Here is a 288,358-nt window from a genome sequence, read left to right as displayed (position 1 = left end):
AAAAAAATAAAATTAAACATCAAGAAGCAAAGCTGTTGTTGCTGAAGTTGGGGTGATAGAACAGGGTCGCCCCTGCCTGGAGGCTTTCTTCTCTCTGGGAGGGGTGGGGGTGTCCCCCCAGGACCCATTCTCCATGAACTCTGACTGTTACCTCTTCTCCATGATTCCTGACCGTGACCCGCTCCTCCTTTGGTTTCAGACCAAACTTCTTTAGGGGACCCAGGACTAAGCTGAGGGAGGTTTTTCTGAACCTCAGGGAATCTGTGGCCACTGGCAAGCCAGCGGGAAATTCAGGTGTTTGGGTTTTTAATTAAATTTCTAAGTGGAAACCAGGAATGCGGTTAACCAAGGAGCTGAAGTGGTCCGGGTTTCTCATTCCACCCCGATTGCTGGGCGGTTTGGGCTTTCCTGGAATTGCCTTCCTCATCACCTTCGCTGCCTTCTTTTTCTGCTGTCCCCCTTTCCTGCTCGCACCGTTGTGATTGAACCTGAATGGTTTTCTCACACCTTTCTCTGGGCCCTTATCATCCTAGGTATCTGTTTGTCAGGTACCAACTTAGGGGGAGGATGCCCATGTGCCTGCATTCAAGGTTCACCACTCAAACTGGCCATTGGGTGATGTTGCTTGTCCCCGAAATAATGACCCGGCCCAGTGACCCAATTCCTTGTACCAACCCTGTGTAAGGATTCAACAGATACGATCCCTGTATTAGTCCATTCTTATGCTGCTGATAAAGATATACCCGATACTGGGTAATTTATAAAGAAAAGAGGTTTAATTGACTCACAGTCCCACATGGCTGGGGAGGCCTCACAATCATGGCAGAAGGCAAGGAGGAACAAGTCACGTCTTACACGGTGGCAGGGAAGAGAGAGCTTGTGCAGGGGAACTCCTGTTTTATAAAATCTTCAGATCTTCTGAGATGTATTCACTATCATGAGAACAGCATGGGAAAGACCTGCCCCCATGATTCAATTACCTTTCACTTGGTCCCTCCCATGACACGTGGAAATTGCGGGAGCTACAATTCAAGATGAGATTTGGGTGGGGACACAGCCAAACCATATAAGTTTCCAAACAGCCCCTGCTGCCTGTCAGCGGGGCAATGTCCAGAAAGAGAGGCAGCCTTGCGGCAGGCTCGAGAACGTGCTTCCAGAGTCTTTACTTCCCTTAATCCTCAGAGCCCTGGAATGTTATGATCTCCAGCATTTGAGGCTTAGAGGCATGAAAGAATATCCGTAAGGTCTCATAGCTTTGAAGGATGGGGCCACGGTTCAAAATCAGGTCTTGGCCCAGTCCCATCACTGGGCCCCTGTCCTGCCCCAGTGCCAAGTGTCTGTATGACTTTGCACATGTCCCTGGGCCTCTGTCTGTGGGCCCAATTCCTGTTGGTCACTTTTAGTTGGAGGTTACAGAGAAACCAACTGTATCCAGCTTAAAACAATAGATGTTTTGGTTGTTCACATAACTAAGAAGTGTGGGGGTTGTGCTTTTGGGGTGATTTGTTGGCTTGGTCTCTCTCTCTTTTCATTCTCTCCCCTTCTGTATACAGTTTCATTCTCAAGCTTACTTTTCTCATCTGGGCAGGCCTCCTGAATCTACAGATCCAGAGGGAGAGAATGGCTTTGTGGTGGCCTTCCTGAGAGCTGACCCTGCAGCAATGCTCACCCCTAGACCCACACCTCTGACCAGGAGCTGGGGTGTGGGGGGACACATTGATTGACTCTCCCCTGGTCATGTGCTTCACATCTGACTCTGTTGTGAGGTTCCCCAGAGCCACCAAGATTCTGCAAATGGAAATTAGGGCCCTTGGAAAGCACAGGTACATGCAGGGCAATACCACCAATTGTTCACTATGAATGAATTGGGCTCCTGGGATAATAAACCAGAATGTGTGCTTGAGGGGGCGGGGAATTAGTTTTGCTTACGTCTGTATACCTGGTATCCTAGGAGGGTGCTGGGGGCATATTAATGCTTAGTAAAAGTTGACAAATGAAGGGACCTCAGAAGTTCTTTCCTCTTTTGAATCTCTAAACCCGAGAGTCTATTTTTGCATGGGACATCATCTTGTTCCATCAGGGAGCTGGCAATTTGGCTCCTGGGTCACTAAATCCAACCTTGTAGTTGATCACCCATGACTGGGTTCTCACTGACCTGCATGAAGAGTTGTTACTGGAATAAACACTGGATGCTAGAATGGCACCTGCTGCCTGAGATTTCATCAAGGAAAGGACAATACTTTCCCTAGCTCTGAGCATCTCTAGACTAATGGTGTTGCTCCCAGTCTACCTTGGGAGGCAAGTTCTGTTCTTCTCCTGGTATGAAAAGCCTGACGATGTGAGCTAGGGGCAATGGATTTGTGCAGACTTCTCACCAGGCTCCTGTGTTTGGCAGCCCAGTGGGGAAGACTGAGAATACAGGGAGGCCAGACAGAGAGCTCATCCAGAAGCAGCCACACAAGTGGATTTATGTAGAGGGCTCCATTGTGTTCACACATTCATGTGCCAACTTGGAAGCAGATCTTCTGGGTGCTCCATGTTCGAGAGACAGCTTTGATCTCCAGGCTGTTGAGCTCAAGGTGGGAGACTCTGTTTTGCTTACTTTGTTCACACGTTACACAGGTAGGCTTTGTTTGAGGAGCAGTGACTCATGCTCATGGGTTGTGTGAGCTTTGAAAGGAAGCCATGAGGCCCTGGCAGGTGCTCCCAGCTGTCCTCGTTTGCCATTGTCAGAAAAAAATCTTATTGTCATGGCGACAGATTTTTTTCTACCTAAAGCTTGAGTATGAATAGCCTTTTTTGGTAGGTGATGAAGTGGGAGGAAAGGGGGTAGGTATCATGTATTAAAGGTGCCGTATGTCCTGTGGAAGTGTAGTTACTGTTGCCCCCATTTAACAGACAAGGATGCTGAGGCTCCCAGAGCTTATGTCAGTTGTCCAAAATTACCCTTCTGGTCTGAGGCGGAGCTGGAACTTGATCTGCTTCCAACTGGGCACGTGACTGCATCCATCCAGCCTTTAGCTGCAAGCTGGATCCCATTTCTCTTGGAAAGTGCTAGAAGTCACAAATAAAATGGTTTTCACATTATATATTTATTTTGAGACAGAGTCTCACTCTGTCACCCAGGCTGGAGTGCAGTGGCTTGATTGTGGCTCACTGCAGCCTCGTCCTCTGGGGCTCAAGCAATCCTCCTTTCTCAGCCTCCCGAGGCTGGGACTACAGGCATGCACTACCACACCTGGCTAATTTTTTGATTTTTTTGTAGAGACAAGGTCTCCCTATGTTACCCAAGCTGGTTCGTGAACTCCTGGGCTCAAACGATCCTCCAGCCTCCACCTCCCAAAGTGCTGGAGTCATAGGCATGAGCCACCATGCCTGGCCTCATAATGCTTCTATCACTATGATTCATCCTTCACTTCTTCCTCCTAGTAACCCACTGACAGCTTTAAAACAGTGCTTCTCCTTCCCTCTGCTCATAGAGGTGAGACATGCGTCCTTTCAGGAGTGTAGCTGGAAATAGACTCCTCCCTTCCCTACAGATGCGACAGTAAAGTCAATGTTAAGGTCATTAATACTAAGACCAACTGAGAGGTTGATTGACTAGTTTTCCCTGATGAGAAACTCTCATTCAGTGCTGCCAGGTTCTAGGCTTTTCCTCCTGCCTCTTCTCTCTTGCTGTCCTCAGGTTTCTCTCTGTAGACGTTAAATCTGGTTTGGAGAGCTAGAAGTGATGTTCGTCCTTAAAACCAGTACGTTTGCCCACAGTACTATCCTAACTGTATTTGCTTAGGAGATGTGCATGTCCAAAGCATGCATCAGCATCACGGATTCCCCTATTGTTGAAATCCCATGAAGGATGCTGAAGTCAGGGCATGCTTAGTTGAATTTCTATCACGTTTTCCACCTGTGATCGTTGGTGTTTAGAGGGATGATTCTGGGGGGTGTCCCAGCATCCTTGATGAAGAAGGTGTGTGAGGTTGGCTGCACAGTGGGACAATGGAACAGCAGACAGATCCATTATCAGGGCATTCACTGGCAGTGTTGAGTTCAAGGGCTGTAACTTTCAGTTGACCAGGACATTGCTGTGCATACCTTATTCCTTGAGCTCAAAGTTGAGTTTTCAGAGCAGACCTATTGGTAGGCTCACTCTTCGGATGTTATGCTTGGAAAGCGGGAGTGCTGCCCCGGGCTGTACCTACATCACCTTCCAATAGGGTAGGGGGCCCTGTGAGAAAGCCTTGCCCCATCTGAGCTGCACGTCCATCAGCTGCCATGCACTCTGTCCTTTGCACAAAGAACCTCTTAATTGACATGATTGGAAGGGTAGAGAATGGAGCCTCTGTGTGGCCTTGAGGTTGGGGGGATGGGAGGATGGGAGCTGGTATATGTCTCATTCACTGAACTAGGGACACTGAATCTTCCATTCCTCCTTCCACATATTTCCCTCCCCTTCTTGGCTTAAATCTTGTGTCCATCTTAAAGAAATGGACTGGCTCCTTGGTTCTATCTGTGTAGGCTGTGGTTGCATCTCTGCTTTGATGTTGCTGGATTTAATTGTGGAAGATCCAATTTCCTTTTAACTTTTTTTCTCGGAAGTATAGAACTTGGGCTATGGTTTCCATTGGCTTATGTGAGATGACTTATGTGAAAGCGGTCGTATACTCTACTGTGCAATGCAAATCTAATGGATAACCGGCCCAGGAATCTCTGTTAGCTTGAGTGGACAGACAGGAGCGGAGTGGGGGCAGAGTGGAGGAGAGGAGTGGCAGCAAGGAGGTGCTTCCTCAGCGCTTCCTCCCTGGGGTCCAGAATGGGCTCTGGTCTCAACTGGCTTTTCCCTGTGACCTGCTGGGTGCTCCTTTCCTTCTGGGCTGTGTCCTCCTCTTCTCCCTTCCTTATTCTCCCAATGCATGGTTAGGGATACCTGACTTGCAGGTGACATAGAATCCAGTATTCGTGTCCACTGGTAGCCCAAGTTATGCCTGAATAAACTCATCAGTGGGTTGGGTGCTAAGTCTGTTTTTTCAAACTTTTGTTTTTCATCCAATTTTTCTCTTCCTTAAATTTCCATAATACTGACAGCTATAATATCATATACTGCCACGATGGTTTCACATACATGGATCTTTTTTCTTCCGTATAGTCATAGGTGTGCACTCTGATTTCATAGCACCTGGCCTCATGCTGACTCTAGTAAAGACTTAATACAGTGGACCTTTGAATATTGCAAGGGTTAGAGATGCTGGTCCTCCGTGTAGCTGAAAATCCTCATGTAACTTTGGACTTCCCTAAAACTTAACTGCTAATAGCCTCCTGTTGACTAGTAGTCTTACCAATAACATAAACAGTCAATTAACACATATTTGGTATGTTATATGTATTATATATTGATACAGTCGATATGTATTATATACTATACTCTTAAAGTGAGCTAGAGAAAACGATATTAAGAAAATCATAAAGAAGGGAAAATAGATTTACTATTCATTAAGTGGAAGTGGATCATCACAAAGGTCTTCACCCTCGTCATCTTCATAGTGAGTAGGCTTGGAGGGAGGAAGAGGAGGGGTTGGTGTTGCCGTCTCATGGGTGGCAGAGACAGAAGAAAAACCATGTGTCGGTAAATCCACACAGTTCAAACTTTGTTCAAGGCTCAACTGTATATACACGGCGACTCGCTGGGTTGAAGGCCCACACTGGTCTGCCATTTGATGTGGCTGTGGTGACAGGGTGTCTGGTCGATGGGTTCTGGCTTAGTAGCTTAAACATATGGCATTGTAGAAGCAGCTTTCAGAAGATGGTATTGGTCTTTGCTTGGAGTGGTCCTGAGAATTGCACGCTTCTATCCCCTGTGGGTGGTTTTCTGTCCCCAGGAGTCCTGGTTTTTTCCTAGTCTTGGCCTCCTAATTTGCCTCATGGCTTTGGGCTCATTACACCGTGTATTGGGGCCTCAGTTTCCTCTCTGTGTATCTCAGAACTACGTGATTTCTTGATTACTTTGAGCAGGGAGGGTGTCTTTTTGTTTTGTTTGCCATTTTCCGCAGGTGACCTTGAGCAAGGTAGGTAAGGAGAGATGCCAGGTTGTTCTCAGTGGACACACGGCTTCCACTTCTTTCTGCAATACAACTCGACTTCTTGGAGAAGAACTCAATTCAACATAAATGAAGTCAAAATAGAAAACAGTCTTGCTGAGCAATCTTTAGAGAACATCATTTGTGATAGCTATAGCTGGGAATATCTATTTTGTTGTGACCTTGTACCCAAATAAATTAGAGGAGTAAATGACCCTTTTTCTCCCTGAGGTTTGAGATAATTTTATTTATTTAAGGGCTTTAGGGTACTCTGCTTGCCCCTTTCCAGAGGGGGACAGCTGGACTCAAACTGCCTTCAAAGGATCCATCTTTTAGGGCGCCATCTTTTAGGGTGACAGAGGCCCTTCACTTAGGTAAAAGTGAGATTCTTTCCTGCATGCTGGTGGGCTCCCATCCTGGATTTGGGAGCTGCAAAGCACACGTTGGTGGGAGATCTGGCTGGGAGGAGAATTCTGCTCTGCAGGGCTGCTGACCAGCTTGTCATTCACTTGCTGTTAAGGCATAGAGACGCCTTGTTATAACTGGAATTGTTCTGGGGAATGAGGAGACCTTGCCACTCCCCCTTCTCCTTCCCGCCCTAACCTCCCTCCCCTCCCCTTAGGGGAAAAAAAAAATTCCTTCCCCTTTTCAGCATCTGCGTCTTTAAGAATTCCCTCCACTGTAGCCTCAGGACAGAGACCCTTCTGTGAGAGTGTGCTGGAGGCCTGTCCTTGGTGACACCCCGCCCCCCATATTAAAAGACCATCGGAACAAGCTCCCCATTCTCCTCTGGAGAGGGTCCCTCTGTCCCAGGCCAAGCGACTCTTAAGGGAGCGTTTATCCTGGGACACTCAGTTTACAAAGACTGCTGCAGTGTCAGATAAACTCCCTCAGCCCTTCGAGGGGGGAGGGGGGAGGAGCAGAACAAAACCCCCTTTATTTTCACCCCTGCAGGGAGACCAATAAAGACTTTGTGCTGGAGAGCAGGGGTCTGAGCAAACAGAAGAGGGGGGTCTGTGTGGTACTGATTTGGGGAGAGCATTATGAGTTATTATCTTATCATTTTATTTTTAGGGGAAATCTTAGCATGGGGCAGTGACTCTCACATGAGTAAATGGTCCCAAATGACCTCCTCTCTCCTCTGCTGGCCACTGAGATGCTGTATGGCAAGTTTGTCTTGGTTTGCTGGAAAGAAGTCAGTCCCTGGTATTTTTTTCTACCACCTATTTGGACAGGGAAATACTCACCCACTCCACGGACTGGGCTCCAACAGCATGTGTGTGTTAGATGCTTTTTAGTCTAAGGGACTTTGGGTGGCTCTGCCTCATGGATGCATTTGGTCATCTGTGTGTGTGCCCCTTTGGAGGGGAGTGTGCGGGGACCCTTCTGCCTCTGCAAGTTAGTGTCATCATCACTGTCTGGAGTGGCCTTTACTGTGAATGGCCTCGAGTTGCCGTAGGTCACGTAAACCAGAGATGCCCTGTGGTTGGCCATTGGTGGGAGGAGGGATGGGATGAATGTTTGTCACTCAGTGCAGTGAGGTGTGTCAACATCTCACTTAATCCTATGAGGTCTTTGAGGAGGTAAATAGTCTCATCTTACCTGGAATGCAAGGCTCAGAGAGGGAAAGTGACTTACCTAATGTCTCCCAGAGGTGGGATGCTTGAAGTTCCAGCCCTGGGGTGTCTGATTCTAAAGGTTCTGCCTACCGCAAAGCTGGAGGCCAGGTCAGGGGGCCCAGGGTGGCTAAGAGGGGTGGGCTGGACTGAGGGTCGAGGTCACAGCCAAACAAAGGGCATTGCCAGGCCGTTGCCTTCCAGCAGCTCGTTAGGGTTTTGTCCTCACACCCCTGCCTTTCCCCCAGGCGCTGCTGGGGCTCTGGCATTCAGGTTCCGGTGAGGGATGGTGTGTGCTCCCGCTGGCCTGTGTCCCTTCTGGTTGTGTGTCTTTGGAGGGCTCAGCGCTCACCTCCGGGGAGGAGATGGCAGAGATAGGCCAGAGTTTGTATAGCCCTTCGCTCTGGGCTGGAAGGGAGGTGCCTGGCTGCTTCGGCAAGCAAGCAAGATTTAGAAACCTGGCTGGAGCTGTGGTCAAGGGGGACCCTTCCCTGCTGGTGTCCTGGAGAGAGGAACCTGATGCGGCTCCCAGCTGCCAATTCCTGACCCTTCTTCCCATTTTGTTTCTCCCTGGAGGAGTGTTGGGCCATGGGGATTGATCTGTGTGTGTGCTGGGGGAGGAGACTGGAGAGGGACTGGCCCTTGGGTCCCATCTCTGTGTAGCCCAGCTCTGCCTACTTCAGTTCCAAGTGTAAGGGGCCTGGAGGAGGGAGGGTGGGGGTCTGTGCTGTGGCAGGCGAGAAGGGCCTTCCCAGGCCAGCTTTACGGCTGAATTCAGAGTCCTTGTTCACAGAGCACAGCTGCGGGGGCTGTCAGGGGCATGGACTCCCTCTATGGGCAGGAGGATCTGAGCCTTTCTCCAGTCTGGCTGAGCCCACCTTATCCCATTGGAGGACTTGAGGTCCTTCCAATAAGGCCCTGCCTATAGAGTGTGAACCGGGACCATCCGAGGGGGTGGTGAGATTCATCCTAAAACAATATAGAGTGGTGGAGGAGAGATGTTGGTGAAACTTGACCTCTTGCAGAAAGGGGAAGATTCTGGGCTCTGTACATGGACAACCTGCAGGAGGAAGGGGGACCCAGTCTGTGAAGCACAGTGCGCTACTGAGAAAAGATGCTTCCCTGTCCGTGCAGGCACCTGGGTGCCGCAGAACAGGTGCGAGGAAGAGTGGTTTGGGGAATTCAGGATGTAGTTTAAAGGGGGCTGAGTGGGAAATAAGGCATGTTTCATTCCAGTTATGTGCAGCCACAGGCACCAGTGACGTGGCACAAAGGAGGGTTAGGCTGGAACGTTTGGGGGGACAGGGAAGAGCAAACGAGAGAAGCCAGAGGTCTCGATGCCTTGGTGTGGTGGAGGCAGCAGAGGGCAATGGGGATGGGAGCGTGGGATGCGGGGTGGTGACACCAGACTTATTGGAGAAACAGCAGCAGCCCCATCTCCGATAGTTAGAGGGTGGGCTCCTGGACTGGACCAAGAGAAGGATTGAATGACTCTGTCAAGGTCCCTGCCAAGCATGGGATCCAGAATAATCCCCATGGACACTTAGAGCAGACGACGTCCACCCAGTGGGGCCGACAGCAGATGGGGTGGATGGGGAGGGTTCTCACTGCCAGTTCTCCCACAATCCCTCCAATCCCAGCCACTCCTGGCAGGTGGCTGCCTCTACAGGTGTGTGCTGGTCATTTCCTTACCTTTCCATTCTGAGAACACTCATTTCCTACAGGTGAGTGTTCAGGACCCACTTATGACATTCTATAGAGGTTCAGTCCTGTCAGCAATAGATTGGTGATCTACAGGAGGAGGATGACAGGGCACTGGATCCAGGGTCAGAGAATTTGGGTCTCAGTCATAGCCTCTTATTTCCCAGATCAATGATTGCTTACTTATTTAATAAGAATTAATTTATTTTAGAGACAGGGTCTCACTCTGTTGCCCAGGCTGGAGTGCAGTGGTATGATCTCCACTCACTGCAGCCTCGACCTTCTGGGCTCAAGTGATCCTCCCACCTCAGCCTCCTGAGTAGCTGGGACCACAGGCATGCACCACCATGCCTGACTAATTTTTAATTTTTTTGTAGAGATGGGATCTCTCTCTGTTGCCCAGGCTGGCCTCAAACTTGTGGGCTCAAGTGATCCTCCCACCTCGGCCTCTTGGGATTATAGGCATGAGCCACTGCACCTGACTAATGATGTTGAGCAAGTTTCTCTACTTCTCTGTGCCTTTGTTTATTTCCTAGGCAAAATACCAGAGATGAGTATTGTGAGGTGCTCTCTGGCTCTGTAAAAGAACAACCACATGCTGTACGCTGTACATACCTGTGTCCTTATGAACGTTTGGGGAGGCACGTGGACTTGTCTCCTGGTTCTTCATTTGTACCTCCCTGTGGCTCAGCTCAATACCCCCCTGGTTATAAGTCATTCTGACTCTTTGCCCTTGCCTGGAGGAGGATGGGACTTGCAGTGGTGGCAGTGAAAACTTGGAGAGCGTGTTGCCCCTTACAGCCTCATCGAGGGCAGCAAGGGACAGGCAGAGTCAGGCTGGGTTCAGAAGTCATGAGGCCCAGAGGTGACTACTTCCCCCTATATCAGCCCCAAGGGGTGGCTCGTGAGCGGCAGTGCTGAAGGTGAGGTCTGGGCTTGGATCAGTTGGTTGGTGCAGAGGTTGGTGGCTGCTGTCTCTTTCTGGTTTATTTCACCCCTGACAAAAGCTAGAGGCTCTGGGGAAATTGTTTTGCAGATTCACGAGCTCTGCAAGGTCAGAGCAATCCACCAGTCCCCGTTTGGACAGGATGACACACGTCTCTTGTTGCTCCTGCACGCACGTGCATCTGCATCCCACATCCAGATACTTCAGCAGAGCAAGCCCTTCTTACGAGTGATCAGCCTTCCTCGTGCGCCAGCAATCCCCTCCCGGAGCACATCTGAAGAACCTCATCAACTTGACCAGTGGGAAAAATTCAGTCTTTCCTGGCTTAACCCATTTATGCCTGAGGTTGCCATTTTTTTGAATTTCAAAAATCAGACCTTGGTGATGACCTTGAGCAGTAGGATATAAATAACACCCACATGCTTAGTGTTCCAATAATGGAACACTAGGCATAAATGGCTACCCCCTTTTCTACCCCTTTCATCATTGACTTTTTCAAGGGGTGAGGAGAAACCTGCTTGATGAAAGATGTGCTTTGAAAAACTTAATGAACATCCTTCTGTTCTATCATCAGCACTGTTAATCGCCACCTTAGTATGTTCCCTTCAATTCCGGACCTGAGCCAGAGGAAGAGGCTGGGACTGTTTAAATTGGCCACCTATGATGCTGCCTCTCTCTGGATGGAATCTTCACGTGATAACCTGTGGAGGGGGAGGCCCCTTCAGACAGACAGGTTTCTCTCTCGCCTGTTCTTTCATAGCGGAGGGAGCCGCTTAGCACAAGGGAGACTTTAGATGATCCTGGGGGACTGGGAGGGCTAGTGAGTTAGTGGCAGGAGGTGGGGAGCGATGTCATTTATTAGGTCTATGAAAACAATACAGGGTTTGTCTCCTGGGTACGGTGGTGCCTGGGGGGGCAAAGCCAAGATGGGGCTGAGTAGAAAGAAAACAAGCACAGGTCTGACGAAAATGTGGTGACCCCGAGGAGCTGGGGAAAAAAGCACCTTTGTTTAGGGAGGTCAGGGCAAGGGGAGGCATTTGAGGAGGACTCTGGGAGATTTGCTGCCTCTATTCTGGGAACCTGGGCCCCAAAAAGAGGCTTGAGAAGACCAAGGAACCGAGGCTGATGGAAGTTTCCAGGGTGGCTGATCCAGCTGCTATGCATTTCTGGGACAGGTTTAAGGTTTAGAGGAGCCACTTCCTTATCAGCCCTGTTCCTTGAGGGTGGCCTGAGAGAGGATCACACTGGAGTGTCCCAGGGGGTGGGGAGGGAGGGTGATGGAGGGGTCTGTTCTGATGTGGGGGCTCCTGATGGGCTATGGTTTTGCTTCCTGCTCAGCCTGCCTGGATGATCTGGCCCTGGGGCAGGGAAGCCCCCAGAGCCTTGAGTCAGGCCCCATGAGATGTGGGGTGAAGGCCACTCATGGGGTGCGGTGCCCAGGAGCCCCTCCCCTGGTCACACTGTATCCATGGGCGAAGGCATTCACAGGTGCGGTGCCCAGGAGACCTTCCCCTGGTCACCATGGACCCTGCAAGTGAGTGGAGGCTGCATGAGGAGGCAGACACCTTCCTGCTGGAGTGCTTCCTTCCTGAGACCCTCAGAGACCACCTTCTGAAAACACCCCACATTTTCACTTGGCCCCTGCTGTCCCCTGCGGATGTGTGTCCCCAAACCCACGGACTCACTTTTACTTCTTTTTTACCAGAAGGGCTTATAGATACATGTGTGTATGTGTGCTGTGTGTGCTGGGATGGTCTTGGAACGCGGAATGTACCCATTGGTGCCTGCCACTTGTCTCTCTTTTTTTTTTTTTTGAGATGGAGTTTTGCTCTTGTCACCCAGGCTGGAGTGCAATGGCCCGACCTCCGCTCACTGCACCCGCCACCTCCTGGGTTCAAGTGATTCTTCTGCCTCAGCCTCCCGAGTAGCTGGGATTACAGGTGCCTGCCACCACGCCCGGCTGATTTTTTTGTATTTTTAGTAGAGACGGGGTTTCACCATGTTGGCCAGGCTGGTGTCGAACTCCTGACCTCAGTTGATCCACCTGCCTCGGCCTCCCAAAGTGCTGGGATTACAGGTGTGAGCCACCGTGCCTGGCCCACTTGTCTCTTTTTGGCAGAAGCACTGCCCTCATTGGCCCACGCCTGGAGTCCTTGGTGAATTTTTCCTTGGTCACGTGATATACAGTGCTAAGGACTGCGCCAGGCATGGCACCCCAGGGAAGAGTGGCGCCCCCACCTTCAGTGAGGTTCTCCATGCAGGACGTTGCCCTGAGTGATGTAGGAGGCCCTGTGCCGGGTGAGCCTGCCAGCAGGAGCCATCGGACAATGTGGTTGCCGGGTGTGGCTGCTCAGCTCCAACCAACTCCGAACCTGTGTGGTCAGAATCACACAGGACAAACCAGGGGCCTGTTTAGCCCCTTCAGGCTGCCTCTGATGGGAGAGAGCCTGGATGCATATTCTGAGAAAGTGGTTCTGTGTTATTGAGGTTGTTCTTATAGTAGTATTTGCTAATCACAGTATTGCTAACACAATAGCCCATTCTGTGTTCCAAGCACCATCCCACCAACACACGGCTCACGTACAGACACATACGCACACATACGACACTCATTTTTTTTTTTTTTTTTTTTTTTTGAGATCGAGTCTCACTCTGTCACCCAGGCTGGAGTGCAGTGGCGCAATCTGGGCTCACTACAACCTCCGCTTCCTGGGTTCAAGTGATTCTCGTGCCTCAGCCTCTCGAATAGCTGGGATTACAGGTGCCCGCCGCCACGCCCAGCTAGTTTTTGTGTTTTTAGTAGAGATGATGTTTTACCGTGTTGGCCAGGCTGGCCTTGAACTCCTGACCTCAAGTGATCCGTCCACCTCGGCCTCCCAAAGTGCTGGGATTAGAGGCGTGAACCACGGTGCCCAGCCCTACAACACTCATTTATTCCTCACAAGGACCCTAAGGGGTAGGCATTGTTGTTCTCTCTAATTTACAGGTGAGGAAACTGAGAGAGGGCAAACGACCTGTCACAGAGCACACAGCTATTAAATGGGCCACTCAGCCCCAAACCCAAGCCCTTGGCTCCAGGCTGTGCTCTCAGCACAAGGCAATGTTGCCTGTGACCATGCAAGGCTGCTCTGGGCCCCACGTTCCGTGGTCTTGCAGGCGTTCTGTACCTGCCAGGGATCGCTGTTGGGATCCTGTTTCACAATGGCAGAGGGGAGACCTACAGAGTCAAATGACTTGGCTCAAGGTCACCCTCTGGCTGGCTTGGCTGCATCAGCTCTGCAGCCGGGGACTCCCTTCCACAGCCTAGTGGTGTGGTCCCTGCTACCTGTAAGCATGTCGTCTTGCCAGTTTCTAGACCATCCGAGTTGCATTTTGTTGCATTTGCAGGAGAGCCTGGAGAAGTCAGCAGATCCATCCTCATTTCCCAGCCCGGAGGGTGGTGGTCTAAGGGGGCTTTTTTTCCCAGTCTGGGGAGGGGGCTCTATGCGCTGCTGCTTCTCCCCTCTCCCGAGCGGCTCAGGCCCCACGGCCTCCCTCCCCAGCTGGCCATATTGACTCTGGCCGCCCGCCAGCCCCTCCTCCCGGGCATTGTACCACCGGCTGATGCGATTTTCCTTTTCCTTTTTTCCCCACCTCATTTTTCATGTATGATGACCCTGGAGGTTTGTTTTCAACATCAGGCTCATGAAGACAGCCCACTTAGGCTAAGACAGATGCCAGTGGGACCTTTTTCTTCCCTGAAGGAAACGGTCCTCATCTTCCCTATTAACTGTTCGGGGTCTGAGCCCCTTAGCTGGGGCCTCCTGCATTGTTTCCGAGGGGGACTTAGAGCCGAGGAGGTTGGAAGGAGAGTGGATGTTGCCCTGGGCTAGGCTTGCCATCTTGAGCTGTGGAGTCTGGGAGGTTTTCTTTTTTCTGTTTTCTTTCTTTTTTTTTTTTTTTTTTGAGACAGAGTTTTGCTCTTATTGCCCAGGCTGGAGTGCAGTGTCGTGATCTCGGCTCACTGCAGCCTCTGCCTCCTGGGTTCAAGCGATTCTCCTGCCTCAGCCTCCCAAGTAGATGAGATTATAGGCACCCGCCACCACGTCCAGCTAATTTTTTGTATTTTTAGTAGAGATGGGGTTTTGCCATGTTGGCCAGGCTGGTTTCGAACTCCTGGCCTCAGGTGATCCACCTGCTTTGGCCTCCCAAAATGCTGGGATTACAGGCGTGAACCACCATGCCCGGCCGGGAGGTTTTCTTAGGGAGATGGAGACACTGTGCCAGGCGGTCTCTTCAGGCCCCTCTGCGGTCAGTGCTCCTTCTGTGATGCACACTTTGCTTTTTGTTAGGGTGTTCTCCATCCTGAATGCTCTTCCTCTTCCTCTTGCCCACCCATGCATGGCTCTTCCTCCTCAGGGAGGCCATCACCTAAGGATGACTGAGCACCTGCTGTGCACCAGGCTCTGTGACACTCAGAAGTTCAAGATTAGCCTGGGCAACATGGCGAAACCCCATCTCTACTAAAAATTAGCCCAGGCTGGTCTTGAACTTCTGACCTCAGGTGATCTGCCTGACTTGGCCTCCCAAAGTGCTGGGATTACAGGCGTGAGCCACCGCGCCCGGCCTGATCAGCTTTCTGTCTCTATAAATGTGCCCTTTCTGGAGATTCCATAGAAATGGAATCATACGTGTAGTCTTTTGCATCTGGCTTCTTTCGCTTAGTATAATGCTTCTGAGAAAGTGACCATCACCAACTTTTTGTGGAGCCTTCTCTGTGTGTCCAGACTGTTGCATTCTTGGTGGTGAATGGGTTAACCAGAAACAAAGGTGAAGCTCCTGTGTGTGGGGGGGGACTGCCCTTTGTGGGGGTCTTCAGCCCTTCCTGCCCAGGCCGCTGACCAGGCTTTTCACCCTGCCTGCCAGTTTTGAAGGACCTGGCCTCCTCCTTCCGGCTGTTGTAGCTTAATTAAGTCATAATGACAGACAGAGAAGGGTTGTTTCCTGGCAATTAAAGTAAGTGGAAGGTTGGAACGTGGTCCAGCCCTCCTCCCAGCCAGGAAGGACTGGACTCTCCCCTCTCATTGTTTCTATCCATGCCACCCCGCTAGATGGGTTCTGGGGTGTGTGTGGGCGTGGGGGGGGGTGTTGGGAAGTTCCCTCCCCTCCCCAAGGCTCCCCATGCTGCGGCTGATTTTTCTCTTCCCCAGCTGATTTTTTAGGTTGTTGGTTATAAAAAATGAGATAAGCATTCATCTAATTTTGAGGCTTCCTCCTGACCATCCCAACCTCAGTCGAAGGAGACAGGAAGGGAGAAGCCACTTATTCATTCAGCAAAACCCGTATTGAAGGTCTGATGTAGGCAGAGGAGGAGAAAGTGAAATTGACATAGCCCCAGGCATCCAGGGGCTCACAGCCAGGAGTTGGGAGAGAAGGTGTGAGAAGCATGGGAGATTTGGAAAGGTAAAACTATTCTTCATGACAATGTAATAATAGATGCAAGACATAATGCATTTGTCAAAATCTGGAAGTATACGACACAAAGAATAAACCTTAATGTAGATAACAAAAAAAAAAAAAAACAAAAAACAATCCAACGATTCACTAATGAGAACAGAATGAATGGACCACAGCTCCCAGATAGGGAAAACCATGGTGGTACATGAGATGATCAAGAAGGTAGATGTGGAAACTTGACGGACAGCTGTGGGGAGGGAGGAGGAGGCGAGCCTCAGAAGACAGGACTAAGGCTTGGGTGGAAGAGTGAGCAAGGGTTGCTGGGGGTCAGTACAGGACTACAGCCATGGTGTGGCCAGAGAAGGTGGAAAGCTCAGCTTGGGGCAGGCAGTGTTTAGATCACCCGTCAGGAGGCTGCAGGGGCAGTGCCTGCTCATAACCCATGGTCAGGGGCAGGACGAAGATGGCAGGAGATGCTGATTCCACACTGTAGGTTGATTTGACAACGGAGCTTTGCTTAAGCAGGCTGGACCCTTGAACATGGAGATGCAATGATGTTCCCTGCTGCTATCCACTGATGTCCTCTGAGAAGTTTCTCTTTCGATTTTATATTACTATTGGAGGCATATTTGTTATTCCAAACAACTTTGCATTTAAAAATGCCTGTTGTGCATTTACACATTTGACGATCTCTTTTATCCCTGGTCTGTATTTGAGTTTTGCAGAGTCGTGATCTTAGAGCATGCAGTTTGATTCCCACCTTTTAACTTAACCTTTTTGTTTTTGTTTTTCCTCATGCCTGTGTCCTTGTCTTTGTGTTGATTTTGAATGCCTGTACGATATGCTGCAAAGCAAATATAATTTGCTTAAGATCGCTATTGAGGAGTGGAAGAATGTTGACTTTTAGTTTAATCTTATGCAAGTAATACCATGAAACTTCTTTTTCCCTTCCATTTTTATCTTTTGGCCAAACTGGAGGTTTTCGTGACAGGACAAAAGCCATACCGGACAGCGGTGTAGCGAGTGAATTCTTTAGCCAATGAGTCTCAAGGGTGGCTGGGTACCCTGACTAACAGGGTAGCAGGGCTTGGCCACGAAACTGTCCTGGTGCGAGGAACTGGGGCTGTGCTGGTGAACTCCTGGCCTCTGATCTCTTCTTTTCCTCCACTCTCAAACTCCACATCCTGTAAATCCTTGAAGACTCTTCCATTCTGCTCTTGGACCTGCCTGGTGCACGGCTGCTGCTTACAGATGATTCATTCCCTTGAGTGGACTTCCAGGCTCGAGTTCCAGTGAAGAATTTTTGGGAGATACTCAAAGAAGAAACAAATCTCTAGGCTTGCCCAGTGGCCCTGGGGCACCCTCTTTCCACGCCGTCCTCCATCCCCAGCAATGCTTGGCTCTAGTCCATCTTCCTCTTCTCTGCCCCTGCCTTTCCATCCCAGGAGGACCACTGGGCACAAGGAACATCAGAAACCAGGGAGCAGTCTGCATTGGGATTCCTTCCAGACACTGAGAGCTGAGAAGTCGCCCCTTTCATAACCTTGCTCAGGCTCAGGAGGTCTCAGTGTTAAGCAAACAGCCCTTGAAAGAGAAAAGCCACATTGTCCTCCCCATGCTGATGGCCTGGTCTCAAGAGCCACCAATTACTCTGACTTGAGAATGGTTAAGTGGAACTGCCGAGTGTTTGTGTGTGCGTGTGCACATGAACACACATGTGGTGGACGGCCCAGCTCTTATTCCAAGAGCTCTTCTTCTTCTTTTTTTTTTTTTGTTTTTGAGAGGGAGTCTCACTCTGTTGCTCAGGCTGGAGTGCAGTGGCATGATCTCGGCTCACTGCAACCTCCATCTCCCTGGTTCAAGTGATTCTTCTGCCTCAGTCTCCCAAGTAGCTGGGATTACAGGTGCCCGCCTCCACGCCCAGCTAATTTTTTGTGTTTTTAGTATGCACGGGGTTTCACCATGTTGGCCAGGCTGGTCTCGAACTCCTGACCTCAAGTGATCCGCCCATCTCGGCCTCCCAAAGTGCTGGGATTACAGGCGTGAGCCACTGTGCCTGGCCCAAGAGACCTCTTCTAAGCAATTGCTTCTGTAAAGGGAGAGAGGGGACGGGAAACGTCAGGGAGGTACGCAAGTTGCAAATGCATAATGCTAAGGCTGTTATGGTGGTCTTGGTGTTAAAACAGTGGTAGAAAATTTGAAAAGTTGACAGAGGCCTAGAGATGAAATACATTTGTTATCTTCTTGAAGCTCTGGACCAGATGTCCATATCACATTGGCAGGATGGAACGATTCCATGGATATTCTACATATCTTCCTTCTTTCACTTTATAATAAGACCAATTTTCTATGTTGCAGCCTACATTGATAATTATCTTCAATGGTGCTTGAGGGCCAGTGAGTCAGTGGGCCATTGTTTCCTTAAATCTTGGCCTTTGGGTTCCAGTTTTTCACTACAGATTGCAATTTTGTGCCTTGTTTTTTTTTTTTTTTTTTTTTTTGAGATGGAGTCTAGCTCTGTCGCCCAGGCTTGACTGCAGTGGCGCGATCTCGGCTCACTGCAAGCTACACCTCCCGGGTTCACATCATTCTCCTGCCTCAGCCTCCCGAGTAGCTGGGACTACAGGCGCCCGCCATCACGCCTGGCTAATTTTTTTTATTTTTTGTTTTTTTTATTTTTAGTAGAGACAGGGTTTCACCGTGTTAGCCAAGATGGTCTTGATCTCCTGACCTTGTGATCCGCCCACCTCGGCCTCCCAAAGTTCTGGGATTACAGGTGTGAACCACCACGCCCGGCTTTTTTTTTTTTTTTTTTTTAAAAAGGAACTTCTGAAGTGACTTGAGTCTCTGATCTGGCAGTCATAACCCTTATCCCATTCCTTGAGCCCCCAGGGAGGTTGGGAGAGGGGGAAAAGAAACAACTGTGCTGTCCATTCTGGGTCCTCTCAGCCAGGGGTGTGGAGGCTGGGGAGTGAAGGGCGTCTATGGGATTGGTCCGTGGGCAGCAGCTTCCAGCTGTGGCGAGGGAGGTGTCAGCTTGCTGCTCTTGCTGTGGGTCTCACACTCTTCCTCCATCCATCCCCCTGAGCTTCAAAGAAGAGCTCTTATTATTAAAGCTGTCCTTAAAAAGCTCTCTGCTTTTTGGGCATTGAGGAGCGGGTCCAAATGGGTCATCTTCTCCCTACCTTCTCCCTCTCTGTCTTCACCCATCTGTGTCTTAGGCTTTCCTTCTTCTCTCCATACCTGCCCTTGGTGGGTTGTTTACCCCAGTTTCTCTTCCTTTCTCGTGAAGGAGGAGGAAGCACCCAGCCGCTGGCGTTTGCCAGAGCTGCAGGTAAAAGGGACCAGGTTACCACCAAGACAGGAGAGACCGGGCTTTCCGGGCAGAAATCCCTGGATCCCCTGGTCTAAGTGCTGAGTCAGCACTCTACTCCCTGGGGCCCTGAATGATGGAAGACAGGGAGACTATTAGGGCTGACACCAGAGAGAATGCACGCTTGCAGGTGGATCTGACTTTTTGTGTTTTGTGGTTTAAAAATGTGCTTGCCTCCTGTAATCCCAGCACTTTGGGAGGCCAAGGTGGGAGGATCACTTGAGGTCAGGAGTTCGAGACCAGCCTGGCCAACGTGGTGAAACCCCATGTCTACTGAAAATATGAAAAAAATAGCCAGACGTGCATGTATGCTCATGTGCACACATACACACACCCCCCACCTTGCCTTATATAGAGCCACGAGGCAGCAGATTCAACCGAATACCATGCAGCATGAACCACAGACGTGTATGGGAACATTTATGAACGCTTGCCTGTAATCCCAGCTACTTGGGAGGCTGAGGCAGGAGAATCACTTGAACCTGGGAGGCAGAGGTTGCAATAAGTCGAGATCGCACTATTGCCCTCCAGCCCGGGTGATGGAGTGAGACTCTGTCTCAAAATAAATAAATTAATAGGTGGGGCGCGGTGGTTCACACCTGTAATCCCAGCACTTTGGGAGGCCAAGGCGGGTGGATCACGAGGTCAGGAGTTTGAGACCAGCCTGGCCAATATGATGAAACCCTCATCTCTAATAAAAATACAAAAATCACCCGGACATGGTGAGCGCCTGTAACCCCAGCTACTTAGGAGGCTGAGGCAGAAGAATCGCTTGAACCCGGGAGGCAGAGGTTGCAGTGAGCCGAGATGGCGCCACTGCACTCCAGTCTGGTGACAGAGCGAGACTCCGTCTCAAAAAAACAAAACAAAAATAAATAATAAAAAAGCGCGTGTCTGCTCATTTTCAGTTCTCAGGACCCACATCTCTTACCTAGGTGTGTGCTTGGAGCTGAGGTTTGTTAACATAAGTCATAGAGGTTTCAGCTTTCCTTTATTAGCGCTTTCATGCCCCTAAGGGGAGAAAAGCCAATGGAAGGTAGCAGGCAGTGTGTGTGTGTGGCATTATTCAGCCATAGAAAGGACCAAAGCATGGACATGTGCTACCAACATGGAGGAACCTTGAAAACCTGAGGCTGAGAGCAGCCAGACGCAAAAGGCCCCCTGTTGCACATCCCATTGCTATGAAATGTCCAGGATAGGCAAACCCACAGAGACGGGAAGGAGCTTAGTGGTTGGCAGGGGCTGGGCTGGGGTCAGGGAGTGGACAGTGGCTGCTGAATGGGGTGGAGTTTCCTTTCAGAGGGGCTGACAGCGCTCTAGAACTAGATTGTGATGATGCTTGCACGACACTGTGAATGTGCTGTCATCGTACACTTGAAACAGGTTAAAATGCCGAGTTGCGTGGTATGTGCATATTACCATAGTCAATAGAAATGGAAGGAAACGCAGTGGAGCCTTGCACTAGGGTTTGTCTCAGGAGAACGGGGAGAGTTCCATCTTCCTGGTTTTGTGCTGTTACCCAGCTCTCCACGCCCACTCCTGCCTCACCCTGGGGTTGGATAAGAATCTTTCCTAAGTGGACACAGTTCTTAGAGTCTCATTGCAGCTGGAAGCACCTTGGGCAATATAGTTGTGCTCTGGCAGGTGCAGTAGCTCCCCTCTCAGGGCCCACGAGAAGGGGCATGTGGCTTTGGGGGGCTGTCTATGGTGCGGTTGTCAGTGTACCTCAGCTGTCCTAGCTCAGGAGTTCTGGAAACTTCTTCCCAGGCCACTCTGGCCATTCTGACTTTTGCAGGTTCTGGGCAACTTTGCCCTCTTGGATCCCTTCCTACTTAAAAAATACATTAAAAATGTCAAATACTGTGATATATTAAAACATTTTCTTTTACCTAAAAGCATGTGTTCAATTTTTTTTCCTGATTTTAAAAGAAGTTAAAACATTTTCATGGGCCCTTCAAAGTATGGCGGGCTCTGGTTTGTGCCTCATGGATGGTCTGATGGGGACGTCAGCCTGGGGCTGTGTTGTCCTGGATCTGTGTGTCCCAAGAACCTCCTCCTGGTTGGTTCCATATTCGTGGGCCTCCCTGACCTTCCTCCAAAACAGCTGCAGGGTGGCAGAATCTGCCCTGGTCACCAAGACTGAGCCCTTCAGTCTGAGATAAAAAGTCCCCAAAGAAGGGTTACAGCTCACCCCCAGGAGCTCAGCCCCGTGAGCCGTCTCCCCACCACCACGCCCAGTGGGTCTCATGAAGACACCCACGCAAGTGGGCATGGGAAAGAAGATTCCCCCATACCTTGCTCCAGCACGGGCCCTGCTCAGCCAGATTTTCAGAACGAGAGGAATGTTCTCATCTGTGGCAAAGAATATTCTCTATATTCTGTATACATCATTTGAGACTTAAATGGGTTTCAACAGATCCATTCTTCTTGTAGATGTAGGAAAGTTTGACATATGATTGTTCTCTGCCAAATAACCATGTTCACAGGATTCTTTTTGATGGAAATTATTTATTAGGACAAAAAGGGAATAAGTGCAAAAAACTAGAGCAAGACTAGAAACAAAAACATTGATGGCTGCCCTGTGGTGCCATTTTTGGATGACGGCTGTGTCCGGGGAGTCAGGCTGGGTGTCTGGGAGGGCCACGCTCCCTGTGAGCCCCAGGACAGGTAAGTTGCCTGGAGGTTTCCTTCCTGGTGTCACCCTGTAAGCGTCTGTGGATTTGTGCAGGGTGCCTTGTCTCTCCCTTGCGTTTTCCCGGTGGGTCTGGGGCAGGACACGGCTGGGGACAGGGGTAGAGGACTGGCCACTGTGGCCAGAATGAGGTGCAGGGAGGGACAGGCAGGTCCCTCGTGGCCCATGGTGCTTCTAGGGGGTGCATAAATGCATATACATGTGCACATACACACGTGCATGCATACTCATGTGTACATATACACACCCCCGCCACCTTGCCTTTTATAGAGCCATGATGCAGCAGATGCAACCGAATACTGTGCCAGCATGAGCCACAGACGTTTACAGGAAGAACTGGCAGGAGGCGCCGGGAAGCTAAAGGTCTCCAGCTCTCTGAGTGGTGGCTTTGCCCTTGTGGCTGTGCGAGCTCAGCCTCCTGGAAACCCGCCCTGAGCTTGGTTAGCAGCATTCACTCCAGGTTTAGCCAAGCTCCAGGTTATCGCAGGCAGGACTCCTGAGAACAGGTTCATGTTTGCTTTTTGGGAGGTGCTGCGCTAAAGTGGAAAACCACCCTGGGCCGAGTGGGACCTCCCCAGCAGGGCTGCTGCTAACCAGCCAGGATGTCTGACCCTGAGAAGTCACCGTGCACTCTTGGGACTCATCTTTCTCATCACCAGGGTGGGGTGATGGAGCTGGACTTACTGGGTGCTGGGGATGATATAAAGAGGTGGCGTGTGCATGTGTGTGTGCCTGTGTGTGGGCGAACATGTTTGGTAAGTGATAGGCTCTGCACATGTGCACGGCACCATCATGGTTCCCTCCCTGCAGCATTTGGCATGCAGTGGGGGCTCAGAGCACAGGCGGACTGATGGCCTGGGGTTGCAGCCCTGCTCCGTGCGTCCCTGGGCACTTGCTTACTGACCACCCCACAGGTGAACACGGGCAGGTGGGTGTTTGGAGGTGTGAGGCTGAGGAGGGTCTGGATCTTGCAGATCTTGCAGCCTGGATAGTTATGGGGTCTGGAGGGAGCTTTTATTGCGCCTGATGCTTCCTGCTCAGGGCCAGGTCTGGGGCTGCCTGACTCTTGGGCTCTGGTGCCCTCTAGTGTTCAGGTTATATTATTGCAGGTGCAGGCCATGTACACATTTACCAGCTGCCTAACTGGGTCTCCCTTCTCTCACCCCAATCAGGCATGGATGGAAATGGCTTTAGAAAACTCACATGTCTTTGGCAGACTATTGAACATACCTGGTCTATCACCAAAAGGACTTAAGGCGTTTAATTTAAAATGTTATTTTCATAAGTAAAGGAAATAAAGGCCGGGCATGGTGGCTCATGGCTGTAATTCCAACACGTTGGGAGGCCCAGGTAGGAGGATCGCTTGAGCCCACAAGTTTGAGACCAGCCTGGGCAGCATAGTGAGACCCTATCTTTCCAAAAAACAAATTAGCCGGCGTGATGGTCCCGGCTACTTCAGAGACTGAGCTGGGAGTTGGAAGCTACAGTGAGCTGCGATCATGCCACTGCACTCTGGCCTGGGTGACAGAACAAGATCCTGTATCTAAAAAAATAAAAATAAATAAAGGAAGGAAAAATAGGGAAAAATAAGATAAAAGCCACGGGCAAAGCTAGGATAAAATATTCTGTTCTAATCCCTATATAATTGTTAGGGGTGGCAGGGCTATGGTCCAGTGTAGGCTAGTACTTTCTGGGTCAGCTCTATCAATTCTTATTAGATGACGTTATCCATGGGCTGCCACTGTGCAGAGAGACGCCTGGGCTCCCCAGGAATCCCCTGTGGTGGAGGCATCCTCTTCCCACAGGAAATTCTGAGCTTCAAGGATCTTCTAGGTTCTTTCCCTGCCACTTTCTACTAAGGAGGCCTGTGACATAAATACAAGAGTGCAGGTCTGGGCCGGGTGCGGTGGCTCACACCTGTAATCCCAGCACTTTGGGAGGCTGAGGTGGGAGGATCACCTGAGGTCAGGAGTTCGAGACCAGCCTGGCCAACATGGTGAAACCCTGTCTCTACTAAAAATACAAAAGATTAGCTGGGGTGGTGGCGGGAGCCTGTAATCTTAACTACTCAGGAGGCTGAGGCAGAAGAATTGCTTGAACCCAGGAGGTGGAGGTTGCAGTGAGTGGAGATCGCGCCATTGCACTCCAGCCTTAGCAACGACAGTGAAAATCTGTCTCAAAAAAAACAACAAACAAACAAACACAAAAAAACCCAGAGCAGGTCTGTAAAGGTCACTCTGAAGAAGGCCAGAACAGTGCAGTGGCTGCTAGGTGTGATGAACCATACTCCTCGGAGTATCTGGGGTGGTGGTTCTTCAGCTGGAGCTCATCTGAGCCCCCTGGGGGGCTGTTAGGACATAGATGGCTGGTCCCACCTGCAATGTTCCTGATTCAGTTGCTCTGGTGCAGGGCCTGAGAATTTGCATTTCTTGTAAGCTCCCTGGTGATGCAGATGCTGCTGGTCAGGGGACCCTTGCTCTACACTCGTGGGACTCCTGCTCTAGGGCTCCTGCTTTCTGGACCCCTGGTCTAGAAAGAACGGATGGAACCCCCATCTTTCTCTCTCCCTCCATGAAGTGCATGTTGGCAGTGGAGCTTTTGGTGACGATGAGCTGGCACAATGGGGGGAGTTCTGCTCTGCCAGGTCCCTGGAAGGCAGCTCTTCTGCACAGGTGGTAAAGGCTGGTACCTTCTTTTTTTTTTTTTGAGATGGAGTCTTGCTCTGTTGCCCAGGCTGGAGTGCAGGGGCGTGATCTTGGCTCACTGCAAGCTCCGCCTCCCAGGCCCATGCCATTCTCCTGCCTCAGCCTCCCGAGTAGCTGGGACTTCAGGCGCCCATCACCACGCCCGGCTAATTTTTTGTATTTTTAGTAGAGACGGGGTTTCACCGTGTTAGCCAGGATGGTCTTGATCTCCTGACCTTGTGATCTGCCCGCCTCGGCCTCCCAGAGTGCTGGGATTATAGGCGTGAGCCACTGCGCCCGGCCAAGGCTGGCACCTTCTAAGGAAAATCCGGGGACTCATGGGTGCCACCCTTTCCTGGGAGGCTCCATCACCCTGCTCTGCTCCAACGTGACTGTTTCCAGAAAACACTTGAGTCTGTCTCATATAAACATTTGAGGGCCTACAGGAATAGCACGCTCTGCTGGAGTGTGCAAGTCTTCTGTCATTATAGGGCTGTCACATTTTAGCCTAGAGAGGGTTTTTAAGGCAGTTGATCCTGAACATTCACTTTGACCATCGGAAAAACCAAACTCTCAGGAACGGAGAGAGAAAACATTGCAGCTTTGCCCACATGACTTTCCTAGCGGATCCTTCGAGGTCTGGGTGCCCTCAAGTCCTCCCTGGGTAACAAGATGGCCCACTATGGTGGATTCTTGGAAACCAGTTAGAGGTGGAGAGCATCTCCCATGAATTGAGTCTGCAGTTTGGAGGAATCTCTAGTCTTTTCTTTCGGGGCCTGAGTAGATAGCAGGGCACCTGTTCATTAGGACCTCTTCTAGGCTTGTCATGGTAAGCCCGTGTTGTCTTCATATACAAGAATTGTATTCTGTTGAATACAGAGGACTGGGGACAGGGCAAATACACTCCCTCAAGGGGTAGAAACAACAGCAAAAAGTGCCAGACGTTGATGAGGCTCTGATTTAAGTGACTTTCAGCTATACATTAAAAAATCCAGTGGGCTCAGCCCTGCTCCTTCCTCTAGGTGGGGAAAGTGAGGACCTTCCTCTAGGTGGGGAAAGTGAGGACCTTCCTCTAGGTGGGGAAAGTGAGGACCTTCCTCTAGGTGGGGAAAGTGAGGACCTTCCTCTAGGTGGGGAAAGTGAGCTAAGCCACCTGCCCAAGGTCGCATAAATGGTAAGTAACAGAGCTGGAATTCAAACCTAGGCAGTGGGGATTACAGGCTGGAGCACCTGAGGTTTAAAAGGTGGGAGACCAGGACCCAGGTCTGTTACCCACACTGGAAATTGTTAGCATGCTTGTCAAGGCCTGTAGCCCCTGACTCTCCTGGGTGAATGTCAGGATCCCTCCCAGGAGTGTGTGTGTGAGTGTGTGTACGTGAGTGTGTCTGAGTGTATGTGTGAGTGTGCATATCTGGTATGTATGTGTCTGTGTATGAGTGTGTGGGTGTGTATCTTGGTGTATGTGTGTGCCTGTGTGTGTGTATATGAGTGTGAGGGTGCATAAGTGTGTGGGTGTGTGTATGATTGTGTATGTCTGGGTTTCTGCCTGTGTGTGTGTGTGTGTGTGCACGTCTGAGTCTTTGTGCGTGTCTGTGTCTGGGTGTATGAGTGTGTGTATGTTGTGTGTGTCTGCGTTATGTGTGTGTGTGCGTGTCTGGGCGTGTGTGTCTGAGTGTGTGTTGTATGTGTATGGGGAGGTGTGTGTGAGTGGGTGTGAATCTGTGTGTTTGAGTGTGTGTGATGTGTGTGTGTCTGGGTGTGTGTGGTATGTGTGTCTGGGTGTGTGTGTGAGTGTCTGGGTGTGTGTCTGAGTGTTGTGCGTGCCTGGGGGTGTGGTCCTATGTAAAGAGCTCTGCCAGTTTCTGCCAAAGGCCGGCGAAGGCACAATCTGCGTTGTTCCTAACAGATAGACCTCCAGGGTTATAACAGTGCTTGAGGGAAGTCGCTCGCTTCTGTCCTCACAAAAATCGTGGCCAGGGCAAAGGCACTAACTCCTTATAACCAGCTGTGCCCAGCAGGGAAGTCAGGCGAAGAGCAGCACCTGAGCTCAGGCAGCTCCTCTGGGCCCGCGGGCATCTCTCCGTGGCATTGCTGGGGTCTGTCGCCACCTCGTGGTTATTCCATGTATCGGCTTTCAAATGAACCGCTCACTCCAGCATCTGGGACCATGGACCCATGGACAGAGGCCCCCTCCCGGAGGGTCTTGCGTCCTGCAGGGCACTGGGGCCTGATAGGAAGAGGTGGTCGTTCTCTACGGTTCCAGTCTCGGAGGGGCACAGTGGGGCGTGTGGGAAAGAACATGGGCTTTGGAGCCAGCGCCGGATCAGATGCACACATGAATGTGACTGTCAAGTGACTGAAGCGCTCTCATTGCCGGTTTTCCATTCACAGGGAGGCTCCTGTTCATGGCATTTTGTGAATTAGCGACAGTAAAGCACCTGGCACCGGGTAGCTGCTCTAATTCTAAAAATTAGGGGCAGGACCCGGCTGCCTATCGCCCGTGAAACTGTATACAGCTTTGTGACATCATCCCATTGTATGACACAGGTTGCGTTATTGAAGATTTCCACACATTATCCACTTTCTGAAATACTTTTGGATTTACGGAAAAGTTTACAGAAAATATGTTTACAGAAAATAAGTTCCTGGGCTGGGCGCGGTGGCTCATGCCTGTAATCCCAGCTCTTTGGGAGGCCGAGGTGGGTGGATCACGAAGTCAGGAGTTCGAGACCAGCCTGGCCAACATGGTGAAACCCCTGTCTCTACTAAAAATACAAAAATTAGCCGGGTGTGGTGGTGGATGCCTGTAATCCTAGCTACTCGGGAGACTGAGGCAGAGAATTGCTTGAACCCAGGAGGCAGAGGTTGCAGTGAGCCGAGATCGTGCCATTGCACTCCAGCCTGGGTGACAGCAAGATGCCATCTCAAAATAATAATAATAATAATAATAATAATAGTTCTGATATATCTCTCACCCAGTTTCTCTGGGTATTAACATCTTCATACTATGTTATATGCATACAACAAGCATGTCAACATCATCATAGTGCATTTATCAATGCTAAGAAATTAACATTGGAACCATGCTATTAACCAGAGTTGGTCTCTGTTGATTAGTTTTTCCACTAATATCCTTTTTCTATTCAAGGATCCAGTCTGGATTCCACATTGTATTTAGTCTTTTCTGCTCTGTGATGTTTCCCTCAGTCTTTTCTTGTTTTTAGTGACATTGACAATTTTGGAGAGTGCTAGTCATGTATTTTGAAGGATGTTCTTCCATTTGGTTTTGTCTGACGTTTTCTCATAATAAACCAGGGTTTCAGGGAGAATACAGCAGTGAAGTGTTCTCATTGCATCAAATCAGTGGGTACGTGACATTAACAGGGTTCGTCACTGGTGATCTTGACCTTGATCACTCTTATAAGGTGGTGTCCGCCAGTTTTCTTCACTGTCCATTTGCTGTTTTTCCCTTTCTGTACCCTTCATTAGAAGAGAGTCACCAAGTCCAGCCCCTTTACATCCATAGGAGGGGACGTAAGCTCAATTTCCTGGAGGGGGAAGTGTCCAAATACACTATTTGGAGTTCTTGTCTCAGGACATTTTGTCCCTTCTCCTTCGTTTATTTATTTATTCATTCACTCACTCATTTATATCAGTATGGGCTCATGGATACCTATGAAAGTACATTTTCCTTGTCTTGGTCCTGGAACAATTTCTTTCATGCTTGGAAAGATATTTCCTAGTTTGGGTTTGAGGTGTTGAGTGAATAGTCCTTGGTCATTTCTTGTGGCTCTGCGTTTTTGGAGCCTGTAACAATGAGTATGTTGACTTACTCGCCTGGTTTTGGGCTAGCTGGGGGTCTTGGGTATGGTGAGAACTAGGTTTTGTGGTGAGGCTGCACCAGGGCTGTGTCTGTGGTCGGCCACGGTGGTACCTGTGAGCACTTGTCACTGTCTCCTTTGGGAGAAGCAGCCGGGCTTGGCCTCCACCCTGGTGTGGAAATCCTGGTGCTGCCACCCTCAGTGTTCCTTTGGGTGAATCAGTGCCCCTGCCCCCAGCTTCATCATCTGTAAAGTATTGATTCTCACCTTGACAAGGTAGAGGTCATGCGTGTATTCTCCCAGGCAGAGGTCTTTATCAGTACTTAGCCGTCAGAATGATCTGTAAGGTGAGTACAGACACTGGACACTGGTCTCTTCAACTGCTTAGTACCATCTCCAAGGTCATGGCCAGGGCATGGTGGGTTTGGATCTGGACCATCTGGATCTCACACGGTTCAGCCCAAATGATTTCTGTGGTGTCTGTAGTTGTGGTGTCTTGTGAGGACTGATGACCCCAGACGTGCAGGGCCACCCTCATCCCTTCCCCTCTCCTTCCCCTGTCTTCTCAGCACCCCCAAGTTTACATGGCGGTCAGGCTGAGAGGCAGGGTTGACAGGATGGGGCGGGAGAGCTCCAGAAGGGTCAGAGACCTCACTCTGGTGACTGTCATTCTCCAGGGTCTGGGAATTGGTCTTGGAGGTGCCGACTTATCAGAATTGGAGATGCCCAGGCTCTCTGATGACAGATGGCTCTGGAGGAGCACAGGAGGGGTGCGCCCATCAGATGTTGATGTCTCTTTCCAGCCGCCCTTCTTCAAGGGGGTACTGCCAGGAGCCTCTGGCTGAGGCACCTGCGTCCTGGTTTCAAGGCATCCAGGGGGCCACTTGATGATCTGGGCTGTTGCCTGCTGAGCGTGGGATTCGAGATTAGAGGAGGTGGCTCTGGTCTCTGAGTGTCAGCGCCTTCCTCCTGGATGGAGCTGACTGCACACTGCCCAGGTCTGCTCTTGGAATCTGGGGTGAGTGTGAGGGTGTGTGTATGTGTGTGTGCATGTGTGTCCAGGTGTTTGAGCATGTGGATGGGTGCACGTGTGGCGTGTGTGCATGGGGTGTGTGCACGTGTGTGTGTGCCCAGGTGTATGAGCGTGTGGATGGGTGCACGTTTAAAATGTGTAAATGAAATGTGTGCATATGTGTGTGTATGTGTGCCCAGGTGTATGTGTGGATGGGTGTGTGTGCATGTGTGTGTGCATGTGTGACCAGGTATATGAGTGTGTGGATGGGTGTGTGTGGGGTGTGTGCATGGGGTGTGTGCACGTGTGTGTGTGTGTGTGCCCAGTTGTATGAGTGGATAGGTACATGTGTGGGATGTGTGCACATGTGTGAATGTGTGCCCAGGTGTATGAATGTGTTGATGGGTGTATGGGAATGTGTACATGAAATGTGTGCACATGTGTGTGCATGTGTGCCCAGGTGTATGACTGTGTGGATAAATGTGTGGGATGTGTCCACGGGGTGTATGTGCGTGTGTGTGCATGTGTGCCCAGGTATGAGTGTGTGGATGGGTGCACGTGTGGGGCATGTGCTCATGTGTGTGTGTGCCCAGATGGATGAGTGTGTGGATGGGTGTGTGGGGGGTGTGCATGGGGTGTGTGCACATGTGTGGGTGTATATGTGCCCAGGTGTATGAGTGTGTGGATAGGTGCATGTGTAGGATGTGTGCATGGAGTATCTGCACATGTGTGAGTGTGTGTGCGTGCAGGTGTATGAGTGTGTGGATGGGGGTGTGTGTGGGCTGTGTGCGTGGGGTGTGTGCACATGTGTAACTAGATGTATGAGTGTGTACATGTGCACATGTGTGCGTGCATGCATCCACATTTGTGAGTTGTGTGCACAGAGGCTACTGCCTCCACAGGTGTCTTTTTCACGTGCGTCAGCATGACCTGCCAAGACTCACAGTTCCACGCGTCTGGGGGAGGGACTTTCTGTCTTTATCTGCTGGTTTAATGAGTTTGACTCCTTATAAGAAACACGTTTTCTTATTTTTTTCAAGTGTTTGGTTGGGCACCGAGGTCGCCCCTCCCCACCTTCCCTTCCGTGTTTCCCTGTGGCTAAGATTTCACTTCTACTCAGCACGGATACGAAAGCTGCTCCTGTCTCTTGCAATTGAGTCATAAGTTGGGGGTGAAAAGGAGACAATTTTGACTGGAGTTGGATCTGAGGAGGTGAGGGGAGAACTGGGTTAAGCGGAGCTTTAGCCATGGAAAGGAGATTCCCTTTTCCTAGGGGTTTCCATGGCAACCTGCCCAGAGGTTTATGGGATGGCTGGGTTGATGATGCTGCAGACACTTGGATGTGCTTTTGGAAGGTTTACTGACACCTCAGGAATTCTCTGAGAGAAGGGACTTCACCTCACTCAGTAAGGAGGAAAGAAGAAGTGAACAGTTTGCACCTGGGAGTTTTTATGCAGCTGGTGGGAGGGGGAATTGAGGCATGGCTCATTGGTTTATTTAAAAGGAGAAGCTGCATCTGACAAAGGGCTAATATCTGGAATCTACAAAGAACTTAAACAAATTTACAAGAAAAAATCAACCCCATCAAAAAGTGGGCAAAGGATATGAACAGACACTTCTCAAAAGAAGACATTTATGCAGCCAACAGACACATGAAAAAATGCTCATCATCACTGGCCATCAGAGAAATGCAAATCAAAACCACAATGAGATACCATCTCACACCAGTTAGAATGGTGATCATTAAAAAGTCAGGAAACAACAGGTGCTGGAGAGGATGTGGAGAAATAGGAACACTTTTACACTGTTGGTGGGATTGTAAACTAGTTCAACCATTGTGGAAGACAGTGTGGCGATTTCTCAAGGATCTAGAACTAGAAATACCATTTGACCCAGCCATCCCATTACTGGGTATATACCCAAAGGATTATAAATCATGCTGCTATAAAGACACATGCACATGTATGTTTATTGAGGCACTATTCACAATAGCAAAGACTTGGAACCAACCCAGATATCCATCAATGATAGACTGGATTAAGAAAATGTGGCACATACACACCATGGAATACTATGCAGCCATAAAAAATGATGAGTTCATGTCCTTTGTAGGGACCTGGATGAAGCTGGAAACCATCATTCTCAGCAAACTATTGCAAGGACAGAAAACCAAACACCTCATGTTCTCACTCATAGGTGGGAATTGAACAATGAGAACACTTGGACACAGGAAGGAGAACATCACACACCAGGGCCTGCCATGGGGTGGGGGGAGTTGGGAAGGATAGCATTAGGAGATAAACCTAATGTAAATGACGAGTTAACGGGTGCAGCACACCAACATGGCACATGTGTACATATGTAACAAACCTGCACATTGTGCACATGTACCCTAGAACTTAAAGTATAATAATATAAAAAAATAAAATAAAATATCGGGTACAGGGGCATCTTGCTATGTCGCCCAGGCTGGTCTTGAACTCTTAACCTCAAACCGTTCTCCCAAAGTGCTGGGATTACATGTCTGAGCCACCATGCCCAGCTCTTGGCACTTCTGATGCCTCAACATGCTTCCAGAATAAAATCTGAAGTCTTCAGGGCAATCATCAAAGCTTCTCAGATGACCCAGTTCAAATCTATGAGGACACATTTCTCTGCTGCCATTTTCCCCATTCTGGCCTCTCAGAATATTATATTTATAAAGTTAGTCGTCCATGTCACTTTTATTATAGTTGGTTGTCTATTTTTTTGGTCTTAAAAAATGTGCTTCCATGGTGGCGGCGCCTGTAGTCCCAACTACTCGGGAGGCTGAGGCAGGAGAATGGCGTGAATCCCGGAGGGCGGAGCCTGCAGTGAGCCGAGATCGAGCCACTGCACTCCAGCCTGGGCGACAGCAAGACTCCGTCTCAAAACAAACAAACAAACAAAAAAATGTGCTTCCTTAGGGCCAAAGAAGCCACAAAGAACATGTCCCTCCTGCCAGTCAGCTCTATCTGTGTCCATCTAAGGCCTCATTGATTATTTATATGGAGTATGGCTCTCCAATCACAATGTGCTTTATTTTTTAATTGGGGCGTTAGCGGCCAAGAGAACTTTCTTTTCCATACTTGAGCAAAATAAAGAAATTCATCAGGAAAAAAAAAAAGTAAATAAAAGGAGAAGCCAGCCGGGTGTGGTGGCTCATGCCTGTAATCTCAGCACTTTGGGACGCCAAGGCGGGTGGATCACCTGAGGTCAGGAGTTCGAGACCAGTCTGACCAGCATGGTGAAACCCCGTCTCTACTAAAAATATAAAAATTACTTGGGCGTGATGGCAGGTGCCTGTAATCCTAGCTACTTGAGAGGTTGAAGCAGGAGAATCGCTGGAACTTGAGAGGCAGAGGTTACAGTGAGTGGAGACTGCACCATTTCACTCCAGCCTGGGTGATAGAGCAAGACTCCATCTCAAAAAAAAAAAAAAGTTTGTGCGCAGGTGGGACTGTGGGAGTGGACCTTGGGGATGGATGTCATAGCATCCCATAAGGCCACTTATCCAGGGTGACACATGGACGTCTGGGCTGAGGAGGTTAGGAGAGTGTTTAGGGATGGGTCAGGGCTTGGCCGACAGTGGAAACGCCTCAGGGCCTGCTGGACAAAATGGCATGGAGCCACCTCTCAGATGTGAGTAAGGAATTGCCCTCCTTGTCTCAGTGGGACAAGGCTTGAAGCTAATTGGAGGAAGTGGAGAGAAATTTAGAGGGGGTCCTGGTTAGGGTACCTATAAAAATAGAGACACTTGGGATGTTCTGAGCAAAGGAGCCAGAATGCAGAGAACAGGGCTACAGCCCTAGCAAGGGGGGGAGTTTGAGATGCAGCCTGTGGGTGCCCTGCCTAATTTCAGAGACTTAAGGGCCAGTGTCAGTGACAGGGTCAGCAGGGGTGGGTGAGAATCTGCTAGGCCAAGGGGAAGAGTGAGACTTAGAATCTACACAGCCATATGGTAGTTTATGGGGGAAGATTTGGTGTACAAAGTAGATTCTTAGGCTCAGCTTCTGCTTAAGGCTAGGCAGGGATTGGGGGTGGTGTTGGGAGGGCCCTCCATGCTGAGTCACAGTTTTGGCTTTGATGTTGCCAGTTTTAGGAGGCACCAAGAAAGCTCTGGACAGGAGGATTTGGGGGAGATTTACTTACCCACGGTATGTAAGAGAAGATTGGGGATGAGAAGTGAGGAGAAGGCTGGAGACCAGTTAGAGGCTACTGTAGCAGCGTAGCGAGGCTGAAAATCTAACTAGGGTGGAAGCAGCCAGGCAGGCTGGTCCTAATGTTGGGAGTTGTTCAGATCTGGTGGAGAGGTCATTACTTATAGAGTTATTAATTTATACCCTGCCTTAATTGCAAAGAGATTCAAAGCAGTAAGCCATCACTTTAGAATTTAATGTTCTGTTTTCCTTTTTATTTACTCATTCAGCAGCTATTTCAATGCCTGCTTGTGTGCCAGGTGCTATTCTTAGTGCTTTACTTGTTGTATGTGTTATCTAATGCTGTGTAACAAATTACTCCTGAACTTACCAACTCACAACAACATTTATTAGCTCACAGTTTCTGTGGAGCAGGGATCTAGATGTGGCTTAGTTGGGGTTGCTGGCCTGGAGTCTCTCCTAGGGCTGCAGTGAAGGTGGTGGCCAGGGCTGCAGTCATCTGAAGGCTCGAGTGGGGCAGGATCCACTTCCAGGCTCACTCAATGGCTGTTGGCTAGGTTTAGTTCCTTGCAGTCTATTTGATTGGGGCCCTAGTTCCTGGTATATGGCCTCTCTATAGGGCAGGTCACCTTGTGGCAGTAGATACCATCAAAGTCAGAGAGAGAGAGAGAGAGAGAGAGAGAGAGAGAAAGAAAAGAAAGAAAGAGGGGCCAGCAAGATGGAAATCACAGCCTTTTATAAGCCAGTCTTGAAAGTGGTAGCTCATCATATTTGTCCTACTCTCTGGGTTACATGTGAATTTCTAGGTCCAGCCCACACTCCAGGGGAGAGGAGTATACAAGGCATGAATGCCAGGAGGTGGTGACCAGTGGGGTCATCTTAGAAGGCTGCCAGTTACATTTGTATTGACTCATTGAATTCTTGCAACAATGTTAAAAGTGGGCAACATTAGCCCCATTTTACAGATGAAGAAACTGAGGTAGAGAGAAGTTGAATCAGCTCTCAGGGCCACAGCACCAATGAGTAGTGGCGCTGGGATTCAAACCCAGGCCCCTGGCTCCAGGATTCCACCCTTAGCCATGACCTGAACCCTTGCCTGTGGGCCCTTATAGGTCATACTGTGGACCACCTCACTCCATGAGGCCAGAGCCAATTGAATAGATGGCTCTTGGTGCCTGCATTTCTGGAATGCTTTGTAGCCAGACTGGACATTGAAGGTTCACCTTTTGATGGCTTTAAATTTATTTTTATTATTTTATTTTTTTGAGACAGGGTCTTGCTTTGCCTCCCAGGCTGGAGTGCAGTGGTGCAATCATACCTCACTGCAGCCTCAACCTTCCAGGCTCAAGTGATCATCCAGCCTCAGCCTCCCAAAGTGTTGTGATTACAAGTGTGAGCCATTGTGCCTGGCCTGTTTGTTTTTAAATAGGAGTAATTAGTATTTGCCATATAATAAACATGGCTTGAGCAAGATGTACTTCCTGAGTGACCCTGGGCAAATTATGTAAGTCATCCATGAAATGGAAAAAATAACACCTATTTCTTAGGTGGGGACTAAATAAAAACGCTCTCTTCTGATGCTGTTTTGCTAAAATCCTCTACATTGGCTCATTGGATCCTCATGTGTAAAGTTACTTAGAATGGATGGTTGTCATAATGAATATGTGGTAAATATTTAATTCCCCTCTAGAGTGATGTGCTGGGCCTTGTGAGGCAGAGATGAATCAAAAGGGAATCCTCTGTCTCAGGCTCGGCTCCTGCTGGTGGGGGAGGCAGATATTTTCATGGATTATTACATTCTAAGGGTGATATGGTTTGGCTGTGTCCCCACCCAAATCTCATCTCAAATTGTAGCTCCCATAATTCCCCCATATTGTGGGAGGGACCCAGTTGGAGATAATTGAATCATGGGGGTCGTTCCCCCATGTTGTTCTTATGGTAGTGAATAAGTCTCACAAGATCTGATAGTTTTATAAGGGGAAACCCCTTTCGCTTGGCTCGCGTTGTCTTATCTGCCACCATGTGAGACGTGCCTTTAGCCTTCCACCATGATTGTGAGTCCTCCCCAGCCACGTGGAACTGTGAGTCCATTAAACCTCTTTCTTTTGTAAATTGCCCAGTCTTGGGTGTGTCTTTATCAACTGCCTGAAAATGGACTAATACAGTGGGTGGGGGTTAAGGCTCAGCTTCACATAAGGAATGGGGAGTACTCAGAGGTAGGAGGGACCAAAATGAAGCCGCCATCCTCAGGACAGTCCCAAATGCAGGGAGATGGCTTGCAGCCTGCAGGGTGCATGGGGGCTCTCTGTCCTGAGGGTCTTGGCCTGAAGAATAAATAGGGCTGCTGCCTCTGGGACCTGCAAGGCTTTTGTAGGGCTTGTGGCTTTCTACTTGGTGGAACAGAAGGAGGATGTAGGTTGAAAAACCTATCTTCCTTCTATACAAATCCTGCCTTATGGGTGAGAACCTCATGTTCTTACCCACGAATGATCTTACCTGGGCAGGGTACAGTGTCCAAGCCCACAACACTTAGGGGCCTATGAAAATGTTTTAATTTCCTTTAAAATTGGAAGAAAAAGTAAATATAATAATAAAGAATATATAATAATGTATCCAGCCCAGATTATCATTATATTGTCTTTATACCAACGCAGTCATAAAATATAATTTAAAAATACGTTTATGATGGCAGGAGCCCAAAAAGGCAAACGTGTGTCCACAAGCATCAAATGCAGTTCTGTGAATGCATCCTAGGCCATGATGTAGTTTCAGCAAGTTTAGACCTTGACAAATTCCAAAATACCAAGAAAGAATATTCACAGCCTTGGCATCCTCAGGGAGGGTCTTGGGGAAGATTTCTCTCTTGGGCTATTTGGGCTGTGACAGCAAAGTCCCTGGGTGGCTTATACATAACAGAAATTTATTTCTCAGCTGGGTGCGGTGGCTCACACCTGTAATCCCAGCACTTTGGGAGGCCAAGGCAGGAGGATCACTTGAGGTCAGGAGTTTGAGACCAACCTGGCCAACATGGTGAAACCCCATCTCTACTAAAAATACAAAAATTAGGCATGGTGGTGCACACTTGTGGTCCCAGCTACTAGGGAGGCTGAGGTGGGAGGATCACTTGAACCTGGGAGGCGGAAGTTGCAGTGAGCTGAGATCACACCAATGCACTCCAGTCTGGGTGACAGAGTGAGACCCTGTCTCAAGCCAAAAAAAAAAAAAAAAAAAAAAAAAAAAAGGCCGGGTGCAGTGGCTTATGCCTGTAATCCCAGCACTTTGGGAGGCCAAGGTGGGCAGATCATGAGGTCAGGAGATCGACACCATCCTGGCCAACATGGTGAAACCCCGTCTCTACTAAAAATATAAAAATTAGCGGGGTATGGTGGCGCATGCCTGTAGTCCCAGCTACTCGGAAGGCTGAGGCAGGAGAATCACTTGAACCAGGGAGTCGGAGGTTTCAATGAGCCGAGATCGCGCCACTGCACTCCAGCCTGGGCAACAGAGCAAGACAGGGAGACTCCATCTCAAAAAAAAAAAAAAAAGAAAAAAGAAAACTCAGCAAATGGGAAATGTGCACGGGGCAGAGTCTGGAGCAGACCAGGTGCACGTCCTGAGAGTCTTTTCCCAGCAGAGTCACACCTCACACACTGCTCAGTACGGCAGCCACAAGCCACACGTGGCCTGTGAGCATTTATTTCAGAAGTGGCTGGTGTGAATCGAGATGCAATACAAGCATAAAATGCATAGTGGGTTTCAAAGACTTAGTATGAAAAAATAACACAGAATAGCTCGTGAATAATTTTAAAAATATTGGTTGCTTGTTGAAATGATGAACAGTGGAATATATTGGGTTAAATTGACTCTATGATTCAAATTAATTTCAGCTGTTTCTTTTTAGCTTTTTTATGTGGCTGTGAGAACACTGAAAACTACTTTTGGGGCTCACATTAAGCCCCTTTTGGTCAGCGCTGGCTCATGTCAGGCAGTGTACTTAGTCATTTGTCCTCTCCGCCCCCCAAGGGAGATGCCATCATTATACCATGGTACAGATAAGAAAGTGGAGACACCCGGAAGTGATGTAACTTCACCCACAGCTGGTAAAGGATAAATAGGGACAGGATTTGTGCCCAGGGTGTCTGGTTCCAGAACTCACTCTTTCGACCACTGCACATTACTGCTTTTCAAGATATCTGCACTCTCAAAGAGTGCACCACTTAGCCTGGCAGACAGGAAAATAAATACGAATGTCATAGGGTTCAAATAGTGCTGTGACTGGAGTACTCACAGGATGCACAGAGAATTGATCTTGAACCATGAGGGGACATCCTGGAGGGCTTCCAAGAGGAGGTGACATTTATACTGGCCATTGAAAGTGGTTAGCAGAGAAACGGGTGCGTGTTCCAGGTGGTGGAACATCATGTGTACAGGGGACATGGAAGGGAGAGGGTGCCTAGTGCCGTGTTTTGGGGAATGCAGGTAGTTTGGGATGTCTGAGCAAATCCTGCAGGGGGTTGTAGGGGAGATGAGGCGGGCACATGGGCAGCAGGGGTCTGATGACCCCGAGCTTTGTGGCATGGTTTGAACTTCATACCCTTGGAAAGGGGAAGACATCACAGGGTTTTAAGTGGAGAAACTGCATGATCTGAGATGCGTCTGAGGAGCTCACTCTTTTGGAGAGGAGGATGGGTTGGGGGCAGTGGGGAAGCAGGGCCAGGATAGACACCCAGCATTTAGGAGGCTGTTCAGGGGCCCAAGAGTGAGATCAGGAACTCCCGGACCCACGTGGGAGAGGAGGGTGTGGTCTGAGGGAGACTCTTGGGGGATGATGGATTCCAGGGCCATGTTTCCTGCAGGGGAGGCTGGATTCAGAATGAATCCCGGGTGTCTTGATGCTGAATCTGAATTGCCAGTGGTATCATTCAGAAACTGGTAAAAAAGGTGGGAAGGCAGGCTTGAGGGTGGTGGGAAGAGCACTCTCAGACAAGATGCATTCCTCGGAGTGACCCTGGGTGATCTGATTCTGCAGACAATGAAATATTAATCTAGTGCACAGGACAGATTGATGGATCAGAGCTCAAGGCTGACAGGGACCCTCAGCAGTGATCCGGGATCCCTGCTCTGGGGCAGGCATCCTATTAAACATACTAATCACAGGATCTCATTTAATCTTCTAAATAACTTCTGGTGTACAACCCCAATTACACGGAAGAGAAAAATGGGCTCCAAGAGGATGACCTGTTTGCTCATGGTTACACGGCTGTTAGCTGGGATTCTGGGATCAAACCTTGGGTCTGGCTGGCTGAGAGGCTACACTCTTTCCTGTTCTGTGCTCACCTGGGGGTTTTAGGAGCAGTCCACAGAAGATCCACTGATGAGGAACACAGACAAAGTGGGGCTGGACAGTAGGAGGGAAGCCAGGGATCGTCATGTCCTGGATGCTGGGAGACAAGAGGCTTCCAGGAGTGCAAATGTCAGGGCTGCAAATTCCTCCTGGAGGGAAGCACTGAGAGCTCTCATTGTACCTGGCAGTTGGGCTGTCTTTGAGTGACCTTGAGTCAAAGCAGTTTCAGGGACAAGCTGGGCGTGGAAGTCAATTGCAGAAGTCAGAGAAATGGCTGTGAGGGACAATGCGGAGGAGTGTTTCCAGAAAGCCAGCTCCTGGGCACGGGGATGTCTAAAGAGCAGGGGTGGATCTACCCTGGAGATGAGGCAGAGCCCCTCCCCTACACAGCCCTCCATGACTGGCCTCAACTGTGTATTTACAACTTCATATCTTAAAGAGGCTGCCTCTCCCTCTAGAAAACATGTATGTTTCAGGTCTCACAAAACCTGGATCCACCCACGGCTGGGGGTTGGGGATGGATGGAAAGATGGGATCAAGGAGGGTAAGTGAAGGAGCTGGCTCTCAGGCTCTGACTCCAGGCCAGGCAACCTTGAGTGAGTTTTTTTAACCTCTGGGTGCTTCCATTTCCTTTTCTGCAAAAAACAAACAAACAAAAAAACAAAAATCATAAAAAACTCACGTCCTAAGGTCGTGGTAAAGGTTAAAGAAGATAAAGTACAGAAGGAATTTGCACAGTGCTTTGCACAGAGCAAACGCTCTATGCTTTTCCTATAATTTCCTGTCGTAGTGTTCATATTAATATGCATATTCCTGGTTGGTACTCTCAGAACTTTTCCGTTGCTTTGTTGGGTTCCTCCAGTGGTTTGTGGATGGAGACCATGGGGTGTGTTAGTCCATTTGCATTGCTATAAAGGACTTTGAGCCTGGGTAGTTTGTAATGAAAAGAGGTTTATTTGGCTCAGCGTTTGGCAGGCTGTACAGGAAGCATGGCCCTGGCATCTGCTTGGCTTCCGGTGAGGCCCCAAGAAGCTTCCAATCATGGCAGAAGGTAAAGGGGAACCAGCATGTCACATGGCAAGAGGGAAAGCAAGAGATGGGGGAAGGTACCAGGCCCTTTTAAACAATCACATCTCACATGAACTCTTTTCTTTTTTTTTTTTTTGAGATGGAGTCTTGCTCTGTCACCCAGGCTGGAGTGCAGTGGCACAATCTTGGCTCACTGCAACCTCTACCTCCCAAGTTCAACCGATTCTCCTGCCTCAAGCCTCTCGAGTAGCTGGGACTACAGGTGTGCGCCACCACGCCCGACTAATTTTTTTGTATTTTTAATGGAGATGGGGTTTCACCATGTTGGCCAGGCTAGTTTCGAACTTCTGACCTCCAGGGATCCACCTGACTTGGCTTCCCAAAGTACTGGGATTACAGGTGTGAGCCACCATGCCCAGCTCACATGAACTGTTCAAGTGAGAACTCACTCATTACTGTGAAGATAGCACCAAACCATTCAAGAGGAATCCACCCCCATAATCCGAACACCTCCCACTAGGCCCACCTCCACACCGGAGATCACATTTCAGTATGAGATTTGGAGGGGACAAACAGCCAAACCATATCACGTGCTCTCTTCTTGAGTCACCCCATAGTTTGTGCCCAAAGACCAGGAGGCACATGGGATCACGTGCCGTTTCCAGGAGAGATGTGTTGTAGGTTTGTGGGCCTGGAAGGTCTGTGGGCAGTGAGCCCGCCCAGATTCTCTGGACACATGCTCCAATGGTGTCTGCTCACAGACATGGACCCCAGGCCTGCGCCATCCCCTGCAGGATGCCCCAGAGCAGCGAGATGCCCCCTTTGCTCTGGCTCCACTCTCTGAGAACCAAACCTTTTAAACTTTGAGCAAGTTGCTGGAGGAGAGAATGGGCCTGGGACTGCAAAAGTAACCCCTCTCCCAAAGGAGGAGACAGGATTCCCGAACATCCTCTGGGGCAGCCCTGGGTGGTGGAGTGCGCCTGGACAACTGGTGTCCGTCTGCAGGCTCCTGCCTTAGGCCCTGGAGTGGCAGCTTGGCAGGTCCAGACCCTTCCCCAGGGACAGTTGAGGCTGGGAACCCTGGACCTCTTCCCTGGGCCTGAGCCGCTTCCCCGTGCGGCCGTTCGCCGAGCGGCCACTTGATGGCGCTGCGGCTCCACCGGGCGCGGGCGGAGCGGCGCGTCTGCTTCCAGCCGCCGGGCCGGTGCTGCCGCGGTCACCCCCGGCGCCTGGCTGTGCCCGGCGCGTCCGCCCGCCCGGCGCGCGGCTGGTGGGGCGCAGCCCCCGCGGCCAGTTCTGCCCGAAGCACAAAGCCGCTGCTCAGAGCCAGCGCCTCTTGCTTGCAGCTCCCCAGTGAAAGAAGTTTGGGTCCTTGGTGGTGTTTTTCTCCCTGGCCTGGATGGTCCTGCAGAGGCCCCTTGCCACCTAATGACTTTATTCTTCTTAAAACATGTTTCTTTCTTTCTTTGCTTCTTGTTTTTGTTTTGATTTGTTTATTGGCCTGTACTCCGTTTCTGCCATCTTACCAATAGCTCCTGACCAAGCCCGGGGCCTGCTAGAGAACCGTAGTTTAATTTAACCTCCACCGGCCAGGCTGGTCTGTTTCCTCTTTTCAAGCTTCCCTGCGGTTCTAACTTTGCTCCAAAAGATTCCTCTTGGAGCTTTTGCTTGGGAGAGAAAGGTGTTTGAACGCAGAGTTCAAGCGAGCTGGCCAAAATGGAATGCAAAAGAAGAAAATTTAAAAGAGAAAAGAAGGAGGCCTCTCAGAAATGAACTTTTCATCTGATTCCAAATATTCTGCAGTGCAATTTGGTAAAAATACCAGAAAGCACAAAGAAGGAAATAAAAAACATCCATGATTTTGTGTCTAGAAATGGCTTTTGTATTTTAATATGTCTCTCCACGATTTATTGTCATTGCACAGATATACGTTCCCTTTCATCCCCCGCGATTGGGTCAGTTTACTCAGTTTAGCTGGGTCGCCTGCTTTTTCGTTGAACGCACCGGGAGCATTTTTCCTTGCCAAGCTGGTTTCTGCAAGTTTCCCTCAAGTTTCTCTCAAATTCTTCAAGTTTTGTATGCGGGTCACTCCCAGGCAGGTTGCTGTGTGAGATAGCCTCACTGAAGCTGGGATTTGGACGTTTGGAAGAGGATGATTGAATTGTAGCTTCCAGGGAGGGCAGAATTGTGAGCTCTTTTTGGAAGACCAGAGTTGCCCATATTTGTTTAGCAAAGCGAGCAGCCCCACTTCAAGTCAGTGGTTCTCAAAGAGCCTGAGCAGGGTGCTGAATTCAGGCCTCTGAGCTTTGAGCGCCCCTCCCAGAACCCCTAGGCATCTGAATGTAGGTCGGAGGCTTCCCAGGCTGCGCGGAGTCTGGGGACTGAGAGGCAGGACTCAGGGGTCACTGAATCAGGCCCTTCCTTGTCCCTCTGGAGGACCCCGGGATAAATGCAAAAGTCGTGTGTGCGTGCGTGTGTGTGTGTGTGTGTGTGTGTGTGTGCGCGGTGGGGGGATTCGGAGGTGGAGAAGGCAGATCAGGCCGCTTCTCTAGGTCTGTCCTCCCTTTGGGACGGGAGCAGTGTGGCTGCCAGAGCTGACCGCCTTCCTGCAGCTCCGAGCGTGCCGAGCTCAGCAAGCTTGTGCTTCCACCTAGAGCTGCAAAGGGCAGCGGGCAGAAACCGGACTGGGGCTGGCATTAGCTTTCCCTCCTCCCAGCTTCTCTCCAGCGCAGCAGGGCACCTCTAGCCCGGAAAAAGAAAACTTTCTTTCTCTTATTTCTGTTTTCTGCTGCTGCTAATCTCCTCCTGAGGGGTTGTGTGGCTTCTTGGGACTCTGGAAAGAAACTGCAGGGGACAAGGACAAAGGAAACAGCTACTGTAGTCACTGCAGCTATGCAGGCACTGTGCTAGCCCAGGAAAGGCCTGGACGTTCAGGTCTGCTGTGCCGGGGGTGGGCCCCGGAACAGAGCAGTGGGCCCATCGCTCTGCAGCCACAGCTGCCAGAGCTCAAACCTTGGCTCTGCCCTTACCTGGCTTCGTGACCTTGGGGAATGCACAGGACACTCTGTGCCTCAGTTTTCTTATCTGTAAAATGGTGCAAATACCTACCAAGTCATAGGGTTGATGTAAAGTCTAGTTGAGATAATGGAGGGTAATTTCTTTTTTTTCTTAAGCCTAAATTTGGGATCCATTTTGTGTTGATTTTTGTATATTGGGTGGTAATTTCTTAGAAGCTAGAAAGTTATTAAATGCTGCTTATGAGCCAAATACTGTGCCAAGGGCTCTGTCCAGATCATTCCAGTTAATCCACCCAAGACCCCAACAGCACAGGTGGTGCTATATTTTTGTGGTGAGGAACTGAGACCCAGGGAAGTCATTGTACTTAGCCCAAAGTCACCCCAATATCAAGTGTTAGAGTAAGAATTTGAACCCCAGAGCTTAACTCTTAACCATTTTGCTAACTGGCTGTCTCTCCAGGCCCCCATCACCCTTTCCATGACCCTCCCCTGCCCCATGGGCATCCTGTCAAATGGCAGTTCCCCCCTCGCTTGCCTCAGCATCTCCAGTCTAGAGCTTCATGGATCTCTTCCTCTTGAAGTCATGGGATGGATTTCCCATCTCAGAAACTGCACAAGAAACAACCTTGGAGTTTTGAACAAAGGATATTCAAGGAGTATTCAAGAATGAATCTTCATAATTGTGGTCATGAGACATGAGAAAAAAGGTGTCTACCACGTCTTGTCTCTACTCATAAAGAACATTGGCTGGGCGCGGTGGCTCACGCCTGTAATCCCAGCCCTTTGGGAGGGCAAGGTGGGTGGATCACCTGAGATCAGAAGTTCGAGACCAGCCTGGCCAACATGACAAAACCCCGTCTCTATAAAAATACAAAAATTAGCTGGGTGTGGTGGCAGGTGCCTGTAATCCCAGCTACTTGGGAGGCTGAGGCAGGAGAATTGCTTGAACCTGGGAGGCAGAGGTTGCAGTGAGCTGAGATCACACCACTGCCCTCCAGCCTGGGGTACAAAGGGAGGCTCTGTTAAAAAAAAAAAAAAGAAAAGAAAAGAAAAAAAAAGAACATTCTTTTGAAGGATGTATGTTTTGCGGGTGCTTGTGTGTGCACGTATGTGTGCACATGTGTGTAGAATCCTTACTACTGGAGGTGGAGAGAACACAGGAGCTAGAAGATGTGACTCAGGGCATCCGATGGGGGTAATACAGAAGACAGTATCCCCCAGGAAGGCGGGGGTGGGGGTGGAGTGGAGAGAAAAGGAAGAGACAGCTGCTGAGGCAGGTGGAAAGATCTGGGGTGACTTCTTAGGCCCCACATCTAAGTGCCTCTGTCTAGATGCCGCTTCAGTTCCCCAGATTCCTTTAAAGAAGAAAAAAGCCTTTCACTGGACACTGAGGGGGCGAGGCTTAGCAGGGCAATGGCTGAGGTGACACTTGGGTGAGAATGAGTTTCAATGAAAGTCTCATCCATCAGCTGGGGAGCAGCAGGGCTCCTCCGGCCCTTTCCATTTTGAAGAGGGTGAAGATGGTGATGAAGGATTGCTGCCGGGTGGCGGCAACGGGAAGGCTGTCACGCAGCAAACCTGGGACCTAATTTTGCTATGGTGACAGCATTTACTTTCTACTGGGCCTGATGTCTGTAGGGAGGGACTTTGTGATGGACAGCTGTCAGCTGTCAGCCATCTATTTCCTCTTTAAGTCTGGCCGACTTCATTGCGGGGCTGCTGTCCTTAGGATTTGCTCACTGAGATATTTTCCAGGCTGCGCAAAGCGTGACAGCACAATTTTGGAAGACTTCACACACACACACACACACACACACACACACACACAGAGAAGTTGTTAAGGAGTAGACCTCCAGTCGAGATGGGTGCCAGTCATAGCCTGCGAAAGCCAGAAGTGACCCCAGGCAGATGGAGGTGACACATGTTCCATCCAAGGTGAGGTTACCCGGAAATCTCACAGACCCTGTCCTCCCCCAACGTCCCCACAGAAGATCTGTCCTCAGTAAGTGGTGGTGTTACCCTAAGTCTTATGATGCTGGTGGCTGGCTTGTGTATTTATTGCCAGGACAGGAGACACTGGCCCTTCATTGAGCTCTAAAAATAACTCCATAGGGATATTGTTATGACGTATTTCATCAAGCGGGGAAGCTTAATGAAAACGGTCCTGGGAGGACCTTGGCGTGTATTGATGTATCGGGGCAATTACTGTCTCAGGTGAGACTGAGCGACAGGCTGTGTGAGCCCCACCGTCACAGGCAGGAGTCTGTGCCGAGACCTCCGTGCATGCTTGGAAGTGTGTCATCATATGTACATCCTGCCTGCAGATAGGGCAAAGTATTCCTGATCATCCTGTTTGTGACAAGCCTGTGCTGAGAACAGCCCTTCATAGGGAACCATGGAAGACCCTGCCTTCGGAGTGTATTGTGAGAACATACAATGTAAACACTCGTTTCCATGTATTGACCACCTACTATGCCCAGAGAGTATTCTGCACATGTGTTCAGCACCTTCCACAGTTCTGTAAGGGAGGTATCATTTATATCTTATGAATGAAGAAACATGTTCAGAGAGGTTAAGCTACGTGGCTGAAGTCACACAGGTTATTGGTAGCAAAGCGGGCAACCTGACCAGGTCTGCCTGCTTCTCCAGCTAGTGAGTGCCCTTCCTGCCTGGCTCCATGTGACACCAAGCTCTGGAGGCATAAAAAGTCACCACTCAGGGGAAGGGTAGGATAGCATGCAGGCATGTCTCAACGAAACCAAATGACTGACTTGCTCTCTGCCCTCTTGTGAGCCTGACCCAGCTGAAGATGCCCCATTGGAGTGGCAGAGACAGCCCACCTGCCCTGCTCCCTGAGGCTGCCTGGGGATGCCCCAGGGGGTTTGAAGAGCTCTCTAGACAGAGAAGCTGGAGGAGATCGTAGCTTTCTTCTGAGATTTGACCTCTATTGTCTGGCAGTTGTTGAAGAATCAACTGGACAAGGTTGTGCTGTGGACAGACCCCTCTGAGGTTTCTGTGTCCCCAGTAGGATTTCCAAGCAGAAGGGCATCCAGGTGACCACCCCCTGACTACAGGATGACAGCCACGTGCACACTCCTGTTCATTCATCTCTGAATGGAGCCAACAAGGGGAGTTCACTGTCCTTGGCTTGAACACACTTTAGCCCTTGTTCTCCCACCCTGTCAGCTTGGCCTGGGGTTGTTATTATATCACGCAGACAGCAGCTTTTTCTCCTGATTGGGAAGCAGCTGAGGAATCTTTCCTTGGATTGATGGACAAAAGACCAAGATGAACCTGCTTGGGTTTAGGCCTAAGCCTTAGGTGAACATAGTTGGGCCTGCACCCCTACCTTTTCCTGAGATTTTTAGAAACTCACTTTCTGAAAATAGAGTGAGAAGCAAAATAGTTGTTTGCTTGCGTGGGCACAAAGGACAGTGGATACATTTGCTTAAGTAAATAGTTGGCTGAACATTTGTCCCCTCCAGCTGCCCTGTGGTTGAGATGTGTGTCTTCTACTTGTAAACATCTGTACCTGAAATAAGTTTTGATATATGTATATGATGTTTTTATTTAAGACCTCTTATCTGTAGATCTTCATAGGAGAAATTTATTCATTTGTTCATTTATTCAACAAACATTTGTGGAGCATGTGCCATTAACCTGGCACTGTGCTCTGTGCTGGGGATAAAAAGATACAGGTAGACAAATGCCCTCACCGACAGTTCCCATACAGTGAGCAGACAGACTTGTCAACAAGTAATTGTAATAGTACGTGATCCATGGCTGAAGAGAAGTTGACTCTTAGGGATACCCTGAGGGATGTGTGGCTCAGTCTGTCTGAGGCTGATAGGGAGGCTTTGTGAGAGACATTCAATGGCTGTTGAAGGATGAGGGGTTCAAAGGGCATTGCAGGGTGGGAGAGTGGGGAAGGGCATCCCAGGGAGAGGGAACAGCATGTGCAGAGGCACAGAGGCGTGAACGGATCTGTATAGGAATCTTGGAAGTTGGGTGTCTGCTGGAACAGTGGCTTTTTTATGTCAAGGACAAATTAAGAAGGATTTGAATAGAGTGCTAAAAGATGTCAGCCTTATTTTAATGAGAGAAGGAATGAAAAAAGAAATTTCTCTCAAGGGTCTTAGATAGTGAGTATATTAGGATAGTTTAAGTTATGCTGCAGTAACAAACATCCCCAAATGTCAGTGGCTTAAAACGAAGGTTGCTTCCTCATTCGTGTTATACGCACAATATGGGTTGTGGAGGAGGGAGGCTGTGCTTCAGGAAATTAGGATGACAGGGGCTCCACCATTTTATACCACCTCCATCTGAACCTATGATTCAGGGCTATTGCAGCAGGGAGAGACGGGAGAACTGCTCACAGCCCATTGTCCACAACGTGCTGGGTTTATGGCCCTGTCATCCAAGAGGGCCAGGAAGCATAGGTGCTCATGTAGACTATTTGGTTTGCATGGCTGTCTCTGCCTGTTTGTGATATGATAAACTTTTGCAGGGGATGGATGAGGAAAGGGCCGAAGAGTTAGGCATCTGGGTCTAAACAGTTTATTTTCTCCTTTCTAGTAGGGAAGCTGCAGTTGTAGCTGGGGAGCCCTGTGTGGTACTTGTCAGGAGTGGCCAGGGGAGCCGCTGGTCTTAGGCATGTGCTGTCCACTGTTTGCTCGTAGTGAGGACATGCACTGACCTGGGATATAATTGAATTTGTGCCTTGTTAGGGCATTCCCCATGGAGTTTTATTGCCCTTCAAAACGGGGGATTTATTTATTTATTTATTTTTATTTTATTTTTATTTTTGAGACAGAGTCTCGCTCTGTCACCAGGCTGGAGTGCAGTGGCACAATCTTGGCTCACTGCAACCTCCGCCTCCTGGGTTCAAGTGATTCTCCTGCCTCAGCCTCTGGAGTAGCTGGGATTACAGGCACCCGTCACCACAGCCAGCTAATTTTTGTATTTTTAGTGGAGACGGGGTTTCACCATGTTGGCCAGAACAATCTCGAGCTCTTGACCTCGTGATCTGCCCACCTTGGCCTCCCAGAGTGCTGGCATTACAGGCGTGGGCCACTGTGCCTGGCCCAAAATGGGAGATTTTAATAGACCCCTTTTCTTCTGGGCTATCAGGCTATGGATTTGGTGGGCATTGAGCAGCCCCAGGATGGTCCCACAGAAAGCTTTCCTGCAGAATCCAGTAGCAGATTGTACAGTGGGTATTTGTGGAGGACTTTGACTCTTTAAGCGGAATTGTTCAAGAATTGGCATTCAGACCCCCCTGTTTTCTTCCTGTGCAGATAATTTTTCAGCCACTTCCCTTCAGGCCAAAGGGAGGAGAAAGCTGCCTTGGCCTTGTCAGGTGAGACCTGTCCAGTGCCTCCTTCAGGCCACTCCTGAGGAGGAAGGACTGTTTTGGGCCTCTTCTGTTTGGCTTTTCTGCTTGCTAAAGGCCAGGATGCGAATGGGATTGGAGAAATCCTGGCATTGGAAGCTAAGCACTGTGTCCCAGGACATTGGATGAGAAGGCCGTAGAGTTATGGGGTGATGTTAGGGCTTGCCTTTGTCACAATCTATCTCAGAGGCAAAAGTATACTTTTTTTTTTATTTTTTTGAGATGGAGTCTCGCTCTGTCCCAGGCTGGAGTGCAATGGCATGATCTCAGCGCACTGCAACCTCCGCCTCCCAGGTTCAAGCTATTCTCCTACCTCAGCCTCGTGAGTAGCTGGGATTACGGGTACACGCCACCATGCCTGGCTAATTTTTGTGTTTTTAGTAGAGACGGGGTTTCACCATGTTGGCCAGGCTGGTCTCGAAGATGCAAAAGTATACTTTTGATTTGCTTTCAGGCTGGTTGGTAGGAAAACTTCCCAAAAGGGTTAAAACTTGACTGTTACAGGTGGATTTGTTTTGATACATGATGAACTCTGTATTGGTACACGAGTTTGGGAAAGGCTTGTGGGTATCATTTAATGCCTAGTAGCTGTCCCTGCCTGCGGGCCCATGGTTCCTCGAGTTCAGCAGTTCTGAAACTAAATTGCTGCCCATCTTATTCAAACCTATGTTCCTGTTACCAATTTCTATACAGCAGTCCAAACATAATTGTCTCGGCTGGGTGCGGTGGCTCACACCTGTAATCCCAGCACTTTGGGAGGCTGAGGTGGGTGGATTACTTGAGGTCAGGAGTTCGAGACCAGCTCAGTCAACACGGGGAAACCTCGCCTCTATTAAAAATACAAAAATTAGCTGGGCATGTTGGTACATACCTGTTGTCCCAGCTTTTCGGGAGGCTGAGGCAGGAGAATTGCTTGAACCCAGGAGGCAGAGGTTGCAGTGAGCCGAGATCGCACCACTGCACTCCAGCCTGGGTGACAAAGTGAGACTCCATCTCAAAAAATAAACCCCTCAAAATTAAAAAAAAAAACAACACAACAACACATAATCGTCTTAACTCTCCGCTTTCTCTCATCCCCTGCGTTTAAATTCTGTTCAGTCCTGTCATCTGCAACTTCCTTAGCTTCGATCAGATGATTTATTTCTTAGGCTGTTGCAATCGGTCTCTCTTAATCTCTTCTGTCTTATTTATTTCACCTTCCAGGCTGACACTGGGATTATTTCACTCTTAAGAACCTCAGTTTCCTCATCTGTAAGATGGGCCTCATTGTACATCCCTCAGAGGCTGTGGGGGAAGGGGATATGAGATAGTACATGTAAAATGCATAGCTCAGTGTCAGGAAGTAGCGCTCAAAAAAATGTTAGCTCTTACTATCTTTCTGATTACCAATAACGTCATTTCCCTCTTCTCCCCGGCCAGAATGTTCCTTTTTTTCATTTCATATCTTTAATTCCATATTTCTTCATGATAAAAGGAGAAACTCTATGATGACAATAGTTAAAGGAAAACTTGACATCAACATGGTTTTGGTGGCACTTTGGATATTATTGTGGACATATATAATTGTTACTTTGAACTGATATGATATGTTTTGAGAGTGATTGTCGTTTAGTGTGGATTGAATTGATGGCTGGAATTTGAGTTTTGGAGACATGGAATTATTAGGATAACCAGTGTGTTTGGTGTTAGAAGGGCACTTGTTTTTTTTTTAAATTACTTTTCATGCCTGCTGTGTTTTTACGTATGCTGCGTTTAGGCTAATGACTCCTCAGAAGGAATGTGGCTACATATCTGGGAGTCTATAGTTGTTGCTTTATTGGAAATGGTGTTGAGGGATGGAGGAGGCCCGGGTGGGTGATTCTTAGAGGGGAGGCTGAGGGTGAGACTTCTAACCAAGATGCCTACGTCATTGTCTTCCTTGAAATGCTCTTCAAATTTTAACATGAAACACCCTCTGAGGGTGGTTTGTGTTTGTTTTTGTTTTTGAGAAGGAGTCTTGCTCTTTTGCCCAGGCTGGAGTGCAGTGGCGTGATCTCGGCTCACTGCAACCTCTGCCTCCTGAATTCAAGCCATTCTCCTGCCTCAGCCTCCCGAGTAGCTGGGATACAGGCATGCACCACCACACCTGGCTCATTTTTGTATTTTCAGTAGAGATGTGGTTTCACTATGTTGGCCAGGCTGGTCTTGAACTCCTGACCTCGTGATCTGCCTGCCTCAGCCTCCCAAAGTGCTAGGATTACAGACTTGAGCCACCACGCCCGGGCTGGGGACAGTTTTGACACAGAAGTGAGCTGATACTGCCGAGAGCTCTAGAGCTTTGGCCTGGACATTTCTTCCCAGCCTGGAAATTTCTTGGAAGTGTCCTTTATTCATGCTCAAAATTCCTGGGAATGCTGCAACCTCTTCCACCATGAAATGACAGCATTGCAGACTCTTGTTTCACTGCCCTCTTGTTCTAAACTCAAATATCCCTCAAGAAATTACAAAGGGTACTCCCTTTGCTGGCTTCCCCTCTGTTAAGCTGTGGGTACAGACATAAACCCTTGCCAGCCAGATGGCATTTTCTTTTTCTCCCAGTTGGCCTCTGTGTGCTCAACAGAAATGTTCCCACCCTTTGGATAAAGCATGGGCTGCAACCTGCAACATTATTGCAGGCTTTGTTCTTAGATTATGTGCCCCAGATAGCTCCAGCCAGGGATTTTTTCATAGAGTTGGTATGTGGGCAGAAGGAGAGGACTTGCGTTTCTTTTGTAAGGGCAGAGATAAGAAGAAGGGAGAGGCCAGAAGGTGATGTACTGGAAGATCATCAAAATGAAGAAAGAAACAAATATGTGGAGAGACAGTTACTTGAATATCAGTGGTGTTTGTTTTCTGTGGATTTTTCTGGGCTGGCGGGGAGGTGATATTTTGAAGTACAAAGGATCATCTAACCGGGTGCGTCTCTTGGCATATTCTGATGCCTCTGGGTCTACAGCAATAAATCCATCATATCATTAGGAATATTTTCTCTGTCCCTCATCCCCACTCCTGCGAGGTTATCTGAACAAGATGCATGGCCTACCAAGTGGCTGAATTTTCTCTTAGTGGGTTGCATAGATTGCAGGCGATTCCTAAATAAAGAGACCAAGAGAGATACTGTCATACTTTTAGAGAAACGCTGCTTCGGGAACAAATTTTTGAGGCTGAATGTTCTCTTGTTTTCCCTCCATTTTCCAAATTCTTAGGTTAATTAAGAGCAAAAGGAGTAAGCTATTAGAATTTTTACTATCCACACTAATTTGTGTGACTTTGAAAGTCGATTGAGTTGACGAGCGGTTTATTTTTAGAGTGGTTTTGGAATTGAAAATGTGAAGCTCAATAGTTTTTTTCTTTTAGGGACTGTGAATGGACTTATCTTTAACTGGGCTGTACGTACGTACAAATAAATCTTGATTTTCCGAGAGAGAGAGAGAGAGTGTGTGTGTGTGTGTGTGTGTGTGTGTACGTGTGTACGTGTGTACCTGGACCTGCACTTCCTGGCTGGTGTATCTATGTGTGCACAAATATATGCAGGACTATAAATAAAAACCACAAATGAATGCCTTAGACTGAAACATGAGGGCTGCTCTTTCTATTTTGTGCAACAAATGAGGCATGCAGATCTCCTTTGGAGACCAAGTCTTTAGGAGAAATAGCAGCTCCGGGAAGAGCCTGGCACCTTTGCTCTCTGGGTTTCTGCACCATGCCATCTTGTGGTTAGCAGGGGAGACAGGGCGTTAGGCCTGGGGATATCCTGGTCCCAGCTCCAGGGCTACCCCTGGGCCTCCCTTTCCCCAGTGGGTGTCTTTTGCTTGTGCTAACTTTAAGGATAAACCGTGATTTTGATGTTCCAAGGTAATGTGGTATAGGCCTCAAAGACAGACTATTGATCTTTTTATGTAGTTTCTTTATGGATGATACTTGTCAGTTTATAAGGCTAGCGGAAGGCCTGTGTGTATGTGGAGGGGTGGGGGGTTGGAGTTGGGAGTGAGCTTGGTGAGCAGGTATGGGGATACCAGGGCAACCTGAGAGGTAGGCCACGTCATCACCATTTACAATAGGCTTCCAGGAGAGTGAAAAAGTCATCAGTGTCACCTAGACCGAAACAGAGCCAGGGGTAATAACCCAGGATGGTACACTGCAAGCCTACATCTATCCATTGTTATTTTCCATCCTTCAAACAAGAATAAATACTAAAAGAATGGTGATCATTAAAAAGTCAGGAAACAACAGGTGCTGGAGAGGATGTGGAGAAATAGGAACACTTTTACACTGTTGGTAGGACTGTAAACTAGTTCAACCCTTGTGGAAGTCAGTGTGGCGATTCCTCAGGGATCTAGAACTAGAAATTCCATTCGACCCAGCCATCCCATTACTGGGTATATACCCAAAGGACTATAAATCATGCTGCTATAAAGACACATGCACACGTATGTTTATTGCCGCATTATTCACAATAGCAAAGACTTGGATCCAACCCAAATGTCCAACAATGATAGACTGGATTAAGAAAATGTGGCACATCTACACCATGGAATACTATGCAGCCATAAGAAATGATGAGTTCATGTCCTTTGTAGGGACATGGATGAAATTGGAAATCATCATTCTCAGTAAACTATCGCAAGAACAAAAAACCAAACACCGCATATTCTCACTCATAGGTGGGAATTGAACAATGAGAACACATGGACACAGGAAGGGGAACATCACACTTCAGGGACTGTTGTGGGTTGGGGGGAGGGGGGAGGGATAACATTGGGAGATATACCTAATGCTAGATGACGAGTTGGTGGGTGCAGTGCACCAGCATGGCACATGTATACATATGTAACTTACTGCACATTGGGCACATGTACCATAAAACCTAAAGTATAATAATAAGAATAAGAATAATAATAATTACAATAAAAGAAAAAAAAAAAAAAAAAGAAGTTGAATGAATGCCGATTGAATGAATGAAATATTATAGAAGATACCTGGAAAAGTCAGAAGACACATACACCCACACCCACACACACAAACACCGTACTCCTCAAGGAGTTGACCATCTAGACATTTAGCCATGTACCTTTAGGCAAGTTACTGAACCTCTCTGTGCCTCAGTTTCCTTATCTGTAAAATGGGCAGACTAAAAATAATGAGCACATACACTGCGGAGGATTAAATGAGGTAAGAATTCATTGATGCTTGGGACAGTGTCTGGTACTTCTGTGCGCTCAGTGTGTATCAGCTATTATTGGGATGATGGTTGTGATGGGGGTGGAGTAGAGGCCTCTAGGTAGTGCTGGGAGAGACAGCGTGCAGCGTGAGTCGAGAATGGCCCCGGGGGGTGCTATGGGCATACAAGGAGGGCATCACCAGCTGATGGGTGGCTGGTGTGGGCTGCATCAGGTCTCCAAGGAGGAAGGATGATGCGGGTGAACCATGGGGCCAGGGACAACATGAGGAGGTGACAGGAAGGAGACTGGCCTTGACAGAAAGGTCCAGGTTGTAGCCTCCAGGAGAGTGGCCACCCCGGGGACAGGGGGGAATTGAGATGGCTGCTTCTCCATGAGTTGTCTGGGGTGGTGCCAGCCAGGAAAGCATTCGAAAACCTAGCTGGGGTTCAGGGTGGCATGTAGGGAAGAGGCGGCAGAGAAGACCAGATAAACGTCTCTGAGCTGAAGAGGCACAGTATTAATGAATGAATAGCATGATAGGTGCTGAGGGGCAGTCAGAGATGATGAGAAAATGGAGTGCGGCATGAGGAGAGCTTGGTAGGAACCCATGTCCTGGAGCACTGAGCTTGCAGCATCGTGCTCCCTTTATGCAACAAGGCTGGTGCCTTCCATGGAGGTGGACATGGGGTGGGAGAAACGAGGAGATGGGAGCACCTCACAGGTTAGAATGGCAAGTCAAGCTGACCAGTGAGACCTGGCAACCTCTAACAGCAGTGCCAGCCCTAGCCCACGTTTCCTCTCAGTGCCTACTCACAGCACCAACTCTGAACCTCATCCCAGACTCTGACCCTGTCAGTCACGAGCCAGACCTGGGAATCTGTATCAGACACAAGCTTGCAATGCCCCAAGGGCTGGCGGCGACCCATCCCAAGGATGATGACTCCATAAATGAAAGTGTTAAATTCCTTAGAGGAAGAAGGAACAAGACCAGTGGGGACTACAGGGAGAGGGGAGGAGGAGGAGAGAGGACAAGACACTTCCTAATTGAGTGGCAGGAGGATGGCGGTGACATTGATGGGATGGAGAAGGGGTATCCGCTTACCTTGCTCACACTTTTTTTTCTTTTTTCTTTTCTTTTTTTTGAGATGAGTTTCACTCTTGTTGCCCAGGCTGGAGTGCAGTGGCGTGATCTCAGCTCACTGCAACCTCCACCTCCTGTGTTCAAGTGATTCTCCTGCCTCAGCCTCCCGAGTAGCTGGGATTACAGGCATGCACCATCAGGCCTGGCTAATTTTTTTGTATTTTTAGTGGAGAGGGGGTTTCTCCATGTGGGTCAGGCTGGTCTCGAACTCCTGACCTCAGGTGATCTGCCCACCTCGGCCTCCCAAAGTGCTGGGATTAAAGGCATGAGCCACCGCGCCCAGCCGCTCACACTTTTAATAGTTCTTTACAGTTGCTCAATGCTATGGTCTGAATGTTTATGTCTCCCCCAAAACTCAGGCCTTTAAAACCTAATCCCCAATGTGATGGTATTAGGAGGTGGGGCCTCTGGGAGGCGATTGGGTCGTGAGGGTGGTGTCCTCACGAATGCAACAGTGTCCTTATAAAAAAGGGCATATTTGGAGCAAGGACAGTGAGAGGATCTGAAAACCATACTATGTAGAAATAGTTGTCAGATTTGATAAATCTTGTGTGTTGAATGAATGAATAGCCTGGATGAGAGATGACTGAGAATAACTACTAATTTTGGTGTCTGAAAGGCTGCCATGGCAAGAGAATGTTTGTTCCATGTTATTCTACAATGCAGGAATGAGACACCCTCATAGAAGCTCTTGAGTGACAGATTTCAGTACGATTCAGGGAGAGCTTGATGGGCAAGAATCTCAGTTACTTTTGTCATTAGTTTCAATCTGCTGCCTTGCGAAACCCCTCCAAACGGGGAAATAAGCTCCTTGGACTGTGTTTCCATTATTCTCCTTTATCCAGAGGGCTCGATGGTGGAGCCAGCTTCGATAACCGTGTGGCGGATTCAGAGAGGAGGTGGGAGTGCAGGTGAATGAACTAAATGTGATTGGGGCCCCTTTTTACAACCAACTTGGCTCCAGTTGGGCACAAAATAAACCTCTGGCAATTTAAAAATTATGTATGTATGTATGTGTGTGCTTTTTGAGGAAGAATAATGTGTATAAAGTACACAAATCTTAGGGACAGCTCAATGAATTTTGACATATGTATACATCCACGTAACCACCATCCAAACCAGGATACTATTGAACATTGCCTTCAGTCTGGAAGGTGCCATCTTGTCACCTGTCAGTCAGCAGTTCCCTCCTGCCTCCTCCCCTAGGTAACCACAATATGGAGATTGTTAATATTGTAAAGGGAAGGTTTACTCTCCCACAGCTAAGGGTCAAAGACAAGCCCACGTGACGAGAAAAGAAGGGATATTTGCTTGTGGAGGTTTTTCTAGGTTTGGTTTGAGTTAAAAATGCTATGCAGGCGTGGTGGTTCACACCTGTAACCCCAGCACTTTGGGAGGCTGAGGCAGGTGGATCACTTGAGGCCAGGAGTTCGAGATCAACCTGGCCAACATGGCGAAACCCTGTCTGTACTAAAAATACAAAAATTAGCTGAGCATGGTGGCACATACCTGTAATCCAAGCTGATTGGGAGGCTGAGGCAGGAGAATTGCTTGAACCCAGGAGGCAGAGGTTACAGTGAGCTGAGATTGCGCTGCTGGACTCCAGCCTGGGCAACAAAGTGAGACTGTCTCAAAAAAAAAAGAAAAAAACAAAAACCAACTTGGTAGATCCTAAGATCTTTTTCTCACTGAAATATTTAAGCACTGCATTTTAAGAAAACTTCTTATTCATTCGTAGACTTTTATCTGGCCAGATTTCCACTCTGAGGGCTTTTCTTTCTAGTTATCTGACAAACCATAAATTTTATTTCCTTTAAGGGCAAAACCAACCTCCAAGCACATTTATGGCCCAAGTTTTAAGAGCTGGCCGCCCTTTCTATCCTGTATCTCTGGTTAAATGTGTTTTCGTTTTCTTGGAGCAAATTTTTCAAAGAGGGGCTAAAGCTATGTGTTCCTCTGGAGAGAACTCCTGCCTGCCCAGCAGGAAAGAAAATGCCAGAGAAGTCTCCGACCTGGGTTCTGCCCCTGGTAGCCAGGTCTCAGGCTAGAAGCCTTCTTTTTGGTTGCATTGGAGTCCTTCTCTACATCACCTTTGTTGTTTCTTCCTTCTTGGTTTTTATGTATTCTCCTCTGCCTCCTTTAAAGAGTGGCAACTTTTTGGACTTTGGACAATTCCTGTGTAGCAATCTGGGCTGATTTTAGAGAGTCCCTCTGTTTCTTGCTTTCCAGTGAGCTGACTGGTTGATCAGCTGATTTTATTTACCTTCCCCTGGAGGAAGTAGAGTCCCAGGATGCTGGGGAGTCCCTCTGGGGACCCTGAATGCCCTTTATGTTGACCCCTTGTCTTTTTGTTTGGGTTCCTAGGGCTATGGACTGAGAGGCAGCATAACTGTGAAATGGTATCTATTGAAGGAGTCTCTTTCTGCTTCTCACCATATTGGGAAGAAGGTGGATTAAAAACATATTTATTTACTTTTAATTGTGGTAAAATATACATAACATAAAATTTACCATTTTAACCTTTTTTTTTTTCTGAGATGGAGTCTTGTTCTATTGCCCAGACTAGAGTGCAGTGGCGCGATTTTGGCTCACTGCAACCTCTGCCTCCCGGGTCCAAGTAATTCTCCTGTCTCAGCCTCCCTAGTAGCTGGGACTACAGGCGCGCACCACCACACCCGGCTACTTTTTGTATTTTTAGTAGAGACAGGGTTTCACCATGTTGGCCAGGATGGTCTTGATCTCCTGACCTCGTGATCCACCTGCCTCAGCCTCCTGAAGTGCTGGGATTATAGACGTGAGCCACCACGCCTGGCTTTTTTTTTTCAATAGAGGGGGTTTCACCATGTTGCCCAGGCTAGTCTTGAACTCCTGGGCTCACACAATTCTCCTGCTTAGGCCTCCTCAACTGCTGGGATGACAGGTGTGGACCACCATGCCTGGTCCCCATGTTAACCATGTTTAAGTGTACAGTTCAGTGGCATAAAGCACATTTATACTGTTGTACAACCATCATCACCATCCATCCACAAAACTTTTTTGTCTTGCAAGACTGAAACTCTATCCCCATGAAACAATCATTTCCCATTCTCTTTTCTCCCCAGCCCCTGGCAACCATCATTCTGCTTTTCATCTCTACAACTCTGACTGTTCTATGTGCCTCATATGAAAGATATTATATAGTATTTGTCTTTTGTGACGGGCTTATTTCACTTAGTTTAACATCCTCAAGGTTCATCCACATTGTAGCATATATCAGAATATCCATCCTTTTTTTTTTTTTTTTGAGATGGAGTCTCGCTCTGTTGCCCAGGCTGGAGTGCAGTGGCGTGATCTCGGCTTACTGCAAGCTCCGCCTCCCGGGTTCACACCATTCTCCTGCCTCAGCCTCCTGAGGAGCTGGGACTACAGGCGCCCTCCACCAAGCCCGGCTAATTTTTTTTTTTTCTTTTTTTTAGTAGGGATGGGGTTTCACCGTGTTAGCCAGGATAGTGTTGATCTCCTGACCTCGTGATCCCCCTGCCTCTGCCTCCCAAAGTGCTGGGATTACAGGCGTGAGCCACCGCGCCTGGCCAGGAATTTCCATCCTTTTTAAGGCTGAATAATCTTCCACTATAAGGATGGACCACATGCAGAGCATAGAGTTTTTAATGCGTGTGTATCATAGACCCTAAGTCTTCCATATTTCCCATGTATTGGGCACCTCCTATATTCTTGACCAGGTACCTGTTGTCTTGTCTGGGGACTTCCAGGTGTAGTTTGTGTTTTAGATGGGGAATTATGAGGGTGGATTCTTTAGGGAGGTAATCTTGTGAAGTTCCTTATTTCTAGTGTTCACTGCACAGAAAGCATTGAGGCGTGGTCTAATACTTCAGTGCTTTTGGCAGCCACCATTCCTATATTTTCAGAAATGTGATTATGATTGTTTAGCCAGGGTTTAAGGCCACGAATGGTGACGTGGTTTAGACATCAGCTTTTGGCAAGGCTGAGGGGACATGGGGTGATTTCATTGTCTCCTAAGTTAGCATCTGAAGGCTTTCGGTGCGATGTGTAAGATATATTTTTCGGGAGATTTAAGGCTTTAAAACACCATCTTAAGAGAATAGAAAATATCAAATAAGAGAAACAGATTGAGTGCTCATCTCAGCTTTTCTATTCATTCATTGCAGACCTTGGAATAGCTTCTCATTGTCTCATTTCCTCGGTTTTCTTCTTGGTAACATGGAGAACCCGCCCCCACCTCCACAACCACATCACAGAGGTCTCTGTCAGGAAAGACGGTTCAAAGCCTGGAAATGCTTTAACATTTTTATTGTTATTATTATTATTGGAGACGGAGTTTTGCTCTTGTCGCCCAGGCTGGAGTGCAATGGCGCGATCTCGGCTCACTGCAACCTCCGCCTCCCGGGTTCAAGCGATTCTCCTGCCTCAGCCTCCCGAGTAGCTGGGATTACAGGTGCCCACCACCACGCTGGGCTAATTTTTTGTATTTTTAGTAGAGACAGGGTTTTCCCATGTTGGGCAGGCTGGTCTTGAACTCCTGACCTCAGGTGCTTTGCCTGTCTCGGCCTCCAAAAGTGCTGGGATTACAGGCCTGAGTCACCGTGCCCGGCTTATTGGTTTTTTTTTGTTTTTTTTTGTTTTTTTTTTTGGGACAAGGTCTTACTCTGTTTCCCAGGCTGGAGTGCAGTGGCGCGATCTCAGCTCACTGCAACCTCCGCCTCCTGGGCTCAAGCCATCCTCCTACCTCAGCCTCCTGAGTAGCTGGGACTACCGGCCTGGCTAATCTTTGTATTTTTTTGGAGAGATAGGGTTTTGCCATGTTTCCCAGGCTAAACTAAAGTGATCTGCCCACCTCAGCCTCCCAAAGTGCTGGGGTTACAGGCATGAGCCACTGCACTCGGCCAAACCTGAAAACTTTTAAAATGAGGTTCCCATCGGTGAGAATGGGACTCCCAACCCATCCCCCATCTCTTGTCCCACATAACAAAGTATGTGCTTATTTTATAGGCATTTACCCATCTAATAGCTTCTTTTAAAAGGCTTGCCTCCCAGATTCATCCCTCTATTCATCAGGTGCTTATTGACTCCTTTCCCTGTGCTGGGCCTTGAATTAAGGTCCTAATTCAGACATGAAATGCATGCTGATCAAACTTATTTGGGGGAAAAAGGAGGATTCTGTAAAATCATACCCACAAAAAAAGAGGAAAAGAAAAAAAAACCATTGAGTTTGATTCTTAACAACTTCATTGCTCCTGGATGAATTTCTGGCATGTTTTTGGCACTCACAGGCATCTACCTCAAGGTGTTGGACACAAATAACCTTCCTTTGTATCCATATTTTCCTCTGCCAAAGAAGAGGGTCAATAAGCTATTGATACTCAGGACACGGTGGTGGTGATTGTGGGAGGGAGAATGGCTTTTGGTAGATCTGGTCTGAAGGTTCCTGCTTTCTGAGGAAGAGACTGCCTGAACCTAGACATTCCAAGTTCATTTTGTAGATGGCACTTTCCCCGCAGGACCAAAACTGCGACAGCCACAGGTATTTCCTAAACCACCAGTCCCGTACCAGGTGAGACTCACATGATGGATAACCAACAGGTGATCATAAAAGATGCACTTTTCAAGGCTGAGTGTGGTGGCTTATGCCTATAATCCCAGCACTTTGGGAGGCCAAGGTGGGGGATCGCTTGAAGCCAAGAGTTCAAGACCAGCCTGGGCAACATAGTGACACGCCATCTCTTTTTTTTTTTTTTCTTTTTCTTTTTCTTTTTCTTTTTTTTTGAGACGGAGCCTTATTCTTGTTGCCCAGGCTGGAGTGCAGTGGCACAATCTTGGCTCACTGCAACTTCCACCTCCTGGGTTCAAGCGAGTCTCCTGCCTTAGCCTCCTAAGTAGCTGGGATTACAGGTGTGTGCCACCATGCCCGGCTAATTTTGTATTTTTAGTAGAGATGAGATTTCGCCATGTTGGCCAGGCTGGTCTCAAATTCCTGACCTCAGGTGATCCACCTGCCTCGGCCTCCCAAAGTTCTGGGATTACAGGTGCGAGCTACTGTGCCTGCCTAGACCCCATCTCTTAAAAAAAAAAAAAAGATGCACTTTTCTGAGTAGGAACAATGATTGAATCCTGAAAGTAAAGAAGAAGGGCAGAGATTTATGTAGAGGAACCCTTTCGTGAGGTGATTTCTGGACTTGGTCAGTAGGATACGAACCTTATTCATGTGCTATTCATAGAATAAGAAGACCTGATGGGCCTCATAGTGTAACTCAGAGAGTCCTGAATGAAGCTGTGGGGAGACCTGCTTCTTGTCGTCTTTCACCGTGGCTGTCTGTACATCCAAGGCAAGTCTCCAACCCCCTTGGGACTCTGCTACCCCATTGGTGAAACGAAGGAGGTTGACCAGATGCCCCTGTGATTCCTTGCAGGAGCCTTGGTCCCACTTCCTGTTTTTGGCAGTGTTTGCCAGCTCAGCTCTTGGGTGTACCACCCCAGGCCTGTTGCTAGGTCCCTGGTACAAGCCTTTGGGACCAGTTTCAGGAGAGTGTTTAATACACAACCCTGCAGACTCTCACAGACCTTTCTAGGTAACACTTACTTCATTGCACTTTTAAAAATGAAAACGAAAGAAAATGCAGCTCGGCAGACTCACAGTAAGCAGGGCTGACAGATGTCACTCAGAATTTTATTATTTAAAGCCACAGTGATTTTCCAAATAACCTAAAAATATATAATCCAACCTCAAAATAGTGTCCTGTAACAGAGGCCAGGGAACCCTATAGGAAATGAAGTCAAAATCTTGGCACCTCTTGCTTGCTGGTTCCGGAGCTTTGAACACTTTTATGTCCTGTGAGAAACACAGGAACATGGAACCATATCAAGTTGCTTAGTGAGGCCGCCAAGGTCTCAGAGAGCTGGGGGTGTCTCGGGTGCTTCTCCTGGGACCTAAGCCAGCGTGACACCCCTTCTGGTCCCAACAGCGTTTCCTTCTCATTCTATGAGAGCATGGGTGGAGATATAATAGCCTTCAGGTATTTTAAAAATTAAGCATCTTCCGGTCAATAGGTTGTTCTGCTATATTCAGAAGATCACATTCTGAATCTGGCCACTTGGGTGGTAAAGACAGTTGCATAAGGAAACTAAAGTTTATTGAGTAGATACTAACATCCAGACACTGTGCTAAACCCTCATTTATTCCTTATAATTATTTATTAAATACAGATGCTTCTCTACTTACAATGGAATCATGTCTTGATAGCCATCATAAGATGAAAATGTTGTAAGTCAAAAATGCAGTTAAGACACTGCTCTTACCAAACACTATAGCTTAGCCTAATGTACCTTAAACATTAGTAGAACACTTACTTTAGCCTACAGTTGGGCAAATCATGTAACACAAAGCCTGTTTTATAATAAAATCTTTTTTTTTTTTTTTTTGAGGCGGAGTTTCTCTCTTGTCATCCAGGCTGGAGTGCAATGGCATGATCTCAGCTCACTGTAACCTCCGTCTTCTGGGTTCCAGTGATTCTCCTGCCTCAGCTTCCTGAGTAGCTGGGACTACAGTCGTGCGCCACTATGCCCAGCTAATTTTTTTTTTTTTTTTTTTTTTGTATTTTTAGCAGAGACAAGGTTTCACTATTTTGGTCAGGCTTGTCTCGAACTCGTGACCTCAGGTGATCTGCCTGCCTTGGCCTCCCAAAGTGCTGGGATTACAGGCATGAGCCACCGCCCGGCCTATAATAAAATCTTGAATATGTCATATAATTTATTGAATTTTTTTTAGTATCCTCAAGGTGAAAAACAGAATGGTTGTATGGGTACTTGAAGTGTGGTATTTTTCTCTCACGTCATCACGAAGTAGGAAAATTGTATGTTGGGGACTATCTGCATTATTTATACTTCTATCAATGACATTAACAGATAATTAATAGTGATATATGAATTAAAGAAGCTTGTGAAATTTACTGCCCCATTTTATAGATGAGGAAGTTGAGGCCCCGAGAGACTAAGGAACTTGCCCAGTGTATGAGAGCTAAGAGATGGCAGAACACATTGGGTTTGCATCTGGGTGGGTGGATAGGGGTTTGGGAGCTGGCATGAATTTCATTGCTGGCTAAACATCCCGAGCCAGCAGTCCCAGGGCCAGCGGGTGGGACCAGCAAGGCTATCTTCCTAGGACTGAGTATCGGAGAACTGGTCTGCCTCACTGTGGGAGGGAAGAGGGGATACTTTGTGCTTGGTGCCCATGCCCCACCCTTTCCGAGGAGCTGTCAGATGCTAGGCCCTGTGTTCCCAGGTGGAGGCCCAGCAAGGTACCCGCTGCAGCTTATCTTTCCAGATCGGTCTCCAGGAAGCATCTCCGTGTGGCTTCCGAGCTGGGGGAGCTGCAGGCCGGGCTGCCAGCAACTGACTGGCTGTTATTTGGTTTTCTCTGACTAGATCTTTGTTTCTGTGAAACTCTTAGCTGCTGAGGCTCTCGTGCTGCAGCTTAATCGGCGCTGCATGGAGTGCTAGCCTGGTTAAGTAAACACCGTTGGAATATTACCTGTCTGTTAACCTGTCAAAATTGCTTTACAGCCCCCTTTTATCTTCCCCCCAACGGAATTTCCCCTGGAGTTTTCTGCCTCCTCTCTGGTTCCTTTCCTCGCCTGCCCTCCTTCTCCTGCAAAGCTTCCCCACCCCCGGAGTCATTAAATATTGTCAGAGTTCCGCCACTTACGGCTGCCTTGTTTGCTCAGTTCAGATAAATTGTTGTTGACTCTGTGATGCAGACCAAGGGCACTGGGCTCCCAGCCCCAGAGAAGGAAGAATGAGGTCTGCCAGGTGGGAAGAGGCGAGGGGGGCTGGGGGAGGATGCATAGGAGGGGGCCCTGCCTCCCTGGCTGCACCTGGCTCCCCCTGGTCGCCTCAGAAGGAGCCAGTGCTCTGTCCGGCCTCACCGCCTCGCAGGCCTTCTTCCTTTCCTCCTTGCCGGCACCACCCTCTCTCTAAACGCTGAGTTTATGAATTTGAGGGTCTTAGGGGAACATCCAGTTCTAACCCTCACAGTCCTTAGAGGCTGAGCCCCGACTCCGTGTTTCGGTTTCAGGCTTGACTGAATGAGTTCTAGGATTCTTTGGAGATTCCACCTTAAAAAAACTGTGGTAAAATACATATAACAATATAACATCATTTACCGTTTTAACCAACTTAAAGTATACGGTTCAGTGACATGAAAGCATTTACAATGTTGTGCAACCATCACCACTATTTGTATTCAGACTTTTTTCCAAGTCCTTTAAAAATCTTTATTGAATGAAAATTGGTATGCATAAATTGTACATTGTTTAACACATACATTTTGAAGAGTCTGGACGTATGCATACACCACCCCAAAAGGAAAGCCTGCGCTCATTATTCTCCTTTCTCCCTTCCCTCCAGCCCCTGCCAAACATTAGTCTACTTTCTGGCTCTATGGATTTGCCTATTCTGAATATTCTACAAAAACAGAACCTCACAATATGTGACCTTTCCTGTCTGGCTTCTTTCAGAGAGCATAATAGCTTCAAGGTTCTGGAGATCCACTTTTGTCTTCTACTTAGAGGGTGGAGACTGATTTAAGGAACGGTGGGCAACCGCTGGAGACCTGTGGGGTGGTCTTAACTTATTTCTGGCAGTAGTTCCTTGTTCTTGGCAGCCTTGAGCCTCTGATCTCTCCAGCAGTGGCCTGGTACCTGGAGAATTTCTGCTGCATACTTGGGGAGGTCATTTTGACTTTCACTGAAACCGCCAGGCCCTCCCTCTTCCCTGGGCCTCTGCCACCTCCCTGATCCGGTCAGATGCTTCTGTCCTGCCATCTCTGGGTCAGAAATCTGACAACTCATGGAAACAGTTCATCTTTGGGCACTTGGGCTCAGCACACTGGGTAGAAAAGCCCCTCACTTTTAATCAGAAAGTTGGGATGACAAAGTTAGGGGTGTGTGTTTTGGGGTTAGCTGGGGGTTTGAGTCTCAGCTCTGCCATCACCTGGCTATGTGTCCTCAGTGCCCCCACCTGTAAAATAGAAGTGGCAGTGCCCATCTTTTAGGACTGTGATGATTGAGTGCACTGATAACTTTAAGTTACTTTGTGTAGTGCCTGGTGTTTAGGATGTATACGGTAATTGGTGATTGTTAATGAAATCTAGGTTAAAAAAAAAATCAGTGCAGTACCCCATCCACCTACCACCCTATCAACCTTTGCCATTCTAGAGTTTTTAGCAACTTTTAGAAACCGCACAGGGCTTTAGTACATCTTGTCACTAGATGCATTTGCTAGTTTTCAGGATTCTAGAAGGCTCCAAACTCAGATCATGGTTTGGTCTGTGACAAGGAGAAAACCTTGGTTATATGCAAGACCGTAACAAAATTTCCCCATTTCTTTTCTTTTTTCCTTTTTTTTTTTGCCCCACCATTTTTGGAATTTCTTATAGTCTAAGATGATTCTTACTATACTCATGTTTCTGTCCCACCAAACCTTGAATCCAGTGAAACTCACATGGGCTCTAGAGAGCATGAAAGAGTTAATGTGTCCCTGAGTGCCCAGTTTCTTACAGGATTAGGGGAAAAGTGACTTTACTTTTATTTGCGGCCCGACTCAAGCTCAGTGTAATTCCACAAACTGTTGAATACCTTCTACGGGAGTTCACAGGCAGGCTGTGGGGATGGCCACAGGCACGTGATGTCAGGTTCTGTTTTTGGCTGTCTTGAGTGATTAGTGAGTTGCGTAACCTCTTTGTTCACCAGGTCCCTGTCTGGGAATCATTTGCCCTCAGCCTGTGTGTGTCTTGTGGGGCGAGAGAGGGAGTGCGCTGCTCACCGCCCTGCACCCGCTGCCCGGCTCTGCTTCCCACTCTTGGCTGGTGCCCCATGGGCCTTTCAGGCGAGCTGGGCGGAAGTAGGTCAGGGACCTTCCAGCTGTGGGATCCTCAGTGGGGTGAGTCCATTGCTTTGCTTGGCTGTTGGAGCTGAACCCACTTTTGTTTCCTAAAGGAGTAGCCTTTTAGTTTTAATTGAAAAAGCAAGCACCGTACTTCTGTCCAGCAAAAAGATGTCAATTTCCTTCTTTTTTTTCCTCCCTGATATTATATGTGTATTTTTTTCTTTAGAAAGGGTGAGCCTGTGGATTTTCTTCCTAAAGTAAGTTTTATCGAGGAATAATTTATATACAGTAAAATTCACCCTTTTTTAGTGTTCAGTGGACTCCATTTTTTTTTTTTTTTTTTTTTTTTGAGATGGGGCCTTGCTCTGTCGTCTAGACTGGAGTACGGTGGTGCCATCAGAGATCACTGCAGCCTTGATCACCCAGGCTTAAGCTATCCTCCTGCCTCAACCTCCCGAGTAGCTGAGACCACAGGCATGTACTACCATGCCTAGCTAATTTTTTTATTTTTTATTTTTTGTAGAGACGGAGGTCTCACTGTGTTGCCCACGGTGGTCTTGACCTGCTGGCCTCAAGTGATCCTCCCATCTCAGCCTCCCAAAGTGCTGAGATTACAGGCATGAGCCACCGTGCCTGGCTAGGATTTCAGTTTTTAATGCAAGGCTGTCTTCCTAAAATATCCCCATAATCAGATTTGGAGTGCTGTGGCTCCAGCTAGGCATGCAGAGTTGAGTACCTGAGAAGGCAGCGCTTGATGTACGGCCCTTGCGATGAAATGGATTCAGGCATACTAAGAAAGTGGTACAAGGGAGACACATTAAAATGAGTGAAGGGAAAGTTTTTACCCCTCCTTTGTGAGAGTTGAATGACAATTGCTAGACATTTGCCTATGTAGTTTTAGAAAGATTCTAACTGGAGCAATGCTTGGCTGGAGGAGGTCAATTGTATGTCTGCAGAAAGGGTTCAGACAGACTTGTCATCATTTTCCTGGCGCTGACCCTGACTCTTACCTGGAAAGCCCCTAAACCACCCACCCCAGGGATCCACGGTGCAGGGAAGGTGGTCATGCAGAAAACAACCTCTAGTGAGTTGCTCGGCCTCAGGCCCTCTGTAGGTGACCTTGTCTTGCCTCCAAAAGACTGGACCTCCTTTTCTTCTTCAGTGGTAAAAGGAGTTTCTTGGGGCCACCGTGGGCTCTGGGCAGAGACTGTGCCTTCCTCCCTTTTGTGTCTGAGTCGCCCCACATGCTTTGGCGCAGGGAGTTTGGGCCAGAGCGATCTCCAGGCCCTTCCAGTTCACTGGCGCTGTGATAAGGTTCCTGGGGATTTTGTGTCATGTTGCTTGGAAACCAGATGGAAATAGGCCAATTACCATCGAAGTGGGGCGGCTCCTGAATGTTCCAGGACCAGGATATTTGAGCTAGGCTTGGGACCTTCTCTTTGCTGGGTCTCTCCCTGGTCCTGCCTCCTAAAGAAAGAGAAGACAAGCAAATACTCTGTCTACACTCAGATTAGCTGCCTTACATGAGAGCAAGAGAGCAGGAGGAAACTGCTCAGCTGCCTCATTTTTCTCCTGGGGTGGAGGTGGATGATTGTCTTGCCTTCAATCTTTAAGAGACTGAAGCCAGCCTCTGACCACCTTGGGCATGGTGGCTGGACCCGCAATGTGCCTGTCAGTAGAAGGAAGGGAGATTTCGAAGGCTGGAGAGAACAGCTTTGTCTCTTCGCAGCAGCCTGCGGGCTCCCAGCCATATCCTGGCTGAGCGATAGCACATCCAGCTTGCTTGGGGCCAGGGCTGAATCACCATGAATCCCCCACAGCTTGGCAGTGGCTGCTTAAAGAGACCCAGGGCTGAAATAACAGGGGAGGTTAGAGGCTCTCGCTGGAATCAGGCTAAATGAGAGAATGGCAAAGATGAGGGAATCTATCAGAATCTACTGAGATTCAGGGATAGGCCGGGCCTGTCTGCAGGGGAAGAGATGGGTGTGGGCGTTGGAGCATTGCTACAGGAAGCCCAGGGGCCGGCTCTGTGGGCTTAAGCTCGATGCCTTCATTCCAAGGGGCCCTTCTACTAACACAATTTAACATGACTGAGAGTTTTCACTTTGCTTAAGTCCTTAAAGACCTTGCCACGTTTAAGCCTACCCACAGTCACATATATATATTGGCCCATTTTATAGATGAGAAAGAGAGGCTTAGAGGAATTAAGTAACTACCCAAAGTCAAGAACAGATGAATTATTTCTCCCTCAGGTTGTGTCGCTATCCTTCTAGGCCAATCCTTTGTTAGCTTGCTTGCACAACGGGATTCCTAAGCCTGGAGGAAGCTAGCTCTATCTGCAGTCATAGGCTCATTGCTGTGTGTGCTTGATTAATGTTGGTCCTGTGTTAGTCTATTATCATACTGCTCTGAAGAAATACCCGAGACTGGGTAATTTATCAAGAAAAAGAGGTTTTCCATGGACTCACAATTCCACATGGCTGGGGAGGCCTCACAATCATGGCGGAAGGAAAAGGAGAAGCAAAGGCGCCTCTTACATGGGGGCAGGCAAGAGAGTGTGTGCAGGGGAACTGCCCTTTATAAAACCATCAGATCTTGTGAGACTTATTCACTATCACAGGAATAGCATAGGAAAAACCTGCCCCCATGATTCAATTACCTCCCATCAGGTCCCTCCCATGACATGTAGGGACTATGGGAGCTACAATTCAAGATGAGATTTGGGTGGGAACACAGCCAAACCATATCAGGTCCCCTTCCACTGGACTGGGGAGCTGGATGGTTTTGTTGCATATTTTATCTCCAATACTTGGCAAATTAGACTCTTTAATTGTTGAATGTGGCCAGGCATAGTGGCTCATGCCAGTAATCTCTGCACTTTGGGAGCCTGAGGTGGGAGGATCGCTTGAGCCCAGGAGTTCGAGACCAGCCTGGGAAATATAGGGAGACCTCGTTGCTAAAAAAAAAAAAAAAAAAAAAAAATTGGCCAAGCATGGTGGTGCATACCTGTAATCCCAGCTACTCAAGAGGCTGAGATGGGGCCGGGCGTGGTGGCTCACGCCTGTAATCCCAGCACTTTTGGAGGCCGAGGCGGGCAGATCATGAGGTCAGGAGATCGAGACCATCCTGGCTAACATGGTGAAACCCCGTCTCTACTAAAAATACAAAAAATTAGCTGGACATGGTGGTGGGCTCCTGTAGTCCCAGCTACTAGGGAGGCTGAGGCAGGAGAATGGCGTGAACCCGGGAGGCAGAGCTTGCAGTGAGCCGAGATTGTGCCACTGCACTCCAGCCTGGGCAACAAGAGTGAGACTCCATCTCAAAAAAAAAAAAAAAGAAAAAAAAAAAGAGGCTGAGGTGGGAGGATTGCTTGAGCCCAGGAAGTCACAGCTGCGGTGGGCCGAGATTGTGCCACTGCCCTCCAGCCTGGGAGACAGAGTGAGATCCTGTCTCAAAAAAAAATGTTGAAGATGTGAATGAATGCATGACCCCAAACTCTTATGGCTAACCTTTTTGCCACCTAGTAGACTCCAGCTGCTGCTAGGCTGGGTGTGTGTAGAATAAGGCCCTGCGAACACAGGCATCCCTCTCGTGAATAAGAGCTGAGCAGTGCACTTCACGGTCCCCAGGCAGCCCACACCATCTGTTTGCTGCAGCGGGATGGCTTGGGTGGTCCATCCAGGGCCCTGCCCAGAGTCTCCTGGGGCCAAGGCTGGGAAAGCCTTGCCCTCTCACTGCCTACCTCCAGGTAGGCACAGTAGGGAGGGCTGGCAGGAATGACCCAGGAGTGAAAGCAATCCTCCTGTCTTCTGGTGGGAGGATGGAGGGGCCAGGGCAAACTGTGAACCAGCCTTTGGATGGGGTACCCAACCACTTCCGTGACACTCCTTGCCCCGCTCTGCTGGGCTCTTTAGGGATCATCGAGCTTTCATGTTACTTTAGTGGTTGAGGCCACCCCTGGATTTCCCTCCTGAAGTGTCCCGTGTTGCAAATGGCCTTTGTTCTTTCTTCTCTAAGGTATGGGAAATGTGGTGGCTGCCCCAGGTCTATGCAGCAGGGGAACCTGAGAGCCTCCTAAGGGAGGAGGAGCAGAGTTTTCTGGAAGCTGGTGTTCATGTAAATAACCCTGGGTCCTTCAGTGATTAGTCCCAGCTAGGAAAGTAGACAGAGAACCAACCCAATCAAGTTGTGAGAAATTGAAAGCACTCCAGCTTTCTTACAGATATTTTCTTTTTCTTTTTCTTTTTTTTTTTTTTGGTCGCGGGGATGGAGTCTCGCTCTATCGCCCAGGCTGGAGTGCAGTGGCTTGATCTGGGTTCACTGCAACCACCACCTCCCAGGTTCAAGCAATTCTCTGGCCTCAGCCTCCCAAGTAGCTAGGATTACAGGCGCATGCCACCAGGCACGATTAATTTTTGTAGTTTTAGTAGAGACAGGGTTTTGCCATGTTGGCCAGGCTGGTCTCGAACTCCTGACCTCAAGTGATCTGCCTGCCCTGGCCTCCCAAAGTGCTGGGATTACAGGCATGAGCCACTGTGCCTGGCTGATATTTTCTTTAAAATGAAATAAATATATAATTGGAGGGCATTACAGGTGACGTGAGGGCAGCAAGGCAGCTTGTGGTTTTTAAAGGAGGAGGAGCGTGGCTGTCCCTCAGTGACTCCTCTAAGTTCAATGACCTGGAGACCAAGAGAAGGGGACATTTGAGGATCTCGACCTTGTCCTTCCAGCAGGTGCTCCCAAGCCACCTCCAGGCCTGAGAATAGGCATCACATGACTCTGTTTAATCCTCCGACACAGCACGGAGTGGCATTCTGGATCCACACTGCCTGCCTTTGAGCCCTGGCTGAAGCCTCTCTGATTCAGCCTCCTGAGGGACTTCCAGGGACTTCGCTACTTTCCCTGTCCCCTCTTGCCTCCCACTATCTGCCCCCAGAGGTGTGGCTTGAGTCACCTCCTCAGGAAGTTTGTCTTTTATGTTGGATTTCTATGTAGCTCAATTACACCATGGTTATTCCTAAATGTCAGGCTTAATTTGTTGCAAGTTTTACTTGATCCCAACAGCATGTTTTATTTACAGTAGGGAGGTCTATTCGTATAACCTCCCTCTTTTACAGTTTGTCCTTACAGAGTATGCGTAACTATTCACAATTAAAAGAAAACAAACACACACAACACTTTTGGAGCATTGCTTACAGCGTGGGGCTTTGGTAAAGCCTCACATCAGTGTGGTCCCTTTTCTCAAATTCTGCTTCATGACAAAGCCCACATACCTACACCACTCCTTCAGAACCCTACAGTCTGATCTTGTAATGGCTTGGGTTTCAATTTAAGGTTGGTAGGTTGAATCACCTAAATTTTAGAGATCTCCAAATAGGCCTAAAAAGGCTCCCACTCACAGAAATGTGCTTGCTTCACCCTGGAAGATACACGCGGAAATAACAGTGCTTTGGTTTTCAAGGCTTTCGTTTCTCTTTGCAGTAACTTGCTCCTCCTGTACTTAATGCAATACTCCATCAGCTAACAAGAGAAAGCGTCTCTTTTGTTTTTTTGTCTCTGCAGCTTTATTGAGGTACAGCTGACAAATAAAAATTGTATTTATGTATTCATGGTATGCAACATGATGATTTGATATACATTGTGAAATAAGTTTTACAATCAGATTAATCACAATCAAATTAATTAGTGCATTCAACACCCCACATAATTACCGTGTGTGTGGGGTTGGGGGTAAGGACACTTAAGATCTACTCTTTTAGCAAATTTCAGGCAAGCCATGTTGTATTATTAACTATTGTCATCATGCTGTGCTTTAGATCCCCAGAACAAATTCATCTTGTAACTGAAAGTAATCAGGTTCTATATGTGGTCCCTGGACTGAAGTCCCTCTCCTCCCTGGTGGCTGGGAAACCATGTAGGACAAAGGGCATGAATGTCTTCTGGGCAGATGCTAAGTCCCTGTAACCAATTAGATTTTTCTCTTCCGTGGACTGATCCTCCTGTGGTTTCTGGGCAGAATTCAAAGTGAAATGGGTTCTACCAGCCACTCAACCAGACCACAGAGGCCCCAGGGAGGCAGCAAGCTCGGGATGGGTCCTGGGCATTGTTTTGCTTGGGGAAGTGAAACTGGCATCCTTTGCTTCAAAGTCTTCATCCCTCCTGAATTAAAGGTGTGGCCTTGACCAGAGTGACAAGATTGCAAACACTGGGGTGAAGAAAATGTATCAGGTTGCAGCCTTTTTCCTTCCAGAATATTCTCAACTTCCTGTTGCTTTTTCAAATCAGTTACATTTTCAGAAGAGACTCTTAGTTTAAAGCAGTGCCCCTCGTTAAGAGGTTGTGTCGTGTATTAATTCAAGCTGAGCTTGGCATGGAAGAGCATTCCCTCTGACCAGTAGCTTGTTTTTTTTCTTTCTTTCTTTTTTCTTTTTTTCTTCTTCTTTTTGCAAGCCAGAATGGCGCTGAAGAATTCCCCAGCATGGGGTAGGGCTCGATTTCTCGGAACCTTCCAAGCCGCCTTTTTTTCCCAGTTATCCTAAATATATAGCGTTTTATAGTGTTTCTAAGCATGGGGACAAAGTGTTTTGCACCAAAGAACAGGAGTCTCAAAATAAAATATGGGCTTCCTTTGGACGAGGCACCATGGCCACAGTTAGCATGCTGGGCAGGTTCCTGGTTCAAGCTCAATTTGAACTATTTCTAGATATGCAAGCAGTTTTATAATCTCTCTCCTTCCCCCTATTCCTTTCACCATTAAAAAAAAAAAAAGGCGTATAACTTTGCTGACTATCAAATCCTTTGTCCTTCCTGTTACATGCATTACTACAAGAGCCTGCTCAAAGCTTTTCCTTTAGGGAGTTTCAATAGACACTACTGAGAGATGAGAAGGAAATTAAACTCGGTGGGGGTTGCCCCTGTACCCTGAAAGTAATTCCATGTTTGAAATGCCGAAAGCCCGAAGATCTCTTTCGCTGTCAGACCCAGAGAGGAGAGTGAGACAAACTTGAACTGACGAGAATGGAACTTTAATTTCTGGGTGGTTCTTCGAAATCATCAGTCTGGTTTTGGGGAACATGACTGTCTCGAAAGTCCTTTAACTCTTTCCAGTCCCGTAGTTTTTTCTTTCGAGGGTAGTGGACAAGTTAGTTTACCAGGGAAGTCATTTATTGTCCAAAATGAATTTAAGTTAAAGCTACTCATTTATTGGTGGTAAGGCAAATGGGTTCAGGCTTTCTGGAGGAGAATAGCCAAATGAATGAAAAGCCTTGAATGGCATATTCTTGACATGCTATCAGTGCATTTCTAGAAATTTCTTCTGAGGACACCATTGATAAGTTTGCCCATCCTGTGTTTATGAGACAGTGAAAAATGCAAACCGTGGAAACGCCCTTCAGGAGCAGAGTATCCCCATCCATAGAATGGAATATTAGGGAGCTATTGAAAGTGGTGCTATAGGCCGGGCACGGTGGCTCATGCCTGTAATCCCAGCACTTTGGGAGGCTGAGGTGGGCGGATCACCTGAGGTCAGGAGTTCAAGACCAGCCTGACCAACATGGAGAAACCCCATCTCTATTAAAAATACAAAATTAGCCGGGCGTCGTAGTGCACGCCTGTAGTCCCAGCTACTCGGGAGGCTGAGGCAGGAGAATTGCTTGAACCCAGGAGATAAAGGTTGCGGTGAGCCGAGATCACGCTGTTGCACTCCAGCCTGGGCAACAAGAGCAAAACTCCATCTCTCACACATACACAAAAAAAAAAAAAAAAAGGAAAAAAGAAAAAAAGACAAGAGAAAGTGGTGCGTGATGCTATAAACTTATATTTGTTGATAAAGAAATCTGTCCATGATATATTGTTGCATACAATCAATTCATTTTAAAACCATATGAGTGCTTTACAATGTGGTATCCTGGAACAGAAAAAGACATTGGTGGAAAAACAGGAGTACTCTGAATAAAATCTGTAGTTTAGTTAAAAGTAATGTACCAATGTTAATTGCTTAGTTTTGACAGATGTGCTGTGGTTATGTAAAATGTTCACATTAGGCAAAGCTGAGTAAAGGAACTCTTTGTACTATCTTTGTCAGTTTTCTGTAAATCCAAAATGATTATAAAATAAATTTTTTTCCAAAAGGCATATAAACACATTTAAGACTTTTGGAAGGATTTTAAACAAAAGATTAACCCTCTGAATGCTGGGATTATGGGTGATCTTAATTTTGTAGTTTTCGATGATAATTTTGTTAAAAGCCAAGAAAGCTCATTTGTTCTGTGAAAAGAAAGTAGCCTATGAGTATAATTTGGTTGTTCAGATACTAGAGCCCATCTCTCCATCACAATTCACAGGTGTTTCTGGGTTGAAGTCTGCCCTTCTGGGTACAGCCAGGCATGGAAGAGAGGCTATGATTAGAGCAGAGACTTTGGAATTGGAGAGACCTGGGTTTGAATCCATCACTTGCCAGCTGTGATTTTGGTTAGTTACATTGTCTGTGACCCATTAAAAAAAAAAATCTGTACAATGTGTTTAATGACGCTGATCTCACAAGGCCATTGCAAGAATTAAATGAAGCAATTTAGTGTTACTAACAATGAATGCTTCCGTCACTTAGGGGAAGAGCCTGGAGAACTCTGTCTCCAGCAGATTCTGGTGTTGAATGTATCTCACCCTGAACTCATCTTTTCTGAAAACTTTTATGCCAGTTGTTACCACTTTTGTGATAGAGGAGAGTGTGAATTCTATTTATTTGTTAATGCACTGAATTATGGGCTGTTAGGGGCTGTTGCTGAAACATGGAGTATTTGAGAATCATTTTTATGCCCTTCCTATTCCCACCTCACTATTTCATGCCCTGTGCCCCAAATAATCTTGGTGCAATGTGTTTGTATAGGTTATGTCTGCATTAGGCCGGTAAAGAGAAAATCCTTCATAGGTGTTTTTGTTTTGTTTTGTTTTCTCAGCCCACATCCTCACATAGAGGTCCACTGACCTCATATGTCCTTGCTCTCCTGGATTGCTGAGTATTTGAGAAGTCTCTTGAGTATCCTTGGGGAGATGGCCACTGCCATCATCCCTGATGGACGGTGACTGATAAAATATGTTTCTGTAAGCTCTCTTGTGTAGGAAGGGTAGCCCTGGGGTCATTAACTGGAGCTAAAGCCCATCGCTTTCGGGCCCAGAGTAGAACATTCTGCACGTGGACCTAGAATCCAGGCCGCCTGCATTCTGATCCCAGCTGGGCCACTGCTTACCTCTGAGAGAGGTCACTAAAGCCCATCTGAGCCTCCCTCCTCCTTGATAGGTGAGTGGCTGCTTAGGCTTCCTGGGTCTCATGTTGCAATTTCAGAACATTTGGCAAGAAAAAGCGTCATCCTCACTCACCCTTTCGAACACAAAACAAGACAGAACAAAAAATCCCAACATCAGAGGCCTAAAGGCTTTGAACATACCATTAAAAAAAATGTTTATTTAATATTGGATAAAAATATACTGCCTTACCTTTGAAAAAAATAACTAAATAACTAGCAAGGCTTCAAAGCATTTCCTCTTCCCTCTGCTTTCCAGGAGGAGAAATATTTTTCAAAGTCATTTGAATATTAAAGAGCTGGGCCCAGAAGCCCTCCGTGTCTGGGATGGAGATCCGCAAGTCCATCAAGTATTTTTTAAAACGTTGGTTTTATGCACAGTTTGAAGCGGAGACCCTTTCCCTCCTGCCCCATGGTGCCTCCTTCCCCGTTTCTTTTATTTTTGTGTGTGTGTCAATTCCATGTGTATGCTAAGAAACTTAATCCATTTGTTTCTGATTCATTTACACTTAACTCATCAAAATGCTATTTAGTGAGAGGTATTTCAAATTCGAGAGGCACTTTATCTCGTGGAACAGGAAATTGCATCTTGCTGTGGGTAACGGAATGCAGACTCAGGCCGCTCTGACTTTGGCCTTAGCTCAGACCCCAAGTGCATCGCTACATCAGGTGGCTTTAAATCCAGCCCCGAGTGCCCCAAAGGCCTTCTCTTCCCTTCCTCTCTCCCGACTCCCCTTGATTTGTACACCAGGGATTTGTGTAAACCCCTCTGAAAACTCAGCGTGTCAGTGTTCTTTTCACATGAAGCCGTTTGGGATGTTCTTTGCTCCTTCCACCCCCAATATTTTGTTATGAAAATTTACAAATATACAGAAAATGGAAAGAATTTTACACCAGCACCCATATACCTATCATGTAGATTCTATGGTTGACTCTTTTTTTTTTTTTGAGATGGAGTCTTGCTCTGTCGCCCAGGCTGGAGTGCAGTGGCACCATCTCAGCTTAAGCTCCACCTCCCAGGTTCACGCCATCCTCCTGCCTCAGCCTCCCGAGTAGCTGGGACTACAGGCACCTGCCACCATGCCTGGCTAATTTTTTGTATTTTTGGTAGAGACAGGGTTTCACCGTGTTAGCCAGGATGGTCTTGATCTCCTGACCTCGTGATCCACCCGCCTCGGCCTCCCAAAGTGCTGGGATTACAGGTGTGAGCCACCGCACCCAGCCTTTTTTTTTTTTTTAAAGACAGGGTCTCGCTCTAGTCCCACAGGCTGGAGTGCGATGGTGTGATCTTGGCTCACTGTAATCTCCGCCTCCCAGGTTCAAGCGATTCTCCTGCCTCAGCCCCCTGAGTAGCTGGGATTACAGGCACGTGCCACCATGCCTGGCTAATTTTTGTATATTTAGATGGTGTTTCCGCATGTTGGTCAGACTGGTCTCGAACTCCTCAGGTGATCCACCCACCTCGGCCTCCCAAAGAGCTGGGATTACAGGTGTGAATCACCACATCCGGCCCACAGTTGACTTTTGTATTCCACAGTTGACTTGCTTTATCACTTACCTGCTCTTTGGCCTCTTTCTGTCCCATGTTCTTTGATCCATTCCAAGTAAGTTGCAGACATTAGTATTCTTCTCTCCAAATACTGCAGTGTTCACATCATTCACTTGAGTTTAATATTTGATGGCAGATATTTTTTCTTTTTAAGTAAAATTTGCAGGCACTGTACTGCAACAAATCTGAAGTGTACCATAGGTACAGAATGATACCAGCACCCTACAGAGTGCCTTTGTGGTCTTTGCCAGTCCACCCTCACCCTTAGACCCTCCCGTGATGGCGGAATGATATGGTTTGGCCGTGTCCCCACCCAAATCTCATCTTGAAGTGTAGCTCCCATAATTCCCACTTGTCATGGGAGGGACCCCGTGGGAGGTGATTGAATCATGGGGACAGTTTCCCCCATACTGTTCTCATGGTAGTGAATAAGCCTCATGAGATCTGATGGTTTTATAAGTGGGAGTTCCCCTGCACAAGCTCTCTTCTTGCCTGCTGCCATGTTAAGACGTGCCTTTCTCCTCCTTTGCCTTCTGTCATGACTGTGAGGCCTCCCCAGCCACGTGGAACTGTGCGTCCATTAAACCTCTTTTTCTTTATAGATTACCCAGTCTCAGGTATGTGTTTATTAGCCATGTGAGAACAGACTAATACATCTCCATAGCAACTCTTCTGATGTCTTTCTGCCTAGTCTAATTTTGCCGTTCTAGGAGAACTTCATATAAATGGAGTCACACATGATGCGCTCTTTTGCGTAACTCCGCTTTCACTCAGCAAACTGTTTTTGAGATTCCTCCATGTTATTGCCTGTATCAGAGCTTTGCTCCTCCTGACTGCACAGCAGTGTCCTATTGTGTGACTGTCCCACAGCTGTGTGTCCATTTCTCCTCTTGCTGTGTGCCTGCCCTGCTTCCAGGTTTTGGCTGCTTCGAATAAAGTTGCTATGAGCATTCTTGAACAAAACTTCGGGTGGACGCATGTTTTCATGTCTCTTGGGTAAATAACTCGGAGTGGAATTGCTGGGTCATAGAGTAGGTGTATGTTTAATTTTATAAGAAACTGCCAGACCTTTCCCAAAGTGGCTGTACCTGCTTACACTCCCACCAGCAATGTCTGAGAGTTCCAGTTGCTCCAGTCCTCATGGAGGAGGTGCTGACACTTTGTAAAATTGCAGTCATTCTGGTGGGTGTGTAGTGGTATCTCACCGTGTCCTTACCCTATTTTATGTGTGTTACCTCTGTCACTGCTGAGACCAAGAGTCACATAAAATGGCAGGAGAGGAATTCTCATATAAAGTAGGATGTACTGTGCCAAGTTAGCTCAGTTTGACTTCTTGTTTTTTTTTTTGGTGGGGGGAGGGGGGTCAGGGTCTTTCTCCCCAGGCTGGAGGGCAGTGGTATGATCATAGCTCACTGCAGCCCTGACCTCCTAGGCTCAAATGATCCTCCTGTCTCATCCTTGTGAGTAGCTGGGACCACAGACATGCACCACCATGCCTGGCTAATTATTTTATTTTATTTTTTGTAGAGGTTTCTTTTTCCTATGTTGTCCAGGTTTGGCCTCCCCAAGTGCTGGGATTACAGGTGTGAGCCACTGCGCCCAGCTAGTTTGACCTCTTGAGGACTTTAGAAACCCCCCTTTCACTCAGACCATTAGAGATTTTTAATTCCATGTTTTTCCCTCTCTTGTGGATCTCTTCTCCCCTCAGAGGATACCCAACTCCATGGCAGAGCCTACTTCGTGGTCATGTCCCCAGTGCCTGGTTCTGAAGGGAGCACGTGAGTGCTTTGCAGGGCTTGGTGTGGGTGCAACTTGTTTCTGTGACTCTGGGATCAGCCTCACCAGACTTGGCCCATGAGGCCAGGACCTCTGATTGACCACCTGGGTCCCATGTCCAGCAGAGTGAGAGACATATAGTAAGTGCTCAATAAATATTTGAACAAAGGGATAAGTAGAGTTTCCCTTTTTCTCTCTTACAAGTCATTTATTCAGTAAACGTTGTCTCAAGGTTATACGGTGCTAAGGAAGGCGCTCAGAGCACTTTGGGAGCTCTGATAGAGATGGAAGGTAAATACAAGCTTGATTGCCGAGTAGAAAGAAGGTGGTAAGTGCTGCAAGAGACACAAGGGAATGACGTGCACCCTGAATCAAGGTCTGCACGCTGTCACTTGGCAGCTGTAGGACCTGGTCATGTTGCTTGTCCCCTGGGCCTCCATGTGCCCATCTGTGCAATGGGATAGTAGTGGTTTGCACTGTACAAGGTGGTTGTGGAAGTGAGAACCTCTGCCTGGAAAGCCCTTAGTATAGTGCCTGCTCAAGGCACTATAATGACTGCTCAAGGAAGGGGGAGCTTTTAGTTACAGGCGTGTACGATCTGAAGACATGAAAGGCATTGAACTTTGGTGGGTAAATTGGGTTTTTTCCAGCAAAGGTATAAATCCTTAAAAGCCAAGATCATATTGTCTGATTTCTCTGGGCTCTCTGCTGCATACAGTGCCAAGTCCATAACTATATACCCCAAGGACACTCTATGTAAAATGGAGATTAATGTGTAAGAGGTGTTTTTTTTTGTTTTGTTTCGTTTTTTAATTTGGAAACGAAGCTTAAAGACCACAGTGGGTGTGGCATTGGCTCAACTCACAGATCTGCTTACTCTCAGGCGCTTTGAACCAGTCTTTTAAAATTGTGTTACAACAACTGGTGCTTCATAAGGATTTGATGATATTCTTGGACATAGGATATGGAGTTCTCTTCCTGTCCAGCCTCAGGCTGTGAGGACTAACCCCGCTAAGTCTAATCTCTTCTTAGGAAAGTCAGGAGGATTGTAAATAATCACCATGAAATGCCTACAGGGGACTAGCCTGTATAAAAGAGAGCGTCAGAGTCTTACTTCTAAGAATAGGAACGAGGAGGGAAATGGTGAGTGGATGTAAACTAGAAAGGTCACCCGGCAGTCGGCTCTTTCTTCGTAGAATGTCCAGTTCACGTTTGTGTTGCCTCTAAGGGCTGCATGGATCAGAATCACCCAACACTGGATCCTCACCCACCTGGCCAAACCAGTCCTGACTTTCCTTCTTGTTCAGGGACCCACAGCACAATGCTAACAGCTGGACCTGATGTCAGAGGCGGAGAACTGTCTGGATTTCCCTCCCAGCCTCCTCCTCCAAAGCCCTTTTGATCCAAGATTGAGTAAGAGACATTGGCAAATGCTGAGAAGGACAACCCAATTGTTTTAACTTGCAGGCCGAGGGGGAGATGGGTTCCAACCTGCACATGACTCATGTGCACAATCCCCCCGCCCCACCCTGACTTAGAAAATTCCAAACCGACTACAAGACCAGAAACAAACCACATGCAGGTCGCCCCCTTGTCTGTACACACATGTGGAGTTCAGAGCCACCCTTGGAGAGAGGCTGCTCAGGCTCAGCTCCCCGTGCTGGGCTTTCTAGATCTAGCTCTGTTCTGGGGAGTTCTTAGCCCATTTTCTGGGGTTGCTGCCGTTTGGATGCAGGCTGTGATTCTTAGGGGTTAGGGAGAGGGCCACACTGGTAAAAGCCAGGTTAATGGGACAATCTTCCATGCAGCTTGGCCCCCTCCATTCCCCTGTAGCTCCTCGCTCAGCCGCACTCTGAGAACAGCTTTTGCTCTGTTTCCTGGACTCTGAATGCAGTAGCTGTGTCCCCGGCCTGCAATGAGGGCATATCATGTAACTCCTCCCGGCTTCATTCCTATGCAGGACAGGTAGGCTGCAGGCTCTAACAAGCCGCCAGCCAGGCTCCACTGAGGCCTCGGCACCGGTGGAAATTTAAAAAAAAAAAAAAAAAAGAGCAAGCAGTGGGGAGTGAGCAAGTGAGCGAGAGAGGGATTATTTTGTTTCAATGTGTTTGAAAGCGGGATCTGTGGCCAGTTGGGGTTTTTTTTTCCTCCCCCCCTTATTTACACAGTCTGTTCGGAGACACAGTAGGGCCTGTTTGGATTGGGTGTTTGCTCCGGAGACAAGCCAAGTATTCCAGCACTGCGCGTTGGCACTGCCATCTCGGCGGCACCAGGAGGCCCAGTCGGTCACAAGACCTCACGGGGCCTCCTTGCTCTCTGCTTATCCTCCTTTCACCTCCTCTCCCTTCCTCACCGCTGATCCCAGCCACCTTGGGCAGCTGGGGAGCAAGGCTGACCACTAAGTGGACCTGACCTTCAGAATGAGGGCTTTCTGAGGCAAGGGCAGGGAGGGGTGTGGCTCGTGGAAGACAGAGAGAAGGGTTGGGGTAGGGACCCAGGGATAGATCTCTAGAAGGGTCTGGATTCCCTGGGGGCCTGCGATGAAATTTGCACTCTGTGGAATAGTTCCAGGGTTGAGGAGGTAAGCAGAGGCCAGACCGCCCTGGAAGTTTGCATAAGGGCTGTTCTCCTGGGGGTGCTGAGCTCAGAGAAGGCTTGCCTGGGGAGGTGGCAGGGCCAGAGCTAGCCAGAGCTGTCCTGCAGGTCCCTGCCATGCTGAGGGTGATGCAACACCAGCATCTCTTGCTAGAAATGCAGACTCTCTAGCCCCAGCCATACCTACAGCACTGGAATCTGCATTTTAACAAGAGTCCCAGGTATTGTGTGTGTACATTAAAGTTTGAGAAGCACTGCCTTGGGCCCACGTTTCCCACAGGCAGTTAGTTTCTTGGCATCCTCATGATGTCTTGAGATGCTTTTGGACAAAGGGATTCTACAGACCAGTACATTTGGAGAATGTTACAAAATGCACCCACCACCCCTTGGAAATTGATTTGCTTATGCTTGCTGGTGAAGTCTGTGAGAAGTTCCACAGGAAGAAATCCATCTAGTTTGATTTAACTCAGTGTTTCCCACATTTAACATTTATTTATTTACATTTTTATTTGTTTATTTATTTTTTTCTTTTTTATTTGAGATGGAGTCTCACACTGTCACCCAGGCTGGAGTGCAGTGGCATGATCTTGGCTCACTGCAACCTCTGCCTCCTGGGTTCAAGTGATTCTCCTGCCTCAGCCTCCCAAGTAGCTGGGATTACAGGTGTGCACCACCATGCCTGGCAATTTTTTTTTTTTTTTTTGTATTTTTAGTAGAGATGTGGTTTTGCCATGTTGACCAGACTGGTCTCAAACTCCAGACCTCAAGTGATCCACCTGTCTTGGCCTCCCAAAGTGCTGGGATTACAGGCGTGAGCCAATGTGCCCGGCCCTTATTTATTTATTTTTAAATGGACACATAATAATTGTAGATAAATGTATGGGGTACCTAGTGATGTTTTGATATATACAATGTATATGGATCAGATCAGGGTAATTAGCATATCCATCATCTCAAACGTTTATCCTTTCTCTGTGTTGGGAACATTCAATATCCTCTCTTGTAGCTATTTGAAAATATATATCATTGTTAACTGTAGTCATCCTACAGTGGTATAGAACACTAGAACGTATTTCTCCTGTCCATCTATAATTTTATAGCCTTTAACAAATCTCTCCCTATCCTTCTTTTCCCCCTACCCTTTCTAGGCTTGAATAACCTCTGTTCTACTCTTTACTTCCTATGAGATCTACTTTTTTAGCTTCCACATGACTAAGAACATGAGGTGTTTAGCTCTCTGTTCCCAAATTTGACTGAGATCATCTCCTACCATTTCCCCCCACCGAGGAGTATGCGTTAATGTTCTCTAGGGCTGGTGGTGTGTGGCTTCTGATTTTTTTTTTTTTTTTTTTTTTGAGACGGAGTCTCGCTCTGTCACCCAGGCTGGAGTGCAGTGGCGCGATCTCAGCTCACTGCAAGCTGTGCCTCCCGGGTTCACGCCATTCTCCTGCCTCAGCCTCTCAAGTAGCTGGGACTACAGGCGCCCGCCACCACGCCCAGCTAATTTTTTTGTATTTTTAGTAGAGATGGGGTTTCACTGTGTTAGCCAGGATGGTCTCAATCTCCTGATCTCGTGATCCGCCCACCGCGGCCTCCCAAAGTGCTGGGATTGCAGGCGTGAGCCACCGCGCCCGCCGGCTTCTGCTTTGAGAAACACTGTTCCTGTCAATCAGTTTACTCTTGGGGTTTTCCAGGGAGCTTATCTTCACTTTAGATAAGAGGTCGAGAACATAGTGGTTAACAGGTGGATTTTGGAGCGAAACGAACTGGCTTCTGACCCTTTCTCAGCCCCTTAGTAGGGATGTGACTTTTGCCAAGTTATTTAGCTGCTTTGTGCCTCAGTTTCCCCCCTGTAAATTTGGACTTACGATAGCACTTACTAGATGGAGTTGTAGTGAAGTTTAAATCATATGATATGAGGCTGGGCGTGGTGGCTCATGCATGTAATTCCAGGACTTTGGGAGGCCGAGGCAGGCGGATCACCTGAAGTCAGGAGGTCAAGACCAGCCTGGCCAACATGGTGAAACTCCATCTCCACAAAAATACAAAAATTACCCGGGGTGTGGTGATGCATGCCTGTAATCCCAGCTACTCGGGAGGCTGAGGCAGGAGAATTGCTTGAACCCGGGAGGCGGTGGTTGTGGTGAGCCGAGATTGTGCCATTGCACTCCAGCCTGGGCAACAGGAGCAAGACTCCGTCTCAAAAAAAAAAAAAAAAAGTCATATGGATTTAAATTAGAATAGTGCCCGGAGCATAGAACCCTCTTAATAAATACTGGTGAGCTAATATTTTTGAGTCTTACTCTCGTGGGGTCACTGCCTCTCTTGTATTCTAGATGAATAATCTCAAACCCACTGTGCATCAGAATCACCCGTGGAGCTCTTTTGAAAACACAATTTCCCAGGGCCACAGGCCAGGTCTATTGAGTCAGTCTCCAGCAGGAAAGCCTGTGAATCTGCATTTTGAGAAGCTTCTTGGATGGTTCCAAGGTAGCCATCCTGACTTTAGATGGCAAGGGAGCAGCTGCTCTAGAGCCATTATAGCTGAGAAACATCTGCTCTGATTTCCCACACTGGTTTCAGTCACATAACTCAGAAGGGTCTGTGCAATCAAGCCTAAGGCTCTGATGTTGGTGGTAGAGCCTTCCTCGCTCTGCACTTCAGTTTCCTCCTCTGTAAAATGAGGCAGCCATGCAAAGTGTAGTCCTTGGACCAGCGACATCAGCATCATTTGGGAACTTGTTAGAAGGCACGATCTGTGGCTCCATGCCAGACCTATGGAGTCAGAATCCACATTGTAACAAAATCCCCACGAGGCTCTTGTTAAACAGAAATAGCGCCTCTCTAGAAAAGGTTGAAAAGAATCAAGTTTGCAAGGAGGCAAAGGCAGTAGTCTTCTTTCTTGATGAGAGGAGAACTCAGCAAGGCTGAGGAAGATGCAGTGTCAGTGGATATTGGAATAGTGACCAGCTGTTATCCATTCATACTGGACAAGAGGAAATGAGCTTCAGGAGCCTCAGGGAGTATGGTCAGATTTATGAGAACATTTCCTGACATTGAAGGTTACAAGTTTCTGGGAAGATTTGCAGGAATAAGTAAGCTTTGGATACGCTTCTCTAGAGTCCATTAAAATCAGATTGATTGCTCTGCATCCATTTTACAAATGTTTATTTAGGTGCCAACTATGTGCCAAGATTGAGCACCAGCAGCTTGAGGGAGCACTTGCAGATGGCAGTGGCTCTGTATGGCTTCTCTTTATGTTCACACTACCCATCACCAAGGATAGACATATATTTGCCTGTGCACAGAACTTTGCATGATCTGATTGTTGGCGTGGACCACCAGGGCACTCCAGCACAACCCATGGCCTCGTGGAAGTGTATCAGTTGTCTGTTACTGAGTAACAAAGCATCCCAAAACATGGTGGCTTAAAACAGCAACTGTTGTATTTGTCCGTGATTCTGGGGTTTGGGCTAGGCCTGGCTGGGTGGTTATTCTGCTAATCTGGTCAGTGGTTACTCATAAGGCTTCATTCTGCTGGAGAATTGGTTGGGGAACTGGGCTCCGCTGGGCCACTAGGACACTAGGCCTTTCTCTCTTTTTTCATATCATTTAAGGGCTTCTCTTTCTCCACGTGGTCTCTCAAGCTATCCCACAGGATAGCTTGACTTTTTTTTTTTTTTTTTTTTTTTGAGACAGAGTCTCACTCTGTCGCCCAAGCTGGAGTGCAGTGGCGCGCTCTCGGCTCAGTGCAAGCTCTGCCTCCCAGGTTCATGCCATTCTCCTGCCTCAGCCTCCCGAGTAGCTGGGACTACAGGCGCCTGCCACCACACCCGGCTAATTTTTTGTGTTTTTAGTAGAGATGGGGTTTCACCGTGTTAGCCAGGATGGTCTCAATCTCCTGACCTCGTGATCTGCCCGCCTTGGCCTCCCAAAGTGCTGGGATTACAGGCGAGAGCCACCGTGCCTGGCCTAGCTTGACTTCTTAGATAGTTGCTAGACAGACTTGATATGGCTTGGCTGTGTCCCCACCCAAATCTCATTTGGAATTGTGGCTCCCATAGTTCCCACATGTTGTGGGAGGGACCCAGTGGGAGATCATTGAATCATAGGGGCGGTTTCCTCCATACTGTTCTCGTGGTAACGAATAAGTCTCACGAGATCTGATGGTTTTATAAGGGAAAACCTCTTTCACTTGGTTTTCATTCTCTTGCTTGCCGCCATATAAGACGTCCCTTTGCTCTTCCTTTGTCTTCTGCTATCATTGTGAGGCCTCCCCAGTGATGTGGAACTGTGAGTCCATTAAACCTCTTTCCATTACAAATTACCCAATCACAGGTGTGTCTTTATTAGCAGCATGAGAACAGACTAATACACGGCAGAAGGCTTAGGCCTAGAACTGATACAGCATCACTTTCAGCATTCTGTTGACTGAAGCACGTCACAGGGCCAGCCTAAATTCAAGGGTAGGTGATTAAATGAAGGCATGGATCTCAGCAGGCGAGTTTCATTGGGAGCCACCAACATAGCAGATTACCATATGAAGTTGCCGCTGCTGCATCTCCTGAAACCTGGCTGATGGGAGAGGTCTCATTTTGTGTCTGAGAATGTCCAGGTTGTCTGCAGACCACAGCACTGATTTCCCATTAGCAGTTACTGTTTCCTGGCCATTTCTTCCTGAAGGTTTTTGGTTAAACTCCCTGTCCTCAATATTTTATCAGCAGTAGGGCCGTCATTCTTCTGGTTATCAACCTCTACATTATGAAGTAAGGTTCAACCCTTCTGCTTTTCTCAGGCCCCCAAAATGGTTCCTATCCAATCGAACACAAAAACGGGTATTGAGAAGGAATTGGCAGGGTTCAGTGGCTGTTTCCGTTGCTCCTACCTCATGGAGACTCTTACTCATGCTGGATTTATTGAGAGAACTTCTAACTGACCACTCACCCCCACCCACTCTTATGCAGTCTGTTCATTCCTGAAAACACCACTTTCATCCCTCCTACACTCAACCCATGAGGGATTCCTACTACCTACAAGATAGATCAGAATCCTTGGCTAGAGATGAAATCCCTCCTCAATCCCGTGCAAATACCTTTTGAGGTTTACCCCTGTCTGCTATGAAATGGACTCTGTGTTTTATCCAGGTTGCTGCCCTCGGTGCCCCTCGAGCTTGACAAGCTGATTTCTTAGCTCTGCACACCTGATTTTATTGTCTCCCTTTCCCTCCTTTCCTGCTGATGGGAATCAGTTCCAGCTTTTGAAACTTAGTTGAAGTCCTCCCTTCTGTATGAAGCCAGCTCTGAACACTTGCATCATGGTGCTAAAATCTTTGAACATGTACGATCTTTTTTTTTTTTTTGAGACAGAGTCTCGCTCTGTCGCCCAGGCAGGAGAGCAGTGGTGTGATCTTGGCTTGCTGCAACCTCCACCTCCTTGGGTTCAAGTGATTCTCCTGCCTCAGCCTCCCTACTAGCTGGGACTACAGGCACAGTCCACCATGCCTTTTTTAGTAGAGATGGGGTTTCACCATGTTGGCCAGGCTGGTCTCCAACTCCTGACCTCAGGTGATCTGCCTGCCTCGGCTTCCCAAAGTGCTGGGATTACAGGCCTAAGCCACCATGCCCGGCCACTTGTATGATCTTTCTAGGCATTTGGTGCTACTCACAGTCTGCATTATTCTTTTCCTTTCCTTTTTCTTGTATGAAATTGCAGCCTTTGAAGCAATGCCTCTGTCTTGAAAAAGAAAGAAGCTCTTTCTCACAACACTGAGTTTAGCGCTTTGCTTTATATATGGAAGATATATCTTAAATATATTTTGCAAGGCTGGGCATGGTGGCTTACACCTGTAATCCCAGCACTTTGGGAGGCCAAGGTGGGCGGATCATGAGGTCAAGTGATCGAGACCATCCTGGCCAATATGGTGAAACCCTGTCTCTACTAAAAATACAAAAATTAGCTGGGCATGGTGGTGCGTGCCTGTAGTCCCAGCTACTCGGGAGGCTGAGGCAGGAGTAATCGCTTGAACCAGGGAGGCAGAGGTTGCAGTGAGCTGAGATCGTGCCACTGCACTCCAGCCTGATGACACAGTGAGACTCTGTCTAAAACAAGCAAACAAACACAAAATCTACCTATATATATTTTGCTCTATTGGGGAGAGAACAGATTTTTGTTCTAGATCTGGATCTGTTCTCTACATTCTGAAGTTTCCTAGATGTTACTGAAAGGGCAGTTAGTTGTTCTACCAGGAAGTAGCTTATGTGACATTAAAATGGCTTTGAAGCCTCAGAATGGAATGGTAAGGAAGGACAGGGGCTGTTGAGGCAGACTTGCTTGTAGGCAGGTGCAGATCCTGGCTCTGCCCTTGCTTAAAAACCAGTGTTTTTCAACTGGGCTGCTGATGGCATTTGGGTGGGAAAAGACCTGAATGATGTAGATCTCCAGCTTCCCTGCCCCCTGCCTACTAAATTTCAGCAGTCACCTGTGTGTTATGACAACCCCAAATGTTCCCTCACCTTATTCCTCCAAGTTCCCCCTTGGGAACCTCTGAGATTAACTTGATAAGCTCCTTGGGCAAGCTCTTTATCCTAAGATTCCTCAGTGAGCCTTATAGAGTTGCTGCAAGAATTACATTTGTTCGTGACGTCAAGTGTCTGGTATGTAGCTAATGCTTATTGAACACATAGTAATTTATTGAATAATTGTCATGATCACTGGATGAGATATAGCCACTGTGGAGGTAGGCACACCAGGGTTTTAGAGGCTTGGGATTTTGCAACAGGATTTTCCTCTTGCCTCTCCAAACTGCCCTTTGCCCAGATGGCTTCAGCATCTTTTTGCGTCCCTGTTTCCTTGTTTGGTGAACACCTGTCTCAGCCTGTCTGCAGGGCGTGGTGAAATTCTACATCCTTGGTAAGCACTCATGTCTCTCCGAAACAGCTGTTTGATTCTAATAGCACACATGAGGTCTTGCAAATTTGTCTGAGGAACTACAGGACATTGGAGAGATATTTATCAAACACCCACTACATGCCTGATACTTAACTAGGAACTAGAAAGTGGGTGGTGAGGACCAGTGGAAGTAAATGCAAACCTATTCCCATATATGTTTGTCGCTAGATTGTTCTCACTGATTCGCTCCTGAAATTGATTAATGGACGTGTGTGTGTGCGCATGTGTAAGTGGAGTGTGTATGCGTGTGTGGTATTCTGAGGGCAGTCAGGTAGAGGGAAGGAGGGCAGAGGCAGAGAAATGGTATTTGTGATTATGGGTTGGGGAAGAAGTAGAAAGGAAGAATTAAGTAGCCCATTGACATTCATGTGATTGCAGCCAGCTTCGCTGAGTAAAATGTTGAAAACTCAAGCATGGAGATTGGGCTGATTGGAAACAAGGTCTGATTTGCTAAAGAGAGTGTCTTCTCATTGATGACTTCTTGGTAGGTAAATCGTTCTTCAAGTGCTGCTTAACCACTCCAGGTGTCGTCAACTCAAATGGATTCTGCATTGAGAAATGAGGGCTGGGGGCAGAGCCAGTGACCTGCAGTCATTATAGGACACATAATGGCCAGATGCAAAGGAAAAACAAAAACAAGACTCAGTTTTCTTCAAGTGTGAGGCATCTTGTCTGAGGTGTTCATGATCCGAAGAGCGCTTTATTTAATGATAATGACATCGAGGTACCAAAACAGGTCATAGTTATAGAGGGAGTTTCTCCATGTAAGAGAGAGAGGGGATTTGGAATACATTCCAAGCATCTGTGCTCTCCAGAGTTGGTGTTCAGTTGCTTTCTTTCATGTGTGCTCTGTGCAGTCAGAAGACCTCTCTCTCCTTTGAGCCTGAAATGCTGAGTCCTTCCAAATTGGAGATGGTCAACTGGTGGTTCCTGGGCCGGATCTGATCCATCGATGTGTTTCACCTGGCTAACAGTAGTCCATGTTTAACTTCTTAAAATTAGTTGCCAACAACACAAATTGCAATATCTTATTAAAAAATTTTTTTTTTCTAGCCTCCCTTGAAAAGCCAGAAAATCTGGCAATAATGGCCTCTTTTATCCTGTATGGCAAAAATCAACAACCTGAGTAATAAATGTCTCCTTAAGACTGGACATTCGCTCTCAATTTATTCAAATCTCCACCAATCCCCACCTCATCCCCTCCACACCTGGCCCTCTTGGCCTAATTTAAGTGACTGCTGATTCTGGAGGCATTAAGGCCTATGATAGGGCTCCAAATGCAAGTCATCCCCTCTCAGATGCTGGAGAAAGCGGTGATACTGGGTGAGACGCTAGTGTTGGCTGCTGGTTCCCTGGGGCCAGTGGTGCTGGCAAAAATGTGTGATTCTCTGCTGCTGGATCAGAAGGCCAAGAGTTCAAATGCCTTGTCCCAGCTGTGCCCTTGACTTTCACAATGACCTGTCAGCAGTTATTTAACCCAGGTCAAGCCGAGTGGCAAAATGCCAAACACCAGGGTCTTTATACATCTTAATACCTCTGCAGTAAAGTGGGGAAATGCCTCCATATGAAGTTTTACCTACATCTGTCTCCTTACACTTCTTATTCTTTCCCAGTGTCATGCCTTTGGGGTAAAAATTGTTTTGAGAGTTCAATTAAAAATTCTTGTTGTCGGTTGCTGGGGCTCATGCCTGTAATCCCAGCACTTTGGGAGGCCAAGGTGGGAGGATCAGTTGAGTGCAGGAGTTAGAGACTAGCCAGGGCAACATAGTGAGATCCTGTCTCTACCAAAAAAAAAAAAAAAAAAAAAAAAAAGCTAGGTGTGGTGATGTGCACCTGTAGTCCTGGCTACTCAGCAGGCTGAGGTGGGATGACAGCCTGAGCTCGCGAGGTCAAGGCTACAGTGAGTCATAATGGTGCCACTGCATTCCAGCCTGGGTGGCAGAGTGAGACCCTGTCTTAAAGAAGAAAATCGTGCTAATATATGTGGCAGTCTCTGCTAAAGTTGAATATATTCATACTTTATGAGCATTGATATATACCCAACAAAAATGTGTTCATATTTCACCAAAAGATATGTACTAGAATGTTTATAGCAGCATTTTTTTGTAGTAGCTCCGAATTAGAGAGTACCCAAATGACTACCAACAGTAGAATGGATAAATGAACTGTGGTATATTCCTTTAACAGAATATTATACAGCAATGAAAATAAATAGCTATAGCTACACACAACAGTATAGAGGAATCCCTCAAGCATAATGTTGAGTGACAGATAAACAGAAAACAAAGATCACACCTAGACTGTATAAAGACTATGCACTGTATTACTATATTTACGTAAAGTTCAAAAAATAGGTAAAGTTAATCTGTGGTGTCAGAAGGTGGGAGAGTGATTGTCCTTGTTTGGTGGTAAAGACAAAGTGAGCAGGAGGTAGACTTCTGAGTGGATTGGTAATGATATGTTTCTTGATGTAAGTACCTGTTACATGGTTGTGTCTTTTTTTTTTTTTTTTTTGAGATAGAGTTTCACTCTGTCACCCAGGCTGGAGTGCAGTAGTGCGATCTCGACTCACTGCAAGCTCCGCCTCCTGGGTTTACGCCATTCTTCTGCCTCAGCCTCCTGAGTAGCTGGGACTACAGGCATCCGCCACCACGTCTGGCTAAATTTTTTGTTTATTTAGTAAAGACGGGGTTTCACCGTGTTAGCCAGGATGGTCTCGATCTCCTGACCTTGTGATCCGCCCACCTCAGCCTCCCAAAGTGCTGGGATTACAGGCATGAGCCACTACGCCCGGCCGGTTGTGTCTATTTCATGAAAATTTGATGACCTGTACTCTCATGAAATGTGCATTTTTCTATTGTATATGTTATTGCCATAAAAAGTTAAAATTGATAAAAGCAAAACAACACAAAAACCAACTGAACAGACATAGTGCTGTATAACTTCCAAACACTGGTGCCAGGGTTTTTGTACAGGACCCTATATCCATCACTGTTCTTGTTTGCAAGCAACAGAAATCATCTTTGGCTAATTTAAGACAAAGAAGGGTTTATTAGAAGCAGATTGTGGCTAGGCGTGGTGGCTCACACCTGTAATCCCAGCACTTTGGGAGGCTGAGATGGGAAGATTGCTTGAGGCCAGGAGTTCAAGACTAGCCTGGTCAACATAGTGAGACACCCCCCACCATCTCTTAAAAAAAAATGCAGATTGTGTAGCTCAGCATCTCCATGAGGGTAAGGAAGCCAGGTTTGGAGGTTCTGCTGCCAAGAAGATGTCTCAAGCACAGAAAAGCTGATCTGATGATGATATCATTCCTACCGCTGGGCACACCCATCTTAGCCTACACCACTGACACTGGGTGTAGGAGGCTTCACTGGAATCACCCTCTCTCTAAGCAGGCCATTGCTTAGAGAGACACCACTGCTTTGCCAGAATTCCTGTATACCGTAGCTCCTGCCACTAGTGTTCTATGAGCTAGAATGTTCATAGTAGCACTTTTTGTAATAGCCTCAAATTAGAAAGTACTCAAATACTTTCTGTTGTTACCCCAACCCTCACCAGAGTGGATCTTTCAGGGCTTCTGCTGATTCCAGCTCAAAATTGGGTATAGTTGTGACTGACTAGGGAAACCTAAGCCTGGTGTTCTTGCCTTAGATGCAAGGGATGCTGGGAATAGAAGGGCCTGGCATTGTCAGCCTTAGTAGCAGGTGTCAGCATCTGTTTCATGAGGTGGGACATTTCCCAAACTCAGGAGGCTGACAAATGTGTGCAAGAGACATGATCTACCTGGTAATGGCTAACTGGTTCTCCTGGGTGCTGGTGGGAGAAGCATTCGGTGTGATGATCAGAATTTTGCTGGTCTTTCCTAGACCAGAGGGAAAGTATGCAAACAAAGAGAATCTATAGGCTAAATTCTCTTCTTTCCTTGCTGCAGCCCCAAAATTCTCAGCCAGTATGAAAGAGGACATTCAATCCGAGTGTCATGAGGAAATAGAATGTGAATGGAGATGCTGCTAATGTAAAGCTCGTGCCAAAGCTTCTCCCCCAAATTCTTGGGGCAGGGGGTGGATTCTAGTGTCAAAGCAGTCAGTTCACCAAAGAGATGTGTTGGCAGGGTTCTTGAAGGTCACCTCCCTCAGCCTTCTACCCACTGCAGGAATTTTCTGTTTATTTGATCACATTTCATTGTGCCAAAACTTTTCCTCTTGTTTTAAAAATAAATATATGGGTCCCCAATCTTATTTATAGGGGAAAAAACAAGGATATTTCTTCAGTGGTCCTAATTAATCTGCTCTATATTTGCAATATCTATGTTCTAGTGAGTTAAAGTTTGATGTGGTTGTTTTTTTGTATTTGTGCTTTTATTTTGGCTCATGTAATGGATTCCTTGGGCAAACTAACACATTCTAAGCATCCTTTTCCTCATTTGTAAACTGAGTGTCATAAGATTGTTGAGAGAATGAACATGATGAAGCTTGGATAACTGTGAACACTGGGCAACGTGGTGCATATTCAAATTAGAGGTGATAATAAACGGATTAATGATCTGGACCTTGGAGAGTTTGAAGATAAAATGAGAGCATGTATTAAAGCATCAGGTATGGATTGTAGTACACACCAAATAAATTAGAATAACAGTAGCTGTTATTATTCACAGATGCAGAGTACAACTGTCTGATCTTAGCGACAGGGTAATAGAGTAATGGATCAGTGAATGTCAACCCCCACAGACTGGGAGAGCACGCATCCATCCCAAGACTCTCCTTCCCCCAGCCGAAGGCATATTAGACAGATGAGGAAACCTAGGTTTTAAAAAATCTAGTAGCCATGGAGCTAAAGCATGATATGCAAAATAAATGAACCCACTGAGCTATGTCACAGAGGCCAGGCAAGTAAAACCAAAGCCTCTGACCATTGCAACGTGTGCCTTTCCAGGCGTGTCGCTTTGCAAGCCCTATCTAACCAGAGCAACAGAAGATGAGCAGTTCTGTAATTTGGTTTCAGGAAATGCCTTGACCGTATGCTAATTTACATGTCCATAACTTAAAGTCCAAAGTTTGGAAGTTGCCCGATTACCCTCTAGCTCTCTAGTAACTGTCCTGACTCTTTCACGTTGGGCAGAGCTGGGAGAAGCACCTGGCCGGGCATTACATCTGCACAGCCAGCTCTGCCGGCTGGAAGGATCGACGGAGGGCAGAAGCCTGTGGATCTTATGGCCACAGTATAAACAGGATGGAAGGCAGGGTGCTTGGGGAATGTGATGTGGTGCTGCTGTTCCTCTCTGTCCCCTCCCTTCATCTCCTGTCCTGTGGCTTATGCCACACTCCAGACAGGATGACAGCCTCCTGTTTCCAAGGCCGGGCTCCTGGACAGGAAGATGCCTAACTGGAAGAAAAGGCTTTGCCAGCAGTCCTGTACACCTGAGCTGAGCCCAGCAGGGAAAGCTCTGTGACTGCAAGAGGTTAAAACTTGCCCCGTGTTTACTTTTGTTGGCTGCCACACTGCATAATAATCTGTCAGCACGTCAGGTGCGGATTTATTTGTGCATTAAAAATTGCCTAGAGCGGGCGGATGCAGACGCTCTACAGCACGCTGGAAAATGTGCCTCCAGCACAAAAACAGCCTCTCCAAATATTTCACCCTTTTAATAAGTGCATTTAATTAAAGTCATATAACTTTTTTTTATTATATTAAAAAAAGCCCTTTGCCTGCTGAAGCTGCAAGTAAACTTTCGAACGCAGGAGAGGGAGTGCTTTGCTCGTCCCTATTCTTTAAAATGGAAAACTCATCAAGTCGTGTACTCTCCTGCGCTTTCCATGCTGACTTGAAGAAGACATTGTGATGGTGTGGGTGGGGAGGAGGAGGCTGTCAGTGTGGTCTAGGGGAGTGTCCCCAGTTAGCACGGAGACAGGTACGGATGGCGTTTGGTTGTATGTTTAATGTTGCTTGTCGAAGGCGTAGGTGTGAACTTGACTGTGCATTCACCTGTAGGTTAACTGCCCATGCACCTATACAAAGGAGGAGGCTGTGGCATCAGCCCTGTAGGCATAGACAGAGCATTTTTCATGTGTATTTTGAGGACAGCCCTACCCAAAGACAGAGGGATAGACGAAATGACCTCTTAAAACTTTACCTTCTAATAGTGGGATTTGTGATTGTTGGAGGGGCAGCGAGAATGGCGTGGGATGAAGAGGACAGGATCTAGATGATAGACACAGATTAGTCTGAGCTCTCTGCATTTTCCTTTTTCCCACCATAGCTTGCAAAGTCTCTAAATGAGTTGAGACTAAGTTTGGCTCAGAGGTGGTGACAGCAGGGTTCTGTGGACTTGCTCTGCGTTTGCCAGAGGATTAGGAAACGTGTCAATGTGAGGGGTGGCAGCAGCCCTGGAGCTGCCGTGTGGGGACCCACAGTTGGTGAGGTGCGGCTGGGGGAAGAAAGGGTGGGGACGTGTGTGGACTGGCGGTGGAGGTGGCGCCGGTGAGGAGGGGGCTGCAGGGCTGTGTTTGGAGCGGGCAGCCACAACCACATGGCGACTGGAAGCCTGCTAATTATGCAGCCTAAGGGAGCAATGTCGACCTGCCAGAGCCGCCCGGAGAGGTGGCATGGAAAACCTCAGAAGGGGTCTTGTGTATGCCTTGGGTCTGACCAGGAAATACCCTCGGGGCTGTGATGCTGGGCCCCAGGGCCGGGGGAAACAGAACTGGCTGCTCTGCATGTCAACAAGAATGGTTTTCAAAACGGGCCTCCCAGAGGTTCTCCATGCAGGAGGGAGCAGAGATTCAGAATCATTCCTCCTGAGTGCCAGGCTGGAGGTCTCTGGAGCTTCTGAAAGCCAGGATGCCCATTCCAGAAATTCTTCCGAACCAACCACCTTGGTCTTTAGCATTCTGGCGCTCGTTGGCCCCCTGGAAATGCTCATTAGCTTATTTTTATGGCTGCAGAAACAGAAATCTCAGAGTTGGTTACTTACTCAAGGCCACCCAGCACGAACAAGGTGACCAAAGACCAGGCAGTTTTTTTTATTTTAAATTATTCTTTTCTTAGCATCTTCTAATGATATGGGAGCATTGCTATTAATGATTATTTTTCCTGTTCACAGAAAGTAAACAAATTCAAGCTTCCGTTCTCAACCTTCTCTTCGATGTTAGGACTCCTCACCTCCAACCTGGGTTGAGTTTTATGGCTTTCCCAGCATCTCCCGTGGCTTGAAATATAAATGTTTTCATTGAAATCATCGTACTTTGTTGTTGTTTGAGAATTTAGTAGCTTCTCCACTTCCCAGAAGAAGATAGATTCTATTTTAGGAATCAGGTTATTCTACATTGAAGCCTAAGGTGTACTGTAAATGTTGTTCTTTGCGTGGTGGAAAACAATATTCAATATAAGCGTTGATTAAATGCTATATTTGTGTAGGTGATATATATATATATTACATACTTTAAGATATATATATTTTATGCTCAGAAATATATATGCATGTGTATTTTAAAGTATGAGGCTTTTTGTTAAGCAAACAAACATCCCTCCACCATGACAGGGAGACGACACTAATGCTAAGCCAATTAAGTCATTGCCTGTGTGTAAAAAACTATTTTAGGTCACCTGACAGAGCTAATAAGCACCTACTATGTGTTAGGCACTGTCTACAGACTTCCTGAGAGAGTCTAAGTGGGGCAAGACCTGAAATAATTTTGAAAGCATTTCTTTACTATTCACCTATGCATTGTGTATTCTAGAAAATTAGAAACAGAGGAACCCCCTCCACCCCAAAACATGAAGTAAAATCACCTGTATTTGCCAGAGTCTTTTACAGTCTGACTTTCCCCTGCTTAACAGTGTCCTGTAGGTATTTCCTCTAGTTGTTAAGTATTCTTCTACAATGGCAATTCTGAAACATTTGGTCTCAGGACTCATTTGCATTTTTTAATTAGTGAGAGCCCCAAAGAGCTTTTTTTTTATGTTGGTCAGAACTACAGATTTTTACTATATTAGAAATTCAAATTGAAAAATTAAGAAAAAATGTTTATTTTAAAATAATGATAAATCAATTGCATGTTAACATCATATTTTTAGGATAAATAGCTATATTTTCCAAAACAAAAATTAGTGAGAAGAGTAAGATTTTTGATATTCTTGCTGAATTCTATACTGTCTGGCTTAAGAAAAAATAGCTGGATTCTGAAATCTGCGTCTGCATTCTATCTATAAGGACATATGTTGTTGTAAAGTATATGAAGAAAATCCAGCCTCAATCAGACATGTATTTGGAAGAAAGAGAAGTATATTCATAGCCTTTTCAGATAATTATGCATTTTTTTGATATTTCACAAAAATTTGACAAATGGTAGTCTTTTTAAAGGTGGTTGCAATGTAAACTTAAAAAACCATTTTAATGAACTTTCTTATTCTGTTACATTAATATTTATTCAGCCTTGCACTTTGAATGGATCTTTTACCCATGCCAGATTTTGAAACATCATTTATTAGTCATTTGGAAAATGTTGATTCAATTAAGTTATACAGATCTTCCAAATATAAATACATTTCATTTTACAGTGTCAAAGAATCACATTCTTTAACCTCACCCTCGATATTAGAGGGGTCTGTCAGAACTGGGAATCTGTCAAGTTTCTGGTGATGAAGACAAATTTTTTAAAATTATAATTCTTTATTGAAGCTCAAATTGTATCATCCTTCACCGTTATTATTTCCCTTGAAATGGCAGGCTTTCTTAATTCATTCTCGAGAAAATGTCTGCCAGATACCCAAGTGTGAATACCCAGAATTTGTCTGTCAGTTCTTTCAAGTAAAAATGGTGTTCAGTGAAAAATGCAGCTGGTTTTGCTGGCAGCTTAATACTCCCCTAAGTGCTTTCTCTTGAGACAAACATCATATTCCACTATGTGCCAGGAACGTTTTATGCACACATCCCATTTTGTCATACAGAGTATTGAAATAAGAGACATACTCAAGGGTCAAGATTTATTAAATTGACCATTTTTATTGCATCACCAAGGATGTTCTTAGGTGAAATTTGCATAAATATATATTTATTGTGAGTGTGTGGTAGCAGTTTGGCACCACTGCCTTTATTCATGCTAAAGTGTTGATAATTATACCTGCCATTTCTTTTGCACCATTGGTGCAGATGTACTCCGTGAAAAAGGCAATAGCATCTTTTTTTTCTTTTTTTGGTGGTGGGGGGATGGAGTTTCGCTCTTGTTGCCCAGGCTGGAGTGCAATGCGCGATTTTGGCTCACTGCAACCTCCGCCTCCTGGGTTCAAGTGATTCTCTTGCCTCAGCCTCCTGAGTAGCTGGGATTACAGGCATGTGCCACCATACCCGGCTAATTTGGTATTTTTAGTAGAGACGGGGTTTTGCCATGTTGGTCAGGCTGGTCTTGAACTCCTGACCTCAGCATCTTGATATTATTATGAAAGTAGTGTTTATCTTGTAGACAGCCCTCCCTGCCAGAAGAGGGTACAGGAAACTCTCAGGGTCCAGGGACCGTGCATAGAGAACTGCTGTCCTAAAGCATTTTCAATTGCCTGGTATTCTATTGCATGGTGTACTTTAATTAATTTAACTAATCCCCTGTGGTTGGACATTTAGATTGTTGAAAGTAGCAAAAATTAAAAACGTTGCTGCAATGGCCATCCTTGTGACAAAACCTATGCATATATCCGTGATTATTTTGTTGAAATAAATTTTTGTAAGGAGAAATATGTATGTTTCTTTCTTTTTTTTTTTTGAGATGGAGCCTTGCTCTGTCACCCAGGCTGAAGTGCAGTGGCACGCTCTCTGCTCACTGCAAGCTCCATCTCCCGGGTTCACACCATTCTCCTGCCTCACCCTCCCGAGTAGCTGGGACTACAGGCACCCACCACCACGCCCGGCTAATTTTTTGTATTTTTAGTAGAGACAGGGTTTCACTGTGTTAGCCAGGATTGTCTCGATCTCCTGATCTCATGATCTGCCAGCCTCTGCCTCCCAAAGTGCTGGGATTACAGGCGTGAGCCACTGCGCCCGGCCATGTGTATTTCAATAGTCCTTGATACAGATAGATGACACCCCAAATAGATAGATGGACAGACTTCAAAAAGGTTATCCAAAATTTCCCCAGTCATATGTTAACCTTGCGCCTACTTTCTCAGCCCTCCTTGTGTGTTTTATTTTTAAGTTAACAACATTTAATCTAATTTGAATCTCACAATTCTATGGGGTAGATAGTGCTCTTCTCATTTTACAACTCAAGTTCAGGACAATGATACCACAGTGTATGGCTAATGTGTGGCAGAGCTGGGATTTGGATCCAGGTGTATGTGATTCTAAAGCCTCTGTCCTTCCCACTACTCTCTCTTCCCATATGGATCCCCAGGGAACTTCCTTGCAGGCAGCAGACATTTGCAAAGTCCCTTGTCTAAGCAGGACTCTGGACAAAGTCTGAAAAAGATTCAGAGAACCGAAAGACGGAGTCCCTCACCTCAGAGAGCTTACAGTCTAATACAGGGGTTGGCAAACTACAACTCATGAACTAAATCCAGCCTGCCACCTTTTGTAAATAAACTTTTATTAGAACACAGCCACTTACATTCATTTGCATACTCTCTGTGGCTACTTTTGAGTTACGGCAGCAAAGTTGAGTAGTTTCAACTGAGATCATGTGGCTGACCAGACCAAATACACTTACTCTCTGGGTTTTCACAGAAAAACTTTGCTGATCCTGGCTTCGTATTTGGACAAACTGACCAGGAATGAAAATAGGGGTGCTAAATTGTGTGTCACCAAGGTAGGCTCCTGGATGGGTGTGACTGGTGGTCCTGCCTACATTCTGGTTGTATCATCATGATAGCAAGAGAAATACCCCTAGGGTGCTTAGAAACATTGACCATTTTTCATGCCAAAGTGTAGGATTTGGAGAACCTTGGGTTCCAAAACTTTGGCTGCATTAATTATTTCCCAGGGGATAGGCGTTGCTGGGGATGGGATCTGGCAATGCTGAGAGGTATAGGGAAAAATTGGGTAATGAGTGGTATCCTCAGAAGAGGTTGTGAGGTAAAAGTGTTTGCGAATGAATGCCTTCATCTTCAGGATAACTGGGGAGGATAAATATTTGAAGAATCTTGGGTTGTCAAAGTTGACACCTGATAGGGTTTGGATCCGTGTCCCCACCCAAATCTCATGTTGAAATGTAATCCCCAATTCTGGAGAGGGGGCCTGGTGGGAGATGATTGGATCATGGGGTGGTTTCTTATGGCTTAACACCATTCTCCTAGTGCTGTTCTTGTGATAGAGTTCCCACAAGATCTGGTTGTTTAAAAGTGTGTAGCACCTGCCCCTTCCTCTCTCTTTCTTCCATCGGCTCGGGCCATGTAAGTAAGACAGGCCTCCTTCCCCTTTGCCTTCTGCCATGATCATAAGTTTCCTGAGGCCTCTCCAGAAGCTGAGCAGATGCCAGCCTCAGGCTTCCTGTACAGCCTGTGAAACTGTGAGCCAATTAAACCTCTTTTCTTCTTCTCTCTCTTTCTTTCTTTCCTTCCTTCTTTTCTTTTCTTTTTTCTTCTCCTTTTCCAGATAGAGTCCCATTCTGTTGCCCAAGCTGGAGGGCAGTGATGCGATCTCGGCTCACTGCAACCTCTGCCTCCTGGGTTCAAGCGATTCTCCTGCCTCAGCTTCCTGAGTAGCTGGGCTACAGGTGTGTGCCAACATGCCCAGCTAATTTTTGTATTTTTAGTAGAGATGGGGTTTCACCATGTTGGCCAGGCTGGTCTCAAACTCCCGACCTCAAGTGGTCCACCCATCTCCACCTCCCAAAGTGTTAAGATTACAGGTGTAAACCACTGCACCCGGCCTAAACCCCTTTATAAATTACCTAGTCTCAGATATTTCTTTCTGGCAATGTGAGAACAAACGAATACAGCACCCAGCAGTACCAAACAATAATTTCATTGCAAATGGCTGTTCCATTCATCTGAGCCTCGAAGTCCTCATCTCTAGAACCGGGACCATGATGCCCCCTCCTGAAGCTGGCGCTGGTGAATGGGGAGGTAAAAGGACGCCTGTGGAGTGTCCAGGGCGGATGCCCCTCTCATGGAAGCCTTTTATGACTGTTGCTACTGCTCTTCCTCTTGTTATTAGCAAGGGAGGCACACTATCTCTGTTTGGAATGGTGAAGAGTTAAGAAACACATGATCCAACTTTTGTTTTTACTGAGTTTTTTCTTTTTCATCTGCCTGCCCAGGGAGGGATGCTAGTTGGTCATCTTAACCTTTTCTGACTGTCACGGCGACATTCCGGCTGTCACTACTCCAGCGTCATCATTTTATGCCATTGCTGCCCTTTGTGTACAGCTGGGGCAAAAGGTACCTCGCAGAACAAATAACAGGTCTTTTATAATGGAAATGGCTTTTATAATTGGGATGGCTGTCAGACCAACACCCGAGATGTCACTTCCTTTATTGGCTGAGTTCTCCATGGGAAATGTGATGAGAGATGGTGGATTTCGGTGTGTGGTACCGTTTCAGCCTAAAGCAGAAGATGTTAAAATGTGCTCCACTTAGAGGTATCCTTTCCTCTTCCCTAGCAGAGAGGGACTCATTTTGTTCTTTTCTCTATCTCTGGAGGGAAGAGCTTTTTTTCAGATGTTGTCCCCGGGCCAGGAAAACAAAATGGTGAGTCTGCAATTTTTAACTGGAAGCTCAAAAAAAAGAAGCCACCATATTAATTAGTTTTGTAAGCATTCCAGACAAATGCAGACTGAAGTGCAAATAATATTTTTGGCTTTCTTTGGAAGGACAAAGTTTCTTTAACATTTTCCAATTCTCCTGCTACTCCAAATTCTGTCTCTTGTTAATGTCCCCTGCATCAAAATCTTAAAAGACTTCTGTTTACTTATTATCCCAACCTCAAAAAGTTCCATGATGTTACTAGCAGATCTAAATCTTAGGAAAGAGTGAAGAGGGAGGGCCCCATTTGTACCTTCTGGAAAGACCAGAGCACGCTCTATGGCCAGTTATTGGGGGTCCTGTTGAGCTTACCTGGGCTGAGCTACCCATCAACCAAGGAATGTCATTCCTTTACACGGAGGTTTCTTTGGTCTGGAGTCCCTAAAGAAGAGGTCTTGTTTGTGATGTCAACGTTATGAATATCCCCAGGTGCAGGGATGTTGCAAATCTCAGTGTTGACCATCCACTTGGCCAACACTGGGGAACATCAGTTTGCTCCTCAGCATGACCTCTGCATGTTGAGGAACCATCCTCTTCCCCAAATGTTCACCTACTGTGCTTCTTAATTTGTGTTTCTTTAAGAAAGTGCTAGCAATGGGAGATGCAATAAACGATGTTAAAACACTTATTAAAAATTTAGGGGCATTTCAGGCAATGTGCTTTATTTATCCACCAGGAGCACAGGAATTTCCCTTCAGAGAAAATTCCCATTTTTTTTTTCCCCAAAAGACAAATCAGGGTAGATTTCTCAGGGGGTCAGTGTGATATGTGTAAAAATCCTTGGTAACCCAAAGGGAAGACGCAGGGAGTTTTTTTATTTGCAGAAATGCTCCAGAATTAGGATATAGTAGCATGTTCTAGACTATCTCTGCTTTTGAAAATATGGACTATGACTTCATTCATCCAACCAGATATTTATGTATTTATTTTTCGAGACTGAGTCTTGCTCTATTGCCCAGGCTGGAGTGCAGTGGTGAGATATCAGCTCAGTGCATCGTCTGCCTCCCGGGTTCAAGTGATTCTCCTGCCTCAGCCTCCCAAGTAGCTGGGATTACAGGCACCCACCACCATACCCAGGTAGTTTTTGTGTTTTTAGTAGGGACATGGTTTCACCATGTTGGCTATGCTGGTCTCGAACTCCTGACCTCAAGTGATCTGCCCACTTCCGCCTCCCAAAGTGCTGGGATTACAGGCATAAGCCACCACGCCCGGCCCCAACCAGATGTTTTTAATAGCTAACTATATGCTAGGCGTTCTCCTTGCTGGAGTTTTAGCAGTAAATAAGCAAACACGCCCCTGCCCTTAAGGAGCATATATGCAAATGGGAGAGATAGATAATATCCAAGTACACAAATATAGAATTTGAGGAACAATAAAGATAAGAAGGAAGAAATCAAGATAAAGAGGCTGCAGAGGGACATGTGGGAGGTTGAGTAAGGCCCTTTTCAGTGGGGTTGTTGTGGAGAGCCCAGCGGGAGGTGACATTTGGGCAGAGTAGATGTCAGACGAAAGTGTGAATGAATGAATGAATGAATGGGTAACTCAAGCAGAGAGTTCCATGTTTTTTGTGCTAAACAAGCGCAATGCTTGTGATTTACTAGGAGTGGGATTGAACATTTGCGTATTAGCTTCCTGGGGCTCGTGGAACAAATTGCCACCAACTGCATGGTTTAAAACAACAACAGGAATTTATTCTCTCAGAATTCTGGAGGCCAGAAGTCTAAAATCAGGTTGTCAGCAGGGCTGTGCTCCCTCCAAAGGCTCCAAGGAAGAATCCTCCATTACCTCTTCCAGCATCTGGAGGCCCCAGGCATTCCTTAGCTTGTGGTGGCATCACATCAGTCTTCCCATGGCTTTTTCCTCTGTGTGTCTGTTTTCTGCTCTCTCTTTTATAAAGGACACCTGTTATTGGATTTAGGGCCTACCTGGGTAATCCAGGATGATCTTATCTTGAGATCCTTAATTTCATTTGCAAAGACCCTTTTTCCCATAAGGAGATAGTCAAAGCTTCTTGGAATTAGGATGTGGACATATCTTTTGGGAGCTACCAGTTAACCAGGTAAAATATGGAACCTGGGAGAATAACTTCAACAGCAGGTATTAAATCAAAATTAAATGTGGTCCCTGAGCAGAATCCTGGAGGAACCTTACCTGCAGCCACATGGTTGTGGACAGCTGCATTTCAGTGGTGACAAGGAGGAAGCAGCTGTGAGATGCATGGTGCAACAGGGTCTGGTTACTGCATTGTGGTAGTGTGGAGCCACTGAGTGGCTGGGGGAGGCTACCAGCTCAGCGGGCTTCTGGTAAGACTTTGCAGTGGCAGCCTTAGTGCCACTTCCAAGGAGGGAAATCATAGCATCAAGATGCAGGGCTGTGGGTCTTTGTGGGAGCACCTCGTAGAAGAAATAACAGGTCTTTTATAATTGAGAAATTGAGAAAACACAGACCCAGAGGAACAGAGTAGAAGGAGTTCAAGCAGAGTCTGGGGAGAAGAGGCAATCTCATTCTCTCTGCATATTTCATAAGCATAGGGTGAGCAATACTGATGGAGGTGGGAGATCTCCTTGGACTTTTTCATGGAGGTTATTTGCAGATGTCAGCAGCTTGGGAAGCCAGGACCTCAGCTGAAGAGGAGGTGTTACTGCCTTGTGCAACTGTCTCTTCGGGGAATGTCCTCAGTGGGGTGGGCAGGCATGCCTGATGTGGCTGTGGCATTGAACCTGCCTCCAGAGGGCGGTCACTCTGCTCTAGGACTTTATTGCTTAGTCTTTTCTCACTCAAAGTCTTTTGCCAGAAGAAGGCAGGGAGGAGCAAGTCAGTATGCCCAGAGCCTGCCCAAGTTGGGGATGATGTTTGCTCAATTCTGTGCAACCCCAGCTGTTGCTCCAGGTGCTAAGTTAGACACTTGGTAATTAGTGGGACTAATTGATTTAATCATGTTTGTACTGTTTTTCTTCTCCCAGTTGTTCTTCTTGTCCTGATCCTTCAGGTTTTCCTGGATTCACTCCCAGGTGCGTTGGAAGGTAGTGTTGAAGGAGGATGGATACTTCTGATGCCAGAGATTAGAGCAAGCTCTGGCTTGGTGGTGGTGGGGGTTGTGAGGATACTGGTCTCCTCCATATTGTAGATCGGAGTTTCTCAGCCTCGGCACTATGGGCATTTTGAGCTAGACAATTCTCTTTGGTGGGGGGATGTGTAGCAGCACCCCTGGTCTCTGCGCAGTGGATGCCAGTAGCGTACACCTTTCCCATTGTGACAGCTAAAAATGTCTCCAGATGCTGCCAAATGCCCGTTGGAGAGGGGGTCAAAATTTCTCCATTGAGAACCCCTCTTCTAGATCATACTGACCACTGATATTTAACTTGGACATTTTGGATGAAAAATACTCTTCCAAGTCCATGCAGTGGGCTGGGATGATGAATGCCCTTCTTTTTCTTTTTCTTTCTTTTTTTTTTTTTTTTTTGAGACTTAGTGTCGTTCTGTCACCCAGGCTTGAGTGCAGTGACACGATCTCAACTCACTGCAAAGTCTGCCTCCTGGGCTCAAGCCATCCTTCCCATCTCAGCCTCCCAAGTAGCTGGGACTGTGGGGACATGCCACCACATCTGGCTAATTTTTGTATTTCTGGTAGAGAGGGGGGTTTCACTATGTGTCCCAGGCTGTTCTCGAACTCCTGAGCTCAAGCAATCTGCCTGCCTCGGCCTCCTGAAGTGTTGGGATTACAGGCGTGAACCACTGTGCCTGCCCATGAAAGCGCTGCTGCTGCTGCTTTTTTTCTTTTCTTCTTCTTTTTTTTTTTTTTTGACAGAGTCTCACTCTGTCACCCAGTCTGGAGTGCAGTGGCACGATCTTGGCTCACTGCAACCTCTGCCTCCCAGGTTCAAGGGATTCTCCTGCCTCGGCCTCCCGAGTAGCTGGGATTACAGGCACCCGCCATCACGCCCAGATAATTTTGTATTTTTAGTAGAGACAGGGTTTCACTATGTTGGTCAGGCTGGTCTCAAACTACTGACCTCAGGTGATCCACCTGCCTCAGCCTCCCAAAGTCCTGGGAGAATGCCCTTCTTAACCACTTCCCATTGCCTTCTTTTGGGCCTGCCATAAACCAAAGCTGAAGGCCAGCGAAGGTGCTGGGTCGGGGGCCAGGACCTGACACCCCATCTCCTCAAACACAGGCTCTTCTCTCAAAACCGTACAATCCTTGTGTCAGAAGGGAAAAAAAAAAAAGCTGTGATCTATAGAAGGACAACAGGTGGCAGGGTTAGCGTCACCCGGAAGATAAGCAGAACCAGAAAAGTCACTTCTCTGTGGAAGGTGAAATGAAAACTAACCTTCCCCGGCTGCTCAGTTGGAATCAGTCCAATATGGCAGCCGAGGCCTGGGAGAAGGCTTCGCTGTTTCTCTGTCGGTGGGAGCCCTGGGGCTGGCTCTCTCAGCCTTGCTTCTTAAGGGGCCTTGTCAGGTTCTTCCGAGCCTTGGCCTCCTATCCAAAAGTCTTATTTTCATTTGGGGGTCTCCTACAGATGTCAACGTGGTGCTTTGTGTGCAGAAAAAATTCTGCACACAAATTGTCTTTGGCAAATGAATGAAGATTGATATACTCATGGAAAGGATCCAGACAATCTGAGGAGGGTCTGCAATCCAGGGCAGGAGGGAGGGTGGAAGGGAGAGACCAGCTACGCAGAATCATCCACCTACAGCAGTGCTGTCCAACAGAAATAAAACACAAGCCACGCAGGTGATTTCAGACATTCTGGTAGCCACATTGAAAGGAGGACAAAGGAAACAGATGAAGTCAATTTCAGTTATATATTTGATCTCTACCCCAGTATATCCCCAATCTTACTGCAACATGCAATCAATATAAAAAAATTATTAGGGAGATCATATGCATTATCGAGAAAATATGTGTTATCTAGAAAATCAGGCGTGTATTTCACACTTAACAGCACATCTCAGTTTTAGACTTGCCATGTTTCTAAGGTTCATTGCCCAGAGGCTTCTGTCCTGGACCATGCTGGTCTAGAGAGGAAGTTTAAATGATTAAATTTTGGAGATGAACTCCTCATGGTAGAATAGGAATGAAAAATGAAGTTAAGGACTTGTGTGGAAAAGATTTCATCCGCAAATGCCCGTGACTGTCCTGACAAGTGCCTGCCAAGGTAGCGCCTCCGTCCCCCCACACAGGGTCTGTTCTCAGGAATCCATTGGCTGCCGCTTTCCCCTCCCCCTGACCCCTTTGTAGTTCCCTCTATTCGCTTTTGTTTCAAACGAATGAGCACACAAAAAAGGGCTCTGCATTCCACCGGGCAGTCTTATTCAAACACGGCATGGTTGCGTTTTTCTCAATTAATCAGCCCGCCCCCGCCCCCCAACAACCTCACTGCTCTCCTCTCTGGTTTTCTCTGCATCTTAATCAGGGTCCCAGCTGGACTCCAACTTTGGATAGTTTCAGAGGCTGCACAGACACCTGCCCAGGTAACTTCAAAGCAGCCCAGGCCTTTTCAGGTTTCTCTTTCCTCTTAGACTGACAAACACTAGGAGGCTTTTCCTTAGGAGGGACAAACGGACACCTTGGGACAGGAGGAGTTAACCACAACGAATAAAGAGGGAGTAGAAAACAAAACAGCAGGGAGACAAGCCATCTCCTTTCAAAGGCAAGGACTTTGGAAGTGGCCCTTAGTTTCTCTGAAACGTTTGAGTCCAGCTTTCCCTTTGACGTCCCCTTCCCCTGCCCCTGCCAAGGATTGAGAGCTCTGGAAACCTGACTTTGCCTTGGCCTTTGCTTCCGAGGTAGAAGGGCCATTTTGTTCCCTCTGCTGCCTCACCTTGAGATCTCCAGAATGCTCTGTGATCAGAGTCTTGCAGCAAACCTGGCCGGGCAGCTGCCCAGGTGGTTATCTGATGGGGCTTCAGAAATGGGTCCTCCCGCTCTCAGCTCTGTACCAACTTCTGCCATTAGATCAGTGGTCTCAACCAGGGGCAGTTATGCCCTGCAGAGGACATTTAGCAATGTCTGGAAACATTTTTGGTTGTGACAGCTTTGTGGGGAGAGGGGTGCTCTGGGCATCTAGTGGGTAGAGGCCAAGGACCCTGCCAACCATCCTACAGTGCACAGGGCCAGCCCCCTCAACAAAGAATGGTCCACTCTAGAGTGTCAGTTGTACCAAGATGGGGAAACCCTACATCAGAGCATTTTTCCTTTGAATTTGCAACATTTTTTTTTTTCTCAAAAAGAACCTTCTCTTAGCTTGCAGAGGTCCCCGGGAGGAGTTGGATACACTTAGGCAGATAGATGGTTAAATGACTGCCTTGATTATCAGCTAACACCTTCCAGGGTCTTGTGGGCAGACCTGGATCCAGGCGGGGTACCTGAGGGAGGGTTGAGCAACCCAGGAGAGAGAGAATGGGAACTGAGAGCTCCCAAACTAAATGTCTCAACTCGAATCTTTTAAGGGAGGGGGTGCGCTTCCCCCGTAAGGGTTTCATTTCGTTCTCTCCAAAGCCTTCTCCTCTATGTGAGCAAAGCTCAGGTTGGGGTCTAGTTTAGGACCTAGTACTTGTATCTCTAAGGCTGGCATAATGAACCAGCCTTTCCTGATGTTGCAAGGTGGTTGCCTTGCAACTTCAAGAGGCAAAAGTGAAAACTTGGAATTTCCCGTTGTTCTTAGTAGGGTCAGAGGCAGTCAGCACATTTGCATGGAAGTTTCCATGGAGAAATAGAGGGGGAAAAAAAAAGAGAGCGAGAGAGAGACCAGTCTACTGGTCTACCAGGTCTGAGGTGTGGGTTGGCCTTGAAGTTTACTCAGGGTGGGTGGAGCCCTTTTGCCAGGCCACCTGGTCTCAATTCTATCTTCATACAAGCTCTCGAGGGCACTGTGAGATTCTCACAGCTCACACCGGCTATACTCATCAGGAATCCTCATTTCACGTCCAGCAAACTCAGTCAAATGGCCACAGGTGTCTTTCTGGCAGTGGGGGTGTGTGTCCTGGGTCTACGTGAGGCAACACACAGACCCAGTCCACAGAGACCCTTCTTTCTGAGCACCTGGGGGTCTGGAGCCTGAAGACCACAGCACAATCTTGACTTTGCCTTGTCTTACTCAGAGAACAGTCCCAGAGGAGCCATCTGAGTTACTTGGCCGCTGGGGAGTTTGTGCAGAGGGTCTCTGATGAAGTTATGGGCGATCTGGAGTCCATCACGCCTGACAGTCTTCCGCCCCAACCCTCTCCTCCTTGTAGAGTTGTTGCAAAGATTAAAAGGCATTTGGGGCCTGAAGGGAAGAGAGACAACATAATTTTGGGATGCAGAGGGGGAAAAAAATAGCTTGTTGTTGAAAAGAAAAATGTGACTTAGCAGGATACATGCTTGGCTGTTTCTCAGTGTTGTCTGAGAAGGACTTTCAAAAATTCCATTTGACCTTTGCATCTTTTATTTTAACCATGGATATTGCATTTTTCTCTTTTATATATATTTTTTCCTCCTTTCCTTTCCTGGTCTCCTGACCCCAAGCAACCTGGGGAGGTATCGTTAAGTAGGAATAATTCTAGACTTGGAGTAAGAAGATCTGTCACTAGCGAGCTGTGTGACCTGGCCCAAGTCATTGAACCTCTCTGGGCCCTAGTCCTTTGTTCATAAGGTGAAGTCGTACTGACCTAGAAGAAGTTGTTAAAGGACCAAATGGGCTCATGGCAATGAAGGGGCTTTGTGAAGTATGACAAAGAAGTGTTTTATTTTTGTAATTTTTATTTGCATAGGTTATTGGGGAACAAGTGGTGTTTGGTTACATGAGTGAGTTCTTCAGTGGTGATTTGTGAGTTTTTTTGCACCATCACCTGAGCAGTATACACTGCACCCAATTTGTGTCTTTTATCCCTCACTCCTTTCCTACCCTTTTCCTCTGAGTCCCCAAAGTCCATTGTGTCATTCTTATGCCTTTGTATCCTCATAGCTTAGCTCCCACTTATGAGTGAGAACATATGATGTTTGGTTTTCCATTCCTGAATTACTTCACTTTGAATAATAGTCTCCAATCCCATCCAGGTTGCTGTGAATGCCATTAATTCATACCTTTTTATGGCTGAGTAGTATTCCATCATATATATATATATATATATATATATATAAGTTTCTTCACTCATTGATTGATGGACATTTGGGTTGTTTCCACGTTTTTGCAATTGTGAATTGTGCTGCTATAAACACGCATGTGCAGGTATCTTTTTCGGATAATGACTTCTTTTCCTCTGGGTAGATACCCAGGAGTGGAATTGCTGGATCCAATGGTAGTTCTACTTCCGGTTCTTTAAGGAATCTCCACGCTGTTTTCCATCGTGGTTGTACTAGTTTACATTCCCACCAGCAGTGTAGAATTGTTCCCTGTTCACTACATCCACACTAGCATCTATTATGTTTTGATTTTTTTATTATGGCCATTCCTGCAGGAGTAGGGTGGTATCGCACTGTGGTTTTGATTTGCATTTCCCTGATGATTAGTGATGTTGAGCATCTTTTCATATATCAAACAAGTGTTTTTTATTACTTGCGTTGAGGGATTTTTTACTCTCTTCCAGAGGAGACCTTCTCATTGTCCAAGGCAGGAATCTTCATCAACAGGCATGTAACTTTCAAGCCCTTCTCTCACTTTCTAACCTCTTGCCTCCAGGGCTCAGGGTGATCACTTATTGGAGAAGACAAGTGGGAGGTGGGAGCAAGAAAGGGTAAACATGTGGGGTTATTGCAGCAGTGTCTGATTATAGATCCTGGTCCCCATTAGTCCCAAAGCTGTGTGCAAGGAGCAGAAATCATTTGTGTCTCCCTTATGGGAATCCATTCTGCCATCCCCCATTGGCCACTGTGCACTGCATTCTGATTCTTCACCAGAGGTGGGATAGTTAACTTTAATAAGTTTCTTTCCCCAATAAAAGCCAGGTGGGGCCTAGGAAATCCCACATCTGCCAGTCCAACCTCTTCAGTCTGAAGATAGCTTCCCTCCTTCTGCCAACTTCACTTGTTTCTTTTGTTCCTAAACCATTTTATTCTGCCACTAGCATCCTGCCACCTGGACACGCTGACTCTCCCTTGGAGGAGGCGAAGGCAGAGGCAGGAGAGGGTGAGCAAACAAGGGGAGGAAGAGATTAGAAGGAAGGGAGAGGCATGGCAGCTCATTAAAGAGGAATAAATTTTGCAGAGGGGAAGCGAGAGGTCCCTCCCTCTGTATCTGTAAATCATCTTGTTTTATGGATGGGATGCAAAGTGAAGTGGAGATGGGCTGGCCCTGATAACTAGGGTCATTTCTCCTACTTATGTCTGTCTGAATTTTAGGATGTTCCATCAGAGAACAGCTTCATACTGGAAACTGCTAGGACTCCTCTCTTTAATTTATTGTCGTCATTATTACTCTAAAATCAGAACCGGACTTACTTAAGAGAGGGCACTTTAAGGGTTTCATTAGAAAAACATGACTGGTTTCTTTCTGCTGCCTGTTTTCCCCAGAACACTCTATATCCCAAGCTGCTGTCTGGGCACCATGGATACAAGAACTGGATTTGTGTAGGTTGTTTGAAATCACCTCAGTTTTAGAAAAGTTACATTGGCCGGGCGCCGTGGCTCACGCCTATAATCACAGCAGTTTGGGAGGCTGAGGTAAGGAGATTGAGACCATCCTGGCTAACAAGGTGAAACACAGTCTCTACTAAAAATACAAAAAATTAGTCGGGTGTGGTGGCACGCACCTGTAATCCCAGCTACTCAGGAGGCTGAGGCAGGAGAATCACTTGAACCTGGGAGGTGGAGGTTGCAGTGAGCCGAGATCATGCCAGGATGACAGAGTGAGACTCCGTCTCAAAAAAAAAAAAAAAAAAAAAAGAGAGAGAGAGAGAGAGAAAGTTACATCTTATGCTAGAAAGCTTCTTTCAGACCCAAGCATAACCTCAGGGTCTCAGACCTTGCATCTCTGTCTTGTTAACTGATCTCTCAACCAGAAAGACATTCCTTAGGGGTAGAGTTCACAAACCAACAGCCCAGAGGCCTGGGTATGGGTGTGTTTATTTTTTACTGATACCTGGCGCTAAAATGGTTTGAGTTAGCTGCCACTTTTGAGATGGTGGATATTTCCTATGAAGTTTTGGATCTCCGGCTTTGATTGAAAAAGTGGGCCTATTGAGGACACTGAGTCAGGGTTCTCCCTTGGCTATGGACTTTGTGAGTTGCAAAGTGCCTTGGGTTCGTCATGGTTTCTCTCACCTTCTAGTTAATTCTTATGTCCAGCCAGCTTCATTCATTTCTGTTTGCTACCTGGTTCCTGAAGCTACCTGAAGCTACATTCCTGTTGGCTACCTGGTCCTGAAGACCACTGAATTTGAGACCCCTCTACCTTTGAGGAGGTCTTGAATGATCCACTGAGGAACATGAGGCAGGTGATGGAACCCATGGTTGGAAACTGGGGGGAGCCCCTGGTTTGTGCAACTTCTTCTCTTCTGTGTGCTGCAGGGCCCCTCCCTGGGATGTGGCCTTATTGGCAGGTGTAAGTGCATTGGCCAATTTGGAGGGAGATCTGCCCCCTACTAGCTGTGTGACCTTGGCCAAATTGCCTTCCCTCTCTGGTCCTCTCTCTTCTCTTGTATAAGGTGAACTGGTTGGAGTACATTGATAGTTCAGTTAAAAAAAATTGTAGCCACCTATTTGTGTAACTATTTTCACGTAAGATTTTGTTTACACGAAGGGACAGCAAATTGTAGCCATCCCTTTGTGTAAACAAAATCTTAAGTGAAAATGGAATCTGTGGGACGTCTGAATGGTGCAGCTGAAGGGGGCCGGAGGGTCCTGAGAGGCATGCCTCGGTTTGCTATCCTTCCTGAAAGCCCCTGGGGGAAGCCTCCAGATGGCACACTGTAAACCACCAAACTAGATGCTCCCTAAGATAGTATGAGTCTTACCTGATGTGAGCAAACTGGGGGCCCTGTGTCTTGCCAGGTGATCACTGGTAAATTGCATAAGGCTTACTCCAGTGGTGACTGGGTGAGGAGAAGGGAAGCGCACTTATATAGACTCATGTATAAATAGATACTTGTAATATACGAGCATCTGCTCTGTGGAAGATGTTTTCTTCCAGGCCCAGAAGTGTAAGATCCGGTCCCTATCTTCAGGGGGGTGGCAAACAAACATAACATAAAGGAGAGTGTCTGGCTTGTGTCTTCTGGGTTCGTGATCCCCCTGACTTCAGTGTGAGAATGTGGCCAGAGCGTCTGGGGAAGACAGGGAGAGTTGTCAGAGAGGAGTTTTGAGGAGGCCCTGAAGGCTCGCCGGCTGTTAAGGCTGAGCTGTAGTGGGCAAGAAGAGATGGCCAGTTCAGGTAGAGGAAGCCTGCTTTGAGCTGAAGACCAGAGGTGGATCTGGACAGGGCTTCCCAGGACCGGTAAGTAGCTGGGTGGGACTGGAACCATGGGGGTGAAGGAGGAGATGGGGTTGAAATGGTGGGTGGGGTCAAGAAGGGACAGGGTTTCTACAGCTGGCCTGTGAGTGTGGGAGGCTTGGGAAGCTTGTGAGTTAGGAATTGACCTGACCTGGTCCTCTCAGAGCAGGTTAGGGAGGGACAGATGGCGGTGAGGGCTGGCTGGTGGACTGGAGGAGCAGCAAGGGTCCAGACCTCAGCAGTGGCAGAGACAAAGCGGGGATGAAAGCAGGTGCCACTGGGAAGGTAGACCTGACAGCATGGGGTCAGAATGCTTGTGGGGAAAGGAGGGTGCACCCGAGATGACGTCAGAAGTGTAAACCTGAGCTAGACAAATGGTTATTCTTTCCCTAATTATTTAGCACACACTTCTTGAGTGTCTCCCCTGTGCTAAGGTCTGGGTGCAGTGAATAAGCTGAGATGGAGAACACAGGAGGGGTTCTGGTGAGTTCCTGGAATCACCTGAGTCTTTTGCTTGGGAAAACATCTACTTGACCTCTAGAGATGGGGATTTGGAGTGAGGTGGAGAGGCCAGGGGTGGTGCTTTGTTTATTTAAACGGTGTTGACTGGGTTCCTGCTGCACATCACATAATACCAGGTTGTGGGGATAAATGCAGGCATGGAGTCTTGCTGATCAGACATGTGTGAGATAAGCGTATGAAGAAATTACAGGACAGTATCAGCAGTGCTGCAAGATGGGTAGGAGCAAAGGGTGGAGCTGGACCCAGGGATGGCCAAAGTCTTTGTGCCAAGGGACTGGGGGTGTGTATCCACACCCAGCAAAAGATGGAGTCATGGGCTGGGTCCATAGTGGGAGAGCTGGGAGACTAAGGAGAGATGGATTCCTGGAGAACACTGCAGTGTTTAGGTGGGTGGAGGCCAGTGGGGATCAGGGTACATGGGAGGCACAATGGGACTGGGGAAGGAAGCCAGGAGTGTGCAGCATGGTGCAAAAGGGGAGGAGGGAAAGAGTTTTACAAAGAGGATGAGGACTGATCATAATCATGAATATTCATAACAAACTGGTTGACTGCAGACTGTGTACCATTCAGTCTTCAAATGCATTCTATGCATCGCTTATTTTAGTTCAGAAGACAGCAATAGTAGGCATTCTTTTTTATACCATTTTGCAGATTGACGCTTAGAGTGGCAAGAAGAGGTGGTCGCTGGCTTCTGAGGTCAATGTTTCTTGCACTTTGGAGACTCGTAGTCCAAAGAGTTCTTTTCTGATCTGGGTGGAGGTCATCAGTGTTGGCTGAAGTAGAACCAAAGCAAGCGAACACCCCTTCTGAGAGTCTTGAACTTAATTGCACCTCCCCTTTTCCACCCGGCCTCCCCAGGCCTTGCCACACAAACAGGGAGAGGTAGGGGAGAGCGCTGTGTTAAAAATGTACTGTCTGTTTGGTTAGAGGAGTTGGACTGTTCGGACAAGCCCTGTTCGCCCTGGCATTTCTCACTGTCGGAAAGGTGACTTGGTCTCTCTGCCTTTGGTCTCAGTGGGAGGAGGCGGGGAGGTGGAGTCCTGCAGGTGTGGTCGCCGGCCAGGGTTTTATATGTTTTGCTGCAGAGGAGAGAAAGCACACACAGTTCAGGGCTAATGACAGGGCACCGCAGGTAGGAACATGACTGAGCCCTACAGCTTGCACATGTGTGGTTGGGCAAAAGACAATCGCAGATGTTCCTGGAATTCCCAAACCGGATACAAAATCGCTAGCAGGATGCAGAGAAAGAGGAATGAGCCAAGTGTTTTACATAATGAGAAGCTTGCCTCCCGCCTGGTCTCTCTCTCTCTCTCTCTCTCTCTCTCTCTCTCTCTCTCTCTCGCTCTCTTCCTCTCTCTCTTCCTCTCTCCCTGTCTCCCTCTCTCCCTCTCTCCCTCCCTCCCTCCCTCTCAGTGCCGTGGTGGGTCGGGCCTCCTTTTCCTGAAATCCCGAGGATTAGGAAACCAGTGTGTGTGTCTGGAGGGTGAAGGGCGGCTCCAGCAGACGGCCTTGTCTTGCTTTGGTCGGTTTATATCCAGGATCCGTGCCTTTCCACCGGGTGTGGTGGGCCCAGAGGCAGCCAAGGAGTGTGCTCTTCTGTCCAGATGCGCCTTGGTGCCCAGAATGGAAAAGAAATCAGGCATCGGGCCTAAGAGGAACTGAAAGCAGCCACCCAACTCTTTCCCAGGGCCCTCATTTTGAATATAATTCTCTCTGGGTGGCAGCAGACTCAGCTCTGGGACATTTTGCCTCCAGCCTGGACCTTGGAGGCTGACAGTGGGGAGGGCTGGGCCTAGAGGAAGAGCAGAAATGGGGAATATTTGGAAGCGGAGGCTGCTGGACGCAGAGGCCTCCTGTTGAGGGTAGTACGTGGAGACAGAACCCTGCTTCTGGGCATCCTGCGGTAGTACTCACAGGGGCAGGGGGCCCAGGCATCTGCCAGAGCCAAAAATAATGAGCCAAGGCTCACATCCCTGCAGTTGGCTTCTCAATCACACTTCCTTCTATCACCCCCAGTACCTTCTATGACCCCCAGTACAAGGTGGCCCTTAACCATTTGTCAAATGCATCCACTCTCCTCCCTCTCTCCCCAGTTCTAAAGGGTTCTTGGAGTCCATCTGAGCTGTGTTTCACTTGAGCGAAATGTTTAGGAGGAGTTAGGCAGGAAGACTACACCTTCATGGTAGCCTTGATGGAAGGTTTTTCTGAACCAGTGATATAAATCCCATGGGGTGGCTCCCCAGACACCTCCTTCTCATCACCTCCTTGACATACGGGAATCTGTGTTTTTAAGGATGCTGAACCCGTGCATCCTGTATCTCTGTCTGGAATTGCGCTTCAGGTTCCAATCCTTGCTGCAGTGAACCTGGTGAGTTGTCTTCTCATCAGTTTCAGTGACTACCTCTTCAAAACACAGAGAAAATATTTACCTATCTCATATGTTAATATGAGAATGAAAAGCTGTTTTTCCAAAAAAAAAAAAAAAGCTGTTTTTCCATGTCAAGTTCTTTCATGGAACAAGTGCTCAATACTTGGGAGCTATTATCACGATTATCATATTTCTTTTCAAAAGAAAGAGCTCTCTCAGGGTTTCCATTTAAATATTTGATTCTAGACCAGGAGTTGGCTAACTACAGCCTGTGGGCCAAGACCAACCTGCCACCTGTTTTCGTACAGCTCGTGAGCTAAGAATCGTTTCCACAGTTAAAAGTTAAAATCAAAAAAAGGAATATTTTGTGACATGTGAAAATTATATGAAATGTAAATTTCCGGGTCTATAAATAAAGTTTTATTGGGACTCAGCTATACCTGTTCATTTGCATATTTTCTATGGGTGCTTCATGCCACAATGGCAGAGTTGAGTAGCTCCGATGGAGATGTCATGGCCCACAAAGTTGAAAATGTTTACTCTCTGGTCCTTTACAGAAAAAGCTTGCCAGTCCCTATTCTAGTTGACTGATTATTAAACAGGGAGTGTAGGAGTAGGTACCTAGAACAAAAATTGCTGGGCTTAATGCTGATTGGAATAGAGCTCACTAACAGTTGGAAAAGAAGAAAATGCAAGTATCTTTGGTATTTTAAAATAAGAGAAGTAAAAAGGAAACAGGGACTGAGTTTTTGAGAATCCTGTACTGATGATGATGTCCCTTTTTCAGAAGTAATCTCTAAGTTTCAGTACACAGGCTGCAGGTATTTGCAGAGGGTGTGTGTTCTAAGATTCCCTTAAGCAGGGAACTCCCTAGGCTGTTGAGTGGGTCAGGGCGGGGGTTGGCAGTGGGGAGTGGAAGGGGGAGGCTTGACTCACGTCCACCCTCCTCATCCCTCTGCCTTTCCACAGGTGGGAGCCGCTTGTAGAAACAGAGCATTGCTTAGGAAGCTCAAGTTTTATTTCACCTGTTGGGCGTATTTGTTTGTACTCTGCCTCATTCCACTTTCTTCTAGAAAGGATTTAAGGCAGCCAAGACCCTTCAGTGTCCAAAATCCGAGACCCTAGAAGAAGCAATGCCTAGGGGCTGTGTTTGAGGGGAGTACGCAGAGTGAGGTGTCACTGATGATTTCAAAGAGGTGACTCTGGAGAGGAACTGTTTTTCAACGGAGGGAACATTCTTTTCTTGCCTTTATCTCTCTGTCCCCGGTCACCTCAATCTCTGCTCCCACTCCCAACTCCTCAAAGGGCAAATTGTGTTGCCTTGGGTCTCATGGAGGAGAGAAGGCAGGGACAGAGAAGAGTCCGCCCGAAGCAAATGCTGATCCTTGCAAAGTGCCCAACGAGCTGGGAGCAGCGGTGAGCTGGGTTGAGGGGCAGCCATAGGAACAAGCGCAGGGAGAAGGCTGAGTGATGGACGGGAGGCACAGTGGGTGACAGGGCTGAGAGCACAATTTATGAGTCACCCCGAGCAGCTGCTCTTTGCCCCAGGGGAGCAACTCACACATTCCCAAGGGAGCCAGTGCCTGGGAGACGTGACGTCGTTGTCACTGGGAGAGGAGTTTCAACCATGTGTGGCTTCGGAGGAGCTTGTTCCCATGGGTAACACCCAAGATTCTCAGGATGCAAAATCCCAGCCAAAAGGAGATGGGGCTCTAAGACTTCTTGTGCATGCTTGTATGTATGTGTGCATGTGTGTGCAGGTGTGCATATGTGTGTGTGCATGTGTGTGAAAGAATGTGTCTCCTCCATGCTGAGACCTCATTATTAACTGCTGATCTGTGCATCCAGGGTGGTAAGAACGCTCATCGTTCATGGGGGAGGCGGCGGCTCTGTGACTAATAGCCCGCCAGTCCGTAGCCACCCCAGCATTTTTCTCAAGGATGCTCCCTCCACAAAATCCTGCTCCAAACCCATGATTTGCATGAAACATTCCCTGTTCAACCACGACGGCTCCTCATCTGGCATGTACATTTGGATCATGGTTAGAGGGGGCTGGCCACCTCTGATTGAATTCAGAAAGGCAAGGCCAGCCCGGTGCCGCCCACTGACTCTCTCCCAGGCATCAGCCTTAAAGTTCTGGCAACTATTCCCAGCTAAATGGGTGCATCAGGCCTTCTTACTGCATGGATAGTTAATAGGGGAAGGAAGAGAGCTCACTCACAGCCTCTCACTGCTGCAGTTTGTTTTATAAACCTGATAGGCACACAGCAAACCCAATGACCGGATACAATGGAAGCAGCCTTTCCTTTTGCACTGTCACCAGCCATGGCTTTATAAAACCGTTGTTTTTCCTCACCTGGGAAGCCCTTGGGCTGTCCCTTACTTCCTTGATAAGCCAGGCAAGGACATGAAAACCTTTAAAATATTGTATCTCTGTGGATAACTGAGCCCAAGAAGAGGAAGGATCTAGCATATGCCTCCTTAACAATGAAATGAAAAACACAGGGAGCCGAAACCAGGTTTAAATGAGGGTCAGTGGATAACGCATGAACTGGGAACACGATTTGGTTGGGGAAGCTTGTCTATCCGTGGTGTTTTCTGGATAGCTGTTTTCCAGCACACACTAGTATACAACACTTATTGAAAACAGGCCGGGTGCGGTGGCTCACACCTATAACCCCAGCACTTCGGGAGGCCGAGGCGGGAGGATCACTTGAGCCCAGAAGTTCAAGACCAGCCTGGGCAATGTAATGAGACCTCATCTCTACAACAAATTTGAAAATTAGCTGGATGTGGTGGCCCACACCTGTGGTCCCATCTACTTGGGAGGCTGAGGCAGGAGGATCGCTTGAGCCCTGAAGGTCAAGGCTGCAGTGAGCCATGACTGTGCCACTGCACTTCAGCCTGGGAAACAGAGGAAAACCCTGTCTCAAAGCAATAATAAAAGAAAAGAAATAAAACAGACTTCCCCAAGAATAGTAAACCACAGTTACAAGTTCATATTTCTAAGTTTATTGTTTTATTGAATCTATTTTTTGGAGTAGATACTTGTTGATAGTCCCTGTGGGTACCTGGGATGTTTCTCCTAGCATAGATGGCAAAAATTTCCAGTGAATTCCTCATTTCCTCCCGTTTCTTTGTGAACGCCCGTAGCTTTAAGGGCCTCTCACTTCCTCAGAGGCAGAGGAGGTTTGTGGACTGGGTGCTAAGCTAATACCCAGGAACTGAATTTTGTTTTGTTTGCTCCACCCACTCTTGGGTAGAGGTGCTGATAGGATGGCCACACTGTGGGTACAGCAAACAGAAATGACCAGCACTGCCCAGATAGGAGGCACACGTGTCCAGCTGATCCTTCTGTCCTGGGGAGCTACCTGAATCTCATGGGAAACCCACTTTTCCTTTTTCCCCACCACAGACTTGGCTTTCTGCTTCCTTTCTGCTCTGCTCTTTCTGAAAATGCAAATGTGTGTTGGGCAGATCTCCTATGCAGGGAGATTGGCAGAGCCCCTAGGGACACTTGACTGACCCAGGCTTCTTCGTGGAGAGCTGTTTTCTGGTTTATTCTGTCTTGTGATCGATAGGAAACACTGGCCAGGCTTCTTATTTTCCAAGGCTGCTGCTTTCTGACAGGCTTTAAGGGATTAAGGGTTGAATACAGGTGGGTTTCTTCCCCCTCCTGCCTCTGTCACCTGGACATTGCCATGGCAATAATCCTCCCTGAAACAAAAATAAAGGGCAGAACCGGTTGGACAGAAAGTGTAGCCGAAAAGTCTTCCAGGGACGCTGAGAGGTGAGGGACTTCGAGGCTGCATGGGGCTCTATAGAGCAGCAATCCCCAACCTTTTTGGCACCAGGGACTGGTTTTCTGGAAGATAATTTTTCCATGGATGTAGTGGAGTGGGGTGGGGGTAGTTTCTGGATAATTCAAGCACATTACACTTATTGTGTACTTTATTTCTATTATTATTACATTGTAATATGAAATAATTTTGCAATTCACCATAATGTAGAATCCGTGGGAGCCCTGAGCTTGTTTTCCTATAACTAGACAGTCCCATCTGGGGGTGATGGGAGACAGTGACAGATCATCAGGCATTAGATTCTCATAAAGAACTCACAATCTAGATTCCTCACATGTGCAGTTCACAATAGGGTTCTCGCTCCTATGAGAATCTGATGCCATCACTGATCTGACAGGAGGTGGAGCTCAGGTGGTAATGTGAGCAATGGGGAGCGACTGTCAATACAAATGACACTTTGCTCACTCACCCACCGCTCACCTCCCACTGTGCAGCCTGGTTCTTAACAGGCCATGGAGCAGTAACACGTCCATGGCCTGGGGGTTAGGAACCCCTGCTATAGATCATGTCCACAAGAGCAAGGAGGTAAAAAAAAAAAATGAGTGGCCTTGGGGTTAGGGGAACAGTATACATCAAAGTTCCATCAGCTTGTGCTTTAGAGAAAAGCTGCAGTTTGGTTCCTTCACAGATGAGGTGGAATGATTTTCTTTCTGCAGCCAGCAATCCTGTCTGGTCTCCCTCCACCCATGGAGGGTTCAGAGCAGTAGCTCCATAATCTGTCACTGGAGTTTAGCTGGTTTGTGATTCACAAGGAGGAGAGGGAGGCTGGGGATTATAATCTGTTCTGCAAAATCTTGTGGGCTGTGCAATGGTTGAGGTTTTTGGCTGCTTGAAAAGCCCTGAGGTTTTTTAGGAAGGCAGATTTTACTATGTCAGCACTGAAAGATTGGTTTTGGAATTTAGGGAGGAAAAACCCACAATAGCTAGAAGAAGAGAGGTGAATATTATTCTCTGCTAAGAAGAAAAAATTCTTTTATCAGCCTCCTGGAGAGAAGTGGGACTGGCTTTTGGTAGTTACAGGGTGGGCTGTCAGGAGTCACTTTTCTTCACTTCTCTCTCTCTCTCTCTTTTTTTTTTTTTTTAAATCTTTTAAAGTCCTCTGTGGAATGTTTGGAAAGGATTGGCAGATTCTAAAAGAAAATGCTGTTGGCTCCTGGAATTGTCTCAGTGGCAGCACAGAGTGATGACCCCCTGGGACTTGGTACCAACAGGCATCTCACTACCCTGTTGCACTGGAGAGAGAGAGAGGGACAGAAAGGGAAAGAGAGAGGAAGGGAAGGGGTGAAGAGGGGAGGGGAGGGAAGGGAAGAAGGGAAGGGAGAGGAAGGAAGGAAGGAAAGATAGACTGAGATCTGTGTGGGGTAGTTTTGCATGCAGCCTCCCTTGGGGCAGGGTGGTGGTTTGGCAACCTGGCTGACCTTTCCAGGACTTCTCTAGCCCTGAAAGATGAGGCACATACATTGTTGGGTGACATGTACAGATGAACGTGGCAGCTGCTCGTCCATTCACCCGACAGATATTCACTGAGCGCCTACTAAGTGCTTTGCGCTAGTGACCAACAAAACAGAAAAAAACCTTTGCTCTCCCTCGCTAGAGTGAAGACAGACTCTAAGCTGATAGACAAATTGATCTGGAAGTGATAAATGCTGTGGAATAAAAGAGAGGGGTGAGGGATAAAGAGTGATGGAGGGCGCAGTTAAGAGTGTGGCCAGGGATGGGCGCAGTGGCTCACGCCTGTAATCCCAGCACTTTGGGAGGCCGAAGTGGGTAGATCACCTGAGGTCAGGAGTTCAAGACCAGCCTGACTGACATGAAGAAACCCCGTCTCTACTAAAAATACAAAATTAGCTGGGCGTGGTGGTGCATGCCTGTAATCCCAGCTACTCGGGAGGCTGAGGCAGGAGAATCTCTTGAACCTGGGAGGCGGAGGTTGTGGTGAGCCAAGATCGCACAACTGCAGTCCAGCCTGGGCAACAAGAGCCAAACTCTGTCTCAAGAAAAAAAAAAAAAAGAGTGTGGCCAGGCTGGGCACGGCGAATCACGCCTGTAATCTTAGCACTTTGGGAGGCAAGGAGGGTAGATCGCTTGAGCTTGGGAATTTAAAACTAGCTTGGGAAACATGGTGAAACCCTTTCTTTGCAAAAAATACAAAAATTAGCCAGGCACGGTGGTGCGTGCCTGTATTCTCGGCTACTTGGGAGGCTGAGGTGGGAGGATCATCTGAGCCCGGGGAGGTTGAGGCTGCAGTGAGCCATGATTGCACCGCTGCACTCCAGCCTGGGCAACAGAGTGAGACCCTGCCTCAAAAAAAAAAAAAAAAAAAAAAAAGAGTGTGGCCAAGAAAGGTTTTCTCAGGAGATAACATTTGAACAGAGACTGGGCAGATACTTGGGGGAAGAATGTTCTAGACTAGTGGTCAGCAGACTGTGGCCCTTGAGCCAAATCCAGTTGGCCACTTGCTTTTGTAAATAGAGTGTGACTGGAGCCCAGCCACACCCATTCATTTCCCTGTCGTCCATGGCTGTCTTCTCACTGTTGTGGCAGAGCTGAGGAGTTGTGACTGGGGCCTCCTGACCCACAAAGCCTAAATAGAATCTGGCCCTGGACAGAGAAAGTTTGCCAGCTTCTGATCCAGGCAGACCTGTCCATTCCCCCAGTGATGGACACCTACATTGTCCCAAACTCTTTGGCGCCGTGAGAGACAACTCTTCAACAAACATCCTCCCCAGGTCACGGGGTTTACCTGTGTGGGATTCCAGGAGTGGAGCTTCTTTGTAGATTTAGGGTGAGCAGGGGAGCGGAAAACTGCCGACAGGCGATTTTAATCAGATTATAAAACCTGCCTCATCCCATCCCACTGTACAGCACTCTTTTCATACAGGGGCTGTTGATTCTCTCGGGGACAAACATGGCTCATCTTGGCTTTGTTTAGGGCCTGTTATACCCCTGATTCCTTCATTCTCAGGGGTTTTCCTGTGTCATCAAACATGGAGAATGAATGAATCAGGCGTCTGGGACCAGGGACCACATTTACACAGGCAGTGAGAAAACCAGAAAGGCCTGGGAAATGTCAGGGGTGGGGAGGGGAAGTGGTGCTGTTCTGAACTGCAGTGTTGTAACCTCTCCATAGTATAGATTTTTAGAATTTGTGTTTATTTTTCATCTTCCTTCAAGGTCTTCCAGTCTAGCCCCGAAGCTTCCTGAGAGCAAGATCCATCTTTTATTCCTCCCTCTATTCCCAGGGCCTGGCAAAGCACTGATCCGTAATAGGGACGTCACAGGTTCTTTTTGAATAAAGAAATGCCACCTCCTGTCAAGCTCTTCTAAGCGAAGTAGAAATTTGCTCATTAAAAAACAATCATTTACGTTCTAAAGCTGAGCAGAAATGAGTCCAGGTGTTGTTGTTTGTGTGTATGTGTGTGTATCTGTTTTTGGACGGGGGTGTGTCACGCTGAATAGACAGTTGAGAGCCTCCCGGACATGCTTATGGCATAGACCTGACCAGCGTTTCTGTCTGGGCTGCAGAGGACATGAACAAGGGCCCGGAATTCTGTGTTCTTGCCTGGTGGTCTTGGATCCTCTGTGCAGATCTGTGTCTTTCTCACCATTCCAGGCCCAGCTCCGTGTCTCGGCTCTTCCACAAAGCAGCTTCAACTCTCAGATTTTTCTCTGGAGTTTATAGCGTTTAGTAACTGTGCCATCTCTCTAAGCTTGTGTGAGAACACAGGGTTCTTGGTTAGACCATGGCTCCCATGCCTGGCTGGTCCCTGCATGGCTAACTCTGGGATTTTATGTGGCAGGTTCAGTGAATTTTGATTGATTGACTGATTGATGGCCCAGACCATTGATAGGATCGCAATGATAAGTTGCTTTGTTAATATCTGTCCCTAGCTTACCTGGGCTTGGCTTTCCAAACTACAAAGTAAGGATCTCCAGGCAACGTTAGCTTTGCTTATAGGGAAGCAGCATGTCGAGGGGGTAGCCCTATGGGCTTTGGAACAAGCAAATCTGGTTAAAGTCTCAGTCCACAGTCTTGTCATTTACGGGATGTGTGACCTCCAGGTTTCTCATCTGAACACTGGGAATAATAAAAGCTGATTCCTAGAGTGTCTTTGGAAGTGCACAGAGAGTCTCTCCTCCCACTCCAGAGCGGGGACCCTCAGAGACAAGGCTGGAGGACAGTGAGCATGTTTTGCTGAAGGTCCCAGAAGGCTGTTTTGTGGTTGTGATTTCATTTAGAAGCCTGGTGCTGGTCCCTGAGACAGAGAAGTACTTTGAGCCATGCTGATACCAGATCTTGAAAACTAGACTTTATTTTCTCTGGCGTCTATTTAATGAACAGTCTTAACTTTGCATGAACCAGGAAGTTTGGCAATTTAACTTCCTTGTGATCTCGGGAGAAGGAGGTGCAGAATGAAAATGTCAGAGGGGACCGGGCGTGGTGGCTCACGCCTGTAATCCCAGCACTTTGGGAGGCTGAGGCAGGCGGCTCACGAGGTCAGGAGTTCGAGACCAGCCTGACCAACATGGTGAAACCCCATCTCTACTAAAAATACAAAAATTAGCCAGGCATGATGACGGCATGTGCCTGTAATCCCATCTACTCAGGAGGCTGAGGCAAGAGAATCGCTTGAACCCGGGAAGGGGAGGTTGCAGTGAGCTGAGATTGCACCACTGCACTCCAGTCTGGGCAACACAGTGAGACTCCGTCTCAAAGAAAATGCCAGATAGGAGAGGCAAATGGAAGGAAAACATCCCGTGGAAAGCCCGGCGATAGGCATGCCAAGGAGCCTCTGATAGCAGCTACTCCTAGGCATCGCCAATTGGGTGCTGGGGGCTTAGCAGGTGATGGAGCAGGCTCTCCTCCTGCCTGCTAGGTGGCTGCCAATGCAGATTTTAATTATTTATTTCATTTGTGTAGTTTTGCTCTTGCTGAGTTTTAAACGTCAAAAGCAGCATATGTACAAGCCTTTGCCTCCTATTTTGAGTATTAGGGCAGTGACATTTTCTTTAGCCTCGGGATTGCCATGCACAGTGTGGTGCTGGAGAACATTAATACTGGAGGAAGCCTTGAGTTCTACGCCATGTTCTGTTACAGGCTGAATCTGTCCTGGGACACATCATAGAGCCTTTCTTCCTGGGCCTCAGTTTCTCCTTTGATAAGGTGGAAGAAAGGACTAGATCTTTCTTGTAAGGCCCTTCTGGGACTTAACAACATTCCTGAATGGGCCCACCCTTGTTTCCCATTGATGCCCCGTGAGCCTCCTTTCTCTGGCCTCTAGGCAGTTGCTCCAGCCATGACAAGCAGGTGTCCACTGAGATCTCAAGATCTGATAAGCAGGGTTTGACACCAGGGAAGGGGCCTGGAATGAAAATTGTTTCCAAACACCCTTGTTTATGACTTCCAGAAATGGTTAAAGCTCTTCTCATCAGTCAGCACAGATAGGACCCCTGCCATGAATGGGGAGCCACTGGGATGATGGTATTTGGCTACGAGGGCTCCAGAGCACATGCCTGCCCTGGAGGCATTAGATCATGACTCAGGAGCTGGAGCAGAAGGACTGCTTCTCTGTTATAGGTTTTCCTAAACTGGAGCCATTTTAGTACAACCTTACTATTTAAACCCATTTAAGTTTTTGTTTGTTTGTTTGTTTTTTAGTGAGTCGATCTAAAAGCAGTGGTTCTTAACAGAGGAGGTGTTGGGGGGGCGGGGTTACCCCCCAGGCAGCACTGGGCAATGTCTAGGGACATTTTTGGTTGTCCCAGTTGGGTGGTGGAGGGATGCTCTGGCATCTGGTGAGAAGAGGAGGCCAAAGATGCTTAGCATCCTGTAAGGCACAGGACAGGGTGATGAGCATCCTATAAGGCACAAGACAGCCCCCACCACAAAGAATGATCTGGCCCCAAATGCCAATAGGGCTGAGGTTGAGAAACTCCAATTTAAAGAATCATGATTTTGGTCAATCACAGTGGCTCACGCCTGTAATCCCAGCACTCTGGGAGGCCAAGGCAGATGGATCACCTGAGGCCGGGAGTTGGAGACTATCCTGGCCAACATGGTGAAACTCCGTCTCTACTAAAAATGCAAAAATTAGCTGGGTGTGGTGGTAGGAGCCTGTAATCCCAGCTACTCAGGAGGCTGAGGCGAGAGAATCGCTTGAACCTGGAAAAAGAAAAAAAAAAAAAAGAAACGTGACTTTAAAGTGAAATGTAGTGAATCAGTATCACTTCTCATAGATTCAAAGTAATTATACAAATAATGAGCACAATGAAATCAAAACAATGTTTATAAATTCTAGGTAGCTACAGTTGTCTGCTGAACCTTTGAGTTTGAGGGAGGTTATTGCTCTGTCTATAATGAAGGGAAATTGGCCGGGGAGAGATGTTACAGACCTAGCAGCACCAAATGGAGACTTTCTCCTGAAATGGAATCAGTCAGATTAAAAGAGAGTTGAGAGGCAGGTGAATCACCTGAGGTCAGGAGTTCGAGAACAGCCTGGTCAACATGGTGAAACCCCGTCTTTATTAAAAATACTAAAATTAGCTGGGTGTAGTGGTGCATGCCTATAATCCCAGCTACTCAGGAGGCTGAGGCAGGAGAATCGCTTGAACTGGGGAAGCAGAGGTTGCAGTGAGCCGAGATCGTGCCACTGCACTCCAGCCTGGGCAAACAGAGCGAGACTCCGTCTCAACAACAACAACAAAAAAAGAATGGAAGAGGGAGTCGCTTTCTCCTTCGGTGATTACACACTGTTCTGTGCTATCTGCCCACCCTCTAAAACCAATCCATGCACCCCCCATGATGTTCCCCATCCCAAACTTTGGGAAGCACCATCTTAGTGACAGGGGCACAAGTATGAGCTGCTACAAAGTCAGTGCCTCCCTGCCCCTCTGGCTCTGTATGAGAGCTAATCATTAGACCTAGATGGGAATCTTTTTTCTCTTTTTTCACAGGTAGTTATAATAATAATAGCCCCCTTTAGGCACAGGCTTTTTCATCTTCAAAGCACTTTATAAACATGAGCTAATCTTCCTGCTCCCCAGTGAGGTCAGAAGTCCTGTCTTTTACTGGATGGTGCCACCAAGGCAAGAGAGATGAGTGAGTCACTGGCAGTCCCGGCTGGGAGTTAGGCGAGGTTAGGGTTGGGATTCAAGTTTACAGTTGCTGGACTCCTGGACATGTCCTTCACCAGGCCACACCTTTCTCTTGGCCAGCCCTGTCTTGGTATTTGTGCCAAACCTCAAATTCAGGCAGGTCTGGAGAGAGCAAGGGTGACATTTCTTTTCCCCTCCCCTCCTTGGGCTGCTCTTACAGAAGCTCCTAATGCTTTCCTTTTCATTTTAAAAAAGTTTCCCCTATGGCAGGTAAACCCCCGCAAATCAGGGAGTTACTTTAAGAAAATATTTTCCTTGTGGACCCTGGGTCCCAGGATGGCGGTGGGAGCAAAGCTGAAGCAGTGTTTCTTTTCATGGGCTCTGTTTGAAGATGTCTGTGGCTGGCAGAGCCAGAGCCGTAAGGACCAAGGGTGTCTGGCGGTGAGCCGTGACCACTTCGACAGGGACCACCAGGGTGCATGCAGCCTCTGGGTGCCTGTGGGCGCTGGGGCATTTCCTTTGCGCCCATCACACTTCTGAACTTGCCCAGGAGGGGAGCCAAGGGGAGGTGTCAGGGGAGAACCCATGCAGTGGGCTTGGGAGGCAGATGCTGCAAGGATGACAGCAGCCATTTCATACCATTTCCCAAGAGTTAAAATAATAATAAAGTAAAATCTTCAGGATTCAAGCGACATTTAAATCTGTTCCTGGAACACGACATGTCTCTGAGTCTTGTGGTTTCAGGGGAGCTGACCCCGTTGGAAGTCTGTGGGGTCCTTCAGCACTGGGCTTTCACATGCTGTCTACTGCAGGATTTAATAAATCAAGGCAGAAAATGTCCTTAAAGCCGGAGCTTGAGAGATGGGCCTGAGTGTGTGTTTTTGTTTATGTTGGTTACGCCAGCGGTCCCCAACCTTTTTGGCACCAGGGACCAATTTCATGGAAGACAGTTTTTTTCATGGACCAGGGATGGGGTGGGGTGGGGTTGGGGAGATGGTTTCGGGATGATTCAAGCACATTATATTTATTGTGCACTTTATTTCTAGTATTATTATGTATTACATTTTAGTAGTATGTAATTTATTACATACATTAGTATTATTACATATTACAGTTATTTCACTATATATTACATATAATAGTGAAATAATTATACAGTTCACCGTAATATAAATCAGTGGGAGCCCTGAGCTTGTTTTACTACGACTAGATGGTCCTATGTGGGGATGATGGGAGACAGTGACAGATCATCAGGCATTAGGTTCTTATAAGGAGCACACAACCTAGATCCCTCACATGCGTAGTTTACAATAGGGTTCTTGTGCCTATGAGAACCTGATGCTGCCACTGATCTGACAGGAAGCGGTCATGCCAGTGATGGGGAGTGGCTGTAAATACAGATGAAGCTTCACTCACTCCCCAGCTGCCCACCTCCTATTGTACAGCCCAGCTCCTAGCAGGCCATGGGCCAGTACCAGTCTGTGGCCCCGGGGGATAGGGACCCCTGGGTTATGCCACTAGTGTGGGTTGAGCCAATTTTCTGTGGCACCACTATGTGCCTGCCATCAGCCATGGGACATTCTGAGTTGCTCTAAATCTTGTCCGTGGAGAAGTGGACACTCAGCTCACAGCTGTGCATTTTCCTAATGGCTTTGCTTTCTTGTCCTAGCTTGGGCTGCTATAACAAAATGACCATAGACCAGGCAGGTTAAGCAACCTTATGTCTCACGGTTCTGGAGGGTGGGAAGTCCAAGATCAGAGTGCCAGCATGGTCAGATTCTTGGTGAAGGCCCCCTTCTTGGTTTATAGATGGCTTTCTTCTTGACTCACAAGGTCAGGGTTGGGGGTGAGGGAGTGGGGGAGCAAGAGGAAGCTCTCTCATATCTCTTCTTATAGGGGTACTAATCCCATCATGGGAACTTCATGACCTGATTATCTCCCAAAGGCCCTATCTCCAAACACCATCGCATTGGGGACTGAGGTTTCAATGTATGAATTTTGGGAGAGACACAAACATTCAGCCTGTAGCACCTTTCTATGGGATCTTGCTCAATCATAAGTACAATGATGGGGATGGCAGCCATAAAAAAGAATGAGTTCATGTCCTTTGCAGGGACATGGATGAAGCTGGAAGCCATCATTCTCAGCAAACTAACATAGGAACAGAAAGCCAAACACCGCATGTTCTCACTCATAAGTGGGAGTTGAACAATGAGAACACATGGACACAGGGAGGGGAATATCACACACCAGGGCCTGTCGGGGGGTGGGGGGCTAGGGGAGGGAGAGCATTAGGACAAATACCGAATGCATGGAGCTTAAAACCTAGATGACGGGTTGATAGGTGCAGCAAACTACCATGTCACATGTATACATATGTAACAAACCTACACGTTCTGCACATGTATCCCAGAACTTAAAGTAAAATTAAAAAGAAATAAAAATAAAGCACTGGGGATGGATGGGGAGAAGAATGCAGAATCACTCAGTCAGATCCAAGAGCAGCAGCACAGTCTAGGTCAGGTTCCTCCTGCATTTGTGGATGAACTTCATTGCTTCCCGCCTGTAGGATGCGCAGGACTGTGAGAGCTGGCAGGAGGGGCTCCAAGAGCCCCAGAGCCGGTGCAGCGTTGGGAATCTAGGCTTCAGTTATCTCTAGTCCCCTATTTTACCACAGGCAGCTCATTTGTCCCATAAAGGGCAAATCCGGTTGTTGGAACAGACTGCTGCAGGCTACCTGTCATCTCACCCTTTGTTCCTAAGGGATCTGGTTCCCCAGAAAACAGAAGTGTGGCCTTGTGGTGGCCTGGTATCTTCCTAATGTTTCAATCATTTCTTCAGGCTTCCTTGTTACCGTGGTTTCTAACTAATCCCAGGTAAATGATATGCAGATAGAATGGGGTGAGGACAAGGGACGGGGCTCAGACTGGAATAAAAATACCCCTCTCAGGGCACATAACCTGGCTGGTAGCCTCCTCCCTGCCCTTATCCATGAAGTGCAGGCTCTTCCTGCCTTCCTCCTCTAGCGACTTCTGTGCTGACTTTCTCGTATCCCTCTTAACACCTTACTCCCCAAATCACAAATAGAGATGAAGTCACTGAGGAGCACAGTCTCTCCAGTTTGTTTGTGCCTCATCCTCACCTTGATTTTTTTCAGACAATTTCTGACATTGAATTTGCCCACACTCCCTGACCCCGTGCCTCCCAAGAAGTTGCTGCTTAGTTCTTGCCCAAGTCTTGGGTTGTGATTCTCTCCCCAGCTGAGCCCAAAGAATCGTGGATGCAATTGAGAATTGATATGAATCATTACTCCCTCTCTTGTCTCTGACCCTCTGTCTGTGATCCTATATAAGGGCCTTTATTAGCTTTAAACTTATCTTGGGCACTGCCCTTTAATATTTTCCTTCCTTATACAGAGAAGTTGGGATTTCTGGGAATCCTCTCTTATTTTAACCGCTCACCCATTCCTTCTTCTTGGAAATCCAAGTCCAGCTTTTATGACCCTATGGTTTGGTACCCTGCAAACCTCATCAGATCTAGTTGCCCTTCCTTGGTCCTTCTTCCCTGTGGTTGCTCAGCTCCTGATGGTTCAGTACTGACTACCCACAGGCTCCTGCAGATCCCACCTCCTGCTCTCTAAACAGGGATGAGCTTTGGCTCTTGGCCTCTGCTCTGAAGTCCAAGCTCCTGCTGTGATTTTGACCACACCCCTCATAAAAATCACTGCCAACCTTGCATCTGAGCCCTTGAGATTTCTCCAAGTGTCAGCTCTGTGTGGCCCCCTGTACGTCCACTTCAAGTCCATGATCCTTGAAGTCCAGCGTACCCCTGTCCTCGTTTCCAGGCTGGGCTCTGCTCTAGGCTCCTGCCTTTCTCATTAGGGTAAAATAATGTGTCTGGACGTCAACATTAAACTCTATTTTTATTCTTTTACCTTTTTGTTCTTACTCAGCTTGTCACCGTGATTTAAATGCCCTACCTGTAACACTAGCTTTTAATTTATTATTATTATTATTATTTTGAGACAGAGTTTCACTGTGTTGCCCAGGCTGGAGTGCAGTGGCGTGATCTTGGCTCACTGCAAACTCCACCTCCCAGGTTCAAGCAATTTTCCTGCCTCAGCCTCCAGGTAGCTGGGATTATAGGCGTGTACCACCATACCAGGCTAATTTTTGTATTTTTAGTGGAGACAGAGTTTCACCATGTTGGCCAGGCTGGTCTTGAGCTCTTGGCCTCAACTAGTCTGCCCAACTTGGCCTCCTAAAGTGCTACGATTACAGGCATGAGCCATAACACTAGCTTTTTAAAAATAAGAGCTTTACCTTGTTCCTCTCTGTACTTTCTCGGAGTACATTACATGCTGCCATCTTTAGATGTGTTCTAAGTGAACCAAAGGCATTGTTCTCTTACCTGGACAGATCTCCATGGCAGTGCCCTGGCCAGGAAGCTGAGACCTCATCTCCAGAGCTTCTCACTCTTTTGAACATTGAAGACCCATTTAGTACTACATTGTTTCCCAGGCTCCTATTGACTGATGATTTCATATTTTATCTAGTAAATATTTGGAAAATAGTGGTCTATAGGAGTTGGAAAATATAACATGTTTGTGGAATAAATTACATATTCAATCTTCCAACAATGCTTAGTGTGCCTTGGGTCTTGTGGGACCCTAATGTCAGTGCTGTGGCCTCTCAGGAATTTATGGCTGACATTTGGTGACCACCCACCCAGATTTTTGCAGTGGTTCCCAATTGCCTGTCACTGCAGTCTAGCCTACATACCTGTAGGTTATGCATAACTAGTAGGTTATGCATGTGTTTCCTCCTGCTAAGAGGTTTTCTGCTTCCACACTGGACTGTATCCTGAAAGTGAGCTCCTTGACCTGGTACCTAGGTCCACCCCTGGCTCCCAGTCTCTCTAGCCTTAAAATCAATTCCCTTTTGACACACAGAGTCCATTCTGTGCAATATTTTTTCCCCCGGCAGCCATGGAGGCTCCAGTTGCTTGATGCTGGTTCCTATTGTTAGAGTTAAAAGCCCAACCCTTTCAACTCTTAAGAGCGCCCTGTCTCTCAGACCCATGTTCAACCTTTCTGACCTCTCTAATCAGTGGTACTCCCTCCTTCACCTCCGAGTGGCTTGTGCCACAGATTTGTACTTAATGTGTGCTCATGTGCTGTCTTGCTTTTATACACACATGTGCATGTGCACACACTTTTTTTTAAAACTTTTACTTTGGAAATAATTTTAAACGTTATCAAAACATCACAAAGAACATTCATAACCCCTTTACCCAGATTCACCTGTTATTAACATTGTACGCCATTCACTTTTTCAATTTATCTTTCTTTATCTCTTTCTGCAGTTTTTTTCCTAAACGGTTTGAGGGTAAGCTCATACAACATGGGCCTTTACTTCTAAATACATTGGTGTATATTTCCTAAGAAGAGAGATTCTCTTATAGAACCGTAACTCTGTTATTGCCTTTATAAATTTACATTGATGCAATTATTTTATCTAATCTCCTTCTGTGTTCCAGTTTTCTCAGTTGATCTAATGCTATCCTTTATGACACAGTTTCTCTCCAGTACAGAATCCAGTCTAGACTGAATAAAGAAAATGTGGCATGTATACACCATAGAATACTATGCAGCCATAGAAAAGAATGAGTTCATGTCCTTTGCAGGGACATGGATGAAGCTGGAAACCATTGTTCTCAGCAAACTAACACAGGAACAGAAAACCAAACACTGCATGTTCTCACTCATAAGTGGGAGTTGAATGATGAGAACACATGGACACAGGGAGGGGAACATCACACACCAGGGCCTGTCGGGGGTGGGGGGCTAGGGGAGGGAGAGCATTAGGACAAATATTGAATGCATGTGGGGCTTAAAACCTAGACGATGGATTGATAGGTGCAGCAAACCATCATGGCACATGTATACCTATGTAACAAACCTGTGCTTTCTGCACATGTATCCCAGAACTTAAAGTTTGAAAAAAAAATCCAATCTAGAGTCAGATATTGCTTTAAATTGTCATATGTCATTAGCCTCCTTAATCTGGAAGATTTCTATAGCCTTTCTTTGATTTTGATGAAATGGATATTTTTGAAGACTATAGTTTCCCCTCCATTTTTTTAAATGGAAAATTCCCCATTTGTGTTTGAAATTTGCTTTTGATTAGATTGAAGTTATGGATTCTTGGCTACAATGCTGCCTAGGCGATGTGATATCTTTCTCAGTATGCCACATCTGGAGGTACCCAATATCCATCTCTTTCTGTTGGGTGATGTCAGTTTTGATTACCCATGTAAGATGTTGTCTGATTTCCTCACTGTACAATTAATGTGTTTTTCCTCCCTTGTAGCTAATAAGCAATCAGTGGAGAGACACTTTAAGGATATGCAAAGATTCTCATTCTCAAAGATTGCCTTTCAGATTTAGCATCCGGTGATGATTCTTGCTTGATCAGGTCTTCACCGTGATGGTTGTAAATGATTTTCCAACTCCAGTTCTCCCTGAATATTTACTGTTTGGCTCTTGGTACTCCACTGTTAGCAAGAGACCTTTTTATTTGTATCCCTATTTATTTGTCTGTATGTCTGTTCATTATTGGTATGGGCTCATGAATTCCTAATTAGTCAATGGTTCACCTATCACTACTTTGCTTAATTATTTTGGTGCTCATATCGTCCCAGATTTGGCCACTGGGAGCCCCTTCAAACTGGTTCCCATGCTGTTATACAAACACACCTTTGCTCTATTGTAAGCCCCTTGAAAGATTATATGCCTCTTGAGAACACATTAATATTGTGACCCACATATGGTGGTAACTCAAATGTGTGTGTGTTGGGAGGTAAGATGTGTTTCTTGGATACTTTCTTGGCTCCCTTTTTGCTATTGTTAAGTAACATCTATAATGCAAAGATCTAAGCCACATCCAACCAAATCGTTTTATGGTTAGGAACTTCAACATGTCAAAGCACCAAAAAGTTCTACTGATTTGCACTGGGAAATTCTAAGAGTATTGATCATTGATATTAGATTCGCTCTTATCTGTGAGGCTCTTTTTACCAAGCTGTGTTGCATATTCATATCCATCTTTGATATTCACATGAGAAAGATCAAACAAGAACCTTCAAGTGGAGATGATTTTTTTTTAACCAGGAATTCTAAACTCAGATGTCTACAAGGTTCAGGAAGAAGATCCAAATGAATGAATAAGGCCAATGCTTTAGCATGATGTGGATTGTCGTACACTGGAGAGCACATACCCTTCCTTAAAGAGGTAGCAGCTTCTCAGCTTTAGTGATTTGTTTCTATGTAGGAACACAGGTGCAGGATTGCCAGATCTTCTCATTTTTTCAAGACCATCCAAAAATCCAGATTTTTAGGTAACATCTTAAAATGTTTTACATTTTACATCTAGTCTTTATATCTCATCACCTAATTCCAAAAATATGAAAGTACATTTCAGTTCTACCAGCTGAGCCAGCTCACTGAAGGGCTTGTAGCCCCTAATTACATCAAAGTACAGAGTCAGAGAATTAAAAGTTGACCTTCCATGAGTCTTTCTGAGGATAGAATATGATGATTCTATGATTTCTTATCTAGAAGTGAAAGCCTTTAAAATTCCCTTTAAAGTTTCATTCAAAACACAAAACAAGATGTAAAATCCATACATGTAACAGCCAAACCATTTTCTTTTCATGATAAGTTGCAAGCATATAGCTAAAGATCCCCCCAAAGCCACAATTCCCAGTAGTTTTCCAAGTTTTCACCTGCATGAAAATGGATTTGGACCCCTCTCCAGAGCACCATTCATGATCCATCCCTCTTGGCCAGGGGGGTCACAGTGTGTCCTCCAGCAACTCTGGCTAGAACATAAGACTGTAGGAGGAAAGTGCTCAGATTAGAAAAAAACTGAAAAAAGTCCTATCATGAGATCCATTTCTGGTATCATTCCTACGGAAACAGGACACAGAGAGATGTTCAGAAAAGAAAGCAAAGGGTCAAGTGTAAACTGATAGGTCTACTTCAAACATGAACCAAGAGGTTTATTTGATTTTATAGGTCAAAAGACTTGTGGGGCTTGAGGGCCTTTCAAATCAGAAGTCCAGCTTATCTATTCATAGCAAGAAAGAGGACAGAAAATACCATGGGCATCTGAACTGTACTGTTTTATAAGGTGGCATTTGTGATTTTTCTTTAGAAGAAAAAAAAAAGAGAGCTCTAGGCATAGTGTTTGACTGAAGTGGAATACCACATTTTTTTTTTTTTTTTTTGGTGTGTATTTGCTTTAGCAAAGTAATACAACAAAAATTTATAAAGTGAAGGTTTTCTTGGTAACAATTCAGAGGAAATATTTATGAAGTCTTGACCAACTGCACATACTGAAGATAATCCCCCCCTGGAAATGACTTCTTAGCAAGGGGGAAAATGACAGTCTGGGCATATGTGTTAACAAGGGGACAGTGGTCCTCACAATCCATCTTTGTTCAGTCCCAGAAAAGAAGATAATAATAATTTATCTCCAGACATTGGATCAGTAGTTCACCTCATCCAGTCTTCATCTGCATGATGAAAAACGAATCTTATAATTGCAACTTATATACGCAGTACATTTCTCAGATGTGTGTGGTATTTTCTGTCCTTCCTCTTGCTATGGATAGATAAGCTGGACTTCTGATTTGAAAGGCCCTCAAGCCCCACAAGTCTTTCAACCTATAAAATCAAATAAAACCTATTGATTCATGTTTGAAGTAGACCTATCAGTTTACACTTGACCCTTTGCTTTCTTTTTGAACATCTCTTTGCGTCCTGCTTCTGTAGGAATGGTACTGGAAATGGATCTCGTGATAAGGCTTTTTCAGTTTTTTTCTGATCTGAGCACTTGCCTCCTGTAGACTTGTGTTCTAGCCAGAGTTGCTGTGGGACACACTGTGACCTACTCTGGCCAAGAGGGATGGATCATGAATGGTGCTCTGGAGAGGGGGCCAAATTTCTGCACTCTAAACCTTCGCCTACATTTTCTAGTGGACCTCTACATCTCTTGCCTGCACCCAACAGCATCCCTACCTTTAGGAAGACTATCTCCCAGTGTCTCATGGCAAAGGGCAAATGAGTCTCTCTGAGCCCTGGTTTTTGCAGACTCAGCCTCACAGGACACAAACCTGAAACGCAGTTGCTCACACCCTGTGTTTACTTTTATTTCCAGCCACATCTGGAGGCCAAAATTCATAAGTTTGTTGCCAAGCCTTACAACAGTTTACTGAGTTTGTACGTTAAGGGAAGGGGGAAAAAATGCTCTCCTGACTTGTCGAGTGTAAAATGGATGGAGGAATCAATGGGCGAACCCTAAACCCCAACCATGTTTATTAACATCTGCGGCCTGCCGGCAGACGGGGAAGGCGTGAGCGGGCTGTGTTTGTCTTGGAGGTTTTAGCTCAGAGAGCTCCATGGTGTACTCTCTCCATATATATACAGCCAGGCATCTTTTTAACCCACCAGAGACCAGGGGAGGGAAACAAGGGCTGTTCAGAAGCAGAGGAGCCCAGGTCCGATAGGGGAAGAGCAGGGATGGGCACTTGGCCGTGTTTACAATCAGGGCAGTGCAGTGGGTGGGCCGATACTTGTGACGTACTTGAGGCTTAAAATACGATCATAAATCTGATGTCTGTCAAACAGGGCTGGCATTTTCTTTTCCTTTCACAACTAGGTTTTTTATGACCAAAAAAAAAAGAAAACCAAAAAAACCAAAAAAAAACCCACTTTTTTTTTTCTTTTTTTTTTTTTAAACAAGGAACCCTCAAGACTCTCATGAAGAGCATCCCTCTATCTAGTGTCCACAGTTGGGGTGGAAGCCCTGCCAGGAACACATTGAGTGTTTTGGTGGAGGCCGTAATCTCTCTCTGCTGGAGGAAGGTGTCGCCATTCGTGTTTGTTTGTTTATTTATTTATTTATTTACTTTTGCATTTTTACGGAGACATTGGAGTGGGAATGGCCACACCGAATGGGCCGAGACCTGAAGCCCTGTGTTCAACAACTTGGTTTTTACCAGGGATTTACCCAGTTTGCTTTGGGTCAGACGGGAGCACCCTGAGCAAGCCAAGAGCTCCTTTAGTTTACTGTCCTTCTGCCATGAATATAGCAGGAACCAAGGGGCAATTCTGTAAGGCCCCAGGATGGAGGGAGGATGTGCTGTTTGTGGCCGCCAGCCACAGACCCTCTGCCTAGGGAGAAATGTGCTGGGGATGTCCTTTTAGCAGACGGTTTGGCTCTCTGGTACCTCACGTCTGAGGTGAGCCCGCCAAAGAAAAGGGTGCTTTTTGTGGTCAGAGCCCGGGGCTTGGACGAAACCCTCGGACAGAGGCAGTATGTGCCCGGGGGAGGCGTGGCCCACCAAGGAGAAAAACCCCCCTGTCTGTGAGGAGCGTGGCTGCCAGGCCTCTCCACTCAAGGAACAGTGAGTGACTGTTGGAAAGCTTGGCCTGCCCCGACGTCCAGGTGTGCCTGGCCAGTCAGGTGTGTCATCGCATGAAAAGCACGAGGCTGTGTGTCCGCCGGCCCCATCGCCACCCACCTCTGCCCACCCTTGCCAGAGCTTTCCAGATACCCTGGGGAGTTGACCCTCTGCTCTTACGCAGGCTGGGTGGGGTCAGGGCTTCCCTCCCCCACCACCCTCACTGTACCAGATCTTCACGTTCCATTTTCCACAGTGGGCAGTGTCCCAGCCAAGCCGTGAGCTCTCGGATCTGAAGAGCTCACTGCTTTTCAGGGCTTTTTTCCTGGCCCCTGGCCATACTTAGCTGCTAGGTTATTTGGGCAGGATTGTTCAAGGGTGTGAAACCAATGGGGCCAGAGAGGGAGGTTGGGGCTCAACCCAGTGGGGTGAGATTTCCCTGTGGGCTTTGGGTTGGGGGCACTGACACATCCCCAGCAGGGCCTCCTGGAAGAAACCCAGCCGTTGAGATGCCAGTACTTTTCCATGGGTGGGTGGGGCGGGGAGGAGGAGGACTTTGAGCCCCAGTGACCTGGCCGCCCAGGGATTTTCCAGGCTTGCTTTGGGAAGGTTATCCCAACTAGGGACTAGGAATCAGGAAGCCTTCATTTTATTTTGTAAAATTGTAACCAAGCTTCGCACTTATGATGATAAAATGCTGGGTGGACGTACTGGAGGTCCTCATCAATGCCTTCCCAGAACCCTTGAGACCACAAGGGGTAAAGGTGCCTTAGCAAGATGAGTTATCTGGTAAAGGCAACATCTCGTGATTTTTCCCTTTGCTTCAAAATGTACTGTCGTGTTACTGAGCTCAGTGGAAGGTGCTAGAACAAGGACTGCTCTCCAGGGCTCTCTGTGTTTCTCACTTTACCTTGAGGTCATGCCTGCAGTTTGTAAAAAGGAGTGTTCCCCAGCCTGTATCCTCATGGGTCTTGTGTTCTCCCAAGTCTAATTATTTTTTTAAAACATTTTCAGAATTTCCACTTTCTACAGTGTGGCTTTGGAGCTGGGGTCCACCCCAGTTCTGCCTGGGGTGCAGCCAGCACACAGCTCCCTGGGTTCATTCATGCAGCTGACTGTATCTGTGTCAGGCATCTGCTTCATGTCATTTTCTTGGAGGGGCCTTTGCAGTTGCTGTGATGCTGTTCCCACCCCCATATCATTCTACTTTGCAGAAACTTCATGATTTATAACTGAATGTTTGTGTTTACTTGTTTTGACCTGTGTCCCTCTGGAATACACACCACACAGGCAGAGGCGAAGCCCTAGCTGCCAACATAGCATCGGCCACGCCATCGATGCCCCACCAGGATTTGAGTTAATACCTCCAGAGTGGGAGATGTGTGGCAAATTAAACCCCGACTGCTGTTGGGAAGTTCTGCATTTTGGATTCCTACATCCCTGCGACTCTGGTTTATACTTGGCTGCTTCTAGGGAAAGGAGGATGAAAGGGGATTGACATTTAACATTGAAACCTGATTATTTACCTCTCAGACTTACAGCATGCTCAGAGCTGTGGGATTATGGAGTATTTATTTATTTTTATTTTTTATTTGTAAAAAAGGTAGAGGCTGGGCGCGGTGGCTCACGCCTGTAATCCCAGCACTTTGAGAGGCTGAGGTGGGCAAATCACGAGGTCAGGAGTTCGAAAACAGCCAGTATGAGACCAGCCGGTGAAACCCCATCTCTACTAAAAATACAAAAATTAGCCAGGTGTGGGTGGTACGCACCTCTAATCCCAGCTACTTGGGAGGCTGAGGCAGGAGAATAGCTTGAACCCAGGAGGCGGAGGTTGCAGTGAGCCGAGATCGCACCACTGTGCTCCAGCCTGGATGACAGAGCGAGACTCTGTCTCAAAAAATAAAAAAGAAATAAGGTAGAGACAGGGTCTTCCTATGTTGACCAGGCTGGTATTGAACTCCTGGCCTCAAGCAATCTTCCCACCTCTGCCTCCCAAATTGCTGAGATTACAGGTATGAGCAACCGTGCCTGGCCTTATTTATTTTTAAATTTTTATTGGTGTATTTATTTTAGATGGAGAAAAGAAATGCAAACACAATCATGCATTCTCACTAATTGGTTGTTGTTGGCAGAGATGAATAATTAATTATGGGAGTATTTTTCTTAACCAATAAATTGCGGTCTTCTGCTTCTTGGCAGTGTCTAAAAGTAGTGGGTTCTGATTTGGTGTTAGTGTAAGTCCCCAGTTCCTTCTGCTGTTGCCTGGGTGAGAGGTGGCCCCGGGCACCTCAGAGGCTACTCATTGTGTGGCTGTGTAAGTGGACACTTTCTGCAGATGGGCTCAAAAGGCTCACGTGTTTTGTCGCTCATCACAGTATCGCTTTAAACTGAGAGCCTGGTTTTGGTTATGAATTCTCAAATGCCTAGAGGTTGAGAACTTTGGAGTCTTCTCTAAGTATCTTCTGGTTGAAGGGCCTAGTTGGTATGAATGTCTACACAAGAGGCCCAGGACATTTTTTGGGAGGACAGTATGAATCTTGCAGGCCCTGAGGTCTAGACAATAATGGCTGGGCTGGGAGTTTTAGGCTTGGCTTTGCTTCCACCCCAAGGCTTCCCTTTACCCCAAAGTTGGGCACCCATATTTCACTGATCCTATGTAACCATAGACACACACACACACACACACACACACACACACACAAAACCCAAGGTACAAATATCCAACGCATACAATTTGTAAAGATATAAATAAGGCAAGTGTCTATCTGAGGCTCCTAAGCCATTTAGTGGTCAAAGTTACAGCCTTCAGTTCTCTCAACAGTCTCTTGACCACATGATGTGAAGTTTTGCCTGTTATTTATTGGAAACGGCCTGGCAGAATTGGACTCCTCTACATCTTTCTACACACAAGATGCTGGAATAATCTCCATCCCTATACTAAATGGAGGATATTTTGGGAAGTGAGGTTTCTTTTCTTTTCTTTTCTTTCTTTTTTTTTTTTTTTTTTGAGATGGAGTTTTGCTCTTTTTGCCCAAGCTGGAGTGCAATGGCGCAATATCGATTCACTGCAACTTCTGCCTCCCAGGTTCAAGCGATTCTCCTGCCTCAGCCTCCCGAGTAGCTGGGATTACAGGCACCCACCACCATGCCCAGCTAATTTTTTGTATTTTTCGTAGAGACGAAGTTTCACCATGTTGGCCAGGTTGGTCTTGAACTCCTGACCTCAGGTGATCCACCCACCTCGGCCTCCCAAAGTGCTGGGATTACAGGTGTGAGCCATGGAGCCTGGCCAGAGTGGGATTTCTTAAGGTGAAACTCTGAAATGTTTTACATTCATCTCACAACAGAAAAAGATACTTAGTTCCGCACCATGCCTTCAAGAGGCACCCATCTTAACAGAAACAGAAACATAGGCCTACAAGTTCTTGTAACACAAACTCAACTAGAAACTTACAAGCTATGAGAGTTGGAGGCAGATGATGTGGGTCTCTGAACAGCCTGGCAGAAAGAGTTGAATGTATACTAAATGATACTGGAAACCAATAGTCCTAAGCTTGTACTGATGCTTACATTAATTTGAAATTCTACCTATCTTTTTTCTGAAACATTTAAGGCAATTGGCATACCCAATCTCCGCCTCCTCAGTTATAAACTTGAACCTTGACTTGTGTACATTGGTAAAACTTTGCTTGCACGTGTCTTGGTTTCATGCATGATTCTACAGCCTGTATATGTGCACTGTGGAGTTGGGCTATGCTGAGTTTCTGCATTTGACTGTAAGCCCTTGGAGGCAAGGCATGTGTTTATTCTTTGCTCCTTTATACACATGCCATAGTGTGCCAAGTGATACTTCTCCTCAAGAGACTGTTTAACCACATATTTGGAGTTTCTGAGACTTTCGGGAGGAGGGTCAGACCTCTCTTGCTTTGCTCCCCACCTTCTTCCTCCCTGCCTTCCTCCGTGGCTGATCATGTTTGTTGGGCTAGCAGGTGTGGAAGGGTACTGACAGGTCCCATGTCGGAAGCCTGGAATGGGATGACTGAGGCTCCCATCGCTGTCTTTATCTCAGGCTTTGGGTTTAAGTAACGTTCTGAAAACCACAGTCCCACCACAGCACAGAAGCCAGTGGGGTGACATGAGGAGCAGGCCTGGGTTCCCCCGGTTGCCTGGTTCCAAGAGGGGTCCGTCGTCCTGTGCTCTGGGGTGGCCTTGGGATTAGGAGAGCCCAGCTAAACAACCTTCCAATCAGGCTCCTGGTCACAGCACGAGGCTTTAAAGTCAGCTGAGCCTGGCAAAGAAGGTGTCATATTATGGGGCTTTAGGATTTCAGTTTAGTATTTCAGAATATCTGCACATTCTTACCTGGTAAATCATTTTTCTGTTAGGATTTTCTGATAAACCCAAAGACGCCTTCAACCATTGCCCGTACATGGCTTCCACAAGGAAAATAATCATCCTTTTATCTCCTAGCTGGCTTTCCTTCTGCAATCGAAGGTCTTCAACCTCTCCCCATCCCTTGACCACTGCCCCTCAACTTGGTTCTTCTGTGCCTCCAGACACCCCAGAGAGACAGGAAGGAGGAGGAAGGATGGTTCAGATCTTGCCAATGGAGATGATAAAGCAGTATAAATGCAGGCCCGAGGCCACGCGACCCCTGCACTCCTGGGAGCTCCTCTCACTTACTCGTCTGACTTTGAGCACAGCCAAGTACCTCCCTATGGCCTCATTCACATACCACCTCTGCCAGGCTTTCTCATTTTCTGTCCTTGGTGATTAATTGATCACCTATTATCTGCCTGCCTGGTGGTGTGCATGCCTTAAAAAGCTATAAAAACCTCGGTGTCCAAGATGGCACAGCTAGAGAATACCAGAGTTGCCATTCATACTCAGATAAACCCAACAGCTTTCTTTCCAAGTTAACCCTTTGGCAAATGACCCTGTGGCCATTTCCCTCCTCACCAGCTCAGACGCCTCCGCCCTGATAACCCAGGGAGGTGGGAGCCACCTTCTCCCCCAGCCTCAGAGTGCACATGGAGCGTATTCTATATATTAATGTATATATTATATATAATATACACAAATATATATAATCCATATCACAAAATATAAGTGTTAGTTGGTATCATTTTTCTTAGTAGATTTCCACTCTGGAAAGCCTGGAAGCTGCCTTCTCTTCTTTGCATTTCTGGTGCCTGGTCTAATCCCTGGCCCATAGTAGGCATTCCATCAATACTGAAATACCTTATGGTGTGCCGGTGATTGTAGAGAGAGATCTTTGCTCACTAGTTTCTTGTCTTTTGTTGTTATAAGGTTGCCTGAGGGCTTAGTGATTTTTTTTTTTCTTTAAGAAAACTCCTTCTTCCCTAAGGGCTGTGTGGTCGCTGCTGTCTGTTTCCATTAGGCTGCTTGGCTGCAGTGTTCTCCCGGTGGTGATGCGCTGGGGGGTGAGTATGAGCCTCCAGGCAAACCTCAGGCCTCCTCCAGCTGCCCATCTGTCATTAGCCATTTGCCGCCAGACACGGGGGGTGGGGGGGACACCTGGAGACGGAGCCTGGAGTGCTCCGTGTGGCCTTTCCAGGAGAATGCATTTGGCTTTCCATAAAAGACTTCTTGCCATGGGCAGGCGTGTGTGTGTCCAGTAGAAAGCTGAAGATGGTCAGTCCTTAGAATAAGCAGTGGCTTTCAAACCGTGTGCTCTAGGACTGGCTGGGCCTTGGAGAGGCGTCAGTGGCGCCCTGGGGAAACAGGGCACCAGAGCAATGGGTGAGGTCCAGCCTGTCCTGCTCACATCAGCCAGGGCACATCCAAGTCTGTTGTCAGTTGACTGTTGGGTTCCTGGATTAGAGTTTGGGAGGGACGAGGGAGGTTTTTAAACCCATACAAACACAGCATTTATTTTACTGCAGATACTGTTTGAAGTGCTGTATTAGTTCGTTTTCACGTTGCTGATAAAGACATACCCGAGCCTGGGAAGAAAAAGACGTTTAATTGGACTTACAGTTCCACACGGCTGGGGAGGCCTCAGAATCATGGCGGGAGGCACAAGGGACTTCTTACATGGCGGCGGCAGGAGAAAATGAGGAAGAGACAAAAGTGGAAACCCCTGATAAAGCCATTAGATCACATGAGGCTTATTCACTATCATGAGATTGCACGGGAAAGACTGGCCCCTGTGATTCAATTACCTCCCCCGGGCCCCTCCCACAACATGTGGGAATTCTGGGAGATACAAATCAAATTGAGATTTGAGTGGGGACACAGCCAAACCATATCAAGTGCATTACAAATATTAATTGATTTCACCCTCAGAACGGACTTATAGGTAGATACTATTATTATATCCATTTTGACAGATGAGGAAACTGAGGCACAGTGAAATTAAGGCATTTGTCCAAGGATGATAAACAGTGGAGACGGGATTCATACTCATAGAACTGGCTTGACTCTGAGCTCTGCTGCTTTGAAGAACTAGGCTGGAAAACCACCAAGCGTTTAGTCCACTCTGCCCCCGACTCCTGAGTTTGCTGAACCAGCACCACCGCCTTCGGTGTTGGTTCAGGAAGTCGCCCTTGTCTGGTAGTGAGGGTGAGCCTCTGAAATAAGGGTTGGGAGTCATGCAGTGTGGCCCTGGTCCCTGGGGGCTGGGTGTTAAAACTCAAGAGAAGGGGGAGGAAGGGCTGGGGCATGGCCCTGAAGCCATTTCCCTCCTCACCAGCCCAGACACCAACCCAGGGTGGCGGGAGCCACCTTCATCCCCAGCCTCGCTGTACAGCTATTAAGTGGGGATTTGCCAATCAATAAATCAAGGCACCTGAAAAATGAACTGGGGAACCACACTGACTTTCCCCCCCTTCTTGATTAAAACAAACAACATTGTGAAATGTCAACCTGTCAGTCGTTTGGAAAGTTTGCAGCATGGAAAGGCGATTACCCAAATGACTTTTTAAAAGTATGAGAATTTGCCTGGCTGAACGTTTTTTAATTAATGCCGTGAGTTAACATTAATAACTATTCATAGCTCAGTGAGCTGGGCTTGGGGTGGGTTTAGGAAACATTTGGTATCTCTGGCAGGGACAGATGTTGACCTGGCCGGTCGGCAGCTTTTACAAACCTAAGGACTTCAGGGTCCGGTTGCGCATGAGGACCGGGGAGGACAGAGCTGTTTGCAATAGGTGTGGGCTTTTATAGCATTGTGAGCATTTCACGTTAGCGTAAGTGTTGCTGCTGTGCAGGTGGTCTCTGGGGCTTACAGTCTTCCCCAATGTTCTTCCCCACCCGTCCCACCATTCTGGTGAACAAGCCTCTTGGGATTCTTTGAAAAAAAAAAAAAAGTTGCTTGGGGTCACACCATTTAAACTTACCTCCCTAATTTTCTGTGATCTCATTTTTCCTTAAAATATCATTGGAAAAGTGTTTTTGAGTGGAGCATTTTATTTTCCATTTAAACATGGTGAAACCGAGACATAGGGGCTAAGGCTTGGCATGAGGTTGGTGGACCTGGGCCTAGGACACCTTCTGTGGTTCCGCCTTCATAGGCTGGGAGCAGCGTTCAACCACAGTGACATCATGATCTCTGCCAGGGGATGCTCAGCCTCTGTAGCCTCTGCTTTGCTGATGGGTACGGACACCGTATTCAGTGGGTATCCCTAGGGGCAAAGATGTGATTTTAAAGGAGGAAACCCCCGATGGGCTTATAAACTTTTGATTTTTTTTTTTAAGCACAGTGGGTTGGGCTCCATCTTCAAGTTCAAGTTAGTGACTACTCTGCTCTAGGAAGACCCGGGAGAGAGCTGAAACTTGGACAGTCATTAGCAGCTCCAGATGGAGGTGGATTGGGAAAGACTGGAGGGATGGACAAGCCACCAAGAGCAGAAAGTCCAGCCCTTCTAGTTTAGCAGTCTCCAGAGAGCTCTGCCGTTGCGGAGGTTGTCTGTACAGGTTGGTGGAGGACCACAGACCACAGAGCGAGGGGCATAGCATGCTCTCAGTTAACCAGGGCTACTCCTATGCATGAGTTGTGCACTGTGCTAGGCTCTAGGAATTCAAACACATGAGGCCTATCACACACCCTAAAGGAATTTAAGGTCTTTTTGGAGCAAGAGGATGGATAGCCTTTTTCCCATTATCTTATTATTTTGGAGACAGAGTCTTGCTCTGTCATCCAGGCTGGAGTGCAGTGGTGCGATCTCAACTCACTGCAACCTCTGCCCCCAGGGTTCAAGTGATTCTTGTGCTTCAGCCTCTGGAGTAGCTGGGACTACAGGCGCACACGCCACCGCACCCAGCTAATTTTTTTGTAGTTTAGTAGAGATGGAGTTTCACCATGTTGCCCAGGCTGGTCTCAAACTCCTGAGCTCAGGCAATCCACCCACCTCGTCCTCCCAAAGTGCTGGGATTACAGGCATAAGCCACCACGCCTGGTCCCCCATTATCTTACGCTTACTGCTAAGCGTGGGACATAGGCAGTGAACCCTGAGGCTCAAGTATGAGCCTTCACCAAGGGCCAGAAAATCAGGAGGCTTTCTGTGGGTGGTGGGACTTGGGGTGGGCTTCAAGGGAACTTATTGCAGAGAGGCAAAGCGGGGAAGGTGTTACAGGTGGTGGGGAGCAGTGAGCTTTAGTGTGTGGGGGGGTAGATATGAGATAAGATGCCTATAGGGACATCTTACAAACAAGGCTGGAGAGGGAAAAGAAGGGGTCAGAGTACAGATGGCCTCTCGTTTCAGGCAGAGAGGTTGGGTCTGTATGTGGAAGGCAGTAGGGAGCCCTTGACAACTACTGAGCAGAGATTGGCAGAACTAATTGGTGTTTTAGAATGAGCAGCTGGGAAAACTCCGTAGAAGGGACCAGAAGAGGCAAGTCTGAAATCAAGGAGCCACATGGGGAGTTGCTTTAACAGTAGAAGGTCACTCACAGCTTTACCCCTGTGCAAAGAGAACCTTGGTGCAAAGGTTGACACAGCCACTTACCAGCCATAGGACCTTGAGCAAGTTTTAAATCTTCCTGTACCTCCTTGCTGTATCTTTCACCTAGGGATGCTCGTGTTCATTCATTCGTTCAACCCTAAAAGGGCCTGTTTCAGGTGCTGATTATAAAATGGAGAATAAAACAGACAAGCTGTCTGCACTCAAGGATCTTAACAATCTTGTGGGCAGAAACACAAACCAAAATGAAATAAACAAATATGATTTCAGATTAGGCTCTGAAGTGCGGTCTGAGTGGAGACTTTGAAAGTTAAGCAAAATGTTTCAGGCTAAGGAAACAGCAAGTGCAAAGACCCTGAGGTATCAAAGATCTTGGAGATTTCCAGCATGGAAACAGAGATAGTGAATGGAAGAGCAGTGTACAGGGCAAGAAATGATGCAAGATGAGGGAGGATTGTCAAGGAAATTAAGTAAAGGAACATATGTAAAGAGATGAGGCCAGGTGCAGTGGCTCACACCTGTATTCCTAGCCCTGTAGGAGGCTGAGGTGGGAGGATGGCTCAAGCCAAGAGTTTAAGACCAGCCTGGGCAAAATAGGGAGATGCCATCCCTACAAATTTTTTTTAAAAATTAGCTGAGCCTGATGGTACAGGTCTGTAGTCCCAGCTATTTGGGAGGCTGAGGCATAAAGGTTGCTTGAGCCTAAAAGGTTGAGGCTGCAGTGAGCCATGATCAGGCCACTGTACTCCAGCCTGGGTGGCAGAGCAAGATTCTGTCTCAAAAATAAAAATGAAAGAAAGAGACAGAAGGAGTTGGGGGATGGGGGCGGCGGAGAAGGAAGCAAGCAAGAAAGGAAGGAAGGAAAGAAAGAAGAGACATAATAAACAAATACATGACATTATTATGGGAATATCCTCGACCCGAGGTTAGCCATTCTCATGGTCATAGGAAAATAAGAGAAGATGGATCATGAAAGCATTAGCAGAGGTGCTTGGATCCAGTGATGGGCTTTATGGGAGGGGAGGGCATCCTATCTGGGTGACCAAGAGAGTGAGGTTCAGTTCCCTGAAATGGGGAGGTACTGAGAGGAGCCTGGTTGAGGATATATGGGGATTTGTTTGGCTGTGGTGAATTTGAGATCCTGGTTGGAATCAGTCATCAGCCTGCCCTGTAGGCATTTGGCAAAATGGGGCTTTAGGAAAAAGGTCGGGAACAGGGGTTTGGGACATCTTCAAGGAAGAGGGGAAGCAACAGGAATTAGCATGGGGTGAGGACTGTGCCTCGGGTTCCCCTTTGTGCTGGACCTGGGAGGAAGAAGGGGAGCCAAGAAAGCAGGGGGGAGCTTCGGAGCTCTGGGCACTTGAGTGAGGCCCGTTTGTCACCTGCATTCCCACCTTCTTGGGAGGCCTGAAGAGTTGGCAGAAGGATTCTGAGGATCAAGTCTACTCTTGCTTTCCTGGGCTCATGTGGGGCCGCAGACCCCGTATTTCTGGCATGGCCTCTGCAGGCTGTCGTGGAGCTCGCCCTCTGCTCCCAGCCTGGGCTTGTGTAACAGGCTTGGGGAAGTGCAAGGGGCTGTAGGTCCTGAACCGAAAGGCGGGTGTTGTGAGAACCGTCTGTCTATAATGGCACAGGTATTTGGGAAATGCCACAGAGCAGGTCTGTTCAACCCTGTGGCCTGCAGCCTGTCAGCTGGGTTAGGATTCTCAGTCAGGTTCACATTCAAGCCAGTATTGACTGTATCATTCAGTGGAAAGAGCTGTCCTCCCATCCCTGTAATTGACAGCAGAACTTGCCATCTGGGTGTGTCTGGCTCTTGTGTCACTTTGGGTCATGTCGGTGGTCCCAAGAGTATCCTATCGGGGGTACTTTTTATCCTTGATTTCTAAGCCATTTCTGATTTAGCAAACGAGTCTGTAGCTTCTATTTTTACTGTTTTTTTTTTTTAAGTACACTTAATAGTTTTATTTCTAGTTCAAAACAATGAATGTCCATCTTATTTTTATTATCTTTTAAATACCATGACACTTTTGTCTTCACCAAACAATGGCTGTTTATTTTAGACATGTAAAAATAGGGAAACAAATCACTCTTAAACCGACTACCCAGAGATAACTAATGTTAACCTTTTGCTTCCTTCTTCCAAGTTTGTTTTTATAACCCATGCAATTCTATAATTTTTTTTTACAGTATTAGCAATAGCTAACATTTATGGATTAGTTGCTATGGTGCAGGAAATATGCAAAACAGGTGAATACACAGTTTAATTTAGAATTACTTATATATATAGAAATAAGCAATATAGAAAAAAGCACAGTCCTGTTTTACATCCTCAAATAAAAATAACAATTATGGTTGTAGAGGGTTTACAAGGGGCAAGAAGTAGTCACTACAGCTATCTCCATTTTTCAGTTGAGAAAATGGACACCCAGCAGGTGTCTAGACTAAGCTGGGCGCGGTGGCTCATGCCTGTAATCCCAGTACTTTGGGAGGCCGAGGCAGGTGGATCACCTGAGGTCAGGAGTTCGAGACCAGCTTGGCCAACATGGCGAAACCCCGTCTCTACTAAAAATACAAAAAATTAGCTGGGCGTGGTGGTGGACACCCATAATCCCGGTTACTCCGAAGGCTGAGGCAGGAGAATCACTTGAACCTGGGAGGCAGAGGTTGTAGTGAGCTGAGGTTGCACCATTGAACTCCAGCGTGGGCAACAAGAACAAAACTCCGTCTCAAAAAAAAAAAAAAAAAGTCTAGACTAAGATTTTAGTTAGCAACTCTCTGCCTCTAGAACCCATGCATGTGTGACATGATTTTGATCATTTAATAATATGCTGAGATTGTGTTTTCCTTGTGTCTACAGCATTTTTACTGACTCCTTGGCATTCTCTTACTCCTTCCTCATCCATGGCTTCTATTCACACCTAGAATGGATGGCTGTTCAGAATGAAGCTGGCATCACTGTGTTCACCGTTCAGGAAGAGGGATATTTTTCTTTGCTATCTCTCAGTTCCTTATGAGACTCCTCAATGTAGCCTGCACGGAGTGGGTGTTTATCTCCTTCCAAAAAGTGCACGCTTGTCTCACCCAATTTGGAACTGGAGTTTGCGATTTGGCTAGAACTCTACAAAGATTGCACTCCAGCTGATGATAAGTTTGCACGTTCCAGTCTCTCTTTCCGCCACCTCTCACTGGGTCACCTAGAATCCCTCTGGGCGAGGCACAAGAAAACAACATTTTCATTGCTTTAAGTCAGAGGCAGTTGTTTAGAACTGGTTTGTTTTTCCATAAAGTCATTGTCCTTGAAAAAAAAAAATATGTATGCACACATGTGGGCACACACACATACACACCTCTGCCCGTGTATATATGTTTTGTTAGGCGAGGTTCCCACATATGATAAACCTTAACCCAAAGTGGAGGAGTTTGGTGCCCATGCCAGAGCAAAATACTTTAACCCTCCACTGGTAAGCCTAGAAAAGCACAGTTTCTCTTTCGCCCAGGTCAGTCTCAGAGAGAGGCACTCTTTAAGAATTTTGTGAGCAGATCACATGGGTATTAGATGCAGGGAAGCTTGCCTTATTTAACTGACACACTCACATTTTCTGTAGGCTAAAAGTGTGAATGCTAACCCTCTATATTGACTGGAGTCTTGTCTTTTAAGCTCTGGGTGTGTGCTCATTGCAGGGCTGACTTGGGAGTTTGGGTAGGGAATGATCTTCCGCAGGGGAAACCCCCAGGAAGATAGAAAAAGAGAGGAGAAAACTTGCCGGCCTGCCATCAGGTTTGTTTTTGTTAGATGAAAGATAATCCTTGCTTGGTGTCAACTTGTCTTGGAGTTGCGGTAACAATTCTTTGGTGATCTAGCTCTTTAATGAGCATAGGAGATGAGTACCGACTCCTGTTAATCACTATCTCCTCTGGAAAGACTCCTTGGAAAGGGAGAGCAAATGAAAGAGAGAAAGAAAGAAAAAGGTGTTTGGAGAAATGTGTATATGTGAGTGTTCTCCAAGTAAACATTTCAGAGCCGGGCCAGAATAATTAGGAGGTACATTGCCATCTGGAAATGTTCATTCTTTTGTTTACCTTGTATTGAGTTTGTTCCAACTAGTGAATCCCTTGATATGGGATGCCTGACCTTCTCTTCCTTATGAAAAAAAATCACACGTATCTCCTAGTTGGTGCTTTCTTTGATTTTAGCTGAGCTGGGTTAGGTAGTGCGTGGGAAAGATCACCGGGCAGCTTGCTTATCGAAAAGCTAAGCCTGGATGCGGTGGGGAGGGGCGGGCAGGAGAGAAGGCCTTCCATCCTCCTGCAGCAGGAAAATAAAGGAGATAAATAAACCCTAATCCTGACCTGGGGGCAAATCCCAATAAAGATCCAGGTTAATTTTTCCTGCCGATCCAACCCTGGAATTCATTGTGAGAATTAGACATTCTGTGGCACTAATTTGCCAGATGAGATTGTATAATTATCTTTTATAGGCCTGGGTGTGATGTATGCTCCATGTTTATGCTGCAGGGGGCTGAGTGTGTGTGTTTGGACTTCAGAGTTGCTGCTCCGTCCTGCCAGACTGCACTTCTCACACACAGGCGGGGGTGGCAGCTGTTGGAGCTTCTGCCTGGCCAGAAACAGGCCCAGGGTGCCGGGGCCTTGGAAGAACTTGCCTGGAGAGGGTCAGAAAACTTTCAATAGAACCCAGAGTAAAAAGGATGTACCTATGGGAGGCAGGTGGGGATGGGTCCCCTGGCTCAAGTAGGGGTCTCCCAGAAACAGCATTCAACAAAGGGTTTTAGTAAAGGCTGACAAATGTGGAGACTGGAAAAAAAGTAGGTAAACTCAGAACCAAATGGTGATGTTCATGATCTTTGGCACTTTTGTCTTCCTAGGCCCCTTCCTCCATAAAAATAAAACATTGAAAATTGTATTTTATGGCCGGGCGCAGTGGCTCACGCCTATAATCCCAGCACTTTGAGATGCCAAGTCAGGTGGATCACATGAGATCAGGAGTTTGAGACCAGCCTGGTCAACATGGTGAAGCCCCGTCTTTACTAAAAATACAAAACTTAACCAGGTGTGGTGGCTTGTGCCAGCTGCTTGGGAGGCTGAGGCAGGAAAATCGCTTGAACCTGGAAGGTGGAGGTTGCAGTGAGCCGAGATTGCGCCACTGCACTCCAGCCTGGGGGACAGAGTGAGACTCCATCTCAAAAAAAAAAAAAAAAAAATTGTATTTTACAATTACAGTGATACAAGGATGAATAGAATCCAGGCTGGATTCATTATCTAGGCATTCATATTACCGTCATTTTATTCATTCTCGTTTTAAAAGTAATTAGAACATTTTCTTGGGCCCCCTAAAAGTATTGGGGGCCCAGTGGATGTGTTGGCCTTGGGTAGGTTTCTAGAAGTTGGACCCAGTGGTTTGGCTTCTTGACTACTTGGCATGTTTTGTTGAAATCACTCCGCTTTGATTTTGGACCCATCAAAAATGTCCAAGAACTCCCCCAACCTGCAACTCTTATTCTGGCCAAAGAGGGGGCTCTAGCTCATAAAGTGTTGACATCCCATTTCCCGTTCCAGGTATTTTTCCCTCTCCACCCTGGTCTTCTCCTGTAGCGTGTGGCCGCCTTTTCCAGCATGGCCTCCTGCTTCCCTGGTGCACTTTTTGGAGAAGGTGGCGAGTTTGTGGGACTGGACGTATTCCAGCCTAATGTCTCCTTGTGGCCTCACCTGCTGGGCCTTTTATTTCTTGTTTCCTCAGTCTAAGGTGTCCTGAAGGAGAGGGCTCTTCCGTCTTGGTTGGAGGTGTCTTGTTGCTGGTGTTGAGCTGGGAACCACTAGGTGGTGTATGGCTCCAGGCATCCCCGGGAATGTCTGGAAGGAACCGGGAGGGGTGGGGCCGGGGGTGCAGAAGGCAAGGAGGGACCCTTGGGGGCAGGTTGTGGGTAGCCAGTTGCAGTCTGTGGCCTCCCTCAGAGGTTTGGAGTCGGGTGTGGTGTGCTGCTGTTGGCCTTTTTCCAAGGGAGTGCCATCCACTCCCTGTCCCACCGCCGTCCGCGGTGAGGACAGTAAGGGCAGTGCTACGTGGTGGGGAGGTGTGTGTGAAGCCACGGAAGGGCTTCACAGGGCAGATGCCAAGGCCAGTGGGCCCTGGACAGAGTCAGGCTCCCTGGGCAGCCCTGTGTCTTGGTGGCCCTGATCATCCTGCCAATGCAAAAAGTCAGCAGGCAAGAGACCCCTACTCCCTTTAAGGACCAGAGCAGAAACAAACCATTGTGTTGAATGCAGTGATCCAGGTGCACTTCAGGGTACAAGCCGGACTGCTTAGAACAGGATTACAGGAAAGGGGAAAGGGGGCAGCTGTCTCTTGGGACATGAGTAATGTCTCTTACCCAGTTGGCACTCGAGAAGTCAACTGGGCATGTCTCTGGGGCCTCCTGGAAAAGTGTTTTCCACCCCAGAGGAGAAAGCTGTGGCTGGAGGTAGGGGTGTGGTCAGCTTGCCTGAGGTTCCTCGGGGGCATAGGTGGGGCAAGAGGGGATACCTGTAAGTCCCTGCAACTCAGAGTGTTCTGAGGACCCCCAGTGCTGGGTTCATCCAAGAGCATTTTAGAAAAGCAGAATCTCAGGCTGCCACCCCAGACCCCCCGAATGCAAACTTCAGCAAGACGGCCAGATGATCCTCAGAGTCTGCTACTTATTAAACTTACCTGGGGAACTTAAAAAAAAAAAAATCCTAGTGCCCAGGCCTCACCTATAGCAATCAGAACCTCTGGGGATGGGGCTCAGGCTTCAGAATGATTTTCCAGCTGCCCAGGGGAGGGGGCAGGGATTTCCATGAGTAGCCAGGTCTGAGAGCCTCCACTGTAAGCCTCTGCCTCCCCTCTTTCACCTACTCCCCACTGTAGGATTTCAAAAAGATCCCTCTCCAGTGTCCCACTGCTCTCTCTCCCCAGTCTCTGCCATTATTAAATCGGCAGAATTGAGGCTTCACGGGGACAGGGTTAAGAGTTAAGACTGAGTCAGGATAAAATGCACATCCCCCATGGAGGGGTAACACTGAAGCTACGTCCATTCAGTTGGGCTTTAGCTCGAATGAGTTTATTGGATGCTTCCTACCTAGTAACAAACTGAAAATGGGTTGCGCATGGGGGTGGCTCTGTATAAAGTAGAAACAGGAACCCGTTCCAGATGCGGGGGTTGGAGTCGGTGGGTCTTGTGGAGTTTTGCTCGCTCTGTTGCGGCGAGTTTTCTAGCATTTGCAGGTTAGGTCCAGCATCGGCCAGTTAGGTCCCAAGTGTTGCATGATTCATTGGGACTAAAACTGTCAACCTCCTTTGCGCTGCAATCAGGAGCCTGTGCATTGGAGGTTGGTCCTGGGTTAAGTTCATGGGTGTGGACGTGGGAGGTAGGCCCAGCAAACATGTATTGCTGCTGTGGGGGGTGGGGGTGCTGGAGCCCAAGGGGACCTCCAATCTGATCTGGTGGTAGGTGCTGGTTGATGGAATTGGCCACAGGGTACCAGCCCAGTCCTGTCCTCAGTAACTCAGAAACCACTGGAGTGATCATGTATAATGTACACCCAGCAAAAGAACAAACACCAGCCAGAGACAATCCTTTCTCTTGTGTGTGAAGGTTACAAGTTTTCTGTTTCAAATCTGATGGTATTCTTTTTCCCTTTTTTCTTTCTTCTCTCTGTTTTCTTTTGCCAACCTAAGGGTCTAGAGTGATTTCTTTGAGCCTAATGATGGGGAAAGTTAGAATGGGGCTATTATCTTTAAACACCTTTTGAAATACTACTCTTCCTGGTGTCTGAATTAGATTGAACAGAGGTTGGGTTTAAAGATTAAATATCTATTTTAGCAGCAGCAAGTATGCTGATATCTGTGTACGTTTGTTCAGGAATTATATGGGTGGAATGAAAGAGAAACCCACAACAGGAATGTGTAATTAATAATAGTATAGCTGATGTTTATTGAGTGCTTAATAGGGACCAGACATGGCACTAGATGCTCCTCATATGTCATCCCATTCAGTGAGTTCAGACATATAATAAATTAGAACATATAAACATTCAGAAATAGGATCATAGGAGTAAAAGACCCAATAAAAACAGAACAACTTGGCACTGTGGCATTAGGTTGTTTTGTAGTAAATGTCCATTGTAAACTTAAGTATTTTTATAACTTGAAAAAAATTACTATCCAGTGTAAAGATCCATTTACATCTTAGTTTATTCTAGGTCAAGTTTGTGATCATAATAAACTGTATTTCTTTGAAAATATTCTTCGGTCTGCTGTATCCATAATTGGAATAGGAAATGAATTACTCCCCTTTTTCCGATGAATGTAGTTTTAGTCTATATGGAAGAATAAACAGCTATTAAACTCCTATGTACTTGCGGGGAGCTGTCTGGCACCGAGGAACCACTCCGTCCACATTTAAGCTTCAAGATGAGTTTCATTATCTTGCTTCCTGGTGTCACTCTTCCCTTATTTTTCTAGGTGGAATCAGAGGTTTCTGGCTGACTCGGTGGGTGCTTTGAACCAGGAAAGGACAAGAAAGAGGTGAGTTGCACTTGGCAGTCATAGTACAGCTGCCTCCCTGTGGCTCTTCTTGCTTTGAGGTTTTGCTCCTTCTTCAGTGCAACCCTTTGCCCAGACATCCCTAATGCCCCCAGCTCAGAGCAGCAGTTTGCAGGCAGGAGCTTTGCAGTTAGCCATCGGAGAACCCCAAAGACAGGGTTAATAAGTACAAACAGTCATCACAATTCAGGCCAGGCTGTGTGCTCCTGACTTTTAGTTGAATCAACTCATTTTTACCTCTCACAACTCTAGCAGTCAGGTCCTGTTATGCCCACCCTACAGATGGGGAGACTGAAGTTCAGTCACTCGCCCAAGATCACACAGTTAACTAGTGAGGGAGCCAGGCCTGGACTGTTGCTGGGATCTATTGCTGTTTCGAGTGACCATGAATTTTCCCAGCTCCCTGGGGCACCATGCAACAGCTCCTGCTACCTGCCCTGAACACACTGAGTCCACTGCAGGGCACAGAGGTCTTGCAGTTTGCAGGGAGAACATGAAGCAGGTGACTGACTCAAAGCCTGCGGGTCCAGGAGATAAACAGGTGGATTGCACCTGCTGGCCTTCAGGAGCACAGAGACTGTCCATGGGGTTAAACGGGATATCAGGGCTTTCTGGCATGCTGCCGACTGCAGTCTGCTCCCAATAAAACAGGATGTGGAACAAGGGGCCGCTCTCCTACTGCAAGGGCTGGGTTTGCCCAGGGCTGTCTAGATTCCACCATCCACAGCAGTTACAGCACTGGGTATAAGTCTCAGTCATAAGTACTAAGCTGGAAGCTCAGAACATGGTCAGATTTGATTGGAATCAACAGATCATTTCTACTACTATGAAGCCTGGGAGAGGGTTGTCCCCGCTGCCTGCAGAGCCACCAGGGGTCATACTGGCAGATTGCAGGCCCAGCAGCAGAAAAAAAAAAAAAAAAAAAAGAAAAAGAAAAAGAAAAGAAATGAAAGGGATTGGGGAAAATGGGTAGGAGGAGAGAAGGAGAGAGGGCAAATGCCCCCTTCCTCCTGTTCTTATGGTGTACAGGGCATGAGGTGTACAGAGTGCAGGGAACACCCAGTGGGGACATTATCATGCCATGGAGCAGCTAATACTGCTTGAGTTGCTGTACAACGCAAACACATTTTTGGATCTAGACAGATTATGTTGCAAATTTGTCACTATCGGTCTAGTGTAGTGGTAGAGTGTGGACCCAAATGCCCTGGGTTCAAATCCCATTTCCACTGTGTCTTTGCTTTGTGACCTGGGGCTGGTGACCTTCACTTTTCTGGACTGTGCTTTCCACATTTATAAAATGGAGATCATAAAAATAATCTCTTCCATGTTTTGAAGTGAAATGAGAGAATACACAGTTAAGTGCCTGGGATGCATTATGCATTTACAATGAATGTCAGTGGTTTTCTTCTGTGTTTTCCAATCTCCCTAGCTCTGGATATGATCTTGGGTAAATTACAAAGCCTCAATTTCCTCATCTGCAAGATGCTGATGCTAATACCCTGTCCTCAGGGGAGATTGAGAATTGAATGAAATAACCAAATCCAAAGTCGAGGTCATAGTAGATATCTATTAGTTCCCTTCCTTATTTATCTTTATCATATTCCACACAGCTCAAGTAGGAGGAAGACGGACATTGGTTTTAACTCCCCCACTCACTAGAATACTAAGTCCTGACAATGACTCCACAGCAATTTTCCATTTGATCCTTTCCCTCCCTTCTCCCAGTCACCCCTCTCGTGTTGGCTTTCGTAGAACCAGCTGGGATAACCACAAGGGGCCCCAGCCTTTGGACTCCAAGTCTTTCCTCCCTAAAGTAATCCTATCGGTATCTTCCCTAAGCCTCTTACTGACATCCAGCATTGGACATGGCATTTTCTTATTTGAAAAAACCCATCATGGCTGTTTATTGTCCCAGCAACCAAATCTCATTGGACACTCCACCTCACTTCCCATCACTTCCCACTCACATTTGGATCCTTTCAGCCCAGCTCACCTGGTCTGTATCCCACCCCAGGACTGGACTTGACTGTACCCTGCCACTGTGCTCAGCATACCCCCTCCCTGTGTCACCATCTGTGTACCTCACCTGCTTAAAACACCACATCCATGGCACTATGGGGCTGGCAGCTCCTTTACCTGCCCACCAGCTCACTTTCAGAACTTCATCTGCAGTGCTGGCTCTGCCTTCCAGCTAGTGCCTTGAGAGTGGGATGAGGGTGGGAGGGGATCTCTTTCATCCCCTGCCATCCTTTCTTCACTGCTCATCGTGGGATCCAAGGAGCACGCAGTAGGTGCCCAGATGACGGCATACACTCACCGGTGGGAGCGTGGGCCGGGAAAGAGAGTCTATGGTTGAAGTTATTCTTCAGCTACTGTTTGGGTTTGGATGTGTATTGGGGTGGGGGTTAGTTAATGAGTGATGCCAAGGGGATTTCCAGGCAAACTGCGGGCACTGCCTTTCTGGAAGCAGCACCTTCTGCCTTTGCCAGCCCTCTCCCCCACTCCCCAGGGAACCCCACCCTGAAGACCAGCTCATTCCATGAGATGCATAGCCCCCTCCCCATGAGTGGCAGTAATTCCACCCTTCACTTGTTCATCGGTTCATTCATTCATTCACTCACCTAGTAGATATTTACGGGACACTCACTGTTTGCTGGCACTGCTCTAGGCAGAGAACAGACACTGAACAAAACAGGCTCCGTCCTGCTGGCATGGGGCTTGGCTTCTAATGGGGTATATTAGTCCATTTTCATGGGGCTGATACAGACATACCTGAGACATACGTCTGCTGATACGGACATACCTCCCCCGCATGGCTGGGGAGGCCTCACAATCATGGCGGAAGGTGAAAGGCATGTCTTATGTGGTGGCAAGCAATAGAGAATGAGAACCAAGCAAAAGGGATTTCCCCTTGTAAAACCTTCAGATCTCGTGAGGCTTATTCACTACCATCAGAACAGGATGGGGAAAACTGTCCCCATGATTCAGTTAACTCCCACTAGGTCTCTCCCACAACACTGGGAATTATAGGAGCTACAATTCAAGATGAGATTTGGGTAGGGACAGAGCCAAACTGTATCATGGGGCCAGGAAAGACGAGAAGCACTGGGTCAGCCATCATTCCTCTTTTTTCTTTCCTGTTCTGCATCCCCACTGGCTGTCAAGGTGGGGCAGGCCAAACAGTAAAAAATAGTAAGTATGTAAATTATCTAGTATGTAAGGAGGTGATTGTGTTATGGAAAAAAAAAAAAAAAAAAACCCACAGAGGCAGGAAAGGCAGCTCCAGTGTGCAGTGCAGGGAGAGAGGTGGAGGGCAGGTTGTAGGGCTGAATGGAGAAGGTGACATTTGAGCACAGACTTAATAGGAGGATGTTTTGGGGAAGAGCCTTTGGGACAGAGGGAGCAGGTACATTGGGGCCCAAAGCAGGCAGGAGTATATGGTGTGCTTGAGAATCAAGTTCAATAAGTGCTGAGCGCCAAGGCGGGGGCGGTGGCCATCAGACCAGGTCAGGCCCAGAGGCCTTGGGCCTTCCCTCTGAGGGACGTGGGAGCCAGGCAGGGTTTTGAGCAAAGCATGCTGTGATCCGACTCAGTGTGAAAAAGGCCTCTTTACAGGGAAGCTGAGAGCAACAGGGCGGCCAGTGGGAGGAGGGGATGGCAGGGGAAGGGTCCAAGCAGGAGGGGTATCGAATGTGCCTGTTTGTGTCCCGGGCACACAGTGGCACACATACGTTACCATAGAATGACATTGATGGTGGCGATGAGATGAAACGCCATGGTGCTACTTCTCAGGGACTGATTCTCAACAACCGTGACTCCCAGATTCAGGATAGCCTCTTGCACTGGGGTCGTGGCTTCATATGAGGGTCACCCTCCTCACCCTACTGCCTGCAGAGCCACCAGGGGTCACACTGGCAGATTGCAGCCCCAGCAGCAAAAAAAAAAAAAAAAAAAAAAAAAAAAATGGAGTGGGGAAGATGGGTAGGAAGAGAGAGACAGCAAATGCCCCCTTCCTCCTGTTCTGATGGTGTTAGGGCATGAGGGGTACAGAGTGCAGGGAACACCCAGCGGGGACATTATCATGCCACGGAGCAGCTAATACTGCTTGAGATCATTTTTTGTGGTCTCCCTGAAGCTCTTTGAGGGGTCCCCTTGTTGTCTTGCAGCCTCTTAGCACCCTCCCGTCTTCCTCCTCCCTCCAAGAAAGGACAACTTGACAACAGCAGGAATGAATGGGTCGGCCGTCTTTCCTCTTTTGTCTTTCTCTTCCTGCAGCCACAATGATCCTCCAGGCAGGACAGGCTAAGGGTGCTTCAGAGCTCGCAGAACCAGCGTGTCTTTCTAAGAATGCTTCTGGGACGGCCCCGTCTTGGTGGTGATTAGCAACTGTCCTGTGATTGCACGTAACCTGAAAACAGAACCTATAAGGGAAATGAATGCCTGGTGCCCTTCGTTGGGGGACCTTGCTGTTCATGCACACAGTGGAGAGCTAGCTGGGGGCCACGCCAGAACCCCCTTCTACCTGATGAAGCCTTAGAATTGTGGACATATTGCAGTCTGTTGGAAACGCTTAGAGAAGGAAAGGGCAATGGGAGTGGTGGGGTCTTTCCCTGTGTGTTTCTCCCAAGGTTGAGTGTGTTTCTGAGTGATCCCGCCAGGCTCCTGGGCAACATGGACCCTTTCCTCCCCCGTGCCTTGCATTCTTCCGCTCCCAGACCAATGGCCCAGGGAGATGGAGCAAGATGGTAGCCTCATGGCCGGGTCCCTGGAGCCAAAGTTATAAACAGTGATATTACATTGTTACTGCCTTGTGTGGATTTCACATACTTCCTTTTAAAGAACTGTCACATTCCCTACCGTATAGCTCCAAAAGCTTCTGTGGTGAGATCATTAGGAGGAAGGACTATTTTTAAAGATGAAAACTCTGATGCTCCAGGAGGACACGCTGTCTCCCCAGGTCCATCCATCATGTGTTTGTGTGTGTGTGTGGTGGGTAGGGGAGAGGTGCTGCGGCTCGAATGTTGGTTTCTGCCATAACCATAATTGAGAGTGAAAAACCCGGGCCCTGGGAGAAAGAAGCCAGTCCTGGTTCTGAGTGTCAGCGGCAGTGCGGATGAGCTCACCCGGGGACCAGAGCCATTTAGAGGATTTGCAGATGGAACTTCCCCTCGGGGTCCAACTGTGAGTCACTGCGGTTCCTGTCCCTGCAGCGGGCTCCATCTCCAGGCCTCCCACTTCACCCTGGGACATTATAGTCGCTGGTCAGACCTCATGACTCACTTGGACTCTTGAGCCACCTCTGGGGGTGGAGTCTCTCTCCTGGCATCTGGACCCTTGGTGCTATCGACGAAGCTTGGCTGGCACTCTTAGCTGCTATGTGCAAGACATGTGTCCCAGGGAAAGCCCCTCTCTCTCTGCAGAGGTCAAGTGAAAGCCACAGCTGCAGCCAACAGAGTTCAAAATGCAGGCTTGGAAAGTCCAGGGGGCTCTGTGGAGGTGAGACAGCCACAGGCTGAGCTTTCTGAGCCCCTGGGGTGAGTTTGGCTGTGATACCTGAGAGATGGGGGAACTAACAAGCGCCGGATTGCAGTGTCGTCCCATGGAGAGGAGCGAGCAGAGTTCACCCAAAAGGCCAACGGCTGGCAGGGTGTCACGTTTCCCACCACACCCGGGGCTCAGCCTCTGCTGTCATTTCTCCTCCTTGGTTTTCATCTTCTAAGGGAAGAAATAGTGTCATCTTTTCTCAACCTGTCAGTCTCACACCTGCCTGGAGCCCCTGGCAGTGAGACACCCAGTGCTGTTTAATCTGATGTCATCTCTGTTGATTGTCTGTTTTAGAAACCAGGTAGCAAGAGGGACTTTCTGAGGATTAAAAAAAAAAAAGTAAATCCCCAAACTATTTCGGGGAGTTTTTTTTTTTTTTTAACCTCCTGTTTTTTAGTTTCATTATTTCTTTTTCTCTTAAATACACCCTCTTTTTTAATTAAGAAAAATTAATTTTTTAAACTAAAAAAGGGAGACCAAATGCACCCCTTGGGTTAAGGAGTTATGAGAGCAATGTTTAGGGTAAAGGTCAAAGGTGAGGTGGATGTCACTGGGTCTTGGGCATGGGTACCCACCTGCTGGCAAACATAAGAGAGGCCATACAAGAGTGGGGAAAGAAGGGTTACTGAAAAATGTATATGAGCTTGTTTTCTCTAATGACGTTTATTTGTTGTCTATCAGGAGATTAGTCCTGAGAGATTGACACCAGAGCCACCTGACGAGTGTGGGTGCTTGGAGCCTTGGACTCGATGACCTACCTATCCTGCCTCCCACCTGACTACTGAAGTAGGGGAGGTCACGGGCCTCAGTTTACCTGCTTTCAGCCTCTGCCCTTCCCGAGAGGGATGAAGCCGACTTACTGCATCACAGTTTTGTCCTTTAGTTCATCGGCTCTGGAACTTTCCACTTCTGGTATTTTTGGTTTCCAAACAGAGGATTGAGGATGTATGAGAGCAATGTTTAGAGTAAGGTCAAAAATTAGGTGGCTCTAACCGGGCCTTGGGCATGGGAGCCCACCTGTCAGATTCTGTCCTTCTCAGACAGCTGCCCAAGCAGGAGCTGCCTCTTGGGACAGTGAGTGGGCCATCTCCATTGAGAGAGTAGGGGGACAAAGGGAGAAGGCAGGGACTGGGTCACTCCTGGGGGATGCTGTTTGACATAGATCATGAGGGTCAGCCCCACTGGGCCTGGCTGACCTGGTAGATGGGTAGGTCTAGGGTATGAACATGGATATTAGTTGGCCAGGGTGTGAGAACTTGTGTGAAAGGGTCGGCCCCTGGGTGACTCAGTCTCCTAGCAGACTATAAAAGGGAAGTGACTCATTTCCAGCCCTGAACAAGAACTCCTAAGGCTAGGCCGCCAGCACCTGTCTGGGACGTGGTTAGTTATTAACGCTGCCAGTAAGAGTGTCATGGGAACCAAACGCAGGCCTAGATGCCTGGAGGCAACTTGGCTTTTCACAGCTTGCAACTGTCCACTCACTTCCCTTGCTATGGCTCCTCTCTGCCTGACCCCAAATGCAGAGGAGCCCCTTGAACTCTTAGTTGCTGGTGGCTCCCCAGGTGCCTCTTGAGGGTGCAGATTCCACAGGGGTTGGGGAAGGGGGAAAAAGAAATGGGTTGATCAGGGGAAATCACAACTTTTTTTTTTTTTTTTTGGTCCTGTTTAGAAGATCAGGTTCAAGGAGCCAGCCAGACTCTGGGCTTCAAGGAGGAGTAGGCTGTGGATGGCCTGGCCTCATTTGCATGTCCCTCTCCTCCCGGCCCTGCAGGTGCCACCTCCTGAGTCCTGGTTCCTGCGGCTCCATCAAATCTGCAGTGAAGGCCTTTGGGAAGCATGGGTTATGTGGGTTCAGGGGTCCCACCCTCCCGTGGAGGCCCTTGGCCTGAGGATCACTAACTCACTCCCCACCGACCTCTGGCCCCCAACAAGGGCAGTGTTCCTCTTGCTCCATTCTGCTCTGAAGTCCCCCAAACCACTTCCTGGGGCTGTTGAGTGAAATACAAGGCTCATCTCTGAGGACCTCTACAGGGCTGGTGAGTTGAGTCAGGAGTTCAAATCAGCTCTGCCTTCTTCTTTCTTTCTCCATGTCTGGAAAAGTACAGAATGGGCAGCTTCTCCTCTCAGATCCCAAAAGGCATGTTTTACTGCTCCTGGGGGAGGCTCAGCCTGGGCACAAGCTATGTCTACTCCTGCCAGGGCCCTGCCCCTCCACTTCCAAACTGTCAAGCAGGAGGAGGGAGGATGATTGAACAGAAAGACACAGGAGTTTTAGTGAGTCAGGCTCCCCAGTGTCCAAAAAGGGACCCAGGGCCCAGGGGGAAGAGACATCCCTGGTATTTGTTGCCACCTTTGTAAAACCCTCAAGTGCTGGCGGGCAGCACAGAGGGAGTGGCGATGCCACTTGCCTGCCTAGTCTATGGGAGGAATTGGGACATACACTCCCTGGGTGGCCCTGAGCAAGCCATCAAACTGCTCCCCCAGAGTTTCCCCATCTGTAAAGTGGGAATAATAACAACACCTGTCCTGCTTACTTGACAGGGTTTATGTGAGGCCGGCTGAGATCACCGAGCATGTGACAGGGCTTTGGGAGTGGTTAAGGGCCACCCAGATCGGGGTTGAGGCACCGGGGTGCTTATGGTGATTAGCAGCAGAGCAAGGCCTGAGGTCTGTGCTCCCCAGGGAGGGTGGCTTTACAGGCACCCACCTGCGGCTTAAGAGCTTCTTGGGCCTCCCACGGCTGATAAATCACCACCGGGTGGGTGTCCTTTGTCTGGGCTCCAGCATGAGCAGACAGCCTGCCCTTGGCTGCTGCAGAGAGCAGCTCCTCTGCCTTCTCTCCCTTTCTTAGTGGGTTGGGCAGGCACAAAAATAGATCCCAGAACCCCATCTCTTAGGTTTTGCCAAGGGACCCTCCAACTGCTCATCTAGACATTCTGGTGGCATTGAGTTCCTTTCTCAGGTCACATAACCATGGCAGGTGCTGATTTAGGTGTCTCCTGGCATGGGATTTGCAATGGTTTATCACCTGCTGCTGCTGCTGCTGCTTTTTTAAAAAATTGAAGATGGGGTCTCACCATGTTGCCCAGGCTGGTCTTGAACTCCCAAGCTCAAGTGATTCTCCCACCTCAGCCTCCTAAGTAGCTGGGATTACAGGCTCATGCCACCATGCCCTGCTTGTCACCTTGCCATCAAAGAAGAGAGACTTGCAGAAGAGTGTCAGATTCTATCCCATAGTGCAGTATACCAAGGAGGTGGTCTGCAAATGGCCATTGAATATACAAATAGTCTCAGACTTAGCATTTTCTTTCTCATGGTTTATTTTGCTTTGTATAGTTCCATGCATTTGTTGAAAGGAGGAAGATTGAGATTTAAGGGAACATCCCTAGTGGGGTAATACCCATCTGCTTAGTGCCTTTTCAGTGCTCAGCACTGTACTAAGTTATTTGAGTACAGCCTTTGCTCTCATATTTAATAAAATCAGACTCTCTTTGACCACCTAATTCCATCTCCCATTCAGACCCACAACATCCTCCCAGCCTGTCCAGATAGGTGCTTTCTGCTTGGCCACTTTAATGATGGAGAATTTTATCTCTCCTGAGGCCACCCATTCTGACATTGGCAACTGCAGTTGTTGGGAAGTTCATCCGTTTAGGCAGTGTCCATCTGCCTTTGGATACTTCCATCTGTAGGTCCTGGGCAATGAACAGGGGATGAGAGTATGGCATTATGGCTGAATTGTGGGATGCAGACTACAGAAAAGTTCTGTGAAGGGATGGGACCTGGAAGAATCAGAGAAGACCTTGTGGAATTACTGAAACAGAAAAAAAAAATGAACTGAAGTAGAGAGAGAGCAGGGAGGCTGGCTATGGTGGCTCATACCTATAATCCCAGCACTTTGGGAAGCAGAGGTAGGCGGATTGCTTGAGCCCAGGAGTTCAAGACCAGCCTGGGTAACATAGGGAGACTGTCTCTACAAAAATTAGCCACACAGGTAGCTAATTTTTGTATTTTTTGTAGAGGATCCTGGTGGGAGGATCACTTGAGCCTGGGAGGCGGAGGTTGCAGTGCGCCAAGATGGCACCATTTTACTCCAGCCAGGGCTACAGAGTGAGATCCTATCTCCAAAGAGAAAGAGAAGATGAAGGCTTTCTGTAATAGTTTGAGTAGTGATCTTCCAAAATTCATGTCCATCTAGAACCTCAGAATCTAACCTATTTGGAAATAGGGCCTTTGCACATGTAATTAGCTAGGATCTTGAGATGAAATCATCCTGGATTCAGGTCCTAAATCCAATGACACATCCTTAGAAGAGAAGAAGACAGAGAGGAAGGCACTATGAAGATGGAGCAGAGATTGGAGTGGTGCATCCACAAGCCAAGGAATGCTGAGGATTGCCTGCAGAAGCCAGGAGAGAGGCAGGGGGCAGATTCTCCCCTAAAACCACCAGAAGGAATCAACCCTCTCCATACCTTGATTTTGGCCTTCTGGCCTCCGGAACTGTGAGAGAAGAAATTCCTGTTGTTTTAAGCCATCAGTTTGTACTAACTTGAAATGGCAGCCTTAGTAAACTAATACACCACCCAACCTTGAGAGACAGAGAAGAGTAAGGAGGCAAAAATAACCATGCTTTGAGGGTTATTTTTGCAACCCAATTCCCCAACCCCCAACTCAAGTCTGTATTTCTCCCAGACTTGAGGTGGGGGGTTGGGGAATTGGGCTGCACGGTAAGGAGACTGGACTCTTTCATTTGTTAGCAGGCAGGGTCTGCAGGCCAGATGCCCCATGGTGCCAGGATGAGGTGTGTGTAGAGGAGAGTCTTTTTGCCAGGAACCTTGGGGGTTTTCAGAGCCCAGAAGGATGCCAACTCTGGACCTCCTGCTCTGTTTGACTTCCTCTACTAAATTTCCAGCAGTTCCTGCATCTTTATTCATAGAAAGGGATCAAACCATCCTTAACACTCATACCACTCTGCAAATAAACATGTAACTTATACAATGACAGAAGGAATTATAAGATGCTTACTATTAGAAAGATGTATAAAAGCAAAGGAAATACTTAGGAACCACATTTAGTTATAGGATGTTAATCTCTTATCATTAAGTAATAGTTCAATATTTTCTTGATTGTTTAGTATTTCATTGTAGGAACATGTGACATGGTTATTTTTTAATAGTTTTTTTATGTTTCCAACATTTTTTTCCCTTTTGCTGTGAAATAAGGCTCTGATGACAATCCTTGCAGCAAACTTTATTTATATCTGTACTAGCTTCCTGAAGCTGATGTAGTAAGTTACACAAACTTGGTGGTTTAAAGCAACACAGATTTTTCTCTTGTAGCTCTGGAGGCCGGAAGTCTGACTGAGACTTCTGGAGCTAAAACCAAGTCATTGTCAGCAGGGCAGGTTTCTTTTGGAGGCTTGAGGGGAGAATTGTTTTTTGCTTCTGATGACTGCTGGCATTCCTTGGCTTGGAGCCACATCGCTCCAGTCTCTGCCTTTGTGGAATTCTCCTCTCTGTAGTCAAGTCTTCCCCTGCTTCCTTCTTATATGAACACTTACAGCTACATTTAGGGTCCATCTGGATATTCCAGGATAATCTCCCCATCTCAAGACCTTTAACTTAATTCCATCTGCCAAGTCCCTTTTACTATATACCATAAAGTAACATTCATACATAGCAGGGATTAGAACATGACTGTCTTTTATTAGGGAGTGGAGGGGAGCAAGAGTTTGTGCCATTATTCAGCTCATCACCATATTCATGACTATTTTCTCACAATAAATTCCTAAAAGTGGACCTAGAAGGAGAAAGGGCCATCCTTAGGTTGCATGAAATATCAGTGGTCAGTAGATAAAACTGGCGTCTTTTTGTTGCTGTTCCTTTAAGAGCTTCTTAGCTCTCCTAAGAGTCAGATCGGATGGGGAGGTGGGGTGTACATTGAAACCCCCATTACGGGAATCATTTAAAGTTAGCCTCTAGGAAGCTCGGGGCTAATGAGATAATTCCCATTAGGAGAGGAAGGAAATGAAGGTGGCCTGACATCCTTTCTGTCTCTAATTTATATGATTCACTGAAACCTCCCCCTCTTCCCCCGCACCCCCCTCCTTCGGCCGCCCCTTTGAATTCTGGTTCCGTGTCCACCGCCTCTGCCAGCCAAGGCTCTGGTTTTCAGCAAGCCCCAGCATGCCTGGGAGCCCAGGAGGGTTGCCTTCCGCTGAGACGAGGCATTCGGGCTCTTTTCTTGGCAGCTGTGCCAGAGAATCTACTCTTTGCCTCCTTCCTCTCTTTTCCCAGAGCCTTGCCCAGCTCTCCCCACCCCCACCCCTGTCCCAACAGGGATGGAACTGGTGCCTATAGGACCGCAGAAAAGAGAAAGGCTGTCAACAGAACACTGGCAGGCTCAGGGGACTTAGGGGCCAAAGCTGCAGAGAGGTTTTGTTTGCTTCCTTCCCCTACCCCCCAGTACTTTTTAGGGGGAGGAGGAAGAGAGAGAGAGAGAGAGAGAGAACAACAACAACAAAAATAAAAAACGCAAGAGAACAAGAGAGAGATAGTTCTCTTCCTGTTTTGCTGTGCTGCCTACACTTTTGGTCAAAGTTCTCTGCAAACATGAAAATCCAGTTTGGGTCTTTAATTAGAAAAGTGTGAAGACTCCCAAAAACTTCAGGGTTTTTGAAGTTCAGATCAAACCTTGGAAACACATTTAGGGGCTGGAGAGAGAGAGAGAGAGAAAATGAACCCGAGAGGAGCAGAAAGGGAGAGCCCTTCTCATCTGCTCATCTATCGTATTGCGATCAGCTGTTACCCATTTCATTTATTGGACACCCCCTTTCTTGTCTCAGACCTGCTGGGAGCAAATCTAATACCCACCAACCCCATGCCCAAGAAGGGTCTTTGGCATTCAGAGGGCAGCATGGCTCTTCCTAGCCCCTGGTTTACTTCTTTTCTTCCTCTCACCCTCCCAGAGGGAGGCCATATGGTGGAGTCTTCCGAGTCAGGGCCAAGGGCCAGAGCGGCTCTGGCCCTGGGGACAGTCCAGCAGCCCTGATGTGCCGTGTGGGTGGCCTGTTCTGTGAACTTGCTGCCTGACCTCCCCGTGCCTCTGAGAGTCCAGCTGCAGCCTTGGGTAACAGCCTGGCCCCATCGTGATGGGAGGGTGCCGAGGCCCAGCTCCCCCGCTCACCTTGGCACGGATGCCACAAGCTGGCCAGGCCATGCAGGGCCAGGACCAGGCAGAACAGACAGAGCCCCCATAAACATCGTTTCCAGTTGAGTTGGCCTATCTTGGCTCATAAGGCCGTGGTGTCTCTAATGAGAGTGAGACAGAGACAGACAAACCAGGGGTTCAAGGAAGAGAGAACACAAATTAGAAAGACGAAAGACATGAGGGAAAGATACAGGAGGTGGATTTCTATGTAATGTAGCATGAAATAATAGCCAAGCTAGAGTTTAGATTAGTCTTAGCTGTTTTGGAATAACACCTTTATCAGTAGCTGAGCTAAATCATTCATGGTGAGGGTGTCTTAAGTGCCCTGCTCATGACTCCTGCCTTCATTACCTCCTCCCTGCATGTGGACACAAGTTCTCAGAACTTTTAGGGGTGGTTGAGGGAATATAGAAGGAGGCGAGGTAAGGGTTAATCTAAATATTACAAACAATTTTATTGATTTAAAAAGGAAAAAAAAAAGGAGTAATGGAAGATGGATCTGGGCTTTATTGTACACATTTTAGGAATGGTTTATAGCAGGAAAATAACCACGGAAGTGGCTTAACGTCCTTCCTCTTCAGAAATATGCTGACTGTATTTTTGAAATGGAGATAATGCCATAGGGAAATAGAGTAATAAGAACAAATAGGCCGGGCACGGTGGCTCACATCTGCAATCCCGGCACTTTGGGAGGTCGAGGCGGGCAGATCATGAGGTCAAGAGATCGAGACTATCCTGGCCAACTTGGTGAAACCCTGTCTCTACTAACACTACAAAAATTAGCTGGGCATGGTGGTGCGTGCCTGTAGTCCTAGCTACTCGGGAGGCTGAGGCAGGAGAATTGCTTGAACTCGGGAGGTAGATGTTGCGGTGAGCCAAGATTGTGCCATTGCACTCCACCCTGGCAATAGACAGAGACTCCATCTCAAAAAAAAAAAAAAAAAAAAAAATTAACTGAGTCTTTAGTACTTAACTCAGTCCTCACAACAAGCCTAGAAATTATCCCTGTTTTACAGGTGGGTTCAAGAGATTTGACGTAACTTGCCCAGGAGCCTACGACTCCTAAGAGGCTAACACCCAGGACTGGAATCCTGATCTGACTTCCTATCATTAAGCTGTGGGATCTCTGAGAATTGCCACCTGAAGTGTTTTCCTGTTGGTAGGAATGAGTGGCTTCATATTCTAAGGGCCTCCCATGCTTTAAAATGACTAGTTTGTGTTGCTAGCGATCCATTCATTTGTTCATTTGTTCATTCATTCATTCGTTTGCCTCTTCTTTGCCAGACAGTGAGCTTGGTACCCTCAACACAAGAAGGAAAACATGGCTGCTACTGCAGCCTGCAGCCTGCAGCTGACCGGGTCGACCTACACTACCGGGCTGGGGAACATCAGGAGGCGAGCAGGCTGCCAGCACCCAGTCTGGCGACACATACTCTTTCTCTCCCATATCAATGGGCAGTCCTGCTCAGTGACCCAGATCCAAACAACTCAGAGGTCCCACTGTGTCCTCACTGCAGACTGACCGCTGGCTCTCAAACATCTGGGTGGGCAGTAGAGGCCAACAGGGAACTTTAGGGACCAAGTGAAGAGGACTTAGCAGTTTATCCCTCATGAGGAGAGAGTGGAATCAGTGACCATCTCTCTGGAATCTCACTCCTGGTCTGATTCCCAAAGGGGAGAAGAGCTCCTGCCTGGTCTCAAAGTCACTGTTTCTCTCTCCCTCTCAATCCCCATTGTTGTGGCAGAGTCCAGGTCCCCCACTTGCTGCTAAATGGGTCATCTGAAGAAAGAGAAGGAAAGGCTTTATGATTGGCTGTTGGATGGCCCCTGAGGGACGTAGTGCATGATAAGGAGAGGGCAGAAGGGAGTCTGGGACTGGGGTACCTATTATCTTTAAAGTCCATCTTTTGGCACAGTCCACCAGGACAAACAAGGGATCCAGGTCGGCTGGTTCGGGAGGGTCTTTGATCTACCTATAAGTTAATGCTTTTCAATGGAGAACCGCAAAGCAGCCCCACCCAGGGCCTCGGAGATAACAGGCTGGTGCAATCACAAGCCACCGGCCTCTTGATAATGCCGGGTTTTATTGAGGTCTGGTTTTTGCCCATTGGGAACACATCCGGCAAGCATCAAAGGGAGCAGGCGTCACCCTGTGCAAAGAATCGTGGGCCCTCAGGTGCGTGCACCTTGGGTTGCGTGTGTGGCTGTGTGTGCACAAGCTGGCCCGTTGGCAATTACCTTTCTGTAGATCAGAGGCCACCAGCCCCAGAGGGGCCTCGACAACTCATGAACTCTGTTCCCTCATTCTGGATGGTCCAGCTCCTAAGATGTCCTTGAAAATGGTAACTTAGCATCTTAAGTAGGATGGTCACTCTTGTGTCCTTGAGTCCCTGACTTGACATCCCAAAGGCAGTTGGTGTGAGAAGTTTAATGGTGAGGTGAGGTGGACACTCAGAGGAGACAAAACCTAAAAGCTTATCAGGCTTGTTCCTTTGCAGTCTTTTGAAGGTTTTTGCGTGGAAAGTTGCCCTTTGGCAATGGAAGAGTTAATGGGTGAACTGGGGGAGCTGTGGTCCTGGGGGAAGGGTCATCCCCACTCACCCCCAGGCTGTGCCTCTTGGCTGCCTCATATTTTATCTGGGCAGTCAGGATGCTGTGCACTGCGTATTGGCCTCTGGAGAACAGTGCGGAGAAGCACCACAATACAAACAGAACATCTGGAAGCTTTTTAAGGTTTGTTTTTTAACACATTTGCAAGAGTCAGGACATTTGCACACGAGGTTTACTGGCTGGAGGGAACCCAGGGACTTGAGTCAAGTGGGAGATCTCTGACTTTGTGAGGAGGGGGTGGTGAGGGTAAGGAAAGGAAGGTGGGCCGGGTGCAGTGGCTCACGCTTGTAATCCCAGCACATTGGGAGGCCGAGGCAGGCAGATCACCTGAGGTCAGGAGTTTGAGACCAGCCTGGCCAACATGGTGAAACATCGTCTCTACTAAAAATACAAAAAAAAAAAAAAAAAAAAAAAAAAAAAAATTAGCTGGGCGTGGTGGCGGGTGCCTGTAGTCCTAGCTACTCAGGAGGCTGAGGCAGGGGAATGGCGTGAACCCGGGAGGTGGAGCTTGCAGTGAGCCGAGATGGCGCCACTGCACTCCTGCACTCCAGCCTGGGCGACAGAGCAAGACTCTGTCTCAAAAAAAAAAAAAAAAAAAATATATATATATATATATAAATTAGCTGGGCAGGATGGCACGTGCCTGTAATCCCAGCTACTTGGGAGGCTGAGGCAGAAGAATCGCTTGAACCTGGGAGGCAGAGGGTGCAGTGAGCTGAGATCGCGCCACTGCATTCCAGCCTGGGTGGCAAGAGCAAAACAACGTCTCAAAAAAAGAAAGAAAAAGGAAGGTGGGAACACTGGAAGCAATAACGTCCTATATTCTTCAGACTCACTTGTTGCAGTGACCTGTTGGAAATCCTTAGACACAGTAAAGAAACCTGGAACAGAATCCTGGGTTCCTTGTCTTTCTGGTCTTGCTGGTATGGAGCAATTGGATTTCTTCTTCCTTGTCCCAATCAGCTGCAGTAAAAGGACTGAAAGAATAGAAGGCAAATCCCTTGGGAAAGAATGGACATGCTGGCCCTAAGGCCTCTGGGAGACATGCTGGGAGTTGGCTTTTTCTGTATGCTTTATAGACTGGTACCTGTTCCTTTATCTTTCTATCTGGGCTAGCCAGGTGGGGCTGAAAATGTAGAGTGCAGGGAAGCCATTGATCCTGGTCCTGCAGTGACTTGGTACACCTGAGAGAGTGAGAGCCGGTTAGCTTCCTCCTTTTCTCCTCCTCTTCTCTACACCCCCTTGCCTCCCCCTACTGACATCCTGGACTTAATGATTTAGGCCAAGGGAAACAAGGAAAAGCTCGGCTCAGCATTTTAGCAGAGCAGGCTGGGAATGAAATAATGAAGAAAAAAGTCATTCCCGGCAGGAGAAAGAATTTATATGGGACTTAATCTTTCTTTTTAAGGAGAGGGCATCTGCTTGTTCATCCCTCCCTCATTCTTGGTCACTGGTTTCTCATTTAATTCCTCCTTCTCCACTCCACCTCCTTTATGGCCCCATTGCCAAGCTTACTGTCAGGGCTCCATTAAATATATGTGAAATCTGTGCTTGCTCAGAGAGTATCCTTGTGCCCATGGAGTTTATCTTGAAAGAGGCTCATGGTCACCTGGCTGCCTTTATTAAGACAGTTCGTTTCGTGGGATGAGCTAATGCGTAGCACCTCGTGGGAGCTGGCTTATTGTGTGCTGTTTATTAGGAGAGGAAACTGAGGCTTTGTGTGATTATTTATGTGAGAGACTGAAAGGTGTCCACCCTGTTCTTATGGGAAATGAGGTGACACAGCTGCCAGGAATTCCACCCCGTCTAGTCACCCATCTGGCAGGTACAACGTTGGTTCCCAAGTCTACCCCAGCCACTCTTATTACAGTTTTTGCTTTGGAACCTCTTATGTCCTGCTCACGATCAGGATTCAGTAGCTTCACCAGCTTGGAGTACACAGTTCCTCTTCTGGCTGGCTGCCCCTCTGCAATGAGCGATTCTTAACGTTGGCTCATCATTGGACTCAGCCAGGGAGTTTTCACTGCTGTCTCCGTCCTGCCCTCATAGATTCTGCCTTAACTGGGTTGGGATGAGGCTGAGACACTGGAATTTTGAAAAGCTTCCTAGGTGATTCTATAGCGTAGCCAAGGTTAAGAATCACTCCTCTGGGACAGTGTTTCTACGCTGGGGACAATTTTGCTGCCCGCTCCCCTCATCCCAGGCATACCCTGATGTCTGAGACATTTTTGATGATCACGCCTAGGATCAGGTTTGGGGGGGCTCTGGCATCTAGTGAGTAGAGGCTGGGGATGGCACTGAACATCGCACAATGCACAGGACAGTTTCCCACAACCAAGAATTGTCCAGCCCCAAGCATGCCTGCTTGAGAAATCTTGCTCTAGACTAGTGGTTCTCACACTTGAGTTTGCATCAGAATCACCTGGAGAGCTTATTAAAGCAAATTGCTGGGCTGCACTCTCAGAGTTTTATTCAGTAAATCTGGAGTGGAGTTCAGGAACTTGCATTCCTAACAAGTTCCCAGGTGATGTCAAGCCTGTTGATCAGGGCTACAGTTTGAGAACCATTGTCTTTGAGTGACTCTGAATCCTGCTTGCCTATATCTGTGATATATTGTACCCATGATGATTACTAAAAATCCAAGACAACGGGCTGGGCACGGTGGCTCATGCCTGTAATCCCAGCACCTTAGGAGGCCGAGGCAGGTGGATCACTTGAGGCCAGGTGTTTGAGACCAGCCTGGCCAATATGGTGAAACCCCATCTCTATTAAGAATACAGAAATTAGCTGGGCATGGTTTTACACACCTGTAATTCCAGATACTCAGGAGACTGAGGCAGGAGAATCACTTGAACCCGGGAGGCAGGGGTTGCAGTGAGCTGAGATTGTGCCACTGCACTCCAGCCTGGGTGAGACTCTGTCTAAAAAAAAAAAAAAAAAAAAAAAATCCAAGACAACACAACAATGACTTAACTAAGACAGAAGAGCATTTCTTTCTCACATAGAAATCCGGAGGGAGGCCATTGAAGGCTAACGTGATAGCTGTGGGGTTGTCAGCCATCCAGGCTCCGTCTTCTTGTTAGACCATCAGACTGCATGCCTTCCGTTTTCCATGTCCCTCAGAGTCCAAGATGATTGCTGGAGCACCAGCCATCATGTCCTCATTGAAAGCAGAAGATAGTAAAGGCAGGCAAGTAAAAACTGGCCTCCTTCCAGCACCTTTTGAAGCAGCCTCCCCAGAAGTCCTGCAACAGTTCTGCTTTCATCTCGTTGGCCAGATTTTGGTCACATGATCTTATCTAACTGCAAGGAAGGCTGGGAAATGCAGTCTTTTTTTTACTCTGGGCTGCAATGTGTGAACTCCAAATTAGAGTTCTGTTACAAAGAGGAAAGGGTAGAACAGATATGGGAGTGGCCAACTAACAGGTTATGCTCATCTGTGCACACCTACTCTTTCCTAAGGGTTGTGGTGTATTTGGCATCTACCATGTGCCAGCTGCTTTTCACGTATTATCTCATTTAATCCTAAGAGCTTTGCAAGGTGGATAATAATATCTCTATTTTGCAATGATGAAACTGAGGCTTTCAGAGATGAAGCCACCTGCCCAAGTTACAGTCAGCAAATGGTTTAATTTAACATCCCACTTCAAAGCCGGGGCCACTTCTTACCTTAGATGCTCTCACAGACCTGCTCTTTTCTTGCTGAGGCTGCAGGGTGTTGGTTCGAGCTTTCCAAGCCAAATTCCAGATCCCACCCCTTTTGCCCAGCTCCCCTTCACTATTACCAATATCCCTCCTGTGATACCCTCTTCAAAAGGCTCTCGGAAAATACACTGTATTGACAAGATTAGTTTCTTATTGCTGGTGTGATAAATGACCACAAACTCAGTGGTCAGAATTGAATTGGAGGACACCCAGCAGGTGTCCACAGCTCCGTGTCAGGGGGATAATCCCCACAGATTTGGTCACCGACATCTTCTGTGTTGACTGTTGTGGGATGAGAGCAGAGGAAGAGCATGGTTGGAGAGAGTTTTCCCTGCACAGTCAAGATGAGGGCTCAGAGGGACTGACAAGGAAGAAGATGGTTTTCCAGCTCGAAGAACTCAGAGAAACACTTTTAGTGGTTTATTCTAAAGGTTATTACGAAGGCTACAGGTGAAGAGATGCATAGGGTGAGGTGTAGGGGAAGGGGTGTGGAGCTTCCGTGCCCTTCCTGGATGCTCCACCCTCTAGGAACCTCCATGTGCTCAGCTATCTGGAAGCTCCCCAGAGAACCCTGTCCTCTTGGGGTTTTATGGAAGCTTCATGACATCAGCATTCCTTCCCCAAGGGTATAGGGCGGGTCCCGCTCTGGGGAGGGTCTCAAGACCTATAGTCAGAAAGGTGGGGAAGATTATTCCTGCCTTGGGGAAGGATAGTGGCTTAAAACAACACAAATTCATTCTTTTACAGTTCTAGAGACCAGCTTCACTGAGCAAAAGTCCAGGCATCTGTGGGGCTTCCTTCTGGAAGTTCTGGGAGAGAATCTGTTTTCTTTGACCCCTTCCTTGAATCCTTCCAACCTTTTGCTTCCATTATCACACTGCCTAGTACCTCTCCAGGATCAGATCTCCCTCTGCCTCTCTCTTATAAAGGCACTTGTGATCACAGTTAGGGCCTACCTGGATAGTCCAGGCCAACTTCTCAAGATCCTTAATCACATCTGCACAGGGCTTTTTGCCATATGAGGTAGGATTCACAGCTTGCAGGGATCAGGATGTGGATATCTTTGGGGGCTACTATTCAGCCCCCCACAGGAGCCCTCTTGCTACTGTTCTTCCATTTCTTGTCCCCATCTTTTTTTTTCCAAACACAGAATGTACATAGATTTCACTTCTGTCTGGAGTTTTTTTAAAGAGGCCAGAAACATGGTCTACAGGGCAAGGCGATCTGTTGGGAGGGTTTGTCTAATCAACTCCCAGTGGCCATAGCAACAGACATGAAAACATTCAAGTGGAAAGGGCCTGGGGGTGGAGGGGAGGATAGGGAAGGATCCTGCCCTAGAGGGGCCTGTGTCACCTCAGTCAGGTGACTTAACCTGTGGAGTGATGTACGATGGAGAAGCATAATCAGTAGCTATGGTAGTTCCACAGCGAGCTTTGCAAAGCTTCCCTGTAATTCTAGGGGATCAGATGTCTAGATGCCTTCTAATTCCTGCGCCTCCTATGGTCTTTCTCTAGGCTAGTAGAGGTGTGTCTTTAATGGAATACAAATGCCATATCTAGAAGAGTTTGATTTGTGGGGAGGAGGGAGAGTTAGGATCTGCTTATGGCCTAACCTCGTTTTCCTCCCTTGTGTGGATTCCCTCATCCCCCCACACACCCCTTGGCTGGGCCAGCCCTGCTGGGATGAGAGTCTGGGTTGTTGTATGTTTTGCTTTTTATTTTATTTTGCAAATGCCTCACAGCATTCCCCTCTGTGTTTAATGTCCCACTGCCAAGTGCATGCAGTTGCCCGGCAACAAGAAGGAAGTCCCTGGGTGATTCACCCGGCTGTTGCCAATTAATTTGCGAGCTGCATGCGTCTCCCAGGGGAAAAGGGCTCTCTCTGAGACAGCTCAGAGGGCTGCTAACCAGGTGGAGAAACGAAACCAGAGGAAGGTCAGCAGAACTTTGGGTTTGTGTGGAGTGTTTTCAGGTCCAAATGAAAGGGTGTGTCCAGAGGGCCTTGGCAACACCTGTGGCAAAGACTCCTGGCTTCCTTCTTGGCCACCAATCAGAGAGCTGCCCGGAGCGCACAAGCACTTCTGTGTCTGCACATTGGTTGCCTTTTTGGTTTTTCATCCTTTTATTTTTTAGTTAACTCTAAAATGCAGACGGTCCTGTCCCAGTTCATCTGCAGAGAAATGTCTTGAACCATTTTTCTTCTTGTCAGTCCCTCTGGGATCTCATCGTGACTGTGTAGGGAAAACTCTCTCCAACCATGCTTTTCCTCTGCCCTCACACTGCAACAATCAACACGGAAGACGTTGGTGACCGAATGTGTGCAGGTTTCTCCCCGACACCAATTCAACTCTGATACCATCTACCTGGAGATAGCATCAGATCCCATGGGTTGAGGACTCAGTACCCAAGACTGCCCCCTCCTCCCCGGACACCAGTGGCCAGTCCGGGCCTCTGGAACTTCTCGCTGACCAGCTTCAAGTTGGGGTTCCCATGACTCTCCTCTTTGGGTTCAATTAATTTGCTGGAGCAGCTCACAGAACTCAGGGAAACACATTTAGTGGTTTATTCTAAAGGCTGTTACAAAGGATACAGGTGGAGAGATGCATAGGGTGAGGTGTGGGGGAAGGGGCACGGGGCTTCCCTGTCCCCCTTGGATGCTCCACCCTCCAGGAACTTCCATGTGCCCAGCTATCTGGAAGTTCCCTGAAGAACCCTGACTTCTTGGGGTTTCATGGAAGCTTCATGACGTCAGCATTCCTTCCCCAAGGTATAGGGCAGATTCCTCTCTGGGGAGGATGGTCTCAAGACCCATAGTCAGAAAGGTGGGGAAGATTAGAGTCCTGTCTTGGAACAGGTGTAAGGAGCACAGGAGAGGGGTTCTGTTTCCTGAGGCCCAACATTATAGCAAAAGACTGTAACAAGGGCTATGGGAGTTATGAGCTAGGAACTTTGGACGAAAACCCGTGTGTGTGTGTTTATAAAATAACACCACAGTGTCATTATCTCATCTCTGGCCACTGGTGCCCTTCTCTCTGGGTTTCCTGGCCACTGCACACATCCCCACCAAGGCCTCAGCTAGAGCCCTCATGAAGGAGAGTTCCTTTGCACCAGGTTGAACGGGGCCCCCAGGTCTTTTGAGGGACAGAAGGGGGCCTGGTGGTTTCCGAAGGCCCCCAGAATCCATCGTGCATTTCCCTCAAGGCCTTGCTGTCCTCTGGGCCCATACTTGCCTAAGAAAACCTTTGATCCATGTTATGTCTCCATTATGGCCTGTGAGGATGGGGTTTGCCTGTCTGGCTGATTCCTGTATCCACAGCATCGAATCCAATATGGTACTTGTGAATGCATGGATTTGTGGTTGCCCAGGTATTCCTTGTGGATTGATAGTGATTGCTAGAATCAGAGACCCAGAGGGCAGCCTGTTTCATAAGGCCTGTGTTATCTGTATCTGTGAATAGGCCTGATATGGTTTGGCTTTGTATCCCCACCCAAATATCATCTTGAATTGTAATCCCCATAATCCCCAGGCGTGGAGGGAGGAATCTGATGGGAGGTGATTGGATCATGGGGGCGGGTTCCCCCATGCTGTTCTCATGATAGTGAGTGAGTTCTTACAAGATCTGATGATTTTACAAGTGTCTGGCATTTCCCCTGCTTGCTTTTCTCTCTCCTGCCGCCATGTGAGAAAGGTCCTTGCCTCCTCTTTGCCTTCCGTCATGATTGTAAGTTTCCTGAGGCCTCCCCAGCCATGTGGAACTGAGAGTCAATTAAACCTCTCTCCTTTGCAAATTACCCAGTCTCAGGTATTTCTTTATAGTGGTGTGAAAACAGACTAATACAAGGCCCCTGACTTGCACTGCTAAGACTCATCAGTTTTAAAATAGGGCAGTCTCCTGAAGGCATTTGGTGCTATTCAATATATTTGTTACTCAGTAATGGAAGGTAATGTTGGGGGGTGAACATCAAGGAAAGTATCGTGAGTCCAACTCCATCTTAATTTATTTGCTATCAGAATTAGGGAAAAATAAATATATTTAATGGTGTCTTACCATTTCCTCTGAGCTATCCACTCTTAAGTTCCTAATTTATTGTTAAGGGTGTTTCAGAAGCAGAGAGAAGTTCCTAGTAAATCCTAAACATTAGGATTAGGAACCAGAGCCCTGCTGTTCTGTAGCAAGAACACCGGCACCCTCTGTGCCTCAGCTTTCCACTATAAAGTGGGTGATCTACCACCCCCATGCTCCCTGCCCCATAAATCACAGAAATAATAGTGACCGGCTGAAAAACAGAATTTTCCACTTCCTCTGGACTGGCTGTGTTCAGTGGCATTTTAAAAAATCAGCTCTGGATATCGTAGTGGGATTTGTGTAGGAGGGTTCCTGGTGATGATTCAGTGGGTGGATAGTTCCTTGAGAGGTATAAATAGGCATTCCCCCACCCCCACCCCCGACATTTAACTAAAATACTGCTTTTTGAAGTATATGTTCTGTTCAACAGCTAAAGCATTATAAACCAATGACAGTAATGTGATGCTAGCCCCTGAAAGGGCAGAAGCTAGAATCTAATTCTCATGCTGTTTTTTGGTCTACAGGATGGGAAGGACTGATCCACATTCCCACCAGGAAGTTTAGCGGAACCCCCGCATGCCACCTGGACCCCCTGGAAGGACCTGGCCAAGGCTGGAGCACCTCTTGAGAGGCAGGAGCTCCGGATTTGATCAAGAATTCTTGGCTGAGCATGGTGCCTCATGCCTATAATCCCAACACTTTGGGAGGCCAATGTGGGAGGATCTCTTGAGCCCAGGAGTTCAAGACTAGCCTGGGCAACACAGGGAGACCCCATCTCTAAAAAAAATAATAATAATAAAATAAAAAATTAGCAGGGCATGGTGGCATGTGCCTGTAGTCCCAGCTACCCAGGAGGCTGAGGCAAGAGGATGGCTGGAGCCTGGGACGTTGAGGCTGCAATGAACTGTGATTACCCCACTGCACTCCAGCCTGGGCAAAAGAGCGAGAGACCCTGTCTCAAATAATAATAATAATAATGATAATCTTATTTTGGAGAATAAAGAGACCTCTGGATTTGAGGTGCCATTTGGGTAGAAAGAAAAGACCTTTACCCTGAGAAACAGTCTGTGTTGACCTGAAGGAGCAGAGGGATGCATCGCTGGAGGTGACCTACAGTTGAAGAAGACTCATTATGACAGACCTTGTCCTTCTTCCTTGTGGAAAGTGTTTCCTCTGCTGCTACTGCTCATGAGACTCTTCCCCCTCCCTGTCCCAGGGAACCAAAGGGCTTTCTACCACACCCTTTCTTGCCCCCCGCCTCCCATGTCTGCTGTGCCTTTGTACTCAGCAATTCTTGTTTGCTCCATTATCTTCCAGCCGGATACAGAGTGAATAGTTAACCACACTTAGGTCAAATAGGATCTAAATTTTTGTTCCTGCTCCGTGTAAAGAGGCCAGTGTTTGTGCATTGCAAGCAGCCTTGGAATGGTAACTCTTCTCATTTGTTTGGGATCTGGCCACCAAGTTCCAGAATGATACACGGATCAGTGCAGAAGTTCATCAGGCTCTCGGACCTTAGGGCTGTTGGAGAAGGCTTCAGCAGCAGAACTGATGGTGAAGGCTCATGTTCTCCATCCTCAACTTTCTTTGCTTGGATCATACACAAGAATAAATTTGGAAGGGCAAAAAATGAACACTGTTGTTCATTGCAGCTGTGTTTTGTGACACAGATGCACAGTCTGCTGTGAAGACCTTCTCTCAAGTGGCAGTTGGGAGTCCATGCCAGATCGTGGGCTTCATGAGAGACTAACAGCTATCAGGGGTTGTGGCACTTAGTGAGGACTCTCCTCCCCCAGTGTGTGCTGATGACACATACACACCTGGTAATAGGTTGAGTCTTCTCTGTTCCTTTTACTCTGTAGCCACCATACACGTGATTTAAAACCCTTCCTAAATACCTATCATGGTTCACCCTTGTCCAAATGCAGAGTCAGAGCTATTTGTACTTCATTATTATTTCCAAGGCGAATAGATGGCTTGCTTTTTGCAAAAAGAATTAAAGCTTTTGTATGTTGCAGTTGATGTGCTTGTATGACCATTTAGTGAATTTGGTGTCTTCTAAATAGAACAATGGAGTCCTTGTGGACATCTCAGATTCATCACAAAATGATTGAGGAGAACCTCTTGAAGATGTTTAGAGCTATTGAAATTTACAGATTGTTGACGGGCTTTCACCTTTTCCTTCCTTGCTTGACACACAGTTGCAGGCATTGTATTCCTTGGATTCCTACAGGTGTCAAGGAACAGAGATCCACTTACGTTACCTTCATAAATCCTGGTTTATTCAAGAGTCATAGTGATAGTAAGGTAGATAGGAAACAGTCCCAGCCACTGCCTAGCTAAGCCTTTTCAAAAAGCCCAAGGCCATTCAGCAGATGCAGAAGCACTAGTTGGTTTCCAAAGATAACAAGAGCAATCCCATCATGGTCATTTTGATCCTCTGTTCAGCAGCAGGGTTCGCTGCCCCTGACTTTAGAATTCTGCTGTCATGATGAGCTGAGGGTAACCAACGGTCCCAGTTTGCCCAGGACTAAAGGGTTTCTTGGGATGAAAGACATTCAGTGCTAAACCTGGGACAGTCCTGGGCAAACTGGGACAACTAGTCACCCTCCTGGGTGACTCAATGACCGTGCCTCTACTTTGTTACTTACTATTAACTGACTGATGCTGTTGACTGGTTTAGCCAATCTGCATTCAGAGCCCTTGCGTCTGGTTACTTCATTGGCCCTCAGGCAGCCACAGATGGATGCTATTGGATCAGGCACCAATGCTGACCAAATCAATTGTTTCCAGGATGGTAGGGTTGTATGAAGAACCAACTGAGACCATGTCCTTCTGAGTGTTGTTGATGGTGGGCATGGCAGGCCTTCAAGGTATCAGGGATTCCTCTCCAGTACAGCCTTACTTACAAAGGAGAAACTAACTTTCTCATGAAAAACAAAACAGTTCATTAAGAAACAAAACTAACACAGCCACTGGGAACTGAGGAAGGGAGACTGTAACGTGTATGCAAGCACACACACACACACACACACACACATTCACATGCTGTCTGTAGAATCATGAGCCAGGATTCCAAATCTGCATCTTTGCTAGACAGAAATCAAGAACTAAAACCTTTGGGATGGTTTTGTCTGGGAAGCAAAGGAGTTGGCTAGAGGACTTCCTAAAATTCCTTTGAACTCTAGAATCCTTTAAAATATCAAGGGTGTGTAAACTGGGGCTAAGTATGTACATTCTCTCTAAAGGCTCCTAGATAACCTTTGAGTTATAACTGAATAACACTGAATTGTATGGAGTGGTGGGGCCTCCCAGCTTACACTTACCTTTCTAGACACTGACTTTTATCTGGGATGAGGGAGCAGAATTTGGAGGTGGTGGTCAGGGCGGGAGTAGGGAGGGGAGTGGGTAAGGGATAGTTGCACCAGCCCAACTTTTTTGGTCTTCATAACAAGAACAACCTGAACGCAAATTACAGGTTCTTTTGTGGACTAGAAAAAGCCAGGTTTTCAGGATCGCGTGGCGCCCTGAAGTTGTTGCTGCTTGTCAGGGCATCTGACCTCCATCTTCTCTGCTGAAAGACAGGCATGAGTGTTTGCAGTGCTGGAACAGGGGCCTTCAGATAATTTCATTCATCTGGCATGGCAAGACCACGGGGAGGGAATTACATGCTAGGGTAGAGATGAACTTATGGACATATCGTGCACCTTGATGTTTGCCCCCGTGGTGATTCTCACTACCTTCGCTACCATTGGAGGGATGCTCACCCACCTCATTGGGTGCCATTTTTCTTTTTTAAAAGATGAAGGCATTTCAGATGATCCCTTCATTTATGTTCCACTTTCATTCTTTGGTTTCAAAAGAAGTCCTGATCTTATGTCAAAGGCAACAATCTCTTCTCTCAATCTCTCTCTCTCTCTCTCTCTCACTCTCTCTCTGGCTCACTCTGTCACCCAGGTTGGAGTGCAGTGGCATGATCTCAGCTCACTGCAGCCTCGACTTCCTGGGCTCAAGAAATCCTCCTGTCTCTGCCTTCCGAGTAGCTGTGACCACAGTTATATGCCATCATGCCCAGCTAATTTTTTTTATGTTTATTTTTTAATAGAGACAGGGTCTCACCAACTTGCCCAGGCTCGTCTTGAACTCCTGGTCTCAAGCAATCCTTCTGCCTTGGCCTCCTGAAGTATGTGAGCCAACGCGCCTGGCCCTCTCTTTTCTTATCTCCTTATCCATATGCAATCACAGAACCTGAGAGGCTGAAGTGGTCTAAAGCATCACTCTTCTCTAGATTTATCTCTGACTAATGCAGGAATCCCCTTTCAAATCAGGCAAGAGATCGTTCAGCCCAGGGAGAGAGGACTATGAGAGAGGCTGAGTGATACCCAGCCTGAAGGGGAAGCAGTTGAATTTTAAAGAGTGTTTCATAGACTGTCAAGTGGCCATGAATGTCAATTTCTTAATGAGATTTTGTGCTAAATGCATTTTGCCCTCTTCACCATGTTTGTACTGGTTTTAAAAAAAAAAAGCACAGTGCAGGGAGGCAGAGAGACCTAAGTTTTTGTCTCAGAAAGCTCCTCATCATCTTAATTCCTTCCATATAAAATGAGGGGTGTGGGCCACACGATCCCTGGAGCCTCTTCTATTAATAGTTCTGACATCCACGATGCTGGCGTATTTGATGGATAAGCTATCAGCCTTCTAGGAGTCCATGTCTTAAAGATTTGCTGGGGTTTTAGGTCTCATGTTAGAATAGTACATTAGACATTGTCCAAGGTACAATGTAAAGTGATTTCATCTTGCCTTAATTTCATTATGAACATAACAATTTTAAATTAGCTCCCCGACACGGCCCCCACCCCCCAATTTTGTTCAGCCTCGCCTGTGAGATTTTCCATGGCATTGGAACTTGATCCACAGGAGAACTTTGATCCTCTTCAAATGGCCCTGGAAACCCATGTGGGAAAATATTAGTCATGTTGACAAGAGAGATAGGAGGTTCTTGTGGTGAAACAAGTCCCTCTGCTCAGGAGGCTGCAGTTTAAAGGATTTCAAGGTGACCTTGGAAGTGGTCACTGACCTTGGATAAGACCCTTATATGCCAGGCTGGTGGAGAACAGGTGGAGGGAGGCCTGAAGACAGCCCTAAACTGAGGGGTTTGGAAACCTGATCACCAGCCCTGCCCTTGGCTTCAACTAAGTCCAGGTCACATGTGAGTCACTCCAGCCTTTTCTCTGGGTCTCAGTTTTCTCATCTATAAAAGGGACAGAGAAGGGGCAGGGGTTGGTCTTGACGATCCTCTGAGGTTCCTGCCATGCATCAAGTTCTCAGCCTTGCCTAGCCCAGCTGGTTCCTGACAAGCAGTAGCCCTTTCTCCCTTTGCCTTTGGCTGTGCAAGTCAAAAACAGGGCTGTCCGGGAAGTCCATTACCAAAGAATACTTCAAAGCTGTTTGCACGCATTGTCAGTTGCACTGAACATGAGTTTGTTGAGGGAGAAGGTAAATAGACATACAGGCTGATGACAGGAGGGGTGGAAGGGGGATCACTATTTACCCCCAGGGTGGCTGGGAGGGAAAAAAAGAAACCCTGCCTGCCATTTTGACCAATAAATAAAAACTGGGAGCTCTGCGTGGCTAAAACCGTAGGGGATTTATTAGTTTGCTTAGTGAAAGGCAAATATTAAGTCTTAAGTTGACCCGTCCTGGGACCTGCCTTTTGGCTTTTGTATGCCGTGCGGCGCCGATCACTGGGCCCTCGGGTTATCGAGTTCTGTTGGAGTTTTTTTTTTTTTTTTTTTTTTAATTGTTTTCCGTCTCCGTCTTTTCTTCCTCTTTCACCTTCCCCTTCCCACTATGTCCCGCCTTTTTCGGTAACTTAGGTCTGGGTTTTGGAGGGGTGAGAAGGGCAAGGGTGAAAAACATGTTCTGCTTGTAGAACTGTCTCTGCCCAGGGCTCTGGCCAGCCCAGGAATTGCCGATGCCCGGGATGTGGTGGCTCAGGGGAGTGACCCCAGCAGGTGGTCCTCATGGGTCCCTTCCATCCTCTCTCCTGGACTATTAATGTTAGGTCCCAGGTGTAAGGCAAAGGCCTTGTCCCTCACGAAAATGAGCATAATGACAAGCATTGGAAAAGAACAGAGTACGCCTATTTCTAAGTTTTAACTTTCCTATCCCATCTGAGTCTTCATACCCAGCAGATGATTTCAGCCTGAAAGAGGAACTGTTCAAGGTGGGGCTATGCCCATTAGGATCTGACCAGGGCTTGTGACTCACCATGGAGAGAAATAGAGGGGCTGGATGGCCACCGAGTCTATTCAGTTTTCAAGTAGGAGCCGCAGTGAAACTAAACTAAATGGAGCATTATTTATCCTTTGCTTTAAACATCCACAGTGTAATCCAGGCTATTCTAAAACATTGCAGTTTGTGGGTGCTAAGGTCTCATGGGTGGTGCTTGCTAACAGCCACCCACTGTCGTGTACAGCACAGCAGGACACACTGCTCCATGCCAGACCCTAAGTGCCCATTTCCTGGTCCACCCCAGTGACTGTCCAGGATGCATCTTTTTTTTTTTTTTTTTCTTTTGAGACAGAGTCTTGCACTGTTGCCCAGGCTGGAGTGCAGTGGCGCGATCTCGGCTCACTGCAAGCTCTGCCTCCTGGGTTCACACCATTCTCCTGCCTCAGCCTCCCGAGTAGCTGGGACTACAGGTGCCTGCCACCACGCCCAGCTAATTTTTTGTACTTTTAGTAGAGACGGGGTTTCACCGTGTTAGCCAGGATGGTCTCGATCTCCTGACCTCGTGATCCGCCCGCCTCGGCCTCCCAAAGTGCTGGGATTACAGGCGTGAGCCACTGCGCCAGCCCAGGATGCATCTTACTCATCTACCTGGGGCACTATGGCTTCGCAAATCACTACTCACATTCTAGAACTGCTTACTTCAGAAAGTTTCTTGCACAGTCCAGTAATGATTTTTTTTTCTGAGATGGGGTCTCACTATGTTGCCCAGGCTGGTCTTGAACTCCTCCACTCAAGCAATCCTCCCACCTCAGCCTCCCAAAGTGCTGGGATTACAGGTGTGAGCCACCATGCTTGGCCCAGTAATGATTTTTTATTGAATTCAGCATGATCGTTAATCCTTTGGCAATTCTTCACAGAAGAGTCTATTTTTTAAAGGATAGACATTGGGCATCCAGGGTACTGAAATCCTACGAATGCTTCAAGGCTCATCTCAAATGCTTCCTTCTCTCAGAAGCCGTCCTGGATTTCTCCTTCCCTCTCAACCAGTTGTGACCTCTCCTTCACATATTCTGACATAGGTACTCAAAAAAATGTCAATCTTCCTTCCTTGACCATAGCACTTTAGTATCTCATTTACTGCACTTATAATGGACTTGTTTTGGCACCCTCTTCTCTCCCAACTCTCTTTCTCTCTCTTTTATAAGAACAGGGACTGAGTCATTCTTTACTCACTGAAATTTATCGTTGAAATGCTCCCAAACGTCCAGGGTCACATGGGAAGCACTGTGATGGGCATTTCATGTACTTCTCATTTAATCATCGGCAAACAAGACTTTACAGGAATCAATTGCTTTGACCAAGTCTTTTATGTGAACTTTGAGATTCAAAACCAGGGTCATGGACAATCTCAAATTCAGAGCTTGTGAAGTTTCAGCATGATGGCTTTTACATGGTAGGATGTATAAGAATGATGTTGAGTTGACTTTTCCTATTACCAACCTGTTATTGTGTGTACCATCAAATTTGCCTTTTTTTTTTTTTTTTTTTTGCATGCTCAGGAGTAATCAATAAAGTGTTTTCCACTTTGGGAGGCCAAGACAAGAGGATCACTTAAGCCCAGGAGTTTCAGATCAGCCCGGGCAACATAGGGAGACCCCCATTTCTACAAAATTAAAAAAAAACAAAAACAAACGTAGCCAAGTGTGATGGTGCATGCCTGTAGTCCCAGCTACTTGGGAGGCTGAGGTGAGAGAATCGGTTGAACCTGGGAGGTCAAGGCAGCAGTGAACTGTGATTGAGTCACTGCACTCCAGCCTGGGTGACAGACTAAAACCCTGACTCAAAAAATCAATAAAGAAAGAAAGTGTTTACCAAACAGCAGAGAAATTTTGTTTGTTGCCTGATTGGTTGGTTTCCATGTAGAAACTCTTCCTGAAAATAGAATTGTGTCTGATTTTTGCCAGTTACCCCATGAGCTAGTTTCATTTTTAAGGTGGGAAATAAAAATATCAGTTCAAAAGTTTAGATCAAAATTTCTAGAGTTTCGTTCACCCTGTCTAATAAGGAGAACTAAAGAAAAATGGATCTTCCCATTAATATCCAAATAATTTCACTCTGTCTAACAGGAAGGACTACAGAAAAAAAACAAACAAAAGGGACCTGCCCATTAATATCCAACCTCACAGGTTGGATATTAATTATCCTCACAGGTTGGATATTAAACCTGCGGTATTAATGGGTAGATCCCTTGCCATGAGAACTGGACCTAGGTTCAAGGTCTTACCACCTGAGGACCAAAGGCCAAGGGAGAAAAGGCACCATTCAGGGGCAAGCAAGCCCTGGGAGGAAGAGTCTGTCTCCCTTGACTCCGGATTTCTCCTCCTGGGGGTTTGCGGGGGTGGGCGTGGGGGTATGGGGGTGTGTGGAGCAGATAAAGGAGGATTGAGGAGAACCGACATGTAGGGCAGAAGCTTTGCCTGTTTGGGAGAAGAAAGACACTGAAAGCTCACCCCATTCTTAATTCATACACACCAGTAAAATAAGAGTTTGGACCAAGAGGATGTCATCTGTGAACCACAGTCACTAGGCACGGCTTCAGACATGAGAGAAATGATACAACATTCAGCCAAGAAAGATCGGGCCATTCAGGAAATAATGAAGTTCAGTGGTTTTATGGGACTTTCCAGTTTTCAAGCTCTGTAAATCTTCTCTTTGGAATCTTGCAATGGCTTTGGGAGAAGGATAGAGACCTTGTTTTGTAGGCTGAGGGAGGTGTACTGACTTGCTGTAGAGACCACCCATAGGCCCCTGTCCCTAAGGGCAGTGTTGTGGTTCTCTGTGTATCAGTCACCACAGGCTGCTGCAACAAAACACCTCCATATATCAGTTCCTTCACCTGATGAGTTTTTCTCCTTTACACATTAGTCAAATGTGACTTAGCAGTAGTGGGGGCCAGAGGCTCTTTTACATGCAGAAATTCAGGGACCCAGGTTCCCTCTGTTTTAGGATATCACTACCTTCAGAGGCGTCCTCTTCTACCAGTGAACACAGAGAAAGTGCTGTGAGAGGACATGCACCTGTTTGACCGTCTTGGCCTGGAAGAAACACCCATCACTTCTGCTCACTTTCCATTGGCAGGAATTGATCCCAAGGCTCCACTTGGATGCAAGAGAGCTGGGAAATGTCCAACTCCGTGGAAGGAAGGGGTGGAGAACAGGAGTGCTGGGGAGGACTTGCAGCTCCTGCCATGCAAACTGAACCCCCTGTGGGGCTACTGAGGTGCAGCTTATTGGCCTCTGTTGTGGTGGCCACTGAGGCCCGTGGGTCTGGCCTTCTGGATGCCCCATTGTCACGGGCCTGGGTGTGCGGGCTTAGTGCTTTTCTACTACGAGGCTCAGAGAGTTGAGGACTTCTGCCCAGGCTTACTGGCTCTCAAAGGGAAGCAGGATGGAGTCATGGTGGAGGACAACAGCTCTGGCCCAGAGTGCCTGGGCCTGAGCTTCTTCACCAGCCGCTAGCCGTGTAACCTTGAGTGAGTGACTAAGCCCCTCTGTGCCTCAGTTTCCTTCCTTTAAACTGCTTCCTTGGGTGGTTGCAAAGTTTGGCCGAGGTATTACAGGTGCAGCTCCTAGGGCGGTGCCAGGAGCACAGCGCCCAAGCAGTGTGGCGTCGGAGCTCTCTCTATACTCTGAACATGGCGCCATCAGGGCCTGTCTGCCATAACTCTGCCTCAGATGATCTCTATGCCCAGATGGGAAGAGGAAACGTCAAATGTGAACTTCTGCCATTGCGTCTCTGTTGTCTGGCTGTGGGAAGGTGTCGCTGACTCTTGCTGGCTGTGGCAGTTTTATTTGGGATTGGGGACAGAGCTGAGCTGCAGACACTGGCGCTCAATGGTCTCTCCTTCTGGCCACTCTGCACACATCAGTCTCACGTGACTTTAACATCAGTCAGGCATTTTCCTAAAGGCCAGGTTCTCTCCAGAATCTGTCAGTTTCATCTACCGACTGCAGAGACCCTGCAAAACACTCATGAGACATATACCTTGGGTGCATGAAGCCCTTCCTGTTTCTCCCTCTACTGGGGCAGAGAGAGAGCTGATTTCCAAGCCTCGGGGGAGCTCACGAGGCAGAGAACATTCTCCCTGTTTCCACACCTAGATTTCAAATCACATCCTTCCCTGCATACTGCAGAGGCCAGCAAGGCCCCCTTCCAGACCCCCTGGCCTGGGCCTAGGCTCTTGTAACTGTGGGACCTCAGTGGCCCGGGATCCTGGCACCAGCTCTGCCTGTTTGGTCTTTGGCTCTCCTGGCACTGCCAGAGAATGGAAAAGCTGGTCTGTTTACAGGACATGGGGCCAGAAGCGCATTAAAAAATAAGGAGCAAATAAAATGTAATAAACAAATTTCCTTTCCAGTAAGGAACGTTCCTTTCCCTGTCCTCCAACAGGAACCATTTTTTCTCCAGTGTTTGGATAAACTTCCATCCTGCGTAATTACCATTCCCAGGGAGGGGCTGCCTATTTCCGCTGGCTATTTATTTTGATTTTGATCATTCCTCCCTCTTCTGAGTATAACACACCTAATAGTAAAGGAAATATGTTTCCTATTGGCGCATGGAGTACAGCTCTTTCCTTCCCTCCTGGGTCTTCTTCCCACTACCCCTTACCTTCCAACTTCCCATGAGCCTGTGGACGCAGAGCCCCGGGTGTGCTGGCTGGGGGTTTCTCCCCTCCAGTGCGCAGGAGAGTTTGGAGCATTGGTTGACTGAGAACGAAGGGGCAAAGTGGTGAAGCAGAAGGGAGAAATTGTTTCCAATAAAAGGTGGCACAGATCCAGAGGGGTTGTATGTGGGTGACCATCTCTCTGTGGGGGGTCGAGGGGGCAGTCTTAAGCCTGACCCCCTTTGTGAGTTTTTGTGTGAGCAGAAAGCCACTGATCTAACGTTTCCTGACCCCAGCAGGTAGCTTATTGTAAAACAGTTCATCCAGAGGGGGAAAAATACCTTGTTTCAGCATTTAAGTTTTCTTCTTGCTCTGAAACAGACTGGAGAGGAAGGGAATAGAGAAGAACGGATATTCCCTAGCTCAGAAGTGCATGACAGGAGGCAAAAAACAAAACCAAAAAACCGTCTTTGAACAAGTGTTATTCTTGTTTATGAATGGATTGTATAATCCAGGATTCCTACTTACACACTTTAAGCTATCTCTCCAGTCCCCTCCTTCCCCTCTTCCCTCTATTTGCTTTCTGTGTTGGGATGGCGAAGGAAAGAGGTATACCCGATAGTTAATTTCACTTTCTAAACTCCTTGCCTCTGCCTGGTTGGGTGAACGGATATCCTGGAGGTGCTGACCTCAGAGAGGCCATGAAGAGCAGGGTGGTACTGACTCATTGACTGGTCATACAATCAGTTTAGCTTCAGATTCCTTATGCTTTAACTCAATGGAGGCCCCAAGTAGTGGGGACGGAGAGGGGGGACTCATGACTTCCCCTTGAGTCCTCCCACCTCTGCTTGCCTACCTCCTCCCTTCCAGATTGCCACCCCTCCACTCTTCTTCCAAAGATGGTCCAGGGCTGTCACAGGGTCACCCGGCCTAGGCTTGGTACCTGGGTTATGAGTTGGTGTTATGGTGGTAAGAGAAACCACCAGTTACTCTTCCCTTTGGGAGCCCTGTCTTTTGAGGACTGAAGGATAGGATGCTCATTCCAGAGGGTGTGAGAACCTCATTAATAAACCTGGCTGGCATTGGGATGATTCTTGATGTGTGTGTTAATGGGTGAAATGCACAGAACCATGTGTGTGCCATGGCTGGTTCCAAAAAGCTGCTGCTGGCTCTGTACCTGGTGGGTATGAGCTTTGGGTAGACTTTTCCAGAATCAAGGAGGAATGTCAGGGGACCCACCCCCAGACTGGTGCTCAGGCCCCCTTGAGAGCAACAGGAGACTCTAACTTAAAAATTATAACTCAACACTCTAATCCTGAGAGACAGAGCTGGCGGTCCTAGTTCTCAGACATCAGTCTTGGGAATGCTGAGGTCCAGGTGGGTTAATTGAGCCATCCAGTCTCACCAGGCAAGTTACTGGAGAACTCTGACTGCTGCAGAACTTTGAGTCCTCACCTGGAATGGGATCCCCTAGATGCCTGTAAGGGCAGATGCAAGGAGAGGAGACCAGAGAAGGCATCTGGGATGCCTGGGAGGGAGGAAGGCTCCAGCCCAGGCAAAATGCTGCAGAAGCAAAATCCATTTGTGGTAGCTTTGTGCACTCAGTCAAGGTCGGGTGCTCCCGGGTCAAAAATGCTTTGAGTAAGAGGTACTGGGGGTGGACAGGCCTCCATGTGAGACGCTGGGCTCTCCAGGGAGGGGAAGACTTCATCCGGGCTGCGGCCCCATGCTCAGTTCCGCTCTATTTAGAACACTTTTTTTTTGTAGAAAGCAGATTGTTGGGGAGGAACGCACCAGGGCAGCTGGGGGAAGCCGATTCTGCTGCAGCTTTCTGAATCGTGGGTTGGGAAGATGGAAAGGGAAAGGAAAGGGCTTTGAGCAAGACAGACCAGGTGGTCTGGTCTCACCTTTCCCTGTCTCTCCACTGCCCATAACCATCCCCCACGTCCCCACCAGCCCTGCTCAGCAGCCCATCTCTGGGGAAAACTTAAATGGGGCAAGGTAGAAGCATCTGAAACCATTTTTACTTGTTCAAGGTGAGATAGGCAACTAAGATTTTAAATTCCACAAGTCCACCCAATAAAAATCCCTGGTGCAGTGAACACCTGCCACCATAGCATGCATTGTTGAGTGAGACTCGGGACACAGCAGGTCAGGCTTCCTGGGTGCACAGTGGCATACGATTGTCCTGATTCCTAGACAGCACAGTGGCGTGTGTCAGTGAAGACAACCATAGGATATGGTTGATGCTTTGTTTACAGGATTTGGGTAATCTTTACCCTCCTCCACCAAAGGGATAGCATTGCTAAATACAGATTAGGTCACTGCAAACTCTGTAAGCCAAGACCGTTGTGGGTGGTCAGAGGATTTCTGGAAACAGTGTCTTTTACAACTCTTCCCTACATTAGCCTTTGTCTTGCAAGAGGAATTTGAAGTCTGAGGAGTGGCTTCCACTGGCCCTATGTCAGGCTCACCCTGGAGCCCGTGGGACAGGTGGCTGTGTCTCCTGGACCCCAGTTGGCATCCTGGATGTCTCTTCTCCTCCTTAAAATGGACCATAGTCAATGGCCCCTCTGGCCAAGGCAACTTTGAGACCAATGGAAGCAGCCAGAGAGCTGTGTACTTGCACATTGACGAGGTCTGTTTTTCTGGCCCTCCTAACAAATAAGATCCTAGTAGTGTTGGTCCAGGGGCCAGGGGGTGGCTTCCTGCTGGGGTCCTTTTTGTGCACAGCCATTAGTGACCTGTACATGCTCAAATGCATGAGATGCCGCATTGCTTTCCAGCTGGCTGGCTGTCTAGCCCTTCTGAGCCCCTACAGAGAGCCCATGGATGCCTTTCCAGCTCAGGATTAGACCCTTCCTAGATGCCTTTCTAATGCTCAGAGGCAGGAGATGGGATAGCATCTCAATTCCAGCCCCACCTTGTGTTGGTTGTGTGATTTAAGCCTGTTTACTTCATATCTCTGCATCTCAGCATCCTCCTATATAATTTGAAGATTGTAGTAGTACTGACTTCACTAGCTTTCTTTTCTTTTTTTGTGGGAGAGGGAGGTATGCATTAATATATGTAGCTCTCAGAGCACAGGGCCTGAGTCATACATCCAGCTCATGTGTTAGCTATCGCTAGTGTCACTATCTCCCTGATAAACATTCCCCTAACTTTCCCCAGGTAGAAGTAATCACCCCTACTCCTGGGGAAGCACTTCCGACATATCTTTTATAGAATGGGTCCTGATATGGTTCAGTTGTGTCCTCACCCAAATCTCATCTTGAATTATAGTTCCTGTGGGAGGGACCCGGTGGGAAGTGATTGGATCTTGGGGGCGATTTCCCCCATGCTGTTCTCGTGCTAGTGAGTGAGTTATCACAAGACCTGATGGTTTCATAAGCCTATGGCATTTCCCCTGCTGGTTCTCATTCTCTCTGCTGCCACCCTGTGAAGAGGTGATTTCTGCCATGATTGTAAGTTTCCTGAGGCCTCCCCAGCCATATGGAACTGTGAGTCAATTAATCCTCTTTTCTTCATAAATTACCCAGTCTTGGGTATTTCTTCATAGCAGCGTGAGAACAGACTAATACAGGTCCCATGGAATTCCAAATAGTGACACAGTTAAGAGTCAAATTGTAGGGTTAGGCAGGTCTGAGTTTAATTCTGACTCCTTTGCTCTTGCCCTTGTGATCTAAGTCTGTTTCTTCACTTATAAAGTGAAGGCAATGAGAGCAACACCCACCACCCCAGGTTGTGAGGCCCAGGGCTGTTCTTACTTCTCCCTGGCATTCTGTGCCTAGGTCAGAGTCTGAAAGAACATTTGTTGAACTATTGAGTTGACTCAGTCAAATGTTCCTCCCTCCTTCAGTAGACAAATCCTCCATTGAATAAAACCCCATCATGTTACAGCTCACTCCATGGAGGTTCCTGGCTAGCCCATCTGGATTGCGGTGGGCCTTGAAGGCTTTCTTGACTGGCAATAATTGCTTTAATGACCGACGGCCTTAGTAGATATCTACAGGTTTCGGCCTCTGTTTTCGTGGTAAGAAGGCTCGGGGCCAGGCTTGGTGGCTAACGCCTATAATCCTAGTACTTTGGGTACTTTGGGAGGCTGAGGCAGGTGGATCGTTTGAGCTCAGCAGTTCGAGACCAGCCTGGGCAACATAGCAAAACCCATCTCTACTAAAAAAAAATACAAAAATTAGCTGGCCTTGGTGGCACATGCCTATGGTCCAAGCTACTTGGGAGGCTGAGGTGGGAGGATCACTGGAGCCCAGGAGGCTGTGGTTACAGTGAGCTGAGATCGTTCCATTGAACTCCAGCCTGGGCAACAGAGTGAGAGTCTGTCTCAAAAAAAAAAAAAAAAAAGAGGTCTCTTGTATTTATTTCTGATTCTTATTGGAGTCATTTAAGGAGGACCATTGAGAAGACCCCTTCCATAAAAGCCAAAATGCCAGCTTTTCTGTGCAATCCTGTGCATATGGTCTTGCTCCCAGTGCAGTCCCAGGCAGAAACCCACTGGACTTGGAATTGGAAATCTGAGCTGAGTATTGGCTTTGTCCATGTGGTAGACAGAAAAATGGTCCCCAAAGATACCCATGTCCTGCTCCCTGGAATCCATGAACATGTAATCAAGTTAAGGTTCTTGAGACAGGGAGATAATTCTTGGTTAAGCCCAGGGTAATTTCAACAGTCCCTTTAAGAGAGAGGCAGGAGAGTCAGAGATTTGTAGATGCTGTAGTCCTGGCTTTGAAGATGGTGGAAGGGGCCATGAGGCCAGGAATACAAGTGGCCTTTAGAAAAAGCTGGAAAAGGCAGGGACACGGATCGTCCTCTAGAGCCTATGTAAGAGTACAGCCCTGCTGATGCCCTGATTTCGACTCACTGAGGCCCATTTTGAAATTCTGATCTCCAGAAATGAAGATAATAGGTTTGTCCTGATTTAAGCTGCTAAGCTTATGGCCATTTGTTGCAGCAGTAAGAGGAAACTCATCCTGACCCAAACAGCTAGCCACTGCAGACTTTCTCTTCACCTCTCTGGTCTTCTGTTCTTCAGTGACATGAAGAGAGAGGATGAGGACAACTGCAAAGGGTGCATTCTAGCTGAGTCATCATACAATCAGGGCTGCAGTTTACATAATGCCCACAGGTGCCAGGCCAGATGGGGCGAATGGGGGTTGAAATCCATCCCCAGGGGTCATGATACTAGACTTGTGGCCTCACACGAGGCTGCAGCTTCCAGGCAGTATGGTGTTTCCTGCTGTCTCTCCACTCCCCCTGCAGGAAGGCACCTCTACTCACCCATCCTGTACCCACAGAGCTGGGTCTGTCCCATAGAGCCATACATGCCAAAGGTGGGCATGGGGGCTCTGGCACATCCTTTCATTGTTTCCTCCCCGACTGCCAGGAGTGCAGAGCGGCCAGAGGCCCTGGAGAGGGAAAACTGGCTACAGTGAGAAGTGCCGCAGAAGGACAAATTCTAGGCCTGCAGTGCAGATGCTGAATTAGCCTCAAATTTTGCTTAGGCCAAGCCCTAAGTCATGCTAAGCCATCTCTCACTGAGAGGAGCTATGCCCCATATTATAAACCAGTGGTTCTCAACTAGGGGTGATTTTGTCCCCCTACTTCCATCCAGGGGTTGTTTGCATGTCTGGAGCCATTTTTGGTTGTCCCAGCTAGGGGCAAGGGTCTTACCGGCATCTGGTAGGTAAAGGCCAGGGATGCTATTAAAAATCCTACAGTGGCTAGGTGTGGTGGCTCATGCCTGTAATCCCAGCACTTTGGGAGGCTGTGGCAGGTGAATCACTTAAGCCCAGGAGTTCAAAATCAGTCTGGGCAACATGGCGAGACCCCATCTCCACGAAAAATACAAAAAATTAGCTGGGTGTGGTGGCATGCACCTGTAGTCCCTGCTACTTGGGAGGTTGAGGTGGGAGGATGGCTTGAGCCTGGGAGGTCGAGGCTGCAGTGAACTCTGATCACACCACTGCACTCCAGCCTGGGTGACAGAGTGAGACCCTGTCTCAAAAAAAAAAAAAAAAAAAAAAAAAAATCTTACAATGCACAAGGCAAGCCCCCACAGCAGTCTGGATCCAGCCTTAAAAGTTGGTAGTGCTAAGGTTGAGAAATTGTGTCTTAAACCTCTGCTGCAGCGTTGAACCAAGTCCGAACCCTAATCCCCCCACCTTCTCCCCAACACTTTATTTGCCAAAAGGTAGGGGGGATCTGTTATTTTTTCCAAGTACGTTTCTTCCTGTTATCTTATCAAGAACCACCAAGTTCAGCACACCCTTGATTAGTCACTTCCATTAACAGTGTTTATTTTGGGGTTTGTGTTTATTTTTGAAACGTGGTCTCCTTTTTGCTCCTCACTTCCTTACACACTTAGGGGGATGGGGCCAGCTTTCTAGTACAATCTAGTTCACACTTTGCTTGCTCATCTATAAACCGACTAGGCCAACCCTTGAGAACATCTCTTCTCCTTCCTTTCCTTCATAGGAAGCTGTCCACAGCTCTGAAGCAGGCCATTGTCATCTTCTTCTTTATGCTTTAAAATCCTTCTTAGGATTTTAAAATATCCTAAATAATATAGCAGCAACTCCATTGACCAACTGACTCGTGACAAAGCAGCAGCTTTATTCCTAGCTGTCCACATTCCATGAAACCAAGACATTTCAGTGGTTCTCGCCACTGAGCCAGAGACAAGGAGATTTTTGGACTTGTGGGTCTCCCTCTCCTACCTCTCTCCACCCCTCCCCTTCTCACTGCAGGAGTGAGAACTGCAGAGTCTCGGAACTACATTTAAGCGTTTCTGACTCATCAAATAACTGATCCCTGTTCCTCTCCACCCACCAAATGGTTCTTAGCTCTCCCTCCCTGGCCAGAGGAATTTAAAGGCTTATGGTTGAGTAACTGGGAGTTACAGAGAATCTCTGCACATGTTTCAAAGATTTTCATCTTTCTTTTTTTTTTTTTGAGACAGACTCTCACTCTGTCGCCCAGGTTGGAGTGCAGTGGTGCGATGTTGGCTCCCTGCAACCTCTGCCTCCCAGGCTCAAGCGATTCTCCTGCCTCAGTGCCCTGAGTAGCTGGGATTACAGGTGCCGACCACCATGCCTGGCTAATTTTTGTATTTTTGGTAGAGACAGGGTTTCACCATGTTGGCCAGGCTGGTCTCAAACTCCTGACCTCAAGTGATCCACCTGCCTCGGCCTTCCAAAGTGCTGGGATTACAAGCATGAGCCACCATGCTGGGCCAGATCTTCATCTTTGACTGGACACCATCCATCTCTCTGCCTCCTCTTTCCTGAATTCCAGTGATGGCAAACTCTCCCCTCAGCTATGCTGTCCCTCTACATGGCCCTGTGCATAGCAGTGGCTGAAGGATTCTCTGTGGCAGGCCAGTGGCATAGGAGGCCCAGGAGTCCCCCTGCCCCCATCCTCCTTCCTGGGCCATTTATTTGAATACCACCAGGGAGTGGGTTACTTTGGGGTATTTATTTGTTTAAACATGGGTGGCTCCTGAAAGGAGGGTGTCGGGTTTCAAGGTTAGAGGCCCCATGCAAACAGAGAGTGGGTGGTCTGCAAAATAGTGAGCAAGGTTGGAAGTGAGGAGCCCATGTGTCTTTTCATGTTTGTAGGTGGAAATGCTGACGTATGACACTATTTGTGACCCAGCTGTCTCTGTCTATGACATAGAGCGACTTGGGGCTTGTGTGTGTTCAGACTCTGAGACAGCCTTCTCCTAGACTGTTGGAAGAGAGCATTTGGAAGTGGTAAGGCAATTCTTTAGGGGCAGTAACTCCTATTAATTTATCCCATGAGCGTTGGCGGCTATCCAAGTACCTTGGGGAGGAGCAGAAGAATACAGACTGAATTGGTACTAACTGCAGCCCCACCTCAGGGATTCTGGAAGATTCCTAAAAAGCTGGGTGCAGGCTGGGCACAGTGGCTCACGCCTATAATCCCAGTACTTTGGGAGGCAAGGAGGGAGGATTGCTTAACGCCAGGAGTTTGAGACCAGCCTGGGCAACATAGTGAGACCCCATCTCTAAAAAAATAATTAGTTGGGCATGGTGGTCTGCACCTGTAGGCCAAGCTACTCAGGAGGCTGAGGCTTCAGTGAGTCATGATTGCATCACTGCACTCCAGCCTGGGAGACAGAGCAAGAACCTGTCTCAAAAAAAAAAAAAAAAAAAAAAAAAAAAATCTGGGTGCAGTAGTGGAATGGTAAGCCTCTTTCCCAAAAGATCTTGAATTGTTGATCAGAATGAGTGATCCTGCCTTGTGTCCTAGGGCCAGCCTCCTTTTTGGGTTGACCTAGCCAGAAAAATATCTCTTATTAGAGTTCACATCAGCCCTGACAGGGCTTGGATTTTTGTATTAGACAGGTGCTTGTCAAAAGAAAACCCAAGATGGAGGGAAAGCCAGATGCGTAGGTGAAATCGCTGCACCCTGACCGATGATATGCCAAAATCCAGAAGCAAAGATGATATAGCATCCTGTCTCTCAGGCCCCTTTAAGGTTGTTGGCTTCAGAATTGATAACTGCAGTGGGAGACTCAGCTTAGTCTCTACAAAGGGAATGTGGAAAGTCTGTAGAGTGTTTTGCCTGGAGATATTTCTTTGGAGGAAAAACGCCAGGGAAGGTTTAGGAGATATGGCTAAAGACACTTAATGCCATTGTTAACTAAATACTAAGAGATAGAATACAGACAGTGGTGAGTGACTGTTCTCTAATGTCTTAGCTACTGTACCCTCAGGACAGACAGATTGTCACTAGATTAATAACTCATGAATGCCCAAGGTAGGATGTTGGGTTCATAGCCCAGGAATCAATTACAGACCTTGTTAAAAATTAATGATGTGCACACTAAAGTGTTTAGAGATGAAGTGTCCTAATGCCTGCAATTTACTTTGACATGCGTGGAAAAAATGAGTTGGATTGATGGATAGATAAACGGAGGATAAACGCATAGATTTGTGATAAAGTACATGTAGCAAAATCTTGACAATCACAGGATCTGGGTGGTAAGTATGTGGGTACAACATTTCTGTATGTCTGAAATTTTTCAAATAAAATGTTGGGGAAAAGTACCAATCCCTGGGCTACCCAACAATGATTTTGATTCAGTGAGTTGGTGATGAAGTCTAGAAATTATTTTATTTTACTTTTTCTTTTGTCTTATTTTTTGAGATAGCATCTTGCTCTGTTACCCAGGCTGGAGTGCAGTGGCGTGGTCATGGCTCACTGCAGCCTCAACTTCTTGGCCTCTAGCAATCCTCCCACCTCAGCCTCCCCAGTAGCTGGGACTACAGGCAGGTGCCACTATACCTGGCTAATTAAAAAATTTTTTTTTTTTTTACAGACCAGATTTCACCATATTGCCCAGGGTGGTCTTGAACTCCTGGGCTCAAGTGATCCGCCTGCCTTGGCCTCCCAGAATGCCAGGATTACAGAGGTGAGCCACTGTGCCTGGCCTGAAGTCTAGTAATTTTTAAAACTTTGCATGTGATTCTGCTCATGAGCCAAGTTCAGGCGCCTGTGGAACAGCTATATTCCTCAAACTAGACATGCACACCAGTCCCTGGGTATTCTGTCAAAAGGCAGATTCACATTCAGCAGGTCTAGGGTCGGGGGCCTGACATTTTGCACGTCTCACAAGCTCCCAGGTGATGCTGATGGTGCTGGTCACTGGATGCCCCCTTGAGTAGTAAGGAACAAGAGGACTCTCCCCTGTTCTTTTCAGCTATGTAGCCCAGTGGTTCTCCACTTTAGGCGTCACACTGGAATCATCTAGGGAGCTTTAAACTATAGTGATGCCTGGCGGTGTCTTACTCTCAGAGCTTCTGGTTTGATTGGTCTAGGTTGCAGCCTGGGCAATGAGATTTAAAAGCTTCTCAGATGGGCCGGGCATGGTGGCTCAAGCCTGTAATCCCAGCACTTTGGGCGGCACAGGTGGGCGGATCACGTGGTCAGGAGATCGAAACCATCCTGGCTAGCACAGTGAAACCCCGTCTCTACTAAAAATACAAAAAATTAGCCGGGCGTGGTGGCAGGCGCCTGTGGTCCCAGCTGCTCGGGAGGCTGAGGCAGGAGAATGGCCTGAACCCGGGAGGCAGAGCTTGCAGAGAGCCGATCGCGCCACTGCACTCCAGCCTGGGCGACAGAGCGAGACTCCGTCTCAAAAAAAAAAAAAAAAAAAAAGGTTCTCAGATGATTCTAATATGCAACCACTGACTTAATAGCATGCAGTGAATCTGCGGAATATTAAATTGTAGGAAATAAATTTTTGCACAGAAAGACACTGCCAGCCCTCATTACCCAGGTGTGCAGGAGCTTTCCAGTAACAATAGCAGTAACTAACAGTGAAAGGCTCAAAATTACCTCCCCTCAATTCTACTTAATTCTCCTCATAATGAGAATGATGAACAGCCAGCATTTATTGAGTGTCAAGCACTTTACATTCATTAGATCATTTAATCATCACAGTAACCTGGTGAGGCAGGCATTATTATCCTATTTTATAGATGAGGAAATTGAGCTTGATTGAGTTAAGTGACTTGCCCAAGATGACAGCAGTAATAAGTCTTGGACAGAGATTTGAACTAGGTTTGCCTGACTTCAAAGCCCATATCCTTGAACCATTATATCATTCTGTTGTCTTCATCATCTACTCCAGGGGTTGGTAAAATATAGCCCATAAGCCAAATCTGAACAGCTGTCTGTTTTTATAAATAAAGTTTCGTGGGAACACAGCTATAACCATTGCTTTATGTACGGTCTGTGGCTCCTTCCATGATACGGGCAGAGCTGCATAGTGGCAACAGAGATGGTCCACAGCGCCTGAACTATTTACTCTCTGGCCCTTTACAGAAACAGCTTGATGGATTGTTGAGGCAGAGTGCACCGAGCAAGGGTTCAGTCCTCCACAGAGCTCAGAGCAAAAGGAATGACCCAGCCGGGATGAACTTGAACCTATGGCCACCTAGCTCTGGTTTCTGCTTGGACATTTTATTTCAATCTTATGGCCTGCCTTGCGCTCCAAGGGTTACTTATTTCCTCTGCACATATTTTATTTTGATGCCAAAATTTCAGATCTGTTTTCTTAAGAGCAGAAGGTCTTGACCTCAAAGCCCGGGCCATCACACAGCTCTCTGTGGAGTGGGGTGAGGGAGGCCAGCTGCCGGTCACCTTCTGCTCCAGCACCGTGGGAGGCCTGAGTGGCAAAGCTCCAGCCCCGCTGCTCCCAGGCGGTGTCTGCAACAAGAGGCTTCCGTCCCATCCCACCAGCCATCCACGGAGACGCCCTCCCCAGAGGTCAGGAGGGTAGCGGGGAAGGAAATGCCAATCAATCCATCAAAGCCCCGCCCTCCCGGGGGCTCCTAGGCCCCGGGAGCTGCGTCTGCGCATCCTTGACTCACTCCTGGGGGCCAGGGGCTGGGCGAGCCGGGGAAGTGCATTTGGTAATGATTCTCGATTTCCTGTTTGGTTTCTGTCCAGGGGGCTTTGGGATAGGCTAACTCGTATTATATGTGTACCCATGCACATTTCATTCCTCCTTGTCTGTTTTCTTTTTCCTTTGCTACTTTTCCCCCTCTGTGGCTTGTGTTTTCTGTTGTTGTTGTTGTTGTTAATTGGTGTGACACAGTAGTGGAGCGAGTTCCCAGCCTCCTTTGGGGAAATGTGTAGAAAAGCGGAGGCAAGAGGTAGGAAGAGGCCTGGAGGCTCTGTCTGGACTCCTGGGATTTGGCCTGTCGGCCGGGGAGATTCTCCCCCAAGACATGCATAAAGCTGTAAAGAATCTATTTAGGTAAGCAAACATTTATTTAGTGCTTACTGTCTGCATGGGATACAAAGGCACGAAAGAAAGCTCAGTCTTGCCCTCTAAGAGGTGTAAGAGAGAGAAGAAGGGGGCAAGGAAAGAGAGGATGTCAAAGTAGTTTGGTAAATGCGATGGCAGAAATAGGCTCGGATAGAGATGGGGGTGCATTGTGTGGTCACATAACCTTTGGTTCAGCTCTCTCTTCCACGCAGGACCCAGCCTCAGTTATCCAAGATGTTGAGGGCACCTCTCACCAAAATAACAATCCAAGAAATAAACCCAGGCATCACTGCCAAGCCCCTCCCCACCCCCTCAACACACCATCCTGCTGCCTGTGTCTCCAGCCTTATGTGGTCTGGCAAGGTTGGCTACCTCCGGCAGCCACCGTTTGCTCCCTAGGATGCAATCTTAGCCTCCATGGGGCTGGCCTGCTGGAATCTGGGACCACATGAGCCTATGAGCCTCAGGGAGGCTGGGATGCCAGGGAGGAGCCAGCACTCCTGGAGGCTCTGTGATCTGCTCTGGCCACATTAAATAAAGGCTTTGATCCCTCCAATGGGGAGAAGGGAGAGCTCTCCCTTTTCAGCACCTTCCAATATCCTTCCCCCTTGCTGTGCCTGGCCCCACTGTCACCTCACCGAGGAGGAGACAGGATGTGTTTCCAGCTGGGCCCTTTTTCTTCCTGATTTAGACTGGGAGTGAATGAAGCTCATTAAACTGATTGTGGTTGTAGCCACATGGCTCAGGTTTCACCTGAAAGCATCAGGTGGTGGTGGGGAGGGGAGGACAAAAGAGGGGCGGACAGCCAGAAGGCCCTCATTGCACCTCCCCTTACCCCTTGCTCAGCTGGTGGCTTGCACCTACAGACCCTGGAGCCCAGGCTGAGGTGGGTGTGGTGGAACCGGGTTAGGGGCTCAGCTTGGCCTGCTCCACGTGATTCCATTGCTTCTGAAGATCCCCCACCAGACCAAGCTGCCTGCATTATTCAGCCGTCGCCTCTGAGTTTTGAAGCTGGGGGAATAGGGAGGGTATTGCGATCTTTTTATCATCTTCCTTTCCCTCCTATTCCCTCTCACCTGTTGTTCCAAGAACTAGGTGGTTAAAAACAACAACAACAACAACCAAAAACTCCAGCAAGATGATGTGATGGTGGTGGTTTTGATTTGTGCACGAACTCCCCACCTGAAGCTTTTTTAGCGTTGATAAAAGCTGGGCAAACTGAACCCTCTGAACCAAGGGAAAGGTAGAAAAATAAACAGAGGGCCAGGCGCGGTGGCTCAAGCTTGTAATCCCAGCACTTTGGGAGGCCAAGGCAGGCAGATCACTTGAGGTCGAGAGTTTGAGACCAGCCTGACCAACATGGAGAAACCCCATTTCTACTAAAAATACAAAATTAGCCGGGCGTGGTGGCGCATGCCTGTAATCCCAGCTACTTGGGAGGCTGAGGCAGGAGAATCGCTTGAACCCAGGTGGCAGAGGTTGCAGTGAGCCGAAATCACGCCATTGCACTCCAGCCTGGGCAACAAGACTGAAACTCTGTCTCAAAAAAAAAAAAAAAGAAAAAAAAATAAACAGAGTTCTCCTGTGATGAAAAGCAATGCCAAGTTAGAACTTGGAGCACATCATGGAGCCTTTTGACCCTCTCCTCTGACCCCCAGCCTGACAGCACTTCCCGAGACCAATGGCTGCTGGTGTCTCCTGCCAATGCACGAAGGAGCCATGTTATAGGTGCACTGGGCTCTGTAGCTAGAGAGAGTCCAGCAAAGCTGGGCACAGAGAATCTTCTGAAAGTGCTGGGGCTTCCCCCAGAAATGAAGGGCTCTCAGAAATGATTTCTTATTGCTTTCCAATCCATCAGCTGATTATCTCTGAATTTTCCATCACGCAGTCTCTTTCTCTGCCTCAATCTTGTACAGAAGGATGCTGGATTTTATCGTTTTGCCAGGTGGAGGTTTTTTGTTTTTTTTTTTAAATGCGAATCATTGCCTCCCAGTTTATCTCTGGAAAGTTCATGTATATGGATGTGTGTATGTATATATACTTTTTGCACTTATATACACAGAATGTGTCAAGAATTTTACAAAGGAGTAAGACCCCAACATAAAATAGCTGCCCCCAGCCCCTGCCAGTTCATGCATACTCAGTACTTGGTATGGTGGCCACCTTGTCCCGTTCACCTGGGACTGCCTGACATTAAACCTGAAAGTCCTGGGAACCCATGAGACCTAGACAAATTGGGAAGACTTGTTACCCTAAAGCCAGGCATTTTAAGTCCATTATCTCAAGCCTCCCTGATGACACTGTAGATTAGATGATACTTTTATAGATAAGGAAACAGATGTTGAATGAGTTGCTGAAGGTCACATGGAATCAGTGGCTAAGTCTTGTACTTAGGCCAAATTCTAAGACCATGTGTTTTCCATCAGGACACCTCAGACCTTGCACATACAAATAGGAAAAGCTCTCTTGAAGGCCGCAAACAACCGACAGTGGCTACCTGAGGTTGGAAATCATCAATTTTCAAAAGGGACGGGGAGGCTAGGAAGAGAATGTTCCTAAATGTCATCTCCTTGCTGGGCTTAGGCAGCTCAGAGATCTCCAGCTTTGGGTTCTGAGGGGGCCTTGCCTCCGGTCCAGTTAACCTTCCACATGGAACGCTCACCTGGTACACCTGAAACTCCTCTGGTGTACTGGGTCTGGTGTTTCTAGGCCTCTCTCTGCTGTTAGACTCCCTAAGGTAGTTCCAGAGGAAATGAGACTGGGGATGTGGGAATTTGCCAAGAACTCCCCCCGGAAGCTTGGAGACTGGATTCCTCTTCCTCCTGTCCCTTCCCCCCTCACTCCATCCTCTTCTCCCCCAGTGGTTTCCAAACAGGTTCTCCTCGCCCGTCTGCCAAACATGCTCGGGGCTGCTGAGACAAGCAGAAAGATGGAGAACTAATTACTGTTTTCTCTTTCGCAGGTCCTGTAGCTCTGCCAGACCGGGATTCCCATTCCGTAGAGACCCCAATCCCGTACTGGTGCCTGGAGGTGTCCCAGGCACAGATTCCATCTTGCTCATTATCATGGGCCTACTTCCAAAACATTTTCACTCCTCCAGCTCTCCTGCCCCTCCCGCCACGCACACCTCTTGTGCTTTCTATTCCACCTTGCTTCGAGGCCACCTAGAAAAAGGGATGGTTGGGTTTCACCTGCGGCTCCGAATGGCCAGAGTTGAACTGATAGGAAACCAGGCTGGGCCATTTCCACCCATGAAGCCGGGAGAGCGGGGGCCCTCTCGGGAGTGTTCTATTTTAAAAAGAAAGGGATCACAGAGGTCTGGGGTTTGAACTCCCTGGAGGACAGAGGGCCATCTACTCAGTGTTTCACGGGATAAGTAACAATTACAGAGAACAGGAGAGCCGGCAGGAGTCACCCTGGGGAGCATTTTCCCTGGCTGCTGAGTCCCATTCTGAAAGCAGAGCACAGCTCTCACCCGTGCAGCTGGGTACGTGGGTCTCCAGCACCCCCTATCCCAGCCCCACTCAGCCCCCATCCTGCTGTTCCCACTGAAATAATCACAGGGTAGGCCCAGCCTGGCTGCGTTGCCAAGACAACCGCTCTAATTTCTTTTAATCCCAGTGTTCCTTCCTAAAGGGACCTCCCCCAGCCCTCACTCCCCCCCTGCAACGTGTTTTAATTGTAATAACTCCTGGGTTTTCGGGAGGTAATGACCATGTGTGGGGAGCCGGCGCTGGCCTGGCTCCATCCCTGAAGTTGCTCGCCCAGCGGCGCCAGGCAGCCCTCCGGCCCCCAGCAGGAGTCCTCCAGGAGCCCAGGGCAGGCATGGGCAGGGTCTGCCAAGGGGGTCTGCGGCCTCAGTGCTAATGAACGCAAGCAGCGAGTTGGGGGCTGGGCCCTGCAAGGTTTATGTCCTCAGGACATTTTATGACACACCACCCCTTGCCCCCATCTTTCCGCCCTCCCCCTGCCTGCACACTCACCTTTAAGAGAATCCACGCCCCGTTGCCCTGCTCCAGGCCCTAGGCAGCTGCTGCTTAAGGGATGTGACCTTTCTTCCCCTGCCGGCTTCCAGCAGGTTCCTGTGTCTGTGGAATGGATGCCGGCTCTTACATTGACTGCAGACAGGGAGTTTGTATTACTGGTAGAACAAAGTTTTACAAAACCATAGTATTAGTAAAATAACTTTCTTAGGCTGGCCTCCCTCCTTTCCCTCCCTTCCTCCCTTCCTCCCTTCCTCCCTCCCTCCCTTCCTCCCTTCCTCCCTCCCTTCCTTCCTCCCTTCCTTCCTCCCTTCCTTCCTTCCTTCCTTCCTTCCTTCCTTCCTCCCTTCCTCCCTCCCTTCCTCCCTCCCTTCCTCCCTTCCTTCCTCCCTTCCTTCCTTCCTTCCTTCCTTCCTTCCTCCCTCCCTCCCTCCCTTCCTTCCTTCCTCCCTTCCTTCCTTCCTCCCTCCCTTCCTTCCTTCCTCCCTCCCTTCCTTCCTTCCTTCCTTCCTTCCTCCCTTCCTTCCTTCCTCCCTTCCTCCCTTCCTCCCTTCCTCCCTTCCTCCCTTCCTCCCTTCCTCCCTTCCTCCCTTCCTTCCTTCCTTCCTCTCTTTCTCTCTTTTCAAGGTCTTGCTTTGTTGCCCAGGCTGGAGTGCAGTGGCACGATTATAGTTGACTGCAGCCTCAACCTCCTGGGCTCAAGTGATGATCCTCCTGCCTCAGCCTCCCGAGTAGCTGGGACAACAGCCACACACCACCACACCTGGCTAGTTTTCAAAACATTTTTTGGAGAGAAGGCGGTTCTTGCTATGTTTCCCAGGCTGGTCTCGAACTCCTGGCCTTCAAGGATCCTCCTGCCTTGTGGGATTACAGGCATGAGCCACTCTGCCTGGCCAGGCTTTCTTTTTTGAGGAAGTAAATGTAACTGCAGAAATCCAGAAGATACAGACAAGCTGAAAAAGGAGAAATTGACCATAATCCCCAACCCAGAGGGTCATATGCAATCTGCAAGTTGGAAAGGTTCTTCCAGGCTACGGGGTGGGGGAGCTTCTGAGACTTTCATCCTCACGAGCCAGTGGGACACACACTATAATGTGTACTTGGATCACTGGGGGTCTTGTTACCATGCAGATTCTGAATCAGTAAGCCTGGGTGAGGCCTGTGATCTTGCATTTCTAAGCAGCTCCTGGGGGATGCCCAAGCTGCCTAGCCACCGAACACACTTTCAATAGCAAGGGTCTAGGGCATCCCTGTCCAATAGAACACATTTCCTTGGTGATGGAAATGTCTCATATCTGTGCTATTGGATATGTTGTGTCGCCACTAGCCTCCTGAGGCTATTGAGCTGTTGAAATGTGGCTCATGCAACCGAGGAAGATAATTTTAAATTGTATTTAATATTCATTCACATACATTTAAATAGCCACATGTATGCTGGTGGCTACCATGTTGGACAGCACAGAAGATTCCATTGGTTCATACAAATCCAGGTGCAAGCCCTCTCTCCCTGCAAGGAAGATGCAGACTCAGATGCAGACGGCCACCTGGTCCTCCATCGTGTGCCCTGAATCTCCCCTCGTATGAGCCCTGCACTGGGGAGACCCATCCGCTTGGTATTCTCCACACAGTGCTGCTTTCTGGTTGCTGTCCTGCTTAAAAGGGACTGCTGAGAAGTGAACATGAGATCGATGGCCCGGCTTAAAAATAAGAGCTTACAACCTGACCAAAGCCTGCAAAAGTCTGCACACAGCCATTCTAGGAAACTAGCTGCATTCAAAGCAGCGCTGAGCGTCCAGGGGCCACTACGGCCCATCAGATACTGTCTCCTGACTGCTCTTTCCCTCCTCGTAACATTAAGAGACAGTTTTGGGTCGATGCAACAATGCTGCAGAAGCCCCTGGGTCCACGTCTGCTCCTACCAAAGCCCTCCCGGGCAGTGCCTTCCCATTCGCACGCTGAAATATTAGATGTTCAGTCGAGAGTCCAACAGCAAAATAGTTCTGAAATTGTGTGTGCATTTTTTTTCTCTTCTAATTTAATGTGCCAGACAAGCCTCCCTGTAATTAAAACCAGAAACAAGGACCAGACTTAGACAGAGATTTGAAGGCTGTAAAATTCTAGGACAGGTTTATGTAAAGCAATTAAAAAGGGAGTTAAAAATTGTTAAAAAATTAAACACTAATTACTTTTTTTTCTCCTCTCATTTCTGCTGAGCTGTTCTGGCTGTGGAGCTCAGAGAAAGATATAAAAAGGAGAAAGTTTTGCCTCGTTGCTGTAAATCATGTTCAACAAATGCTTCTCTGCATTTTGCAGCCGAACCCATCTGCTGTCAATTAGTCTAAATCATGCCTTTTCAATTAAAGTAGCTTAGGGAAGTCTGGTAGTGAAACGGGTGTGTGTGAGTGTGTGCGTGTGTGTATGCATACGTGTGTGCGAGGGGAGGGGGCCGGCCTGGTGGTTGTGAGGAATGGGAGAAAGGTGAAGTCTGATTTCAGGCTGTGAGGTGGAAATATCTTTTAAAAGGTGTGATCTTATTTTAGTGTTTTCCATATAAAATGCGGTATTATTTGCATGCTGTGGGGAGTGGTGAAGGGTGGAAACAAAGCTGAAGAGGTGAGGCTTGAGAATTGGAAGCAAATTCGTTCTGGTGAGCCCCAGCTTGAGTGGAGCTTGCTGCCTGGATGGCACCCACGGGTGTTGGTTGGGAGCTGCTGGAGAGGGGATGTTCCGAGACCACCATGTTATGAATATCTAAGGGGGAGCAGGAATCATGGCTGCAACACGGGGTCTTCAGAGTACGCAGACAGAGGCTTCCATGGAGGGAGAGTGGGTTCAGTATTAAAACTGAGATACCTAGCTGGGCACGGTGGCTCACGCCTGTAATCCCAGCACTTTGGGAGGCTGAGGTGGGCGGATCACCTGAAGTCAGGAGTTCGAGACCAGCCTGGCCAACATGGTGAAACCCTGTCTCTACTAAAATACAAAAATAAGCCAGGCGTGGTGACGCGTGCCTGTAATCCCAGCTACTTGGGAGGCTGAGGCAGGAGAATTGCTCGAACCTGGGAGGCAGAGGTTGCAGTGAGCCGAGATCACACCTCTGCACTTCGGCCTGGGCGACAGAGCAAGACTCCATCTCAAAACAAAAACGAGAAAACAAAAACTGAGAGGCCTGCAGAAACTCTGCATTCCGACCAAGGCCAGTGAGGGATTAAAGAGGAAAAGGTGCTGTTGTCTTTCCAAATACAATGGACTTTCAGCATCCCAAGATGGTCTGGGCGTGATGCAGGCAGGAGCTATAAGAAGGGTCCAGTCTCTAGGGACCTGAAGAGGATCTGATGCCAAGTTCCTATTTAGACTCCCCCAGGCCGTGTGGGCCCTGTCCTGGGGGGAAGGTCAGATGGTGGCGTGGTTCACCCACAGGCCAGGTCATTTGAGCTGAGGAGCCATTGGACAGGAGTGTGCGTGTGTCTTTGCATGGAGAACCCCTCTGTGTGCTCCGTGCCCACCTCTGGCTTCCCAGCCTGTGATGATCTCAGTTTCCCAGCTCCTAACTCCTCCCCAGGTGCATCAGGTGGGGCTGCACCTGAGAGATGGGGCACGGTAGTAGTTTGGGGTGCTTGTGTTTGACTTCACGTAGTCTCCTCTCCTCTGAAAAAGAGAAACATGCTTGCCATGACTCAACTTAGGTGGAGGAATCTGTGTTCTCTCCCCGCTGCCCCGCTCACAGTGGGAGGGGTGGGAGATGAAGTGGGTGGTCTGCTGAGGAGTGTTTATTTTCAATCACTGAGCCCCTCCTCTCCTGCTGGTCTCACTCCCTCTGCAGAGCTGTCCTGAGGGATCTGCAACCTGCTGGCAAACCTGCTCCTTGGGTGGGGTTTAGAGGGAGGGGATTTGGTAAGGGAAGGCCTGGTGCCACCAGCTGGGTCTTTGAGATTCAATATCCATATTAATGATAATAATAATAGCTAAATGTGCGAAATGCTGTGTTCCTAAACATTATGCAGAATCCCTCATTTCAGACACTTGCCCCGTGTCACACAGCTCATAGGTGCAGAGACAGGACTCAAAGCTGGGTTGCATGCTTTTGACCCCCAGACTACACCACCTTGTATAGCGAGGGGCCTCCAAGAGCTTCCATGCTCTCTGCTGCTATGCTCCTAAGTTGGGGTTTGGAGGAGGGTGCCGGTGAGGGGAGGCCACCTCCGCATTATTAGTGGGTGGACTTGGGTGTGACTGATGGTGTACTGATCGATCTTCGAGTGGGCCACACCTGGATTTGCATCCCAGCTGTGCCACCTGCCGCTTATTTAAACCGCCCCCAAATCACTTATTGTCTTGGCCCATTTGCAAAATGAGGTTCAGCCCGACCTCCCTGGACAAGGGCCACATTGCATTTGCTGAGTGTGCCTAGCATGGAGAAGACACTCCATAAATGTTGGGCTCCTTGCCTTTCTTCCTGGTGGCCTGATTCCATGAAGCTTGACCTGGTTTCTTTCTGGCTTCCAGCCTGTGATTTCCTGCAGGATACAGTTACAGGTCTCTTTCCAAGTGATTCACTCTAAACAAGACCCGGGTGGGACGCTGTCCGCCAAGCAGGGCAACACCCCGTCCAGGGGCTCCAACCCCTGGGAAAGGCCACCTCCAGCTCCCGAGGGGCCCTGCCCTATGTGGCAGCTGGATGGAAAGGTTGAGGCCAACTCAGCTTCTGTTTTCTGTCCACAGCTCCTTCAAGCTGCCTGGTGCCCCACCGGCCAGCCCAGAGGAAGGAAGGCTGCCTGGCTTTGCTCCAGGGGAGCCCAGCAGGCCCAGCCGTGCAGGCTGTCCTCACTCTGAGCCCCTTTAATCCGATGGCTGAGTGCAGTGAGCCATAACCAGGGCTTCCAGGAGCCTCCCTGAGCCAGGCACCAGTGTTCCCATCCACCTCCAAGGCGGGTGGAGAGGCTGCTGCCTGGCTCCAGGAGCTGGCAGGATGTGGGATATGGAACCTGGGGGCCAGAGGCTTTAATTGGGTGCACATAGGTGCCTGCCCCCTGGGAGGTCCTCTCTGCATCTCAGAAAGGAGGTTCTGGTGAAGACAGCTGGCTGAGATTGGGAGCTGTATTAGTTTATTTTCACAGTGCTATAAAGAAATACCTGAGACTGGGTAATTTATAAAGGAAAGAGGTTTAACTGACTCACCGTTCCACATGGCTGGGGAAGCCTCAGGAAACTTACAGTCATGGCGGAAGGGGAAGCAAGGACCGTCTTCACATGGCAGCAGGAGAGAGAAGAGAACGAGGGGGGAAGAGCCCCTTTTAAAACCATCAGTAAGAAGTCACTATCACAAGAACAGGATGGGGGAAACCACCCCTATGATGCAATCACCTCACACCAGGTCTCTCCCTCAACACCTGGGAATTACAATTCACGATGAGATTTGGGTGGGGAAACAGAGCCAAACCATATCAGGAGCCCACTCTGCAGGTACCACTTTCTTCTTCTTGTGGGCCCTCCGTCATCCTCCCCGTACCTCAAGCATGGTGTCCCATGGCTGAGCCAAACTGACTGCATTGATGAGCCTTGTTCCAGCTCTCAGCTTCCTGTCCCTGTCCTCTCTCAAGCTCTGTCCCTAGGATAATTGGAAAAGCTTTTTTTTTTTTTTTTTTTTTTTTTTTTTTTTTTTTTTTTTTTGAGACAGTGTATCACTGTGTTACCAGACTGGAGTGCAGTGGCACTATCTCAGCTCACTGCAACCTCTACCTCCCAGGTTCAAGCAATTCTGCCTCAGCCTCCCAAGTAGCTGGGACTACAGGTGCGTGCCACCACACCCAGCTAATTTTTATATTTTTACTAGAGATGGGGTTTTACCATGTTGGTCAGGATGTGCTCGATCTCTTGACCTCGTGATCTGCCTGCCTTGGCCTCCCAAAGTGCTAGGATTACAGGCATGAGCCACTGTTCCTGGCTGGAAAAGCTTTTCTATCTAATTGAAATGGAGTAAGTTGGAAGAGGTGCTTTCATTCAGGCCAGATTATGTCTCAGGAGAGCAGGGATGCTGGGGTCAGACACACCAGCCTCTGAACTCAGTGCTATCACTTGGGCTGGGTGGCCTTAGGCAGGTGACTGAGCCTCTCCAGGTCTCATTTCCTCCATCTGAAAACTGAGAACAAATCATACTTTTCAATGTGATTCAGAGGATCTGAACTAAACCATGGAAAGTACCTAGTAAAGCATCTGTCGTGTGTAACAAGCAAGGAGTAAATTGTCTCATGTCCTACAGATCCTCCCCCTCCCACCAAGAAATTCTGTGCTTTGCATCCACGCACCCCCAGGCAGTTATCACAGACCCTCTTCCATAAGACCGTATTCCACAGGACTCCTTTGGAGCCAAGTGACCACGTTATGTCTGGTCTTCCCCTGGGAGAAGTCTGGCCTGGGCCTGCATTTAGTCACAGGATCAGGTTGAAAGTCAAGCCTGTTACTCCTGGGTGGCTGGCTGGGGCTGGGAGGTGGCCCTCCGCCATGTGCAGACACATTCTCTGGGCACAGCTGAGCCTTAATGTGATGGTGGAGGGAAGCTCAGCCTGGCGTCTGGAATAACACCACAGGCCTTGAGGTTTGCACTGTCTCATCCCCTGGGAAGGTCGCCAAGCCAAGTCGGCATCTCGCTCTTTGCAGGCCTGGAGAGCTGCCCTTTGGTGGCTTACTTGCTTGTCCTCATGCCCCTGCCCTCTGAAGGCCACTATGTCCCGAGCAGCCTGCCTCTGGGGTTCACCCTTCCAGCCATCACCCTGCCTTCAGTGAGGAAGGCTCTCATCAGAATTCTCCCTGCTCCCTGGTTCTAGGGAAACCTGCACCCCTACCCATACCCCCAGCCCCAGGAGAAAGCTGCTTACTTGGGAATGGGGTCTCTGGAGGCCCTTGTAGTACTCCTAGGAGCCTGTACCTACTGCACCTAATGAACTTGGACAAGAGTTTCTGTCCCTTGGGCTGACCCAAACTGACCCAGCAGAGCCCCGGTTGGACACAGGATGTGAGCCAGGTTTTAAGATTCTGTTCCCACATCACCTCCTTTCTAATGTGTGGATCGGAGGGGGCTTAGTTTGGCTAGAACTCAGGAGGACAGGAATGGCTGTGGGTGGAAGGAGTGGATGGGCTATATGAGTTAAACACATATAAACCCAGGCTGGATTTTATGTGTTTTTAACTTTTTTTACCCCCCTGGGTTTACAGTTTTACTCTGTGCTTTCCCTAATCATATGAATCAGTTTGAATGGTAATTGTTTCCTTGACTGTCTAGCCCACCAGACCATGAGCTCCTTAAAGGCACAGACTCTGTCCCAGGTGCCAAAAACAGCCCTTGGCTGGTGGGGAGAGGATGATGAGGGTCGGGGGAGGGGACGGACAAATGCCTGCTGAATAGATATGTGGAGAGGTCATGGTGAGTGGTCACCTCGGTGGACACGGCATTTTAGAGATGAACCAGGTCTTCTGAATGTCCTCAAGCTGCTCCCCATCTAGCAGGCAGAGTCCTGTGTTTGCTGCGTGGGTCTGAGGTGTCTGGGGGGCTTCCCTGTGCTGGGAAGCGTCCGGTGGGTAGAGTATGCTGCAGTCTGGCTCTAAGAGATGCTTCGGGATGCCCCTCCATGAGACGCCCCTCCATGAGACGCCCCAAACTGGTGGAGGGTCAGAAGCTGCATGGCAGCACCAAGACCCAGTTTCTATGCCTGGAGAGAAGGAGAGAAGGGGGCTTAGTCTGTCTACACAGCCCTTGGCCCGCCCTGTCCGGAGCTCAGGAGGGCAGGACTGGTTGTGGGTGGGAGGAGCGGATGGGTGGGTGGCCATACCTTCCAGCTCAGCTAGCCATGACTCAGGCTCCTGGTCTACTTTAAAGGGCAAAAATGAGAAGCATAGTTCAAGTTACCAGGTCTTAGACATACAAACACTATTTTGGAGTCAAGAGCTTGGGCAATTTGGGGCCTCCTGCCAGCAGGCCTGGGTCCCTGGTTTTTTGTATCCTGAAGTGGAGGGTGTGAGCTGGTAACTCTCTTGCGAGGCTAAGTCCACGGTGTGGGAGAGCCAGAGTCAAGAATGGACCTGGGTTCAGTGGAGTCAAGAGAGGACCTGGGTTCAGAGGCCTGGGGCTAGTGAAGGCTTTGCCCCTGCTTCACTGTGTGGCTTTGAGGCAGTTCCTTAACTTTTTTGAACCTCACTTATTTTTTATGGTTTTTTTAATTTTTTTTTTTTTTAATTTCACTTTAAGTTCTGGGATACATGTGCAGAATGTACAGGTTTGTTATATAGCTATACATGTGCCATGGTGGTTTGCTGCACCTATCAACCCATCATGCAGGTTTTAAGCCCTGTATGCATTAGGTATTTGTCCTAATGCTGTCCCTCCCCTTGCCTCCCACCCCCCGACAGGCCCCAGTGTTTGATGTTCCCCTCCCTGTGTCCACGTGTTCTCATTGTTCAACTCCCACTTATGAGTGAGAACATGCGGTGTTTGGTTTTCTGTTCCTGTGTTAGTTTGCTGAGAATGATGGCTTCCAGCTTCATCCATGTCCCTGCAAAGGATATGAACTCATCCTTTTTTATGTCTGCATAGTATGCCATGGTGTATATCTGCCACATTTTCTTTATCCAGTCTATCATTGATGGGCATTTGGGTTGGTTCCAAGTCTTTGCTATTGTAAATAGTGCAGCAATGAACCTTACTTATTTATTACAATTAAAGTATTCTGCCTCATGTAGCTTCCAGAATCAGAATGACAATCAAGTCAGGTGAGATCTAGTTGAAAGTGTCTTCTGAAAAATACTCTAAAAATGTCAGGTGCTGTTGGTGTTTGTTTCAGCGGGTGCTCAGCCGGGCTTACATGAGTTCGACCCTGAGATGACCCACTTTCCCCCTTTAGCTGGGTTCTCTGCAACTTCTCTAAATCAAGATGTTGGGGCGGTGGCTCACGCCTGTAATCCCAGCACTTTGGAAGGCCAAGGCGGGTGGATCATGTGAGGTCAGGAGTTCAATACCAGCCTGGCCAACATGGTGAAAACCTGTCTCTACTAAAAATACTAAAAATTAGCTGGGCGTGGTGGTGGGTGCCTGTAATCCCAGCTACTCTGGAGGCTGAGGCAGGAGAATCGCTTGAACCCAGGAGGCGAAGGTTGCAGTGAGCTGAGATCCCACCAGCCTGGGTGACAGAGAAAGACTCCATCTCAAAAAATAAAAAATAAATTAAAAAAAAAGGAAGTTGTTTTTGCTTATTTGTTTTATCTTCTGATAAAGACAAAAGGCCTCATGAGAGGTAGAGAGTCTCCTGACAGCCAGGCCGATGCCCGAAACTTCTGACCTAGATACTGCCTTCTGGACACCAGGGCTCTGGTGATCATCAACACCGCATGTGGTTTCTCTGCAGAAAGTGGGGGCACATGAAGTTTGGCAAACTGTGCTACTGACCCTTCCAGCTCCTCCTGGAAAAAACCTGCTCCATACTTTCAGGGGCAATCTGGTCCCTTTGAGCTGGGCCAATTTCTAGTTTTACCTGTGACAAAGTCCATTTCCTAGCTTGTTCTGTCCTAAGCCCGCTCATCATGAAACAGCACATAAGCCAATGGCGTGTCTCTCCAGGGCTCTCTGACTTATCCCAAATCCTTAATTTTAGAGCACTGTCAACTATTTATAAAAGAAATCTTGTTTTATACATTTAACTTGAGTGTCCACTATAAGCAAAGACACAGAAAAGATTGATGGGTAAGTTAATGGAAAAGTTATGGAAAACAACAGACCTATGTTCCAATGCAGGGATTAAGAAATACGAACTTGAACACAAAATGCAGTGAAGCAGAGGGCTTGTAAGGCAAGGCTTGTAAGGATCCATTTTGTTCAAACTCATTTTCAGAAATGAGTAGCCCCCACTTTGGGAGGCAGAGGCAGGTGGATCACCTGAGGTCAGGAGTTCGAGACCAGCCTGGCCAACATGGTGAAACCCCGTCTCTACTAAAAATACAAAAATTAGCCAGGCATAGTGGTGTGTGCCTGTAGTCCCAGCTACTAGGGAGGCTGAGGCAGGAGAATCACTTGAACCCGGGAGGCAGAGGTTGCAGTAAGTCGAGATTGTGCCACTGCACTCCAGCCTGAGTGACAGAGTGAGACTCCGTCTTAAAAAAAAAAAAAAAAGAAAGAAAGAAAAGAAAGGAGTAGCTCCAAAGGTTTCTTATTTTTGGAGGGCTCACCCTTCATTTTATCAAAAGCATTAAAATACACCCACAATTTAAAAAATTTCATCTTATGGGGATGCAGAAATGAGGGAGTCTTCATAATTTTTGTAACTTTGAGATTTAAGAAAAAAGATCTACAGTTGGCCTTCTCTATCCATGAGTTCTGTATCTTCAGATTCTACCAAACTCATACCGCAGACAGGGAGGGCCAACTGTATTCTTAATTGAAATTTTATATTCACTGGTAACTACTTGAGGATTGAGTTAAATTACCATTGGCTAGTTAACAGTGTTATTTTGTAAATATTTAACTAAATATTTGGTGAAAATAGGTTTTGTAGGTTTTTCTTTTTTTTTGAGACAGTCTCGCTCTGTTGCCCAGTCTGGAGTGCAGTGGCGTGATCTCAGCTCACTGCAACCTCCGCCTCCCAGGTTCAAGTGATTCTCATGTCTCAGCCTCCCGAGTAGCTAGGACTACAGGTGTGTGCCACCAAGCCCTGCTAATTTTTTTGTATTTTTAGTAGGGACAGGGTTTTGCCATGTTGCCCACACTGGTCTCGATCTGAGCTCAGGCGATCTGCCCACCTCGGCCTCCCAGAGTGCTAGGATTACAGGCTTGTGTAGTTCTTTATGTCCTGGAGTCAGTCCTTTGTTTTTGATTTTGTTTTTGTTTTTTTTTAAAGGTTCAAATGTTTTCATGGGCCCTTGAAAAACCTATAGGCTTTAGTCACTGCCTATATTACCGTAAGTCTTGGTGGAGTCAGAGGCGTGAGTTTGATTGCTGGTTTTTTCCAGACCAAGTGTTCACTGTGTGATCCCTTTGGTCTCACTTCCTCCATCTGTAAATGGGGCTAATTTGCTTGCACTGTTCATATAATTGTTGTGAAGATCATCTGAGATAATGAATGAATGGTACACAGCCCAGTGCCTCACTCCTACGTATAAAGTTATCTGGATAAATACATTCACATTAAAAAGCAAATTAACAAAAGACATATGATTCTAGAGTGTGAAAAAAGAAATGACCTGAATTTGGATGATTTTCTCTTATACCCAAGTAAGATCCTGCAAGCTCAGATTTTTTTTTTAAAAAAAGATTGTAATTATCAAGGATTTCATTTATTAAGAATTCAGAATAATTTCACCCTGTCTTAGGTTCATTTTTATATTTTTTTGTGATAAAACGGTTTGTCCAGGGAACTAATGATGTAAACAATATTTAATGGAGAGGGGGAGGTTTTTGGTCTACTCAAGCAAACAAGCTCTTCAAGCCCTTAGAAATATCTACTTGGAAACAATTAGTGTGTTAATTAGGGTGGATTCTTATCAGATCCCACAGAACCTCTTCTTGGCCACGCTCTCTCAGCTGAGGTACTGTGTACTTGGAAATCATACAGACATCCGTCTCTTCCATAGCTTCCTGTAGCTGGGTTTTACCAATTTACACCAGCCCTCCTCTCTGAGTTTGACCTCCGGAGCAATGTGGAGGTGGGGTTTGATGGTTGTCATGAAGGTCCCCAGGAGGCCTTTCTCCAAGTACATGATGAACATGAACATGCACATGACATGAGTCATGCCTGAATGACTCCAGGTAGTTTTCCCAACACAATATTTGGCAGTCATATTTCTTGTCTTTCTAATTGGAGGGGCCAAGAAGTGGACTGGTGAATGGCAAGTTGCAAGCTGGAAAATATGTGGGCATTTCAGAGGAGGTGCTAACAGCCACATGGCGCCACTCTAGTGGGGTCAGTTTCTGCTTCAAGGCCATGTGCTGTGATGGTCTCTTAGTACACTGTGCACACATTAGATTCTTGATGATGGGAAAGCATTGAGATTCAGGACATCTACATTCCAGCTTGGGTTCTGTTAATAATAAACTGTATGACTTCAGATACGTCGCTATGACCATGGATTAGTTAGGGTTTATAGCATATTGAATTCAACAAGAATGATATATTGGGGGAAATTAGATGCTTTCAAAGAGTAAGCACTAAATGAATGAGGTTTTACTTGACTTTATCGTCTGGTTAACAGAGTAAATGTGAGCTGGTAAATGATCTTGTTCGACAGATTGCCAGATGGCTAAACAACCATACCCAAGGTATCAATCAAAGGCTCATTTCAAATCATAGTTGTGCTATCAGCCTTCATCCTGGTCTAAATCTGTATCGGTGACTTGCCTGAAGATCAGGAAAGGCCAAAGATACCACTGGGCTAGGAGTGAAGCCGATATGATGGATGTAACATCAGGATCCCTGATAATCTTTGCAGACCCAAATGCCCAGCCAAACCCAGCAAGAGGGAAGACTTTCAACAACTGTTGTTCAGTTTCATGTGGTTTCAAATTCAGAAGCACAAGAACTAGATTAGAGAGCCCTCCATTGGCAGCAGTTCACAAGAAAGAAATCTGGAAGTTTTAGTTGACCACAAGCATAATACGATCCAACAGTGTGACTGTTGCTAAAAATGCTAAAGTATATGTAGGCTGTCTTCATAGACATGTGGTGTCCAGATCCAGGGAGGTGATGTTGCCGGGTTTTCTGGCATGAGCAGGCCATGTCTAGGGGGTAGGTTTAGTCCTCCTGAGCATCACGTTTGGGGAGAACAAGCATGACCCCTGGGGGCATGTCATGGAGGAGCAGTTGGAGACATTGAAGTGGATTAACTGGTCTGGTGGAGACCAGCTGGATGCTCAGCATCACATATTCTCTTCCTGGGCATGCTGGAAGTCAGCATTCCCCAGCCTCTCCTGGGGTTAGCTCGGACCATTGGACTAGCTTCTGGCTGATGGAATATGGGCAGAGCCTGTCCACTCTGTTTCCAGTGATGCTTCATTCTGCCCTTTTCCTGAGAGTCTGACAGGACAAGATGGATGGAACGGGGCACCTTGAATCATTTGGAATCCCACTTGGAAGGCTCCCTCCCAAATATCCACTTAGACTGAGACAAGAATGAAAAAATAAACCTTTATTGTGTGAAACCACTGGGATTTTGTCATGGCAGCTGGCAGGAATGACTCTCATACAGTGGTGGAAAAGAATACCCAAGGAAGATGGATAGTTAAGTACTAATTATATAAACTAATTATATATGTGGCAGTTTTTTTTTTTTTTTTTTTTTTTTTTTTTTTTTTTTTGAGACAGAGTCTTGCTCTGTTGCCCAGGCTGGAGTGCAGTGGTGTGACCCGGCTCACTGCAAGCTCCGCCTCTCGGGCTCACGCCATTCTCCTGTCTCAGCCTCCCTAGTAGCTGGGACTACAGGCACTCGCCACCACGCCCGGCTAATTTTTTTGTATTTTTGGTAGAGACGAGGTTTCACCGTGTTAGCCAGGATGGTCTCGATCTCCTGACCTTGTGATCTGCCTATCTCGGCCTCCCAAAGTGCTGGGATTACAGGCGTGAGCCACCACGCCCGGCTAATCCACTGAGATACTGCCTTGGTCTCACAACTACTGGGCACTAAAGAGAATAGAATGGTGATTTTATCCTCCTGGAAAGATTCTTGGGAAAATGGCTACTACTGGGCAGTTATAACCCCTCCCTAAACACCCCCTCCAGTGATAGTTTTTGTTTTTGTTTTCAATGGTCTAATCAGACCTCCCTCGCTTGCTAGTTATGTGACCTTGAGCAAGTTACTTGGCTGTTCTGTGCCTCAGTTTCCCTATACATGAAAAGGGTATATAATACGAGCACCTGCTTCATGGAGTCTTCGTGATGATTAAATGAGTTTATCATACAACATACAACAGTGTCAATATGTGTTCTTTTTTTTTTTTTTTTGGATTTTTGTTTTTCTCTTCTTAAGGGACTGTCCTCAAGAAACTTGTCACTTAGGTCTTTGTTTAGAAGGTGAGCTGCTGCGCCGTCCAAGCTCCCCACGACTGGGGCAGAAATAAGATTTTTTTTTCTTTTTTCCATAGATGATGAATTCCTAGTTTGGCCTGACCTTCCATGCCTAGTAGTTTAGGGTGGGGGGCGTATGTGACTGCAGGGATTCTTGCAGGGAAGAGTGGTGGCAGGAAGAGGCTAGATGTTCACATGCAGAGGTGGAGCCAGGGGAGGACCCAGCGAGAGAGGTGGTATCTGACCCTGGGGTGGGACCAACCCTGAACCCAGTGTTATGGAAACTGAAGATGGAGGCTGTGATCTGGAACACAGCAACCAGACCTTCCCCTCTGTTCCAGGGGCCACAGGAACCCCAGGGTTTGGAGAGAATGTCCATAAAGGGCACTCTTAAAAGAGGCTGGGGATTATCTGGCATGGGGCAGATCAGTCCACAGTTACAGGGAGACTGTGTTGTTGAGGAGCCCCGTGTTCCCTCGTCTCTGCTTTGTAATTGCTGTGTGCCATTGGAAGGGCCAGTTAACCTCTCTGCATTTTGCCTTTTCCATCTGTAAAATGGGAATAACAATATCTACTCTGTCATCTTCAAGAGGAGATGAAAACAAGCAGGGCTGTGGAGGTGGAAGATTTTTGCATACTCAGTCAGTCACAGAGAGCTACCCAAATGTCGGCGTCTTTAGCTCTGTTTTGGCTAAGAAGGAACTTTCTAACCTCTAAAATAGGACTGAGGTGTTTCACGAGGCAAAAGGCACCTGGGAATCAGATGTGAGGCCAAGAATGCAGGAGAAATGGTCTTACACAAGTGAAGATGGAACTAGACATGTGCCAAGGGGACTGTTTTCAGGGCAATAGCCCCCGAAAGAGGTCGTGGTTCTGGGAGGACAATGCCCGTGCAGCTCTGTAGCTCTTGGATTTTCCCAGCCTTCACCTGAAAGGGGAATTGAGACACCCTCCAGCAACCAGTGGGGTGGGCCAGGGGGTTGGGGGAGGGGAAAGCCTGACGCCTGAGCATCTCACTCAATAATTCAGGGCTGGTTACAGCCCAGTGAGGTGTTTCACACTCTGCAAAGGCAGATAATGAAGCATTCTTCCAAAATGAGAGAATGCGCCTTTTCTTTGCTTCCCCCCTCTTTCCTAATAAAATCATTAAACCAGGATTCCCAGAGGCCTGCCACCCCACCCACCTTGGCTGTTTCTGTGGGGAGGGAAGGGTACTTGAGTTTTGGTGGGGGTGGGGAAGCCGAGCTAGGGAGGGGGCGTGGCTGGTGACAGAAGGAGAGCAGTCCTACTGAGAAGGGTGTTGGGGTCTCAGAGGGCAGGGGGAGGGGGCCTGCTGATTTCTCACCACCCCAGATGACATATGACTTAGCACGTCCCCAGGTCTCCAGGGCTGCACCCGGCGCTGTGCTTTCCACATGTGTTTAGTATTATCGGTGTTTTTACAATAATAACTGTGGTCTTGAAAGGGACTAAAATTAATTAAAATGCCTAGCTGGAGAGAACCTCCTTGGGGTAAGTGCAGGGGGTATGGGCGGTCATCTTGTCCATCCCCCTGTCTCTGGTTGGGTCTGTACCCCCGTTGGCCCAATCAGCTGGTCTTAGAAGATGCCAGTGTGGGAGCATCTGCAGTCTTAGAGGTTAAAATTCTTTTAGGGAAATGTTTCTTGGTATTTAAACTACAGTAAGAAAGGAAGAGCAAACACTTAGATGTTGTGTTTGCAATTTGCAGAACTGCACCGAGAAAGCCCCCACTGGTTGTATTTATCAAACTCTGCTGTGTGCCCTCATCCAAAGACCCCTGGCTGAGAGCATCCCTTGGTTCAGAGATGAACAATTTGGCTCTTGATTTAGGGCAGGGTTTCTCAAGCTCATTGCAGTACTGTTGACATTTGGAGCTGAATCATTCTTTGTGGGCAAGGGCTGTTCTGTGCACTGTAGGATGTTTAGCAGTGCCCTTGACCTCTACCCACTAGATGCCAGTAGCATTCCCAGCCTCACAAGTGTAAAAACTAAAAATGTCCTCAGACATTGCCAAATACCCCTGGGGAACCAAATCGCCTCCAGTTGAGAACCTCTGATTTAGGGCAAGGCTCTCTGGCATCCCAACCACCTCCCCCCATTCCCACCCCCCTACTCCCCTACTCCAGGGAAGCAGTGCTCATCCAGGTTGTCATGACATGCAAATGTGTCACCATCACGCAGGAGAACAAGTGACGGGTTATGAATAACACCCTGAGGTTTGGGAGTGATTCACTTTTTAAAAACAAATCAGAGCAGGTACTAACATAGCAACATCCCTTTCACTCCCTCGCAGTCCAAGATGATTTTCTGAGTGGCCAGAGTTGCCCATGGCTCCTAGCCTGTCTCATGGAGGTCACAGCCAGGATGAGGTTAGCTGCTTTTGCTAATCAGCTGTGAGTAGTGTGGGAATGACAAATTATTGCCATGTTTTATTGCCTCATCACATTTGGGTTTGTCTGTGGGATCATGCTGCACACAGATCACGTTGCTGTTCTCGAAGTTCACTTGGAGGAGAACTGGACATCCAAGGCTCTGTTGGCCCTGTTGGCCTCATCTCCTTTTCCTCTCTCATCTCTCAACACTGTGCTCCATTCAGTTGCTTCTTCCTGGACCTCCAATGCAAGTCTTCCTTCCTACACTGCCTGGAGCCCTTTCCCGGCTCCTCTAAATATGGCTGGCTCTTCCTCCTCATGTCTCAGCTCACACATGCCCTTCTCAGAGGCTGGGTGCACCTGACATCTAGCGAACCTGGCCCTCTTCTAGTAGTGAGTCAGCCTCTGTCCAGGGGCTCTGTTCTTTTTCCATAGCATGTGTCACTACCGACACTCGTGCTGGTATGTATGTCCCCCGCATACCAGTTGGGTTTCCAGGAAGCCAATGCAGAGATGGAGTTATGGGTTTATTGGGGGAATAAGCAATATGAGGGAAAAGGGGAGGGAGCTGGAATGGGCAGGGGGAACCATCAGAATGTGAAGGCGACCTGGGCAGTCTCCAGGAGCTTTGGAGCAGAGACTGCCCATTGGAGAAGTCCCGTGTGGTTAGAAATGGGTTGGCCCTTGTGCCACCACCTTGCACAGTCATTAGCTAGGGCTGCCTCAAGAACAGCATGACCTCAGCCTGAAAGCTGACGAGGACCTCGAAGACACCAGTGCAGTGGCTGTCAGCCAGTCAAGCTCCTCTCAGTCAGGCAGCAAGTCCTTTTTGAAAGATCTGAGCCATGCATCTCCATGTCTACCCTTCTGGGGTGGAATGGACACTCCCTGAGAGCAGGAACCTTGTAGATCTTGCTTATGCCTGATCCCATTCCCTACAGCAGAGCCTGGTGCATGGTAGGAGATCAAACCTGAGCTGATTTTAGTTTTCAGAGAGTAATTTGGTTGCCCTGGTTGCCCTAAACTCAGATTTCTGAGTTTACAAACTCAGAAATAGAAATATTGTAGGCTCGGTGTGGTGGCTCACACCTGTAATCTCAGCAGTTTGGGAGGCCGAGGCGGTCGGATCACAAGGTCAAGAGATCGAGACCATCCTGGCCAACATGGTGAAACCCCGTCTGTACTAAAAATACAACAATTAGCTGGGCATGGTAGCGTGTGCCTGTAGTCCCAGCTACTTGGGAGGCTGAGGTGGGAGAATCGCTTGAACCCGGGAGGTGGAGGTTGCAGTGAGCCAAGATCGCGCCACTGCACTCCAGCCTGGTGACAGAGTGAGACTCTGTCAAAAAAAAAAAAAAGAAGAAAAAAGGAAATATTTTAGAAAGACAAACGTGCTGCAGGGGGAAATGGCAGAGAACCACTGCTGCAAGGTATCTCAAACCATGGTTCACCCTGCAGTACTTCCAAGGTTTTGAAAGCTAAAAAAAAAAAAAAAAAAAAAAAAAAATCATGATGTTGGGGTATCCTGTAACTTGCCTCTTGTAGGGTTAGAAGACGTTAGCTGGGTGACATCTCTCCAGCCAGGTGAGGAGGGGGGAACAGAAGCTTGGGGGAATCTCAGAAGAAAAGGAAAACAGAACTATCAGGTGGGTCAAAGGCGCATACCAGGGGGCCGTGGGTGCCTGTCAAACCGGAATGGTTATCTGGTCTGGCAGAGCCCAGCATCTTGGGTGGCCAAACAAACCTCAGATACAGTGTTCCCAGAGATGGGGGGGTTGGAGGATATTGTGCTTTCCCTTTAGCCTGTCTCTTGCCTCAGTATCTGCCTCTGCCAGAGGATCTGAACTGGGATGGGCTTGTCACCTTGGCTGCTGTCCTTTGATGGGGCAGGTCAAAGTCCAAGACTCCAAGAGAACAGGTCTGGCTGTGCAGAAGCCCGCATGGGTGAAGTGGGCAGGGGGGTGGAGGAGTCTTCTGGGTGGCAGAGATACCCACGGGGCAGGTGCCCAGCAGCCTTGCAGTAAGGAGGGGAGGGAGCAAACTCTATGCACTGTGTGGAGAGGGAGCGGGTGGCAGAGATCTGTCTCGGGGAGGTGCCTGACTGAGAGAGCCAGTGTGAACCTCAGTTTACAAACTCAGAAATGCAAGAAATAGAACTCATATTATCTGATAACTCAATTGCACTGGGGCATTTCAGATCCTTCCTACCCTTTTCACGGGTGTTGCCTCTAAGTTCAGGGAACAGGGAAGGCTAACAGTGCTCTGGCAATTAGGGAGTGGCATTAGACATGTGATGCAGACAGTGTGGTCTCTACATCACATGTCTGCACTGGGCTCATCTGAGACCTCTGACAGGCTACTATGGGTTCCTCAGCCGTTCATTCACCCTGGGCACTGCCGAGTAGTCTTTTGATCCCAACCAGAGGACACACCTCTGTCCACTTACTCAGAGCACCCTGGTAGTACCACTGACTTAGTACCTAGCATATCATCTCAGTACTCGGTAGCACCCCTGACTCAGTACCTGGCATATCATCTCAGTACTCAGTAGTACCCCTGACTCAGTACTTGGCATATCATCTCACTCTCTGCTTTGAGCCTGGCTCCCTTTGCTCCCCCAACACGGAATCTCTCAGCTTTTATCTAAGGGCCACTTCACTATACCTCAGCACATGTTCTCCCAAATCTGTTGTATTTGCAATACCTTTCAAAAGCCTTCTTTGAAACTCGAAAACCAGGGTGTATTATGCTATTTCTTTGATTTGGGGGTGTTATCCACACTCTAATGCAGCAAATTCAATAGGGCCTCACTAACTAGACGAGGAAAGACCAAGTAGTACAAGGAAATATTGTGTGGGGGGAGACAGAGGTGAACGTTGGTTAAAATACAAAAAACATCCTCCCAGCACACTTGCTTTGGGGAGCTTTTCTGCCCAGAGCCCAGCTCCTCTCCTGCCTCACTTAAAGGCTCTTCCCGCTTGTCATACAGGTTGCACTGGCCCAGCCAGGAGAACTAAGCAGTTGGCACTGTCTTCCATTTCCAATGGCAGCAAAAAATGTATTAATCATCAGGCACCAATGGGAGGTGAGGGAGGCTGGGTCTCTCCATTTCTTTCCATAAGCAAGTCCTTCCTCTGCAATGTGGCCAGACCTCCTTGCAGGGAGTCAGGAGGGCAGGAAAGCAGACCCAGCTCTGGGAGGAACGGCACAGCCCACAGAACAGAAACAAACCTAACGACCGCCATTTTGGGACCTCAAGAGTCATTAAACCCAGACTGAAGTCAGTTTATCTGAATCCTCACCTAGGTGGTGTGTTGATGTGGATGGGCCTCCAAGGCCGCCAAAGTCAGAGTGACCCAGGTTTAAGTATTAGCCATACAGGTTAGTGGTCCTGAAAAACACACTTCATTTCCTTTGCCTCCATTTCCACATCTTTAAGTGGGCTTGATATTTGCGATGATTCAATGCAATAATGTTTATAGAACCCTTAGAATCCTGCTTGGCCTGTCTATTCATTCTCAATTAATGTTAATTCTATTCCTTTCTCTTAGGAGGTCCACAGATGAAGAACAGCTCTCATCTCTATGGTCCCCAGTATTTATTTAAAGCTGAGAATTCACAGGTCAACCAAATCACTCCCTGAAAACTAAAATCAACCAAACGCAAAGGAAGAATCACTGAGACCCTCCTAGCATGTCTTTCTTAACTCTCATACCTGAAAGGATGGGTAATTGGGTGTTTCATATTGGCACAGACCCTAACATGGTGTGACTCAATCTCTTGCAATGTTGTGCATTGCTAGGGCACTGATTTCATTGTTGAGAGTCTCTCACTGGTAAGAAATATTTCCTTATTCAGTATCAATTTCTTCAGCTGATTGGCTCTATTCCACATCTCATTGTTATGGCTCCTCACCTAAGTACAGCTGCAATGCTTTAGAAAAAAATGCCCAGGAAAATTCTTGCCTTTGAGCAGGCCCACCATATATTGAAACCAAAAGTCTGCAAGAAAAATGGTAGGGAATGACCTTTAAGCCTTGGAGGAAGAATCCATGAGCACAACTATAGCTTCTTCTTGGCATAAAGCTGTGTTCTGCATTCTTCAAAATTGTGATTTTGTGCACTGTCGGTTCAAGGTCACAACAAAAAGCCCCTATGCTCTGAAGACAAAGACATGCTGGGATTTCAAGGGCATGGCCAGATTTGAGAGAAAGGAGACCTCAGAGCTTATGATTTGGAAAGGCAGAGTCCAACGACAATGGGTCATTCTCCTGTTTAGGATAAGGGCATGCAAATAGCATGTGAATTGCACATTACATTTCTCAGATGTGAGTATTTGGTTGAGGAATGAGGGCTGTTGGCAACACTTCTGGATATTGAACTATCTTTATCCTGATCCACGGAGTTATAGCTGAGCAGGGCATAGAGGAGAAAACAGGGCACTGAAATAGGTTTAAAAAAAAAAAGAAAAAAAAAAGCTCTGTTACTATATTTCCCCGCTTACCTGCCTCTTGTCTGGTGATGACAAATCAGCAATACTGCCTGTCAGTTCAACAGGGTAGATTTTGCTTATTTTCCTTGGGTTCTTCCAGTGGGGAGCCCAGGCAGAGACAGTGTTAAGAACTGGCCCACTTTTGCAGACCTGTTTTGCCTTCTTTGTGCCAACCAGAAGAGGCAGGATCTGCACAAAGACCCCTGCAGACTCATGACCTGTCACCAGCAGTTTCCAACCATATAAAGACTCAAGGCTCAGGTAGAGGGCTAGACTCAAGAGTTATGGCCATTAGAGCTGGAAAGAATATCGGAAATAATTGGATTCACCCAGTACCCTCATCTTATGGATCAAAAAATTAGGGGCCCAGGACTGGAGTGGGAGGATGCCCAAGAGCACAAAACCAGTTTGAGATGGAAGTGGAGCGCAGACAAAATACATACGCATAGCCAAATGGGAGCATAATGTTTCAGCCAAAAATCTAGCTGTGATTGTGCATGGTTTTTCTCATTAGAATGGCTGCTGTGAGTGTGGATTTCCCTGCTTGCCCCTCTCCACTCTGCCCCACCCTGCTCTGTGCTCCGGGAGGCTAACCTGTATGAACTGCATCAACACTCTCCCTGCCCCCTAGGGCTTCTGGTTGGTTTTGGAAAATGGTGAACTTTGGTGGGAGATGGGAGAGAGTGAGGAGAGTGAGGCTGCGGTGTTCATTGTATTAGGGTTCTCTAGAGGGACAGAACTAATAGGACAGATGTAGATATGAAGGGGAATTTATTAAGGAGTATTGACTCAGATGATCACAAGGTGAGGTCCCACAATAGGCTGTCTGTAAGCTGAGGAGCAAGGAAGCCAGTCTGAGTCCCAAAACCTCAAAGGTAGGGAAGTCGACAGTGCATGCAGCCTTCAGTCTGTGGTCGAAGGTCCAAGAGTCCAAAAGCTGAAGAACTTGGAGTTCGATGTTTGAGGGCAGGAAGCATCCAGCTTGGGAGAAAGATGAAGGCCAGAAGACTAAGCCAGCCTAGTCCTTCCATGCTCCTCTGCCTGCTTTTATTCTGGCCGTACTGGCAGCTAATTACATGGAGCCCACCCAGATTGAGTGTGGGTCTGCCTTTCCTAGTCCACTGACTCAAATGTTAATCTCCTTTGGCAACACCCTCACAGACACACCCAGGAACAATACTTTGCATTCTTCAGTCTGATCAAGTTGACACTCAGTATTAACCATCACACTGTCCCCTCCCCATTCTTTTTTTTTTTTTTGAAACAAAGTCTCACTCCATCCCGCAGGCTGGAGTGCAGTGGTGCGGTCTCAGCTCACTGCCACCTCTGCCTCCTGGGTTCAAGCCAATTCTTCTGTTTCAGCCTCCTGAGTAGCTGGGACTACAGGTGCCTGCCACCACGCCTGGCTAATTTTTTATTTTTAGTAAAGATGGGGTTTCACCATGTTGGCCGGGCTGGTTTCGAACTGCTGACCTCAGGTGATCTCCCGCCTTGGCCTCCCAAAGTGCTGGGATTACAGGCATGAGCCACTGTGCCCAATCGTCCCCTCCCCATTCTATCCCCCTGTGTGGTCACTTGCAGCTGCTCCCTCAAGGGCAGTACTGGAGCCCTGTGGGTGGCACTATCCTGCATGACACACCTTGTATGATAACCCCTTTACTGACTCGCCTCAGAATCACCTAACTTGAGTGTGTCATTTATTTCCTGCCAAGACCCTAAATGATACCATAACTGAAGGTTCAATGGAAAAATTTTAGCATTATGATGGCATTTGCTAACAATCTTGCTTACACACTCCTTAATAGTAAGCTAAACTTTTGACAGGCACCACCCAGGAGAATTTGGGGACTAGAGAAGATGGGACAATTCTGAAATAATGACAGGAACTAGCCTAAGTTTATCCACTTTCTTTGTTTATTGTTATTGTTATTGTTGTTGTTACTGTTATCTAAAATCACATAGATGACATGTGACTATATTCTGGTTAGAAACAACAGGATCGGTATATATAGGTTGACTAATTCCATCTCTCTTGCCCCACCACCCATCTCGCTTTCCTCCTCTGGGTAACCACTAGAGCAGCCTTGTATACTTTATTCTGGTCTTCTTTCTGAACACACATACACACAGTGCACACAAACACACAAATGAAGATAGAGCTTATAGATTTGGCTTATAGTATGCTATAGTCTGGATGTGTCCTTCCATAATTCATATGTTGAAATTCTAACCCCCAAGGTGATGTATTGGGGGTAGGGCCTTTGGGAGGTGATTAGGTCATGGGGATGACACCCTTGTATATGGGATTAGTGCCCTTATAAAAGAAGCCTCAGGAAGCTATTTCCCCCTTTTGCCATGTGAGCACATCGCAAGGGGTCAGCAGTCTGCAACCCAGAAAAGGACCCTCACCAGAACCCAACCATGCTGGTGCTCCGACCTTGAAGCTCCAACTTCCATAACTGTGAGAAGTAAATTTCTGTCATATATAAGCCACTCAGGCTATGATATTTTGTTATAGTGGGCTGAACAGACTAAGACCTAGTATATGCATAGTTCTGCCATTTCCCCATCAGTGTATATGGATACCTTATTCTTTTGTAACTGCAGTATGATATTCCATAGCATGGATATGTGATAAGTGATTTAACCATTTGCTACAAGTGGATAGCCTCTGGTTCAACTTCTACATATAGTTGACTCTTGAACAATGTAGGAGTTAGGGGTGCTGAGCCACCAGATAGTTGAAAACCTGTGTATAACTTTTGACTCCCCTGAAACTTAACTGATAGACTTGTATTGACTGGAAGACTTACCAGTGACATAGACATTATTTTAACACATATTTTGTATGTTATATGTACTATATACTGTATTACTACAATAAAGTAAGGTAGAGAAAAGACAATGGTATTAAGAAAATCATAAGGATAATTACCATTTGACCCAGCAATCCCATTACTGTGAAGCAATCCCGTTGCTGCGAAGACATTTTGTGGATGTCATTAACATCAACAATCAGTTGACCTTGAGTAAAGGAGATTATCCTTGGGAATAAGGCTGGGCTTCATCCAATGGGTTGAAGGCCCTAAAAGCAAAATCTGAGGTTTTCTAGGGAAGAAGAAATTGTTCTCAAGAGTATACCATCAACTCCTGGCTGGGTTTCCAGCCTGCCAGCTTGCCCTACAGATTTTGACCTCAAGATTGCAACATCCACAGTTGCCACCCTATTGGCCTGCCCTACAGATTTCAGACCTCCCAGTGCCTGCAATTGCTTGAGCTAATTTATTAAAATAGGTTATCTGTCTGTCTATCTATCGTCTATCTCTCTATGTATCTATGTATCTATCTATCTGTCTATCTATCATCTATCTATCATCTGTCATCTGCTATTAGTTCTGATTCTCTGGAGGACCCTGACTGATACAGAGATTTAGTACCTTGCCCATGTTTCAACTTTAAGAATTGGGACTGTAAGACTCAGAGGCTGCTGAGGTTGCAGAATAGAATCTCACAAAGCCATTCCAGCCCAGGTCCTGCCTGCTGCTTCCAGAGATACCTCACTGCTCCTGCTCCTATGCTCAGACATATCTGGCCTCTGGGTTTCCTAGCTGGCTGGTCCCTGTCCTCTGTCAGCAAGAGAGATCTTCTCCAGTCCTTCCTGGTGTCTGTTCATACCATCCCCACGACAAGTCAGTGTCATTGTTTTGTGATCCCTGTCATCCGCGGACAGGCATACCTCCATGGGCCTGCCACTTCTGACTCCCTCCTTCCCAAGCCATCAGCTCCAGGAGCCTGCCCAGCTGTCTCGATTGGGTCACCTGCTGGAATTCCCCACTAGTGACAACTTCTTCTCGCAGGTGCTTGAGGAAGGCAAGACCTGCACAGGTTGCATTTCGGGAAAATCATTCATGATCGATCCTCATTTCCCCATTGAACCGTCAGAACACACACAGTTCCCTATCACAGCAGCAAAATGAAAAGAAAAAGAAAAGTGCTTTGGAAAAGATTTGTCCTCTTAAAAAAAGTAATAAAAATAAGACCTCGTAGGCTATTCGGCTTTGGGGTGAGGAAGAGGTGGAAACCTTGCCAGAACAGGTCTCCAAAGTTTCCTGTTTTCAGGCAAGCGAGGAGCAGAGTGCAAACATCCTTCTTCATTTACGGTCTTTGTTCTTGCTCAGTCAGTGTGCTGTGCGGCAGGGTGGCCTTCCAGGCGCATGCTCCCATCTGCATTATCTGCCTCAGATCAAAAGAGAAAATGCATGAGAATGTGCTCGGAAGGCCTGGATAACGCATACATGCCAGCTATAATCATAATCATGAGTGCGTGGGCTGGGACCTCTTGGGGAATCTAAGACTGTGTCTCTTTCTGTTCGATCTGTCTCCTCTGGTCTAACACTCATTGCGTGTTAATGGGTCAGCACTAGGCTGAGCACTGGGTGAGGGGCTCCTCCCCGATGGGTCCGTTTATGAACCAAATCGAAGGATGAGTTTCCGTTTCTCCCAGAGAACACGATGACTAAAGAATTCATTCATTCAGCACCTTTGAGCATCCACTCTTCGGATTCTATCTGTGAAACTGCCTCTGCGTTCTCCCCAAAGATCTAAGAATTCCATAGTCATTTACCCAAGACAGTCCTAGTTGGAGAGTAAACCCTAGGGTCTCACTGTTTATTGCCCCTCTGGGCAGTCCAGAAACAGCCAAGGACTTCTCCTAGACGCTAGGATGAGGCTTGGCACTGAGAAGCATGCTTGCAAAGAAATGTTGTTATCAAATGAATTTGGCTATTCGATTATCTTGGGAATTTGAAGCTGATGTAAAGTACAAGGCAGGGATCTGGGAAGGGCTGTGTTTGGCTTTCTTTACCACCCCTGCCGAGTGGTTGAATGTTCAGGAAGAGTAAGGAACCAGTGATAGATGGGGGTGGAGTTGGGGACAATGTCCTTATAACATGAAAAATTAGCCCCAGCTTTTAAACCCTAGCAGTGAGGTGCTGGGGATTCAGGTTAACGTCTTCATGGAAGAAATTGGGCTTCAGGGCAGTGGCCTAGTTAAGTGAATAAACAAGTGTGGAAAGAATCAGTCTCTGAGCCTGATATTTTGGGCAAGATGTTGCCACATGCCTAGTGGGCTGGACGGCTAGGAATACGTGTCATTTATTTAGAATTTGGCACACTGGGAAGTATATTTGCATATGTTCCCGCTTAGGGCTCACAGCAATGGGAGGTAGGAAGGATAGGTACTCTTATCCATGCTCTGTTATTTTTGAGGATGAGGAAACTTTTCCAAGTCTGCACAACTAAAAGGCAGCAGAATTCAGAATGTCGGTGAGCTCGACTCGAAGCCCAGTGCTCTTTTTACCTCGTTATCGCGGAGGCCGTTTTTGAGGACTGGCAAAAGCACTTCGCGTTCTGATAGGGACTTGGCACTCTCTGCAAAGTGAGTTTGCTCTTGGAACCAAGGTTGGGGTTTTGCTGCAGCAGTGTTGTACTGTGAGTTGGGAGATGGGGGCAAAGCGGCTGTCACAAAACTGATGTTCTAAGGGATGGTGCTGGCTGATTTTCATTTCCAATTTGCAGGACTCCTGCCCAGCACACAGCCAGAGGCAGGAACCCAGCCCTGGACGCGGGGAGCAGAGGCCAGCCATGCAGGCGTTGTGCAGTGTGGCGAGAGCGCGGCAGGGCTGGCTTCCCACTACGTGATTGGGAGCATGCGGAGGCAGGGCGGTTGAACTGCGGGTGACCCCGCGAAGCAAGGAGGCTAATTAAAGCTTCTCTTCCCCACACTTCAGTCACAAGCCCCTCCTGCCCTTCCTCCTGATGGTGCGGCTGATAAGGAGGGATTGAATTTATGAAAAGCGATGAAGATGTTTGGATAAGCCCCGGTACCAAGGCAAGCCGGCCGAACGAGTTAGGGCCTGACAGAGGCAGCAGGGTGGCTGAGAGCGTCCTTAGGGGCAGGCGAGGCAAGGAGCAGAGGGAAAGAGAACCAAATGCTAAACGTGACAGCCCGCAGGCCTGGCCTCGGACTGCACACCTTGGCAGTTCAGGTGGAAATGGACTTGCTGAGAGCTGGCTCTGCTGAGATCGCTGGGCTTGCAGCCGACAGCTCTCAGACCTGCCACCAACTCTCCTGAGAGTAAACTGGAGGATGTGAGGCTGAGGAGTGGGAAAGCGGGGAGACTAGAACCTCCTGTCCACAGGCACAGAGGTTAGACGGCTGAAGGGAAGAATAATGAAGATGACAATAGCCATCTTTTATGAGCACTTACCACGTGCCAGGTGCAGTGCAAAGGGCTTTCTATGCAATATCTTACTTAACCCTTTCTCATGAGTGGTGTGGTTGTTCTCATGCCCATTGCATGGATGTGGAAAGTGAAGCTCAGAGAGGCTAGGTAACCTGGCCAAGGCCACACAGCTATAAGGGATCTAGGAATCAAAGCCAAACAGTGAATTGAAAAAAAATAAAAAATCAAGCAGTGAAGTTAACCTGCTCCAAGCCAGTCCACGGTGCCACATGGTGAGGTGGGTGTCCTGGTGCGTCTACCAGGATTGCAGGGTGAGATCTAACTTTTATCCCAGGCAGCCTCGATGCAGCCATTGTCCAGGTGGCTCCTTACCTGCCCCTCTCTATTGGCCCCTCTGGCCTTCTGCAAGGGGTTACAGGGAGCAGGTGCTATCTGCAGACCCGGAATTCTCCCACCCCAAACTCTCAATGTTGGCTGTGGAAGCACCAGTTTCCAAGGTCTTTAGAAGGGAAATGCCCCAACATCTGCCCAACCCCAAATACCCATGCCCTGCTGTCCCAGAGGAGCCCTGGGGTTCTTATGGCCTCCTGGTCTCCTGGCCTGGCCCACCTGGCCTCGCTCAGGGGTCCTTGCAGCTTCGCTCCTCCTAGGTGCTGCCCACTCCGAATCCTGCGCGTGATTCCTGGGTAGATGATGGAGGCAAGTGGCTGCCTCTGGTGTCCCTGAAGCTGGGGGTGGGTCCACGAGGAAGGCAGGCTTGCTGGCACAAGTATAATGTCCTATGAGATGGATGTGTCACTAACCTCTAAATTAAAAGGGACACCCCCAACCCCAGCATGCTTGGGAAGAAGGTAAGGGCAGAGGCAGGAGTGGGTGTCCTCAGCAGAGTTTCCCTAACTCGAATCTCCTGGGTTGTGACTTTCTCCTGCCTCCTAGAAACCAGCCTTGGAGCGAGGCCGGTAAGCCGCACCTGCAGAGATGGGTCCTCCCAACACGGAGATGTCTTCCTCCCCAGCTTGCTCCCCTTCCTCCCCAGCGTTGCTCATTCATAAAATGAGGACTCAAACCATTTGAACTAGCCAAATTTCATAGCACGCTCATTTCAGCCAACTCCAAAGTCAAAGTCAAATGTGCTCATTAATACATTATTTTGAACGGCAGATTTTCCATCCGTTTCCCGGTTTTTGGGAATGCATTTTCACCAAGGAGGTAACACTATGATCCAGATAATTAAGGCCGGGACCATCTGGTTTGGTCTGGTCTGATCCAGTTGGGGCTGGGAGGTAGTCAGAAAGAATAAAGCCAGGATGGCGGGAATGTCTGTGCATTTTGATATAAAATACCCACCGTTCTGGTTAAATGCAAGGCACGATGTATAAATCAGCCTGAGTCATTTAAGTGAACAGTTCAGACTTGGCTTTAATATTGGTCATGGTGCCCACGACTCACTTCATTAGTGTCAGTTTAACAGTTGGTTACATGGGCCAGGGGTAATATTAATGATTACTTATTAGTTAAGTGGACATGGAGCTTTTACATCAAATGCCAGTGGCACAGAGACCTTTCCAATGGCCGTGCAGGCTGTGATGGGCAGGGTAGGGCTGTGGGCCTGGGAGAGTTGGAGCTCCCAGGAGGATGGCTTACAAAAGATCCCCTGAACCCCAGCAGGTCTGGCTGGGCCTCACCTGGAGCTCAGCCCAGGAGGCCGCTGGAAAAGTGAGCTGTCGCCCCTTTGGGGCCAAATCATTGTCTGAGCAAGAGCTTTCTCTGCAGAACCAGAGACCAGCCCAGGAGGCAGCTCCCTAGAGCCCAGCAGAAATGGAGAGAATGGCCCCTGGGCCTGCCTCCTGGAGAAGAAGCTGCCTGTGCAGTCTGGATTGAGTTTTTCTTGTGCCAAGAGGGGAATGCCCACCAATGATTTATGCAGACATTTATAGAAAGCATACGGCTTTGCTCATTCATAAAGTGGAAGAACAGTGTGTTTTCTGCCCTGGCTGGGCTCTGGGGCAGCTCTCAGGGTAGTGCGGCTGATTGTAATCGTTTCTGGACATGCCCTGATTTGCCTGCGTGGAGAAGGTAAAGGTTGCATGGGAACAGGCCACAGATGGAGCCCCAAGTGCGGGCCACCTGCCCCGCGGAACAGGGCCAGCTTGAACTGTTAGAAGGGTCCTCTCCAGGTCCTGCTGTCCCTCCAGCCCTCCACCTTCCCGTGCCTCCTTCCACTCCTCCATCTTCCAGAGCCTCCTGACTGCTAGGAAGGCAGCAGCCAGGGTCAAGTGACATGAAGACATGGGGTTGGTGGCGGGGGCGCCTTGTGAGAATGCAAGGGAAAGGGGATTCTTCCTGGCCTGCCTGGTCAGTCAGGTAAGGGGCTTCTATGCAGCCTGAACTGACGCTGGCTGGCAGCCCTGTAGGAGCCAAGGTCAGATCTTCTACCTAAGCAGCCAGTGTCTCAGGTGAGCTGACTATTGACTCAGGGTTTCAGCATCTTCTCCACATCTGGCCCAGCAGCCTTGCCCCCCAGTGGGTGAATGGGCAATAGAGAACTAGCTTGTCAGAAGCCACGGACCAACAGTGAGGGATTTTATTCAGTGCTGCTCTGACCCCCAGCTCTGATGTCAAGGGCTATGGCACGGGCTCTGGGGAGGGATGTGTGTGGTGCTAGTGGATCTGGGCTGTGGTTTTTTTTGTTTTGTTTTGTTTTTTTTACAGAGTTTCACTCTTGTCGCCCAGGCAATGGTGCAATCTCGGCTCACTGGAACCTCCGCCTCCTGAGTTCAAGCGATTCTCCTGCCTCAGCCTCCCGAAGTAGCTGGAATTACAGGCGCCCGCCGCCATGCCCAGCTAATTTTTTTTTTTTTTTTTTTTGTATTTTTAGTTGAGACGGGGTTTCACCATGATGGCCAGGCTGGTCTCGAACTCCTGACCTCGTGATCCACCCGCCTCGGCCTCCCAAAGTGCTGGGATTACAGGTGTGAGCCACCACGCCCGGCTGATCTGGGCTGTTTTAAGTGAACGCTCGAGCTGGGCAAAATGCATAGTGGTGTCTTTTCTGTTTTCCACCCCCCTCTTTCAAGACAAAGGCTCAGGAACTTGGTCAAAGAGGTTGGAGGCGTGGGCTAGATGACCCATCCCAATCCCGTCCCCTGAGGAGTGAGTTCCAGCAACGCTTCACCGTGGGCATCCTGGAAAGTCCTGTGGGAACCCTGAACAGGGCAGGAGCACAGAAAAGACAGAGACGGAAGACTGGAGAAGGAAAAGAAAGGGCAGGGGAAGGGAGCGGGCCAAGGCAGAATCCATGAGTCTGCTCTGGCTGCCTGCATAGAACACTATAGGCTGAGGGGCTTACACAGCAGACATTTATTTCTCACAGTTCTGGAGGCTGGACATCCAAGATCGGGGTGTCTGCAGGTTTTTTTTTTCTCCCGAGGCCTCTCTGTGGCTTAAAAACTGGCTGCCTTCTCCCTCTCGCTGCGTTCTCACCTGGTCTTTTTCTCTGTGCTTGCACATGTCTGTGTCCTAATCTCTTCTTGTTCTTTTCTCTCTTTGTTTTCTGTTTCTTTCTTTTTTTCTTTTTTTTACCTTCCAGCTGGTCTATTTTTTTTCTTTTTTTAAAAGTCAATTTAATTTAATTTTAAAAAATCAACAAATAGTAACTGTGCATATTCATGGGGTACATCCACAGACTGTATAGTGATCAGATCAGAGTGATCAGCATAGCCACCATCTCAAATACTGATCTAATCTCCTCCTTTTATAAGGACATCAGTCGTATTGGAAATGGGCTCACCCATATCACCTCATTTTACCTTAATTACCTCTTTGAAGGCCTTTTCTACAAATACAGCTGTGCCTTCAAAATATCGAGGCTTCTTCTGTTCACTGGGCTAAGCACAAGTGGAAAATACATTGTCTAAGTTCAGTCAATCCTCAGGTTATGATACAGGATCAAACTCTACCTGAAAAACAGTTCAAAAGCTATGGAAACACATTATTATATCCTTGTGGCCCATGTTTATTAATTGTATGTTGTAACTTTAGCTCTAGTGATTAGCACTTATTTGCATTAAAGAATTATAAGGACAGGTGAGCTTAGAAAAAAAAAGAAAAATACATTGTCTAATTTAACCATAACACAGCCCTGAAATGTGGGTATCATCACCCCCATTTACTGAGGAAACAGGTTCGTGGAGGTTAAAGGAAATTGTCCCAGATGCCTGATTCCAAAGCCCCATCTCTTAAGCAAAACAAAAATGCAAGGATGCTGGAAGGAAAGAATCCAAGAATAAGGGTTATGTGGTGCCTGCATCAGAAACTGCCCTGCACTCTCTGCAGCCCTCTGGCCTCCCCATTTTGCTTAGGTGGAAACCACTGTTCTCTACAGTCCTGTTATGAGGGGCCAGTGACTCTGGTGTCCCCTCTAACTAGCACTGCCTGACCCATGTGGAAGCTGATAATTTCCTGTCCCTGGAGAGACCTTAAGGCAAGGCTTCTGATTTGGGGGAAACTCAGTGTCGCCATATGTACAACGGGAGTGGAGTAACCTCACCCAAGTATTATTTATTAGAAGATCAGCATAGGGGGATGGAGTAACCCAACAAAGAATTGGACAGTGCTGCCACCAAAAATGAAGATGGTCATAGGGACCCTTGTGTCCAGGCTGTAAAAAACTGCACAAAAATCCACAAGAACTTTAAGGATGTGGCATGCAGAGCTGCACTGGTGGAAGGAAATCATGTCTTCACGTCTCTGCCTTGTGCCTCTACATCCTTTTCTTTTGGCTCCAAGAATCTGTTCTGAAAGGGAACCAGCACTTTCCATAGAGTTGATTCTTTGAGTTTGTTTCTTTTCTTTTCTTTTCTTTTCTTTTCTTTTTTTTTTTTTTTGAGACAGAGTCTCACTCTATCGCCCAGGCTGGAGTGCAGTAGCGTGATCTTGGCTCACTGCAACCTCTGCCTCCAAGGTTCAGGCGATTCTTGTGCCTCAGCCTCCTGAGTAGCTGGGGTTATACCACCACGCTCAGCTAATTTTTATATTTTTAGTAGACATGGGGTTTCACCACGTTGGCCAGGCTGATCTCGAACTCCTGATTTCAAGTGATCTGCCTGCCTCAGCTTCCCAAAGTGCTGGGATTACAGGCATGAGCCACTGCACCCGGCCTAGGAACAGGATATTTGTATCATCTTAAAGTGTGTCCTTTCTGACTGCTTATTAATTTGCAAGGGAAGAGAAAACCCCACAAAAGCAGCTATTATTTGTGGGAAAACTGGGCAATATCATAAGCAGGGGATCAAAAATACAATCACCCAAGGGGGCAGATGACATCTCGTGCCTCCAGAAGGGACATCATGAGGACATAGCATCACCTAGTAGCACAGCTGCCCGGAATGTACAAAGTCTATTTGTTCACCAGGAAACATCAGACAAAAGCCCCAGGTGGAACAGTCTATTAAAGGAAAAGAGGTGTAAGGTGGGACTGTATTCTTTAAAAACGTGATTGTTATAAAAGGGTGAAAAAGCTGTGCAATGTTTCAGATTGGAGGTGGCCAAAGAATCAAGGCAGCTGAATGCAACGCCAGTCTCTAGATTGGATTCGAAGCTGGAGGGCAACCACGGAAGAAAGGAACGTATTGCATTAATTGACAAAACTGGAACATAGATGGAGATTAAAGTAGTTTATCAATGCAAATTTGGGAAGGTGGTAACTGCACTGTGGTTATATAGGAGAATATTGTGAATCCCAGAACTCTGGGAAGCTGAGGTGGGTGGATTGCTTGAGTCTGGGAGTTGGAGATCAGCCTGGACAACATGGCAAAACCCTGTTTCTACACACACACACACACACACACACACACACACACAAAGCTGGGCATGCTGGCACGTGCCTGTAGTTCTAGCCACTTGGGAGGCTGAGGTGGGAGGATTGCTTGAGCTGGGGGGAGCAGAGGTTTCAGGGATTTGAGATTGTACCACTGCACTCCAGCCTGGGTGACAGAGCGAGACCCTGTCTCAAGAAAATAAAATGTTAATAATAGAAAACCCTAGGTGAAGGGTATACAGGCATTTCTTTTACTATTTCTGTAACTTTTTATAAATTTGAAAATTTCCCAAATGAAAGGTTTAAAACATGCCCCAAAAGAGAAAGCATGCATTGCAGGAGCGCCACCTGGCATTCTGGTGTGCCAGATCAATTTTTCTTGACACCGTGAAAGGATCAGCATCCAGTTGATAAAATCACCAAATCCTGCCGCTCTAGTCCACCTCCTCAACCCCGCCAGCTGCCTGGTACCAGCTTCATTCCCAGTGTCTGGCTTTGGCTTGTTTCTGCTGTCTGCAATGCCTTTCCGTCTTCTTTCTGGCTTCCTGGCTCTTGTCTATTCTTCAGAGCCCGTTTTGAGCCCATCTCCTCCATGAAGCCTTCCTGGACTGCGGCAGCTCACAGTGTGTATTCCCCAAAAACACAAGACCAATTTTACATGTCTTTGTGTGATAGTCATTAATGCTGCTGCTGAATATTTCTAGCTTCTAGCTTTTTGATTATGGTGAATTAGTTAGTACTGTACTTCCTGGCCCTTGTCGGGGTTGGGTGGGGTCATGTAACCAGTTATGGCCAATGAGTTATAAGCGGCAGGGTGTGTCACTTAAGGGCTGAGCCCTCCTTTTCATCTTCGCTGGTGACCAGCAATAATATTCCAGTCATGGCTGCTCCATCAGCCTGGGTCAGAGAGTGGCCACGGCATGGAGCAGAGTCACTAGCTGACTTGCAACGGACATGTAGCAAAAACAAGAAACAGACCTTTGTTATCTTAAGCCATGGGGATCTGGAGGTTGATATGGTTAGGCTTTGTGTCCCCACCCAAATCTCATCTCGAATTGTAATCACCAGGTGTTGAGGGAGAGGCCTGGTGGGCGGTGATTGGATCATGGGGGCGGTTCCCCCCATGCTGTTCTCAGGATAGTGAGTGAGTTCTCACAAGATCTGATGGTTTTATAAGAGGCTCTTCCCCTTTCACTTTCTACACATGCTCTCTTACCTGCTGCCATGTAAGACATGACTGCTTTCCCTTCCACCATGATTGTAAGTTTCCTGAGGCCACCCCAGCCATGTGGAACTATGAGTCAATTTCTTTATAAATTACCCTGTCTCGGGCAGTTATTTATAGCAGTGTGAGAACGGACTAATACAGGGGTTATTCATTCTCTTATCTAACCTATCCTGTCCTGCACTTATACATCATACCTTTACAAATGTTGTTCCCTCTACTTAGAATGTTCCCCCTCCTTTCACCTGGCAAGCGATCATTAATCTTCCAAAGCCCCGTTCGAGTATCACCTCCTTGCTAACATCCTCTAGAGTTAGAAACATCCTTCCAGGCACTGCTTCTGTTTGGTCATTCAACATATCGTGTGTTTACTGTATAGCAGGCGCTATGCTAGGTGCTGGGTTCATACAGCCTCCATGCAACCAAGCCCCTGCCTTCCTGGGGCTTCCATAGGGAAGACTTAAGTTTACAGCCTCAGTCTCCTTTTCTTGATATAAATGCCACGAGGGTAGAACTCAGACCTAGTCATGTTTGTATTTCAGCACCTGGCAGAGAGTAGGACGCCAGTAACTATTTACTAAAAGTCAGAGTTGCACCTCTTATTTTTTTGAGCAAACTCAGCCCTCATCCATCCTACTCGTGTACGCAGTTCACACATGTTTTCATGACCCCTGTTTTGTCCCCCTTCCTGGATCTCGGGCCCTTTGGGAGTGAGGCTGTGCCTTACCGTTCTGTGCGTGTGTGAGTCAGAGCTGCTGGTCCAGGGAGGCCTGGACACACGCGAGCTATGCAGCAGATGTCTTGCTCACAGCTCATAGAAATGGGGATGGAGACCATCATAAACTCATTCCAACAGTGACATTACTTATGCAGAAAGTGGCAAACAGGTGACATTGAGATCGAAGGCTTTCCATCTGCAGGTGCTGCTACTGTGTTGTGGGCTTGTCCTTGGGAATGAACAGTAGACTAGAGACAGAGTCCTAGGCATAGCCCCAGAGTCACTGGTGACTCTGTTGGTCATTGGGCTGGTCCCATCCCTTCTCTGGGCCTTGATGTCCACTTCTGCAAAATGGGGAGTGGATGGGGGATCTTCACTTCTCTGTTTCCTCAAAGGCAACCTAAGTGGGTTCATGTGGGATAACCCCAGAAAGATCCCAGGAGGAGCATGTGGGGGAACCTGCTTTTTATGCATAGTTTAAGGGGAGGGAGAACAGCTCTGGCCTGGTCCAAGCCATTGCACACACTGTCCTTGTGGCCTAGACTCCCGGGAACATTTCTGGCATTTGGGGGGAAGATTTGAGTGTGCTATTTTCCAAGCAGCACTGCTTTCCCGTCCCAAGAGAAAAAAACTGGCAGAGGAGAGCCGTGCCCTCTCACTCCTCCTTTCTGCATGGTGGTAACACTTCAGTGAGCTCTCTAATGAGCCTGCACCCCTCCCTAAAGCCATGGCTTGTTTGCTTCTCCCGGGAGCCTGGCACTGAGCCCTAGATGCTGTCATTGTCTTGGGGACAGACTCCCCTCTCCCCAGCGCCTTACATGGCTCACACCACTAGGTTGGGCAACTTTGCCCGGAACCAGGCTCACACTCTGGAGATCCTTGAGCGGTTCCTCCATCCCCGGTGGCTGCTGAGAGCAGCACAAATCGGCTCAGCTGGTGCTGTGTGCACGTGTGCACCTTTCCGTCTGGAAAGTTCTCAGGCTGGGCGAGGGGGGCAGATCTGCAGACATTTCATTCACAACTTGTTGTTGGTCAGTATTTCTCTTCCAAGGGAGGCGGAGGTGTGGTTGCAAAATAAATCTTAGTTTTTTTTTCTCCTCCCCAAAGAAATCATTGTGTTGTAATGCGGGGAGAGCCCGAGCCGATGACATTTTTATGGGGCTGCCTCTGGTGAAGACTGTAGTGTCTGCTCGGGCCATCCGGAGGGTCCGTAGATCTCTTTCTCTCGCCCATCGCCATCCCCCGCCCCCTTTCTCTCAAAGTAATACAACTTCAGTTCAATACTTGTCTAGAATTCTCAGTGGGGCTACCTAGGCTAAGAGAGGGCGGGGGCGGGGGAGATGACATCATATCCTCACCAGCGGATTGGCTGCTTGCAGGCTTCAGGAATGATATCATCTCGGCTTGTGCCTCCCCACCCCCCTTTACTTCCAGTCCTTTCCTGGCCGGGCAAAGCCCCCCTCCCCGGCACCCCACCCCAGGATACCCCGTTGCCTTGGAGACCACAGTTTTCCACCCCGTTGTCTGAAGGAATGGCAATTCATTATATGTGTGACGTGGGGGTGAAGGGTGCAGGGAGGGAGACCCGGGCTGGACGGTTGGGAAAGAAGGTCGTGGACAACAAAATAATGAACAAAAATATGTTTCACGCATGAGAAGCTGTCCGAGAGGGTAGTGAGGGAGAGGTCACGGCAAACGGTGTTTATGGCATGGAAAAGTGAAGATTCAAAAAAAAACCCAAGGAGAGGGCCAAGATAGTGTGTAAAATATCCACCCCCTCCCAGAGACAGCTCATTAGGAAGGTTTTGGAGGGAGACTCGCAGGAGGTCAGGGGCTGCTGTGTTATCTTTGGAGGAAAGGCCATCCCTTCTCTTCTCCTCCGCAGAAGTACCCAGTGAGACAACTCTCTCCCCAGCAAGCTTTTCTCAGGGAGCAGGCAGTTTCTTGAAAAAATGAACCAGATGAGGATCCACCCACCTCCAGAAACAGACTGTGGCTGTCTCCAAGAATGAAGCACCAGTCTCTTAGTTGGTATCCCCAGGAGACCAAGGTGGGAGGGAAGCATTGCCCATTGAGGTTGTATGTGGTGTGTGTCTGTATCTGGGTGTGTTTCCATGATCTGTGGATGAACTGCATATGCCAATCATGTTCACTAGGGAATATTTCAATCCTTATTTCCCTGGGACAGGTTAAAGACAGCAGCTCACAAATTCCCCCGGGTCCTGTCCTACCTCCTTGTATGCCTTCCCCACTCTTGTCTCTTTCCAGAGGCACTCAATCTCTCTGCTTGCACTGTTCATATGTGTCTATTTATTGTATTTCTCTAGGTGTGTTTAATGTTGATTTTCTTGTCCAGGCATTCTTTAGATTCAGCAATTCAAGGTTTGAGGTTTAGAATTTTGGCGGGGACTCCTGACAGGGAGTCTGCTTTTTTGGATCCCTAATGATGTGTCAACCCCCAACTCTGTCTCTTCTTGGCCTCTCATAGGCTGCCTCTGAGGCTGTTACAGGTGACTCTGAAACTACAGCTTTCTAGTTAGAAGGAAAATAAGCACATGGCAAAAAGAGATGTTAAACAGGTACCCGCATCTACCTGAGTGTTGAAGAATGTTGGGTAATAAGGGGAGAGTCAATAGATGCATTTTAGGAACAGATTGTTTTAAAATGTGTGTGCAGAGATTGGTGTATATTTTTTCCCTATGTCTACAACATACTAACAACTCAATAAAAGTTGGCTATTGTTATCTTCTTGTTTATTCTTACAGATTTTGTCAGCTAGAAGTGCATTTTTAAATACCAGCTAAAATGGATGAAAACTATATACACTATACACAAACATACACATACATGTGTGGGTCTGTGTGTACGTGCAAGTCTCTCTCTATATATACATATTTGTCTCTGTGTGTGGGTCTGTGTGTGTGTGTCTATGTGATTGCATTTCCTTATTTCTGTTTTTGAGCTTTCTCAAATATTTTGCAGTGAGTAGGTATTACAAATATAATCAGGGAAAAGAAGCTATTTTAAAAAATCGGTCATTGGGCAGGATGTTCCAAAGGGCAGATGAATGTAACTTCCAAGATGAAGTAACCGGATGTCTGTCAACTCAGAAAACAAGGTATGCGTTTGTCCCCTGTGGGGTGGTGACGTGAACCTCTCTGGAGTCCTGTGGCTCCTCTTCATTCTGCCTTGGCCTAATTTCTCTGCTTTAGAGGAAACGCAACTCCTCTGAGTGCCAGGAACGGAGGTGATCTCGGGCAGCCTTCTAATCCATCCTCCTCCCGTCTAAACTGAAAAGTGGATATTAATCCAAGATTTCCACAATCTGTCACCTCAGAATCCACCCGCCCAAAACCAAAGTCATAATTTCTGAAACTATCTCCTACCACCCCCTAAAGTTCCTGTGTTTGCCCCAAGAACTACTATTTTTATCCAAGCCAAAACATGTAAAGTCATTTTTGATTACTCTCCGTATGTCAGTCTCCAAGAGTCACCAAGAACAGTTCATGTTTCCTTCCAAGTATGTCATTGTAGTCATCCTTTCCACTGTCCCACTTTTCTAATTCAAGCCCTTTCTTTCAAATTCCAGCTTAAACGCCTTCTCCTCCATGAAGACTTCCTTGATCACTCCTGTCTTTACAGGTGAACAGCTAACTGGAATACCAACAGAATAAACAGACTTTAGTCCTGCCATCCGCCCTGGCCCCTGGCCCCTGGCATTGTTTAGGGGATCACACCTGGCTTCCCACCCAGGCCACATGACTCTAGAGAGCAAGACTTACTAAGGTCACATAGTAGGAGCTCAACATAATTTATTGGTTAGACAAGAGGAAACCACTTCTTCTCTTGACAAGCCATGTTGGTATTTTACCTTCTTCATTTTATAGATATACCCTCCCAAACACCTGCCCTGAATGCCTACTATTTAATTTAAGCTAGCTTTTCTCTGTCTTTCATAGTCTAATTTCTCACATGTTCTTATCCTTTAAGATATTGATGAAACTCTACCTAAGCTCCACCTTTAGAGTTTAATTATTCTGCCAGTAAGTAGTTCCATATTCTCTTAGTTGATTTGAGAGGCAGGACAGTCCAAGGTTTAAGGGTGTGGATTCTGGAGCCAGACCACCTAGATCCGGAGGGTCTAATATGGTAACAACTAGCCACATGCCCCATGTAAATTTAAATACATTCCAGTTAAGTGAAATTTAAAATTCACTTCCTCAGTCACACCAGTGACTTTTCAAGGACTTAACAGTGGTGACCCCACTGGAAAGCATAGACATGGGACATGTCTATCACTGCAGAAAGTCCTAATGCAGAGCACAGGCTAGATCCACTGTGTGTGCAACCTTAAGCAGAAATACTGTATTTGACTTTCTGGGCCAATTTCCTCATGATTCCTACCTCGTTGTGTTGTTCAAGCCTTAAGTGAGTGAATACACATAAAATGCTTGGCATATGTCTAGTGCATAACCACCACTCACTCATAGTTAGTTGTTACATTCTGCGCAAGCTTGTGTTCTAGCTATCAGTTCATCTCTGTGACCTCATCATGGGTCTGTCTTGCATTTTTTGGTAACAGCATTCTCAGGGCCTTCTGCCAAGGGCCCTCTTTGATCTCCCTTAAAGGACAGCATTATCTGACCAGAGGTATTCATGGGGCCCACCTTCCTACTCAGTCCCATACACATTTCTTTATAAAGCCATCAGCCCCCGCTTAGAAGTAAGAAGTGCTCTGTGTGGGAGCTGGGCAGGGGCTGTGAGGTTGGCAGTGAGCCCCTGTGGCTTTCAGGATGGGCTCCTTGTCTTGGTCACCACCAGGCCATGGAAGCTCTGTTTTCTCCCCGGGACCCGGGGCAGCGAGTAGAGAAGCTGGAATGATGTTTAATCAGCCTAGGCATTCCTCACTGGTGACCTAATGAGCCGGCATGACTAAATGACCATTAGACGGAATGTTTGTGTGAACTGCAATAGAAAAGTTCCTCTCAACTTCCTGAAAAGGAAGATAATATATCTAAATAGCTTCCTGTGTCTTTGCTGCCAAGCAGCAGCCGCAGCAGCAAAATAGATTCTGCAGCAGGGAAATATTTAGCACATTGGGTGTGCTCAGCCCCTCTCTGTTTGGAAGGGAAGTGAGTGGGGCAGGAGACATTCCCAGATGCTTGTGATGTTTGGAGAGATGATTGACAATTTGTTTCTGGGGTGGAGATTGGGAAGACACGGGCCAGGTATAGAGGGTATTGAGGAGCATAGGACAGAGATGGGGTAAGCTTTCAGGATCTTGTTGCTCACCTTGATGTGGTGTTGTCAGGGCCTGGAGCTATCTTTGCTTTAGTTCTTAGAAACCTCGGTTCATGTTTTAGCAGGAAAGGGAAGGACAGACTGCTTCCTGCCTGCCAGACTGCTTCCAAGCCCCTATGCATGTCTCTTTGGAAGACCTTTCCATTGCTGTTAAAAATATGCTTAGGGGCTTTGTTTTGAATGGAAACTGCTACTTTACGCAGTCAAACCACAAAACAGAATCCAGAAAATCCCATCTTCCATTTGCCATGGCTCAAGCGTGGGCACAGCAGAACGTTCTTAGAAGGTCACGTTGTGTGTCCCCTAAGCCCTAGTCCCTGAGGTGTTTGCAGTGTGGCAAGGAGGTCGGGAGAGGGAGGAGGAAGCATGAGGTGTGCCTGTCTGTGCTGCCCTGGCTGGCAGTGTCCCTGAGGACCAGCTCTCGCAGACTTAGCCAGGTACCTGTGGGCTCAGCTTTGCTGGGACTGTCTCAGGTATGGGCCCCTCTCTCCACACCCCTCCCCAGACCTCGTTTATCCCTTTCTCTAACCACAGGCTACACCAAGCCCTATTAGCAGCTGTTCTTGGGATCCAGACCAGAGATTGGCAAACTTTTTCTTAAAGGGCCAGGAAGCAAAAAATCCTAGGCTTTGTAGGCCAAGAGGCAAAGTTAAGGCTATTAGGGAAGTACTTATATAATCATTTTAAAATAAAAGAACCCTTTTTAGTTAGAGGGCCATGCAAAAGTGGGCAGTGGGCTGGATTTGGCCTGTGGGCCGTAGTTTGCTGACCCATGATATAGGTTGTAGACTGATGAACAATTTCTGTTTCATGGATGAGAAATATTCATTGAGAAGTTACTATGTACTGGATGCTGTACTGAATGCTGGGACGTAGATGAAAAACAAAACAAAACAGAGTGGAACACAGGCTGTGTCTTTTCTAATTGCTCGCTTTCTCATGGGATGGTAGATTTATTAAGAGGTTGCTTCAATACTAGATTGTAGGTAAGCTGAGGGGCACACATGTTCAGAGGGATGGGGTTGGAGAGGAATGTGTAGCCCAGCTACAGCATGTGGGGTGTGTGTGTGTGCAAGAGAGCGAGGAAGTGAGCAAGCAAGAGCTTGCCATATGTGGCTATTTCAACTTCAATGAAGTAAACTCAAATTAAAAATTCAGTGCTTGGTTGTACCAGCGACACTTCAAATGCTCAGTTGCCATGTGCAGCTAGTGGCAGCCATAATGGAAACAGAAGGGGAGAGAAAGAGAGAAAAAAAGAGAGATGACAAGAGGGGAACATGGGATAAAAAGAGAGGGGAAGATGGGATGACAGGAGAGGGGGAAGATGGGATGATAGGAGGGGGGAAGATGGGATGACAGGAAGGGGGAAGATGGGATGACAGGAGAGGGGGAAGATGGGATGACAGGAGAGGGGGAAGATGGGATGACAGGAGAGGGGGAAGATGGGATGACAGGAGAGGGGAAGATGGGATGACAGGAGAGGGGAAGACGGGATGACAGGAGGGGAGAAGATGGGATGACCGGAGAGGGGAAGATGGGATGACAGGAGGAGGAAGATGGGATGACAGGAAAGGGGAAACAGGCTTTCTAGCTCAGAGCTCAGAAGATTCCCTATTCTTTAGGTCCCTTGAGATTGATCAGGAATTTTCTTGGCCAAGGCAAGGCAACCAGAAGGGCAGGGATTCAGGCAGAAGGCATGACATAGGCAAAGATACCAAGGTTGAAAGTGCATGGAATTCTGGGAGCAAAAAATGCCAGCCAAGGAAGAGCGGGAGATGAGACTGGAGAGTAGGCAGGAAGGCAAAGCACCAGGTCTGCCTGTATTTGTTATTCTGTGGTGGAAGGGGTCACTAGGGGACTCGGCATCCATTGCCCCTGCCTCAAAACAACCGTGAAGTGCACTCTTGTGATCGTCTCTAACGTTGCAGAAGAGGGGACTGAGGATCAATTTAAGTGATGCCCAAGGGCACAGAAAAGAGAAGATAGGGCTGCAGTGAAATCAGGACCTTTGTTTGTGCTCCTTATACCATCCCATCCTCTGTCCCTCATAAATGTCACCGAGCCACCCAGATGCTACTGCTGTGCCCTTGGTTGCCCTCAGCCCGCAGAGGTTTTGACAGGAGCTGTGGCTCTCCAAGCCACAAACTCTCTGTGGCTATTTCAATTTCGATTAATCAACATGAGATAACATTTAACACTCAGTTGCTCATTTGCGCAAACCATATTTCAAGTGCCCAGTGGCCCCGTGTGGCTGGCTGGTGACCACCATATTGGACAGCACAGATATAGGACAGTTCCATCATCACAGTGAGTTCTGCTGGACAGCGCTGGTCTAGATTCACCAAACTTGGGAGCAGAAATCTCTGTTCTTTGCTGGGCTTCGGGAAGCTGTTAGACATGAAAAGAAGAAAAGAAAAGAAAGCTCAGCTCTTCTTCACAAATGGGCTGTCCCTTGCAATGTGGGAATGTGTCACCACCCCTCAGCGCAGTGAGCGAGAGAGACGAGGCACAAAATGGGGCTGAGGTGGGGACTTCGTGTTTTCCCCAATATTACTAAGCAACCGCGTCCTAAAATCTCCAAAGCCAGCCACAGAACTTTGTTTACCAGGAAGAAAACACTTGAAAAGGAGAATATTTGGCGGAAATGCACTTGGGATTAACAGGTCCCCCTCCCTTTCTTTTTCTTTTAATGCTGTTTTGTTTTTCTTCTGGGTTGTTCAAGGTACTGACCTAGCACTCAGCCCCTTTTGCCAAGAAACTCTTTCCCTGCCTAATTAGCCTGCGGTATTGTTCCTGGGTTCTGGGAAGGGAGGGGAGGGGAGGGTGGAGGGAAGGAGGGCAGGGCTGGGCAGGGCCAATGAGGAGCTGGAGGGAGGGGGCACTGGGGCTGGTCATTAGATGCCGAGGTCTTGAAAATCTCTCTGTAATTAATTTTCTCCTGCATTCATTAGAGAAGTGTTGGAACTGGTGGAAGAGGGAGGGATTTGTTGCCCCTGGGCTGCTTTTCAGGGCGACTTAAGGGAAAGATGGTAATCTGTTGGAGAGTTGGACTGAGGACGCCATGGCCAGAGTTTGCAGGAGACTCTCCTGCCCATGATAGGAGAATACAACTCAAAACAGGGGCTACAGGGAGGCACGGGGTTCCTTTCAACTCGAACTGGGTAATGGTACACAGTTCTTCAGAAATCTGGAGTGTCTGTGGGTGCGAGTGTGTGAGAATGTGTGTGCTTATATGTATGCGTGTGTATACACACACACACACACCCGCACATACACACACAAATCACTGCTTCCCAAACATTCACCCATGGATTCTGAATATACAGATCTAGGACTCTCTCTCTCAAGAGCTGCTTCTCCTCTCTTCCTTGTCCCCAATCTTACAAATATAGTCGCCTTAAATGTACATTGAGCGTTGCCTGCTTGCATTCCCTGAAACGATTCCATTTTAGTCTGAACAGATGTGATCATTTTCCCTGTGCTTTTTCTCAATTATTAAGAATTCGTTGTGATTACTTTCTTGCAATTGAGTTTCTAGCACTGTGGAAAAGAGTCCTGAGAAGATTCCAATAAACGCTTCTGGAACCTGCCAGCCCACAGATGTCCTATCCTGAGACCCCAAGTATTGACCATGACATTTGGAGGCTGAAAGTCAGCACACATTGAGAATTCAATGCCGATTCCCTGGTCCTGTTGGCCACTTTTATGGAAATTTGAGCTGAGCCCCATGTTTTTTAGATTCTGGTCCTGTATGGATTTTATCAATTTGACCAGTGGCTTAGTGGGTTTTTATAAGTGGTGGTCCACATCCAACAAGCAGTAATACCATATCTTTAAGCTTGTCTCCAAGGCTAACACCTTCTATTTACAATTCAATGAAGTTCTGTCCAAAGAGGGAGGCTCAGCCTATTTGATCCTGCTACTATTTTCAAAGTGGTCAAACCAGTGAATAAGAAGTATGGGTTTAAGCTCTGGGATCAAATGGTGTCCTCTTCACTGATTGTTAGCTAAAATTAATAGATCTCTGGTAGAAAGAGGTCGCACAGGATGGACAGGATTGTTAATGGAATAGAACAAGCTGTCCCAGGCTGGTTCGCCTGGGACAAGTGCTTTGGCTCCAGCTCTCTTCTGCTATTGGCTGGGCCCAGGCAACTTGGGAGGCTAAGTCAGAAACAGCAACACTGGCCCTCTAAACACAGAGGCACAGCTCCCAGACACTCCATCTGCAATCCCTGTTGCCTGGTGAATGCCTTGCTTCCCTAAGCCTTTGAGGCCAAGGGTGTCCTTGGTGGGACAAAGGCTCTGAGGACCACCTCCCCAGCTCTCCCCACTGGCCATCACCAAGTCCTCCAGCAGTGGGAAGAATCTGACCCATTCCACTTGAGCACATGGCTCTTATTTCCTTCAATGGAGGGATTAGAGGAGAGAAGACACAAAATAAATGAGAAGAGTATGGGGTGCATGTCCCTGGTAGGAAATGGGGCTGGGAATGAGGGTGATAAGAACAAGATGGAATCTACTATCAGTGCCCCTGGGAAGCTGTCCCTGCCCTCTCTCTTCTCTGGCTCATCCCTACTGCATTCTTCCCAGCAGCTGTTTCGACTCTTCTCCTCCTTCCTCAGGCCGCCACATCCACCCCCATCATTCAGAGAAGATGACTTCACCTCCAGCTCACTGAGAGGACTGAGCCATTGGTCTATACTGACTCCAAGTGGCCCGCAAGTCTGGCTATGCCATTGGAAAGACCTGGATTTCAATGCACCTTCTGGCATTTTTATAGTGGTTTATGGGCAACTTGATTAACCTCTCTTGGGCTCAGTTTTCTCACATATAAAATAGGGCTGTTGTGAGGATTAAACAATGCAGAGAACTTGCATGTAAACAAAAAGTAAGATTAACCATTCATTGTTACTACTGCTAATGATGTTATAATACTACTACTATAGGCACCATCACCTGCAGCATTCATTCCCTCCAAGTGCAGCCTCGCTTCCTTCCAGAGTCCTACCTCTTGTCTAAGGATGGCCTCTCCACTGGAGCAGAAACCATCCGTTCCTACCTTATTCCAAATGGTTATCTCTGGCACCTTCACACCCCCTCTTCTTGCCACTGTCTTCCTCTTGGTGTTCAAATATGTTCAACTTCCACATTTAACTTCCCAAATGCTTCCCTGCCCCCTTCTTTTTTTAAAAAAATTATTCCCTCAAACCACAGTCTCATCTCTTTCCTTCCTTTCACTAACAGATTTATCCAAAGAATCATCTGTACTTATTGACACCACTTCCTTACCTCCCACTCCCTCTTCTACCCACTGAATTTGCCTCTGCCCCACTGTTCTGGTGCAATGGAACTTTCAAAGGTCTTTCTCATCCTTCTCTTCCAACCTACTCATTCCTGCAGGAGCGTCTGGCTCTGTTGATCCGGGCAGTCATCCCCAAACCTTCTTCTCCACAGGTGTCCATGAGCCTGTTTCTCCCTGAATCTTCTTTTCTTTTGCACAAGTCTCAGTATCATCTCAGTGTACCCCCACTGTCACCTTTTTGACCCTCTCCCTGGGTGGTCTCACACCCTCACTCTTCAGCCATGATTGTCCCCAGGATTCTGCCATCTGCCAAATCCACATCTCCAGCTCTGGCCTCTTCTGTGCTCCAGATTTTCATTCCCAGCTCCTTGCCCTCTTACAAAAGAATGTCCTGCTCAGCCCGTCCAGTCCCCATATCTGATACTAAACTGTCAGTCATCTAGTGGGTCTGCTTATTTCTTTCTCCATCACTCGTCTGGTAATCAATCGGTCTTGTTGAATCTGCCTTCAAATTGGTCCTTTGATCTAGTACTTTGCCTTCCCATGAGTCCCTACCTCCTGCTTGGATAGTTGATATGGCCTCTGAATGGCTCTCTGGTCCAGCCTCCTTTTTCCCTGGTTTCTGTGTCCCACGGACAGCAGGGTGATCTAAACTGAGAGTGATCATGTAATTCTCCATCTAAAGGAAAGTGCTTTTATGAGTGAATGGGGGTTCCATTGATAATTATGCCAGCGGATTATCCTGGGCAGACAGAGATGAGCGTTCACTGTGTTAAAATGATGTTCTGATTATGTAATTTCCTGGTCTGAGAATCTTATGCGCCCCTCCCCCATGATAACATGTAATCTTGCTCATGTTTGTAATCTCAGTGATTTGGGAGGCTGAGGCAGGAGGATCGTTTGAGGCCAGGAGTTTGAGAACAGCCTGGGCAATATAGTGAGACTTCTGTCTCTATAAAAATAAAAAAGCTTATCCTGGCATGCTGGTACATGCCTATAGTCCTAGATACTCAGTAGGCTGAGGCAGGAGGATGGCTTGAGCCCAGGAGGTGGAGGCTGCAGTGAGCTATGGTTGTACCACTCCTGCCTGGGCGACAGAACGAGACTCTGAGTCAAAACAAAACAAAACAAAAAAGAAACGATGTAATCTCAGCACTGCATCTGTGGCTGTGTCGTGATCTGGCCTCCTTCAGTTCTTTAAGCCTCACTCACTCTGGGCTCTGTCTGCACCTGACTGTCCTTAATGTTTCATCATTTCCTGAAATTCTTTGTCCCCTCCTGTCTTCAGCCTGTGCTCTCATGGTTCCCTCCCGGAAGCCCTGGCTGTTTCTCCATCCTTGTCCTTCAAGGCTCAGCTCAAATGCCACCTTCTCCCTGAAGCCTTTACTAATACTGGCTGTTTGGATGAATTTCTTCCTCTTCTCTGTTCTGGCAGCACCTTTCACAATGTGCCCAATATTCTGAGTTACCTGTGTACACAAATGTTTTCCCTGAAGACTCAGTGCTTGGGGGACAGGGCTGGGTAACATCCTTCTCTGCAACTCTGAGAGCTATTAGCATGGTTTCTTGCTTCAAGAATGAAGTGCGGATGGAATGTTCGAAGCACCTTCCCTGTGCCAGGTGATCACATAGCCCCTGTTACAGCTTCACAGCCCTGCATGATGGAGATCATATATATACCTCCCACTCACACCCTGTTCCTTTCTCTTTTTTATGTTTTATTTTTTTCAGACAGAGTCTCACTCTGTCGCCCAGGCTGGAGTGCATTGGTGTGATCTCGGCTCACTGCAACCTCTGCCTCCCAGGTTCAAGCGATTCTCCTGCCTCAGCCTCCTGAGTAGCTGGGACTACAGATATCTGCCACAAAACCCGGCTAATTTATGTATTTTTAGTAGAGATGGGGTTTCACCATGTTAGTCAGGCTGGTCTCGAACTCCTGACCTCAGGTAATCTGCCCACCTCAGCCTCCCAAAGTGCTGGGATTACAGGCGTGAGCCACCGCACCTGGCCATCCTTTCTTCCTTGAAATAGAAGAAAGATAAGCCTGGAGAGATGAAGTAATCCACATAGTTGGGGAGTGACAGAAATGCTTTTCAAACTGAGTCTTGTCTTCTACAGAGGAAATGCCTACCATGTGGGAGCATGAATGACTTCTAATCCTATGGCCTTCCTGTCCACCATGTTGCCCCTAATGATTGTTTATTGAACAAGATTTCAGAAAAAGATGGCATGGGACAGTGAGATTCACAATGGGCTCTCAACGTACCCTTCCTCCAGCAAGACAATCACCAAACATTTCTATGCAGAGGATATTAAAGTAAAATATCCATTGAAGTCAATATTGAGCAGAAAAGTAGGTCACAGAGCAGCCGCCTAACAGAGATTGTAGGTGGACATGAGCGTTGGGTATAAATGTTTTCTGCCTTGGTTATGGTGTGAGAGAGATTTCCTTTTTTTTTTTTTTTTTTTGAGACGGAGTCTCGCTCTTTCGCCCAGGCCGGAGTGCAGTGGCGCTATCTTCACTCACTGCAGGCTCCACCTCCCAGGTACACGGCATTCTCCTGCCTCAGCCTCCCGAGTAGCTGGGACTACAGGTGCCCGCCACCACACCTGGCTAATTTTTTGTATTTTTAGTAGAGATGGGGTTTCGCCGTGTTAGCCAGGATGGTCTCGAACTCCTGACCTTGTGATCCACCCGCCTCAGCCTCCCAAAGTGCTGGGATTACAGGCGTGAGCCATCGCGCCCGGCCAACCTGTGCATATATTAAAATGAGTGATATAAGACTCCACTCTCAACAAGGGAACTTTCAAAACTTTGTATCATAGACATATAGTTATGTGTTTACATAAGTTTATGGTGCATCCTTGCTGTGAGGGTTCTATGTGTCTCTCTAATATAAAAGTTTCCCCACTAAAAAACCATCTTATGGACCCCTCGGAGCAATGCCCGGGATGCAGCACACTTAACAGTTCATTCTTTGTCTCTCTCCTTCTCCTCCTCTGGAACACAGTGGCCAGAAGGAAGATGGAGCCACAAACCCAGGAATCTGGAAACCTCATTGTTGGTATTGTGCTGGACCCCTGTCAACTCCAGTGGGGATGGCACCAGGTTCAAGAGGCTGGAGACGAGACCCAGAGCCAGCAGATGAGACATGGGCTGGGGGCTTACATACAGGGGAGAAAGTCCAGTGGTGGTGGGCTGGGCAGGAGCTGCTTGCAAAGAACGTGCAGTTTATGGAACATTTTCACTTAGCACCCTTCCCCTGACAGTCTCCACCTGGCAACATTTACTGAGCCCCCAAACAAAGGGCCTTGATCCCTGCATGGCCCATGTTCTGCAGGAAGGGCTGGGCATTCAGATGTTCTTCACAGATAAAAAACAAATCTCTGCGTTGGCTCCTCCCAGATTCCTTAGCTTGGAACTCTGAAAACACAGTCAGGTGCATCTGCCATACAGCATTGTTCTCACGGTATGCGTAAGTTATTGCTATCAGGTGCATTTACCATACAGTTTGTAGAGAGGGGAGATCTCAAACTAGCCACCAACTGTTCCAAGTCTCTGCAGCTCCTTTCAGTCATCACTGGGGTGTTTGGCTTTCTTCACCTCCTATTACGCCAGATGGGATAAGGGCTGCAGTGGGTGGTGGCAAAGGAAGGACTTGGAGGGGGCACTGATGAGCAAGAAGAGGGAAGACCCATGCAAAGAGGCGAATACCAATCAACCTGGGAGTTTTGACCTGTTCGATTTCCGACCCAGGCCGGTTCACTCCTCCTGAGGCAACCTGGTGGTCTCGTGCTCTCGGGAGGTCACTATATTGATCATGTTGATGGTGAATTTACTGCAGATGCCTGATCAGCCCAGAACTCCTGGACCCAAAGATCCTCTTATCTTAGGCACACGGGAATGAAATAATGTCTTTTGCAGGAACCTGGACGGAGTCGGAGGCCATTATTCTATGTGAAGTAACTCGGGAATGGAAAACCAAATATTGTACGTTCTCATTTATAAGTGGGACCTAAGCTATGAGGATGCAAAGGCATGAGTGATATAATGGGCTTTGGAGACTTGGGTGGGGATAAGTTTGGGAGAGGGTTAGGGATAAAATACTGCATATTGGGTACACTGCTTGGATGATGGGTGCACTAAAATCTCAGAAATCACCACTAAAGAACTTATCCATGTAACCAAAAGCCACCTATATCCCCAAAACTATTGAAATAATAAAAACAAAAAGAAAAAAAAAAAAAAACCAAAGAGGCGAATAAACACAGCCTGGGAGAAATGCCCTGGCTGACTGCTTCTCAATACATTTCAGAAGGATTGACTCACTAGGAATATGGGACAAGAACCTTACTTCACCCCACCCTTCTAGAAGTTTCTCCAACTATACTCGTTTGAGACTATACATAATTTGGGCCAGGAGAGATTCAAATAATCTAGACCAGGTGTCGGCAAACTAAGGCCATGGGCTAAAACTGACTTGCTGCACATATATATATATATATATTTATATATATAAATTATATAATTTATATATTTATTTATATATATAAATTATATAATTTATATATTTATTTATATATATAAATAAATATATAAATTATATAATATATATAAATATATAAATTATATAATTTATATATTTATTTATATATAAATTATATAATTTATATATTTATTTATATATATAAATTATATAATTTATATATATATAAATATATATATAATATATATATATATAATTCTATTAGAACACAGCCATGCCCATTGGTTTCCATATTATCTATGGCTGGTTTTGCCATACAACAATAGAGTTGAGAAGTTGCAACAAAGACTATGATCTGCAAAGCCTAAAATATCTGCTATCTGGCCCTTTCCAGGAAAACTGTAACCACTGAAAGTCCGCTGTTTCGATTCTGGGCAAGATGCTATGGCAGAAGAGGGACCATGATGAACTACTTAGAAAAATACATAAAGCCATGTGAGCTCTTAAACAAGTTTTTTGGTTATATAATTGTAAAGTAGAAAATAAAGAGCCACCCCTAATTCTATCACCCTCTAGTAAGAACTGTTAATATTTTGCTGTGTTTGCATGTAGCTGTTTCTATGCACATATAAAAATATAAGCATATATAATTACATAATTAAAATCCTACTGTGTTTAGTTTTGTATCTTCTATATGTTTGTGTTTTACAGTTGTTGGTGACCATTTCAAATGTCCTTGAAAATTCCTCGTTAACATGACTTTTAATAACTTTTTAATATATGTCACGACACCATAATATATGTCACGACACCATTTGACTTCTAGGTAGTTTTTGGTTATTCCTAATTCAAAATATTGTTTGCTATATCAAACAGCATGAACAGAAATTTTTGTCTGATTCTTTGATTATTTCCTTGAGATAGATTCCCAGAAGTGGAATTACTGGGTTAAAGGGTAAGGACAATTTTCAGGGTCTTGATAACATATTGCCAAATTGCTTTCCAGAAAGATTGTACCAATTTATGTTCCCACCAGCAATGTACGAAATTGCCACCTTACCCTACTCTCACCAGCACTGTGCACTATCATTTTAAAAAGTTACCAAATTGATAGGCAAAAATTGCATTTTGTTGTTTTGATTTGAATTTCTTTGATTACTGGTGAGGTTAAACATTTTTTTCATATGTTAAACACTTCTTCGTATGTTTATGGCCAAAGGGAATCTTAATAATGGTCTTCAAGTGTGCAAAGGGGTTATTTAGTAGATTGGGACCAGCTGTTCTCAAAAAGAAACTGGAAACATTTAAACTTCAGCAAGAAAGCAATAGGCCAAAGGTCCTTCTGTGAAAGATGGTCCTAAGAGTGGTCAAACCCTACTGAAACTTATGATGCAGCTCAGCATCTCTTTACTCAAGGTGCAAGGAGAACCGAGAAAAATAGTTGTAAATTGTTGGGTGCTTATAAGTGCTAGAGATACTGCTCACATTTACATACGTTTGCATTTAAATGCTCACAAAAGCCCTATGAGAAACATGGGGCTTAGAAACAATTTATTATTAATTATCCAAAGTAGGATTGAAATCTTCACCCTAAAATCCTGGATTCATAACCATTTTGCTATACTGCCTCTGAGAGAACAGAAAATGAACTTTTCTGGCTCAAAGGTTTTGCAAATTCTTCATAAAATGAAGGAAATGTGAATTCATCTCCTAACTCCTCAGCATGACGTCTTCTCTCCAGCACAAATCACAGCCTAGTTGTTTGCTGCATAAACCTTTTGTTGGCTGCCCTTTCCTTAGGATGAGAGCAAAACCTTCAACTTGACCTGTACCATCAGCCTGGGCTTTGCTGATTCCTGCTGTCACCTCTAGTTTGCTTCTCTTCAGCCCGCCTACTGGACTAGATCCCTACCTATCTCAGGACATCTTGCAAAAGTTGTTCCCTTTGCAGAAACTGTCTCCTTACCACCAGCCTCTAACCACCACACGTGTGCATGCATGCATACACACACAACAACATACATGGTTCTTTTGATATGTCTTGTATTTTTCCTTCAAAGAAATAATGTGTGATTATTTGATGAATGCCTGTCTCTCCCACTGGTACCATCAGCTTAGAAAGGAAATGATGTGGATGTGCTCACCAAGTTATTTGCAGAGCTTAGCAGAGTGGGATAGAAGAGATATGGAACAAATATTTATTGACTGAATGGATGAATGAGTGAGTGAATTAATATAAGCTCCCTGGTGCTATACCTGGGCTGTGCATATTCTCAGTATTACATCCAACCTGGTCCTGGTTTTTCCCTCTGCCTATCCTATCCCTCTGTTTACCCCTAACCAAACAGATTTCCTAACCCCTTCAGTCCATCCGATTTTCAGCTCATTTGGAAGTTCATGGAGGGTAGGAACTGCCTCTCATTTCTTCAGTGGCTGTCTCAGCATCTAGCAAGGGGCCATAGACTTAATCAGTGCCTAGCATTATCATTGAGTGAATTCATTTGGACAACTGGTGGCTATTGACCTGCCTACTTCTTTTCGCAGACCCATGCAGGAGACCTCTCCAGGTACACATATTTCCTGCTACTGAATGGCTTAGACTGGGATTTGCGAGGAACTACGAAGTCCAAGACCTTTGCCTTTCTTTTAGAAGAAGGCACCAGCTGGTTCTCCAGTGTTGAAGGTCTTCTCCATAGATGTGAGTTCATTGTAGGACCCATCCCAGCATTTAAACATAGCTCTGACCCTTTGTTCAGGGCAAGATAATCAGATGGTCAGTGCAGAGGACTCCCCATGATACTAATTCTGGCAGTGGTTGGGCAGGGTTTGCTCTTGTGATCAGACACAAGGGGAACCTGGGCAGGGATTTTTGGGTGTTTTTATTTGAGGATATCCCAAACCCTTTGAGCAGTGTCTGGCACATAGCAGGTACTCAAAATTGGATGGATGAATCTATATATTCCTGGGCCACAGGGGCATGCAGAAGGAGTGAAAAAACAAGAAGGAAGACAAGGAAGACATTGTTTTAGCTGCTGACATTTCCTGAAAGATCTGAGGAGTCCCCTTCACTTCGGGCATGGGACCCAGACGGCTGAGTGATGGGTGGGCAGCCCTTTTTCTCCAGCTCTGCTTGCCTCATTCCCAGCCCTCTATCCTGAGCTCCAGGGAAGGCCCTCATGTGATTTAGCATCAGAGCTCTAATTAGATGACTTTCTTACCTTGGGCACATGTCTGGACCTTCTGGGCCACTGGTGGAGGAATAGAGGAAGAAACCCCAGCCCCTCTGGTGTGTGGTGGTCTGGGCCCCTTCAACATGGCCGCTTCTGTATCCCAACCCTAAGTGCACCTGATCACCATATCCCTGGTACTCCCATGGAATGACTGTGATGGTACCTGAGTCAACACATACATTTGGGCATCTACATAGTGCCATATTGTTTTCCATTTATAACTTATCTATTTTGTTATCCATCTAAGCACCCGTTAATCACTCACTCATGACAAGTCCTCTGAGACTATACTACATTTTAATTATGTTTCTAGGGAGGAAGGATGATACAAACCTGAATGAGACACCTCTGCAGCATTTGGGGCTTCTCTGTACCCATCCTCATTCACTGTCCATGTCAGGGAAGCAGGGAGGGTGGTGTGGAACAGGGACTAGGGCCAGACAGCTCTGGATTGGAATATGGGTCTGCCACCTGCTTTGTGACTCTGCAGCTTAGAGAGGGTAAAGGACATTGAAACATAGAGTTGATGATAGTACCTACCTCATGAGGTTGTAGAGAAACACAGAGAAAGCCCTCAATTAAGTTAATGGTTGGTATTTTTATTCACAGACCTTAAGGTGTGGGGAGATTACAACTTGCTCAAGATCTCATAGCTAGAAGATGTCAGAGTGATAACTCAAACCATGTCACGTGACCCTAAGCCCAAAGACGCCTCTAGAAGGTTGTTTGATCTTCTGAAGGAAGCACAGATCACCATTCCAACATGAAAGATGGAGAAACTTAAGTCCAGAGAGATTTAAAGGACTTGTCAAAGGCAATGAAACAAGTGGTATGTGAACTTAGGTCTCCTGTCTCCCAGTCGGATGTTCTTCAAATATGATTTTGGCAGTGGTCTACACAGCTAGTACACACAGTGTGCAGCCACTCTGCATGGGAAGTTCTGGGAGGGGTTTCAACCAGCACACTCACTCTTGCTAGTTGTGACCAGCAGGACAATTGCTGAGCCACATTCTGAGCACCTGCAGGCAAAGGTGGGATCTTACAGAAATCTAGGGCATAAGGAAGACAGGGAAATTAGACCCTGGCTACTTTAACATACTCACTGTACAGATGAGGAAACTGAGGCCCAGAGAGGATAAATGACTTGCTCACGGTTAGCCAGTTGGTCAATGGCAAAGATTAAACCAGAACCCAGATCTCCTCTCTCCAGCCAGAGTCTTCAAGCAAAGTCCCTAGGAGGTCAAGCCAACTCTTGCTGCTGCTGCCAATCTAAGGACAGATGTGGCCACTTTCTCCAAAGGATCTCAGAAAGCTAACTTTATGGTGTTCTACAGAAGTCCTATCTTTCCTTCAGGGGAACCCCATTCATTTGCAAGATGGAAGGCTATTTTTACCATTGACTTTTCTCCTAAGTGACTTCCTCTCTCATGTACCATTTGGCCTTCACAGTGGCTGAAAAGACAGTTCTAGGAAAATCTAGAACATTTAAGCTTATGTGTGTTGCAGTTCTCCTTAGTGAGTGGAAGGGCAGAAGCCCGTAGTGGGTGGTGTTTAGACTGGGAGAAGGGAGACGCTGGAGCCAGCCAGGGAGAGAGGTCTAGGTATGTTCCTGTCAAGTGGGATTTGTTCAATTGCAAGTGAGAAAAAAGCTAAACTTAAACTAGACTTTAAAAAAAGAAATCTATTGGCTCATTTAAGAACTACCACAACTCCTTCAGGCACAGCTTGATCCAGAGATCTAAATCATGTTAAATCATTTAAACTACTTTATTTCCCTCCATCTGTGGTGGAGACCTTTGGGGTTCATTCTTGAGTAGTTCTTACCTTCTGCGCCACATTGGACGGCCATATTTCCCTGCCCCTTTGAGTTTAGGTGAGTCACATGACAACTTCTAGCCAATAAAAGGAGTGTATTATGTCTCTATTTCCTACTTCAGGAACTCTGAAAGCCACATGTTGAGATGGCCTCATTACAGGATGGAGAGCACCTGAACCCCCAAGTTATGGACTAGAAGAAGACATTTGCCCTGGAAAATCATCTCAACCACATTGGACTTTATGTGAGGAGGAAATAAACCTTTATTATGTTAAGCTACACAATAATAAATAATAATAATAACAATAATTGTGTTTATTTTTTACCTCAGCTTAGCATGGCCTTCCTACCTGACACAACATCTCTGGGTTTTGCTCTTCTCGGCATTGGTTTAATTCTCAAGCAGGTTCTCCCTCCGGGCTCCTGGGCTCACAGCCCCATGTCCAGCAGAATGAGCCACCTCTCTAGTCATGTGCCCGTTCATGAACCAATCCCTACAGCCTGAGGGATGTGCTGACTGGCCAGGCATGGGTTAAGTGCCCTCCAGGGCAAGACTGATACTGGGTCTTCCAGAGAAAAATGGGGACAGTGGTATCAGAAGAAAGGTGAACATCAAAACCAAGATGTCCACACAGGTCTGGTGAGTCCCCACCTCAGTGATAGTTCCCCTGCACCGCCATGGATGAAGGTTGGCCTGGCAGCTAAAACCCAGGCTCTGGAAGTCCATGCTTCCTGGTTCTCAATCACTTACTATAGGTACCATCTTGAGCACGTAGGTGAAACTCTTTAAGACTCAGTTTTCTCACCTGCAAATAGTAATAATAATGGCACCTACTTTATCAGGTTTTGCAATGACCTCAGCAAGGCTAGCTGGCTCTTGAGGACAGCAGTTGAGCAGGAAGGGGAACTCTACGTGGATTCCTGTGAACCCCAGGAATGAAAGCCTAGGACACACCAAGGCGCCTCTGATGATCCCAATTCTACCCTTCCTGAACAGGGAAATATTTTAAAAACAGATCTTCCTTTTGTAGACCTTTGAGCCCAGGGGAGCACAGAAGTTTGCAGGTTTTCAGCTCGTGCTTCTCTTCTCCAAGCCTGTCTTTTGCACGTAAGGTAACTGCAAAGCAAGGTAAGGTGCTGAAATGAGCACTCTTGCAGGGTATTATTTACGGGCAGCAAATGGGACAGAGACTATTTCCCCTTCCAGGGGGCTCGGGGTCTCTGGTATAAAAATGTAGGACTCGGGTGGTGAGAGTTCAGAGGGTGGGAATGGTGATTGGCTTCTGAATTTGCAGGCACAGCCAGATGGTTCTGATGTCCACATTACCCTTCCCAGGCTCACTGCCATCACTTGTGGGGAAGCGCCAACTTGTGTGCATTTTGAGTGTGTCTTTGCAAACATCCTGCAATCACATAAATAACTGGGCTTCATCCGCCCTTCGCCTCCCATTTTGTACCCACATTTCCCATAGCATTCCACTTCTCCACATTGTCCCACTGTGGAATTAAAATGCTCCTTTCCAGAGCAGCAATTAGAGAGATTATTTGACCGGACCAAGACTAGGGACCGGTACTTCTTCCAAAAAGACCGAGTGTTTATTATGTACCAGGCACAGGGCTTAGAACTTTGAACGTTTTATCTGATTTAATTCTTGGAAAATGTCAGTGAGGTGGATATCAGTTTCATCTCCATCTTCTGCAGGCAAGGAAGCGGAGACAAAGAAAATTTATAGACGGGAGCCTGAAGCTAGCAAAGAGTTGAGACAGGGCTTCAGTTCAGGCGACTAGAGTCCAGAGCCCCTGTGTGTAATCCCAAAGCTCTGTCTCCCACATCCATTCAGAGTGGCTTGGTTACTCTGCTGTGCAAAAGACAAGGCAGAATTTGGGAATCCTCTGAAACTCCCAAATTCCGGTGCTCCTGTAGTCATCTCCCATGAACTCATCCCCCACATTTTGTGGTGAGGAGATGTGAGCTTTGGCTTCCCAGACCTGGAAAAGAAATCCCCTAGGATTTTTTGTTTTTGTTTTTTGAGTGATTGTAGGACCTGCACAGGTCCTCTGATTTTCCTTATCTTGACTTCTCCTTGGAAACCAGGTGACATGGTTTGGAACTGTGTCCCTGCCCAAATCACATGTTAAATTGTAAGCCCCAGTGTTGGAGGTGGGGCCTGGTGGGAGGTAATTGGATCGTGGGGGTGGAGTTCTCATGAATGGTTTAGCACCATCCCCGTGGTGCTGTTCTCGTGATACTGAGTGAGCTTTTGTATGATCTGGTTGTTTAAAAATGTGTAGCACCTCCCTCCTCGCTCTGTCTTCCTCCTGCCCTGGCCATATCAAATGTTTGCTCCCCCTTTGCTTTCCACCGTGATCATAAGTTTCCTGAGGCGACCCCTGAAGCCAAGCAGATGCCAGCATCATGCTTCCTGTACTGCCTGTCGAACCATGAGCCAATTAAACCTCTTTTCTTTATAAATTACCCAGTATCAGGTATTTCCTTATAGCAATGTGGGAACAGACTAATACACCAGGCATGGCCATCCCTGATAGGGATATGGTGAGGCTTAAGTGACAGCGTGTGCATGGGTTGCTCAGAGCCCAGCTCACAACTTTCCCCTCCTTCCTCTGCCTTTGGGCTGAGTGGCAGTGCCAGGGCTGAACACACTCTAGACATCATTGAATCCAGTCGCTAGACCTGAACTCCCTGGGGCATTGCCACTTGGATCTCATTTCTCTCCCTCTTCCTCCCTTATTTCTTTTCTCTTTGTCATTATCATCATGGTTGAGTGCCCTCTTTGAACACCCTTCCTGACACTGCCAGTATTTGCCAGGGTTTAGGAGGACCTAGATGAGCTGCAGCCCCCTGCCCCCTACCTCCCGTAGGTGTGCTGGGCACACACCCCTAATCTCTCCATCCTCCAATCATGGTGTTTCTCAGCTTTCCTAGAACAGCATTGCTTAAACTTTCATGTGCATAAAATCCCCTGGAAACCTTGTAAAAATGCAGATTCCAGTCCTGGCTCTGGGGTGGGGCTTGAGAGACTCCACCTCTGAGTTTCCAGGTGATGCCAATACTCCTGGTCCACAGAGCACCTGTTGAGCAGCAATGCCCTGGAATATTCTCTTCCATGCTATCTGATACATCTCTCAGGAAAGAGATTCTACAGCTGCTCCACAGTAGTCATTGTGTCTAGAGATTCTTTTGGTCCAATAGACCACTTTAAAAGGGAAATGCGGGCCGGGCGTGGTGGCTCCCGCCTGTAATCCCAGCACTTTGGGAGGCCGAGGCTGGCGTATCACCTGAAAGCCAGGAGTTTGAGACCAGCCTGGCCAACATGGTGAAACCCTGTCTCTACTAAAAATATAAAAAGTTAGTAGGGCATGGTGGCAGGTGCCTGTAATCCCAGCTACTCGAGAGGCTGAGGCAGGAGAATCACTTGAACCCAGGAGGCAGAGGTTGCAGTGAGCCGGGATTGTGCCATTGCAATCCAGCCTGGACAACAGGAGTGAAACTTTGTCTCAGAAAATAAGCAAATAAACATAGGCCGGATGTGGTGGCTCACACCTATAATCTCAACACTTTGGGAGGCCGAGGCAGGTGGATCACCTGAGTTCAGGAGTTCGAGACCAGCTTGGCTAACATGCTGAAACCCCGTTTCTACTAAAAATACAAAAAAAAAAAAAAAAATTGCCAGGTGTGGTGGCCCATGCCTGTAATCCCCTACATGGGAGGCTGAAGCAGGAGAATTGCTTGAACCCAGGAGGCAGACGTTGCAGTGAGCCGAGATCTTGCCAGTGCACTCCAGCTTGGGCAACAAGAGCGAAACTCCATCTCTAAATAAATAAATAAAAATAAAAGGGAAATACAAACATGCTTGGGGTGCAGACTTTGAGGCAGGGAGGCCCACATTGCATCTTATTTACCAATCACAACATATATGCTTTGGGGTCAGTGGTTCTAACAGTGTGGTCCCTGGGAGCCACCTGAGTATCACCTGAGAGCTTGCTGAAAATGTAAACTCTCTGACCCACCTTTAGACTCACTGAATCAGCCACTCTGCAGATGTGTCCAGAAATCTATGTTTCATGAGCCTTCCAGGTGTTTGAGAACCACTCCTTGGATAATTCTTAACATAAGGGGTCTCAGTTCTGGTGACATATAAGGGTCACTTGGGGTGAACTTTAAAAACATAGACCAATTATACCAGAATCTTTGGAGTGTAGAGACTGGGCATCCAAAAACAAAAACAACTTTTTTGCAACCCAGTTTGAGAGCTACTGGCTTCACCTCTCAGATACTATTTGGCCATATCTGAATGGAGATGCTAATTCCTGATGCCAGTGCAGTAGAAGGGAAGACACAGGGGTTAGCAGATGAGAAGCACCTGCCAGGGAGAACATTCCAATAAGAAATAACTTCTGTGAACCTGGCCCCAACTCCATTCAGATGGAGACTTGCTTTTTTCAAAGAGGGCACTTGACTCTGACATTAATAATGACAGACAGAAAAGAAATGAGGGAAGGAGAGGAAGAGGAAGAGGAAGAAACAAGATTGGGTTTGTGGCAATGCCCCGGAGACCCATGATCTCCATTGTTAGCCTACACATAGAGGGAGAGGTATTGTATCTCTTCATCTCCGCCATCTCTGCTTCACCTTCTATTGGGAAGTGGCTGTTGGTTTTCAACTATAAAATTCCCTAGAGTGTTGAGATTCCTAGTCTAATGTTTACAAGGCATCTTAAGAAAAAACAGAAAACTATTAGATCACCTTTCTAGCCCTGGACCACCTACCAAGAACCAGTCCTCTGCTCTGATGTTTTTGCTTTTTTATTTTTGCTGGATGCATGAGCATGCAGGGCTAGAGCTTCGGCTTCCTTCCTTCTTTCCTCCTCTTTGTCTCATGTCCACACTCTGCTCTGGAGGAGCCACAGATATCAGGTGTGTGATTCATTCCAAGCTGTCATTTTCAGCAGTGCATTGGCCAGGTCCAGCTTTTCTTTCTTCCTTCTACATCCTCCCCTCGCGGTGGGGATGATGATCGAGGTAATGAAAACCCTCCACAGCCCTCTCTCTTTTCCCCAGCTCTCCTCTCCATCACTCAATAGGAGCTTTGTCTTTGCAAAGAGCAAACCTGAAACCCATCCGGCCCCAGCAATTGTTGTCTGCCGGCTCCTGTGCTATTTGGATCCTGACTCTGTTAGAGATCTTGTAATTTAAACTTCAACCTGCTTATTAGAAATTTGAAAGAAATTATCTAATAATATTTAAAATCTCAGGAAAAGCAGACAAAGACTCTTCTCTCCCATCCCCCTTCCTGTGCTTGTCTTGCACCCCTCCTTTTGGGTCACTCTGAGACCCAGGCTCCCTACATGGTGCTGGGAATTGATTCATCTTAAACAAATGTCATGAATCGCTTACCTGTTTCCAGGGTTCTAAGGGCGAGATGTGGCTGGCTGGAGTCCTTTTATTTTGGGGGAGGAACTGAAAGCACAGCTCTGGTTTTTCTGTCCCCTTGGGTTTTCAGCTGAGAATTTCAGCAGTCTCATCTTCTAGATGCTTGGAACTGTTTATTCTGTGTGGTCAGAATTGAATTATTACTCTGACTAGTGTTGCTGCAAAAACAATGAGCTTTCATCTTCCCACTTGCCCATTTCCTACTCCCTGACTCTTTGGAGAGCTGGCCTTTGTGAACCCGTGTGTGTGTGTGTGTGTGTGTGTGTGGTGTGTGTTTAGCAGGGAATGGATTGAGGGAGCTGCTATTCTTTCTTCATTTCCCCTTGAGATGATAATTCAAATATTGTCATTCCAGGAATGGGCTTGATCCTGCCCTCCTCACCTCTGAGTCAGAGGTACTTGTGCTGCCTTGAACAAGGAAGGGTAGCTTTACTATTATGGGAAGAGTCAAAAGGTCTAGGTCACTGTGGCTCTGCCCAGGCTTGCTGTGTGGCCTTGAGAGTGTGGCTTCCACCCTCTGGGTTTATGTTCTTTCTTTTTATGCTAAAGGGAGTTTGGCCACTACAGCCCATTCTGTCTCCAAAAGCCTGCATTTCCACACTAGTGAGCACCTCCAGAGTGGCGAACAACTTGCATTTCCAGAGTCAGTGCCTAGACCCCTTGGCCCTTCTTCCCCAAATCTCAGATCCACCTTCCCAAGCTCTTCCATTCAGCTTCGTCTCTTACATGAGGAGTAGAGGGGAGATCTAGAGATGGCAATGGGTTTGGATGCATGAAGGATAGTTAGTTCTCTAGGCAGATGGATCTCCAAGAATGGGGCAGGACCAGTGGGATTTGCATCACTGGGGAACTTGTTGTAAATGCAAATTCTTGGGTGAATAAGACATCTCGGGGATGGGTCCCAAGAGTCTGGGTTTTAACAAGCCCTTTAGATGACTCTAATGGATGTTCAAGTCTAAAGCCCACTGTTCTGGCCTCAATTGGAAGAGGTCAGCAAGAGAATATAGACACAGCCTGCATCCTTTTTGGTCCATTACATACTGGATCCTTTGTTCTCCCATGGACAGAAGCAGGGCCATGTCCTTCTGGAGAGGTCTAACATTCTCTACATGGGCTTAGGCTCTCTAAATGTCTTTTTTTTTTCTGGAAAAGTTTACTTCTTCCCCCTCTGAGTGTGGCAGCCAGATTGTTTGGATTTGGGAAAATGGCTAAAAGTGGCAATACAAGAAAATAGATCAAATGAAGAAAATGTAGTTTTTACTTGGGCCACACATTCAACATCAAGTGACAACTTAGTGGTTAATAGTCATTATTATTCCTCTAACATGTATTATCTGAGAAACCACAAGGCATAGCTGAACTGCAAGGCAAGTAGGTGCAGAAGAAGACATGCCATCTGATCCACAGTTCAATGGTGGGGCAACCTGACTCTGTTTCTGGCAGTGAGATGACATATGCCAGGAAGTTCCCTTCCTTTACTCAAATCTAAAAGCTTCTCTCCCAGGAACTGAGCTTCTAAGCAGCTGACTGTTAGGTCCTTAATAAACTAAAAAAACTATTTATTAAACATTTACCTGCATGTGTCTCAGTACTGAAAATTTCTAAAAACAAATAGTCTTTCAAAGCTAATCAGTTTTCTGTACAATCCAGAAACCATGCTCCCAGATATTTATCTCACTCATTTGAACACTGTAGTCCACAGAAAATTCTACACATGAGTGTTTATAGCAGCTTTATTCATAATTATCCAAAACTAGAAGCAACAATGATGTGTTTCAATAGCTAAATGGGTCAAGACACTTTGATGCATACATATGATGGAATACTATTCAGTGACACAAAGGCACGAGCTATCAAGTCATGCAAAAATGTGGATGAATCTTAAATACATATTGCTAAGTGAGAGAAACTGGTCTGAAAGGGTACATGCTGTGTGATTCTATTTATATGGTATTCTGGAAAAGGCAAAAATATAGACAGCAAAAAAAACCAGGGGTTTCCAGAGGTTCTGGAGGGAAGGAGTTGAATAGGTGTTGTGCAGGGGATTTTTTTAAGCACAATGGAATTATTCTGTTTGATTCTGTAATGGTGGATACAGGACACTATGCATTTGTCAAAACCCATAGAACTTTATGGCACATTGAGAATCTTAATGCATGCAATTTAACAAATTGTTCAGGAGATTGGGAGATCACAGAGTGGAATGAAGAATGTGACAAAATAATCTAGATGTAATATAATTGTATGAAACAAGCTAACTGAAGGGGTTGGCGGGAAAAGGTGCTGATCTAAGCAACTTTGAAATGAGGGGGGTAAGACTAAATGCAAAGGAAATGCCCGTAAGCACTCTACTGTAGCTGATAAGGTTGTTTTCCATGGGGGTATGGGTCAACAATTCTGATACTGCTATCCGCGTAGACTGAAATTAAACAATCCTGTAAATGGATGGTGAATGGTGGGAAGCTTGTTTTTCACTGTGGGAGTGGGACTTTAAAGCTCAGCAATGGGAGAAGTCTAGGGTGATCTATGTGGTAATGGATTAGAGTTGGAAAAATATCAGTATAAGTTTATGTTTAGCTTAATAGAGATACAGATGATTACATATAGAAACATTCGTAAATACATGTGTGTGGAGAGACATGGACTAGTATATGCACATACCTTTCCTTGCTTTGTCAGCTGGAAGGGCTTAGAATTAACCACACCCTAGTCACAAAGAGCACACCGAGAGCCCAGATCTTGTTTTCTAGTACTATTCTGCAGTAAGAAGAACTAGAGCTCCTTGAAGAAATAGCTGATTCTAGAGGTAGGGCAGGACATATCCAAGATAAGCCTGGAACATCGGGAGAGCCAGAAAGTAAGGAAGTGCTCAAAATACAAACAAACAAAATTACAAAAACTAACAGACACAATGATGGGATGAGTCAAAGGAACACTGGCACCAACAGAAAGAACTCCCAATGGCCAAAGCTGGAACAATTTGAATAAGAAAATAAAGTTAACTAGATTATAACCCAAAGTATAAAACAAATACCCATGAGTCCATACTGCTATAAAGAAACAATTGGATCAATAAATTAATGGGAGCTAGTAGACAAATCTCCCATGCAGAAGAATTCAAAATAATTTAGGTAGGTACTCTGCCCACAAGGAAGCAGGGTCTAGTAACATCCTTTCAGACAGTACAGTATGGAAAGGCTGGAAATCAAGTAATGTTCAGTGGAGAAAGCAAGAAACACCACTTCAGCCAGGTGATCAAGGTCAGTATCAGCAGTGATGTCATGTTTTATCTGCACCGTTGATACAAGATGATAAGAATGGCACTTTACCTCTGAGATCTTCTCTCCCAAAATTCATTACCCCTGTCTAATGAGAAAGACATCAGACGCATCCAAATTGAGGGACATTCTACAAAAGACTTGACCAGTACTCCTCAAAATTGTCAAGGAAGGTCATGAAAAACAAGTGTGAAAACTGTCACAGCCAACAAGAGCCCAAGTGGACATGACAGGTAAATGTAATGTGGTATCCTGGATGGGATGGGATCCTGGAATAGAAAAAGGACATTAAGAAAAAAAACTAAGGGACTCTGAATAATGTATGTACTTTATTTAATAATAATGTATCAATGTTGGTTTCATTAATTGTGACAAATACACCATACTCATGTAAGATATTGATAACAGGGTAACTAGGTGTCGGATATATGGGAATTCTCTGTACCAAATTCACAACTTTTCTATAAATCTAAAATTATGCTAAACTTCAAAGTTCATTTTAGAAAAACAAAACAGGGAAGATTCTTGTCCTTAGAGATTAAAGTCAAGATCAAGGACACTGATAAGGAGTCATAATAAAATACTGAGAACAGATTTGATATTGAACTGTCTGTGAATGAAATAAGTGGTAAAATGAATATATTTTCTGCCCTGGCAAATATGTCAGCTCCTGTAAGCTCCATGAAAACAGAGACTTGCTTAGGTGGTGAGGGGGATGGAGCAACTTGGGGGTGGTGGAGGGGCTGCAGTTTTAAACAGGGTGGTCAAAGAAGATTGGCTAAGAAGGTGATATTTAAACAAAAAACTGAAGGAGGAAGTAAGCCAGGTATCTAGCGGGAGGTGGGGTAGGGAAGGTTGAATTTAGAACTCTGGAAATAAAAACATCATTCATCTAAGGATACCAGGGGGTGGAAAGGCAATACTGCATTTAAACAATAAGTGTTCTGCTGTGTGTGAATGACCATAATTGCAATAGAATTTTAGCAAAGGGAGAAATGAGTGGGGTTTGGAGAGTTAAACAAGGCTTTGGGGGAGGGACGCTGAGCTTGCACTGGGATTGGAGGAATGGGAGGAGGTTGGAGAGATACTCTGAATGTCTGAAGGCACTGAGCATGCAGTGACAGAGGAGGGATGAGAGGAGGCACGTGCGTACATACTGCAGAAAGCAGAAAGTACTGCAGAAAGCAGAAAGTACTGCAGAAAGCAGAAAGTCAGGCTGCCCACAAGGGAGGCGATGGGGATCAGGCACTTGAAAGGCAGGAGAGTTCTTGACCTTGGTATATGAAAGATGAGAGTGGTGTCCAGGGAGTGAAGCCCCAACAGGAAGAGGTGGAAGGATTGAAGGAGGGAGACGAAAGACTACGGTCCAGAGCTTTCTCTAGAAATTGCTGGGATCTCTGGGTGAAAGATGAAGGGTGCTTTGCCTTGGAATTGGCAGTGGGGATGGAGAGAAAAGAGTATATAGAGGAATGAACAATTGGATTGGTGGCAGGTGGATCAGAGAGTTGCTGGAGAGGGAGCGGTCACAGATAAGGCCAAGGCTTCTGCCAAGGACCCTTGAAATTGACAAGGGGAGGACAATGGCCATACATATGTTCAGTCCTTGGAATCTATGACAGAGCCTGTGGGCTGCCCCACCTAATGGGAGTGCGCATGGAGTCAGTGGTGCATTCTCATTTACCTGAATTGGATTGGTGGTTGTTACTGAGTAGAAAAAGAAGGAAGTTGGATGTTTTTGTAATAAGAGCTGTAATTCCTTCAGTCCCTACTACAAGCCTCACACTGTTCTGAGTATTGTTCTATTATCAGCAGCTCTCAACTGGAGACATATGGCCATGTCTGGAGATGGTTTTGCTTGTCATGACTTGGGAGAGGGGTGCTCCTGACATCTCGTGGGAAGAGGCTAGGGGTGCTGCTAAATGTCATACAATGCACAGGACAAGACCCCCATGACAAAGAACCATCCAGGCCAAAATGTCAATGGCACTGAGGTCGGAAAATGCTGCCTTCTATACACCTAAAATCTCAAGTCCCACCTGGGCTTGGTGGCTCACGCCTGTAATCCCAGCACTTTGGGAGGCTGAGGCGGGTGGATCACCTGAGATCAGGAGTTCAAGACCAGCCTGGGCAACATGGTGAAGCCCCATCTCTACTACTAAAAATACAAAAATTAGCTGGGCATAGTGGTGCCATGTCTGTAATCCCAGCTACTCAAGAGACTGATGCAGGAGAATCGCTTGAGCCCAGGAGGCGGAGGTTGCAATGAGCCTAGATCATGCCACTGCACGCCAGCCTGGGTGACAGAACGAGGCTCCATCTCAAAAAAAAAAAAAAAGAGAAAAATCTCAAGTCCTTCATAACCTGGGAGGAAGGATAATGTCTTTCTCATTTTAGGAGTGAAGTTAATGAGACTCAGAATGATTCACAGGTTCCCACCTGGATAGGGCACCACCCCCTAAGGGGTGTTTGGAATGCGTGGGGTGATTGTGGAGGTCCCCAATGCCTGAGGGGGACGTGCAGTGCCCTGCTGGCAGTGAGTGGGTGGACGCTAGGGGGGTGGAATGCCCTGCCATGTGTGGACGCCCCTGCCGATAATCCTCCCATAGAGAAACCCTGGAATGGAGATGCCGAAGGCCTGATGGCTGCAGAAGGCAGAACCAGGCTTGGAACTCTGGCCTGTCTATCTCTTTCTCCTCCAGGATGGGTTTCCTTGGCTCAGGAGAACTTACGGCTCCCTGGCCCTCCCCTGTCTGTTAGCAGAGCCCTCCTCATGGGGGCTCCCTGGCACACCCTCCTTGCACCAGATTTTTCGGCCGTCTTTCATGACTACCGTACAACAACTAATGCCTTTGTATTCTCACCTATAAAATGGTGTAAACATCCACACTCATTTTCTTCCTGGGGGTGAAATGAGATAGTCCAAGTCTCAGTCTATTGCTTAATGCAAAACAAGCATGGAAAATCCGGGAGGAGGCCATGTTCATAGAGCTTGTTGCAGAATATGTGCTAGGAGCCCAGCACCTTGCAAAAACCATGTGAAATTGTCCACATCTTCAACTCTGCGAATGTCCCCTGCAGGACACCGGGGTTCACTAATATTTGCTAAAGACGGCCCTTCAGTATAAGCTGTTATTGGTGAGTGCATTCACTTCCTGGGAGGGCTTAAACAGCAGTACCATAAACTGGGGCACTTAAGCAGAAATTTATCATCTCCCAATTCTGGAGGCTTGAAGTGGAAAATGAAGTGTCAGCTGGGTTGGTTCCTTCTGAGGACTGTGTGGGTGAATCTGCCCCAGGCTGCTTGCCTAGCTGTAAGGAGACCCAGGCGTTTCTTGGCTTGTGAACGGCTTCCTCCCTTTGTCTTTACATCATCTTCCCTCTGTGTGTGTCTGTCAAGTGTCCAAATTTCCCTTTTTTATAAGGACACCAGCCCTGATGGATTAGGGCCCATCTATATGACCTAATTTTAACTTGGTTACCCCATGTAAAGGTCCTCTTTCCAAAAAAGTCACATTTTGAGTCAATAGGGGACGTCCATAGACCCTTTTTTGGGGGGGCGGGTGTGTACAATTCAACCCACACAGTGAGACAATGAGAAGGCACAGCTGAATCGCCTCCCCTTGCTGTCAGAGGGAACCCCAGGCCCTGTGATTAGTAACCCCTAGCCTCTAGCTCCTGTTTTTTGGGCTCTAACATTCCCCATAATTTTTTTAGGTTGGAGGGAATAAGAACCCAACAACACTCATCTAGGGTAGAAGGGTGAATGGGAACTATTTTTTCTTTCTTTCTTTTTTTTTTTTTTTTGAGATGGAGTTCCACTCTTGTTGCCTAGGCTGGAGTGCAATGGCACGATCTTGGCTCACTGCAACCTCTGCCGCCCGGGTTCAAGTGATTCTCCTGCCTCAGCCTCCCGAGTAGCTGGGATTACAGGCGCATGTCACTACACCCAGCTAATTTTTGTATTTTTGGTAGGGGCGGGGTTTTGCCATGTTGGCCAGGCTGGGCTTGAACTCCTGACCTCGGGTGATCCACCCACCTTGGTCTCCTGAAGTGCTGGGATTACAGGCGTGAGCCACTGCGCCTGGCTGGGAACCTCCTATCAGAAATCACTGCCCTTCTCAGCCAACCCGATTCCTCTTCCTGGCATTCAGAGACATGCTCTGATGCTCTGATAGTCCAGCCTTGAGGCGAGCACATCACAGCCTGGAGTCTGGCTCCTCCATGGCTAACAACAAGGCCTGGAGCAAAGCAACAATCCTGCTGCTATCTTGGAAAGGAGAGTCACCTCACCTAGAGAAACCAGAACTGTGCTGGGCTATTTTGTAGATGACATGTGCAGCGAGAGCATGCAAATAGTTTTGCATCGGGCGTTCCTCGGCAGGAACGTGGAAAAGCATATTTGGTTAAGCAGCGTCTGCACCGTAATTATTACCCGCCGCCTTTTTGCTTCAACATCTTACCTCTAACCCTGACAATTTCCTGCTTTGGGATGCTCTTGCTATGACATCCTGTGGTTTCTGTTCTGTTACAATGAATTCCTTACTATTCCTTACTGCTGTTATCTCATGCAAATTCACCAGGGATGTGGAGGAGCATAACCTGGTGGGAGATGGTGGTACCGCTGCAACTTCCCTGTTCTCTTTGCTCTGCAGTTAATCTGTTGATAAAAAATGAACAGATGGAAGAGTCAAAGGCCAAGGAAGAGCCACTGTGTGGTCAGTCTGAGTTGTTTCCACTGGATTCACAGAGGTCAGGAGCTGCTACGAGTGGTTCTAAGCAGGGAGCAATAATGCTACCTTCGAGATCTGCCAGAGTGACCCTTTTCAGACATTACTGGGTGATCCTGCTACTTCCCAACTCATATGGAGGAGCACAGTCCCAAGTCTTGTCCTGGTTGGGGAAGTTTTGTCCCTCATTACCTCATTCTTCCCCATGGTCACCTGCCTGAGCATCTGCTGCAAACTTTTGCATTTCTCATTCCCACTGCCTGGAACGTTCTTCTTCTAGACGTTCTCATGGTTGGCCCTTCATGTGGGGGTCTACTTAAATGTTCTCTCCTGGTTGGGTGCAGTGGCTCCTGCCTGTAATTCCAACACTTTGGTAGGCTGAGGCAGGCAGATCACCTGAGGTCGGGAGTTCCAGACAAGTCTGGCCAACACAGCAAAACCCTGTCTCTACCAAAAATACAAAAATTAGCTGGGTGGGGGTGGTGTGCACCTGTAGTCCCAGCCACTTGGGAGGCTGAGGCAGGAGAGTTACTTGAACCTGGGAGGGGGAGGTTGCAATGAGCCGAGATCACACCACTGCACTCCAGCCTGGATGACAGAGTGAGACTGTCTCAAAACAAACAAAAACAAAAATGTTCCCTCCTCAGAGGGAACTTCCCCAACCCCTGTATTCAACATTGAACCCCAGCAGTCCACCAGCCCTTGCCCTATTCTCTTTTTTCTCATATATCTTTGTACCACCCAACTTACTTCTCTCTCTCTGCATTGTCTGCATTTCCTGCTAGGATCTGCACCAGTGCTCCTAGCCTCTGTCTGTCCAGTTACTGCTGAGCAAAGTCTGGCCCAGAGGAGGCCTGCAATGAGTGTTTGCATAAATGGATGACTACAACTTGCTTTACAGTTTATGGGGAGCTTTTGTCCCCTACAGTGGCCAGGGAGGAGGGGTGTTTGCTACGATCACAATTGCCGCTGTTATTATTATGACTGCTCCCTTGACGGGTGTCTTCGGGCCATTGAGGCAGTTGAGGGTAAGCTGTGAGATCCTCTGTCTTCTCATCTTACACCTCTTCCACCAGCCCATGGAGGGTTCCCAGTGGCAGTGTGTGGAGTAGAATGATGCTACAGCAAGCAGGAAGCAGCTCGTAGATGACCCAGACATGCATACAGGGAATCATGGTCCCTACCTGCACATACTTAACCTGGCTTTATGGCATCCCTGTTCCACCAGATTCAGTAAATACACTGCTGTTCTGTTTCATTTTTTTCTAGACTTGTCCAATATAAACTCTCATAAACTCTCCTCCTTTGCTTATTTCCTGCTGCATTTTGGATCATCACACTTGCATGATTTCCTTCTCTCCCCTGATCAAAATTGTTTTGCATCACAAATATTTTAAAGCCGGCAATGGTGCCTCAGTGTCCTGACCCTGGCTCTGACCAATCCAGAAGAGATGCTTGTGCCTCCGCAGTAGGCTGCTGGGGATGGCTGGGAGGGGTGCCTTTTGCCAGAGGCTGGTGATGATACTTTCTCTAGGCTTTGAAGCTTTAATGTCAACAGACAAATATACTCTCACTTATTTCCATTTGTCCTGGCTTTTCTTGGGAAGATTTGGTATTTGCATTGTAAACCATGTCTGTAGGTGGCTGGGCATCTTAGTGACAGTCTTCGTGTCATTCATCTGTCTTAGTGATGGCTTTTGAGGAGGGAAGGAGGCCCTGGTGGATAAGGCTCTGATTCCTGCCTCACTTCCACTATATCATCTTGACACTGTTTTGCTTTATTAAGAGGGCATTCACATAGAAGTGTTTTAAATTCTGCAGCTCATATTTTAGAAAATTGCCATTGTATATTTCTATGATTTGGAGCACTTTTCTGAGATTTCAGTGTACATTGGTGTAAACATCTTTTTCCAGAGAAACACATCTCCAAGTCTTACAATAAATGGCCTCTGAGAAATAAACTTTGGTCCTTGGAACTGTGCTTAAAGGAGACTTTCCAGGAACAGAGATGCGTCAAGTGGGATACTCACGTAACAGGCCGGGAGTGGTTTGGATAGATTCTGCTGCATTCTGTTTTCATTATAGCATTTATTTATTCATTTCTTCAACACATATTTATTGTTTACCCATTATATGCTAGGCATTAACCATATAGCAGGAAACAAAAGAAACCAAATTGGTGCTCCAATGAGCACCAATGGGATTCACTGTTATTATTCCCCATCAAATCAACAGGACATTTTCCCCCAAAGCCCCACAAATACACACATCCCAGGGCAACCGAGCATTTTGGAGAGGACTCAGTGGGACTCTAGTGAGAGAGGCAGATAATACATTTGTACCATCATGTTAGATAGTGACATATGCTATGGAAAAAAAAAAAACCAAAACAGGGTAAAAGGGTAGATAAAAAAAACACAGGGCTGTCTCAGGTAGAGCAGCTGAAGAGCCTCCCTGGAGGGAGCAGAGCCTGCAGGAAGTAGAGAGAAAGCCACTGGTAGGTCCCCGGGAAGAACATTCCAGACAGAGGGAACAGAAAATGCCATGGCCCTGAAGTGGGAATATTCTTAGCACACTTGAGAAACAGCAAGAAGGCTAGTGTGGCTGGAACACAGCAAATGAGGCAAAAGGAGTACAGCATATGTTCAAAAAAGGAGGTAGGGAATCAGATCACATAAGGTCTTAATGGTCAGGGAAAGGAGGTCGGATGTTACTGTCATTTAAAAACACATCTATGGCTGGGCAAGGTTGCTCACACCTGTAATCCCAGCACTTTGGGAGGCCAAGGCAGGCAGATCACTTGAGGTCAGGAATTCAAGACCAGGCTGGCCAACATGGTGAAGCCCCATCTCTACTAAGAGTACAAAAATTAGCTGGGCATGGTGGCGCATGTCTGTAATCCCAGCTACCAGGAGACTGAGGCATGAGAATAGCTTGAACCTGGGAGGTGGAGGTTGCAGTGAGCCGAGATTGTGCCACTGCACTGCAGGCTGGGTGACAGAGCGAGACTCTGTCTCAAAACGAAACAAACAAACAAAAAGCATCTGTTCGTCTGTTATCCTTATGGACTCTGCATTCCTAGAAAGAAGAGAGTATGGCTTCTTTGTTTATGTATTATCTGGTATCTAGTATCATTGGGGGATAGAGTGGGTGTTTAGTAAACATATGTCAAGTGGTCTCTTCTGCTTTAGTGTTAAGATCCAAATGGATCCCTGGTCAGTCTTCCTTGTGGTCCCAGAGAAGGAAGGGGTGTGACGGTCATTGATGAAAGAATGCAGAGTGTCTTGGGGGTCCAGTTTGTGTGGGAGAATCTTATATCCCTGCTGTCTGTTTTTGCCTGTCCTTTCCTCACAACGAGGTCAGTAAATGCAGATGGCCCACTGAGACCTCTCCAAAATGCTCGGTTGCCCTGGGATGTGTGTATTTGTGGGGCTTTGGGGGAAAATGTCCTGTTGATTTGATGGGCAATAATAACAGTGAATCCCACTTTGTTTATGTCCAGCAGTTTTTAAAGAACTCTTATTGACATTGTCTAATTAGATCCTGGCTTCTAGTACGTGTGTCTGTGTGTGTGTGTTGGTAAGGGGATGAGTGGAATTGAAATAAAGGCATAAAATGTGCCTAAGGGCTGAATTTGCATGAAACAGCCCAAATGATAGCTGAGAAAGCACAGTCAGCATAAAGCATTTTCCTTCTCGAAGCCTTGCAGGATCTTTCGAAGCCGGGTGAATGCAGCTAGGGAACAGTCATTTCCCTGGTGGCGCTGGGTGGAGAGGAGATGGGCCAGGGGAGTGATGGTGGATTTCTCTCCTGAGTGAATCCAAGAGCCAGTGAGTCTCAGCCTCTGACCAGAAATGGAGATTTATTTCTCACTGGCTGGAAGAGCGAGGTATTTCAAAATCTTCTTCCTCCATTACAAAACTGCCCCTGGGAACGCGGTTGGCTAAAACTGCCAGTCTTGGTTTCTCAGTCTTTTCTGCATCTAGAGTTACATCCTAAAAATGAAGGTTTGGGTTCTGCAAGGGCATTCCTCCTGGGCAGGCTCGGGGTCCCAGCCGTCCCTGTAGCTGGCAGCTGCCCCTCTGGAAACGGGGTCCCCCTTCAGGTGCCTCTCCCCCCCACCGAGTTCTTGTTGTGCATGTAGATAAATATTCACTCTCAGCCAAGAAGCCGGCAGAAACAAACCTCTGGTAAACGTGTGGGGGGGTTTTGTTTGTTTTTCTCAAAATGTTTTTATTTTAGGTTTTGTTTTTGTTTTGCTTTGCCTAACTCTCATGACAGAATGCTCAGCTTTTAACCACAAATAACTATACTTGAGCCCCAGGAAGTTGGGGAGTCCTGGGGTGAAGGAGCTAAACCCTCCACAGGGGAGGCGTCACCACTGGCTGCATCAGCTTTTGAATGGTCACCAACACTCATGTCTCTGGGTTCACGTGGTGTCTGTGGTCCTATTTGTTATTCTTTGTGGCGTTGGTCACCATCTGAAGGTACCATAGGCTTCCTTGGTTGTTTATTTTTGTCCTCCTCCCCATCCCTGTTAGCACGTACATTCCATGAAGATGGGGATTTTTCTTGGGTTTCGTTCCATGTTTTATTTCCAATCCCCAGAAAAGAACCCATTCAGAGCAAGTTCTCACTGAATGTTTGGTGCAAGGACAAACAAGTGAGCAGTTGCTAGTAGCCAGGCACTGAGCTGGACACTTAAAAACATTATCTTAGTTTTCCCTTTTTCCCCCCATCCAAAATTCCATCACGTGGGTACGCTCATTATTCTGAGGTGGATGAGGAACCCAAGGCTTGGGAAGGCGGCAGCACCTGCCTAAGCCACAGGGCAGGTAAGTGGCAGAGGGATTTGAGGGCTGTGGAAGGTCCAGGACCTGCCTGCAGTGCGTGGCCCTGGTGTGGGCACCTCCTGGTGCTTGGGGCCTTTGGCACTTACTGGCCTCCCCCGACCCCTGCCTGGCCTGGCTGGGCCACTGAAAACCTGAGCTCTTCAGCTCAAGGTCTGGCTCTTGTGGAGTGATTTTATGCACACACGTGCACCCACACACTCTCAAACATACATTTACACACCCACACACACTAAAAGACGCACACAGTCAAACATACATGCACACACCTAAACACACTGAAAGACACTCAGACATGCACACACCCACACACTCACACTGAAAGACACATACTCATACATGCACACACCCACACACTCACACTGAAACACACACACTCAAACATACATGCACACACCCACACACTCACACTGAAAGACACATACTCATACATGCACACACCCAGACACTCACACTGAAACACAAACATAAATGCACACACCCATACACTCACACTGAAACACACACATTCAGATATATATGCACACACATACTCACACAGAAACACACAGTCAAACATACATGCACACACTCACACACTCACACTGAAAGACACTCAAACAGACATGCACACACCCACACACTCACACTGAAAGACACATACTCATACATGCACACACCCACACACACTGAAACACACTCATACATGCCCACACCTGCACATTCACATTCAAACACAGGCACACACCCACATACTGACACACACAAATGCACACACTTAAATACACATGCACATACTCACACTCAAATACATATGTACATACATGCATACACCAACACCCATGCTAACAAGTTCATACACTCACATGCACGCACACTTACACATACTCAAACACACATATACACACACCTAAATCCTCACCCACATGCATACACCCACATGCACACACACCTGCACATTTACCTACATATACACTCTCACACTCAAATACACATGCACATATTCACATGCGAACACAGTTACATACATTAACACATGTCCACACACACATAAACACACTCAAACATGCATGTACACACTCACGTGTATGCACAGGTACAAACACACACTCATATACATGCTCACACACATGCACACACTTGCCCACATACACACTCTCACAGTCACACACACACACACAAGCACACACATACACACACGCCGCAACTTTAACAGAGATCACGGCATTCTGGTCTGATTTCACTGGGAGCCAAGAGATGGACATAAAGTCAGCTACTGTCCAAGTTTACATCAAAAGTGAGAAAAATGACTCCTCTGGGCCTGGGGGCTGGCTTCTGGAAAAAGCCTTCCACCTGATTGAAACAAGGTTTTCTCCAGCCAAGCCCCAGAGAGCCTCCTAGCAGTGGCTCCCAAGCCTGGATGTCTGAACGACCACCTGGAACCTCCTTAACAAAACCCACCTACGGGCCCCGCTCTCGGAGAACTGGATTCATAGTTCTGAAATGGGACCTGGCGTATGGATTTCCATGAAGCTCCCCCAAGTGATTCTGATGCAACCAGTCGGTGGTCAGCCAGAGCTGGGAAACCGCTGGAACCGGCTGAAGGATGTCTCCCTAAGGACAGAGCTGGACATTAGAATCCAAGGTGAAAAAACTTCTGACTTGTATTTCTTGCAACTGAAGGCAGGTATGTCTGAACCCCTGTTTAGCTCTAACATCATGTTCATAGAAGATCAACCACAAATACCTTTTGAAGTTATTTACCATCAGAGGAAGAGGCAGGAGGAAATTCTAAATTGTTACCAGCTCTGTAAGAGCCCAGGATTTCCCCAGACATTTCCTAGACCTTAAGAGCATCAAAACCCATCCACGCCTATGCTTACTTTCTTACTGAGGTGAGCCCACATCAGCAATGCTGAAAACTCCCCAGCTGATTCTAACATACCACTAAGGTTGAGAATCACTGCTCTAGGCCAGGGGTTGGCAAGCATTTTCTGTAATGGGCCAGGTTTTGAGGGTCACACCATCTTTTTCATAATTGCTCAACTCCACCATTGTATTGCAAACACAGCCACTGACGATATATAAGCAAACAGGCATGTGTTCCAATAAAACTTTATTTACAAAATCAAGCTGCGGGCCAGATTTGGCCCATGGACTGTAGTTTGCCAATCCCTGTTCTACAGGGTCCTAGTCTTAAAAACTCATTGTCAAAATCACCTGAAGAACTTCTTAAATTGCTAATTTCCTGGCCCCCTTAGAGGATCTTTTCCTCAGTCTGGGTGGAGGCCTAGGAATCTATATTACTGAGAAGCATCCCAGAATTTGGAGCTGCTCTGATGTTGTGGTAGGGGGGCCAGTGGGCCACATTTTTAGAAACATCGGACAACCATCTGGCTACTCAGTGACCCCAATATCTCTCCAGGCATCTACCCCTCCTGGGCTCCAACTTGACAGATCTCTCAGGCCAACTGGTCTGCTCACCTTTTCTTTCTTGTCTCTGTCTGTTCTCTCTCTTTTTGGCTAAGTCCTTCTCAGATGTGGGCTATCAGCTTAACGAATTTGAGGACACAATGCTCACATTTTGGCCAGAGAGGGTGAGAGTGAGATGGAAAGGCAAGGGGCCTCCTCCTGCCTGCCTATGAGGATGGCCGGGATGTGGCTCCAGTTGAGTCTGCTCTGATGGTGTTCTCATCGCCCCTCCCCGCATCATCCACAGGCTTTGCTGAGCACCCTGGTGGTCATTGCTGCCTTGTTTTCACAGGTGAAGGTGATGGCCCTTCCAGCTTTCTGGTTTGTGATGAGATGCTTATCTCCTTGGCCCTCTCCAAGCTCAGGGGTGACGGCCCTGCAGAGACCTTGGCTTCTGCTCAGTTGTTCTTAATTAAATTTGAAATCAACTAGAACAAGAGGGCTTTGGGAGCTTGGTGGGCTGAGGGCCAAGGGCCTGAGCAACTGCCACGGACTAGCACCACCTCCCACAGTCCTGATCCCTGGGACATGTGTACAGATTACAGAGAAATCCCTCTGCAATGAGGTTATGTTAACTCTTTAGCCTAGGTGCTGGGTTTCAAAAGCAACCAGAGACCAGGGGCAGAGGACCTGGCTTTTCTTGCTGAATATTTACAGCTAGGGATTATTTGGAGCAGTAGAAATCCAAGTCCCCCAGAACTCTCAGGGTGACAACTAGGGGTCCCTAAGTTCTGATGCATGATCCCTGCCCCCACCCTGACCCCAGCTGTACCTCTCAGCCTTTATTAGAGGGTTTTCCCTTAAAGCAGCCCAAGGAACTGGCATATCCAGAATAGCATGTTTGGGGATCAGAGGAAGAGTATGGAGTCAAGAGACTGGGGGAATGCCTCGGTTCTGTGAAGAGGAGCAAGACGTTTGGAGCTGATTTTGGGTCAGCCCAGCTAACATGCAACCCACTGGGTGACCATTTTTGAATGTCTACATATGCATCAAACACCAATAGGTGATGAGGAACATTTGTTATCTGTTGTGCACATAGGAAGCAGTTGGAGTTATCCATTGTAAAGTGGTCAATAATAACTACCATTTGTTAAATGCACACGTTTTACAAATGCTCTTATCTAATCATTGCAATAACACTGTAAGTTACCATTATCTCCACCTACAGATGAGGAAACTGAGTCACAGAGAGGTGAAGTAACAATTTGCTCCAGGCCTTATGGGTGGTATGTGGTAGAACAGGTACTAGATCTCAGGTCAGCTGACACCAAAAGAACTTAGACTATACCAAAGGTGACAGGATACCCTCGTCACAACTAGAAAATATTTTCAAGGCAATTCAAGAGCAAAGGCAGCATTCGTGGCACCGTAGGCTTTGGAGGGAGTTAAATCTGGCAAAAGGTTATTAGGGGGACTGAGTGCTCTGGGAAATGGAATCAGTAAACAGACCTCTCAACCCTGCAAAGCCACCTTCTGCAGGTGCAGAGGGCCAGCTTGCTCATTTCACCTGAGAGATGAAGGTCAGGTGCAGAAGGAAATGGTGGTGTCCCCAGTGCAAGAGCCATATGAAGACAGGTCAAGGGCCAGGCTCTGAACCCCACCCTGGGCACTGTGGTAAGTGTGCATCCCTCTCCCTGTCTCCCTGGGGGCTGCTGATTTTTTCTGTCAGTGCCCTTTTCTGACATTCAGGATCTGTTTCTCCTCAAGCCTTTCTCTGTCTAACTTCTGTCTCCAGGAAAAAGACTGGATAAGTGTTACGGGTTGAATCATGTTCCAGTCCAATTCTTGTGCTAGCCCCCAGCCTAGTATCTTTGACTGTGAAGTCATTTGGAGAGAAGGTCTTTTATAGTGGGAATCAAGTTAAATGAGGTCATTAGGGTGGGCTCTAATCCAAATGAAGTGTGTCTTTATAAAATGGGAAAATTTGTTGAATTTTTTTTTTTTTTTGAGACGAAGTCCTGCTCTGTCACCCAGGCTAGGGTACAGTGGTGCAATCTCGGCTCACTGCAGCCTCCGTCTCCTGGGTTCAAGTGATTCTCCTGCCTCAGCCTCCCGAGTAGCTGTGACTACAGGTGTGCGCCACCATGCCCAGCTAATTTTTGTATTTTTAGTAGAGGTAGGGTTTCACCATGTTGGCCAGGCTGGTCTCAAACTCCTGACCCAGTGATCTGCCCACGTTGGCCTCACAAAGTGCTGAGATTACAGGCGTGAGCCACTGTGCCTGGCCCAAAATGGGAAAATTTGGACATGGAGACATGCACAGAAGGAAAACGATGTGAAGAGATGCAGGGAGAAGATGCCATCCACGAAGCCAAGAGAGAGGCCAGGGACAGATTCTTCCCTCCAAGCTTCAGAAGGAACCAACCCTGTGGACACTTTGATTTTGGACTTCGGCCTCCAGAACCATGAGATGAAAAATGTCTGTTGCTTCAGCCACCTCGTCTGTGATACTTAGTTACGGCAGCCCTGGCAAACAAATGCAGTTTAAGTAATTTATATCCTAGCATGAATCAGGGTTAAAACAATTCCAGGAGCATTTTCAACTTAAAAGAATAGGAAATACACCAAAGACATGCGTTTTAAAGGATGGTATTTAGGATACTCTGAAACTTGGGGCTGACGTTGGGGGCCACAGATCTCTGCAGGCCCCCAAGTGTTGGTTATTTCACTCACTCTGTCCCCAAGGGCATGGGAGGCCCGTCCCCAACAGAAGCATGCATTTTCCTCTGAGTTCCTCCTTCTCTGAGACCCTGGTGTCTGTTTAGCTGCTTAGCTTTGGTATCCTGGAGACTGAGCAATGCTAGCGCCACCACCCCAATCAAGCAGGGCTGTGACTTTTGGAAACAGACTGTTCCTGGTTTCCATAAGGTGAAAACAACCAAAAAAACAAAAACAAAAAAAACACATTCTCTGGGGTTCCTTTCTCCTTGGCAGCCAATGGGTAGTGTCCAAGCCTCATAGGAGTTTTGCCCTGCAGTTTCCCAGCCTGGAGTGTTCGGCGTGTGGCCCACGGGGAAATCTGTGCGTTGAAATGTAGGGGAGGAATAAAGAATTTGGGCACGATTTGGGAAATCTTTGCTTGGGTCTTTCCTTGTGTCTTCCCTGGGACAAGCCTAATTCACCTGTTCAGCACAAATGTATTAAATATGTACTCTATGCCAGGAAACAGTACTGGGCAAGGTGCTGGGGAGACGATCATGAATAAGTCTGACACTTGTCACTAGGGAGCTCACAGTCTAGGAGGGAAAAGCGACAACGGACACGTGTTTTCAGAGCTGATGATTGTTCTGAAAGGGGAAGTGTTGACTCCACATTCCCTGCCCTTGACCTGTTGTCTGTATCATTGTTTGTGTCTGGTTCTATCCAGCTTAGATTATAAACTTTGAGGGCACAGTCATCTTGCTGGCATAATTTTTTTTTCCCAGAGGTTTTTCCTGCTACAGGCACAGAAGAAGTGTTTTAAAAATCAAACTGCAGTGTGCAATAATTACACAGGGGAACTTGTTAAAATGCAGATTCCCCGACTCTGCCCTTAGGGGTTCTGATTTGGTGGACCAGGGGTAGGGCCGGAGAATGTGCATCTTTAAACCCAAACACTCAGGGACTGTGGTTCTGGAACTCTGTGTGCCACACTTAGAGAACACTCTCCTAGGATTGGGGCTGCTTGCTGGTTTTCTTTTATTCCCACAAAATTAAACAGAAAGCAGAAACTTGTGAAAAAGTAAAACTGACAAAAAGAAATGTCAGGGAGAAGACATCTCTTTTTGTGAAATTAACAAATCAGGTAAACACTGACTGAATTGAGCATAATTCTTGCTACGATAGGTATTCCTTGTTTGTTTTAATTAAGTCACTTAGGTAGATGATATAGTACTTAAATCGAACGTGGGTCCCTTTCCCTTTCATTGAAAAGGAGCTAAAAGAGTCACAAGCCTCATAATACGTGATTTAAAAACTTTCCAGCCGGGCGCGGTGGCTCACGCCTGAAATCGCAGCACTTTGAGAGGCTGAGGCGGGTGGATCACAAGGTCAGGAGATCGAGACCATCTTGGCCAACATGGTGAAACCCTGTCTCTACTAAAAATATAAAAATTAGCCAGGCGTGGTGGCACATGCCTGTAATCCCGGCTACTCGGGACTCTGAGGCAGGGGAATCGCTTGAACCCGGGAGGCAGAGGTTGCAGTGAGCTGAGATCGTGCCACTGCACCCCAGCCTGGTGGGAGAGTGAGACTCCATCTCAAAAAAACAAAACAAAACAAAACAAAAAAAACTTTCCATCACAGATGTGTGTTTTAGCAATTGCTTGGATTTCTTTGATATTTTAGGAATGAGGGCTTGTTAATCACAGATCCTAGACCCTAAGTGGAACAAGACAGTAAGGTAGGTGTACTGAGATTGTCACGATGGCCACCTCTGTGTCCATCGCATGGCCCACAGATGACAACTTGTTGTCAGCATCCCCACTTGAGAGTTGGTCTCTGATGGGTTCGTGCACCAGTTCTTCTGCACTGTCCTTGCACATTGTTCTGAAAGTCAAACAAACCGACATCTTGCAGCCAACCAGGGAGCTGTATCTGTGTGCCTTAGACAAACCCTGTGCCTTCTCTGAGTCCTGGCTTGCTTATCTGCAAACTAGCCATGCCTGAGAGTTCCTGCAACTCTGATAGCATATGGTGTGACCACATCAAAAACAGGTCATCACCCTTGCCTCGTCATCCCCACACCACCTACCCTGGCCCATTTGTCAGCCCAGCTTCCAGAACAGAACCTGGCACAGAGGAAGCTCAAACCACATCAGTAGAGGGCTCTTTGGTTGTCAGAGTGGCCCTGGACTTGACCACTCTGTATCTGGCATATTTTGGAAATATCTCAGTAGGAAGAAAGAAGCTGGAGATGGTCATATTTTTTCCCTTAGAGCTCCCCCTCATCTTCCTTCAGCCTCATTCAGTTGCTGACATTCTGGGCCCCGAACCTGATGCCAATTTTCCTCCCACTTCTTCTGACTCATATCTTTCATCATGTCTCAGGAGAGCGGCATCTGTCACTCCCCTCTCCTGGCAAACATGAGGGGCTTGGGAAGAATGTCAGCCACAGCTCAGTGCAGCCAGGACTGGGCCTGATCCTGGAGCAATCGGTAAAGCTGGGAGGTCAGCTGCCTGTTGGGGTCTTGCACACTTAGGTGGAGGCACTTTCTTTCTCTCTCAGCCATATTCCTCCCTTCCCCCTTGAAGCCTTAGAAAAGAGAAAAGCATACTTGCTTCTTTTCCCTGGATCCTCTTTGAGTTGTAATTTTGAAGGACACTAAGTATCATTTGCTCTGTTGGGAGTGGAGACTTTTGCATTTTTTGCTGGCAGCATCAAACAGCAATGGGCACACGAGGGGATGGTCCTGAAGTTAAGACCACTGAGGTCTCACCTCCCTCTATAATTCTAACCTTTTTTCCATGAGATTTCCAGAGAGAATCTTAGCTGAAAAATCCAACCAGAACCCTTGCCAGTGTGTCTGGGAGAGGAAAGCTTATTCTTGCAAGGGCTTTCCAGTGCCTTCCTATAATTACAGCTTGATTCTAAATGGTTATTATTATGAAGCCAATGCAATCACTGCCAAGGAGATAGGAAAGATACCACATAAGCCACACCAACACAAGGTTTAGGGAAATCAGGGTTTTTACTGGATTTCAGATTAAGGCACGGTGCTGAGAACCAAAGAGAGGGTTCTTTAGCTATGTACACAAACTCTCAGATTCTTAGGGAGAGAGAGGAGGAAGACTGAAATGAGATGGAGGAAAGAGAAAATCTTAGGACTGGTGGCAAAGAGAGTAGTGACTTAGAATGCAGAGATCCAAGGTCAGATCACCATTTGCAAAAATTCTGGAACCTATAGACTGCTATGATGTTGAAATGTGTATTTCCCCAAACTATTACTCATTTCTAAGTGTTTATATAGCTCACTACATGCCAGGCATTGTCCCAAGCACTCTCTCTATATTAACTCATTTAATTAAATTTCCACTGAGTTTCACAGTTTCTAGATTTATGGAATTTTCACCTAGAGACATTTAGCAAAATCTGTGATCACTCCTTATCCAAAGAAGCTCTTGGAACTGTGACAGATCATTCTAGATTCCAACCTACACTTTCCCTGTTAGCACCTGCATCTCTGTGGCTTGCCTTCTCCAGTCCTGGAAATGTTTTAACCCTTTGTCTGCTTGAGGGGACAAGGACTAGTGAACAGGACTGGGAGAGGGAGAACAGCCTAGAGAATGGGTTGGGGGAGGAAGATGGTGGGATGAGGGAAAGGCCCAGGATTAAAAGGCAAGCTCAGAGAAAGCTGCAGCCATATCAGTAGAGGCTATTTTTCTTAAGATCTACCGTCTAAGCAGCAAGAGGGAGATCTGTTCAAACCGGTGAGATGGTCTGGCATAAGCTTCTGATTCAGCCACTCCTTCCCCTTAGCTCATTCTGTGCAAGCTCATCTTGTGGCAGGGTACAAGGAGGTTCTGCTGAGCTAATGCTCCCAGAAACCTGGGTAGGAGGGAACCATCTTCCTTGCCAGGGTATTACCCCATTCTTTGAAGGATTAGAAGAAGGACCAAAATCAGGGTTGATGCAACATAAATGGGCCACATGGTGGCTTTGCTTGGACACTGTGGCATGCATGTCTGTACCCCTCTCAAGGTTTCCTTTCTGTCCCTCCTTGCTTGTTTGACACCACTCAGTGTTGGCGGTGCTGACTGTAGGGAGGTGATTGTGACATTCCTGATATGTTGGCTGAAATTCTTCCCAGGAGCCCTTTGTTGTAGTGGCCAAATCAATTCTTCCTTCTGGGTGAGAAGTTGGTTTTGAGGACTCTGGAGCTGGGTGGAAGAGCCTTGGTGCAAAGGCAAGTCAGAAGTTCTTAAGGAGAGTCATGAATCAAGCTCTGGGGAGGTCATATCCAAAGACCCAGAGGTAGGATAGGAACCGGAAGACACTGTGGGTGAGTTTGCAGCTCGGTAATGATTGGGAGGGGACCTGGTTCAGAAGAAGTGAAGAGCACTCAAGGCCACTGCTGGGAAAAGTTTTGGAAGGTCCATGCTTCCCTTCTTTGGGGTGAGCTTGGGGATAGTCGAAGGTAGAGTGGACAAGTTTCCTTTTCTCTCTTAAGTTTCCTTATCAACAAATGCAAAGATCCACTGTGAACATTAAATGACACAACTCATGGAAAGTGCCTAATACAGTGCCTGATATATTGTCAATATTCTATAAATTAGCTTTTAGGTTTTATTTTGCTGAAGAGTCTTCAGAGGTCATAATAAAATTTGCTGCTGTTTGCCTGCTTACCAACAACACATGGTGATATTTGCTTAAGAGCATAGGAAAAAGCAGGGAACATTTTCTCAGTCCTGATCTGACATTTTTTAGGATCTGGATCAGTAGGTCTGTGTCAGTTTGCATAGTACATAAACATGCACTATTGAGTTTGGGGAAAGATGAAAAATCTAGTTTCAAGTTTCATCATTTGAAAGAATTCTCCAAAAAGATAGCACTTGTCTGGCTATCCTCACACAATAGTTTAATCCACATCTTGAGAAGGGAATGGAAGAAGCCCGATCCTATATTTTTGAATGCTAGGATGCCTTGGTGGGCATGGGAAGGTGGGGAGTGATAGGAGAAGGGGTGTGAAGAGGGGTAGATTATGGGAGGATGCTGTCCATGAAGTCATCCATTACAGTGTTCCTTAACTGCAAACCACCCCAAATTCTATTACATGGTTAAAACATTTTGGGAACTCTTGCTCAATAATAAGCAGCAGCACGATAAAAATTTTTTTCTTGAAGCCATTTCTCTCCCATCATCCTCTTCAACCTGGATTTGTTCCCATGTGCTTCTCTGGAGGCCCAAAGAAAGCAATGTATCTCAGAAGCTGGAAAACTAGACTGGAGTGAGGGAGCAGCCCTCTCTGGCTGGTTGCTTGTGTGTGCCCTTGTCTCCCCAGCCCAGGCTTGGCTTGTTGCTAAGTCACATACCCAAGAAGCTGTGGGCAGGAGCGGCTGAACCGGTCACCCTGGCCCCCAACTCCCATCTACAGTGGACTGAGGCATTAGCTGATTCTTGCCAAGACCAACAGAGAGCATCAGTGGTAGGAAATATGAAGTCATGGTGGAAAGGGTCCGTGCAGCAGAAACTAAAGGCACAAGTGGCTTGTCTGCTCTCTAGGGTATAGATACATCTGCTCCAGGAACTGCAGTCTAGTGGCCAGATGCTCAAAGGGGAGGCGTTCATTCCTTGGGTGGTGGGAGAATGGGGTTGGAGGTCTAGGAGGCTTAGTACACAGTGAATGCTTCTAGAATGTGGATGTGGAGGATGATTTGATATCAGCAGTCCTTCACTCTAATAGGAACTCATGTATAGTCAACGGTCTTCTATTACGTTGGTGCAAAAATAATTGTGGGTTTTGCCATTAAAAGTAATGCTTACAGACATTCATGTTAGTTATATAATCCAATATGTAAAATAATTTTCCTAGATAAAAACCCTCATATTTGGACCTGGTTGCATTTATTGATGTTCCTTTTTCTTTCCTTCTACTGGTACATTTGCTTTAAGTCATGAATGCTTAAGATTAAAAACTAGGAGTGGCCAGTCATGGTGGCTGTAATCCCCAGTAGTTTGGGAGGCTGATGCAGGAGGATCCCTGAAGCCCAGGAGCTTGAGAACAACCTGGACAACATGGCAAGACCCCATCTCTACAAAAAGTAAAAATATCTGGGCATGGCAGCACACACCTGTAGTTCCAGTCGCTTGGGAGGTTGAGGTCCCAGCTACTCAACCACTGCACTCCAGCCTGGACAACAGAGTGAGACCTTGTCTCAAAAAACAATATAATAAAAGACTAGGAGTGGTGTTTCTTCTTTTATTTCATTTATTCATGCATTCATTCAACACAATTTTATGAGCACTCACTATACCTGAGTGTAGACCCTTGGAAGACAAAGTGAAAGAAAGTAGGTTCCTCCCTTGGAGAAAAGAGAGGGGAAGATGAACACTCTTTAATGGAGTTTTGTTTG

General features: G+C 47.3%; 2 long non-coding RNA genes across 2 annotated transcripts; both read left to right on the top strand.

Moving 5' to 3' along the window:
* Positions 1-62,281: 62,281 nt before the first annotated feature.
* On the top strand, positions 62,282-178,811 carry LOC112129663 (uncharacterized). Its single transcript, XR_008515163.2, has 3 exons — positions 62,282-65,583; positions 153,576-153,638; positions 177,315-178,811. It is a non-coding gene; the product is annotated as an uncharacterized LOC112129663 (long non-coding RNA).
* A 77,141-nt stretch (positions 178,812-255,952) lies between these two features.
* Positions 255,953-258,825, top strand: LOC129051107 (uncharacterized). Its single transcript, XR_008515166.2, has 3 exons — positions 255,953-256,202; positions 257,344-257,563; positions 258,672-258,825. It is a non-coding gene; the product is annotated as an uncharacterized LOC129051107 (long non-coding RNA).
* The last annotated feature ends 29,533 nt before the right edge of the window (positions 258,826-288,358 follow it).

Source organism: Pongo abelii, chromosome 19 (genome assembly GCF_028885655.2).
Source record: "Pongo abelii isolate AG06213 chromosome 19, NHGRI_mPonAbe1-v2.0_pri, whole genome shotgun sequence".
Classification (NCBI taxonomy): Eukaryota; Metazoa; Chordata; class Mammalia; order Primates; family Hominidae; genus Pongo; species Pongo abelii.
This window is presented reverse-complemented; position numbering and strand designations above follow the sequence as displayed.